This window comes from Lampetra fluviatilis, chromosome 18 (genome assembly GCF_964198595.1).
Source record: "Lampetra fluviatilis chromosome 18, kcLamFluv1.1, whole genome shotgun sequence".
NCBI lineage: Eukaryota > Metazoa > Chordata > Hyperoartia > Petromyzontiformes > Petromyzontidae > Lampetra > Lampetra fluviatilis.
Genome location: NC_136292.1, coordinates 6,349,940 through 6,638,297, shown reverse-complemented (window position 1 = coordinate 6,638,297; position 288,358 = coordinate 6,349,940). Strand labels below are relative to the sequence as shown.

At 49.9% G+C, this 288,358-nt stretch overlaps 7 protein-coding genes across 11 annotated transcripts; 3 read left to right on the top strand and 4 right to left on the bottom strand.

Moving 5' to 3' along the window:
* The first annotated feature begins 8,288 nt into the window (after positions 1-8,288).
* Positions 8,289-25,582, top strand: LOC144937274 (calpain-2 catalytic subunit-like). Its single transcript, XM_078864683.1, has 11 exons — positions 8,289-9,072; positions 11,912-11,981; positions 14,784-14,908; positions 17,445-17,579; positions 18,094-18,682; positions 19,185-19,555; positions 21,358-21,412; positions 21,676-22,022; positions 22,439-22,786; positions 23,958-24,199; positions 25,388-25,582. The coding sequence occupies exons 1-11, from the start codon at positions 8,842-8,844 to the stop codon at positions 25,548-25,550; spliced, it is 2,676 nt and encodes an 891-aa protein (XP_078720809.1). The 5' UTR covers positions 8,289-8,841; the 3' UTR covers positions 25,551-25,582.
* A 974-nt stretch (positions 25,583-26,556) lies between these two features.
* Positions 26,557-34,299, top strand: LOC144937139 (calpain small subunit 2-like). Of its 2 annotated transcripts, XM_078864435.1 has the most exons (8): positions 26,557-26,651; positions 27,027-27,084; positions 27,247-27,311; positions 28,768-28,836; positions 30,934-31,012; positions 31,318-31,434; positions 32,182-32,234; positions 33,385-34,299. In XM_078864435.1, the coding sequence occupies exons 1-8, from the start codon at positions 26,565-26,567 to the stop codon at positions 33,409-33,411; spliced, it is 555 nt and encodes a 184-aa protein (XP_078720561.1). In that variant the 5' UTR covers positions 26,557-26,564; the 3' UTR covers positions 33,412-34,299. The 2 variants fall into 2 exon arrangements, with proteins under 2 accessions (XP_078720561.1, XP_078720560.1); XM_078864434.1 differs by lacking the exons at positions 32,182-32,234; positions 33,385-34,299 and having other exon boundaries at positions 31,318-31,760.
* A 1,928-nt stretch (positions 34,300-36,227) lies between these two features.
* Positions 36,228-45,618, bottom strand: LOC144937137 (uncharacterized). Its single transcript, XM_078864432.1, has 6 exons — positions 45,239-45,618; positions 42,643-42,689; positions 41,588-41,681; positions 40,415-40,483; positions 39,121-40,307; positions 36,228-37,446 (listed from the first exon to the last, which is right to left on the bottom strand). Exons 1-6 carry the CDS (start codon positions 45,282-45,284, stop codon positions 37,363-37,365), a joined length of 1,527 nt encoding a protein of 508 aa, XP_078720558.1. The 5' UTR covers positions 45,285-45,618; the 3' UTR covers positions 36,228-37,362.
* Positions 45,619-69,908: 24,290 nt separating this feature from the next.
* LOC144937136 (uncharacterized) lies at positions 69,909-81,810 on the bottom strand. Of its 2 annotated transcripts, none has more exons than XM_078864430.1 (12): positions 81,368-81,810; positions 78,621-78,801; positions 77,884-78,039; positions 77,631-77,767; positions 77,260-77,414; positions 76,871-77,059; positions 76,163-76,252; positions 74,852-74,941; positions 73,428-73,550; positions 72,067-72,198; positions 71,542-71,658; positions 69,909-70,534 (listed from the first exon to the last, which is right to left on the bottom strand). In XM_078864430.1, exons 1-12 carry the CDS (start codon positions 81,381-81,383, stop codon positions 70,406-70,408), a joined length of 1,515 nt encoding a protein of 504 aa, XP_078720556.1. In that variant the 5' UTR covers positions 81,384-81,810; the 3' UTR covers positions 69,909-70,405. The 2 variants fall into 2 exon arrangements, with proteins under 2 accessions (XP_078720556.1, XP_078720557.1); XM_078864431.1 differs by lacking the exon at positions 81,368-81,810 and adding an exon at positions 81,267-81,284.
* A 3,755-nt stretch (positions 81,811-85,565) lies between these two features.
* On the top strand, positions 85,566-98,824 carry LGMN (legumain). Of its 2 annotated transcripts, none has more exons than XM_078864428.1 (15): positions 85,566-85,659; positions 85,810-85,868; positions 88,010-88,174; positions 90,391-90,488; positions 91,467-91,548; positions 91,979-92,064; positions 92,531-92,606; positions 93,217-93,279; positions 93,396-93,462; positions 94,061-94,179; positions 95,111-95,200; positions 96,390-96,593; positions 96,742-96,912; positions 97,349-97,416; positions 97,611-98,824. In XM_078864428.1, the coding sequence occupies exons 3-15, from the start codon at positions 88,040-88,042 to the stop codon at positions 97,648-97,650; spliced, it is 1,299 nt and encodes a 432-aa protein (XP_078720554.1). In that variant the 5' UTR covers positions 85,566-85,659; positions 85,810-85,868; positions 88,010-88,039; the 3' UTR covers positions 97,651-98,824. The 2 variants fall into 2 exon arrangements, with proteins under 2 accessions (XP_078720554.1, XP_078720555.1); XM_078864429.1 differs by having other exon boundaries at positions 85,609-85,688.
* Positions 98,825-103,835: 5,011 nt separating this feature from the next.
* On the bottom strand, positions 103,836-136,775 carry LOC144937134 (ras and Rab interactor 2-like). Of its 2 annotated transcripts, none has more exons than XM_078864426.1 (12): positions 136,271-136,775; positions 118,177-118,250; positions 115,820-116,024; positions 115,201-115,315; positions 114,059-114,131; positions 112,460-112,551; positions 110,061-111,253; positions 107,961-108,099; positions 107,118-107,486; positions 106,351-106,482; positions 104,994-105,160; positions 103,836-104,540 (listed from the first exon to the last, which is right to left on the bottom strand). In XM_078864426.1, the coding sequence occupies exons 2-12, from the start codon at positions 118,209-118,211 to the stop codon at positions 104,250-104,252; spliced, it is 2,811 nt and encodes a 936-aa protein (XP_078720552.1). In that variant the 5' UTR covers positions 118,212-118,250; positions 136,271-136,775; the 3' UTR covers positions 103,836-104,249. The 2 variants fall into 2 exon arrangements, with proteins under 2 accessions (XP_078720552.1, XP_078720553.1); XM_078864427.1 differs by lacking the exon at positions 114,059-114,131 and adding an exon at positions 113,943-114,000.
* A 9,067-nt stretch (positions 136,776-145,842) lies between these two features.
* LOC144937132 (sodium/potassium/calcium exchanger 3-like) lies at positions 145,843-280,282 on the bottom strand. The gene is made up of 17 exons (XM_078864425.1): positions 278,916-280,282; positions 274,086-274,259; positions 219,163-219,239; positions 216,187-216,261; positions 213,518-213,602; positions 209,109-209,212; positions 208,240-208,314; positions 194,906-194,931; positions 194,003-194,056; positions 193,631-193,725; positions 191,138-191,316; positions 187,034-187,400; positions 182,491-182,657; positions 181,618-181,732; positions 177,683-177,795; positions 172,630-172,695; positions 145,843-148,831 (listed from the first exon to the last, which is right to left on the bottom strand). The coding sequence occupies exons 1-17, from the start codon at positions 279,028-279,030 to the stop codon at positions 148,682-148,684; spliced, it is 2,037 nt and encodes a 678-aa protein (XP_078720551.1). The 5' UTR covers positions 279,031-280,282; the 3' UTR covers positions 145,843-148,681.
* Between the last annotated feature and the right edge of the window lie 8,076 nt (positions 280,283-288,358).

Genomic DNA, 288,358 nt, shown 5'->3' with positions numbered 1-288,358 from the left:
TCTGCATCAATTATTGAATAATCATCGCTTGTTCTAGACCGTCTAGATAGCTGCATCGTGATCGCTTCAACTGCAAAAATCCCAAAACCATGTATTTATTTATGTTAACACCTAATAATCCGGCTTCGAGGCTGATGGTTTTCTCTCACGGGCCAGGCAAAGTCGCACAATATGTTCCAAATCGCTTGAACCATGTAACTCACCGTTTGTCGAGCCTTATTCTACAGCCGAAAAGCAGAATAAGCCCATTGCCGGTTACTCCTGATAAGCACAAATACACACCTACACACAAAGATCCCCCGTATAGCCTTAACAGACTGTTGGTGCAAGTGCTGTGAGCGAGCACCTTTCAAGGCCGGCACGGCACACGAGGGGGTGGGTGGCCAGCACTCGGCTCGGACGCCTTTGTCTCCCCAGTGGCGACGTTTACACACCACACCAGGGACGGATTTTAGCTGGGTCCGCCTAGGGATAGTCCAGGAACGGTTCAACTAAGTCGTCACTGGTGATGGCCGTGAGTTATAACTCAGGTCGCCGGGTTCCTAGCTCAGCATACTAACCGCTGCACCACCGCTCCCCACCTGCACACAAACACCAACACCCCGACCGTTTGCCGAATGAAGCTCCCACGTGGGTGTATTTATCACACACAAACGCACACACGTGGCCCTGAGATGCACAGGTAGGGAACCCGGAAGACCGGCCAGGTGAGAGCTATCTCTCTCTGCACAGATTCCGGCGTCAGCACGCGGGGCCGGTCCGACTTAAACCGCGCGCGTCTTGGTTCAATTCCAGACTGGGGTGAGAGGTTATGGAGAATGTGGAAAGTTCCCCGGACTGCAGAGTTTCCACCCAACCGATTAGCGTCCGGGGTGTGGTGTCTCTGGGACGTGTACAGGTGAGGGTGACGTGAGAAGGTGAATAATTATAGAGCAGTCACTGCAGCGTGCAGCCACTGAGATGGGAGATGACGCGGTGCGGGGCTGTATTGAATTAAATGAAGAAACAGCCAGGGTCACTCAGTTCCGTGCATACAGCACCCAGAGAACCTGCACCTGCAACTGGAGACCCTGCACCTGGAGCCGTCTGAAGCGTGAGTTGCCGCCTCTGTCTGGGGCTGTCTGAGTTGGATCCGCGCTGAGTGACGCTTCCATGCCGGGATGCGGGGAGGTGTGCAGCTCAGCACGAGGCTTTGATGTTGATTCGGGAAGACTTGATGTAACCTCTTGTAGTCTTGAAGCCCCATTGATGCGCTCGGTGTGTCCAGGGGTAGCTCATTAAGACTCAGGGTTCCTGCATCTCGTTAGACTCGGTGCACAGCAAGTGCAGGCGATACTGAGTATGTGTTTACGTAGGGAGAACATCTCATCTACAGTAGAGTAAATATATTCAACTCATGAATGTAAATCACTCGGATATCTAGCTTTCATCATAACACGTTCATACTCACCACGACACGGACATAGACTGCGGGGTGAGGACCTCTCCACTGCGTTTCGCTCAATGCGGGTTGTTTCGCCATACTTCACCAAAGCTGATCAGTGCGGCTTTGTGAATACGGAGGGAGACACAGACGTAGAATACAATGGATGCACAATTGGTTTTGCTGCACCGCTCTGTGCTGCCCATCACAGCGTTCCACTGTGCACCAGGTTCGGGGATCCAACCGGTAACTCTCAACCCCAGGGGCTTGCGTCTCCCGTGCCGCCACGTGGCGCCCCTCGGCTTAGGGCAACGGAGATGTAGGAATCTCCTCCTGAGTGCGGCTGCATTGGAACCGGGGCGGCGTGAGTATCCTGGGAGCAAGGGACGCAGCAGGGCTTGGTTCTGTTACTAGCACGGGGGCAGAGGGGTACAGGGAGAAGGGTAGAGAGAGAGGGCGGTAGAGGGCTACAGGGAGATGGGTACAGGGATACAGGGAGAGGGATAGAGGGATACCGAGAGAGTTTATACTGGTAGGAACCTCCTGGTTACACCAGCCCACAGGGGATTATTGTGTCCGTCCGTCTGTCGTGCATCCAAAAATGGGAGGGGTGGGGCTGGGTGGAGAGGAGAGGGGAGGGTGGGGAGGGGCTGGGTGGGGAGGGTGGGGAGAGGCTGGGTGGGGAGGGGCTGGATGGGGAGGGTGGGGCTGGGTGGGGGGTGGGAGGGGTGGGGCTGGGTGGGGAGGGGCTGGTCACCCCGTGGTGCCCTTATAAAACTCAACGTTTAACCTACTCACGCCGGCTTGTGCCCGCCCTCACAGTCGGCCATATTTGCGGAATACACCACGTCGCTGTTGACCCTGGCCATTGACCGAGCAACCCAACGTTCCTACCAGCTCCCTCCGCAGGAATGTGTTTGAGAGATACAGGGAGAGGGAGTTTCAGGCAGAGGGGGCAGCAGAGAAGGGGGAGCGACCTCCCATTGAGAGGAGTTTGGGGTTTAGCTGTTGGAGCAGAGAGCACGGAAAGGAGAGGGGAGTGGAGGTGAGGTGAGGTGAGAGGGGAGAGGTAGGGGAATGTTCACTCACTGGGTTGCATTTTATACACCATTGTTGTTACTGGTAAATCGTGCTTTTAGTCATATTTACGTGTAAAAAAAGCAACCCCATTTACCAGTTGGTTTGGTGATGTGTCGCGGTATTTATCTTCGATAGATAAATCGTTTTTCGTTGTATTTTGTTGTAAAAAAAACGAATGTTTGTTGTGAAAGCAGAAATGTAATGCCAAATTCCAGCAGCTGGAGCGCCCCCTTAAGGGATATAAATTTGCTCTTTTTACCGTCGGCACGGTATCTTTTGAGATTGTGGGGGATTTTACCGCGAATTTGCAAAAATACGGCTTAGAGCTGCAATATACAGAATATCCGGTGTAAATGCATTTATTTTCAAGAAAGCGACACTTTCCACGGCTATTGCCATAGGACAGCGCCCCCTAGTTGAAAATAGCGCCCCCTAGTGGTTGCACAGCGCCCCCTAGTGGCCAAAACATCGCTTATGTTAAAAATAAATTCAATTTTCTTCACTACCCCCCCACCTCTGGTCCCCTTCCCTCTGCTCCAGGTCGCCTTCACAGCTGTTCCCGAGGTCTCTTCCACGCCGCTGCTCCAACGCCTCAGCTCTGCCTGCACTCCCACACACACAGTTGATACATCCACATATCAAGACACACACATGTTATTGTGTTCACCTTTGGCAATTACTTTGCACGTTCTGTTTATTCGCGACTCGCACCTTTGCCGGGGTTCGAACCTCGTACCTTTAAAGACGCTTTAAACTCACCGGGGCTGCCTCTCATCGCTTTGCACCACCGAGTCTTCACACAGGTAGAAGCGACTCCGCGTGGTGTAGTGATTGCACTCCGCCCACACGTGGACGTTTAAATGCCGGCCGTGACGTCATAGCGTAATGTATAAATCAGCAAAAATCAAATGTGGGATTTGAACCAAGATTTTCAGGTTCAGAGGCAACCGTCATATACCTCTACACCAAACAGGCTCACGCATATCGTGAAGGGTCCAGTTATTACATAATCGACATTTTCAACATTGTTTTCGTTGCATATGTTTTGTCAAATATATTAAAAAATGAAGCGTTTAATTCGCGTTTATGATTGATTTTTAAAAAAAAAAAACTTTAAATAAAGCTGGATTTGAAACCGTGACTCTATGACTTGCAGCACCACGTGTTCGCCACTCGACCATCGAACAGTGGTGACGTCACAATGTTCATAGCGTAATTTGTAAATTAGCAAAAAAATTATTAAAACCTGGATTTGAACCATAAATTACAACCCTCAGAGGCAGCCACGCGACCCGCTACACCACGCGGGCCGGATGATTGATTTTGATGCTCTGGTTATTAGATTATTGTCGTTTTTATTTTGTTGTATAAAAAAAAATCAATACACCTAAATCCCCCCCGAGAGCTTGTGATTTATATGCATTAATTGAACTCTGACTTAAAGCTGCGCACGCTCCCCGCTTGGACACCCCAAACAGTTTCGCATGCAGCCAGTACCGCTATTGCATCGTCACACACAGCGTTGTAATACGGTGGGTTTTTTGTGTGGAAGATTTTCTGGTTTATCCAGGATGTTTCTGTTGCGCGTCGTCGCTTTAAGATGTTTTGTTCATATTTTGTTTGTTGCGGTTGCACCCGGCTCAAGAGCCGCATGGCTCACAGGGCTATTCCTAATAAATGAAACTTGAAACTTGAAACACCGTCTCCAGACTCAGCGGTGACTGCCAGCGTCGTGAGGTTTCACCTCCGATTATTGTATCTTGGATCAAGCGACCTCGTCTCGCGCATGACAGCTCCTCGAAGTTAGCGCGCATATCATACTTTGTAACAGCTACACGATCTCAGCGCGTGTGTCTAAAATTAAAACACAAAAACTAGAGGGACCCGGAGAGAGAATCCACGCGAGAGAGAGAAAACACGCGGCCTCCAAATATACAACAGCCTCTGTCAGGGTCCGGGATCGAACCGACGCTCTCCTGCGTCACAGGCGAGGGAGATGTCATCTGTACGTCACCGCTGCTCCCTATCACAATTCATTGACGATTTATAGGAGCCGGGTTCCGTCAAAACGGCGTGAGACCCCACTGAGCAGTGGCGGATTAAATTATCCTCGTAGCAAAAGTAGCTACACGTGTAGCAGCTACCACACGTGTAGCAGCTACCACACGTGTAGCAGCTACCACACGTGTAGCAGCTACCACACGTGTAGCAGCTACTTCTACATGTATAGCAGCTACTACACGTGGAGCAGCTACCACACGTGTAGCAGCTACCACACGTGTAGCAGCTACCACACGTGGAGCAGCTACCACACGTGTAGCAGCTACTACACGTGGAGCAGCTACTACACGTGGAGCAGCTACTACACGTGGAGCAGCTACTTCTACACGTGTAATAGCTACTACATGTGTAGCAGCTACCACACGTGTAGTAGTTACCACACGTGTAGCAGCTACCACACGTGTAGCAGCTACTTCTACATGTATAGCAGCTACTACACGTGGAGCAGCTACCACACGTGTAGCAGCTACCACACGTGTAGCAGCTACCACACGTGGAGCAGCTACCACACGTGTAGCAGCTACTACACGTGGAGCAGCTACTACACGTGGAGCAGCTACTTCTACACGTGTAATAGCTACTACATGTGTAGCAGCTACCACACGTGTAGCAGCTACTACACGTGTAGCAGCTACCACACGTGTAGCAGCTACTACACGTGGAGCAGCTACCACACGTGTAGCAGCTACTACACGTGGAGCAGCTACTTCTACACGTGTAATAGCTACTACATGTGTAGCAGCTACTACACGTGTAGCAGCTACCACACGTATAGCAGCTACTACACGTGGAGCAGCTACTTCTACATGTGTAGTAGCTACTACATGTGTAGCAGCTACCACACGTGTAGTAGCTACTACACGTGGAGCAGCTACTACTACACGTGTAGTAGCTACTACACGTGTAGTAGCTACTACATGTGGAGCAGCTACTACATGTGTAGTAGCTACTACATGTGTAGTAGCTACTACACGTGGAGCAGCTACTACTACATCTGTAGCAGCTACCACACGTGTAGTAGCTACTACATGTGTAGTAGCTACAACACGTGTAGTAGCTACTACATATGTAGTAGCTACGGGCCCCGCAACTTTCAAGAGCCCCGCGCTAAATGCTTTCAAGCTATCAATTCCGGTTCAGTGATTCTGCACTTGCTCTATTACTATAGTACTATACCGCCTTCAACTTTTATGAACGACTCGGTGTTTAAGGTGAGCGATTTGTCGTATTATCTGGCTGTATATCAAATGAAAAAATACTACGCAAGTTAAAAATGTGCGTTTTAATATTTACGTCTTTTATTTTATTTAGGTCCCCTTCATAACATATTCTACAGGCCCCGCAACTAGCTTCATCCGGCACGGCCACTGAGTTACGGGTGATGTTGTCCGCACCGGCGTTGTGAGTCTGTCGCCAGTCTCTCTGCGTGCTGCTCATGTGGGGGTGGTGGTGGTGGCGAGGCAGCCGATGGAGTGGTGAGGGCAGGTCCAGGCCACGCGGCGTGCCACCACGGGCTGCCCAACGCCGCCACGCGGGTCGGGGCGTGAGTGGGGGGCGGTGTCCAGGACGAGCTTCATGGGCGGAGTTGCGGTGGTGGGGGTGCAATGCCTCAACTTTATTCATTTATTTCCAGTAGTTTACAATTTAAAAAACCCCCGCCCCAAATAGAAGTCAAACTCCGCCTCTGCCAGGCTTAGGGGCCGTCCATAAATGACGTCACGCGATTTTTGACGATTTTTGACCCTCCCCCCCCCCTTCGTCACACGGGGTCACAAAAAGTCAGACCCCCCCTCAAATATGACGTCACAAAGCTCTGCCCCCCCCCAAATAAAACATGCTTCAAATCGCTTTAAACTATTGTCATTGTAGTGCGTATTTAATGTGGCGCTCCACTCTGATGTTGTAGGAGAAAACAATTATTAAAAAGTATATTTAATTAAGTAGAACGCGTTGTCTATATTTATTTAAAATTGCGTATTTTGATGTGACGTCACATTTCTCAAACCCCCTCCCCCCTAGGTGCGTGACGTCATTTATGGACGGCCCCTTATCACTCGCCACTGATGTGCGCCCTGGCTAGGAATCCTACTCACGTGCGCCAGGAATCCAACTCGGCGATGAGATGACATCTTCACCACCGTGTGGATCGTGTCAGAACGCTCGTGTGGGTTAAATCGAGAGGACCGAGCAACGCTCCACAGCAAGATGACGACTCGTAGACATCTCTGGTAGTTTTTTTCATGATTATGATGATGATTATGATGATGATGATTATTAGTGTCCCAGTGGGGCGCTTAAGCTTTGGATTTGTTCCCAAACGAGACTTCGAAAGGCGCACGTCTTGTCGCCGCTCACGGGAATCCCACGCGCGAATGCCGAGCGGTCACGATGGTGGGCCACGCGGGGCATTCCTGGGCCCGGCTTGAGAGACGCCGGCCCCCTCGCTCGTTGGCGACTGTCGGGCGGAGCTGTGTCGATGGGACGGTAGCGCGCACTCACGGCCCCCACCCCCGCCCTCCTCGCCCCCTTCTATTATTCAGCCGACGGCTAAGTGGTCAATTATGTCGCGATCTGAGGTCATTCCAATTATGCCAAACAAATTACTGTGCGGGTAATGGTTTGCGATGAAGCGATGACATTTTTTTGAGGTTTCAACCCCTCGGCTGCGTTGGCGTTAAAAATTGGCCGTGGCTGCAAATCAGAGTGACCTCGCTCAATTGAGCGCCGATGCATTGTGGCTCATCTCCTGTCGGCAGCCCTGAGTCAGGAGTGGGCATTCCACATGCCTATGGCGGGGTCGAGTCTACCCATAGGACAACCACTGTTGACTTCTCCACAAAGTTGTATTTACTTTATCGACCCCCAACCAGGATTGAACTCGTCACCTTCACGATTGCCAGCCGCTCGCTCCACTACTGGGACTCACCGAGTCTGGACTCATCAAGTCTGAACTTGAGTGGACAAAGCATCTGGTCCTGTGGGCCACAATTTTAAATAATCACAACGATTCGTGGAGTCACATTGGGAAACCCTAATTCAGCGTTCTTCACTCTTTTTTTAATCGCCGAAAAGACATCGTCAGTGTGTGGGTTTGACAGCATCACGACAACGACGATGACGATGGGGGGGGGGGGGGTGTTGTCACTCTGTGTGTCTTGTCGGGGGGCCGCACGTCAGGGGGGCCCCACTAAAGGCCACCAGGGCCCGCCAGTCGGCCGCGGGACTTGCCATGAAGAACACTGCCCAAATTGAAGAACACGTGATTAACGATTGTCGTACTTCATTTCGTAACTGTGCTACGATCAGTCTGAATACAATCTGCCCGAGGCGACTCAACGATCCCAGGGAATATATTATTATTATTCAACATTGATTTTGTGTTCGTTCATTTTTTTATTTCTCACGTGACGCAGTTGTTTTGCCTCCGATTTCCGTTTGCTTCATTGCTGCACTTTGTCGTGTTTTGCTTTTGTTATTTTGGTGATCCGGGCCACTCTTGAAAAGGAGACTTCTCCTGGCCTCGCCACTTCTCTACCTCGGTAAACAAAAAAGAAACTTTCACCCGACTTAACAGAAATAGCATTTTGTTTATGCTATCCTGCATATCCATAGTGTTTAACGATGGTGGAGTTTTGTGGCCAAATGTACTCAACAATTTTCCATCCAAAAATATTTAAATTCAACACAGGCATGCAAATCAGAGAGAGAGAAAACAAACATATAATGACATCTGCGGTAATGTTTACAGTGTTTGTAATCACAGGACATCATCGTAAGCCTGCCTTCGGTTCCAGCACGTGTTTACCTTAGCGTGAGCCAGGGTACATTGTCACGGGGTCTGTCACGTGCTGAAAAGGTGGCGTCAATTATAGGCTCAATTACAGCACAGTCCTCTATATCAACAGATGCTCTCTCACTGAAATTCATTCAGGAGTGGACGCAGACCCAAGACATCGCCGCCCTGTACCCCACTGCAGCGAAGGATAAAAGAATTTAACTTAAAGTAAAAAAAAATAGCAAGCTTCTAGAAAGTATAATTCGTAGCATATTATATTAATACACAGTAATTTACACAAATTAAACAAGCTCTTCGGATTGCCGGCACAAGATTAACAAAGATAAGGGAAGACCATCAACAGATTGGAGAAAGAGCTCTTCAAACTCTTTTACATTTGGGGAGCAAGCTCCAGAAAGGTTTCGGCAGCTGCAAAAACCACCGGGTTTGTCGACTTTTTTGTTCTTTCAAATTTCTTCCACCAACCAACCGACCGGCAACGATGTCCTCCGACTGCTGTCACTCACGTGGCTGCCCGGGTGCCGCCCGCGCCCTCTCGCCGAAGATGAAATGCCACCGTGGGCAGGATTTCGCGGCGCTGAGAGACGCGGCGCTCGCTCATTGCGGTCCCTTTGAGGATCTCTGCTTCCCGGCAGGACCCACGTCCCTGGGGTACGATAAGCTGGGGCCCTGCAGCAGGTTCAGCGAAGGCATCGTCTGGATGAGGCCATGGGTAAATATGTTTTATTTGTATAATATATGGTGCAATGTTGTTGTTGTTGTTAAGATGGGGTTTGTCGTAATTTACAGATTAGAATATTTACTTAATGTTTTCGGCATAATAAACTTTTTTTATTTTACCAGGTAAGGCCCACCGGGATATCTAGTTATTTTTCAGAAGCGATCTGGCCATCACAAATAATAACTCAACGAAGTGGCTTAATATCGCATGGAAATGTCTGGCAGCCAAATACTCTTAAAAGCGTGACGTCGATTCTAAATGTGGAGGGGAAAACCGGAGGACCCGGAGAAAAATCCACACAACCACGGGGAGAGATACATGCAAACTCAAATATACAGCAAGCGTCGGGGTTGGGATCGGACCCACGACTTCCTGTACACCAGGCGAGGTAGTTAACATCTCGCCACTGGACTTGCAATCCAGAGGTCGCTGGTTCTGTTATCTCGGCAATAAAAATGGGTCCCCCCGCAGTTAGTCGATCGGCAGGTCACATGCGGAGAGGTAAAGTATGGGTAACTCCCACCTCTTCCAACATGTCTGGACAGCGTGGAAGAGTAGGCCAAATACCGTCTAGAGCGTCCTCCAGCTGTGGGTGTGAGCAAGCAGGCACCTCACTTGGATTCCTGGTCACGGCTAACACCGGTGTTGGGGGATATCTGAGCCGGTCCTCCTGGTTCACTGATTTCCTCCCAGAGCCAACACCCGCACCACCCTCCTCCCCATCAAATACTGTAACTGCTATCGGCCAACCATCCAAGGTGGTGAAAATACTCAATTGGAATTTCCACATCGCAGTAACATCGCCCCGCTACTGCAACACAATTACTCGGTAGGATCCTCCAAATTAAAAGCAAAGAGACTGAGCGAGGGCCTTCCTGGGTAAACGACAAAGCGGAGTAATAATAACGGCGGGTGTAAACATCCCGTGTGTGTTCATGTCGTGTTGATCTCATTCCCTTTTAAATACACCCAAACAACTGCATTTAGCATCTAATTGGCTCCTAACGACCACGGAGCGTTGTGTGATGGACGCTTCACCCCCCCCCCCCCACTTAGAGAAGTAAATTCTGCATCAGTCGCCACCCGATTCATCTGCGGCACGCAAAACGACGCGCAGAGCGTTGGCGACGAGCCGGCAACACAACTCCGTCGTGTTCTAGCGATGTCACGATAATCTAAACATGCCTTTAGATTATACCCTTTGGTTCTTTCGGTAAAGTCACGTAGTTAGTCATTTTATTTCTAACTACGCGACTTTACCGAAAGAACCAAAGAGTATGGATTCCTGCAGTCACGAAAGCTTCAAATCAAGATGCCTTTAGATTATTTTGAGAATTTTTCTGGTCTAAGTTACACGTGATAAGGACACTTCGTTGAGCTGTCATTTGAGGCTAGGTCGCTTCTGAAAAAGAAGCTACATGAGCTCTGTGGGCTTTTCCTGGTAAGATTAAAAAAAGTTTAGTTTTAGTCGTATTTGAATCGATTTGTTTAACTTTCCTATACATATTCTTTGGTTCTTTCGGTAAAGTCACGTAGAAAAAAAAGGAACTTTTTAAATTATTTTTTTCACCTACGTGACTTTACCGAAATAACCAATAAGTATGGATCCTTGCAGTCACGAAAACTTCAAATCTAGAATTTCCAATACCTTTCACTCTTATCGTGTTTTTGTATTGTTTGATGTTGTAACGTTCTGACCTCGTGCCCCTACTGGACATCTGTGAAAAAAGAGCTTTATAGCTCATCGGATTTATTCTGCAGTATAAATAACTATTCTGATTCTGAGTCTGGCGACCCAGGCCGCCATTGAAAACGAGCACTGCGTCCTGATCTCTTGAGTTCTCCCCTGGTGCGACAAACACGTCCACAACACGTGCACAACAACAAAATTGCCAGGTTACATTTAGACCAATGGTTCTTAACCTGGGGTGCACGCACCCCCTGGGGGTGCGAGATGCCCTTCCTGGGGGGTGCGAGACATCGCAATTATTTTTTTTAAGGTAAACCGAAAACACAAAACACATTCCTGCGGAGGGAGCTGGTAGGAACGTTGGGTTGCTCGGTCAATGGCCAGGGTCAACGGCGGCGTGGTATATTCCGCAAATATGCCCGACTGTGAGGGCGGGCACAAGCCGGCGTGAGTAGGTTAAACGTTGAGTTTTATAAGGGCACCACGGGGTGACCAGCCCCTCCCCACCCAGCCCCACCCTCCCACCCCCCACCCAGCCCCACCCTCCCCACCCAGCCCCACCCTCCCCTCCCCACCCAGCCCCACCCTCCCCTCCCCACCCAGCCCCTCCCTCCCCACCCCACGACGGAAGGACACAATAATCCCCTGTGGGCTGGTGGAACCAGTGGGTTCCTACCAGTATTAATTAAGCACGGCCACGTAAGTATAACTACTTTGTTCCATCAAACCACGTTCTATTTATGAACACGATACATTAGTTTAACGATTGAGAACCAAAGGGGGTACAAGGCTGCAGTGAATCTTTAAAAACACTGGCTTAGACACTCGTGCATTTGGCTTAGAATATTTTGAAATAAAAACCCAAATGCAGCAAGACCCTCCTGGGGAAAGGTCCTTGAACTCGGTGTGGGTTTTTGCTAGATACATCGGTAATTAGTGTTATGAATGATCACCTACCGATACCAGTCTGATGAACCGAAATTGCACTCAGGCGCGCTTGTTGAAATCACGTTGTGTTCGTCTCTGTGTTCAAAACAGGCGTACACACACATGCACCCGATAGCAGTCCCGTTTTAAACATCGCCAGATCATCAATTCTTGAGCGTTTTCTCCCCATTAATCGACGATGTCATTTCGCAGGAGATCACCAGCGACCCCCAGTTCATCGTGCGAGGAGCCAGCAGATTTGACCTGTGCCAAGGAAAGCTCGGTAGGGATGTAAGCATGGGTTTCTGTGCGAGTCTATGTATATATGTATGTATGCATGGTGAACTTCTTTCGCACCGTACGTAGCCAACCGTGCTCACCGGAGGTGCGTGGGAAAGACAACAAACTTAACACAAAAAGCAGTTCTAAAGAAATGTGTTTACGATCTAGACGATGATTTAAAAGCGCACAGCTACAGCGACTTCCTAATATAGGAAGAGCTTTCCAGACGGCCGCGGAAGCGCATCTGAAAGCGCTGCGTGATGCGGTGACCGCCTTTTTGTTCGGCGTCCAACCAAAAGCCGCCGCTGTCGCTGCCGCGAGTGTGAGCGGAGTCCGCGTGATTGATGATTTATCGCTCCTCGACGAGATCGGTCAGGTGATTGTCGTGGTTCATTTGTGGGTGCACCTGGGGCCGAGCTGGACCAGGTGGTGAGAAGGAACCCAAGAGGCCGTGATGAGTCTCATTTGCAAGCGTGATCCCCAGGGCAACAGTCTTGTCAGTAGGGGGGGTGATGATTTCCACGGAGTATTTGTAAAGGTGCAGTATTTGACGTTTTGAGTTTGGCTCCACGCGGTCCGCGGTGCTGCCCTCTCACGCCAACGCCTTTGGCTGCACCAACGCACCCCTCCAAAAAGGCGCAGCCCTTGAGCTGCTTCAACTCTCACGGGCCCACTGCCGGCAGAAGGGACTCCCACGAGAGGGAGCTCGAGAGGGCATTTTCATGCGGTCCTCTCTTCCACGTTGACCGGATAAGTTGGAGGTGGGAAACGCCCGCATTTTAGCCCCCCCCTGCTCCCACACGCGGTTTGCCGATCGACGATCTGCTGGACAGGGGCGGGCGGTTTTGAGGGATGGTTGAGAAACGTTGACCGTCTTTTCAACGCGCCGCGCCGCGACTTGGAGTCGAACCTCTGTGTTGGAAGTCGCGTTGCACTGACCACCAGAGGTGTGGACTCGAGTCATGTGACTTGGACTCGAGTCAGACTCGAGTCATGAATTTGATGACTTGCGACTCGACTTGGACTTGCATAACAATGACTTTGTCCCACCTATGAGATGTGGACTCGAGTCATGTGACTTGGACTCGAGTCAGACTCGAGTCATGAATTTGATGACTTGCGACTCGACTTGGACTTGCATAACAATGACTTTGTCCCACCTCTGCTGACCACCGCACAACTGTGGCAGCCACGACATCTCCCGCACCTCCGATGAGCTCGGTTGGCTCCGTACGGCGCGATGGAAAGAAGTGCAACTAACTTTCGATTTAAAGCTTTTGTGACTGCACGGATTCTTCTTCTTGGTTCTTTCGGTAAAGTCACGTAGAAGGGAAATAATAAAATAATAAAAATAAAACATAATAAAATACTATTCTCACGACGTTTCGGCTGCTTGCGTTGTGGCCGAAACGTCGTGAGAATTGTATTTTATTATGTTTTATTTTTATTATTTTATTATTTCCCTTCTACGTGACTTTACCGAAAGAACCAAGAAGAAGTGAAACTAACGTGAACGTTTCAAAGCACAGCAGCACAAACACAACGTCGTTGAATTCGAGGTCTGGCGTGACTATCACTGCGGACACGTGTAGTGTTATACATTCAATCAAATTATCACTCAGGTTTCTTTCTTCCTCGTGGAATATTCTACAGTGACCCTCGTGTGTTGTGACGTTGTTTCAAACATCGTCTCCACCGGGCTGACGATGGTGATGAGAACTCAGCCCTCCCTGCTGCGAAAAAAACACAAACACGTGGTGGATGGAACAGTGCCGGATTAAGTTAGTGCGGGGCCTGTTTAATATGTTATAAAGGGGCCCTGAATAAATAAAAAACACAAATATTAAAACACAATTTTTTTACTTGCACATTAAAGTAATTGTATTTTTTCATTTGCTATACAGCCAGATAATACGACAAATCGCTAGCCTTAAACACCCAGTCGTTCATAAAAGTTGAAGGCAGTATAGTACTATAGTTATAGAGCAAGTGCAGAATCACTGAACCGGGATTGATAGCTTGAAAGCATTTAGCGCGGGGCTCTTGAAAATTGCGGGGCCCGTAGCTACTACATATGTAGCTACTTTTGCGACTACGATAATCCGGCACTGCGGTAGACCTCCTGGTAAACGTCTTGAGACTCAGGAAGACTGCCGTCCTGGGTAAACACGCCTCATAGGAATGACGATGCAGAGTGTAAACATCCCGTATGTATTCATGTCGCGTTTATCTCACTCGTTTAAATATACCTAACAACTGCAATTAGCATCTAATTGGCTCCGATCGGTCATCGAGCGCGTGTGATGGACGCGACACCTCCGCTTACAGAAGTCAAATCTGCACCCATTTCCACCCAATTCATCTGCCCGCCAATCAATCACCCGGGGTGTTACGGTGGAGATATGTTAAATACCTCGCCTGGTATGCAGGAGGTCGTGAGTTCGATCCCGACCTTAACACCATTTATATTTGGAGTTTGCGTGTCTCTACCCATGGTTGCGTGGATTTTTCTCCGGGTCCTCCGGGTTTTCCCTCCCACGTTTAGAAACAACATTGCGTTTAGGGTATTTGGCTGCAATAAATTTCCAAGCGATGATAAGCCCCTCCGTTGAGCTTCCACTTGTGGCCAAGTCGCTTCTGCAAAAAAAGAGCTGTACAGCTCAGTGGGCCTTCCCTGGTAAAATAAAAAAAACAGTTTCGTTATTTTTTTTTTGCGATTTGCTCAATCTGGTAATGATGACATAATTGATGATGATCACGACGACGAGAACTGGATGCCCCGTTTCTCACCTCCTCGTGGCAGGAGACTGCTGGTTCCTGGCAGCCATCTCGTCGCTGACCCTCAACGAGAGGCTCCTGGGCCGCGTGGTGCCAATGCAGCAGGGATTCGGCACGTGCCACGCCTACGCCGGGATCTTCCACTTCCGAGTACTCGCCCACCTCACTTTAGAACTCATTCCTCTAAGAAACTGCTCTTTGCGTTTCGTTCATTGTCCTTCACCTTCCCCCCCCCCTTAACCTACGATTAGCACGGTTGGCTACGTACGGTGGTGCAAAAGAAGTTTAACATATCTTCTTGGTTCTTTCGGTAAAGTCACGTATAAGGAAAGTAATAAAATAATAAAAATAAAACATAATGTCAGACTCTGTCTACTTGACAGACCTGTTCTCCACCGGAAGACGGCTGCGTGCGTTGTGGCCGAAACGTCGTGAGAATTATTTTATTATGTTTTATTTTTATTATTTTATTATTTTCCTTCTACGTGACTTTACCGAAAGAACCAAGAAGATGAATCCCTGCAGTCACGAAAGCTTTAAATCGAAGTTTAACATACATACGGGTCAACTCTCTGCTCCTCAAAAAGTAACCCCCTCCCCACCAAAATAGCAGAGCAGGGATCAGAAAGACGGCTGAGCCACCACCGCTGAGATCCTGGGGGCCAGTTCCAGGCAGCTTTGCCTTTGATTAAAACGGGTTTTCAAGTATTTTTTAAAATCACTTGCTTGCTTGCTTGCGCGCTTACGACCGTGCAAATCTTTCGGTCGTTTTTTAACCCACTTCCCGTGATCCAATCGAGCTGACATTTTGCACACAGACTCGTTGTGCGTGACAATTTATTTTAGTGAAATTTTTTTCCAAAATGTTACACTTTTTAGGAAAAAATAAATTATATTTAATTACCAATTGCTTAATGGTGGCAGGCAATCATCTGACCCATAGGTGGCAGCCATCTCAAGCCTTCCTTTGTGATTGTGAATCGGGACACCGAATCTCCGTCACAAGTCGCGTGGCTCTGTTCTGGGTGGTAACCGCAGTTTCCGCACAATGACCGGAGCGGTTTTTAATTTTCCATTTGTGCATCATCATTATCATCATTAATTATATTATCAATCATAATTCATCATTATCAATCAATCATCAATAATCACTCATCATCAATGATCATCACTCATAATTATCACTCATCATCATCATCATAATCATCAATTATCCATCATCAAGTATTCGCATAATCTGCTGATGCTGCTATGGTTCGTACAATGGATCATGAGGTTCAGGGGTTGTGGTTCAATAAGCTTCACGGTCGGAAATCGCAGCCCAGGGGAATCTTTTGCGTGGTTGGGTCCTTCACGAGGAGGCTGTTGTTGTGGTTGTTGTGGTTGTTGTTGTTTTTTTGCAAGTTGATTGCCTCAGCCGATTTGTCAATGACTGCACGAAACGCAAACACAGATTCAACATTTGAGAGCACTCAAAGCACCGCGCACAGAGCTCATTGCGCATGCTGTTTGTAGATATTGATATATACATGAATACATTAACGTTTGCTTGAATAATTTGTGTTGTATAATACAAATTAAAAGAAGCATAAATATAACCATCAGGGTGGTTGTTCGGATGTCGGGTACTGGTGACATCATCTGACCGGCGATAAATTGCTAAAATTCCGAATTTGGAATTCCTCGCTTGTCTCTACGATTAGCATTGTCAACCACTTCGTAAAGTCACTGGTGGACATTCGCAATGGCGCATATATTATTTTGTGCACGACTGCAAACGCGTTCAACTATCGCGCGGCTATTGCTCGTTTGCCCGCGGAATCCTTCCCAGAGCGAGTTGCGACATTCGAAGCGTCGTCTCAACCCAGAGCTGTCCCGCTGAGCGGTGGCGGTAGCTACGCTGCAGCACGTGGCTGCCTGCAATCCTGCGCGCTGTATGGACAGCGAGGGTTGGTGGATCACGCACGGATGTTGTAACTGCTCCCTTCCCGTGGGCGTCAAGAAGGAGCCGTACCATGGCTGGCCAGGAGATGGCGGTACAGCAAAGTGTGGACTAATCTCCATCTGGCCCATCTGTATTGGATACAGTGCTGCCTCCTCATAGGCCTGGGCTGGTTTATGCTCCTTATTAAACGGCCGATAACACCTTAATATGATTATTTAGATTATTTGGCTGATATACAGTTCAACATGATAAGCCACTTCGTTGAGCTATCATTTGTGGTCAGGTTGCCTCTGAAAAAGATAATAGCTCAGTGGGCTTTGCCTGGTAAGATTAGACAATTGTTTAGTTTTAGTCGTATTTGAATCTATTTGTTTACCTTTCCTATACCTTTCACTTTCATCGTGTTTTTTGTATTGTTTGTTGTTGTAACGTCTGACTCCGGTGCCCCCACTGAACATCTATGACAAATAGCTTGATAGCTCATTGGATTCCTCCAGTATATATAAATATTCTGATATATAGAGGACCGCAGAGCTTGGTGGTGGGGACTTTGGCACCGGCTCACCGCGTGGCTGCTGCCTTCCCCTTCGTCTGCGGTTCCTCCTGCTGCTGCTGCTGGCGCCCCCGAGTGGTCCTCTCGCTGTCTCTCTCTACGAGAGAGCGAGGAGCGAGCGCTGCGCGGCGACGCGTTCCAAGTTCACAGCAACATTGTCGTCATTGTCGTCGTTGTCGCCGTTGCAGTTCTGGCGGTACGGCGAGTGGGTGGACGTGGTGGTGGACGACAGGCTGCCCACGCTCAAGGGGAAGCTGGCGTTTGTGAGGTCGTGCGAGAGCAACGAGTTCTGGGGAGCCCTGCTGGAAAAAGCTTATGCCAAGTAAGTCACGCCAGCCTGGCTCGAGAGCCGTTGGGGACAGGTAGCACCTCGTTTCTACTGCGCGCAGCTGAGCCGAGCCGAGCCGAGGCGGCCCCGGTCGTTTTTCCACCGCGCAGCGCGAGCCGTGCCACCGGTGTCGCGCGTGACGAAGGAGTTCGCGACGCTTGCGGATGACGCGGGGACGCTGCGTTTGAGCTGTGCAATGGATGCATCGTGAGCCCCGGCCCCAGGGCCCTGCGTGACCCCGAGATAGGGTCAGATGTTTTGTGAGACCACCGCAGCACGGCTTGATGCTGGAGCTTCACAGAATATGGCCGGCGAGAAAGCCACCCTGTGTGGTGAGGGCCCTGCACTGTGATAAAGTCCAACACAAATCCGGCACCAGATATCGGTTCGATTCAATTCCTGGCACTCGTAAACATTCCTTAATGTGACAATTCACACAAAAGAAAACTCCCGGACTGTCGGAAGCTAAACTGTCGGACCGGTGACGGTGGTGACCAATTGTGACGGAGGTGACGACGGTGACCGCGGCGGCGGCGGTGACCTTTGCCGCGTGCGATCCCCGGGGGGGCAGGGTGTGCGGCTCGTACGAGGCGCTGAGGTCGGGCCGCTTCACCGAGGCGCTGGTGGACTTCACGGGAGGCGTCAAGGAGCATTACCTCCTGGGCGAGGCGCCGCCGCCCCACCTGTGGCTCTTCCTGAAGCGGGCGGAGAACGCCGGCTCCCTCATGGGGGCGGCCACCCACCCTCGCCCACACCCCGGGAAGCGTGGGGACGCAAGCTTCCTGGGCCCTCACTACGCCTGGCGCCACGGGGACGATTGCTCCGGGCCGAGCCCTCGGTACGGCTGGGGCCGCGACTTCGGCGGCCTACGGCCCAGCGCCTCCTTCTCCTCCTCCTCGTCGTTGTCGTGCTCCGGCGTGGGCGAGCGTATGCCGCGCACGCGGCCGGAGCAGAAGACCCGCGACGGGCTGGTGCTGGGCCACGCGTACTCCATCACCGGCGTGGAGAGGGTGCGTGTCACCGGCCCCCGCTCGGCACGCCGCTTGCTTGCTCGCTCTAATGCTCGCACGCTCACCTTACTCACTCGTTTTTGCGCTCGCTAACTCAATTACTCACTCATTCGCCTGCTCACTCACTCACTTACTCGTTCACTCACTCGCTCACTCATTAACTCACCCACTCACTCACTCGCCCGCTCATTCAATCACTCACTTTTAATGTCTTGGGAAGACTGACAGATTTCTGAGGTCATTGGCGTCAAACCTAAAAAAATAGGCCAATCCGGGGAAAAACAGCTCAGATTTCAAATGTATTTTTGTAAACAGGCGTGAACTCAAGAGAACAGGTTAGAGTCGCATTTTAAAAAGTAGCCTGGGGTATAAGTCTGCCAGAAGGCGGCGATGATTTCTGCTGGGCATGAGATCCCGACTGAGTAATCCATTGCGGTGTCATTTTCGAATGTGGAAAATTTGGGCCCTGACGGTGGGCACATGATGGCACTACCCTTGCGCACGACGTCACGGGGGCTCTTTAACGTCCGCCGTGAAGCAGACGGCGTGCAGCGTTTCTCCGGGTTTTACACCGCCGCGGTGTTAACCAGGGCGGCCGTCGCATTCGAACCGCGAACCTCAACGTGCGGCGAACGCGCCCACGCCTGCCGGGCCGCGTCGCCGCCCGCCCAGGTGGCAGCAAGCGAGGGACGCCAACTCTGCCGCGTGCTTTAAGACGAGGCGTCGATGTACGTTTGTCGTCCACCAGGTGAAGGTGGACGGCGAGGTGGTGGAACTGGTGAGGTTGAGGAACCCGTGGGGCAAGGTGGAGTGGAACGGCACTTGGAGCGACAGGCATGGACCCACGGACAAAATATTTCGCTCGCGTTTTCCTCGGGCAGAAAATTTACCAGCTCCAAATAACCAATACCAATACCCCCGACATTCGCCACTAAGTGACGGTGATGTCACCGCAGTGCTTGTGCCAGGCTAGGTGCACTTTGAGGCCACGTGAAGTGTCGAAGGATCGCTGACAGGAGGTCACGGGACAGACCCAGATGCCGTGGGTTGGCCGACTGAGATGACTGGCAGCTGCACACACAATTTATAAACGCACATACAATATAACACACACAGACGCACAATAACAGGCACACACACACAGTCGCCACCGGTATTGGGTCAGCTGCATACGGTGCACTTTTTTTTGCCAGTATCAAAGATAAGAATAAGAAAGAAGTTTGACGTACGTTCATCTGCCATACGCCCCCGATGATGAACTATTTACCTGCAAGTCACTCCTTGACTGGGATCGCAGCAGCAGCAGCAGCAGCAGCAGCAGTAACATCGCCCCCCCCCACCCCCGTCTGTGAAAACCAGGCAGGACCCTCCTGATAATGAGTCTTGAGACTCGGCGAGGCTTATCTGCATTGACAAGCGTAGTCATAATATTATGCCACTGCTGCAGTGATTGAATATAACCTGCCAAATAACTAAGTTAAAAAAACAATGTGTAATTAAAAAAAAGCACTGATGTTGCTCTTTAATGTCTGAATTAGGTGTCAAGTGATGGGGTAGGAAGGGTTATTTGACCATACTTCACCACGCTGGTCAGTGTGTGGGCTGCTCAGTGTGTGGGTTCGTTACTGGAGTCCTATTCAAACATAATCTCTTACTATTAATTCTAATTGTATGATTATCATTTTGTCTGTTTGTAAATACCTTGTTTTTGTAGTTTTGATATTTTATATTTTTCTTCTGCTCCCGGCTTGTTAAAGCCAAGGTCTCATTTTGGTCTCTATAGGCTCTCGCCTAGTTACGAATGAAGGCCCTGAACGCAAGTCAGTTCGTTCAGGAGATCAATAATGGCTGTGATCATTCAGTCGGATCTTAAGAAGCCTCGGTTTATCAGAGGGGGCACGCTCACAGAATGATCGCCGGGCTGCCAAAAACGTGAAATCTCTAGGCATACCCTTAGGCTTCAGCGACGCACTCGTAAGATGATGGGTTTGCTCGTCGACGAGACCGCGAGAGACGGTGCCGGCTTGAGGAGGCCTTCATCCGGCAGTGGATAGATCGTGGCCGATGATACTCAGTGAGAGACGCATCTCATGTGTACGGCAACGTCTTGATACTCATGTCCGACACAGAAGGGAGACGCCTCTCATGTGTACGGCAACGTCTTCTCCTACACAGCTCACCGGTGTGGAAATGTGTTGACTGCGACGCCAAGAGGAAGCTGCAGGTGAAATTGGAAGACGGCGAATTTTGGTGAGACATTTCCCCCCCCCCCCATACAAAGAACCCCTGTGTAGCCTTAACAGACTGCAGGGACAAGTGCTGTGAACGAGCACCTTTGAAGGCCGGCATGGCACACGAGGGGGTGGGTGGCCAGCACTACGCTCGGACGCCTTTGTCTCCCCAGTGGTGATGTTTACGCATCACAGCAGGGACGGAGTTCAGCTGAGTCCGCCTAGGGATAGTCCAGGAACGGTTCAAATAAATCGTCACTGGTGATGGCCGTGAGCGAGAATATAATTCATGTCGCCGGGTTCCTAGCTCAGCGTGCTATCCGCTGCACCACCGCTCCCCACCTACACACAAAAGCCGACACACCAACACGCCTACTGTGTGCGTAATGTGCACACACACACACACACCCACGTGGGTGTATTTATGTTAGCGAGTGGCACCTATGAAGACCGGCACAGCACACGTGGGGGTGGGTTTCCACTTACTGGGGTCTCAGATCCTCCACCGGCTTCCGTGGTGTAACGGGCTCAGCACACGGTGGACTTGCCGCTGGCTCGATCTCCTGTCGCGGTGGTTGCAAAACAACGTGGGCAAGATTATTAAACCCCCCCCCCACCCCTCCCGGCTTCTGTGCACCCCGCAGTATGCATGGGTCACTCCACAATTAGTCGATCGGCGGCAGGTCGCGTGTGGTGGTTGGGCAAAGTGTGGTGGCGACTCTGACCTTTCAGCAGTCGTCCGGTGCAGCCGGCGTGGAAGTGTAGGCAACAAAAACAAAAACAACAACAACCCGTCTCGAGATTCTTCTCGTGGCGGGAGATTTCCCAGCAGCGGATGGCACTGAGTGAGCAATTGAAGGGCCGCGCCTTTACCCTTCCCAAAGGATGTCCATGGAGGACTTCAGGAGGCACTTCAAGAGGCTGGACGTGTGCCACCTGACGCCGGACGATGTGCAGAACGGCCCTCGCAAGACCTGGACCGTCACGATGTACCAGGGCAGCTGGCAGGCCGGCCACTCTGCCGGGGGCACCTGCAAAGGTGGGTCCACGGGGGCCCACCACTCACACAGGCCCTGTGCGTACCCGTGTGTTTCTGTACCCGTGTATGTGTCTGTACCTGTGTGTGTGTGTCTGTACCTGTGTGTGTCTGTACCCGTGTGTGTCTGTACCTGTGTGTGTGTCTGTACCTGTGTGTGGGGAGCGGTAGTGTAGCGGTTAGTGCTAGGCTGCGCTGCAAACCTGGCGACCCGGGTTCGATTCCCGCTCACGGAAAACACCCGTGATGATTTTTTGAACCGGTCTTGGGCCTCCCATTCGGTCGACTCAGCCTCAAATGAGTACCTGGGTGCGGTGTGTAAACATCGTCGCCAGGATGACAAAGGCGGTCGGGCATTGCGGACACACCTCGAGTATGAAAGACAGGAGGCTGCCTCCACTCTGAAGCGACAATGTATAACCCCCCCCTCCCCCCGTAAGCACACAGCTGGATGTCAGCTGTGTGACCATACTTCACCATGCTGGTCAGTGCGGGTTGGTGATGGGGGGGGGGATGGTGTAGCAGTGGGGGGGGGGGGAACCTTGGATACATTTCCCATCAAATGTGACCGGCCGGCTTTCTTTCCCCGTGTCTATCCCCCCCTCTCTTTCTCGCCCCCGTCTCCATCGCAGAGACGTTCTGGAAGAACCCGCAGTACCTGCTGGATCTTCACGAGGCGGACGCGGAGCAGGAGGAGGGTGATGGCTTGTGCGGTTGCGGTTGCGGTTGTGGCGACGGCGAGTCTGCGCTCTGCAGCCTCATCGTGTCGCTCATGCAGAAGCCGCGCGACGCTCAGCGCAACCGCGCGCCCTGGTTCTCCATCGGCTTCGCCATCTACAAGGTTGTTACACAACTGGAACCTCATTTGCCAGACAGACCTGCTCTCCACCTGAGGACGGCTGCTTGCGTTGTGGCCGAAACGTCGTGAGAATTATTTTATAATGTTTTATTTTTATTATTTTATTATTTCCATTCTACGTGACTTTACCGAAAGAACCAAGAAGATGAATCCCTGCAGTCACGAAAGCTTTAAATCGAAATACAAGGTTGTTGTTGGTTTTGTGTTCTTCAAATCGCGCGCTCGTTAGCCCATGGCCAAGCCTCGCTCCCCTCGAGTCTCGTGGGGCGTTCGTCTGCCCGTGGGGAGCGGCGATTCTCCTCCGGGTGCTGTAGTTTGCAGGCGACACGAGCGGCCGGTTACTTAAGAGTGCAAAAGGAAGGTGGATGTGGTGGTTTTACCCATTAGAAAACGCGTTTTAACCGCTTACCTGAAATTTGATACTTAAAAAACATCAAACACGAATGATGTTTTGGAAATGTATAATTTTTTTGTTTAATATATAATAAAAATCTGGCGGTTCACCAGCATTGGCTGAAGGGAGCCCGACTTTGCTGATGAGACACTGAATGTTGAAACCGAAGATGCACTGCCCAGGACTCCGTGTGGCCAATGGGTTGTCTAACAATTACTTTTGACTATTTATGGTGGAGGAACGAATGACGGGAGAGGGGCGGATTGTCTGCAAATTGACTCTGTTGATGTTGTTATTGATGATGATGATGTTGTTGTGCCGCAGGTTCCCGCCGCGGTACGTTGGTAACGCGGAGCTCGCACACACACACACACGCACATCAGCACACACACACACGCACACACACACACGCACGCACACACGCACACGCACGCACACACTCACACACACGCACACATACACGCACGCACACACACATGCACACACACACACTCGCACGCGCACACACACACATGCACATCAGCACACACTCACACGCGCGCACACACTCACACGCGCGCACACACACACATGGCAGCTTGGGTCGACGGGCAGAAGGGGCGACTCTGCCCACACGCCGCTCACCCCCCTCTCGCATAACGAGGCTCCGATACGGCGCACGGCTCCACGTCCGCAGGAAGGCGTTCGCCCAGGCTGCAGGGAATCCACGACCTTCATCTTCGCAAACACCCACCGCTGCACGCGAGCTCCAATTTATAGCCGCGAGAAAGTCGTCCTCGTTGTTGGATGAAGGCCTCCCCCCCAAACTGTGTCCGTCATACGTGCGGGCGGGGGGTCGTTTGACCATACTTCGCCACGCCGGTCGGTGCCGCCGTGTCCCAGGCGTGCGGGCGGCGGCTGTCCCGGGAGGAGCTGCGTGCCGCTGTGCCCGTGGCGCTGCTGGAGCGCTTCGAGGCGCTGCGCGAGGTCAGCCAGCGGCTGCTGCTGCCCGCGGGCCGCTACGTCGTCATCCCCTGCTCGCTGCAGCCGGGCGAGGCGGCCGACTTCCTGCTGCGCGTCTTCTGCTGCAGCTGCGACAGCAGCGAGTACGACGCCACGCGGTCGCTTCTCGTTCCTCTTCTTCCGCTGCCCCCCCCCCATCCCCCCATGCCCCCATCCCCCCATCCCCCCATGCCCCCATCTCCCCGTGCCCCCATCTCCCCGTGCCCCCATCTCCCCGTGCCCCCATCTCCCCGTGCCCCCATCTCCCCATGCCCCCATCTCCCCATGCCCCCATCTCCCCATGCCCCCCATCCCCCCATGCCCCCATCCCCCCATGCCCCCATCTCCCCATCCCCCCATGCTGCCCTTCCCATGCCCCCATCCCCCCATGCCCCCATCCCCCCATCCCCCCATGCTGCCCTTCCCATGCCCCCCATCCCCCATGCCCCCATCCCCCCATGCCCCCATCTCCCCATGCCCCCATCTCCCCATGCCCCCATCTCCCCATGCTGCCCTCCCCATGCCCCCATCCCCCCATGCCCCCATCTCCCCATGCCCCCATCTCCCCATGCCCCCATCTCCCCATGCCCCCATCTCCCCATGCTGCCCTCCCCATGCCCCCATCCCCCCATGCTGCCCTTCCCATGCCCCCCATCCCCCCATCCCCCCATGCCCCCATCTCCCCATGCCCCCATCTCCCCATGCTGCCCTCCCCATGCCCCCATCCCCCCATGCTGTCCTTCCCATGCCCCCCATCCCCCCATCCCCCCATGCCCCCATGCCCCCATCTCCCCATGCCCCCATCTCCCCATGCTGCCCTCCCCATGCCCCCATCCCCCCATCCCCCCATGCTGCCCTTCCCATCCCCCCATGCCCCCATCTCTCCATGCTGCCCTCCCCATGCCCCCATCCCCCCATGCCCCCATCCCCCCATGCTGCCCTACCCACGCCGCCCCCACTGCCCCCCCCCCCCCCAAGTGTATCCCGGTTGTGCTCTCGGCATCATGTCACGAGACGTAGCAAAGTCAATTTGGAACGCTCGCAGAGCCGAGCGAGACTAATACAGAATGAGCCACGGAAGCAGATATCACAGAGCTACCACCCGGCGCGTCTCGCGGTGTGGTTCTCGCTTTCGAAGTAAATGAATTACGATGGGCGGGAAAAAATGAACAACGCAACGTCGATATTTGTGCCGTTGTTTTATATTCCGCGTGTGACCATAGCGATTTCTTTTTTAGTATTTCTCCGGCGACCCCATGTCAATTGCAGCCAACGCGTGCGTTGCTTTTCAGGTTAACCGATGAGCTGCAAGAATGCGGAGCCCCGCACGAGGTGGGCCACGACCTTTGTAAAACGTGTTCTAATATCCTAATGCAATGTCCCATCCATTTGCACAGTAATACCATAGTGCTTTTGACGTACCTAATTTCATGCCGAGTTGCGGTTAATTATTAACCAAACACTGGCCAATGTGAGTGGGCGAGCATGCTTTAATGGTTTTACTTGTATGAACGTCTTGCATATATGCTTGTGCCGAAGAGAATTTTAAGATGAACATGGTATTTTGATGACGAACTCATATTCATCATCTTACAGTTCAACGGAATCTATTGTTGTACTGTACTGTGCTGTGACGTACATGCTGCCCTGCTTCACCAACTCACAGGGACCACCAGTGACAAAATACGCACAAAAAATATCCTCCATGGACCTGTATTAGGAGGCCCTCATCCAGCAGTGGATTAACGCAAGGGCTGTATACCGTGTACAAGGATAGCGGGCGCCACGGTGGCTATGAGATGTTAACTCCCTCGCGTGGTATGCAGGTGGTCGTCGGTTCTATCCCGACCCCGACGCCTGCTGTATATTTGGAGCTTTCGTGTCTCTCTCTCTGCCCGTGGTCGCGCGGATTTTCTCCCGTGTCCTCCGTTTATTTTCCCCTCCACGTTTAGAGTATGTGGCTGCTTTAGATTCCCACGTGATCAAAGGCACGTCGTTGAGCTATCACTTGTGGCCAGGTAGCAGCTTCTGTAAACAAGAGCTGCATAGCTCAGCGGGCCTTGCCTGATGAAATAAAAAGAGTCTCGTTTAGTTTTTTTTACGCGATCGCTCAACGTAACGTGACCTCCACCACTGCTGCTTTGGGTCCTGGACGACTATGTCCAGTAGTGCTATTGGCCAAACGACTCTGCAGTAGTATACGTACGTAGGAAAACGAATTTCTTTAGAACTGCTGCTTCTTGTGTTAAGTTTGTTGACCTTCCCCGCACGACTCCGATTAGAGCAGTTGGCTACGTACGGTGCGAAAGAAGTTCAACGTACACACGCACGTATAAGTTGGTGACAGTACACTTGTGAACACGTTTTTGACGGATGAAGCTCATCACGATTTTGTGATGGGCTCTTGTTGTTGTGGTTATTGTGGTGGTTGTTGTTGTGGTTGCTGTTGTGGTTGTTGTTGTGGTTGGAATGCAGCCGGTTCTGCAGCATGAGCAGTACGAGGGGCATCTCCTGCGGGCCATGTGGAGCGAGCTGTTCCAGCAGCACGCGAGCCCGGCAAGCCTCGCCACCAACACCACCACCAACACCACCACCAACCCACGGCACAACCCTCACCACCACCCCCACGGCACAACCCTCACCACCACCACTCCCACGGCACAACCCTCACCACCACCACCCCCACGGTACAACCCTCACCACCACCACCACCACCACCCCCACGGCACAACCCTCACCACCACCAACAAACGACACATCCCTCACCACCATCACCAACACACGACACAACCCTCACCACCACCACCACCACCCCCGTCGTCGCAGGAGCCACCTCTCGCTTGGTTCTGCCCGCCAAGTCGCGTGCCGACCGCCCGGATGCATTCACAGGGCTGCTCGCATTCCCGGCCCCGTGCGTTGTGCGTTGTCTAGGACCGCTCGATTGGACCCGCCGAACTACAGGCCGTATTGTACAAGGCCGCTTCGAAATGTAACGTTGCAATCCCATCATCCATCATCGCTCGCACGCTCACACGCACGCAACGGGTTCGTTTTTCATTCCTCATTTTAAAAAGCTTTGTGCGTCGCCTCGCTTCGGTCGCACGTTCGCAAAAGCTGTTAACCGATAATTAAATGGTCGCACCTCCTGCAGACCCCGCCACCGTATCGCAGAGCTTCAGCTCCGGAACCTGTCAAAAAATCATCATCCTCCTGAATGTATCCTTTTATAACCAAGACTGGAGGGAGGGCGAGGGGGCGGGGGCGGCGGATTAAATTATCGTGCAGTAAATGTTAAGCGATCGCAGTCCATGACAGCTGAACAGCGTGTTCTTGGCAAAAAGTTATTCAAGCTTTCGAGTCGAATTCTTCATCAACAGCAACAACATACGCTCTCTAAGGCTATATATATAGAAACTGTTTTTTTTTAAGGGGTTAGCTTCATAAGAAGAGACACTTCTGCAAAATGAATTAATCACCTGCCAAATACGATATTTGTTTCTATTATGAACTCTAAAGCCAGCCCGACCAGCAGCCTGCCAGCATCACACTCCATGATGTAGCCACTGGCACAGAGAATGGATGGGAGTGGACAGCTCTAGAATAAACGTGCGCATGTGGGACACTCGATTGACTTACACACTCACCTCACCCCACACACCCATTCACTCACCCACACACTCACTCACCTACCCAGTCTCGCCCTCACTAACCCATTCACTCGCCCACTCACTCTCACACCTACCCAGTCTCCCACTCACTCTCACACCTACCCAGTCTCCCACTCACTCGCCCACTCACTCTCACACCTACCCAGTATCCCACTCACCCACACACCTACCCAGTCTCCCACTCACTCACACACCTACCCAGTCTCCCACTCACTCACACACCTACCCAGTCTCCCACTCACTCACCCACTCACTCTCACACCTACCCAGTATCCCACTCAACCACACACCTACCCAGTCTCCCACTCACTCTCACACCTACCCAGTATCCCACTCACTCACACACCTACCCAGTCTCCCACTCACTCGCCCACTCACTCTCACACCTACCCAGTCTCCCACTCACTCTCACACCTACCCAGTCCGAGCCACAGCAAATCGCGCGTCATGGTCTATCCACTGCTGGCTATATCACCACATACCAATGAGCTTTCCTGCACCTCTGATTAGCGCGGTTGGCTATGTGCGGTGCGCGACAGAAGTTCAACGTGCATTCGTGCAGCACTGGATAAACATAATGACTGTGGTGGCAGGACGCGACGAGGAGGAGATCGTATTCCCTTGGGTGAATTTCCATCGCGATATAACGTGGATGAACAGTCGCCCCCACCAAACCTTAATCCTTGCTCCTACTTTGTGTGTGTGTGTTTTTTTAGCTTGCGACTGACATCTATCCACGGCAGACGAGGGTTTTTTTTTCCTTTTAAGATCTGAAATGAGCTTTTAAAATGATTTGTTATCAACTAAATATGCGGCGTGTTCACAGCCATTGAACGCGCGCGAGCGTGTGAGCGCGCGTGAGCGCGCGTGATAATTGCAAGTGATCGTTTCAGCTCTTTTCAATTAAAAATGCATTACCATGCTCCGCTTTTGTCATCGCCGCGATGCCAGATTAAAGTGGATTATTATGATGTTTTATTTTCACTGAGCTTTCGTACATCCAGAAAAGCGTCTCAAGCAAACTTGCGTCAAGGGAGTTTGAAATCCTCTCGCACAAGTTCACGGAAATCCACGTGAGTACTCAATGTCGTCGCAATGGTGCGGGGGAGTTTCTGAAACACCCCCCCCCCCAGAGCCCCCAGCCACCCCCCCCCCCACTCACCAACTGCCACCAACCCAGTGGCGCTGTAACGCATGTGAGGGGCAGGCAGGGGGTGCCCCCCCCCCCACTCACCAACTGCCACCAACCCAGTAGCGCTGTAATGAACGTGGGGGCCAGGCAGGGGGTGCCTTGCCCCCCCCCCCCCCCACTCACCAACTGCCACCAACCCAGTAGCTAGGCCTCGGCAAGGTAAGGTAAAAGTTAAAAGGTAAAAACAACGAGCCTACCTTTTACCCTACCTTTTAACTTTACCCCATACAAATTACCCAATTACAGGGATTCCAAGAACACAGGATGAGATGTTACTATCCTTTGTGCAAGCACTTCCAAGAGTTCATGAACAGCGAGCCTGGTGAAATTTAGGGAGCGCATCGTCAGTAGTGTACCTTTGGTTCCTAGGGTGTTTCGGCCTTTCACACTATACACCCTCCCCAAAGGCGGCCAGCGACAGGGTGATCAATCCTACGCTTGCGTCCCATTCCCAATTAGTCATAGGAGTTGCCTTGTTGTTGATAGCCAACATCCCATGGGACTATGCATGGCAGGGGCGTCCTCCTCCCTGAGTCAAGCATTAGGGAACTACACATGAACAAGGTTTATAACGGTAAATGCTTTAATCATATAGAATACTCTCGATGATTCCAATTTTACACGCTTTCTATTAACTCACTGTCTGTTGTTGTCGTTGTTGTTGTCGTTGTTGTCGTATCCTCAAATCTTGCAACTAAATTTTTACCCACTTCCTAATGTGGTATCGACTGCAAACTTCGTATACTTATATCACACTGATGACAATACTATATTCTATCATTAAACAAATATATATTTCTTAACATTCTTTTGTGACATGTTATGTTTCGGCTTGGGTCTAATTGTCCACGCTCAACTGACGTTGGCTGTAAATCACCACGGCTCCTTACGTTATGGCAAGCCTCGGGGCCACTTCCTTGAGTCGTGGAGTTCTGCCATTACTCGTACATTTAATAAAAGCGTGTTTTTTAAAAAGTTTGTTTAAATATTACTTATTCAATGGAGGCCACGGACTGCGCCACAGAGCTTCTAGCGGTAAACAAGGCACCGTATTTACCGGGTAATACTTCATGCTTCCTTTACCCTACCGGGTAATTCTTCCGAGCTACCTTTACCCTACCCTTTACCTTACCCCTTGGCAGGTCGACACCTTTACCCTTTATCTTTACCCTTTTACCCGGTAAAAAGGGTAAATTACCTTACCTTGCCGAGGCCTACCAGTGGCGCTGTAACGAACGTGGGGGGCAGGCAGGGGGTGCCCCCCCCCTCTCACCAACTGCCACCAACCCAGTAGCGCTGTAACGGACGTGGGGGGGCAGGCAGGGAGTGCCTTGCCCCCCCTCCCACCCGGTGGCCAAAGCTACGAGTTTGGGGCCCCCCCTTGACAACCACCATGAGAAATGTTTTCAACAACAGTGCCAAAAGAACAAAACACGTGACGTGACGGTGCGATGAGAAAACAGCGTCGAGGTGCGACCGTACGAGGCAAATATCTAATATTGGGGGGGGGCCCACCTGACCGATTGTCGCGCCCCCCTGAGCTGATAGTCGTCACGAGACTACTGCAGAACCCCCCCCCCACCACCACCAATCACCTCGGTCCACCCAATATTACAAAACGGGGGTGCAGCAGCAGCCGTTTGGCGATCGGCTTGTCTTGTGTGGTGCAAGGGGAAGGCCCAAACACCCCCGTCGAGGTCGCTTCAGTGGAAGCCCTTCGGCCAGCTGGTCACGTGACCCGGCAATTGCAGGGCTGCGGCTTTACTTTTACGCCAATGTCCGTACGCGCGTGTGTTGAACTTCTTTCGCACCGTACATAGCCAACAGTGCAACATGGGAGATGCGGGGCGAGGGGGGGGGAAGGACAACAACAACAATAACAAATAGCGCTGCGTTCCTGGTCGTCCCGTGTACTTGTACCCACCTCCGACACCGCGACATTGTCCAACGCTCGCTCCGTTTTTGCGCTCCGTTTCAGGACCTCTACCGTAGATTCCGCCTCCACAGCAACGCGGCGCCGTCTCTGCAGTCCGTGCACCGGGGCCTCTACAAAGCGGGTACGCGGAGTGAAACATCGCACACAGAGGACAAAGATCCCTCCCGTATAGGCTTCACAGACTGTAGGAGCAAGTGGTGTCAAAAGAATGGTGGCCAAAAAAATGGCGGCCAGCACGCACGCCCGGCTACTTGTCTCCCTCGTGGCGATGTTCACAAACCCCCCCCCCCCTCCGCTACTTTGTGTGCAATGCCGGCCTTCACAGGTGCCACTCGCTAACAGCACTCGCCCCGACGGTCTGTTCAAAGGCTATCACGGCGGTGGGGTGGGGGTGGGGGACATCTTTGTCTTTGCGCATTTTGCCAGGGCTCCCGGTGTCTGGGGACCTGGAGAGGCACACCCTGCTCAGGTACCTTGGCGGCAAGAGGAGGATCGACTTCGAGGATTTCCTCTGCTGCCTGCTGCACATCGACGCGCTGTCAGGTGCGGCGAGGTCGGCGTTACCGTTAAGAAATGATGCTCTGCAGCGATTTAAATCCGGGGTGTTACAACGGTTTGGCTCGGACATCTAAGGCTGCGTACGCCCGATTATGGGCTGAGTCAGCAAGCACCTTTCGTCGTCGCCGCGCCGTTCGTATCGCGGCCGACGTGGGGACCGCGCGCGCCTGTAACGGAGATCTGCGCCGCGGAGCAAACATCTCTGCCGCCCCGCAGGACGCGCGTTGGATAGTGGAGCCCAACAGCTCATTGTGGGCCCTTCCCCCGCCGAAATAAAAACAATACAAAAAAATTAAACCGTAAAAACAAAGTTTTTCACTATAAATCCTTTATATGCGTGGCATCGGTTTTATTTTATTATTCATTTCTGTTTTTCTTGAGTAAGAGTTTCATTTTTATCACATTGGTATTTTAAATTAAATATTAATTTTTTATTTTCCTAAAAGTGGAAAAAAAAATTGTCACGCACAACGAGTCTGTGTGCAAAATGTCAGCTCGATTGGATCACGGGAAGTGGGTTAAAAAACGACCGAAAGATTTGCACGGTCGTAAGCGCGCAAGCAAGCAAGCAAGTGAACTTAATATAAAGGATTTAAAAATATGTTTCCGCCCTTATCTCGTCTGGGCGTAAGGTTAAGTTAAAACGTGGATGTCGATACTGAGATGACCGAGGATCGCGATGCTGCTGCTGCTGCTGTGCGTGTGATGCCGCAATTTCGTCTCTTCTTTCAGGAACGGTGAAGGCCATCCTTCAACGGCCGGATATACAACCCGAACAGAAGGAGGTGCCTGGCATTCCCCCCCACCACTTCCCCCCCCCCCACTGAAACATGTAAACTACGTGGGACTTGATGAGATTTCGATTTAAAGCTTTCGTGACTGCAGGGATTCATCTTCTTGGTTCTTTCGGTAAAGTCACATAGAAGGGAAGTAATAAAATAATAAAAATAAGAATTATTGATGATAATTATTTTATTTTATTGTTTTATTTTTATTATTTTATTACTTCCCTTCTATGTGACTTTACCGAAAGAACCAAGAAGACTTGATGAGATGTTATAGCCAGAATGTTCGACTCGGTGCTTCGCTCAGCTGTGTCATGAAGCAGCTGTGTGTCGTCAGATAAACGAAGAGCGTCCTATGTGTGTGCCTTCATGCAAAAACAAAGATCCACCCTGTAGCCTTCACAGACTGTTGGGGCAAGTGCTCTTAGCGAGCACCTATGAAGGCTGGCACGGCACACAAGGGGGTGGGTGGCCAGCACCATGTCTGGCCATCTTTGGCTCCAGAATGGCGATGTTTACACACCGCGCCAGGTACTCATTTGAGGCCGAGTTGACCATGGGGAGGCCCAGGACCGGCTCAAATAATCGTCACTGGTGATGGCATTGAGCGGGAATGGAACCCGGGTGGCCGGGTTTGTAGCGCAGCGTGCTAACCGCTACACGACCGCCCAGCTGTACTCACACACATTAACCAAGTGCCCGCAGTTTATAAATTCTTTAGCGTAAACAATAATAATGAGGACAATAATAAAAGGGGATCAGCTCGTGCGTTGGTGCCAAGTGGCTTATCGCAAATCGCAGGATCGTGAGAGATGAGCGATGGCGGCGTTTTAGGGGAGGCCTTCATCCAGCAGTGGATCGATCACGGCGGACGATGACAAAAAACCCGGCATGTACTGCGGGTTGCGCGAGAAATGCTCGGTCATCGCTGTGCCGAAATGCCTTTGTCCTGACAGGACATGCCAACAAGGCCATGCCCGATTTAAGCTGCACCATGCGCAGTGTTCGCTTAAACCTCGTTGTTATAATCCTCACGTCCTTACCCCCTTGGTGACGTGGACTAATGGAAGTGCTTGCATCTATTGATTTATACAATGAGCTCATCTTGATCCCCCCCCCCTCTTCCCCCCCCACCCGCGTGTCTTCCCAGTGGATGAAGAGGATCATGTTCTTTTGAATCCCGCCGCTCGGAGAGGGCACAGCCATTCGCTGTGCGCAAAAGAAAAAAAGAAGTCGAATTTACGCTCATTCCTCTCGCTAGACCGCGAGCCGGCCCATTGGCTCACAGCAGTTTTTTTTTTTTTTTACAAATGCACGGACTACGACGAGCGATCCTGACATCCAAGGTTTCATTTCTCACGCAATATTTTCTGGGTCCCTCCAAATCCCCAACCCCCCATGGGCACAATCCCCCCCTACCCCTCCCCCAGGAGAGGAAAATAGCTCAGTCCCGGACAGCTCCGGCTAAATTTAAGCCCTGCCTTACACGAATAGGCAAGCAAAGAAATCGTGATTATCTTGATCAGTAAATATACTGCGTCGTAATGCCAGGGTTTCTCTCCGCAGCATGGAGAGTGATTTACATTTGAGGTTGTAGTTGCCGGGATCAGATGTAAATGTCGGAATGGGGACGGCGTAATTATTCCGTGAGCGATGCAGGTTTGTAGAACGCGCCTAGGAAACCGGACGGCTTAATTCCTGCATCCATCCAACACCTCAGCGGGGTTGTTTTACCGACCGTATGATCACAGGTCAAGGTGCACACACGTAAAGTATTGCGGTGCCTAATCACTGAACGTTTACGGACAAATTAGAACGCGTCCATGGCGGTACGAAACCTCGATCATTCGTCTGTTTGAAAAGAGACAACAAAACCGATCTACAGAATTATAGTTCCATTGCCCTCTTGACGCTAAGATTGGAGAGAACCAATTTAAAAATTGACAAGTTAGGGGACAACCGACCATCCGAGGAAGCTGGATTGAGAAACAGGTTCTCTACCGTTGAGCACATAAATCCGATGAACCAGATTCAATGAGAGGCAAAGTCGTAAAAAAAAATGCAATTGTAACGTACCTTGTAGAAAAGGTGTTTTCATCGGTAGCATTGTAATCGCAGACGTTTGGTTTAAGCCGGAAGAAGGCGGTGAGCTGTGCAGCCGTATCTTTGGTGTCCCAGAGCCCAGGCTGGGATCCGCAGTGGTGGAAAACTAGAGAGGAGGTTACGTAAACAAATCAATAAATCGCACGCAAGCTCAAACAAAGCAACGGAATAAATAGAGAGAGGAAAAAAACTGAACAAAAATATAAAAGAGGGTAGTTTGTCGGTGAAAAATATATATATGGTGCGGTCCATCATTGTTCTTACAAACCGAGTGATGTCGTAATAACAGAAGATAAATTGACGTAATTTAAACTCGATTTAAGAAGATAGCACAGCTGAGATTGCACAGCTGAGATATCCCTCCCACGGAGGCAGCGAGCAGCGACTCTGGAAGGCGTGTTCTGACCACTCGATTGGAGACATTCCAGGCGTAACCATAAAACGGATGTAGCCAGTTGTAGTCGACGTACCGTCAAGTGGGAATGAACCACGAGGGAACGATTGAATAACTAAATTACGGCTGCAATTTTAAAAAGGACACAACTGAAATACACAACGGAGTGTGTGCGTGTGCGTATATCTAGGATATCTATTGAAAAATAGAACACCAAAATAAATTAATGAATAGGTTTAACGAGCAGGGCAGGTCGGGAGTGCTTTTGGAAAATTGTACTGCAAAATGAAAACGCAACAATACGGCTGGAGTTTGCAGTGCACGCTATTGTAATACCCGTCATGACATGTTGTTTGGAAATAAAACACGCGAACACCGACAAAAAAATGGAACAAAAGGCGTTGCATGATAGGTGCACGTTGGGATTTATACCGAGGAGACAGAAGAGAGGGAACACGTTGGGGGAGGGGGGGGGGGTCACAGGGCCAACGCGAATCAGAGGCGGCGGGCGGAACGTGCCGGGAAGCGAGAGAGCGCTGATCGGGAGGGGGTGGCGGCCGCTGAATGAGACTGGTGACGAAACCGCAGCACGTTCCTTCCCCCCCGCACCTCCGATTAAGCACGGTTAGCGACGAACGGTGTGAAAGAAGTTCCACGTACGTGCATTCAGTCAGAGTGATGTCACATTTTTTTGTCGGATCAATACAAAAATGTTTTTCCCCGGATAAGGAATTTCGCATCGAGGCCGCATCTGCGGGAATTTCAGATTAATCCAAACATTGGGAAAGTATCCCACTCCCCCTCCCGTTCTGAGATGTCTACAAATTGCAGGGTGGTGTCCCATTCACCGCTCAATCTCAGAAAACGCAAGCGGCTCCGCGCCTATTTTATTTAGAGGAGGCGTAGCAGATGCCATTGTTTTTACATAGACATTGTTACTCACCGCAGAGAACCGGAGCGATAATTGGCCCCAATCTGTGCCACACGCCCTCCTGCATGGACTTGTGGGAGAGCCTTGGTACTGACAAAGGGTTAAATGGGCAACTGCATGGGAACGCCAGGTGCTGTAGCCGTAGGGGGGAGGGGGGGTTATTTTGGAGACAGGTAAACCCCATTGGGATATTAATTCTCGTGTTCGCAGGGGACCTGCGGTGACACCACGGACACCTGGTGACTGCCAGCTTTGTCCTGCGTTGCTTCCCCCTCCTCGCCCACGTGGGGTTTCTTCTTCTCCATCGGAGACCTCCGGCTTCTTACCACGTGGGGCGAATTTGGCGAAAACGCGCACCAAGTGCACGACCCTCGTGACAAAAAGGAATCTTGAGGACTCGTTGCGGCTGTCCTGGGTAAATAAACGGGTGGGAGTATTATCGCGGGTAGCATTCGTTTACAATCGTTGTTGCAATGTCGACCGTAGAACTGTAACCACAAAAGTCTGATCAAGTCTATTAGATGTATTAACTGCGAGACGGATTCAAATAAAAAACACATTATCATTTGTTCGTTGTCAAATAGGAATTTATTTCTTTATAGAGTAACGCACAGAAGGAGGACAAGCGAGTGATAATGCGTTTGTGTAATGTACGCATTGTTCTGCGACTGCACACCTCTAACACCACAGAGACGAGAACCCATGAACAAAAAAGACACAAAACGTACAGGAAACGGCGCGCACACAAACGCACATACGCCTGCCAAGACGGGTTTCAAGTCAGCAGGAGCCGTTGTGACCCCGCGTGCGTTTGGACGGAAAGTCGAAGCACGATTGTCACGTGCCGCTCTTTTCCACCGGCACATCCGAACCGAACCAGCGCCAGGTTGCCGTCACGGTTGCGGGTCGTCTTTTTTCCTCCCACTGCCTCTTTTCCGTCTCCCCGGGCCGGAACTAAACCGTGCTAATATCATTTGCCGTCGCAAGAAAGGCATCCGAATTCTGCTTCGTGGCCCAGGTTAGTTCGGGACCCCCGGGGGGAGGGGTGGCGGAATGAAGACTCGATCGTTACGTCCGACGTCGTTCGGTCGACGCACCCAGGGGGGCACGGCATTACCGCGTCGCCCGAGCGCGCGTCTCGAGTTGCAGGACGGACGGGCGACCCATTCACCGCCGAATCTCGGAACGCGTAATCGGTTTTGCGTTCATTTTATTAAGAGAGGCGTGCCGAAGAAGTTTTTAAAATGACATCGCGCTCACCGCAGAGACTGTGGCGACACGACCACACTGTACGATAACCGGCGCCAAAAACTGTGCCACACGCCCTCCCGCATTACCTTGTGGGAGCCTCGGTACCGATAAAGTTACTTTCAATTTTGGTTTTTCTTCCTGAAAAACGGATGACGTACATCATTGGAATGGCAAAGGGTTAAAACGATTGTCACTTCTCCCGTGTGCGATTAAAAGTGATTAAATCTAGAGCACACAGGGCATGTACAAAGTATAGCCTCTCTCTACGAGCGAGTCAACAAAATGCGCTTCCATCAAACTTTCAGTTCTTTTTTGTTGCTTCAATACTTCATATATATTAAAAAAAACTATTAAAAGTGTTTACAAATCTCCCAAATCACCCGGTTTTCAAATCTTCCAAAAAGATAATTTAAGAAAAAAGTTAACAGTGACCAAGCACTTAAGCACGTTTACCCTCTCTTGAGATCTTCAATTTTGTTAACGATGTTCTCCAGTTCCAACTCCATCGCTGCGATTTCTGAGAGTTCTTTGTCCTGCAAAAGAACAGCGCCAGACACAATTTGCTTCACACTGTGCACAGCGACACAAAGCTACCTTTTCAACTTTCATATCGTCAGCCGTGGTCAATCCAATGCTGGATGAAGTCGGCCCCTCCGCCCCCCAAGTCATCGCCATATCTCCTGGTCCCGCAACGTAATGATCCAAACCCCTGGAACGTTTCATTGCTCCATCTCCCCTGTGGACGTAAAACCCAGACGCGTTCCATTCCTTGGCTGCCACTCCCATCATTATTCTTGACCATCTGCCATCGCTTCCCGCACCTCCTCCTAATGGTGGCCAGACGCTTTTGTGCAAGAGGTGAGAGTACCTACACTTTACCCCTCCGATTAGCACAGTTGGCCAAGTACGGTGCGATAGAAGTTCAACATACATACATCGTCTCTCCAAGCGATGTTTCCTCTCTCCGAAGCCCACTCACCGTTCTTAAATTTGAATTATGTCATCAACCTGTGCCCTTTATCCACGTGTTCCTCTTTTGCCCTTTGAATTTTATTCCACGTATGAAGGTTTCCTTTATTTGTTTCACACTTCTTTTTTTTACGATATTGTCACGGAAGATCATTCGCACCGATTGAAAACCAATTAAAATCAAGTCTCACGTGGATTCATGTGTTGTCGTCTCTTATTAATGCTTTCCCGTTCCAATGACGTGCGTGCACGTCACCAGTTTTTCTTCCGATTCCATTCCGATGACGTACGTGGACATCATCTTAACGAAACCGGAAGAAAAACTAAAAGAAAATCACTTTATCGGGACCGAGGCTCCCACAAGGCCATGCAGGAGGGCGTGCGGCACAGCTTGGCGCCAGCTGTCGTGCAGTGCGGTCGTGTCGCTACGGTTCTTGGCGGTGAGTGCAAACGTCCTAAAGAACAACGGCGCTACGCCTCTGCAAATAAAATTAACACCGAGCCGCTTGCGCGTTGCAAGATTCAGCAGTGAGCGGGACACCACCCACCCTGCAACTTGTAGACGTCTCGGAACGGGAAAGGGTTAAGTTGAGTATAATTCACTTTCTCTGGTCATCTGCACTGCCGAGACATTTCCCACGATCGATTCTCGGCCCCAGACATTCCTCTTCTCTTCTGCCTCGCTGCTTCCATGTTACACTTCAACAACAATATCATCTCAATCCCACCTCCGGCCCTCTAGGAGTTTAAAAACAATCGTTCCCCGCTCCTTACAAAAAAAAATCCCTTTCGGCACGCGAGCCTACTTTGGAAGAGGTCGCATGTAGACACGGTACGCATCTGAATTGTATTTTTTATAAGTTACCACGCATTTTGTCTTTGACCTGGAATGCACCCAATCACTTATGATCTCAGAAGCTAAGCAAAATTGAGCCTGGATAATTTATAGGATGGGCAGACACCGTGCACCAACCGGCTGTCACAGGCCTCTGGAACGACTTGGGGGACGGCAGCGCAGACAAATCCATAGTTGTCCTCCACTTCTATGCTCCCACGTCTATGGCCCCCCTGCCTTCACCACCCCGTACTGGCCTGCGTCGTGCCATGCACTAAAATAACCCCCACGACCGCCATTGTAGGGGGAGGCCCTCATCCAGCAGCAAATTGGCAAAGAGGGCTGTCTAGACACACCTGCACAATGGACACCGTGCAATTGCAAAAAAAAAAGGGGACGTTACCTCTTCGCTGCTGCTCCAGGCCGCCGCACGACTGCCACGATCCGCGGCACCGTGAGGATTTCCCACCAGTCCCTCCGAGCTGATCTCCCTTCCCGCCTGGCGCGTGGCGGCGGCACCACCACCAGCAGCAGCAGCACCAGCAGCAGCAGCAGATTCTCGCTTTGCAACCGCGGCGTCGCCAAGCGCCAGCGTGACGCCGGGCGCGTCGTCGCTCCGTTCCCTCTCCGCAGGAAGCAACGCGGCGGTGGCGGCGCCAACGGCGGCATCGTCTGCGGCATCTCGACTGAGACCCCCCCCCGTGGAGCCCGGATGGCGCGCGGGTTTCTCCCCTATGCTCACCTTCCCACCAACGCTCTGCAGCGTCATCCGTATGAGCTCCTCCTCCACCTTCTCGCCCTCCGACTCGCCCTCTCGTCCACGGCGCTCACGCAAGCCGGCTCGCAGATCCGTTGCCCTCGAGCTTCTCCCTTCCTCCGCCTCTCCATGGCCTCCACCGGCATTCTGGTGGCGGTCGTCGTCGTCGTCGTCGCCTTCGCGGTGGTTAGGAGCCGCGCTCCGTTCTTGTTCAGAAAGCGTCAGCGGCGCGGGTTGTTCACTTTCGCGTTCGTCGCTGGGCTGCTGAGAAAATCTCGCCCCGTCGTGATGCCCCCCCCCGGTTTGATCATCTCGGCCGTCTTCGCCGTCTTCTCTTTCAATCGACCGCGTCGCCCCGTCCCCACGGGCACGTTCGCGGGTGTCGTCGTCGTTATCGCCGACGCCGTCGCCCGTCGTGACGACGCCACGAGGCTCAGCGGCGTTGTGCTCAAGGCCATCTCCACGCAGCTCGTATCCCGTCTCAACGTTCCTCTCCTCGATTCCAAGACCTTCACTTCCGCGTCGGCTCCCACCGCGGTTCCTGTAATTTACGTCTTTTTTATCGACGGCTGCCGATGTATCATCATCATCATCATGTGTAGCCTTATCGCCTGGTCTCCCCTGCTTGACGAGATGCGCGCGTTCTCCCGTGGTCGCTCTCCCCGTTCCTGCCGCCCCTTCACGCGCCCCCTCCCCGCCGTGCTGGGCCCACTCTCCCGCGCCTCCCAGCCGATCCTCTCCCCCTTTGTCACTTTCAACCGGGCGATTGGCTCCGACGTCCGGCACCACCGTTCTCTGGGCCTCTTGTTGGCGCCGATCTTCGATTAGTTCAGCTGCGGAGAGGGGCAATCACCGTCAACTCGTGCCGCAACTACTCTCAATTAAACTCCAACAAACACACGTGCACAAAACGTCTATTTTCTTTTAAAATTCTCCTCACCGTGCCTGGAGAGTTGCTGCAGCACTTGTATTAAATCTTTACGATGAAGAAAGCCATTAATTCTTTCATCTGAAAAGACAACAATAAAATTACACGTTTTCAGAACGCGATTTCCCGCGCTGTATTTTACTGTCCATGCGCTCAATACGCAGCGTCGAGAGCCGGCGCACGGGGAAAGGAAGCGATGTCGAGGCGGTGGCATCAATGGTCTCTTGATCCAGCCTCCCAGCCAGAGATGAAATCTCCTTTGGCAGTGATGGGCGACCCAGACGAGTTGGCGTGCCACACGAGCGACCCTCCTCCACCCTCGTCCAGGGCTCGGCAACCCGCGGCTCCGGAGCCGCATGCGTCTCTGCGAGGACCGCTGCTTCGTGATGTTATTCACCCTGCATTGCGCCTCTTCACCGAATTCGAAAAAAATTGCTTGTTATTTTGGTTGTCGACCGCTGCCCTAAATACACTGAAACCAGGCCCACCACGAGGTGGGGGAAAGGCCGCAGGGTGCCCACCAATCTCCTACGGTTCTCACGCGGCCAGAATTCCAAAAGGCATTTAATGAACACTACGTGCACTGCAGGCATCGCGCACTGTGGGGGTCAGGGTTGGTGGAACTCACCAATTCGTGGACCAATTCCCACCTGTATGGGAAGTGAGTGTTACCCCGCCCCCTCCCTCGCACGTGTGGGTTGTCTCCGGGTGCTTTGGCTCCCCCACCTCTCACCCCACCCCACCCCCACCCCTCACCCCACCTTCACCCCTCACCCCACCCCTCACCCCACCCCACCCCCCACCCCTCACCCCACCCCTCACCCCACCCCACCCCTCACCCCACCCCACCCCTCACCCCACCCCACCCCCACCCCCACCCCACCCCCACCCCTCACCCCACCCCTCACCCCACCCCACCCCTCACCCCACCCACACCCCCACCCACACCCCCACGTATAAACGCTCATCGATGGAGTTGGCCAAACATTTTAATATAGGGCCACAAAGCTCAGGCTCCGAATCATCCCCCCTCGCTTTCTCTTTGAAGAGGAGTGAGAGAAAAAGTGTGCGAGCTACACATTCTCGGTTGTTATTATTACCATCATGCAACGGCTATCGACCCATCTATCCATCCCCTTGTCCCCATGCCGTCGGAAGCCTTTTTGCTTCCGGTGTCCATTTTACCTTCTCGCAACACGCGGAGGCAGTTTTCCGTGGCGGGCGCAGGGCTGGCTTCCGAGATGGCGCGAGCGACCACCTCACCGACACACCTCGCCACCTGCCGAGCAGAGGAATTACTCCCGAGGTGGATGGCGGTGGCGGGCAGGTGGCGGGCAGATGGTGGCGGCGGTGGCGGCGGCGGGGGCAGCGGGGTTGGCGGATGATTGGGGTCAAGGTCACAGAGAGGTCACCCAGCAGCTGGCCGCGAAACTCGGGAGCCCGTTTTTAACGATCGAGCCGCGGGGAGGCAGGCGTCGCACGGAGGTGGTGGTAAATGTACAGGCCAAGAAGCTGTGTGTGTGTGTGTGTGCGCGCACAGGCGCCCGTATGTACGTATGACTTCTTTCGCACCGTACGTAGCCGACCGTGCTAAAAATCAGAGTCCAGGAATAGGTCCCAAATTATTATTCACCGGCTTCGCGTCAAAATTGTTGTGACATTGATGCTGCAGGTTTATTTATTTATTAAAGGGCCACACTTGCACAACTGTAGCGAACGTACGAACGTGACAAAACGCACCAAAAAATGGTCGCGGCAAAATGCTAGCTGCCCGACCCCACACCTCGATGCAAGCGCACAGCCCCATGCGACGTTCACGTTACGGTTTCATTCGCAGCATGGCGGTCGATGCGATGCAAAAGATTCGAGAGAAATGAGGCCAATTGAGGAGGGGATTGAAACACCGCTCGGCTCGCTGCTCTGCAACGTCTACTTCCTCGCCGTCGAGCTGCCTCTCCCCACCTCCATGAGCAGCAGCTGACATGTTCACCGACGCCGTCGTGACAGATGCAGTGCAGCGAGAGAGGCAAAATTGTCGTGAAGCACGGTCATTCAATTACACGAGTGCTCGCGTGCGCGAGATGCACCCTACACCCCCCTCCCCCCGCCGCCCCCCTTCCCCCGCCGCCCCCCCACTTCCCCCGCCGCCCCCCCCCCCCCCTCCAGGCAGTGCAGTTTTTGTGCGGAGAATTTCGCACGACGATTTGTTTTTTCATATATATAGTTTTTTTTTTACTTACGCCATCATCTGTTGTCAGCAAAGTCGCCGGCACGGGAAGGGACGACACTGAAGAAGAGACACAAACAAAACAAGAAACTATTCCTACATCACACGCATGGACGTAAGGAAGCGGTTCGTTACAGTACCTCATGTCAATGCATTTTGTCCTTCCCCCGGCAACTCAGATTTGCACGGTCGGCTATGTACGGCGCGAACAAAGTTCAACGTACGTGCATTTGCTTCGCACCTTCTTAAAAAGAAAGGTTAGCAGTTTTTTTTTCTCGAGCATCGTGTGCGACTGGAGCAAGGCAGAGTGTGAGTATGTGTGTACTTGTGGGGATGAATCTATAGGGAAGGCAACGTGTAAAAAATGTAATTCAAAATCAGGCTCCCATCACCAACATCGACAGCACAATTCCTTAAGAGCCATGTGGTTCCCAAATAGTCTCACGCACTGCAAACAGATACCGTGAACACCCCGGGAAATGTTAGTGCTTAAAAAACACGCGCACATTGAAAAACAGTTAATTTGTTATCACCTTTCATTGCAAGTTAGTCATCGATAATAAAAAAAAATATATTCTTCTTCTTTCAAACGGCCAAATAAAAAGCAGCCTTTTCGAGATTCAGCCGCAGGGCGAATTCGCCTTTCAATTGCTTTGTCTGAGAGTTTGTGATTAGCTGATAATCCGCTTTCAAGTCCATTTTTATAATTTATATTTAAAATCGCACACACCATATAGGATTTGTATTGACAATCAAATGTACTCGGTGCATATCTTAAACTCTATATGTGCTGTGTCCTTTCTCAGACGTTTCTGAGATCATGATATTCCATACAATGCGCACTGCTCATGATATTAAACTCAAGAACTTAGCATTCGACACTCCCAGTTGCATCCAAGTTTGCCCTACATTCTCTAACACATTCCTGCTGAGGGAGCTGGTAGGAACGTTGGGTTGCTCGGTCAATGGCCAGGGTCAACGGCGGCGTGGTGTATTCCGCAAATATGGCCGACTGTGAGGGCGGGCACAAGCCGGCGTGAGTAGGTTAAACGTTGAGTTTTATAAGGGCACCACAGGGTGACCCAGCCCCTCCCCACCCAGCCCCACCTCTCCCACCCCCCACCCAGCCCCCCCCCACCTAGCTCCTCCCCACCCCACCCTCCCCTCCCCACCCAGCCCCTCCCCACCCTCCCCACCCAGCCCCTCCCAACCCTCCCCGCTCCACCCAGCCCCACCCCTCCCATTTTTGGATGCACGACGGACGGACGGACACAGTAATCCCTTGTGGGCTGGTGTAACCAGGGAGGTTCCTACCAGTATAAATAATGAATGAACGCTTCCGCAAGCTAACTCAAGAACCACAGGAAGAATCGCCACGACGAATACGCATTCCTTGCAGATGTTTGCTGCTAAAGTCGTGAGCCAATAAATCACGTTCGTCAATCGTCACGTTGCTGTCCGTGATCATCACGTTTGGCGGGTGAAGTGGGTCAGCGGTGGCGCGTTCGACACTCGTTGCAGAGGCTCACGGTTCGAATACAGCGGCCGACCTAGTTAATACTGCTCGTGCAAGAACCGTAAATGATGGGTGGTGATACTGGTAAGCGTCTGCTTCGTCGTGAGATGTTAAAGATCCCGTGATGCCACTTGTAAAGGAAGGCCACTGTGTGCCGGCGTCATGGTTCAAAATTGCCAAATGTGAAAATGTACCCGCACATTTACTCGGTTGTAAATCTACTGCCAAACCCTTGGCAGGACCCTCCTGAACCAAAAAACGAGTTACGAGCGGAATAGAAACGATGTTCTCATTCACTCACTGCCCATTACACAGCCACTCTCCGGCACCACTCTCCAAGCAGCAATCCGCCGCGTGCGCTGTCCGTGGTGCTGAAGAAGCTAATGCACGCTCCAGCGTGTTATTTGTTACGCTCGGTTTTTTTACCCAGCAGGAAAGCATCGCCCGAGTCTCACGACTCCTTTCTCGGAGAGTCCTGCCAAATGTTTCGCAGCAGGGGGCGATGATCGATTGCTATTCAGATTCCAATTGAGTAAAAAATAAAAACCAGTGCAATCGTTCCAATTAGGAACATCTGGGACCATGTGTGCGTGATATTTGCGTCGAGGGTTAGCGACGTGGGTAACAAGGACAAGAGCTACCACGCGATACCACCACAAGACCACAGCGACTGGCGCAGGCATAGACGCTACGTGTCGCCATGTGCCAGGTCTGTTTCATGGCACATTGTATGCAACATTTAAACGGATTATTTGGCGATGCTGCTGCGTTTGGCAGTGGTGCACGAACAACAAACGCGACACGTTCGTCAATCACACTGCCTCAAAAACAGAAATTATACAATAGGCGACGTTTCAGGCAATGACCCTTCTCCATAGCTATTTGCAGGACATGCAGAAGTGCCATTGCCTGAAAACGTCATCTGTTAACGCCTTTCTATTTTAATTTTAAGGCCGCCGTGTGTCCAGCTTTTGTCACATTTTGAGCGTGCACCCCTCCCCCCTTCACCGTTCCCTCTTTTTAGCATCCGGCAAAGATTGAATAACCAAGAAGAAGAAGCATCATGAGGGTTGTGGATGTGTGCGCCACTCACCGGCAACCAGGCAGGCGCAGAGGCTCGCAAGCAGCAGGCGGTTCATCTCGGAGAGCTCGGAGGGCTTTCTGGGCCAGGAGACGGATGCAATAGGCGTATGTCTGGGTCGCCTAAACCGCACAACACGGCCACACAACCCTCTATAGGGGGAGCAAAACTTGAGATCCCTTTTGGTGCACGCGCGGTGCTGCGGGCAGGGATCGCGAGTGGGTGGGAGTGGGTGTAGAGCTTGTATAGAACGCGTATTAGATATAGGAGCGCTTTGCTAAAATAGATATACAATACACCGTGTGGTTATTGTTTGAGCAAGTATGCAAGACGAGTGGCGAGATGAAGTCGCGAACACACTGATGCGCACGTGCTCACAGCAGCAAAGCGGCGCTGTGGAGACTGCTGCTGGGAGCGGCTGCTTTTAAAGCCACGTCGGGAGGGGGGTAATGGAGAGGTGGGGGGAGGGGAGGGAAGGGGTGGTGGGATGGCGGTTGGAAGGAAGGGGGGGGGGCGACTCATTGCGTGGCCAGAATTCTAAAACGGAGGCAGTGCTATTCTGTCGGTAGGATGAAAGACAAAAAACAAAAATCGGGGCACGCTGCAAACAATAAAAAAAATAACAAGCAAAGCTGAATGGTGCGAGTTGATCTCGAGTCACAGGATTCTCACTTGTGGACGCATTCGCGACGTAAATTAAAATGTTCCTTTAAAATAGGTCAAGCGTTACAACAACAAAAAAACGAGAGTAGGGGGGAAAAGTTGATTTGCTCCAGACACAAACACGCAGCCGCCCGAGGGTGCCGATCGATCGCGCGTGCGCGATGCCGTCTCCAGCATTACGGGTTGCGCTGAAAAGATCACGCGTCGTGCAGGCAGGCGATACCACTTCGGGCAAAATAAGCGTGCCGTTGGGCAAATAAAAAAAAAATCCACATTCGCATCCCTGTCAAAAACAAACGTTAAAGACACGTCCTGCTCAAATTGGTTGGCACCTCCGATTCGCACGGTTGGCTACGCACGGTCGTAAAGAGGTTCATAATACATCTCTTACAGACAAATGAGCACAAAGGAGGTATTATTTGGTGCTCATGTGCACAGCCCTGCAGATTCCGTGGTGACAAATTCCACGTTTGCATGGGGTGGGGGGAGTGAATCTATCCACAAGAACCCTCAAAGTGCAACTAATTTTATCGACCCCGGAGGCGGATGGTGGGGACAAGTCAATCCTCCCCCCCCCCCCGCCCACCCCTCAACCAGGTATTACACTCGGATCCTTCTGCTTGTGAGCCGATCGCTCTGCCGCTTGAGCGACATCTTCTTGCTTGCGAGTCAACGTTCATATGATTTTGGTCCTGTGCTCTCCCAGGAACGAGGGGGCTACGCGGCGACTCCTCTCACGGCCAAGGGGCTGCTGCTGCTACTGCCCCCCCCTCTCTCTCTCTCTCAACGCATTGATAATGAACGGCAGCATCGCCACCGCAGAAACGAGTAGACGACAGAAATCGTGTTCCCGACGTTCGCGAGCTTCCGCCGCCGCCGCCGCTGGACAAAATAAACGCGGGGTCAAAATCGTCGCCGCGCAACAAACACCACCCCGGTTCACTCCGTAATGACGCGACGCAGGGACAGACAAGCGGGTGACGAAACGAGCGCATTTCAATCTCGCCGATGGGGTGAAACATCTATCCTATCCATCCTATACATCCCCTCCCCCCCCGCCACCTCGCTGCAAACACTCAACAGCCATGCACTATGTATGCACTCACATCCATCGATAGCGCCTACTGCGGAATAATGAATTGGAGCTTCCCATTAAATCCTGTAATTCAGGATAATTTAATTATTTGGCGATACTTTTATCGTAATTACTTTCACCGTGGCGCTCGTGCGCTTCATTAGGGTTAAGAGCCCGCAGGAATCGATTGATCTTATTAAAGGGAAAAGGCAATGGTTGGGGAACAAAGCACGCTTTCTCCGTGGCATTTCTGAAACTGCAATGTGCATTTTTTTTTTTTACAAATGGTATTACCCATCCAGTTCCTTTAAAAACAAAACAACCCCGACCCCAACCGCTATCATTATTATTTATGGAATTCAACAGCAAGACAGAAGCCAGCGGAGCCGCAGTGCACAACCAAGTACACAGTCGACACATGCACGACACAGATGTGTGTGGCCCGCGGTGCTGCTCGGCTGTGAGAGCTGGGAGAGCTGTGAGCTGTGTGAGCTGTGAGAGCTGTGAGAGCTGCTCGGCTGTGAGAGCTGGGAGAGCTGTGAGCTGTGTGAGCTGTGAGAGCTGCTCGGCTGTGAGAGCTGGGAGAGCTGTGAGCTGTGTGAGCTGTGAGAGCTGTGAGAGCTGCTCGGCTGTGAGAGCTGGGAGAGCTGTGAGCTGTGTGAGCTGTGAGAGCTGTGAGAGCTGCTCGGCTGTGAGAGCTGGGAGAGCTGTGAGCTGTGTGAGCTGGGAGAGCTGTGAGAGCTGCTCGGCTGTGAGAGCTGGGAGAGCTGTGAGCTGTGTGAGCTGTGAGAGCTGTGAGAGCTGCTCGGCTGTGAGAGCTGGGAGAGCTGTGAGCTGTGTGAGCTGGGAGAGCTGTGAGAGCTGCTCGGCTGTGAGAGCTGTGAGAGCTGTGTGAGCTGGGAGAGCTGCTCGGCTGTGAGAGCTGCTCGGCTGCTCGGCTGTGTGAGCTGTGAGAGCTGAGCTGCGTGAGCTGCGTGAGCTGGGAAATCGAAAAAGGGGTGAGAGAGGGCGTGAGACGCAGCGAAGCAAGGGTTGGTGTTGGGGGGCCGGGGGGAGGGTAGCGAAGATGTAAAGGAAAGTAGCAAGGAACACGCGGTGTCGGGGTGACATCAAAATATGGGGAGCGTAAGGAATCAAAGGCAGGGTGCAAATCAACAAAAGGGGGGGGGGTGGCATATCCTCCCGTACACCGCCGCTGGTCTCTGTGACAGAGCCCCCACCACTCCTCAATGTTCTAGAGTGGAGATATTTCAAGCGTCAAATTTAGCGAGCGCTCCAAGTGCGGGCACGAGCAGCCGTCGTCGCTCGCGTTCAAAAACAGACGTCCCCTCGACACGCACAATCCTTGCGTAATCTCTCATTTACTTGATACAGCTATCGTGCTGTGACGGTTCCACCTGAAGACGGAAGCTTGTGTTGCCTCCGAAACGTCGTGATTTTTATTTTATTTTATTTTTATTTTACTTTTATTAATTTTAATTTTTAACCTACGTGACTTTACCGAAAAAACCTAAGAATATGAATCCTTGCAGTCACAAAAGCTTCAAATCTAGAATTGAAAGCGTGTGTTCGTGTTTAATCGTGTTCAGTTTAAAATATTTGTTGTTTTTACAAATTTGAAGGAATAATTAAAACTAAATATTTGTTGTTATTATATTTATTATTATTATTACTAATACTGCAAAAAAAGCGCAGAAATGCCGAGCTATAAGCGATTGCTAATTGCAACGTGCAACCATCGTCGTCTGCGCGATTGAGCGGCCTTCATTTTTCGTCTCCACGCCACCGGCAAAGCAAAAAAGAAAGCAAAAAAATCGCTCCTGCGAATCAAATTACAAAGACACCCAACTCCGTAGGCATGGATCACGCTGCAGTGCTGCAGCTGGAGAATAATCCGCTGCTTCTGCTGCTGGACCTGCTGCTGCTGGAGCTGCTGCTGCAGCTGCTAGCGCTCATTCTGCTTCTGCTGGAGCTGCTGCTGCAGCTGCTCCAGCAGCTGCAGCAGCAGCTGCTAGAGCTCCTGCTGCTTCTGCTGCTGCTGCAGTAGCAGTTGCTAGCGCTCCTGTTGCTTCTGCTGGGGCTGCTGCTTCAGCTGGAGCTGTTGCTGCTGCTCCTGTTGCTGGAGCTGCTGCTCCTGCTGCTTCTACTGAAGCTGCTGCTGCTGCTGCAGAAGCTGCTGCTGCTGCTGCTCCTGCGGCAAATTGTGCCTCCACCAAATTGCCTCCCCCATTGATCTCTTCTTCTTCGAGGGCCGATGCGATGATATTCGTCGTGCGCTGAGACGCTCCACACAGGTGGGCCACGTGAAGGCCACCATCTCCCTCCCACCCTCCCACGGCGGATACAGCGGACGGGTACGGGAAAGGCGATTTTAAACAAGACACGTCGTGATTTCACGCACGGACGTAGCGGGTTCTCAGGGACGACATCACATTTACCCCCTCTATTAAGAACCGCAACAGGAGGATTTCTCCACAAATCTGGCTGTCGCCTGGTGAGGCTGGTTGTAATTACCGGCGAAACGTCGGACATTGTAAATGTCGTGGGCTCACTCTCCAACACACGGGTGTGCTGAACTCGTAACGAATTGGCGCGTGTTGTTTACGTGACAAACCTTACTAAATTGGCTTTGTCGGGTGGTGGCGGGTTTAAAGGCACATCTATATTTACGCGATCTAACCAAACCCCCCCCCCCTCTATTATTGAGTGCTAAGTGTTTACGAATCATGGACACGCGGCCCCCCACGTGTGCAGTGACAGTTGTTTCCCATCTTGCGAAATCACCGAACCAACAGAACAAATCTCCCAGCACCGTGTGGCCACAGAGTGAGACTTACGGAGCGCTCACAGCTCCCAGCGCTCTGCTGAGACGCGATTGGGAAATTGAGAAATCGTCACGTTCGGTGCGGTCAGTATGATGCATTCGCTTTGATCGAACGAACATTGAGCAGCAACTTGGGCTGTTCCAAGTATCAGCCAGCGCGAGTACATTTGCCTAAGCTCATGAAAAAACGAATTCTCAAAAAAAATGTTACTATTTAGTGGGCAAGGCCGGTATAAATTGCGAAAAAAAAATATTCCTACGTACAAGAGAGTAAAAGAGAGCGAATTTTACTCAACCCCGCGTGAAACTTCCACCTACGAGCGATTGTTGATTCTTCGCAGGCAGCAACGGAAGAAACGAGCGCCTCAGATAAAATATGTGCATGGCGAGAAAAATCCAAATCGCAAGAGGAGACAAACAACAACAACAAACAACAACAACGGCGTCGGCGGAGGGACTGCTTTCGCAAAACAACACGCAACCGGCATATCCCTCTAGGAGTGCAGCATTTTGTGGTGTGCTCTTAAAAAACATCGCCAGAATATGTAGTTATGGTGGAGGAATCCGAGGAGCGATGAAAGCTCTTTCCTCGATGGGGTTGCAGCTTGCCCTTACGATCGTGGGGGGGCTTTCACATCGTTTGCACGGTGCGATTATTGTTGGGCATGAGCCGAGCCCATGAGGAGGGGGCCCATAGAGAGTGGAAGTGGAGGACTCCACACCGTTCGGTGCCCAGGGGAGGCAGACTTTGCAGTCGTAGGGCATTGGGGGCTACACGGCACCGGTCACATTAGTCCCATCTCTTTACCACTGCCGCCTGTTAGTCGGTGATCACGTGTGCGTACATTTATTTTGGTGGTGACCTAATGCAGGGCCAACTACAAAGGACATTCTTCAGGAACTGCCGATGGTTTTTTCGCCTAAATGGACAAAGGGCTGAGTGATTTTAAAACGGCACCTTGACAAGATATTTTCCGGGCATCAGAAGCTGCACTCGCTCACCGTTAGGGGATGGAGGAATTCGATGGTGGGGGGGGGGGGGTCACAGTTCAATTCAAGTATTGATTTTTAATAAACACAGCGATGCATGACACAGTCTCCGTTACCTGCAAGGGTCACGTGAACGCATGACAAACATATTTAACGATCATCATATGCTTAGGTTTTTTCGGTAAAGTGACGTAGGTAAAAAATGTAAAATTAATAAAAGTAAAATATTTTACTTTAATTAATTTTAAAATATTTTACTTTTATTAATTAATTTTTTTTTACCTACGTGACTTTACCGAAAAAACCTAAGAATATGAATCCCTGCAGTCACGAAAGCTTCAAATCTAGAATTAACGATCATCAGCAATGATCTTTCCACTGCTGGATGATGGCATGCCTCAAGCCATCGCCATCTCCTCGGACGCAACAATCCATCGAGCGCCTCCACACGAGATGCTCTCCCTCTCTCCACATCCACAGCGGTCGCACCTTTCAGGAGTATTCCCCACTTTGCCCGCCACTCGCTCATTCGTCTCGACCACAGTCCATTATATATTTGTATACATCTCTGCTAGCCACGACGCGTCTGAACCCAATCCCAGTTACCTTTCACAAGTCAATACGATGTCTCCAACTCGCTCTCATGTTCGCCAATCCTACGTGCTATTTTGGTTCATGTTTCTCATTGTAATTCCAGGCACATAACTCGTCTCGTTTTTTGTGTTGTTGCTGCAGACTTCTCAGCTGTTATTCCATTTCCTTTGTCAGCGGTTCGCGTTTCAGATCTATACACCGCAGCGGGTAGTAACGCAGTGAATAACAGAACGTTCTCTTTAGAAAGGCACGCTGCGTTTGACGTATTCATTATTAAGTTCGGGTTTCGAAAGTGCCCCACAAATCTGCTCCTAGGCTCAACATTTTCTTCCCCAGGTCCCTCGTTCGATATTTTCCCTCCATCCTCCGCTGGGGGTTTTCACTTCGTCCTAGTATCGAAGTTGATCCACGCAACCTTTTCCTTCACCCTCACGGTTACCGACGAGCCCGTGGTTGTTACAGCGTTTCTTCACGGGAGTTGCTCGAACCGTTCCCGTTCGTTCGCTTCCGTTGCTTGCTATGAACAACAACAACAACAAAGAAAGAGCCGCGTTGTCATCGGCAACATCTCGAGATGGATAACACTTTACCGATTTACTATTCCCACTGGAGAGATGCTGCAATCCAATTTCTGGAAACACAACTTGGAATGTTGCAGCGAATTACTTTGGGAAAATGCGCGTTTTTTAATACGACCCTTCTTTAAAAAAGAAATGCTTGGGCGCTGGTGGCTATGAACGTGGCCCGAAATCCAGCAGTGTGCAGGCGAGGGGTTGGTGAACCACCACAGAAATGTCGTGAAACTCCCGGTATCGGCGCTTGATATTATAATTCGTCTCTTGCGGAAATCCGATTCGTTGTACGCGTTCCATCGCCCGCCCGCTGGCACGCGTACAACTTTCCTTCATTCTCGCTTGCCCATCGCTTGCTTGGTTGGATTGTACGTACGTCCAACTTATTTTAGCGCCGTACGTAGCCAACCGTGCGAAACCGGAGGTGCGATTGCCTCCAAGCTTAAGAAATGACATACACACACTGGTTGGCCTCCGAGATGAATATTCGATATTCATTCGATTAATCGATGCATCATCATCCACTCGGAGTAGCTGTGAAAAACTTAACACAATTGTCAATAAACACTGTGGCCCTAAAAGGGGGAATATGAAATAAAATATAAAATAAAATATAAAATAAAATATTGGCAACATTTTGGGACCATGACCCTTCATCCGAGACTCAGGCAGTTAACCACGAGCGGTCTCTTTGTGTGCTTGCATATACCGGGATGAGCGGTGAATTATGACATTTAAATTCAGGGAGCGTTTTAAGATGATGCTACATTTGTTTTTAATCGCGTAGCTGCTCTTGCAGATCCAGAGCAGAGTCCTAGGCGCACAGTCCAGGACCGTCAGTCCATCTGACACCGTGACGCCGAAGCGCGAGGTCCCCCCGCCCCCCAAAGCGCGGGGCCCGGGACAGTCGCTCCGATTCGCCGTGCACCTTCGGGACAGCCTCAGGCTGACACCGTCTGGAGCAGAGTGACTTTACCACAGCACTGCATTCTTATTTGTGTTATTCCCGTGTTATTGTGTGCAGTCCTTGCTGGCTATGCCGAGTAAAAAAACATCTTGCACAGCCAACTCCTTTCATGCCATAATTAAATGTTTTCTTTTTTTTTACAATGTGGGGTTTACGATTACACTGTATTCCATTTCCTGGACCATTTGAAAGTGCAGCAGGTTCTCGGAAATGTTTTTTTCCCACTTTTAATAAATTGTAAAGAAAACCCACATACGACGTTAACTAAGCGCAGTCTTCACCGTATTCGTCACGACAACCGAGCAGCACTTCCAGCTGAAGGAAAGCTGCCAGAAGCAATTTGCCCCCTCCACCCCCGCCCAGCCAACGGTCGTGGCCGCTTGTCGTCAGGGCGAAGGCGATTCGTGCCGCAGCGAGGCAATGCAAAGCGAGGCAAGCCAAACCTCCGGGGCGGCTGGGAAATTATTTGACCACTGGAGCCCTCGCGGCAAAAGCGTGCAGCGGACGGAGGCAAAAAATAGCAAAAATGCAGCCTCGTATTTCGCCCCGGCTTGAAAATGCAACCGCGTCGATTTACAGGACGCGACAACCGCCGTGGTAGCATCTGCCGCTGCACGCCCAGACAGACCCCATCGCGACGGGAGACGTTCAAATTAATTCGATTTAAAAAAATCCTCCAAAAAAACTACACAAAGTGAAAAGGTGAAAAACCATCGTCTCACCTCGCTGACGAAAAGGATGCCGATATATGTGTCAAAGAGAAACAAACAATGTAAACTTATAAAATAATCATTTGCAGCCACCCTACTACTCCCCCCTTTGAAAAGGTCAAGCCAATGCCTCTTCCTCGCCGTGTGGGTTTGGGCAAATTGTGGGGGTCCCGGAGCGGTGCGTTCAGAAACAATGACGCCACCGACCTGGGCCGTGGCTGGGAATCCAATTCGGGTGTCTCAGACTGCAGAGTTCATAGCGCGCAGTGTGCCAACCCCCACTGCGCCACTGCTCCGCCCCCCCCCTCCACGCCCGAATCTATTGGGGAAGAAAGAAAATATGAAAAGGGCGCCTGTGATGATTTACGTGAGGAGCCAGAAACCCAAGAGAAGACCGTCATTAGTTTGTCAGCGTTACTGCCTTTGAAGGTTGTGGGAGGGAGGAGATCAAGCGCCAGACAATATAGAGTGCATGCACATTTATACAAGAACAAAGAATCCCCCCCCCCCCCGTATAGCCTTAACAGACATTTGGGGCAAGTAATGTTAGCACCTATGAAGGCTGGCACGGCACACGTGGGCGTGGGTGGTCAGCACCATGCCCGGCCACCTTTGTCTCGCCAGTGGTGATGTTTACACAGTGCACCAGGCACTCATGAGGCAGAGTCAACATAGGGGAGGCCCGGGGGACCAGTTCAAATATTCCCCCACTGTTATTGGTCGTCAATAGGGAATCGAACTCGGGTCGCCGGGTTTGCAGCACAGTGCGCTAACCACTGTCCCACACACACAACGAGAACAACCGCCATTCGCCACTGAGTGGCGGTGATGTCACCACGGCGCTTGTGCCAGGCGAGGTGCACTTTGAGGCCACGTGAAGTGTCGAAGGCTCGCTGGTAGGACCCAGGTGTCATGGGTTGACCAACTGAGATGTCTGGAAAATGCACCACCCGTGCCCCCTACTGTGCCAACACACACACACACACTAAATAATAAAGTGGCCCATTTCTTCTGTAAAAAGCATAACATGTCCATGGAACATGTTGATGCAGAATCAAAGCAACCTTGTGAAACTCACAGAGTGGATTCATCCACCACCGCGTAATTGCTCATATGACCTCAAGTCGCCCGACGACTGCTCAGGAGCAATGGTTTTTGTTTGACAGCATGGGGCCTCGGGAAGCATGGGGCCATTGTGGCCATTCGCGGTGCAGCGCCTCACCGGGCCCAATAAGTGGCTGGATTAAGAGGCGAGCATTCATCAAAATGGTTTCACTTCAACCCCCCCCCCCCATCGTTATTTGCCGGGCGGTGGTGGCTACGCACGTGGCTGCCTTTAATCCCCCGCTGTGGAGGCAGCAGCGAGGGTTGTCGGATCACCGTCCTGGGTTCGCCAGGAGAAAGGGTTACATCAAAATGTGAACTTTATCTGTTCTGTCTGCTTTGGATAGTATTGCCCCATCACACCCATTAATTGGGCGATAATACCGTCATATATAGAGGACCGCAGAGCTTTGGGGGGGGGGGGGGGGTTAGGAATTGGTGCCATCTCACCGCCTAGCGGCTGCCTTCCCACCCCTCGGCGGTTCCTCGTGCGCCTGAAGCAGTTAGTGCCCAACCTTTCCGGACCCGTGAGCATTTCCGTGGGCCACAATGCAGTAGACAATGTGGTGGTTTGTAATTAACCCCCCCCCTCCCACTTCATTGGACTACGTCCCACGATCTCCACCTTGCACCAAAGGTCGTCGCACTACAGTGAGAAGACCATTGGCCTCGAGTAGGGCTCAGCAACCAAAATAACAAGAAGCGACACTTTTTTCGAATTCGGTAAAAAAAACCCAACTCAATATTTCAAGCGCCGCAATGCACCGCGTGGTGAGTACAAGACGGTGGTCCTCAACAAATAGCGCCACGGTGCGGTCCTTAAAAAAAATAAAGAGCCACAGGTTGCCGACCCCTGGCCTCGAAGATCCGACCTTGACAGCGGCCTCTGCTTGGCCTTGTGGGTCGAGGTCTTTGATGCAAGGCTGCTGGTGTAGCCACCGCCGGGACCTGTAGGCGGGGTGGGGGGTGGTAGCTCTGCTCCCTCTACAGCAGCGTCCTTCATATAAAAATCTAAACTCGATGCACGCAGAGCCGCCGGTTGTCCGGAGGCGGTTTGCGAGACAAAGACTCCGATAAGCTGCATACAAGAGAGGGACACGCGGCGTTCCTCGTGCTCGCCGCCGAAATCTAACGGGGCGGGAGAGAGTCGCCTTCAACGCGGAGTAGTCGGCTTTCGCGACCAATAGCATCCATAAGAGGTGATTTTGGGTTAGATCGCGTAAATATATAAATGTGTCGTTAAAACCCGCCACCACCCGACACGGACAATTACGGTAGTAAGGTTGGTCACGTAAACAGAACGTGCCAATTCGTCACTCGTACAACACACCGGTGTGTTGGAGAGCCAAGCCACAACATTTACAAACTGGCTTGGCTCTCCAACACACCGGTGTGCTGTACTAGTGACGAATTGGCACGTTCTGTTTACGTGACAACCCTTACTAGTCTGCTGTGTCGGGTGGTGGCGGGTTTAACGACACATTGATATATTTACGCGATCTAACCCAAAAAAACATCTCAATTATGGAGAGTCAACCTTGGCGACTGTGAAATCTGTGCACGCACCCAAGACGATGCCGCTGCTGCTGCCACGCTGCTGCCACGCTGCTGCCACTGCTGCTGCCGCTGCTGCCACTACTGCTGCTGCTGCCGCTGCTGCCATGCTGCTGCCACGGTGCCGTGTTTGGTTTGACGACACGAGCATCTCCAGCAATGCCATTGGACTTTTTTTAGTTTTTACTAAAATTTGAATCCATCCCCCTGCGTGGCATTTATTGAAAAAAAGGTATACACACACACACAATTCACCTCGAGTGCCAACTTTAATTAGCGAACATAACGGGACCAGACGGTCGCGGTAGCGATATCAACATGAAAAATAGATGAATGATAATTGTATTAGCTACTCTGCTTATATAAAAAAAGAAAACTAATTTACCATTGAATGCAATTGCGATGTGTTTATTTATTTATTGCATTAGAGTAAAAACGCAATTCTTGTTGCTAGCAATTGATATCTGCAATCACTGACCCAGACACGTGACGTGCAATGTGTTTTTTTCTGTTTTGGGAAAATGAATAATAAATGAGTGGGCCAAATGTTACAGAAGTAAGCACCCTGATGGGCTATGAACCCGGTAACCCCGGGGTCTATTCCGAGCCACGGCGCACATCAGCGACATGCAACATCCGAACCGGTTTTCCTGTCACCAACACACAACTGACCAGCGTGATGAAGTATGGTCAAACAATGCACTCCCTCCCAAGCACCTTGGAGGAACCCTTCATCCACAAGTGGGTCGATGAAAGGGCTATAAATAATAAATACAATTTACAGGAAAAATGCACATCGTGAGTCTGTGCGAGGAACCTTGCTTCAAGGGATATAACATCAAAACAAACAAGGTTCGTCTCATGTTGCGAGTGCCACCCTTTGTGTTTAGGCAGTGCTGCTCAATGTATCAGACAAGAATACAATGAGAGCGAAACTCGTCATTTGGCGATGCTGCTGCTGCTGCTGCGGTGTTGGCAGCGGTGCACAGACACAATTAAATAAAACAAAAAACTAATTCGTCAATAACACTGCGGCTTTAAAAAGGAAAAATACATAACAGGTGACGAATGGCTATTCTTCACAGCGCAAAGGGCGAAGGAGATGTTAGTATTATGAAGAAGGCCCATTGCCTGAAACGTCGCCTATTATATATTTTATCCCTTTAAAAGGCCACACACCGTGCCCATTGACGAACGTGTTGAATGAGAACATCGGGACGGGAGGTGCGGCTATGAAGATGCATAATAAATTCGAGAGCCAATTATCCGAGCACGAGGCACATGCAGGCGCTCCACGCGGCGACACGCGAACCAGGCCGGTGAATGCAACACCTCCAACACCGCCTTCACCCCCACCGTCACCTCCACCACACTGCCACCTCCACCACCACCACCACCGCCACCACTTCCACCACTGCCTCCACCTCCACCACCTCCACCGCCACCACCACCACCTCCACCGCCACCACCACCTCCACCACCACGCCACCACCACCACCGCTGCCCAGCACGGACAACGCGGAACCCAGCACCCAATTAACGCATTTCCAGCCACACACGCACAGGACGGCGTCCAGCAGCTCGGATCAAATATCAACACCGTGCCTTGCCGTAGCACAATTCCATCCCCTCGTGCTAACCCCCCCCCCCGCACAACTCCCCCATTGCGCCCCCCCCCCAAACCTACGACCCCCTCTACGCTCCTCCTCCACGACCCTACCCCCCGTCCACGGTCCCCTCCACGACCCCACCACCCCCCCCTACCCTGCTGATGCTCTTTTGGTATTATGTACCGTAAATGCATTTGGAAAAATCGAATTTGTCTTTGCCGAGGATGTTCCTAGGAGACGAGAGTTTCCGTACCGGTGCACACCGCCGCTCGGTCGCGACGCGGGGACCACGAGCACGGACGAATGCGCTGCGCCGGCAAATAAAACGGCGCCAAGGAGGAGCAGGAGCGGTGCGCAAAGAAGCGTGGGGAGCTTTCGTGCTGGGAATGACACAGTCCCCCTAAAGAGGAGCACGTGGACAGAAGAACGAGTTCGCAGATTGTAGACATCACAGCCACTTCCTGCGAAGAGCACAAGTGGGCTAGAGCACGACTCGGGCGGTGGTGGTGGTTAGTTTTGTATATATGCCATTTCCGAAAATTCATGTTGAGAGTGATGTTGCCTATTTTTAATGTAATAGTAAAAAATTTTTATTGCACGCCTTTTATTAACTCACTCTGTTGTTGTTGTATCCTCAAATCTTGTAACTCAATTTTAACCCACTTCCCAATGTGGTATCGACTGCAAACTTGGCATACTTGTGTCATACTGATGACAACACTATATTCTATCAATAAAAATAAAACTATATATTTTTCAACTTTGTTTTTTATGTTATGTTTCGGCTTGGGTCTAATTGTCCACGCTCAACTGACGTTGGCTGTAAATCACCACGGCCCCTTACGTTATGGCAAGCTTCGGAGCCACTTCCTGGAGTCGTGGAGTTTTGCCATTATGAGTACGGTACATTTCATGAAAGCGTGTTTTTTAAAAAGTAAAAATTTTTTTTATTTACATTGGGGTTTAGCGCGTTCGAACTTCTCCCTTGAGACAACAAAGGCCAAAGGGGCACTCACTGCTGCTTCTGCAGTGTTCTTCAGACAAAGGAGGCATCTGGAAGTTTATTATTCACAAGCCTCACTTTACACTTGCTCAATATTTTTGACCGTACCTTGTGTACAGGTTGTGGACCGAGAAGAATCTCAGCTCGCACGCCTCACACACCGTAGCGAAGGAATTGAGTGTGTGGTCGCGTTGCCATGAGACAGCCGATTGTTGTATTTTAATCACGTGATTGTGAGATCCGATCGTTGACGTTGAACTATTTGACACGCATTTTGATGAGAACGCGTTCTGTGCGAACATTGGCACTTTGAGGTTACTGCCTGTTGTTCTGCTTCAACCACGCGAGCGTGAGATTGGACCATTGATGCTTTTATGATCATCCAGTACGGATTGACGAGTACCTCTTTGTTGTGTGGACACTGTTGTCTGCATTCTGATGATCAGAGTTTGTTGTTCGGGTAAGTTGAGATTAAAGTTGCTTAGATTTGAAAAAAGTTTCCGAGTGCTTCTGTCCTAAATGAGTGCATCGCTGTCGTAATGACGAACTGTATCCTGCGGTGAGATCCGAATCCCCAGACCTGACATAATTACACACATTATTGTTAAAGCGAGAATCATAAATGTTGAAGCGAGAATCATTGATATGATCACAATTGGTGATACATACCCCGACACAACGAGATCACAAACACATAATCACTCATACATACCCCTAGACAAACACTCACACAAACATTAATCATTACTATTTAACACACATTCTTTATTAATTACACTTAACACACATTTTAGTTCATCACACTTAATTACATATATGAACATATTTTATAAATTTTCAACATTATTTTAGTATTTTATCATATTTCATTTTAACATTTTTTTTGTTAAATAACAATATATACAACAGTTAGCACTACAAGTAATTACGTGTGAAAACCCGGTTTGTTGCAGAGAAATATCCATCAATAATAATATTATGTTTGTCCCCATTATAACTGCTGGCAAGTGAAGGAGCTGCCGGTCGGTGGGACAATGGGTAGTGCACTGCACTTGGCATCCAGAGGTCACGGGTTCGTGAGTTGGAATCGACGGGTTCGTAACGCAGTGCACTAACCGCTCGGCCACCGCTCCCCACATGCAGAGAGACAAAGACGCAAAGGACACAGGACTTGACAAGCCTCATAGAAACATTGCCTGGGATCTTGTGATGCGGTCCAGGCTTAAAACACTTTGCCACATGCATTAGCTATCGAGTTCAAGCTTCTCAAATGTCAGGTCTCACATCATACAGCTAAAAAGCACATATGAATATACTTATTATTTTATAGACCAACTCGAAATGACAGACATTGTTTGGTGATGCTGCTGGTGTGTTGGCAGTGGCGCACAACCAACAACTTCAAACACATTTACCAATAACATTGTGATCTCAAAAAGAAATACATAGAAAATAGGTCACAGTTCGGGCAAGAGGCCCTCCTTCACTGCACATAACATTCTTGGGCAGTGGCCCAAATTCCACGGGAACATCTCACGGCACGGCACGGCACACACACGCACACAGCAGGACGGGCGGGGGGGGGCCTTCATTATAACGCGATGTATATTTATAGCGCAACGGCGTACACACGCGTGGGTCGTCGCAAAACGCAGCGTGCGCTTTTCCCTTTTGAAGAGCGGCGAACGCGAGAGAGAGAGGGGGAGAAGTTGCCTAAATCTGTAATCAATAATGCAGTCTCCCCCCCGGGGGGAGGGGGGGCTATCCGCTTTCAAGGGCGAGCAAGGTTGCGCTACTGCTGCTGCTGCAGGAGACGCAATCGTAGACCGCAAAAACCGCACGCAACATCAACTCGGGGCAGAAAAATAAAGGGGACGCGCTGCCCTTCACGGCAACGCCGCCGCTGTGCAGGCGCGAGCGGCGGGGACAGGTCACGCGGCACGGCGTGGGTCGGTGACCTCTCGGTGATTAATTGCCCCACTCAACAGTGGGCGGCGAGCACGAGAATGCCTCGGTAAAAGGTGCGGGCCCCCTGCAAAAAAGAAAATCGCTCGCTCAAACTCGGAGGAGTTCTCTCTCTTTCGAGAGAGAGAGCGAACTCCCTTGTCGAGAGTTAAACAAACTTAAACATTTTTTTATTTTACCAGGTAAGGCTCACTGAGTCTATATAGCTCTTTTTCAGAAGCGACCTGGCTATCACAAATTATAGTTGCAACGAAGTGGCTTGTCACGTGGACATTTTAACCTTATGGCGGGACCCCGGGGTCCCGAATAAACGGAAGTCAAAATCGTAATTATTTTTTTTGGCGACTCCGTCCCACAGCGTACATAAACGCCGCGACCCACCAGAAATCAATCCTCTCGTTCTTCACCAAGCACCCGTCGTTGCCAAAATTACCAAATATTTGAAACTTTGATTAACTCATCGTGTAGAGCTCATCGAGAGGAATAGATTGCCGTGTCGTTCGCCTTCAACAGACATAAATGACGTCGCAACGCAGTTTATGCGAGACCCGGGGGATTATGGGACCCCGGGGTCCCCCCATAGGGTTAATTTATAGCAGCCAAATACTCTAAACGCGTGTTTATAAATGGAGGGAAAACCCGGAGGACCCGGAGAACAATCCATGCGACCACGGACTGGTTGGCCCTGCGCTACTCATTGTGGCCAAATGCTTTTGTGGAAGAGGTGGGAGGACCCACACTTTACCCCACAACCCGCACCTTCGATTCGCCCGTTTCGCTACGTACGGTGCAAAAGAAGTTCCACATACTATACATTCGTACATACAGAGCAAGCGGCCGAGCAGCGGTGTACTCATTAATATTGCTGGGAGTACCGCAGTATGTGTACAGTATGAAAAAAACTATTATTAAGCTTTATTTTTACATCTATGATTGTGCAATGCTTTGATGTTGTCTGCCAGCCGAGTCGCCCTTGAAAAAAAAGCGCTTCTTAAAGCTCTATTGGATTTACACCGGGAAATACTTCCGATTCTGACCACAGCAGTGCCAGATTATCCTAGTTGCAAAAATAGCATATGCTACGGGCCCTGAGCTGAATGCTTTCAAGCTATCAACTCCGGTTATGTGATTCTGCACTTGCTCTATTACTATAGTACTATACTGCCTTCAACTTTTATGAACGACTGGGTGTTTAAGGTTAGCGATTTGTCCTATTATCTGGCTGTCTAGCAAATGAAAAAATACAATTACTTTACTATAAAAGTAAAAAATGTGTGTTTTAATATTTGTCTTTCTTATTATTCAGGACCCCTTTATAACTTATGCTACAGGCCCCGCACTAGCTTAATCCGGCACTGGACCACAGTATAAAACACGTTCACGGGGGGGAACAGGGCCGGATTAAGATTTTGTAGGCCCCTGGGCTACAGGTACTGTGAGGCCCCCAGTGATATTTTCAAAAGGAAAACAAAGTTAAAGAAAAATAAAATGTATATTTTACAAGGCTAACAACAAATAAAATTCAGCATTCACAAATGAAATACATTTTCACTTCATCTCTGGATGCCCTCCAGCTGGCGGAAGCCCCTGGGCTGCAGCTCCTAAAGCCCCGTGCCTTAATCCGGCCCTGGGGGGGGGCGGATTAAAGAAAACGTTGCACCATCCTTTGAACTGCGGCAGGTAGAGATCGAATCAAACCGTCGGACCGGGACCGTGTGGGTTTGCAAGTTCGGCGGTGCCAGCCAACGTCACCGCACGGGGGTGGGAGGGGGGTGCAGCAAGGAGGGGGGCATCGCACCTGGGAGAAACGAATTGCCACGTTTTGTTCACGTGACAAACCTTACTCATTGTCTGTGGGCGGGTGGTGGTGGTGGTGGCGGGTTTAACGGCGCATTTATATTGACGCGATCCAACCCCCCCCCCCCCAAAAACCTCTTGTGGATAATGTTGGTCGCGAAAGCCGCCTCCTACTACTGAGTGTTAAACTGGGAGACGCAGCAGATGGCTCTGGGGCGGTGCACGATGGCACTCACCGAATATCAATGCACGGGGTGGTGGTGGTGGGGGGGCACACGACAAGGCACTGGCACGCGAGGGACTGGCTGATCGCCAAAGCCACGCCAACACTGAGCCTCGGGATGGCTCGGTGGGGGGGGGGCTTTCCGAGTTACCGACTGGGAATGCTCAGGCAGCTTTGGCAGTCTCTCGCGCCCTGTCCAAGCATGCAAGCGATGCGACGGCGCGCGCTTCAGCATTGAGCCGTCAGCCACCATGATCAGATCCACTGCTGGATGAAGGCCGCCGCTTCGCAAAGCCGTCGCCATCTCTCACCGCGCCGCAAAGATGTAACGATCCGTCATTCAGCCGAGCTGCCAGCAGCACATTAGACGATTTCGTCGCTCCATCTCCGTGTTGGATGAGTTCTCTTAGTCGCTGCGTACCAAACGCGGCCATAAGCTCATTCTGTAAATAACGTGGTTAAACGCAAAAAAATACAATTCGATAATTTATAACGCATCTTAAGCCTGTGACATCCAATATTAAGACAACGGAGCAGTTCAAAATACTGCACTACATGTTGGTGAATTGAGCTTGGCTATGCCACAGTAGATGGTCAGCGGGGTTTGCCACGCACGGGCAAAATTGGTGGCACGATGGTGGCTTTGTAATGACTAACGCAACAACAACCGTGGGAATCCACGATCGCCGTATTTAAGCTCCCCGAGTTGCTTTCAGGAGCTGTAAAATAAAAAATAAAAACAAAAAAGGCCGGAGCAAGGGGACATACATTCTGTGCAACTACAATATGATTTTTCCAAGATGTATTTGGGCCAAAGAGACTATGCTGCGAATGTCAAAAGCCATTACCGGAATCTCCGCATGCATAATTCACTTTCATTTTACGCAGCCAGTGGTGGTGGGATGCTCTCAGAGGATTGTTTGAGTCGATAAATATTCATGGGAAGCGTGTGTGCATGTTTTCTGCTTAGGGGCACCATTCGACGAAGATGTTTATCCGATTCTAAGTGGACGTTTTAATTAAACATCCCTGCCCCGTTAATGCTAAACATACGATACAAGGCAAAGGTTTTTTTTTCCAAAGGCACGCCATTTTAATGTCCATGGCTTCAGGGGGAATACAGAGTGCTATTCGATGTTCAAGCCTGCCTGATCCTGCGCATACAGTCGTTTGTGTGTTGTTGACTTACAACAAAAGCTCATTCAACATTAAAAGCCAGATCCGTGCAAAATAATGATTGTCAGATGCAAACTTGTTGACTTTAAAAAAGCCATGGTGACGGATACAAAAAATGATCTCATTACGTCTTTAATATAATGTATACGCGTGTGACTTTTTGGCAAAACTTTGTGAAATATCAGATCAGTAATCCTTACATAGGCTGTGCCAACACGCAGCGGGAAAGCGCAAATCCAGGCTCTCAGAGAGAACAACATTAACGGGTGTGTGCGTATCGCTATTACTTCTGGGGATTTTAACAAAACATTGGCCATATAGTACGATCAAAATCACTCCGAATTGACGTGCAACGACATCGCCAGAAAAATGGGACATCGAGCAGAGGCGATCCTGGGTGAGTCCCAGGGGGCTCACCGGCTCACCATGGGGGTTTAGACGCAAACCTGAAAACTCCTTATCAGTGCCCTACCTTATTACAGACTAGACCTTATTGATCACACCGTGCCCTTATACGTCTCAACGTTCATCCTATAAAGTCCCATCACAAGGGAGAACACAAACAAATAGACACTCACCACCACTACACTCACCACTACATACCTGCCAACCCATTATCAGTGCCCTACATTATTACAGACTAGATCTTATTGGTCACTCCGTGCCCTTATACGTCTCAACGTTCATCCTATAAAGTCCCATCACAAGGGAGAAACACAAACAAATAGACACTCACCACCACTACACTCACCACGAGTACACTCACCACTACATACCTGCCAACCCCTTATCAGTGCCCTACCTTATTACAGACTAGTTCACACCTTATTGGTTACCCTGTGCCCTTATCAATCTCAAAGTTCATCCGAACAAAGTCCCATCACAAGAGAGAAATACAAACATGGGCAAAACACTTTTTTGCCCGTGTTGAAACGGCTGTACGCCGTATGGACCTGAAATCTCCTGTACAAGAATACGGAGTAAACCGTTTAGTTTGACAGGTGTGTAGACGTAAGGATTGCGAGCAGGCCCAGGAGATGGCGATGTTGTTGTGGGCATATTTCTGGACACCCACGAATTATTGAAAAAGCCAAATATCGGCAAAACACACCAAGGCGGACCTAGTTTTTGTTTACACATTTCTAGAGCAGCGGCTCTTAACCTGGGGTGCACGCACCCCCTGGGGCACGCGAGACGCCCTTTCTGATGATGCGAGACATGGCCAGATTTTATTTAGAAGGTAAATAATCGAAACACAAATTGAGCACAGGAACGTATAGGTGCAACTACTTTGTTTCATCAAAGCAACGTGTTCCTTAACATCGTACACGTTTTAACGATTGAGACCCAAAAGGGGGCGCAAGGCTGCAGTAAAAGTGAAGAAGCCCCTGGTTTAGACTCAGCGAGGCTTTCCCGCATGGTAAATACTCGCCAATATTACCCTCATCGAGGTCTGTTTACGAAATGTGCAGCGGACGCCTACGGGTTATCTGCCCGTGGTTCGTGATGATGATATCGATGGTATAGTATACATAAGAATGTCCATTCAAACACGGGGCTTTAAAACACTATACATTAGGCTTCACAGCCTTGACTCTAACCCTCCAAGCGTACGATTTATACGCGTGTATACATATATAACGTTTACGTAATTCGTCGTTTAGTTCTAGTAAATAGTAAAACACTTAGCATGAAGTGCAAGAAAAATTCACCATCAAAGTGTCGAACAAATATCGTAAACGCTCTAGCTCAGTTCCAATCAGTATATAAACAAGCAACTTTGACAAGTAACATCTGGCTCATAAAAAAAAAAAACTTGTTTAGCCTCTGATACAATATCCCACTTTGTACTTTTGTAGTGACGACTGACTCAGAGACGAAGAGTAGGAGGCACTCTGTTTATTAACAGCCTTCACAGTCCACACAAAGTAACCACAGCGCCCAGGCGACAGCCCCGAGCTCCTGCTCGGGGTCACCTTTTATCCTCCCGGCGTGGCCTCGCTCCGTCCCAGCCACGCCCCCTTTCTAGAACCTACTAGCGGGTTCCAGGGCTTCCCTCACGTGCCCCCTCTGTAACCTTTTCCCTACATCCCTCTCTCTGGTTTATCACGTGACCTGCTGTCAGTCAGGGCTGCTGCAACTGCAGATCCCCTTCTCTGCCAGCAAGCAGCGCTATGTTACGTAGCGATCAATTCTATGTCACTACACTTTCACCAACAAGTCTTGCTTACCGCCTCCTCGCGGTATCTTCTACACAGGAACTCCTCCGCTTATCCGTGGTGATGATGGGGGTAGGGGCGGTTAACGAGACCAAATATCGCAGATCCTATAATCCGCAGGGTGTATCCTTGATTTGATTTCTATTCGCGGGTGAGAAATAAATATCGTGGATAACCCCCCGCGGTTAATCGGTAGGAATAGGGTCGCGAGTAACGCGAGCTTTTGCCAACATTACAGCTACCGCGGATAATAGGAGTCGCGGATTCTAGGAGTCGTGGATAATGAGTCGCAGGTAACAGGGTCACGGATAATAGGAGTCACAGGTAATAGGGCCGTGGATAATAGGAGTCGCAGCTAATAGGGCCGCGGATATGAGGTTGTTCTCTGCTGTAAGGCAATTAACGGTATTCTCCGGATTTTTAAAGATGCACTTTCCTCCCCTGGAAAGTTGAAAGCAGTCGTTATGAGGCGTGCGTTTTATTATCCTGTAGGTGTGCGAGAATTTTAGAACCGTATTGACGGTTCTAAAACGAGTAGGTGCGTCCTACTTTCCAAAGCGTCTTGTTATAAGGTACATTCCCCAAATGGTAAATAAAACAGCCTACCTGTGAATTTACATTTGTGGGCAGCAAACATCCATTCATATTTTTCGATTTAAAGCTTTCGTGACTGCAGGGATTCATCTTCTTGGTTCTTTCGATAAAGTCACGTAGAAGGAAAATAATAAAATAATAAAAATAAAACATAATAAAATAATTCTCACGACGTTTCGGCCACAACTCAAGCAGCCGTCTTCAGGTGGTGAACAGGTCTGTCGAGAAGGCAGAGTCTGCCTTCTCGACAGACCTGTTCTCCCCCTGTATATCGTACTCTGCAACGATATTTGCCATCACGCCTACGCTCCAAACCTTCACCAAACCCACATGAACCAGCGTGGTGAAGCATGGTCAAATAACTCTCACGAACCGCACGTGCGCCTGGGGGCCCATCAGCTCAAGGGCTGCTTACATGTACACGCACAGTCATTTTCCGTAACAAAAATACCAGACAGCTCGAATCCTTCGACATTTAGAATGTCTTAATTATTTTTTTCTTTAAATCCGACAGTGAAATGAGGCTCCATCAGCTGTTATTACCGAGACAATGCAGTCGACTGTATTCGCTTTTATAACGAAAGCTTCAACTACAAATCCGAGGCTGCGGGCAGAGGCGCCCTTCAAAAAGAACATCTCAGCTCAATGGGCTTTGCTTGGGCAAATACAAAAAAACCCTTCCCATTATTTTAAGATTACGTTTGCCGAGGATCGGTGACACAATCTGCTCGCATTTCTATCCTTCTGCCCAACTACTGTTGGGATTTGGGAACGGAATCCCGACAGAAGCACTCGGACCGTGATGATGACTTACCCTGAACGGCACGTGTTGTTGTCGATTTGTTTTTGTCCGACGAGCGTGTTGGTTGTAGCGAAGAGCTGCGTTTGACATCTGCTGCACGGCTGTATGGCACGGGGGAGTTGATCAGCGACGTGTTTGTATACTCTCCATGTTCTTGTCGAGGTTGGTGAGTGAACGAGCGAGTGGTGGTAGTGGCGAGACGCGCATCCCCGGTGAATATCTTGAACATCTGCCACTGATTGATCAAAGCCGGGCCTTAAAGTTAAAGCCCTACCCGAAATACTCCGCCAATGTCCCTCGCTGGAGATCACCACCTCTATAAACATCCTGCCGGCAAAGAGGATTAACCTCCCAAGCAATGTCCTTATTAGCGTCTTAACCCGACGGAAATGGCAATGTGCTTGATCTTCATTGTTGTATCCGCCATGCAGGTCATTTGGTGCACGTACAGCCTCAATCACTTTGGGGAATATTTTTTATCTCGACGTTACAAACAAGTTGGGAGATTGATTTTGTTATTGGAATCAGTATAACAATGAAACCAATTATGCAAATTGTGGGCGACCGTTGTGTTCCAATGAAGTCGTGGAATAATGGAAACTAATTTAATTATAAATGTATTATGATTGCATCACATGATGGTAAACGTGGGTGGGTAATCACTACGACCCGAGTAGCTTAATGAGCAAGGGAAAATTTGCTTGACCAGCATAAATAGGGAAGATGCACGTCAGATCCGTATACACACGTGCATGCTCAATGGCTTGTGCAGTTAGCCACCTACAGCGGACACATGAGCCGAGAGATAAACGATCAGGAAATCCATGATCTTTCAAGAACAAAGATCCCCCGTATAGCCTTAACAGACTGTTGGGTAAAGTGCTGTCGGCTCGCCCCTTTGAAGGCCGGCACGGTAAACGAGGGGGGTAGGTGGCAAGCACCACGCCCGACCACCTTTGTCTCCCCAGGGGCTATGGTTTAAACACCGCACCAGGTACTCATTTGAGGCAGAGTCGACCAAGGGGAAACCCAGTACCGATTCAGATAATTAATCACTGGTGCTGGCCGTGAGCGGGTATCAGACTCGGGTCGCGCAGCATGCTAACCGCTCCCCTATATATACAAAACAAAGATCCTCCGTATATACACATGCACACATACTGTACATGCACACATACTGTACATGCACACATACTGTACATGCACACATGCTGTACATGCACGTTAACACTGCAATATGTTCGTTTTATTTTTAAACCGACTTGATTCAACTGAAACGTGGTTCGGGGGAAACACATGAGGAATACACGAAGCTCAACATGCAACCAACTGCATGTAACACATTAGCCACGTGTTACACTTTTAAGATCCCTGATCAAGCGTTTGTAGCATCTTGCACATTTTAAGGCTAAACGACTGAAAATGGCACGGACATCATCCCAGGCAGCTAGCCTTGCGTCATGGCCATTACATCCCAGGAGCTAAATGTCAACGTGGAGGTCTGCTGGCCATGACAGGGGTGAAAAGTTGAGTCGTTTCGCTATGAAAATTTACCGGCGAAACGTCGTACTCATTTGTAAATGTTGTGGATTTGCTCTACAACTCACCAGTGTGCCGTACTAGTAACGAATTGGCACGTTGTTCACGTGACAAACCTTACCTAATTCGCTGTCGGGTGGTGGCGGGTTTAACAACACAATTATATTTAAGCGATCCAACCCAAAAAGCCTATATTATGGATATTGGTTGCGAAAGTCTCCTACATGATAAACTCACAACTCCTGCTCCGTTCAAGGAGCGCAGAGTCTAGTGAAGTGGCTTTACTGTATGGTCCACAGATTGGGTTACATGACCACAATTTCAGTGGCTGGTGTCTTTCGTAAGCAACTAATTTATAGGTTTGCATAAACAGGAATAAGATGTAATAAAATAACTTTGACATTTAAAGCACTGTATCATAAGTCCTTTAAAAGGTGCACAGGTCGCCTTACTGTTATGATTATGTTAACAGTAATTCTGATTGTATTGAAAAAGCAAATATCAGAGGTGGGACAAAGTCATTGTTATGCAAGTCCAAGTCGAGTCGCAAGTCATCAAATTCATGACTCGAGTCTGACTCGAGTCCAAGTCACATGACTCGAGTCCACATCTCATAGGTGGGACAAAGTCATTGTTATGCAAGTCCAAGTCGAGTCGCAAGTCATCAAATTCATGACTCGAGTCTGACTCGAGTCCAAGTCACATGACTCGAGTCCACACCTCTGGCAAATATTGCTTTTTAAACAATGGAAATGTTAATACATCAATAGGTAAAATATACAATTATTTTTAAAGAAACTAAACATTTTCATGCCATATCACGGTGTGCCACATTTTATCCAATATACTAAATTAAACATTGCACCTGGACAGGTCGTCAACCAGAAATGAAATTACTTTCAATCTGTTTGTATTTTATAACACCGGGTATAAAGTAAAATTAGTACCAAAGGAATCAAAACCGTCCTGTTCAAATTAACGCTACGATATCCACTCTTGGGATGTACGGGTTCATTAAACGAATTAACTCTATACTCTGCAGTCACGAAAGCTTCAAATCAAGATTGAATTAACTCTACTTCGAAATGCAAAGCGGATGCAAAACAAGCCTAGTTTTTTTTTGCGAACGCTGCACACATCAATATTCAGCGGGAGGGAGTGCACGTGTGTGCTCCTGCAAAAAGGCACTTTTTTCTATTCAATAGCAGGCGGGGTCGGTGGCCTTCTCGGCATAGAACAGGCCCCATTTTTGGTCGCCCAGCTCACACCGGTAGAGTTTCTCCTGCCAGCCCTTGACGATGTAGTCGTAGTCATCTTGTGAGAATTCCTGCGGTGACACCCAAGGGAGAGAGCGCGTTTAGTTCGTTCTCTCGTCCATCTTTGCAAATAAAAGCCCTCAAAGGGAATAGCAGTCCCGTGAGCCTGAGCACAAGAGGAAAATATTACATATTAAGTTGGCAAATGTTAAGTGATTACAGTTTTTTTTAATATATGGCAAATAATATACATTGTGATAATATACTTAGAAAGATAAGGTTACTGTAGAATTGACTCTTATTGCCTATATAAAAATGTTGGTATTATTGCTCGAAGATTGCCATCTGAGGCGCTAACGACAACTAAAATATTTAGTCTTTCACCCATGGATCAATATGACAATTCACCCCACCCCAGGGATTCTATGAAATGTCACGATTCAACGTCACAATTTGATTCGAGAATTGGTTTTAAAAAAAAAAATTCATTCCACCATTTCATTTACAATATCCAGATTTTTTTTGTCTGGATGGGTACAGATGTTCTTGCTTCGACACAATAAAAGTTCCTCATGGAAATTCTTTGATGTATGACATGATGCGATAGCACTTTTAGAATTAAAAAAAAGTATACGTAATAAAAAATCGAATGATTAATTTTATATAGCGCCGTTCATGCGTATTGCATCTCACATTCGTTGAGGAACCACAGACACGAGCTGGAAAGCTGCCAGGCAGTGATCCGGCGACAACAATTGCTCTGCAGCTCTCTATATATATGAAGATGTTTTCAGTCAATTAGTTTGTATTATACATGTGCGAGGGGGCAACGCTCTATCCCATACAGAAGGGACAGATGAAACCAGTCCACACTTTGCTGTACTGCATTCTGCTGGTGAGCCAGGGTAGGGAGGTGCCGTACCCTGGCTTGCCAACCCTCGCTGCTGCCTCCACAGTGCTGAACTACAGGCAGCCACCTGCATAGCCACCACCACCACTGGGGAATAAGTCAACTGGGGGGGGGGGGGGGGGAAGTAAACATGTTTAAACTCTGTGCCTAGACACACGTGGCTTGTACCTTCACAAACTCGTCCTTGACGAGCTCTGTGCGAGCCACCTCCTGTTTGGCCACCTCTACGAAGTGGTTTGTTCTGTCCTCCGCCTTCACACGCACAAACCCTGCCGCCTCCAGGAACTAGAAGAGCACGACCCAAACACAGGAAGACAGCTCGCCTCATCAAACGTTTTATAAGTTTTGATATATTTTGGTATCTCTATGTCCTAGTCCCATGAACAAAAGACATTGAAATTATGTTGCAAATCATCACAATCTGAACAATCCAAGTGTGGTCTTCGGGGCCAGGCAGTGTGCTAATCACATCTCCGGAAGCTTTCACAACATAAAACTGCATCTTCAGTTAAATTACTGCAGACCCCTGCAGTAGTGTGTGGCAAGAGAAGAAATACTCAAGACGTGGCCTAACCTACAAGACCAGGCTTAGACGACGAGTGGCGGTGCGGAAATCTACGTGCCGTTTGAATGATGGTGCACAAAAACAAAGTACATCCGTGCAAACATGAAACGTGTTGGTGGATACCCCACCTTGCCATACTGAGAGACTTCGTACAAAATGTATCCACGGTCCTTCACGTAAGCCTCAAACAAACCAGACCAAGGCTTGGCACCGCAGCAGTAGTCGGTTATGAGCAACTTGCCTCCAGGCTTCAACCAGGCCTGCATGCGGATACCCATGCGACAAAAAAACACGGCGGATTTTAGCAGTATGGGAATCTTACCTAGCATTAAAGCATTGTTCGGATGAGCAACTGTATACGTCACCCAGGCACAGCTGTGGCAGCTCGTTGAGTGTAACATGAATATGGAATGGACACACCAGGTGGCTCAGCGGTAGTGCGAGCGGTCGACTATCAAATGCTGGTTGTGGCCATGAGTTCACTCGGCACATCATCCCTCCGGTATAATTCGAGGAGCACTTTGATGTTGTCTTATGGATGTCAAGAGTGGTTGTTCTGTGGACTCACTCCCACCACAGCAAATTGGAATTTCCACCACTGGCTTAGGGCTGTAAACAGAACAGCGGCGCTTCAATGCTCATTTGAGCGGAGAATCACTTTGTAAAGGACACGGCCTCACATTCTCCAGAATCACAGGGCACACGCAATTCAAACGACAAAGCAGTTAATTTATCGACGAGAAAGTTGGCACAGCAGTCACACCAGTGATGGTTCTACTGGTATAGGGCTTAATTTGATAGGAACATTCCTCGGAAAAATATTTCTTGGAGCTGTTCTTTACACACCCTCTGTTGATCTTTCAAGGTAGTGTATTTCCTCCGCTGAAGCCTTACCTAAAACCTTCGCGACTTGATTGTTTGATGTTACTACCGAGCAAGTGTTTGCAGTTCTACTGTAGTGCACAGCTCTCCCGAAGTGTTTTCGGTTGTACCGCGTGTCATCCGGCATGATGCCTGACATTTCGTTCCACGTAATGGTGGCTTCTTCAGAAACTAAATTCTGTTTGAAAGAACGATACGTGGTACGAGCTTGATATTGTACACAACTCTCATTTTTATCCTGCAGCTATTTTTTTTTACTATTTTTCTTTTCTACCAGGTAAGGCCCACTGAGCTATTTAGCTCTTTTTCAGAAGCGACCTGGCTATCACAAATGATCGCTCAACTAAGTAGCTTATCATCATGTGGAGATTTATAGCAGCCAAATACTCTAAAACGGATGTTGATTCTAAATGTGTAGGGAAAAACCGGAGACAGAGAGACATGCAAACTCAAAATATATAGGCGCAGGGTCGGGATCAAACCCATGACCTCCTGTATACCAGGCAAGGTAGTTAACATCTGGCCACCGTGGCGCCCACAGCGGCGAGCTATTCGGTCTGACAACACAACGGTGTGCTCTTTTACCGCGGCAGGCCACCTCGCTTACATAAAAACTCTTGAAGAGCCCCACTTTGTCGGCGATGTGGAGGATGGTGTCTCGGCTATAAACCACGTCGAACGAATTTTCTGGAAACACGCGCTTGGTGGCGTCGCTGATCTCAAACTGCACCTGCGCGAGAAGGCAAAGGTTTCAAACTTTTGAGGACAAATTAGTCACAAATATCAGTGCTTTGTGGGGGTGAGCCTGGCGAGTGCTTGGATACGTGAACACTGCACGCAGCTGGCTGCTGTGACAGGGATTGCAGGGCTATGTGTTGCTTGTGCACTGCGGCAAAATCCATTGTTGTATTCTACTTCTATGCTCACACGTTTATGTTCCCTGTGTCAATTACTCTCAAATCACCCCTGCGACCTGCACAGTGTGGGATGCATGAGGTATCTACAATATACCCTGTTTGCCTGGGGTGAGTTTCGGATTTTAATATTTCGGACATTGAAGGTCAACTTCAGATCAGTTACAATTTTTCGTATCATTTACATCCCAGACTGATGAACCGTCTTCTTGTTAACAGCAGCAATGTCACCCGATGCCATGCGACACCACTTTTTGGGGTGGAGGGAGGAGGGGTGGGGCAGCGTGGAAGTGGCATCATATTAGTGACATCACTTCCAGTTTTCAGATCAGTTCTAACCAAAGTGTTTCCAGATCACCTGAAATTTCGTATTCAGGCCTGATTAAAAATATATTGGATTAATGTGAACAATCGGGAGACCTGCCCAACTGCGCACAAATCGATTGATCGGAATCGACGATGACCATGGCCTCCGAACAGACGAGCGGCTTCGGGAGACGGAGGGGGTGGCGCTGCGTACGCCACGTTCAGTTCCAAGCTGGAGGGCGTTTCAGAGAATTTGTCGTACGACCGGGTGACGCCACAAAGGGCATGGATGGAGACCATATCTGTATGTATGTATGATGAACTTCTTTGAGCACTGTACTTAGCCAACCGTGCTAATCGAAGGTGCGGGGGAAGGACAACTAAAAACGTGGCTGGGATGGCAGAGCCGTTCATGTAGTACCGTGTACTATGTAAAACAACGTGTGATATTGGTGTTGGTGCTGTTGATACATTATTGCTGTTGATGTTGTTATGAACAACTATCTTATTGTCGTTAATGATTTTGTCATTATTGTTGATGTTATCGTTGTTGCTACGTCAAATCATTGTTGTTATAATACTGTTGTTCACGTGGTTGATATGTCACATTCTTATTGTTGTTGATTAAAAATCGGCCAGTGAGTCGTTGGAAAATTATAAGCAAGAAAACCACTGCTTGCAATTCCCTTAAGTTATATCCCCACGCAAACGTGCGGGCAGTGCTTGTAAATCAACGAGGCAAATATTCCCTGCGTGTTTCTGCAGGCCGAGCTGCCGTGTAAGTCGTAAGCTCGTTGTTCGTGACGCGTACCAATGGGGCGTCTTCTTCCACAGCTCTCTCCATGGCTATCGCCACCATGTTGGATGACAAATCAACGCCAAGCACTTCCACTCCGTATATCTAGAGACGGACACAACAAAGTTGAAATGTAAAGCTGTTAGGCAAGAGCTCAAAAAACCTAGTAAGAATATTTTTTTCAGATGAAAAAAAATCTCCAAATTGTACTATTGATATCGTGCCATCAAACGGGGAGAAATCGCCACTCGGAACTCTCAAAGTGAGCGATGCATCGTCGTCAGCGAATGGCTCTGGGGATGATCTCAGAGCTCTCATCATCACCGACATTTATTTCGTATCCCATGCCTCCCATGCGGGACATCTCGTGGGACCAAAATACAGGGGTATGTAGAAATGATTTCAGACGAAATACTATTTTTAAAATACAGTAAAGCCGGTTAAGACAGCGAATTAAGATGCGCCATAAACAATTTGAACAATTGGATGCAACTGGAAGTATCTAATGCAACGTTCTTGAGTAAATGTCATGGACAGAGCTAAGCAGAAAGCCATGATCGAGTACAGACAGTATACACGAGAAATAAACACGATTTAAAAACTAAATTGTACTATGGAAAACACTATCTTTTGTTAACTTGATTTGAATAATTCATACTTGAGAAGTCACTTAAAAAAAAGACTCGCAGACTGCTTATTGCATATAAAAGCCGTAATGTATATTTTTTAAAGTTGGATATATAAGGCTAGGTTTATTGAGTAACCAGTGTGTCACCGCTATACTTTAGAACCTGATTTAATAACGGGTGGCTGGTGGATTTGAACCAAGCATCTCAGTAGGTGCCACCTCAGAATGTGAGTTGGTATTATCCCCCACTGAGCCAGTCACCTGGGCCATCTCACTCAGAAATCACACAGGGCAATTCTGAAGTTCAGCTGGCAGAGGAATCCCATCATTTAAAAGCATTCATGATGATCTGTACCTTTTGGACAAAGTGATATTTTATTAAATTGGCAGCGATACTCGCACAGAACGGAACTCTCTTATCCACGTGATGGGTTCTTTGGCGAATTAATTTCGGGCAGATGGTGTGCTTCGGTAATTTCCTATAGGAATTACTGTGCAAGAATTAAACTAATTAACTTCAAGCAAACTGCTTCAGTGGGGAATAAATGCTCTAACACCACAGCACCATGCAATATTAAACAGAAACATTACGACAAACACAATTGTATACTTTTCAAATGTATTTTGTGCACGTTGTATAATATTAAGCATGCACAACAGATATTTACAATGACAATCGCAAAATAAATGTTATGCACCTTAGACATCAAGAAGTCACCCCCTCCAATGCCACAGCCAACATCCAGGACCTTCTGTCCTTGTCGCAGTCCCAGCATGGCCAAAAACTCCTGAGAAAAAGCAAACCGTGTCACACTCCAAAAAAACAACAACATTTCACTCTCAAAAAACTTAAGGAAGCTTGTTCTTTACCCATGTGTCTTTTATTCAGGAATTATCTCACTTCAAGATCTTTCACATATGCAATGCAATATATAAAATAATACACCCACGATTGCTGGACGATTCCTGTGGCAATCACTATGCCTCTGTGGGTGGTTCTCAAGTCAATGTTTCATTCACTTGAATGTGGTTCTAACAGGGAGTCTATCACAGAAGGAATCGTCCAAATGAATCGCATTCGTTTGAATGGTGACGCATAATCGTCATTGAAATGAGATTCAATCACCATTCAGAATCCTCGTTCATTTAACAGGTGATTCCTGGATCTCCATTCTAATGAATGTGGACTCTCAGAGAGATAAAGCCCCGTGCATTTCAATGACAATTCCACTTGGCTGTGTCCCAGGCTCGCCAAAGAGTTTGAGAAGATTCCATATTGACACGACTTCACAGTCAGGGCACTCCGTCCTAATGTCCTCATTGATAGTGTTTTAACCTTAGGGACGTGACCTCACTGGAGCACTATAACGGAATTCTTGAACGTAAGTTTACGGTCCTCAACGCACCTCGGTGGTCTGGCGGCCACCTGTGCTGACAAAGCCGTGGCCAAAGATTTTCTCGTAGCGAAGAATGGAACGGGACGAGTACTGCTGCGTGTCCAGAAACTGCTGGAAGGTGGCGAATCCGTAGTTGGCAGCCTGGTCCCGCTGGACCTTCTGCATTAGCCAACACATCTGGTTCTTGTTGTTCTTGAACTGTAAAAACACAAAACGGCAGCAGCATTTCGCGCGATGATTCCCTGAGAGGCCAAGGTGACCCGGGTTGCAATTGCAATGGGAAAGATGCATATTACTTGGGGATATGCAAATAGGTTCCATTTTGTTCGTTAACATGCACCCGACAGCCACAAATCAATTGCTCGTTTTAAGAATGACGTTTAAGTTCGAGCATTTACCTTGATGTACGTCTGGACCGACTTGGACATTACAATCTCAAAGCCTACACTCTTGTCCTCCTTGTTAGGCACAGGCAGGCTACCCAGCTGCAACAGGTGGTTGTACGCAGCCGGTTTACGATACTTGGTTGGGTTAAAGTTTCGATGACCATCGCCTGCAAAAGTTTTGCAACACAGTCTCAACATACGGCAGCTTCACAAGACACAAATTCTTATTTTTTAAAGTTAAAAGGTACAGCCCTAAAATGACTGGCTCATGCCACTGCTAGTCACAAATTTAACTGTTATGCACTGCCAAAGCACTTTACTTGGTAGCTTTTTGTTTGCAAGGGGATGTCGTGAAATGGAATATTGTGGAAAAAGGGACAAACCAGACTGGGTGAAGCAAGACTCGCGGAAGAAGAGATGGCAGCCAGGTCGCAGCCAAGTGAGCATCTTTCTGGTGAGTACCAGGAGCTCTTCATCCGTTAAGTACATAAACAACCAGTTCGAGAAGATGACGTCGAAGCTGTAAAAACGAAGTAGTAAACCGACCGACTCGATTGGCACGGCTGTGTACAAAATGGTCACAAACGTGGTTTCAACACATCGTAAAGTTATCTGAATGACATCGGAAGCCTCTACCTGTTGGCTGGAAAATCCAGCTGAGTCACGTCAGCCTGTAGGAAGGTCAGGTTTCCACGGTGACCGTTGTCTTCCTTGTTCTTGGCAATGAAGGTCTCCATGAAATCCACTGCAGTCACGTGGTTGGCAATCTTGGCTAGGTGTCCAGTAAAACGTCTGCCAAAGCAAAATACATGAACTTTATATAGAAGAAAAAAATGTTAAAAATATAATTTGTAAAACGTAGCAAGTCTTAAAGCTGCACTCTGATTTAATGTACAATAATGGCAAGGTTAAATATTCGCGATTAAATTATGTAGGCCTCCTCTATTTTGTGCATTGATGTGTTGTTAACAGATAAACAATTTCAGAGCTGAGAGTTTTCATTCCATTTTTTGTTCAAATAATTATCTTATCCACAAAGTTATCCACGGTTAATATAATACATTTTCTTTGTGACTCCTCTTTTGAAAAATATAAATTAGATTTGTCAGGTGATTCTTTAGTGGCAGAAAAAATGGCATGAGAATATTAAATACATGGATGTCTTCTAGAAAACTCCTTATCTGTTTTTACAAGAGTTTGACAGATTAATTTAGGGACACAGATAAGGAGTGCTGGATATTTGGGATAATAAGTTTGTGATAATCAGAGTTTCACTGTAGTTAACGTAAAAGCGGCTTGGCCCATATTACACACCATATTGCTAGCACGTGTGCCGTGAATATATATTTTACATTCTCAGAGTCAACACTGACCCAATGCCAGCTCCCAGCTCCAGGATGTCGGTTCCATCCAGGTTTGGCAACAGCGAGAGGATTTCCGGCTTCTCCTCCTCAGCCAGAGTAGAGGCCTTTGAATCCAGCATCATCTGCTCCAGTGTCGCCTCTTGCGAGTGCTCCTTCCAGAACTTTGTCATTTCCTCCCGGGAGGTGCATTCTTCGTTCGCCAAGCACACAAGAGTCAACAGCGGAGTCAACGCGCGCTCAGAATATTTTCACTGCCCATTCGCAGACAGCCAATTCATTTCAAGTTCATTGATTAGGTATAGCCCTGTGAGCCATTCGGCTCTTGAATCGGGTGCAACCGCAACAAACAAAAAACATGAACAAAAAACATCTTAAAGGAATATGTGACTTAGTGCAAACAGAAATCCAAGAAAAGACAGCAAAACATTGCAGAAAAAAATCACCGTACACCAACGCTGTGTGCAAAAATCCCAGTGGGATGCAATTCAAGGCACCGCAGTAGTTCGTTGTAGCAGGATTACCCATGGGGCATGTTATTTAGGCATGTTGCAAAACATTATTCTTAATATTTAAAATTTTCTAAACACTTCCTAGAAACTTGACTACAAGTGTAATCTCCAAATGATTTAAAAGTATTTTTCCACTTTAACTACACTTATATCAGTAGATTACGGGGGGAGTTTTTTTTACAGCAATTGGCAACTGTTCGGTTTACAGTACAGTGTTTATATAACATAGTAGCCATGAACTGTAAGTTATTAAATGGCTGTAACTGCTTGAGGGCAAAAGTAATTCAGTATAAAAACAACCCTCACCAAACCTGACTACAATGAACCAAACTTTCCACGTTTATGGATGTTATAACCTTCATTTTATGCGTGGCAGTTAGGGAAAAAAAACCCACAATTTTTTTGTAATAATATGGAATGTCGGCAAATTGATTCCACTCCAATGCTTTATCAAACACTGTCGTGTAAAAGCGTCCTGTACCAAATTTACATAATAAAGAATGTTTGGCAAGTAGACTCTGCATAATGCACTGTATAACCTGATTGACAGACTTGCCTAGTGACACACAATTAGCACACGACTTAAGAGTTTTCTACTTTTCAGTTTTCAAACTTCCCACAGTAACATTTATTTTGTTACATATAAGACTCTTTTTTTCCCAAGAGGGTTCTACTACACTGGTTTAAAAAAAATGAAATTATGTTTTCAGCCAATTTATGAGTGTTTATTATACAAGCGGGATGAAACCAGAGGACCCAGAGAAAACGCTCTATCCCCGTACTGATGGAAACACATGGCGATTAGTCCATTTGCTGTACTGCCGCCTTCCCCATGGTGAGCCAGGGTATGGAAACCTCAACGTCCACCGGGAAGGGACTTGTACAACATTTGTGTGGTCCACCAACCCTGGACTCCACAAGGAGGCGACCAGACGCAAGCGGAAAGTTTAAAAGCTGGCAGCAAAACATTGCATGAAATTATGACGACCCCAATATGGTTTAGGTAAGGGGAGATTCGTCAACCTGAGGCTATTCACACATGTATTGAAATATTAGTTTTTTTTTTTTTAAACCGGATTCGAACAAAAGTGCCTCTCATTATTTGGGTTGCCGATCCCTGGTTGTGTTCAACGGGGCTGCAAGTACTGTATTCCACAGCAAACTGGGAGGTTAAGCAGGTTCAACAGCGTCACAGTAACACACAGACAGCTGAAACACCTCATATATCCGTATTCACTGTGACATATTCTAGCCACCTGCTACAAACGTGGACACTTTTCTTCGTCAGCTATTCTTGACAATGTCCTGCTCACTGACACGTGAGCTCACACCAGCCAGAGCGAGGGAATTATTCCGAGTCCACACCAGAATATAAACTATGAAGACTCGCATGTTACACAAGGGGTCAAGGTGGGATATACTGTAGTTCAATTTGGGGATGCTTAAAACGAGACGTAATTGGTTGTAATTGCCTGCACGTGGCATGACACAACGCGCAACACGACGGAGGGATGGCATCATCTCGTGTGCAGGACACGTGGGGGGTCGGTGCATCTCGCAAGGCCACGAAGGAAGCCTTCATCCGAACAGTGGATAGGTGAAGATGATGACGAACGTACATTTTATATTACGGCCTAGATAACAGCACGGCTTGTTTGGATTAATAATTTACGTTGTCAAATTAAGCACGTTCCAATGTCCAATTACTGTACGAGTGGGTGCGTGATAATCGCCATTGATAAATAAAACCAACCTGGGCCTGCGGATGTTAGACGCGATCACAATTCGCATTAGCAACAAACACCTCTGTGGACAAAGAGTCAAAGACTACCGAGTTATAAATGACCGGTGCCATTCGATTCCGACGGCAAACGCTGCGTCGTGTAAGTGGCGAATCTGCACGCAGTCCATATGAGATTGACCCCCCCCCACCCAATTTAAATGTCAAAAATTATCCAGCGGGCAAAGATTTAAAAAAAGCCACACACATTAACATCGTGGTACGAAATTGCGAATGTCTGGTTAATACAATTACCACCCAACGTGTAAGGTTATAAAACCGAAACACCTCCGACGTGAATTCACAAGCCATGTTACATTAAAAAAATATATAACTTCAACCGAGCGATGAAAAATAACAACTCACTCCCACATCGTGGAAAGCATTTCCACGGGGTTCACTCGAACGAATCGGTATCACCTCTAGGTCAGCTCCGGCGCAAATCTAAATGGCATTACCACACCTACCTTGAGCGGTTGCCATGGGCTTGGTTGAGTACAGTACTCAAAAAGTGCCGAGCTAACGGGGCGCTCCGTATTTATTGCACGTAAAATACTTTGTACTATAATAACAACGACGACGACGAGAGGCAGCTCTTGTTATTGCAGCAGCAAGAAGAAGATTAATAGAAGTATAGAATTAATGTTTAAAGGGAGGAGAGCACCGCCAATACTGCGTGGATCGCAGCTCGAGTGCGTGAAAACGAGCGGCTGCTTCTGTTGTGAATTCTGCCCCTGGGCAGCATCCAGCCGCGAATTAAATCTCAATTGTCTCACCCCTCCTCCACCAACCAAACTATATCAACGTTGCACAATACACTGTGGAGCCAGTGTTTAACCAACCCACGCGACTGTCTCTGGTGGTGGTGGTGGGTGGCCAGGCACTTTCGTGTAACGATTGCGTGAGCCGGACGGATGTTGCCACGCACGATTTGAGACCCGCTGCGGTTGAGGCCCCCCTCTGTTGGCGGATGAAGCCACGCCAGGTGGACATGTTAGTATGGGATTGCTGTGTCGCAATATCCCAACTCTCTCTTTTTTTAAATATACACTCTTCTCTGGCCCTCTTACGAAGGGTCGTCGTCCGAAACGTCGCCTGTTATAGAATGTATTTTAAGGCCACGGTGTTGTTTGATGAACGCGTGGAGTTTTGTTTTTTGTTAATTGTGCGCCGTCTGCCAACGCAGCAGCAGCATCACCAGATAAATAGTGTTGCATTATGGGGTAAAACGTGTTTTTTTTTCAAATGTAAACTTTTACTTGTTAAGCATTTATTTTCTTTCTCATGACTGTTATTAACTTGCACTGCACTGTATCAAGGTGCATGAACTGCATTGTCCCGTATTGACATAAATCTACCAAATATGAAAATTCCACACTACACAAGTTTTGCGGACAGGAATTTATCTTTTTTTGAGAGGGGAAATAAAAAACGATCCTTGGTCAGTGAAATGAGCAGATGATCTGTGTTCGGTTGTGAGATAATTGCCAATATCACGACGACATAAAAAATATCTTTTATTTTTCTACGTTTTTCGTATATTAAACAGGTTTTGGGTAGCACTTATGATAAAACAAATATTCGTTATTTTAACCAGGTGACAATCTCTTGAAAATTAAAATCTAAGTGGTCAAATACAGGAATAAGAATTGCATAAAATGGTATGAATGTAAAAAAACCCGATTAAACATCGCTCACATAACTCTAAAAATTAATACAAAACACGCAGATGAACATATTAAACAAAAAAACGAAACAAAACGAAGGCTACCAAAAAAAGACCCCACGAAGAAGTCCTCTCTCCATATTAATTTAAAATTTTTTTAAAGGGACTGGCTCCCTACGTAAGATGGCCGCCGCCACGTGCGTGCGTGTTGTTGACATCACGGGGCCCTCATTCACGTGGAGCTGCCACGCCGCTGCCACGCAGGGAGAAGCTACTCCCATCACTTTTAATTCCCCACAACCCACGGGCAGATTATTTTCTAAGTCTCGCGAATGGCTCAGGCCCAGGGGCTCTCTGTGGGTCAACACGCCATGGCAATTAACCGATGGTGTGGCTTCAATTGAGAAGGCATTTCATACTAAGAAATTATCCTGACCCTGCGTGTGGCCAGAGGCAATCCCGGTGGTGTGATCAGCCCACGCGAATGCCCTTTGCACATCATCTTCATAGATGGACGATTCAAGACCTCCCAAAGTAGTGCGATTGTGGGCATGCAGAAACCCCCCCCCCACTAACTCTGGAGTCTGAACCATATCGTAAACAACTGTACATAGTCTGTGCTCTGTCGTGGCTAACAGACGTATCTAGACACTGCCAATTAGTTCCTAAACATTGCTGACGTACGCAAGATGAGAATGATTGTCGAATAGTTGAATTGAATGTAATATCTTTCTCGAGAGCATAAACGTATCTGTGTCGAGAGTATACGTATATACCGTACGTAGTATAACGATTTCGGCATGATTGCGCATATTCATGGCCTCACCTGATGATGGTTGCTTGTGTTGCGATCGAAACGTCGTGATCCATTAATTTTCTACCTACGTGACTTTACCGAAAGAACCAAAGAGTATGGATTCCTGCAGTCACGAAAGCTTCAAATCAAGATATTCATGGCCTATTTTGCTTTGCAACGCGAGTTTGTCTTTGGAAGCGTTTAATTAATTTCAGGTGGCATGGCCCAGCGGGGTATCCCGTGTGTCGTTTGCAGAGATTCGCGGTTCGACCCAGCAGCCCGCACTGATTAATACTGCAGGTGCATTAACCATATTCCACACAGTGAACGTTAAATATCCCTTGATGTCATTCGCAAGAGCATGCCATTGTGTGCCGGTAACAGTGGTCCAAATTTGAAAACAAAATACAGGACTGTCCCTGCAAATTACTCGGAATAATATAAAGAGCAATCATCGCCCCCAACTGCAAAAAAAACTTGGCAGGACCCTCCTAAAAAGTTTATATGCCATTTTACTCATGTTTTGCGCAAACGTAACTTTACACTTCGGCTTCGTTCATATTGGATCATCTTCATGAGTTACCCCCCCAGGCCATAACCCCTCCCGCTCCTGAGGGATGGAAGAAGAGGCAATGCATAGACGCTTGCAGATAAACAGCCTTTGCAAATCCACATTTGCTCGGCCATACTTCACCACCAGCTGATCAATGCGGGTTGGATCGGTTTGGAGATCACCCGGTGGGACTTATGATGCAGGGTGGGTGACGCAGTGGATTATATACTTATCTGCGGCTGCAGGTACTTCAGTTTGATTCCCGGTCACGCCTGACATCACTGGCAAGCAATATCGAAACCGAACCTGGCCTTCCACTAGCATTTGATTGACAAATGTCTCTAAATTGTTATTAGATGAGAGTACTGTATAATACATTCAACTGGTGAACGGGTACAACAAAAATCTGTATTGCAGGTCCAGGGTGGTGGGATAAAGTGTGGGTATATCCTCAACCTGTTACAAGACGTCTGCCCAGTGTGGAAGACGAAGCCAACGTACCCCCCTTGGATGGGTTCTCCAAAGCTCCCCTCTAGTGGCGGTCCTTCCATCAGTCGTGGCATGAGCGAGAAATTTCACGGTTGAACTTTAGCCTACATTGGTTGACCATCAACAAAAACACTTTTCTCAAAAGTCTTACAACTCATGTTTAGTGTCTCCTTGGGTAAAGAATTGAAATGCAGACCATAGATCCCGGCTGTATAGTAACAAAAAAACCCGACTAAAACACTCTAGGTATTTCGACTACAATACAATTTCCAAGAATTCAAAACAAAAAACCCTAGAGGTATAAGAGACCTCTAGTCTGGCAACGTTTATTGTCGGAATGGGTTTGGCCAGTGGGTGGTGCTAACCCGGTGGTCGGGCAAACCAAAATAACAAGAGACGACATTTTTAAAAATGTAATGCGGTAACAAAAACCCTTCAATATTTCAAAAGCCCCAATGCATGTAATGAATACGAGACGGTGTGGTCCTTAATAAACAACGCCACGACGCAGGTTTGGCGACCTCTGGCAGCAAACCCAATGTGGTCCCAAAGCGTAAATATTTTTCGGTGCATCACCAGACCACAAACGCTGAACAAGCTGCGTGATGCTGTTTCATTCCATCACGGTTGACTTAATTTAGATATCAGAATAATGACTGTAAAATTCATTATATTGAATTGTATTTTTTTTTTCTATAAAAGTTTACGTTTGCGCCTCAACTCGTGTTTTTTTCCTTTATGTGCTTATACTCATGTCAGAATCCACTGTGGCCAAACTGACAAAAAATAAGGACTGAAACTACTCGATCATGGCCCCACTACTGCGGAAACTTGACAGGGACCCGCTAAAACTTGATTTGACCCGCTAACACGGGCGCTTTCTTGGCCGAACGAACCGTGACAATAATTTGTAAAACGTGTCAATCATGGCGCAGTCACTGTGCTTCTTGAGTCAACACCGACCCAGTGACTCTACGATCACAAGACCGCTGACATCACCGAACGTCCTAACTCATAGAAACTTGCGTGGGTTTTTTGCAATTTTTAGAATCTCACAACAAAAGCCATAGGGCACCCAAAAGCCACAGGGGACACGCGAGTTGCAATTGGCCCGACCGGCAATCGCTGCTCGCGTCACGATTGGTCACATTGCCATGTGGGCGTCACCCACCGCAGCTTCTCAACCCAGACACCGACAAACACAATCCGTGTTGCCCTGCGCGCAGCCAAACCGAAAGGCGATTGAGTGTGACAGGTTTGATGTCACACACCGCGTGCCAGCCGGTTGGTTGATTAAGTCTCGGCGGTCCGAAACGTCTAGTGCCTTTTCTACGTCTCGGTTACAGTATTTGTGTAATTTAAACGGACGTTGTTTTTCACCTTTCGATTTGTGTTAATGGTTTAGGTTTCACCGAACCAGCAGCTGGACATCATCCTTCCGTAATCTTCCAGCGCGTTCAAAAGGTTAGTACTGTACACTCGTTACATCGCCATTCGTTTGCCGTTCGACATATATATATGTGTGTGTGTGCCAATGTTGCCAGCCACTGCTCGCAGCACGCCGAGCACGATGTTGGGACTGGTTTACAATTGGATTGCGTTTCGAGTAACATTTGCTGGTCGCAATCACAATCGAGCGAGCCCTTTGTTCGGCCACCACGCTGGGTTTGCGACTAAGGCCGCCGCCGTCTCTGTCTCTACCACGTGGAGATTTCTCGTCCCTGGGCTTCTTGTCAGCTCTCTGTGTGTGTGTGGCTGCATCATTCACAACAAAACACCGGTGACGATTTTATCTGAACCGGTCCTGGGCCTCCCCTAGGTCGACCCGGCCTCAAATGAGTGACTTGGTGCGGCGTGTAAATATTGCCAGGGAGACAAAGGCGGCCGGGTGCGGTTGCTGGCCACCCACCCCCTGGTGTGTCGGCCCGGACTTAATAGGTGCTCGCTAACAGCACTTGCCCCAACACTGTGCTAATTGTGTTTAGTTTGGTTGACCCCGCAGCGAAAGGTCAACATAAAGTCCATACAAGGCTATAAGAGGGGTCTTTTTTGCCTTTGTCTCTCACTCACAAACAGGGCCGGTCTCGTCCAAACTGGACAGACGTCTTGGAAGGGGTGAATTGTAAACACCTTTCGATTTAAAGCTTTCGTGACTGCAGGGATTCATCTTCTTGGTTCTTTCAGTAAAGTCACGTAGAATGGAAATAATAAAATAAGAAAAAATGCAAATAAAATAGAAATAAATAATGTTATATGCTTTTATTATGTTGTATTTTTTATTATTTTATTATTTCCATTCTACGTGACTTTACCGAAAGAACCAAGAAGTTGTAAACCCTTGTAAAGGAGCGAGTGTTGCTTTGTGGATTCAAGAGCTTAATCAGACTCGTACCAGTTAGGCAGCTACAGAGTATACAATTGCAACATTTAAGGCTCCATACATCGGACTGTAAAGGCTAACCTGATAAATTACATAGTTTACATATCTTTGTAATTTGAACATCGTACATCCACATAACAACACACCACAATCGTTATCCTACGTACATTATTTTTCCGTTATATATATCGGATTAAAACTTATATATTTATAAAAAAAATTATTACATATATTTTTAATTATTTTTTAAACATATTAATTAACGCGATCTAACCCAAAAACGTTTATTATGAATATATTAATTAAGTTTTAGATAACAGAATTATTTAATGCAAACCGAATGAACACTTTACGAGTCGTGTGCGATCGACGATGCCTTCTTTTGTTGTCGATTTGACCACGGGCTGTTTTCAACAGATGACCAAAGAGGTCACGCGCCCCTCCTCCACTGCCCACACGGTCCATGGCGCGGCTATTTATTTATTTAGGTCATGGCCTTTGTCTCTTCAGACAGGATCCTATTTGTTTGACCAGGGAGTTGTCCAAAACAGCCCTTGGAAATTTACCCCATGCCTTAATTCTTGTGTATTCTAGATTAGAAGTTTTCGTGACTGCAAGGATCCATACTCTTTGGTTCTTTCGGTAAAGTCACGTAGGTGAAAAATATAATAACATTTCAAATAAAAATGATAAGAATTTTATTATAATTTAGTTATTTTTATTTTAAATTGTATTATTATCTTGTGTATTCCTTTAGGCGTGCATTGACTTAGTCCTGGGGTCGGAAACTTAAATAACAAGAAGAGCCATATTTTTCCAATTCAGTAGGAAAGCGCATTCCAAGCGACGCGATACGTGTGAATACGAGATGGTGATCCTTAATAAGTAACGCCACAAAGCAGCCCTTAAATAGCCGCAGGTTGCCAACTCCTGGCTTAGCCAATATAAATTCAGCAGTAATATATTTAATCCACTTTTCAGTTTTTAAATGTTGGTTTGAGTGGTGCCAGTATGTACAATGCAATTAGGTCAAGCAATCGGTGACGAGATTATCTCAGTCTGTAGATTTCATCTCGTCACAGTCATGCTCTGATCTTTGGTGGGCAGTTCGTCATTGTTGGATGATTATCGTCCACTCGCAGTCACTCACTGTTGGCTAAAAATGAGAAAAACACTCGAATATGTTGGCCCGCTAATTACGGTAACAAAATTAACCACCGCGCAGTTCTGTGCAGGAGACATCCAGCCTGCGAGGATGCGTGCCGCCCTGCTCATGGTCCTGGTGGCAGGAGCTTGTGCCTCTGCGCTGCCCTTCAGTCCAGAAGCCGGGAGGAAGAACTGGGTTCTCATCGTGGCCGGCTCCAGTTCCTGGGACAATTACCGCCACCAGGTAAACAGCACTGCGTGGATATAACACGTGGCTACAGCGATGTACCGGTGCCTCGCCGACTGATATTGAGAGGGGCATCCCTGCATCCATGAACCTTTCAGTTTCATTTATTTGGTATAGCCCTGTGAGCCATTCGCCTCTTGAATTGGGTGCAACCGCAACAAACAAAAAACAAAAACATGAACAAGAAAACATCTTAGAGTGACTACGCGCAAACAGAAAAATGCAGTCAAAAAAACCAGCGTCTCCTGGATTCAATGCCTGACCACGGCTCGCATCAGTGGCAAGCGATACCTGAACCAGTCCTCCTGGCTCCCCAACACGAACTGACCGACGTGGTTGAATTATGGTCAAACAACTGCCATGACTGACACGGCATGGAGACTGGAGAGGGAGTCATCCATCAGCGGATTGACAAAGGGATTAAGGGGCCGTCGATAAATGACGTCAAACACCTAGGGGGGGAGGGGGGGTCAGACATTCGTGACGAGGGGGGGGGGTTGAGAAATGTGACGTCACATCAAAATGCGCAACTTAAAAAAATATAAACAATGGAATTGTTTTAACAACACAAATTTAGATTAATTTTTATTATTAACTATTTTATTATTTAAATATACTAAGGGGCTGTCCATAAATGACGTCACGCCATTTTGGACGATTTTTGTTTGTAGAAAGTTCCATTCCAGTTGAAGTAAGTGTTGGTGAGGCAGTGTCTCACCAGGGCCGGTACATCAGCATTCAGGCCTTGTTGGACCAAGTCTTCAATGATTGCAATGGTGTCAGGCACAGGAACTTTGGTAAACAAATAGACTACATCGAAACTAACGAGCAAATCACCTGGAGATAGTGAGATGACCTTAATTAACGATACCAAGTGAGCTGAGTTAAGTACAGCTGTGGTGGTCTTACCAGTGAATGGTTGTAAGGTCTCAGACAGAAATCGGGCCAGTTTGTAGGTGGGTGAGTCAACATTGAAGACGATAGGACGAAGGGGTGTACCCTCTTTATGGATTTTTGGTAAGCCATACAATCTGGGTGGTCTAGTAGTAGAGGGTTTTAAGGAAATCCGCTTGGTTGGTTCATTTAAAGATGTAGAATCGGTGAGGATATTGTTGGTTTTCGTAACGAGGCTGTTGGTGGAATCTCTTTAAATTTTTGGATAGCTACCATCATTAAGTAGGTCCTGAATTTTGTTATTGTATGTGGTTTTGTCCATGATTGTGGCATTGCCCTTGTCGGCTGAGAGGATGACGATGTCATCTCTCTTTTTTAATTTGGAAAGCTCAAAACGCTCATCCTTACTGATGTTAAGTTAATCAGTATAGCCTGCTGCAGAGTTGCGTCATGGGCAGCAGAGGGCATTGCAGTAAAATCCACTATTGCCCCTGTACTTCTATGCTCCCGCATCTAGAAGGAATGGAGGTGGTGGTGGCATCAACATCAGTGGATGTGATGACCTCTTTAACTTGAATTTTAGTGGTTCTCCAGACACAAGTGGGTACATATTTTGATTAGGGAGAGGGTGTTTCTGCCCTAGGCCTCCACAATTTTTTTCTCTGGCGAGGTTTTCATCGAACATTTATTTGGGGGCAGAGCTAATGATGTAATCCATTCGAACCTGTCTAAGTTGGACTAATTGGGGGAGAAAGAGCATTTACGGTTATGGGGGGACGTCCGGCACACTGCAATTCCTGACACACGATGAGCATAAAGCTTCACCACATGGTAGCCTGATACATGCAGGTTGACTGCAGAACGCCGTTTCCTACCACACGCAGCATAATTCTCTGTACTTTTTCTTCTTGGTTCTTTCGGTAAAGTCACGTAGAAGGGAAATAATAAAATAATAAAAATAAAACATAATAAAATAATTCTCACGACGTTTCGGCCACAACGCAAGCAGCCGTGAGGACGGCTGCTTGCGTTGTGGCCGACGGCTGCTTGCGTTGTGGCCGAAACGTCGTGAGAATTTTATTTTATTATGTTTTATTATTTTATTATTTCCCTTCTACGTGACTTTACCGAAAGAAGCAGATGAATCCCTGCAGTCACGAAAGCTTTAAATCGAAATTTAAATCTCTGTACTTTACTTTGATTGTTTTTGGTTGTCTTATCCCTCGTCTGATCCCGAATTCTCGCCCCCTTCAAGTCTGGCTTCGAGACGTTTTACTGCAGCGTGTGCAAGCTCAGCAGTTCTGCGATCCTTCCTCTAGGCCGACGTCTGCCACGCCTACCAGGTCGTGCACAAGCATGGCCTTCCGGACTCTCAGATTGTCGTCATGATGTTTGACGATCTCGCCAACAACTCCGCGTGAGTATCCAGGGTCCACGGTCCCACACTTTGCTCCTCCAGGCACGGAGGTGAAAAAGCAGCCACAGGAGGGAATGCGCCGAAGGGGACATTCACCGGCGAGTTGGAGTAATGAGGATGAGCTCTTGTGCATGTGATTGGGTGGGTGGCCGTAACAACTTGGGGAAGTATACATCCAGCAGTAGATTGAACATGGCAGATGATGATGAGACTGTAGCGTGGGCATATAAAATTTCGTCCGTGATTAAATTCAGTATCATTATTTATAATCGCGATTTGTTAAACTGGTTGATCTTAAATCGTTAACAAATATAGCGTTTTTTTAACCACGGTAAGCTTGAAAGCATACAGTTACAGAGCTCGTAAGGGTTACATTATTTTAATTCCGTTTCCAAAAACGATGTCACCCCCTAAGGCTGATTGAGGCAAGAATGGACACCAAGTCGGGTGTGATGACTGTATTTTCCTGTGAAATATGGGGCGGCTTCATTTTTTTATTTTACAAAAGCAATATTCATAATTATTTACGAGATTTATTTTTACGGAAACTGCTTTGCATCTGTTCCTCTCAAACACGCGTGATTGTCATGACTAACTTGATTCTCCAAGTGAAACTGCACACGTTGGCTTGCGGATAATAATCAACACAAGGGTTTATACGACTAACTAAACGCGGTTTGTCAGCAAATAATTATTCAATGTCACCAGCAGCCCACTGGAAGGGTATCTTCTGTTTAACTCATGCCAACATCCACTTGCCACGTCATCGCAAAAATATTACTGTTAAAGTGATCAAACGAACGACGTGTGGTTTTCGAACACCGTCCATTCACTCTAGCTTCCATTTAAAAACAAAAAATCTGAACACAATAGTGGAAAGTCGGTGTCTTCATTTAGACTTCCCTTGAACAAGACTGTCCTGTATTTCGGGTCCTAAAAAAAACGCTGACGATCGCGAAACGTTCGAATTTGTCGCAGGAATCCAACTCCAGGGAAGATTATAAACCGACCCAATGGACCTGATGTTTACAAGGGTGTGCCCAAGGACTACGTCGGAAAGGTGGGTCTGTTGATCGTTCCGCTGGTTGCGGCGCTCACAAATAATTCTGTGCCCCCAAACTCGTCGCGGTAGGTATAAGACAAAGGCTGGCGTTTCTATACAAATAGTGTCATTTTGATATTTTTTAAACAATCTTAAACTCCTAAAATATACGCTTTGTTGTTCGGAGTAAAATAATGGTCTGTATGATGATAGCGTAGTAGCTGGAAATAGGCCCATCTTCTAAAAGCACAGTTGTGGTATAAGCAACACATCTTTACATTACACTGTTGGGTAGGGAATGGCACAGGGTAACTTCTGACACAAGCACACTACTTTAGATATGAGCACACTTTGGCCTTCCTCCCGTGTGGTGTGCTTATATCCAGCCTCTGCCGTGTCTGTGAACGTCACGGGCGAACAAACTGCTGTGAATCTTTCCTGCGCGCAGGACGTCACGCCTGAAAACTTCCTGGCTGTGCTGCGGGGAGAACGTGACGCTGTCAACGGAATTGGCAGTGGTAAAGTTCTCCAGAGGTAAGCCCAAAAAATAATATTCGCCGTCGATTCACCCATTGCGACGCTGCCATCGGGCCTAATGAACAACCTGTGACCCGGCCTTGCTGTCGTGGGTAGCACACTTAAGACTTGCAATCCCAAAGCTTCATTCCTTCAGCCCACAAGTTTAAACGATGGCGGCATGAATGGGTGCACCCCCCCCCCTCCCCAGTCAGTCGATAAGCAGGTCATGTGCGGTGGGGTAAAGTGTGGGTATTCGGAACTCTTTCAAAGACGTCTGGCTAACGTGGAAGAGTAGGCCAAGTAATCTAATCTTAGAGGGAGCTCTTTAGAGTTCCCTGCAATTTGCTTGCTCACTTTTACCAAAATCTTTTTACATTCTACCGGCTGAAAAGTATTTATAAGGAATGCTCGCGTTGAATGTGTATGTTGACGGGTGGATGTTACCGCTGACTTGGCCTCTGTGCTTTGTGTGTCTCTGCAGTGGACCGGACGATCACATCTTCGTTTTTTTTACTGATCACGGGGCTCCTGGCATCCTGGGCTTCCCGGATCAAGAAGTAAGCAAAGTGGATAGAAATATAACCTTGGAAGAACTTGAATGTTGAACTGGAGATTGATTAATCTTGATTTTAAGCTTGCGTGACTGCAGGAATTCATACTCTTTGGTTCTTTCTGTAAAGTCACGTAGATTGAAAAACAAATAATAGATCACGACGTTTCGATTGCAACAACAAGCAACCGTCTTCAGGTGAGAAAGAGAAAGAAGCCGCTGTGACGGGGCATTATATAGATCCGAGGGAGGGGAGGGGCTGCCGTAACGGGCGAGAGGGTGAAATTCAAAAGAGGGAACAAGGTGAGAGGGAAAAAAGATAAAACTTAGCAAAATTTAGAAATGTAATGCAACTCAGAGAAGTCGGCCAACACTACAGTTAACACTTTACCTGGTTGATCAACGTCCTTCCAAATCTTGCTTGATGTAATGATCGAAACGTCGTGATCTATTACTTATTTTTCTATCTACGCGACTTTACCGAAAGAACCAAAGAGTATGGAGATTGATTTTTTACGTGGAAACAGGGCGCCGAGGATGTGCCCTTTAAAATGCTGCACTCCTAAAATGTATTAACAGTCACATGTGACTTGTTTCCTCGGTGAAATTGTGTTTAGTTGCACGTGGAGGATTTGAACAAAACAATCCAAGATATGCATGACAACAAGCAGTTTGCCAAGGTAAGAGTTCCACGTGCACGACAATCATTTTGTAAGTATATTAGATGCCTTTTGAAATTGCGTTGTGACTATACAAGCGAACGTTTCGTGTAAATCTTGTGTCTCTGCTCGTGTAGATGGTGTTTTACATCGAGGCCTGCGAGTCTGGCTCGATGATGATTAACCTGGCGAGCGACGTTAACGGCAAGTACATTTTATCCTACACCGTGGCCTACAAGTAATGCCCTCGGATCTTGATATCGTTGATATCGTCAAATAGTTTTATTTTCCCGAAGCCGATGACCGCAATGAATCGTGTTTTGTTCTTAAGAGGTTTGTGTTGGTGTGTTCCTGAAAGATAAAGCGGTTACACATTTTCAATTTATGTTTGTGTGCAAAGTGGGGCTCTTCCATTTTGCATTAATGGTGTAACGCCTGCCTGTCTGCCGTCTGCTGTGGATTTTCACCCACGTTAACATAACTGCGTATCATTTAAATAGTTTAATCTTGTCTCTGCTTCTGGCCATATTAACTCCTCGGTCAGAGGTGGCACGATCCTGAGGATACTTGGCACCTGGACCTAATTAGAACTGCGTGCAAATGTGAAGCATGGTGGCACTGTGATATAAAACGTGCAGCTTGCAATTTTTCACTCTTGATGTTTCTCACCCTCACAAAAAGCATCTTGCATTGCACGAGCACGCATACCGCACGTCAAGCATTTTCTAAAAGCGGTGGATTTTTTGGTGTCCGTCTCTCTCTCTCTCTACAACTTGACATGCTTGGCACTTTCACCTCACAGTATACGCCACGACAGCGGCCGGCACAAACGAGCCATCCTACGCCTGCTATTACGATGACGATAGGGAGACCTACCTCGGAGACGTGTACAGCGTCAAGTGGATGGAGGACAGCGACTCGGTTAGTTCATGAGCTGAGGGGATCGGTCGTATGTGCGTGCGTAAGTTGAACTTCTGATATATAACACAGAAAAATAATGTACGTAGGATGAGTGTTGTATGTTTTTTATGTGGATGTACTATGTACAAATTACAAACATGTAAACGGTGTAGTTTATCAGGATATCGTTTACAGTCAGATTTATTTTACCTTAAATGTTGTATAGCTGCTTTCTTAGTACGAGTTGTATGAAGCTCTTGAATCTACAAAGCAACAATCGCTCTTTTACAAGGGTTTACAATTCACCCCTTCCATTGTGGACAAGACGGTCCTTTTTGTGAGTGAGACCAAGACAAAGATCCCCCGTAAAGCCCTGTATGTATGTTGAACTTCTTTCGCACCGTACGTAGCCAACCATGCTAATCGGAGGTGCGGGGGAAGAACAAACGAAACACAAAAAGCATTTCTAAAAATACGAGTGTTCATTCTGTATCGATACCACCTGGGGTGGGCAGAAAGCTTCGCGTCAACCATGTGGTTTATAGTCAAGCTTCCTATTTCATTTTTATATTCTGTACATGTTTTGTATCATGTGCGGTTTTTTTCAGCACGGTTTTCTCTATAAAACGTAGCAAGGTACCAATTGATTAAACATTTTCTCATCAACGGCTACCTTGGTGACGTTGCTATCACACAAATTTGTGATCTGGAGACGAAATGCTCCCTAGTATTCATCGCTAGCATTTGCCACCATGGCGGGTACCAATACGCCGTTGTTGGGCCAATGGCCACCTCACATCGCACGTGAACTACCATTTGTCGTTCCTGCTGTTATCCAAATTGTGTCTTTGAAGACACTTGTGTGCGTTTGTGTGACAAGACATTTCAATGCAGGTCAGTTCGATGGAATGAGCTAATGGGATATTTTTTTTTTAACCATAATCATTTCCAGGAAGACTTGTACAAAGAGACGATACACAAGCAGTTCAAGATCGTCAAGGAGGAAACGAACACGAGCCACGTGCAACAGTACGGCGACAAGGTGACCACGCGTCGTCACGGACAACGCTCGCGCATCAAAACCCGTTGGCCAGGACAGTCTTGTCACAGCTCAGACTGTCTGCGGTCTTGTCTCATTTTCATCGAGACTTATCGTCTCCTTGGGTTCGTTTTTCACGCGTGCGCCGTCAGTTCCCATAATACAGCAGTTGCAGTGATGTTTTGTGGGAGGAATCGCATGTCAAGACGGTAGCAATTGTGAATTAGATGGTGTGTGGTTTCCTCACTACAGCAGTGGCTTAATATTGTAAGCTTGAGACTAATCAATTACTCAATGGCTAAAACGTAAGTCACTTATGAAACTGCGATTGACTCGTATGTTCACGGCAAAACAGAGAATGTGTGCATGCCACATGTTTTAACACAATTCGTGCTTGATGGAGAGCTCTGCTTATGCAATCTTAAAATTGTTGGCAAGACGAGGCTGCAACTCTTGGCACCTCACCCATCATCCTGCAACATGGGAGTCACTCCCCCTTATATTTCACTCATGCCTCTCATCTCACTTGCCTCCTGCGTGACGACTTAAGGCCATCTGTCAAAAAAGAGTCCACCTTGCCCAAATAACTGCACGTTAACATTAGGCAGCCCTTAATCCACTGTTGGATTAAGGCCTCCCCCCATGCTGCGTCGGTGACTGGGGGTTGTTCGAGCCATATGTAACCATGCTGGTCAGTGCGGATTGGTGAAGGGGCGCACGCCCATGACCGGTGGCGAGATATTAACTACCTCGCCTGGTAGGCAGGATGTCGTGGGTTCGATCCCGACCCTTACGCTTGTATATTTGGAGTTTGCATGTCTCTCCCCGTGGTTGCATGGATTTTTCTCCCGAGTCCTCCGGTTTTTACCTCCACATTTTATAAGCAACGTGCGTTTTAGAGTATTTGGCTGCGATCACTTTTCAAGCGGTAAGCCACTTCGTTGAGCGATCAGGGCGCTTCTGAAAAAGAGCTACATAGCTCAGTGGGCCTTACCTGGTATAATAAAAAAAAGTTTTATATCACTGGCCACTGACGTTAGCCGTGGCCAAGAATGACACTCAACCCCATCGGAGGGTTCATAGCGCAGTGCGCTCAGCACCGCTCAACGGTTTAAAAGCGCGCACGGCGGTGAGTCGAGCGTCACCCGAGTTGGAGGCTGCAGTGCCCATCTCATCCGTTGCGCTCGTGCAGACAATCTCGCACATGAAGCTGGTGGAGTTCCAGGGCGACCTGGAGGCGGTGCCCCCGCCGCCGCTTGTGTTGCCGCCTGCATCCGTGAAGGACGCTGTCCCAAGCCCCGACGTGCCGCTCGCCATCCTGGAGCACCGGCTGAACGCGGCGCGCGACCCCGAAGTGGCATCGCGCATCTTCGCCGACATCCAGACGCTGCTGCAGGTGAGGTCGTGGCCGCCGTCTTTGCCCCCACCCCCACGCCTCCCATATTCGTAGTCAACTGGGCTAATTGGAGGTGCGGCAGCCGCGCGCACGGCCGGGGCCTGCGTTTAACCCGATCGCGCGAACTCTCGACTCGTCGTCCGTGCAGACGCGGAAGCGCATGGAGGAGGTGGTGAGGGGCATAGTGGGGCTGTGCGCCGCCACTCCCGAGCAGGCCCAGCATCTGCTGGAGTTGCGCCAGGACCTGAACGAGCACGGCTGCTACCGCACGGCCGTGACCCACTTCAAGAGTCGCTGCTTCAACTGGAGCGACCAGAAGGTATCCGTCGCTAGGGGGCGAGCGGCTCACGGTCATACGTTACACACGAGAAGGGATAGAAGACACGCTTCCCCCACCTTCCCCACCCACCCGCTCCCACCCCAGTTGTTCACAGCGGAATTAGAAGACGTTTGCCAAAAAACTGGATTGGAGTAATAAATGCATAAACGTGAACGGGTAAAATATTAACAGTCTCCGATTTGCCAATATCCGTCTTCGTTTACGAACAAATGAAAACGAATTACAGGACGTGATAGTTAATAAAGGTCTGCGAAGTGGGGCTCGAGACAAAACACGAGCGAAACAAAAGTCACGGAACGAAACGTGCGTTCACTCCTATGCGTATAGGTAGCGGAGGGAAGCGAGGCTTGGTTGACATCGAGGGCGGCGCGTTATCGCTCTTAACGATTCGTTCTGCTTGTGTGCGTGCCCGCAGTACCAGTACGCTCTGCGCCACCTGTACGTCCTGCTCAACATGTGCGAAGAAAAGATTCCCATCGGAAGGTGATTGTTAACTTTTGTGAATATCTAAATGAAGCCGGCGGTGTCTGCGATTGGACGCGCTGCGCTAAAAGCAAATATTGGTACGGTAACTGTACTGCTGGAAGTTCGTCGGTTAGGTTTTTTAAATTGAATTTTGTATCACGTGCTCATTGAGGTTCACCTACAACGGCCGTTCTGTGCTCTTTATTTCACAGAATCGAGGAAGCCATGGACAAGATGTGCCTTGCACTGTGAAGGGAAAAGCTAGAAGGAAGGAAGCTTGAGTTCGAATTTCAGTGAAATTTAAGATCAATAATGATTCAAGAATAATTATTCTGGTTAATCGTTGGGATGGGTTTTAGATTTGTAGTTTTTTTGGATATCAGGTTTGTGGATTCTTTGGTCCAATTTGGGATTTTATTTCCCACTTTCAGATTTACGAATTTAAAAGGTCTTCAACCTGCCCGACTTGTTTTCACACTCAATTGAATCTGTTGAATCACTTTTAAATACGAATCCTGCAAAATGTTAACATTAAGTTCCATCGGTAAAATGGTGAAATTTAACGTAAACATTTCAATGTCACGTGATGGCGCTTTTGGCGGAAAAAAGCGATAAAGTGCGGTGACTTCCTGCGATGTCACATTTCCATATCCAGTCCCTGCTTGGCTTTTAGATTTTTTAAAGATTGTTTAAAAATAACTGAAATCACACCCCTACCTTATAGTATTTACAGTTTTAGTATAAGATATACCACTACTAGCAGTAGTTTATTTTTAACTTGCACATATGTGGCGTGAAATTGTTTAACGCTGACGGTTGTGCAATACATGAAACCCTTTAAAGCGATGTTACTGTTGCTTCTAGATTTTCTGTTGCTTCATAATGTCACAATGAGACAAGAATGTGGATGGATCCTTTCAAAAAAGATAACACTGAGGTTCACCAGCCAAAAAGGTCAAACAGATTAATAACTTTCAGCATTCATTCAAAAACATGCTGCTAAATTGCCAGGACAGCTCTTGCTCATACAGTAACACACCCTGCTGATGAGATCCAATCCAGGGTTTGCCTTGCTCGCACAAACGGTGCTGGGAAACACTGCCCACCAAAGCTTTTTGGTTGACAAGACTACCTAACTGTTATTTTATTTTTGACGAAGAAACCAACACCCCTTGTGTGTTCATTCTGTCATTACTCACAATCCACAACGACAGCGTGTACTTGTGTGCGCGGTTTACGCCCGTATGTGCATAGGTATTCTGAAGAAATTGCTGCACGCTGACTATTACTTGACAATGTTAAAACATGTTTTAACTTTCCTTTGAGCCATGTCCTATTCTGTTTGATTAATCTCTTGCCATTTGGTTTACGATTACTCATTTTAAGTTTTGTGGTGTTACAAATCAAAATAAACGTTTGAACTCAACCCCAACATTGCTACGTGGAGTTTTTTCAACGCAAAGAGATAAAAACGCATCCGCGAGTTATTCTGAATTGAGACAAAAAAAAACAAAAGAGACGCTCAAAGAGACTTGCAAGAGGAATTAAAAAAAACGATTTACTTGCATACAAATATTACATAGTGTTAAAAACAGTGCTTTACACACGATGTTAACGATGAATAGCGCAGTTATTAGCTTTAAGAAACAGATGTGTGAAAGTTAAACAGTCCTTCAAGCCTATGATGAAGCCCATACCGTACCAGTGGGCATCATTTAACAGGGAGCCTGATCACAAGTTTTATTTTTTGCATTCTAATTAATACATAGAGTACATTATGATGTGATGTCAACTACTCCACTATTGCATATTTGCTCTACATCACACACACACAAGTATCGAAGCGCATACATGCAAGACCACTGTAAAAAGCCACCACCTTTTTCACTTCCCGTCATTCCAACAACTGGCGCGTTGAACAAAGAGGAAGACGATCCCTGACGGCGACTGCGATATTGCAATCAGTCAGGCCGGGGGGCTCCTTGGACACTTTCCCGATGCTGCAAGGCCACTTAATTCAAGACTTTTCTCAGATCCACCGCACTTAACTACTAAGCCCCTCTCTCTCGCTTCATAAAATTGACGACGCACAGAGCAGTTGGCTGCACGGGAAATATTAAATTGCCAATGACTATGCCAGTTTTATTTACTATAATAATAAAAAATACACTTTTTGGAACGATGTCTTTTCCTAGAAACCAGTGGTGCAATATATATTTTTTTTTATCAACGGCTGGGTAAAAAACATGTTGTTGTCCAAGAGCATTGACAGTGTTGGTATGCCCAGACCACATCTAGAAACCCACCCCAAGACACATCATCACGTTTCCGGCACTTAAGATGCGACAGACGTGGCCACAATACAGTAAAACCTTGGATTGCGAGCATAATTCGTTCCAGAAACGTGTTTGTAATCCAAAGCATTCTTACATCAGTTGTGATCACGTGACGCTCGGAAGACAAAGCGTATACGTACTACTCGTATTGCAAGACCTCGCTCGTTTATCAAATTAATATTTATTTAAAACTTTTGCTCGTCTTGCAAAACACTCGCAGACCAAACAACTCGCGATCCAAGGTTTTACTGTATATTATTGTTGTTCTCGTAAATGCTGTGCTAAAAGTACAGAATGCTTTCCCGCCTTAAAATTACAAGATAACTCCACGTTTACGGAGGAAAGTTTACTTCATCATATCTCTCCTTACCCAATTGTCCTCTAAGAAAAACATCAGTGACACCTCAGATGTGATGCCGCCAATCTTACGTAACAATAACGACACTCTCTTTTGGATGTCTTATCGGTTTATATTAAATTCTATTAAATTTAAGCCAATTGTTTTTTCTTTAACGTCCGCCGCTGTGGTGATCTAATGCCCTCGTCCGTAACGCCAAGTTTTTTTCCGACGGCAGTTGTTTATGAGCAGGCCTCACTAGTGATGAATATTTTGGACAGTTTTTTTTTCACTTTTTCAGTGGCTGCCTGAACTCTGAACATTCTCATAATACATTAGAACGAGGCTTTTTTTTATTACCCAAGTTTGGTCCCATGCTCTGACAACATTACCAGGCTGTGCAGCACGTGTCACGGCTCGGAGCAGCTGTTCACTGCCCCAAAAAGATTATTTTTAATCGAGAAGTAGCGCGTCGGGTTAGTGCACTGCGCGAATTCCAACCTGATGGAAGTTGTGATATCGCAAGATAAAAAAAAATTCCATTTATCCATAATATATACATTTATTACATGATATCAATGCATCGTATATGCCAATGTTGCCATATTGAGTATGCTGTCATACACTGATATAAGAGATCAATACAGTATACATAATATTAAAATGTCAAGTAAAAACACGATCTTAAGTAGACAGTAATAAGACACATTTGCCACGTGGACAAATAGCGTCTTATCACGTGAATAGAAATTGTTTAGGAAGATCATTGAGAACATAATGATGGCCAACCAACCACAGGAGTAATCTGCGTTTCGGAAATGTTTCTCTACCATCGACCACATACACACGATCAGATACTGAAAGTTCTAACGAATATCGAATACCTTGATGCCGAGCCATCGGAGACTTTAAAAAAAAGCATGAATTCCGTGGGAAATTTATAAGTCACCCAAGCGTTCACAAAGCAGGGCCTAAATAACAAAACATTTAGATATAATTTTTTTTAAATAAAAAATGGCACAGCAACGCTGATATTCTGTGAGTAAGGTACTAAAATGCAAATGCAGAATGCAAGTCGGCTGAGGGAAATTGCTTCAGGTTGGCATTAGGATGTCTTCCAAAAATTGTAATAAAGCCACAAACACATGGTTGAAAACATAATAAATCATCTCTGATGTGTTCAAGACACTCGTCACAACAACCAAATGCAATTTAACCGAATGCAAATTAACCGCAGGTTTTTAAATTCGAGAACAACTTGGTAATGATGGCTGCATTGTTGGGTGCAAGATACATGAGCAAAATAAAAGTTAACTTACTAGTTGTACGAAGAGGTTTCCGTGCAGCAGTGGATAGATCATGGCCGATTAAGAGGACTTAAAACATTGTGATGATGGTTCCGAGTTGAATCTCATTTCTGCTCAGCAAATATGAGTTTCAGATACAACCAAGGGCTGAGTTGGGACATTTGCTTATGCGGTAAGTGTTATATTGGACAGACGGGACGTAACATTAGCGTAAGACTAAAAGAACACCAAAGGAACATTAAATTCTCCCAAACACAGCTGTCAGCAGTGGCAGAGCATGGTTGCCAACAAGGACATTCAATTGATTTTGATGACGTTGAAGTGATATGCAGGACTAATTATCACTGGCTAAGATTAGTTAGAGAATCAATTGAAATTGAGAATTCAAATAATTTTAATCGCTGTGATAGCTATAGACTCAGCGCAGCCTGGAAGCGTATTATTAAGTAATACACAACACATTGCAATTCCTTACAGGTGAGTCACATGCTAAGTGGCTGATTACTGATCTATTACATAATTGCATACACTCCCACCTCCGCCTCTGAGCTCGAATCCTGATGGGTTCAACAATGATGACGTCACCCTGCTGCTCTATTTAAGACCGGAAGCAGGTGGATGGCTTTACTATTCTGGCAAATCGCCCGAAGATGCTGGATGGAATTTCCAGCGAAGCGTTGTACTCAAATTATAAATGTTGTGGATCCACTCTTCAACACACCGGTGGGCTAACGTAGTGAACTATTTGTCTTTTGTCAACGTGACACATTTTTTACTGATTGGTCGTGTCGGGTGGTGGAGGGTTGCGACACATTTATCCATAACGCGATCCAACCCAAAAACTTTTATTATGAAAAGTTAGGGCATTGAATAAAGTTGTCAGATATGATCGATATTTTACTTTGCAAATAACTCGGCTACAGGATAAGAGATGGGTTAACATATGTCCAGGAGAAAATGACACAATATGCCACTCCATGAGATTTGATGGCACTTGAGAATTTAGTACAGTATTGAACTTATTTTGGCCACAAAAACAGATAGAGTACAGTATTGTAATTGCTCTATATTTAGGTAGCTTATATTTAATAATTAGTGCTTTGCTCAGCAAGGTTCTTAACTTTAAAAATCAAATTAACTTAAGAAATGTTCTAAGTTCGTATTCAAGTAATTGTTTTTTAAAATCTTGCTCACCTGTGCTCCAAAGCCAGCTCAGGCCCACAGAAGAAGCCATAAATAGGTAAAATGTACATCTGCTGATACTAAGCAAAATAAAATTGCCACGAAATATGGAATGCTACCACTTAAGTACAAAGGGCTCTAGCTCTCGGCCAGCCAATGGAGAATAATCCATTCCTTGCTCCCCACACAGTTTACACATTTGTATTGTTGTCACCAGATACGCACCAAAGATGTCGTAATGACCTGTATCGGAGTGTGAACCAAGATTGGTAAAACTGCAAACAAGAACCGTGGGGAGCACGAGGAATAGCATTTTGAAAAACGTAATGGCAGGATGCAGACGAATATTTGCGGAGGTGAGGGGAGGATGCTGGCGGAGCCAATCGTGGACTTTCTTATTGCAGACTTACGAGTAAATATTACCGCGTTCACGATTGGCAATTTGAGTGTCGCGCTACACAACTATCCCACAATAATTGACACGTCGGCAACGACGGTGGGTAAAAACGAGGCAGTGATGACAGCTGGGACCGTCAGGGGGTGTGTCCAAGCTACGGCCACCAGCGAACAGCAACGGTGCACGAACGCCCGGCGATCAACTCGGTGCGCCGCTCGCCGTTGCCAACGGGCATCCTCACGCGCCTCCTTCGCCCGTGACGCTCGTGAGACGTCGCCGCTCGCGAATACACAATCTTTATTTAGACTGGAGGAATCCGATGAGCTGTGAAGCTCTTTTTTCACAGATGGCCCAATAAGATGAAAGCGAGGTCACTCTGGCCAACGCACGCGACGTCGCGATCGCCAAAGCTGTCCACGTGACCGGGCACCATGGCCCTGCGGGCAGATGAGCGATTCCCAACGCTGCCCGCACACCCCTGGCTCGGATCGTGACATCACGGTCTTTCTCTGGACTGCATCGTATTCTAAGTGCATGGGAACTCCACAATGAGGTCACAATTCAAGTGCGTTCGTAGTGCCTCCGTTGCTGAATTCTGTGCGTGTTAAAACACACGTGGCTAACAGTGGCTCATTTCTTTCCGTCAAGTTACAGGGCACCGCAAAAAGGGAGTAGAGTTTAAGAGTCACGAATAATGAACTGCGTTTCCAACGACCACTTAAGAAACAAGACGCGAAGCCGTGCTGGGTCACGACACGGATGGCGTAGGACCACTTGGGTTTTGTCTCAATGTTCCATAAGCCACGCGCGGTCAGTGAACTTAGCCCCTTCTTCCCCTTCGTCCCCCACACAACCCCCTCCACCCTTCCCAACCACGGTCCGAAGTAAACAACTGCAGTTTCAAAAATTAACACATCTGTGGGTTCAGCTGTGGTATTAAAAACAACTTCAAGTTATTTAATCCAAAACACAACCCTGCAAGTTGACCTAAGCGAGAGACGCCGACGATCGCCGGTCTGTCTTCTACGTTGACCCCGTGAGATCGCGACTGTTTTTCCGAGGGCAAATGGACCCTTACGTGGCCCACTGACAGGGAGCCACGCGGCCCAGTTGGTGGCCGCTGGCTCAGCCCGGCAAGGCTGCCACGGGAATCCAGGTCAAGCCCAATTAGGCCCGGTCCGTGAACCAGGCTGGGTCACTTCCCAGTCGTCAAAGGAGTAGTCGCCAGATCCCTCTTTAATCCATACCTCCCCGCCTCCTCCGTGGTGCAAACCTCCCCGACGTGGGCCTCCTCAGGGCCCAGGCGAGGGCAGGGGGCTGGTGCCCAGGCGGCGGTAGATGAAGAAGAAGGGCTGCAGGCGCTCCTTGCTGTGGAGCTCGGCCTTGATCTTGAGCGGGTGCGTGTCCCCCGCGAGCTGTTGCCACGTGCCGTCCACCAGCAGGAAGAGGCCGAAGTTGGCCGGGTCCGGCACGCGGAACTTGTCGGCGCACAGGCGGGACACCTCGTCCGTCGTGGCGTAAGGATGCGTGGACAGGGTCTTGCCCGTGCAGCCGCTGTCCTGGAAAGCCACGCGGATGAAATTCTGTGGGGGGGGGGGTGGGGGGGGGCGGGGTGGGGGGGTAAACAAGTATGATTGATAATAGTTTTGAAATTCCCACAGCTGCTGCGCTGCGAGATACCGAGCAGATGGTAGCACAGCAAGTAGACGCTCGAATGAACCCGGTTTGAAAAATGGAACTTGATCATGTTCAGTTCGTTCATGACCTAATCACCCAGAATGCTTTCCATCTCATTCGATCTCAGAAGCTAAGCAGTGTTGAGCCTCGATAGTGATTGGATGGGGAACCCCCATGCATAACCATGCATAACCAGGCTGTGTGATAATGCTGCCTGTCGTCACCAAACTCGCACTGACCAGCGTGGCGACGTATGGTCAAGCAGCCCCACGACCTGCATGGAAATCGAGGCCGTCATCCAGCAGCGGATGGACTAAAGGGAATGTACGTGCGTTTACGCGGAGTCGTGAGCGTTGAACCTGAATGTCATCAAAGGAGGGCAGGTCCTTGTTGTTGACCGTGCGCCGGCGATGCCACTGCCGCAAGGAGTCGCGTGCGTCCGTCTTGAGCCGCCATCCGGCCTCCTCCTGGTGGTAGTTCTTGAGCAGGAAGAGGGCGCCGTACACCGTTGTCAAATAGTAGCCTCCTGCATACCGCGAAACGCACACACGCAGGGACACACGCACGCAGGGATGCACAGATATGCAGCAGTCGTCACCACAGGTTCCGGCACATCCCGAGAGAGAGCGTTCAAGTTCATGGAGCTCTGCTACAGATTCCCGCGGAGGTAATTGCGTGCTCACGCGCGCTGCTGCTGGAAGGGCCTCTAGCAGGAGCTTGTGGGGAGCCAGAGGGTATTGTGGCTGACTCTTCCACGCTGGGACAGACGTCGTGGAAGAGGTGGTGGTCTCAAAGGTCACCCACGACCTTTGAGTTGACACACTCGAGCCTGCACACTTGCCCTTAACAAATTCTGAGCGTATAATAATACCACTGGCCTCATGTCGGCGCCAAACTCACACATTCCAATGGCTCTCGTAAGCCACTAGAGGCCATGATGCACCGGATAAACTTTCGCGTAAAAGCTGCACTGCCTCGCATTTTTTTCCCGATTGTCAAAATCATCGGTTGCCAAAATCTGGACAAATACTATCGCTACCCCCCCCCCACCCCTTGTGGGCACCCGGGGTGGCAGTTTCAAAGATATTCGTAGACCAAACCTTCTACTACATGAAATACACTCTTCAACAAACGCTTGTTTTCATTAGCTGAACAAACGTCTGTCATTCTATGCCATTGCCATACCAATTGTTTACAGTTGCTCATTGTAAAAGCATTGGTGGTGAGGATTGTGGGTGAGGATTGCTGGTAACGAATCCCAGGAATGTTCCCTCGTGTATAAATCTGCCCTACAGTTGTGTGCTTGGCATGATAAATAAGAATGCTAACAACTGACTGTTGGGTCTTCCCGAGTATGGCTGAGTGGTAGGGCACAAGCCGGTTGTATCTTCTTCATATCTAAACCTGCTTTTTGTGGTTAGTTTGTTGTGCTTCCCTGGCACTTCCGATTAGCACGGTTAACTTGGGAGGGTGCGAAAGAAGCTCAACATATATACATACCATTACAGGTAAGGAACTATCTCATCAAGAAGATGACAGTCCACATACATTCCAGTTCCCGAGAGCTGAGGACTCCTGAGCAGCTACCATTAGGACTGGTCTCACGATCAGCTGTCGAAACATTGCCACGGTTGGAGAGGCATCTTCTCGGCGAGATCTTTCCTTCACCGTAACGGTTGAGACAGTCCCAATCCCGACCGCCAGAATAAAAGGCACCTTCTCCACTGAGCAGCGACGGGTCGAGCAGCTCCATCATGTACTCCACCTCCATGTCGAGGAACGGCATGTCGCAGCGCGCCAGCACGTACATCAGCACCGGCATGAAGTCGTCCGCCCCAAACATCGTGCCTGTGCATCGGCACCGAATCGACCAATCAGTTAACACAAGCGCAAGCGTTACCTGCATGTTCCATGCGAGGCTTCTCATATTGATTTTTAACCTGCCCCCACGCCCCCCGCCTAGACCATCAACGCAATGCCCATTATTGCGCTTGTTATCGCATTATTCAAAGTGGCGACATCCAGGTCATCAGTTGGCTCGGTTCTCGTCCAGCAGCAAAACGAACCATGGCTGACAATTAGAAATGGCACGGAACTGTGTCCCAGGCAACAGCTGAATTGAACTGGGGTGCAGCAATTTCGCAAAATCATAAAACGCTCATTCCGATTGACAACCCCACACCAACGAGCGAGCACGGAACCCACCGACGATTGCTGTCGATTCCACGCGGGCACCGGTGCGGCGGGTCCCGCGGAGTCTTAACTATTTTTATTTTAGCAGGTAAGGCCACGCTTTTTCAGAAGCTACTTGGCCACAAACGATAGCTCATCACGTGGAAATTGGAAGTGGCCAAATACTCGGGAGAAAAATCCACGAGACCACGGGGAGAACAAATATACAGCAGGTGTCGGTCAGCATCGAACCCACAACCCCCTGCATACCGGGCGAGGTAGTTAACATCTTGCCACCATGGAGCCCTTACCAAGGCCGCTTCCCATGGCGTCGTAGATGAACTTGCACGCCTTGAGCAGCAGCAGCACCTTCTTGGAGGGCGAGTAGGTGGCATGCATGTGCGCCAGGGTGACACGGATCCGCTCAAGGCAGGCGGCGTCCGGCACGTTGGGGAGCCGTACTGCCGCCCCTGCACCGGCCCCCCCAGCCGCCCCCCCGGCCGCTCCCCCGGCGCCGCCGGCCCCGAAGTCAGCCAGACTGCTCTCGCGGGCGAGCTGCAGGTTTTCGCGCAGGCGTCGCGCGCTGCCGTCCATCGAGCGGAAGTCGCGCATCCACGCGTCCACCTGGCCCTTGAGCGGCTTGAGCAGGCACTTGTGCAGGGCTTTCTCGATGACCGCGTCTGTGTGGAAGGGACGGGGGTCGAGGTGCCAAGGCCGGAGTCGGTGAGACCGGCCGGCAGAAGGGGCACGTACGGGAGCGCGCTCGGGCACGCGACGATGCCGACTCGTGGCGTGATGTGCAGTTTTATGATGTCGTCACACACGGCAAATTGCGCACGTTAAGAATTGATGTATTCATGACTGGTGAATGTTGTGTGTGGGGCGGAGAGGGTGGCATAGTAGCTAGCGCGCCGAGCTATGGATTTGGCGACCCGAGTTGGATACCCGGCCATGTACCTATGACAGTCTGGCACACACAGTGGTCACCCATACGAGCACTATCCAGGCTTAAGCCTGCTTAGCTTCTGAGATCTGAATGATCGGGGCTCATTCTGGGCCACTGGAGGTGATATTATAGAATCCAGTTGAATTTTTTTTACGACCCTGAATATGAGCGTGATGATCCATCCGGAGGGCTCTGCATCTCGCTTTACCAATGTCGCTGTCGGGAATGAGCGACTCGATGGGTGGATCAAGCTCGTGGGTGTGCAGCAGGTAGGCCTTGAGCTGGTTGAGGAGCTGCCGGACGGCCTGCAACAGGTCCGAGCTGCTCTGGTAGTTGTTGCCGTTCTCCTGCGAGCGCCGGGCAGAGTTGGAACGACACGACAATTGGCAATCGCCAGCGCTTTATCTACGGAAATAAAAGTAAGTCAGGAGCGAACAGAAGAGATAGGAAAGAATGGGGCTCGCCGACGCTGCTGTTAAAGCAATGTAAAACAATGGGCAGGACACGTCGTGAGAAACAGCTGACGAGAGATGAGGCAAACGTAACCATGGGGTGGCAATCGAGAGAAGGCAGGAGAAGCAGGGGAAGTTAGCGGAATGCAGTGAGATGAAATCACAGAACTCGGAGGCCACTACCAGACAGCAGCAGCGAAGGAAAGGAAGGGATGGAAAATAATGGGGGGAGGCCCTTTGCCCAGCTATGGGAAGGAAGAGACTGCAACAACAATAACTACAGCGACAACAGTGCTGCAAATGCAACAAGCCATGGTCTTGCTCCACCCTATCTTGCTTCTCTCAAATATTACCACTCTATTCCATCCCGTCCTCTGCGCTCCCAGCCTCGACTGTCCTTCTCTGCCCTCGCCCTGCGCCCAGTCACACTCTCGTTACTTTTCCCTTCTTGCTCCCCTTCACTGGAACCAACTACCACTGCAGCACAGAGACATCATGTTCACTGGAACCTGGGGCTTAAATTCCACCTCTTCTACTTCGCCCATCATCCTGCTACTGCTACTACTCCCTGTCCCCCAGTTACGACCAGGCATACCGCAACCCCTATCACTACCCCCCTATCACTACTCTCCTATCACTACCCTCCTATCACTACCCTCCTATCACTACCCCCCTATCACTACCCCTATCACTAGCACTATCACTACCCCCCTATCACTACCCCTATCACTAGCACTAGCACTGCACCTATCACTACTCCTATCACTACCCCTATCACTACCCCTACCACTATCACTACCCCTAATGCTACTCCATGCCACTACCCCCCAGCTATGACCAGGCCTACCCCAACCCCTCCTTAACCTCTGCCACCTGTCCTCCTGTCACCATCACTACACCACCACTTTTAATGACAACCCCACTCTTTATTTTAACCACTATCATCTTATGTACAATTTTATTTTTGTTGTAAAGTACCTTGGATTAAGGCGCTATATAAATGTACATGAGATAAGAGATAACAACAACGCCAAACTGCTTGGCATCCTAGGCGTTGTGGTTCTGCCGTTGTAAAAAAATCTATCCGGTTAATAATTACATTCACGATGATGGATAATATGTTACGAACGTGGAGAGTGCGGCGGTCGGAAATTGAGCAACGGCATCGGCAATAAAAACAACGAAATGTCTGGTAAAGGTGCAGCCCTGCAACTGTCCGCTCATGCAACTGCTGGAGGAAGGGCCTCCACCAGAGGGAGCTCTAGGGAGCCCCTCTCTCTATAGAGGGTATTTGGCCTACTCTTTCACGCTGGCCAGACTTCTTGGAAGCAGTGGGAGTACCCACACTTTACCCCACCAGAATTGGCCTGCCGGATCAACTGGTAAATAGAGGTTTGGGACGTTTAAGAAACCGGCAATGTTCGTTTCAGCTGCCGCGAAGGGTGATCAAATCGAACCAGCGACCCCTGGATTTCCAAGTCCGATGTTTAAAATTGTTTTACCAGGTAAGGCACCACTGAGCTAGATTGCTCTTTTTCAGAAGTGACCTGGCCACAAATGATAGCCCAACAAAGTGGCCTATCATGTGGAATTGTATAGCAGCTAAATACTCTAAACACATGTTTCTAAATGTGGAGGGAAGACCCGGAGGACCCGGAGAAAAATCAACGCGACCACGGCGAGAACATGCAGACTCCAAATATAAAAGGCGTCAGGATCGAGATCGAACCCACGACCTCCTGCATACCAGACGAGGGAGTTAACATCTCCTAGCCACCGTGGCCCCCCAACGTGCTCACCATTACCCTCGGCAGCGTGTGGATTACAAGACCCTCCTGACGAGATGTGGCGGGTACCTGTATGAAGGTGATGTAGTCCTGCAGGAGAGAGCCAAAGTACGAGCGCTTCTCCTGCGCCAACTCCACAATCTTCCGCACGACGCGCCGCTCCGGCGTGAGCAGCAGGTGCAGCACCTCGCTGAACTTGCGAAAACTCGAGCGGACTTTCCCTCGCAGCGCCAGCGCGGTGGAGCGGCGTAGCGCCGGCGGCGTCTGGTAGCTGCTCTCGGTCTCGTCCACCTCCAGAACTTCGCCGAATATGCCTTCCTCCTCCTCCTCCTCCTCGTCGTCCTCCTCCTCCTCCATGCTGCTCATGGAGGCCGAGTCGAGCTCGGGGATGGCGGGCACCTTCCCGGCGATGAAGTCAAACAGGCTCTGGTCGTCGCTGAGCAGCTCGTTGCTCAGAGTGTCCGAGCCCTGGTCGTCCGCCAGAGAATCGTTGCCGTTCGTCAAGAAGCAGCTCCCGCTGAAGGCGTGTGCGGAGGAAAGTGGGACCCGGTAACCCGTTGGCGTGTCCGCACTCTCCGACTCCTGCCGCTCCCGGGGCTTCTCTTCTGACGGGGCCCTCTCCAACTGCGCATGATCGACGTGGTCCGCCACCCAGCCCACCTTGGCCACCCTGCCCTGCGTAGACAGTGGTTTCTTTTCAACGGGCGAGCTCGACAGTTTCTTCAGTCTGGGCGGAGGCACTGGCCTCACCATCGGCGCCTTCGGGACATCGTAGCTGCCGCCGCCGCCACAGCCGCCTCCGGCAGCGTGGCCGTTCACGTCGGGCGGCTCACGGCGCGGGGGGACGACGCCGGAGTCGGACGAGCCGGCTCGGTGGGTGGCGGCGTCGGCGGCGGCATCGTCGCCTTCTCCCGAGAGCGAGTGCCGGAGGTCGTTGCCGTTGCGGGAGCCCGCACCGTCGTTGGAGCTGCCCCGGCGGCGGGGAACGGGTGGGGGCGGGCGCGGCGGCGGGGACAGTTGGCTCGTGCCGGTCTCCGTGGAGACCCGGACGCCTCCGGCGGAGCGGCTCCAGGCGCGGCGCAGCGAGGCCCCTTCCGTGTGCTCCTCCAGGAAGAGGGGGTTGATGAAGCAAAGGGCGCGGCCCTTGGGCGTGGCGAGCTGGCAGGGCGCCCGCGTGCGCACCGACGGGCTCCCGCCCGTGCCACCGGCGTCGCCTGTGCCACGCTCGGCTTTCCTCTGGTTGCGCGAGGAGTTCCAAAACTCTGGAAGAGAAAATAAAAAGTGTGTTGTTGGAAGGAACCAGAAAGAGAGGAAGACCTCAGAGAGAATGGCTTTCTGGTGCCAGAAAGATGTCGCACTACTTGAGCATATTGGCAGACAGAGGAAAGTGGAAACAAATTACGAAATGTGCAGTGGACACCCACGGGCTATTTGCCCATGGATCGTGATGATGATGGAAGAGAAAGAAGCGCCACAAATCCACCGCGCTGTTACTTTCACGGATTTATTTTGGCGAGACACCGTCCACCCCTTAGTATAAATGGGCAACACCGCAGTTAGTCGATGGGGACTTCCACTGCTTCCAAGTTGTCTGGCCAGCCTGGAAGTGTAGGCCAAATACCCACCCTTCTAAAAAATGTATGACCTGTCTCCCTCCTGGACACCTGTGAAAAAGAACTTCATAGCCCATCGGATTCCTCCAGTCTAAATTCTGTCTGTCTGGATGGTGGGCAAGGGTAGGCCCAAAATGCATTCTAGGCCCGGCTCTCTCATCGGCAGCAGTGGCACGGGCAATAACTTGCAGCCCTGCGCCTTTACGGTCAGCAATAATGTGTCAGTTTAATTGCGCGAGTACAGGATGTTTAACTAGAGGCGCGTGAAAGTTCACCGAGATAAGAATCTCTTTGACAAAGAAGGTGTGGTATGTGGTGTATGGTACAGAATGCGATGGTGAAAAGGGAACGATGATAAAGAGACATCAAGATAAAAAAAACGTGTACTTCAGGGAACACTTATTGTACACGCAATTCCCACCACAAAAGAATCCTTCAGTTCTATATTTCCCACAGATATAGGTGAAGTGGTGCGCCAACAAAAAGAACGTTAAAAGAAATAATTTATAAAAACTATGAATAAGCTGTGAAATACACAAGTAACGAAACGTGTAAACCCTTTTCTAACAACGTCGACCAATTTGTAAACGATCTACATATTGTCACTACGCGAGTACAAACAAAGGATGAAAACTTGGAATACTTTGACAAACGTGAGTTTAGAATTGGTGCGGAAAGTGTTACACACGCTCTATAATAAATTCCTGTAGCAATCTCCAAGCAATAACCTCGGTTTATATCCTTTGAACGTCATAGCGATTTACTGGGTGGTAGTAATGAACAAATAAATCAACAACCCTAATGGCCCCTAATGGGCTGTGACAGAGCGAACGATAGCATTGCCGGCGCACGCACCTATTCCCAGGTGAGAAATGGCCTCAAGCTCCTTGGCGGACGTGGCGGCGTCAATGGCGTGCGGCAGCTTGAGTGTGAAGGGCAGCACGTCCCTGGGGAAGGGGGGGGGTGAGCGGAATGGCAGGCACTCGGACTCACAAAACTCACGACATCAGCAGGCCGCGCGAAACACACAAGCCAGGCTCTCGAGTAAAATCTCTTTGAAAAAGGCTGACCACCCCCTTCCCCCCCATCCCCTCCACATTACCCCACACCACCCTTCGCTGAGCGTCCCGGCGCTACGCACGAGTTGCATTAACGCTGCAATGACAACGCGCTGCCGCTCCTGGCTAGGGTTGCCACCTGTCGTCTCGGTTGTACCAGGAACGTTCTTTTTGTTGACGCAGCTGTTCTCGGAAATCTGTGTACGTCTCCCGGATGTTAAAGTCCTGCGTTTTTTTTCTGGCAGTTGCGTAAACAATACACCGCTCGAGATGATCTCCTCTCCCGTGTCCGCCCACCAAAGTCAAACGACTTTCCGGTGGCGAGCACATCTTAGCGATGGCAGGTTGCCCCGCAGGTGACATCTCGCACAGTGCAGGAGCCTTCCTCGAGCGATGGGCAGAGCAAGAGGTGTCGCGCCGTCTGCCTCTCGCCACAGCCGCAGCGATCGCAGTAAGCCCTCTGCTTTTGTGGAGTAACGGACTGCCACGTGGCCAGTTTGGAACTTGGCTTGCCGACTTGGGCACGAATTCGGATCGGGATGATGTATTTAAATGGAGTCTCCCTCCCCCCTCCCCCAACCTGTCTCCTGGTATTGCGAGACATTCTTCGGCTTCGCACGATGCGTCCCTGTTTGTTGTACTGTACCTACTCACAGGTGGCAACCCTGCACTAGGCCTGCTGGGTAACCGCACAGCGTGGTGGTCACCTAAATACACTGGATTACAGGACAGCTTAGAGCATCCGATCATCACAATTAATTTATATGCGAGGTAGATAAAGCGTTTTATGCCTAAGAGGTACAGTCAAAACATCATAAAATCAGTTACGAGCGAACTTTAGCCTAACATCAATACAATGAAAATACAATTACTGTAGCCAACATAAATAAGGCACATATCTTCGAAAAAAGCTTAACATGAATACTTATAGTAATTTGTAAATACAATGCTGAATGAAGGCCATCCCTGAATGTCTGTCATGACAGTTGTTTGACCATACTTCACCGTGCTCATCAGTGCACGATGGTGAAGGGGGCGGGAGCCAGAACCGGTTCAGACAGCACTCGCTACTGATATCAGCCATGGCCAGGTATCAAACCTAAGTTTTCCAGGTTCATAGCGCAGTGCGGTAACCATTGTACCACCACTGATTTGGTAGGTAGACCATTTTTTAACAATGTGAACATAAACCAACTCAATTATGCAAAGTTCAGTATACAAATTTAAACTTATTCTGAGCAAAAAACAAAACCTCATTCAACCAGTCCATGGCCACAAACCTCAACGTGTTTTCAGTGTTAGTCAGCTGTTGATGTTTCCACGCATTCTTTGCATGCACTAAACGAGGCGTAAAACAGCGTCGTGTTATTGGTGGACTGCGAGTTTTCGAACCCACCTGCTTACACAGTAGAAGGCAACGAGGCGGAAAAGGTCGGCAAAACTAATACTGGATCCCTCCAGAGAGAAAGCTTTTATAACAACAGGGGGAGAAAAGGAGGGGGTGGGGGGGAGGAGAAGAAGAAATGAGGAAAAAAAACTTCAAAATACGACAACACTTTTGTTTGTTTTTACTCGTCCGCCGCAAATTTCGTGAAAAAAAATAAAACATTTCATCAAAACATTTAAAGAGCTTTTGCTATCGCGGGTCGATGGCGCAGCGCCAGAGGCTACGAGCGAGCGGCACGAACAATATCGTCGCCAAGCAAACAGTAGTGGGCGGCAGTAACGAGCGAGGTCGCCAGAAAGAGCACGCACGCATTTCCCCAGAACGCTACGTAACAAAAATCACATTTGCTTTGCATCAACCACGGGGAATGGCATCGGTGTCAGTGCCGGATTATCTTAGTAGAAAAAGTAGCATATGCTATTGGCCCGCACTTTCAAGGGCCCCGCGCTAAATGCTTTCAAGCTATCAATTCCGGTTCAGTGATTCTGCACTTGCTCTATTACTAGTTAGCGATTTGCCGTATTATCTGGCTGTATAAAAAATGAAAAAATACAATTACTTTACTATGCAAGTAAAAAATTGTGTGTTTTAATGTGTTTTTTGTCTTATTTAGGGACCCTTTATAACACATGCTACAGGCCCCGCACTGGCTTAATCTGGCACTGATCACTGTTGTTGAGGTGCAGGGGATGGCGAGTGAGGCTCTCTGACGATTCATGTTGCCATATTCGATAATTACATGGCAAACTTACTCAATCGAGACTATACATAGCAATCGTCACCCCATCCTGGCGGACCGATGCCCCAGGTCACTCTTGCAAATGGGACACACCCTGGTTTCTTTCAGTTCACAACTGGTGAGACAAAATTAAATCGAACCAACAACTCTTGTTACCTGGGTCGGACCCGAGATGGACCCGACTGGATGCTGGCGTGCCGGCAGATTTCACTCTGCGAAGAACCATCTGGCCGGAAACCAAAGCCACTAAATCTCCAATATAAAACTTAGCAGCGCCGCGTTAACATGGGGGAAACGGTGACTGACAGGACCCCTGTGGAAGTGTATCGTCTCACTGTTTCCAGCCACTCACTTGACTGCGTTTCGATGATGGCAAAGTCTTTGACGAAGCAGGATCCTTCCTCGCTCGAGAGACGCACGGAAAGAATTTTCTTCTGAATGGTGGATGATCTTCTCACTAAAAATGCCTGGGTTCAATACAAAATATCAGTCAGAGGGCATGTCTGACCATACTTCACCATGCTGCTCAGTGTGGGAGTTGGTGAAGCGGGGGTGGACTCAGGACCAGCACTGATGTTAGCGCCAGGGCCGGGATTCGAACTCAGGAATGCCGTGTGTTTACGAGCAGTGCGCCAACCGCTTTACCAACGCCCCACCTCAGGACAAAATAGGGTGCAAGATCTCTCGCACAGCATTGCAACCTTCATTGTTTAGAGAATGTCCCGCAGAATTGGAAATCTCAGAAGTTCTGAAATCGCTGCAAGCGACCCCTGGTACACGCAGCAGGGGGATCACTTTTTCGCCTGACCTCCGAGCCAGCGTGCCATCTTTTAAAATTTACGACCGTACAGCGCAATCTGGCCCATTCATACAACGGCAAACTTAGCTCAGCGGGAGGTCGCTCATTCTCCTGCCCCCCCCCCCCCCATTTGGTGGAACTCTCTTCCCCCAGCAATCTGCGTGCGTCTCACCCCGCAGGGCTCCCTCTGCAAGATGTGCATGGCCTTGGCGGGGTTCACGGTGAGCTGCAGCCACACAGGGTGCGAGAGGATGAGGCGGTCGAGGACGCTGATGTTGCGTCGCGACGGCTGCCGCGGCAGGCACCAGGAGCGCGCCGGCGGGGGCCGCTCCTCCAGCTCATCGTAGTCGGGCTCGCAGCCGGACTCGTCCATCATCCTGCGTGCGATGGACAGATTGCTCAATGTCAATTTGAAGATCGCATTCACCGTCGTCAAGATACCCAGTGGCACCGCTCATGCCTGCTTCCTCCGTCTCAGATCACTGCCACCTCCACACACGCCGTTTCATTTCCTCTCAGCTCGCTCCAGAGGTTGCAAATGGGTTTTGATTCCTTACCCGTACCCGGCCGCACCAGGGTCGAAAACGGGTATCCGTACCCTACCCGATATCCGGCTACTCGTACCCGGCCAGGTATCGGGTAGGGTACGGGTACCCGATTGCGATCTCTGGGATTAAGCCATGTTGCAGGCGCGGGTGGGTTGATTCTAGGAACTTGAATTGTGAGAAGAGACAAGACGTTGGGAAATGAGTGACAAACGGTGACTCACCAGTGACTCACGGCCTACCCATACCCGTACCTGGCCGCACCAGGGTCGCAAACGGGTACCCGTACCCGTACCCGGCCGGGTACGGGTAGCCGGGTATCGGGTAGGGTACGGGTATCGGGTATTGGGTACCCGGTTGCGACCTCTGGCTCGCTCTACTCCACACACTTCTCCTACCTCTGCCCTCTCATCTCACTCTACTCACCTCCACACAAAGTGCAACCTCTCCCCTCTACTCTCACTCTACTCTTCTCCACGCACTCTCCTACCCATCTCCTCTCATTGTACTCCCCCACACAATCTCCCACCTCTATCCTCTGATCTCATTCTGCTCTCATCCACGTACTCTCAGAACTCTCCACAAAATGAGGTTTCTGCATCTTCGCTCCTTCTGCCCCTATTGTGGAATTCCTTTCACCCAGCCATCCGTGCTGTGGACTCCCTGCCTCTGTCCAAGTCCAGACTCCAGACGTTCCTTTTTTCCTCTGCCTATGATGGACTGCCTCTCTCAATAACAAATGTAAAAAAGCCTACTCTCTTGGTCCAGAAGGTTGAGACGAAGTCACACGTAAACACTATATAAATCAAAACCATACTGAAGAAATTCTAAGTCATCCGATTACAAATCCAAACGAGTGGTCACCTGCTGTCAGCTTTATGCCGTTGGGGCTAAACCAACATTGAGCACCTGTCAGGGCTGATACAACACGCAAGGGGATGGACGGTTGGGCAAACACCCCACCTGGCCAATTAAGTCCGGCTCCGTCTCGCGTTGGTGTTGATTCATTTTAGATTAGTTGACCTAGGGGAGGCCCCTAGATTGGCAGGTGAAGGGAAATAACCACAGCTGTCACCGAAGCGCACGGTATGAATAGGAATCGCACGCGGGGAGATTGGGACTGCTGCTGCACAGGTGTGTGGCAATTTCAACGAGGATTGCTCTTGCGCTTTGACACGCAAGAACGGGCACGCCCGTCCGCACGCAAACTTTTACCACGATGGAAAAACGCCGCCGTCCTCCCGGTGCAAGTCAACACAGCTCACCCACGCAAGCAGTACTGTGCGCAACAAGGTACCATAGTTTAGATGGAGTGCTCTTGCCAACAACATCTGCTATGCCAGCAGCATTTGTTTAATAAGCCTGACTCTGCTGATTAGTATTATTATTGTTGAGCTTATTTTACCCAGGAAAGCCTCATTGAATCTAATTATTCTTTCTCGGGAAAATTCTGCCAGATTTTTGCAGTAGGGGACAACAAATTTTATGATTTTTTTTTACTTTGCAAAAATTGGACCATAACGGTCGGGCACACATCGGCCTACTCTTAAGAATGACATTACGGGATCTTTAACCGTCAGTGTAGTATATTCACGGTTCTTACACCTGCAGGTATTAACCAGGAGCAGACGCTGGATTCGAACCGGGGGCCTCTGCAACAAGCGGCGAACGCGCTTCCACTGGGTCACGTCACTGATGAGACTAAGAAGGTCGAAACTGGTCCACAAATGCAGCTCGATAATGTTAAAGTGGAAAAACGATAAAGGACTGAATTTTTGTTTTCTATTTATATGTGAGAATAGACCAGAGTTATGATGATTTTCACTATGACATTAAAGCAGTGGTCCGAATCCATGTGGAGAAGGTGTCATGGTCAGACTCAAATAGAATTACGAAGGCAAGGGCACACACGCTGCTAGAACAACCTGCAGGGAACACGCAAGACGGAAAACACATTTGTAAAACACATTAAAAATCACTTCACCTCTGAAGTTTACTGGGGCCAGAAGTGACTGCCATTGTGGAGGTGTTCTTTGTCTTCTGACATCAACGTAAATCCTGAAAATTAAACAAAAAACGTTTAAATATCATTAACATCCAAACAGGAATGCAGGTGATGAGGCGGTAATGCATTTAAATCGATGACCAACTATCTGTAACGAACCCCAGTTTCGTGATGGGCGGATCGAGTGTGCTGGAGAAGCGCGTGTGGATGCCAACACTTCTTCCAAGACGTCGTCTGGCAGACATGGAAGAGTAGGCCAAAATAATCTCTCTATAGAAAGAGGTGTTCTCTAGAGCTCCCTCTAGTGGAGGCCTATCCTACAGCAGAGGTAGGAGCAGGAAAGCTCAGGGCTGCACCTTTACCCTTTGCTCATTTGATATGAAGAAATGATAAAAATATGTAACGTTTCATTTGTACCATGTTATTCATTTAACAACAAATACAATTACATTAAATGAATATAAATCTCTGGTGAGACCTCTCACTTTGGGTCCGTTGTTAAAAACCATTGGCACCACACGGTCAATCTGTAATGGCCGGGTGGGGGGAGGCGGGGGGGGTGCGAGCGGGGTGGTGGGGGGTTAAGCTGACAGTGAAAATGTCAAGCCAAGGCTTGCGTGTGTGCAAAATTCCAACACACGCTGACCTCACTGGAAAACAGGAAAGGGATAGTCCCAGCGAATAAGGTCACATGTTTTGGGGCTCAAGGCGCCTGTGTGGTTCAAGTTATCTCATTGAGCCTCAAGCCAAGGGGAAGTTAACGCGGGGGTGAGAGGGAACTGACATTCGAAGAAAAACGGTCTTTGGATGCAATTCAAACAAAGATTGCGCAAGCCTTCAAAACAAACCACTGTGCGCCTAGGAAATGGCAAAACAACACAGATAGCTCAGGCCACAGATGTATATTTAGTGAGTTCAACTGAGTCGTAGACATACTCTTTGGAGGCAACACATTTATTAACACCAACACACGGAGTAACCCGCCCCTCAACAGAATAACAACCTATGGTGGTGACCACCAGGCTAACTACACTAATTACAACGTAACTAGTTACAATGGACTGGACCACAGCTTGGGTCCAGGTCCACATGTTGGAGACTCTGTAGGACGTAGAACGTAGACGAAGGCTTCTTCAGGATGAACAACAACGCCGGTCCCTCTGGAATCCTCTAGCAGGATCTGGACCCTGACCACGTGACCACCCCAAGCCCCCACTGGGGGGCCCTCTGTAGACTTAACCAGTCACGCGTCCTCTTGGGTCAACCAGAGTGCACAGCCTCTAGTAACACCTTTCCTTTGGCCAGCACTCTCCCACCCGGTCCTCTCATGCTGGCATTGTACGCCAAGCGTGATGCCATCCAGCGCTGTCAATAAGCGCTGACAGAGCCCCTCTAGGGCCGGTACTGCACCCACATCCTCGTGGTGTCCACGATGTCAATGCACTGCACGCCGTGCCTCTGTAGGCCCAGCATTACACAGTGACATCCCGCGATGTCACTACATATACATTAGTTATTTTCCTGAGTTTTGCCATGTTTATATGTGCTGCAAAATGTTAAACAAACCTTCACACAACCCAAACTTTGGTATTAATCATTCCGTGGGAAGTAGGCTGTACATGAAGTTATTTTCCGAAAACATCTCACAAGAGCCGTGAGCATGAATTATTCACGAGTTCGTGACAAAACGACAGCCTTACTGAGTATTTGTACCGATTCCTTGCTAACATTTGACAGTTGTCTCATAAAAAGACAGAAAAACACTCTTGTTTTGAGTACGAAATCGTCAGTCCAACACAGTACAACACTGGAACAACTGCCAAAGGCCTTTCCAATAGCTTTAAAATGTGATATTTTTTCCCCCCACAAAAAAAAACGCGTGGCAAATTTAACCAAGGCCAGGGCTAACCGCTACCATTCTACTGCAGTATTAGACACGTTAACAATGCATCGATTATTCCGTTAAGATCGATTGTTACGCTCACGATGGCTGCATCATATCGCGTCTGTAAGAATCGCGAATTTTCAAGTCGGTATGTGTTGTGACAAATTGTTTGGCGATGCTCCTGCTTGCGTTGGCGGTAGTACACAATCACAGACAACAAATGGAAATTCAACCACTGTTTGTCAACGACATTGTGGCCTTAAACAAGACCAGTACATAATAGGTGACGTTGCGGGAAATGCCCCTTCTTCGCAGCCTCTCTATTGCATAATATTTTTCTTTTTCATCACGACACAACATGAGCTCCGAGACAATACCGCTATTGCCATTGGAGGAGGAACGGAAACTCCTTGAATAGCAACTCCAATTCGGCGTGGCGGGAATCATACGTGGGGGGTAGGGGGGGGGTGGATTGGACACGCTGCCCCAGCCAAGTAGGGATCACGCGCAGGCCTGGACTGGCCATAGGGCAGCAGTCCATAGGGAAAAGGCCCCAGTCGGCCGGTCCATTCTGAGGGCCGGTGGGCCGGTCTGTATGGGGAAAATTGCGAATTTGATCGGAGCAAAACATAGGGCTTTTTTTTATTACGATATTTTATAAGCTCTAATGTGTACGCTTCATTGCGTATTTACGCTCTCAGTTGGCATTAAGTCCCCGTATATTTGGCAGCCTCAAAGATTCTTCCTCACCGGCCAATGAGATCGCACGGCAATTTAGGCCCGGTGTGTTTACAAATACCTGGGACGATTTTTTGTCCCAGTCCATCACTGACCACGCATAGGAGCATGAGGATTTATATGGGGGAGGGGAGGGGAGGAAAAAGGGGGAAGAGGAAAAAGGCAACTAACATACTGAGGGAAGACCAAGGGCCGGGGAGAGAAGGGGGAGAATGAGCAAAGAGGGGAGGAAAGATAAACCCTACAAATAAAATAATATACATGCGGAATATGGGCTCATGCGCTAACCTTCCACCGCTCATGGGTCCGCTCCCCGCTCGTTCATGGCTGCGGGGCGCTGCCCCTCTTTACACCCATCCCCATCTTCCGACCTCCCCGTCCCCTGTTCCCCTCGTTTTAGGTTTCGTAGGAAGGGAGACCGAACCTGGTCTCGAACTTCCATTCCCTCCCTTCAAGCGTGTGGCTTCAGTGGCTTAATAGTAGCTTGGGCTAAAAGGGGTGCTTGCGCCACTGCTTCCACAAGGGGGGAGGGGGGTCAGGACCTATCCAGTTAGCCATATGGTCTTCTTTTGGCCGTAATATTAAAGGTTTGAAGTAGAGCGTGTTGACGTTTTGGCAGTGCGTCGTGTTTCATGGCCCACAGAGTCGTTTCAACTGAAGGGGTGAGATTGGTACGACAAGACGCTTGTTCAAAAATAAAGTCTGTGATCTCCCGGGAGAGTTTTGCAACGTCTGGGTATAGCTAAAAGGTGCATGGAGGTAGGACTGAAACGAACCCCGGGGGACATCTGGGATAATCTGGGGACACCTCCATGAATTTCGCTCTTCTATCATTGGTCATAAGCAGTGGCAGGATGTTAACTACCTCGCCTGGTATACAGGAGGTCGTGGGTTCGATCCTAACCCTGACGCTTGCTGTATATTTGACGTTTGCATGTTCTCATGGTCACATGGATTTTTTTCCGGGTCCTCCAGTTTTTTCCTCCACATTTAGAATCAACGTGCATTTACAGTATTTGGCTGCTATACATTTGCACATGATAAGGCACTTCGTTGGACTATCATTTGTGGCCAGGTTGCTTCTGAAAAAAAGCTATATAGCCCAGTGGGCATTACCTGGTGAACTAAAAACAGTTGAATTGTTTTAACATGTTAACATAGGTGCCACGTATAAATTTGAATTGAATAGGCCTCAGTGGAAACTACCTTGGGCCAGATTGACGGTCTCGCCAGATCTGTGTACACTCCTGCAAGGGGGCCTCAAAGGACAGACACCTGTTCCAGTGGTTCCTAGTAACCGGTCTGGTGCGGGCTATACTTTGTGGTTTCAAAGCAGTGTTATTGAGGAATGTGTCGAGTTTATTTTTTTATTGCCCTGTACGTATTGCAAGAAATTGTTTTGTGTGACCTCTGCAGCCGATGGCATCGTGGGGGCTGCAATTCGCCACGGCGTTTAAACAAATAAAAAATATACACCCCGTAAAGATTTTCGCAATTGAATTACGACTCCCGAAATCGCGACAATTTATCAAACTCTCAGTCGGGGTGAACTGTTATACGCTTTAATAACGATGTCAACTCCCAAAAAAATGTCAAGACATTTTTTTATGTCAAGACATTTTTTTTTGTTGATTTATGCTTAACCATGTGAGCTGACTTGCGGTAAAACGAGGACTTAACAACTTGAAGAAAATCCTACAGTTCAGGAATATTATCAGAGTCAAAATGCGAATATGTATTTCTAGTGGAGGAATCCGATGAGCTGTTAAGCTCTTTTTCACAGGTGTCCAGTACAAACACACGGTAGTAGTGCAACGTACAAGAAAGGTAAAAAAGCACCCAAACACAAATACAACAAAACCATCCCACATCCTACAAGACAAAGCCCACTGAGGTATTCACTTATTTTTCAGAAGCGACCTGGCCACAAATGAGAGCTCAACAAAGTGGCCCATCATTTGAACATTCATAGCACCAAAACAACCAAAATAATCTCAACAAACCTGTGATGCAATAATAATGTGTTTGACAATAGCAGCTGCATGTCCAAAAACATTGGGCTTCGAGAGCCTCCACTTCCATGTTAACATTCCTGACAGACCGCAGAAGGACCGCTTGCATGGACAAAGATTGGCACCAGATGTTAGCCAGAGGAAATGGCGCACTCCCCGTCTCCACCTTTCTTTCTTGTTGGAGAGATGCATGTCTGGTGTACGTTAATTAATGCGAAACGAGTCAGCGGTCCAACGGCCGTGTTAAAAAAAACATGGTTTTGACAAACTGAGCGAGAGAGCCGGGCCAAGCGAGCTCGTTTGTTTCGCATGAACGTGCCCCTTTGTGAAGTCACGCGTGGGAAGACGGCTGTAACCAATCGCGCGGAAATGAGTTGCAAAGCGGAGGATCGCTCGCGATTGTGTTTAAAAACGTTTAGACAGGGTGACACAATATTACAAACACTAACGTGCAATTATATACAATTTTCTCAGAAAAAACCCCGAGAGTTACCGACGAAAATGTTCACATTGCCTACACAAGAACTGGTTGAAAATCATCTTGCAAACCTTTTGGTGACAACCAACGTTTACAATCGTGAGCTAGACCAAGACACATTGCAGGCGTGATCACAAAACGGCTCCATCAACTGACTTAAAACTATATTTATTTTACCAGGTAGGGCCAACTTAGCTCCACTGTATAGCTCTTTTTCAGAAGCGACCTGGCCACAAACGACAGTAAACCATACTCTTTGTTTTTTTCGGTAAAGTCATGTAGGTAAAACAATCAATAAAATAAAATAAATGAAAACAACTAATTGTGATTTAATTTAGTTGTTTTCATTTATTTTATTTTATTGACTGTTTTACCTACGTAACTTTACTGAAAAAAAACAAAGTATGAATCCTTGCAGTCACGAAAGCTTCAAATCTAGAATAGATAGTAAACCACTGTCTTCTGCGCTCCTTCAACGGAGGAGGAACAGCAAGATTTCACAAACTCTCCTTTCCTGATGCCCTTAGTCATGGCCAACGGCAGAGAACTCGACTTTGGCATCGAGCTCCTGAACCACATCGCTGCCATCATGCCCAAGACGATTGTAGACTGGGAATGGTTTGATAGCCAACCGTGCAATGCTGCTTGCACCAGTTCAACTATTAAGCATTTTATTTTAACAGGAAAGGCCCACCGAGCTATGGAGCTCTTTTTCAGACGCGACCTGGCCACAAGTGGATTATCACGTGGAAATTGATAGCAGCCAAATACTTTAAATGTACGTTGATTCTAAATGTGGAGAGAACAACCGGAGGACCCGCAGAAAAATCCACGCGAGCAAGGGGAGAGAGACATCCAAACTTCAAATATACAGGCATCAGGGTCGGTATCGAACCCCCACTCTTAGAAGACGTCTGTATACAAATAAATCGTCTTCAGATTTATAGAATGGGGGCCATTCTGGGCTGTGCCTTTACCTTCTTCGATGCCCTAAAAAAACACAAGGTTTTTAATTTAGGTCATGTCTGAGCGAGTCTGTACAGTACGGCCAAAAAGAGGTTCACTGTGATCACTTAATTTTTTATGTGGTACAAACAATTAAAGCTGAAAGCCGTGGTTATAAAATAGGACAGTAATGCTGTGTAAAACTTAAAGTGTCGATTCTTGAATACAATTGTGATTCCAAACCAGAACAACTAAATTTGAAAAAAGGGAGTGGTGGTGGTGGGGTTGGTAGTCACATACCTTACTACTGCACAATAATTGAATCAAACGCCAATGACCAAATCCCCAAGAATGCGCACACAATCTGATTAAATTCTCAGAAGCCAAGGGCACGATCGGTGCCCGGATACTGCTGGGAGGGGACGCGACCACCACGCGTGGCGCAGGTGTTGTCGGCTGCTGATGCTGCTACGTGGCGAAGCTGTCAGCAGAAGGCAGTGCAGAAAAATCCATTTGTTGTACCGCACCACGATCCAAAATGTGCACTCGGCCTTCACCAGCCGACACCGTTCACCCGACGTATAAACGTGCCAATGTTGGGCTAACGTTGGCACAACGTTCCGTGTTGACTGGGCAGTGGTGGTGCATCGAGATTAAAAAAACAAAAACCCTCGAAGACCCGCACGGCGTAGAGAGGAGGCCCTAATCCCCATCCAGCGCTCGATTGACATCCGGTGGTTGATTGGCATCCAGCGGTGGATTGACATGTACACTGAGGGTCATATACGTACGTTGCTGACACCAAGCGGTCATGGCAACGGGTGGATTACCAGAGGTGGGACAAAGTCATTGTTATGCAAGTCCAAGTCGAGTCGCAAGTCATCAAATTCATGACTCGAGTCTGACTCGAGTCCAAGTCACATGACTCGAGTCCACATCTCATAGGTGGGACAAAGTCATTGTTATGCAAGTCCAAGTCGAGTCGCAAGTCATCAAATTCATGACTCGAGTCTGACTCGAGTCCAAGTCACATGACTCGAGTCCACATCTCATAGGTGGGACAAAGTCATTGTTATGCAAGTCCAAGTCGAGTCGCAAGTCATCAAATTCATGACTCGAGTCTGACTCGAGTCCAAGTCACATGACTCGAGTCCACATCTCATAGGTGGGACAAAGTCATTGTTATGCAAGTCCAAGTCGAGTCGCAAGTCATCAAATTCATGACTCGAGTCTGACTCGAGTCCAAGTCACATGACTCGAGTCCACATCTCATAGGTGGGACAAAGTCATTGTTATGCAAGTCCAAGTCGAGTCGCAAGTCATCAAATTCATGACTCGAGTCTGACTCGAGTCCAAGTCACATGACTCGAGTCCACATCTCATAGGTGGGACAAAGTCATTGTTATGCAAGTCCAAGTCGAGTCGCAAGTCATCAAATTCATGACTCGAGTCTGACTCGAGTCCAAGTCACATGACTCGAGTCCACATCTCATAGGTGGGACAAAGTCATTGTTATGCAAGTCCAAGTCGAGTCGCAAGTCATCAAATTCATGACTCGAGTCTGACTCGAGTCCAAGTCACATGACTCGAGTCCACATCTCATAGGTGGGACAAAGTCATTGTTATGCAAGTCCAAGTCGAGTCGCAAGTCATCAAATTCATGACTCGAGTCTGACTCGAGTCCAAGTCACATGACTCGAGTCCACATCTCATAGGTGGGACAAAGTCATTGTTATGCAAGTCCAAGTCGAGTCGCAAGTCATCAAATTCATGACTCGAGTCTGACTCGAGTCCAAGTCACATGACTCGAGTCCACATCTCATAGGTGGGACAAAGTCATTGTTATGCAAGTCCAAGTCGAGTCGCAAGTCATCAAATTCATGACTCGAGTCTGACTCGAGTCCAAGTCACATGACTCGAGTCCACATCTCATAGGTGGGACAAAGTCATTGTTATGCAAGTCCAAGTCGAGTCGCAAGTCATCAAATTCATGACTCGAGTCTGACTCGAGTCCAAGTCACATGACTCGAGTCCACATCTCATAGGTGGGACAAAGTCATTGTTATGCAAGTCCAAGTCGAGTCGCAAGTCATCAAATTCATGACTCGAGTCTGACTCGAGTCCAAGTCACATGACTCGAGTCCACATCTCATAGGTGGGACAAAGTCATTGTTATGCAAGTCCAAGTCGAGTCGCAAGTCATCAAATTCATGACTCGAGTCTGACTCGAGTCCAAGTCACATGACTCGAGTCCACATCTCATAGGTGGGACAAAGTCATTGTTATGCAAGTCCAAGTCGAGTCGCAAGTCATCAAATTCATGACTCGAGTCTGACTCGAGTCCAAGTCACATGACTCGAGTCCACACCTCTGTGGATTACTAATGATGGGGGGCGGCAAGGCGGGCAGCCACGGGCAGTGATGGAATGCTGCTTTCAGCTGGATTACCAACCGCAAAACATTCCTGAGGTTTCAAGCCAGGCTATAGCCTTCCCTCCTTTACAAGACCACTCGGTTTGGTGCATTCTTCTTACACATTCAAGTTTATTTTATTTTTTAAAAGGCATAAGCCCACGTACAGTGCCACAGACTGGAAATCTAGAGGTTTTGATTGACCCCATAGCTGTCAACCCATTCGGTTTATCCGTATTCTTGTACAGGGACATTGAGTTTTCAGGTCTATACGGCGTACAGACGTTTCAATACGGACACAAATTTTGTCTATTTGTTTGTGTTTCTCCCTTGTGATGGGACTTTGCAGGATGCACGTTGAGATGTATAAGGGCACGGGGTGACCAATAAGATCTGAATTAGTCTGTATGAAGGTAGGCAGCACTGATAAGGGGTTGGCAGGTATGAGACCCATTAGGCCAAGCAAGTACAGTACGAATTGTATACAGTATATAATCTTACTCTAGTAATGTAGTAAAGTATTTCAAGATATTAAATGATTATCACCTTGTCAATCCACTGCTGGATGAAGGTCTATTCATGCTGCGTCGGTCACAGGTATTGTTTTGAGCATACTCCACCATGCCGGTCAGTGCGTGTTGATGAAGTGAGGAGACGATGTTGGAGAGAGGGTCTGGTTTTGATGTCACTCATCACTGATGTTAGCCGTGGCCGGGAATCAAACTCAACTCATTATGGAGGGGGGGGGTTCATAGGATGGAGCACTATCCAGTGTGCCCACCGCTCTACTCGGGGTAATGGGCAAGCCATGGCGAACCAAGCGGTCTGCCCCCTTCGAAGATTTCCTCTCCGCGATGAACCCCCCCCCCCCGCCGTTGAGTGTCTGCTCTGCCCTCGCAGAAAGCGGCGCTCACGGAGACATTTTCAAATCTGCTGCCAGTTGGGCACGCACGGACGAACATCGGGGCAGGGCCATGCGCAATTTTAAAGCTCACTGCAGGCTTCACTCAACGATTATTTTAACCCCAGGGTGGCAGCCCTCGATATACTCCACACACGCTGTGTTCCAGTGGCTGGGTCTCGACTCGGTCCAGTGGTGCTGGGTGGACAGAAATGGAGTGTGGAGGGTGAGGTGGTGGGGTGTGATTATTTAAGAAACTTGTTTGACCTGCCACACCGGGAGATCGAATCGAACCGGCCACCTGCAGATTGCAAGTTCGGCGTGCTAACCGTGATAGCAACTGTGACAGGCATCCATTATACTGGTAGGAACCACCTGGTTCCACCAGCCCACAGGGGAGTATTGTGTCCGTCCGTCGTGGTGCCCTTATACAACTCAACGTTTAACCTACTCACACCGGCTTGTGCCCGCCCTCAGTCAGGCATATTTGCGGAATACACCACGCCGCCGTTGACCCTGGCCATTGACCGAGCAACCCAACGTTCCTACCAGCCCCCTCCGCAGGAATGTGTTTTAGTACAGTATGTGTGTATAAATGCATACCTTTTTTCAAAATATATATTTCTGAAATTGAGAATTGTACATGGACGTAAACACACATCGGCAGTTGCGAACGTGATCAATTGTGACGTTACACTGGTGTTTATCTACCACATTGTTCCGACCCGTTGTTAAAAATAAATGACCTCAGTTCTTCGGAGCCAAAAAGAGCCTGCTGGCTCTACTCTCTCTCTCTTTCCCATTTGCTGGCCCGTTATTGCGGCAACAGAAATATTCACCGAAAATCAAGAGGATGAGCCCGGTAAGAACATCACGTTCCCAACGTTGCATCAGTAAAAATTGCAATGTTTTGCGGTTATAACAAAGCGTTAATATTGACCCTGCGCATATTTCAGGGTGCATATGACCCTTTAAATCAACATCACCAGCATCTTACTGGACATCTGTGAAAAAGCTTTATAGCTCATCGGATTTCTCCAGTATAAATAAATATTCTGATTCTGATCGTGCAAATTAACTGCATCTCCATTGTACATCTGGAATCTTCCATAAAACATGAAAATATGTATGGCATCGTCTCTGCTATGGCAATACAATATGGAAAGAAATATGTATCATTAGCAGTGCTTTCTCAATCCACTGCTGGATGAAAGCCCCCCTCCCTCGTGTTTTGTAAGTCACGGGCGTTGTTGACCAATAAGTTGGTGCTGGGCGGTCAGTCAAGGCCCGTTTCCAATATCACTCGCCACCCATGTTTGTTAGCCCTGGTGTGGAATTGAACTCAGGTTTGCCGGGTGCGGAGCAGTGCGGTGCGCCAACCACTGTGCCACCGCTCCACCTGAGCAATAATATAGTACTGTACTGCAGTCAAGAATTTCAACCAGAAAAGGGAACGTCACAATGTAAATGGAACGCAAAGCAGGAACGCGCAATGTGCTATATTCGTCATACCTGGCTGTGTCAAGTCGACAGATGCAGCTTTGAAAACAACAAAAAATTGCCGACAATACAGTACGTGAGAAATTATGCATGCCTGGGGGTGAGGGAGTTCGCTTGCGAATTACAATTGTGACCTCCGCTTATAAATAAATACAGCTCTTACAGCCACAGTGCTGGAATCCTGCAAATGGGAAAAAGGTTAAGGTGCAGGACTGCAATTTCCTGCTCACGCCCCTGCTGATGGAAAGGCGTCCACTCGAGGAAGCTCCAGGAGTCCCTCTGGAGGGTATTTTTGACCTCGTCTTCCACGCTGGCCAGAAAATATTGCAAGTGGTTGCGAGTACCCACACTTTGCCCGACCACCGCATGTGACACGCTGATCGGCTAACTCCTGGGTGGCCAGAGCCAGAGGAGGGGATATCACAACGTTGTCCGCAATTTAAACTGCCACGCCAGGAGATCGATTGATTTGAACCGAGCCAAATTCTGCGTTGAAATTCCAGTGCGCTCACCATTACATCACGGCAGCATCCCTCTTGACAACGGGTACCCAGGTACAAAAGCATTTAAATTAAATGGCGTGAAACATCACACGGGCTCTGACATCAAATGTGTGTGAATTACAAGGCAGAGGAGCAACATGCTCGAGTAGCAATGAACCCGATTCCATCGTAGACGGACGTCGAAATGACAAGCCCAGCGGGCGAGTGACGAATCTCTTTTTTTTTAGGGCGAAAGACAAACATGAAGTCGTTATACGACTACACGCAAATCGATTTAGCGCCGAGTAATGTCATACAAACTTTACCCAATGTCTGCCAAGAGAGTGAATTTGCACAGAGGAGCTGTTGTATTATCGGAGATTCGAGCAACTGGGAGCTTTAAATCTGTAAACAGAGCGAGCTGCGGTGGGGGGGGGGGGGTTATTGTGTTTACACATTAATTTGTTCCATGCAAATAATAATTCCTGCAGTCACGAAAGTTCTAAAATTAAGTTCTAAAATTAAGATTGTTCCATGCACCCATCCGTAAAAAAAACCCACCGACGTGTTCACTCGACAATTATGATAACGGAGCATCCGTGGCATTGCTAACGTGAGAAATAATATGCTAACCAAGTTCTTCTTGACCTGGAATACACGCACTCCCTGGGGTGCGAGACATGGCAGGATTTTTTTTTAGAAGGTAAATAATCGAAAACACAAATTAGACATGGGCACGTAAGTACAACTACTTTGTTTAATCAAACCGATGTATGTATTAACATTATAGATGTCTTAACGACTGAGAACCAATGGGGTGCAGGCTGCAGTAACCAGTCCTGTGAACATAACAAGGGCGACCCGCTACTGCCACGTGATTCCACTCCACTTAAAACCCACAAAAGAAACGATCTCGTCACATCCTGGTTTAAGCAAAACTGACGCTGCCAAAAAATCATCTGCTAATGAGTGTCCAAGGAAATGAGTTCCTGTGCTGGGTTGGTGAGAGGGAGGGGAGGGTAGGCGAACGTGTTGCGTGTCTACGTCTGAAGCTTCAGTCTGTGGCAAAAGCTCGCACGCCACACACACACTGAATCATTTAAAACGTTCCACGAAAAGAGGACACATCAAATCGGATGTACGTTTTGGTCCATTTTCTCAGAATTTAACACTTTTTTCACGTTGGGAAAAAAAGTGGGTAACCCATATTCTTGGAATCAAATGGCTTGCCCAATGTAAATAAACACCCGACCCCTCTACACACGGCGTCAACACATCCATGCAGTTATTTTGAGCATTAAATCCATTGGTAAATATTAAGAACACGTTCAAACATAGAACTTTCGTATGTATGTATTTTAAACTTATTTCACACTGTATGTCGCCAACAGTGCATATCGCAGGTGCGGTTAACAGATGAACCATCATCACAAGTCATTGTTTATCCACTGCTGGATGAAGCCTGCACAGCATCGTCGCTATCCCACGTGGTCCAACAATGCCACAAACCATCCAACTCCTGCAACGAGATCCGATAGTATGACTCCACCTCTGTGATGGTGATCGTCTGGGGCACTTTGGCTACCATTCCATCACCAATCTCAAAACATCAACCACCATCCATCTCTTCGAGTGACGTCACCTAATGTATGCTGCTCTAGCTGACTTTTCCTGCTGTGACGTCTCCCGGTTTGCGTTTGTTCCCCGAAAGACAAGATGCCTCTTCCTGTTCCTACGTGCCATCCTGCGCACTCATCTCTCTACAATTTGTTGCGCGCTTCCATGATTTTGCTCGAATACACGTGTTTATTTTCACGGCCGTGTTGTGTCCGGGTTGTTCATGTCCGACGTTTCGCTCCACGTGCTCGGGAACATTTTTTTGATAAAGCAGCGCTTTTGCTAATAGCGGGACCGTTTTTTTGCTCGTTGCCCAACGCAATTGCGGCCGCAGAACTTTGCCGTGCAAATCGTTGCCAGAGCACAATAACCTCCCTTGCCGTGAAGAATTTCACCATGCAACAATGAATCCGGCTGCAAAGCTTGAGAACTAGTCCATAGGGCAGTCTCTAATGTGAATCTTTTTTCCTTTTATTTTGCTCGCTCACGTATCAGCTTCTGAAAACTTGGTTGGCATGAAGGGCACCGCTGTAAAAAAACAACAATGCCTTGGTTGTGTAACTAACCGAATCGCCGAGCTCCAAGACAATGAGTTAAAGACTATGGCGAGACACTGACACGCAAACCCACATGGAGCCATCTATCATCTTGCACTGAAAACCCCTCGAACAAAATGTGGCCCTAGAAATAAAAAAACCACACAGCCAATAGGGACCGGAGCCCAGGGTTTAGTTACAAGACAAAAGGGCTACAACCAACCAGACCCTCAGCCGGCGAGCGTTGTTTTTTGGCCTGAGGGGTTGTTGGTGGGGTGGAGGAAACTAAATGCAGATGGATGTCGGAACGCTCACAAGAGTTATAATAAACAAATGGCATAAAACACACACACGTGCCGAAGAGGAACGCGATTAAAAGTATGGATTTAAATACAAGTACTGCAATAGGTAGAGGTGCAGGCCGTGTAAGTATTAGCTCGTGCCACTGCTGGCGGAAGGGCCTCTACTTGAGAGCCTCTCTAGAGGGTAATTTGTCCTCCTTTTCGAAGCTGGCCAGCCGTCTTGGAAGAGGTGAGAATAACCACAGTTTACACCAGAGACAAAGATCCCCCATCTAGCCTGTGACAGACGGTTGGGGCAAGTGCTGTTAGCGAGCGCCTATGAAGGCCGGCACGGTACACGAGGTAGTGGATGGCCAGCACCACGCCTGTCTTCCTAGTGACGAGGTTTACATACCGCGCCAGGTACTCATTTGAGGCCGAGTCCACCTAGGGGAGGCCCAGCACCGGTTTAGATAATCGTCGCCGGTGTTGGCCGTGAGCGGGAATCGAACTCGGGTCGCCGGGTTTGTAGCGCAGTGTGTTAACCCTTGCACTACTACTCCCCACACAGTTTACACCACCACCACCACACGCGACTATGGTTGTACCCATTCGCACTGCTGAGTGGACAGAGGCGAGGAAGTTTTAAGAAACCTCAACTTCAGCGCCGTAAAACTGAATCGATCCGACAAAGTCTGGACTGCAAGTCTGTTGTGGTGACCATCCGCATAACTAAGTACTGTGCAGTAATATTCACCATCTATATTACGGTGCCTAGGTGTCACAGGGATATCACTTGAATACAATCAAATGCACCTCTGATGCTGGCATTGGGCCATCACCGCATCATATTTGGTGATACGAAGGGCTCTGGTGGCTGAAGCTGATCCAACAAAAGAGTGCTGGGAATATATCTGGTCAAATTAGCGGACTGGTACTGGGCCAGTGAGCTTGGCAAGCAATCAGGAACTCTACTTTCGGCCTCGATGATGTCGTGAGCCAAGCACTCGCAACCAAAACAAAAGTGATGGCATGGGGTTGCAGAGAGAGAGCGAGAGCAGAAAAAAACACCCACTGAAAAACAAGCGACGTCTCTCCCGAGTTGTGCTCGAGTTGTGCTCGATACTGCAGGAATTATTCTTTGGTTCTTTCGGTAAAGTCACGTATAAAGATAAAATAATAAATGAAATAATAGCATACTACGACGTTTCGATTGCAACACAAGAAATCTTCATCAGATATAAAAGAAATAGCAACAAAAATCTAACCAGAAAACTATATATGATGTCTGTCTGCTTGTATGTCTGTCTATAGTTTTCTGGTTAGATTTTTGTTGCTATTTCTTTTATACCTGATGAAGATTGCTTGTGTTGCAATCGAAACGTCGTAGTATGCTATTATTTAATTTATTATTTTATCTTTATACGTGACTTTACCGAAAGAACCAAAGAACACTTCAAGAGGCCTGCGTTAGAACCGACAGCAGCGCGGAGAGCTCGTGATTCTGGTATGGCCGGGCCAAGAGCGGTGAAGTGCTGTGGATGTGCGAGAAGTCAATGCCCCCGGGGTGCGGACGAGTGGCCTGGTTGACGCTGTAACTTGACCGACCGACAGACCGCCTTCTGCGGGGATGGGACACGATCTCGGGCCGCTATGCGTCATTGCCAAAATACCGCGATGGTGTGCAAGACATTGCAGAGACACCTCGGTGGTGTGTCACACCACAAACAACTCAGCTGCTGCGTCCATTATCTCACCCAAAAAAATCACGAGGGATGTTTAAACCATCACCAAATCACACCTGCGGCGTGCAAAACTTCACCAACAAAATGCAGCGTAGCTTTGGATGGTAAAAAATACATATACTGAAAGCCTATTTAAACCATTGCCTATTTACAGTGTTTTAACAAACCATGTGCCGCTGTCAATGGCAAAACTTCATGTCACAAATTTTCAATGACTAGATTTTATTTGCAGCTTTGGCAGGGGAACCCACGATGGTTAAACGGACTCACGTGTTGCGAAACACGACATGCACATGACTGAAACGCAAACCAAGGAAGTTGACTGCCGGCATGTGTGTATGTATGTTGAACTTCTTTCGTACAGCACGTAGCCAACAGCGCTAATAGGAGGTGCGGGGGGGGGACAACGAACTAAACACGCCAAAAAGGACATTTCCACAGACTATACAAGCTGGCAGTCAAAATTTCACTAATTCTAAGACTGTAACATACCAGCTGTAATGTTCTATTGGTTTAGAGCACGTGGCTTATTCATGGGATAAAATCAGTGGGTTTGACACAGACTCGACAAATGAATGCACCATCCAACCTCCCAGCATGGTTATACAGTATGTAGAAAAAGGTCACTAAAGGTCTGTTAGTCCGAGTACATTGTGACACCGTGGTATGTTACGCGAGTTCCTCCCTTATCAAGACAAATATATCATTCTTATCTCAACTACAGTCGTAGTTGGTTGATGTCCCAGTAATACTGGTAGGAACCTCCTGGTTACACTAGCCCACAGGGGATTATTGTGTCCGTCCGTCCGTCGTGCAGGAAGGGGAGGGTGGGGCTGGGTGGGGAGGGTGGGGCTGGGTGGGGGGTGGGAGGGGTGGGGCTGGGTGGGGGGTGGGAGGGGTGGGGCTGGGTGGGGGGTGGGGTAGGGCTGGGTGGGGGGTTGGAGGGGTGGGGCTGGGTGGGGGGTGGGAGGGGTGGGGCTGGGTGGGGGGTGGGGGGTGGGAGGGGTGGGGCTGGGTGGGGGGTGGGAGGGGTGGGGCTGGGTGGGGAAGGGGCTGGTCACCCCGTGGTGCCCTTATACAACTCAACGTTTAACCTACTCACGCCGGCTTGTGCCCGCCCTCACAGTCGGGCATATTTGCGGAATACACCACGCCTTGGCCGTTGACCCTGGCCATTGACCGAGCAACCCAACGTTCCTCTACCAGCTCCCTCCGCAGGAATGTATTTATGCAACGTTGGGTTGACGTTGGAACCCAATGTTGTACAAAGAGCTTCATCGCTCTTCGGATTCCTCCAGGAAAAGAAATCCGATTCTGATTCCAGCGGATGAATCGACGTCGAACCAACGTTGTACATTTACTTGGATAGTGCAACCGCCGAGTTGAATATGAAAACAAAAGTACATATAAAAAGCCACTTTTAGCGATTACAATTGTAGATATTAGCACGACGCCCCTTAACGTTTCTGCAAAGTCTGTCCCCGGGAAACCGTGGAACCACTCCCCGAAAGGAAACTTTGGAAGTTGCCCCCCTTTTGTTTAGAATCATAAGACGCGCTCTTACTCTTGTGCAGTAAACACTTTATTGTGGCTATAAGCGATCGTGGGCTACGTGGTGCGTCGTATTATCAGGTTTGCTTGAGGGTAGAGAGAGAGAGAGACCAGATTTTGTTGAAGAGTTAACAACATTATTGACACCGGGCACACGCTTGGTACAGGATGCGTCTTATAATCCGGACAATGCGAGTGCGAGGCGTGTGTGATTCTATGACAAAAAAAAAACCAAACACATTGTTCCGTTAAAATCGGCAATAGAATACAGAAGACTAAATAACACCACAGCTCGCGTGGTGTAATAATTATTAATCGTTATTATTGTGGATGTTTCACACCGTAAAACTCCACACGGGTGTCTCTGCTCTAGACGTGGTCAACAGCGTTGAGGATAAATGACGACGATTGGCGCCTCTTGTCCAACGGTTTACCCACAACTTTACCTAACCAAAATAAGGCATCACCCAACAACAACAACAGCGAACGAAGCGACGAATTCAACGGCGCGGCTCCAAAGTTGACACCGCTGGTATGAAGTTGTTGATGATGGCGAGGATGGTGATGATGGTGGTGGTGGCGGCGGTGAACCAAACACAAAAACGCAAAGACAATGTGGAGTTTAAAACTCCGCCGCACACACAAACCACACACACACCACACACACTACACACACCACACTACACACACCACACACACGACACACACAATAGCAACACACTACACACACACTACACACACAATAATAACACACTACACACACACTACACACACACCACACACACACCACACACACACACAATAACAACACACTACACACACACTACACACACACACTACACACCCCACACACACTACACACACACTAACAACACACACTACACACACACACCACACACACAATAACAACACACTACACATACACCACACACACTACACACACCGCACGGGTGTGCAAAGTGAACGAGTGTGCATTGAAGAAGAACTCACCAACAAAGCGTGAGGCCGGTGTGTGTAGAAGTTTAAGAATCTCCGCCGGGAACTACATCGCCGTCCCTCTTCCTCCTCCTCCGCCTCCTCATGTCCAGCACCACCGACTCATCCTCTCCCGCCTTGCTCGCCACTTTGTTTCGTCTCCGTGTGTTTGTGTGTCTCCGTGTGTGTCCGTGTGTGTGTCCGTGTGTGTGTCTCCGTGTGTGCGTCTCCGTGTGTGTCTGTGTCTCCGTGTGTGTGTCTCCGTGTGTGTGTCTCAGTGTGTGTGTCTCAGTGTGTGTGTCTCAGTGTGTGTGTCTCAGTGTGTGTGTCTCAGTGTGTGTGTCTCCGTGTGTGTGTCTCAGTGTGTGTGTCTCAGTGTGTGTGTCTCAGTGTGTGTGTCTCAGTGTGTGTGTCTCCGTGTGTGTGTCTCAGTGTGTGTCCGTCTGTGTTTTTTGTCGGTGACGTCAGCGGCTGCTCGCTTGTTGCTTTCGGAATAAAGAGCAGCAGCAGGAGGAGGAGAAAAAGCAGACAAAAAGAGAGAGAGAGGGAGTTATGGGTCTTAAAGCGGAGAAATAATGAAATAAAAGCGGCATTTTAAAAAAACCACACACACAGAGAAACGTGAAGAACATTGCTCCCCCTCCCATTCGCTCAGACCGAAGTCCCCCTTCCTCCGTCCTGACGTCAGGCAGACGTCGCCCGCCCGTCCGGGCAGCCCGGGCAGCCCCCACAACGTTCACACGGGGACGCCCTCTGCTGCCAACACGGGAATCAATCGCCTCCTCGTCAACTTCTTGTGGATGTCCAACTTCTTGTGGATGTCCAACTTCTTTCGCACCGTGCGTAAAACCGGTGCGCGGTGGGGTGGTGGTGGGATGAAAGACGACAAACTGAACGCACGGAACGAAGTTCTAAAGAAATGAGCTTTCAGTTCTAAAGAAATAAAGAGAAACGAGTATTTTTTACGGCTGCTTTTGTTATTGTTGTGGGGTCTTAAGGGCTGGTCTGTCCACTTCTTCACCACGTGGCTGACATTGGCAGAGAGCGGGCCAGCTGTCCTTCTACAGCGAGGTGGTTCATCAAGTTCAAGTTCATTGATTAGGTATAGCCCTGTGAGCCATTCGGCTCTTGAATCGGGTGCAAACGCAACAAACAAAAAACAAAAACATGGACAAGAAAACATCTTAAAGTGACTAAGTGCAAACATAAAATCCAAGAGAAGACAGCAAAATATTGCAGAAAAAGCACCGTACACCAACACTGTGTGCAAAAATCCCAGTGGGATGCAAGTCAAACAACAACAACCACAAGACAACTTAGATTAAGGCCATCAGTCTTCATGAGACGGATGATTGCGCCCGGATTAGCGGGTTTGCTGTATTATGATGGATTTATTTTGAACGATTTGCTTACCTTTCCGATATCTAGATTTGAAGTTTTCGTGACTGTAAGGATTCATACTCTTAGGTTTTTTCGGTAAAGTCACGTAGGTAAAAAATTAAATTAAAAATTAATAAAATTAATAAAAGTAATAATAGAAAGTAATAATTTTATTTGTATTATTACTTTTATTAAATTTTTATTTAATTTTTTACCTACGAGTACCTTTCCGATACTTTATACTCCTAGCATGTTTTTGTATTGTGTGTTTGTTGTAATTTACTGACCCGCCTTTACTGGACATCTGTGAAAAAGAGCTTTATAGCTAATCGAATTTATCCACGATAACTAAGCAATCAGATTTTGCATCGCTGCTGTGATCATGTCTCCTTATTATACATCTGTGAGTCAATGGGTCTCTGTGTGAGTGTATTTATTGTTCTGTATGTTAATCTATATATTTTTGCCTGAATCTATGGGTCTCTATGTGAATGTATTCTTTACGTGAATCGCTATTGTTCTGTATTCGAATCTATAGATCTCTGTGTGAGTGGCGAGATGTTAACTACCTTGCCTGGTATACAGGAGGTCGTGGGTTCGATCTCGACCCTGTACATTTGGAGTTGTCCTGTTCTCCCCGTGGTCGCGTGGATGTTTCTCTGGGTCCTACAGTTTTCCACCTACACATTTAGAATTGATGAGCGTTTAGAATATTTGGCTGCTGTAAATGTCCACACGATAAGCCACTTTGTTGAGCTATCATATGTGGTCAGGTCGCTTCTGATAAAAGAGCTATATAGCTGAGTGGGCCTTACCTGGTGAACTAAAAAAGAGTTATAGTTGCCTGTGGGTACGTAATAGAGGTGTTTTTGGTTTGATCACTTCACCCAAAAAACGCGATCTAACCCAAACAAACCTTAATTATGGAAAATATTTGTCGCGAAAGCCTACTGCGCGTTAAATTGCCTTTGGGTATGTGAGTGCATTGTTCTGCATTCGAATCTATAAATCTTTGTTATTATTTGTACGGTTGTTATATGGTTTGTAGAGCGACATCTGTAGTTTTACATTGGGCCGGTTAATGAGGCAGATTATTGCATCAGGCGTGGCGGAATGGTGTATCGCTTGCTTGTGAGGATGTCTCGTCGGTCGTGTGTGTGAATCAGGCTCCGCGTCGTCATACCTTGCGCGGTCAATTACGGGTGATGAGAGTTTCGTAATGAGAAACCACTCAACACATTCGTCACAACAGTGTGCGGCCTTAAAAGGAAATATAGATGAGGTGACGTTTCAAGCAAACACCCTACTTCATAGCACACAAGTAGCTCAGAGAGACAGGGCGGATAATAAGACTGAATTTGACACCATGAAGCCAGGTAATAAATACATTCTATCAGTTTCCCGATGGGGAACGGTTTTAAGTTGGCGTGCCAATAGTTATTTTAGAGTTACTTCACATGGCATAGACACAGAGGGAAATACAGACAGGAACATGCACACACAAAGAGAGAAGCCCCAGTGACAACATCGATGCACATATAGACAAAGACGCAGCAATACAGCCAGAGAGAGGGAGACACACAAATACAAGACACAGGCAGACAGACAGACACACACACACATACACAGAGACACAAGAACAGTTAGAGAACAACAAACACACGCACAAAGACACAAGCCAGATGTATGGACACAGAGAGACGAAGAGAGAGAGAGAGAGTAAATACCACAGAGACAACGCACATTCACAACAGCAGCCACTCGCTACAAAGTGGTGGTGACGTCACCACGGCGCTTGTGCCAGGCTAGGTGCACTTTGAGGCCACGTGAAGTGTAGAAGGCTCGCTGACAGGAGGTCACGGTTCAGACCCAGGTGCCATTGGTTGACTGCTGTGCCAGGCTAGGTACGGGAGGTCACGGGACAGAACCAGGTGCCATGGGTTGACTGCTGTGCCAAGCTAGGTGCAGGAGGCAGAGGTCGCAACCGGGTACCCGATACCCGTACCCTACCCGATACCCGGCTACCCGTACCCGGCCGGGTATGGGTACGGGTACCCATTTGCGACCCTGGTGCGGCCGGGTACGGGTACGGGTAGGCCGTGAGTCACTGGTGAGTAACCGTTTGTCACTCATTTCCCAACGTCTTGTCTCTTCTCACAATTCAGGTTCCTAGAATCAACCCACCCGCGCCTGCAACATGGCTTCATCCCAGAGGTCGCAATCAAGTACCCGATACTCGTACCTTACCCGTATTCGGCCGGGTACGGGTAGGGTACGGGTACCCGTTTGCGACCCTGGTGCGGCCGGGTACGGGTAAGGAATCAAAACCCGTTTGCGACCTCTGGCAGGAGGTCACGGGACAGACCCAGGTGCCATCGATTGATTGACTGAGATGACTGGCTGAGATGACACAGAGACAAAAGCACAAACAGACAGACGCAGACAGCTTGAGGGTCTCTATACATATGATGTATGTTGCATGAGTAAACATGACACTTGGCTGGAGCACACTGTCAGTGTGATTGTGGTCCCAAATCTGAGGTTGATCTCCTATAACGTTTGCTGTAGCTGTGTGGTGCACATACAGAGGTAAAATTATTTAAACCATTTTTATTTTATTTTACCAGGTAAGGCCCAATGAGCTACACAGCTCTTTTTAAGAAACCAACCTAGCCACAAACGATAGCTCAACGAAGTGGCTTATCATATGGAAATGTAAAGCAGCCAAATAGTCTAAAAGCATGTTTCTCAACGTTGAGGAAAACAAACTGGACGACCGGGAGAAAAATCCACGTGTCCACAACTCCAAATAATAAAGGCATCAGGGTCGGGATCAGGATTGAACCCACGACCTCCTGTATACCGGGCAATGTAGTTACATCTCATGCCACCGTGTTGTGGGAATACACTGGCTGGAGAGGGGCGCACGTGCTTTGTGAATCACAGCATTTGTAATCGGGCATATGCGGTTTGCCAGGTGGCTCAATAGTAAAGCGAGCGGTCCGCAGTCAGGGGTTGCGAGTTCAAATCCACGTTGGGAGGTTGACTTCACCCATCATTTCGATTGAAAGCTTTCGTGACTGCAGGGATTCATCTGCTTGGTTCTTTCGGTAAAGTCAGAGTCTTATCGACATACCTGTTCTTCACCTGAGGACGGCTGCTTGCGTTGTGGCTGTAACGTCGTGAGAGTTATTTTATTATGTTTTATTTTTATTATTTTATTATTTCCATTCCACCCATCATCCCTGTGAGATCGGTCAAATGAGTACCACTTCATGGGGAAGTCAAACGTAGTTATCCTACGGTTAGACCTGCCCCGTCATAGGAACAGGGAGTTGTTAATCACTGGCTCAGGGCTGTAAACAGGAAATCAGCAACGCCACAGTGCTAATTTGAGCATGGAAATCACTGCTTTTTGACGAAATGCGGTTTTGATGGCTGCTATATGCTATTAGTCTATGAGTCTATGACTAATTTAATTATTTCACAAGTGCCAAAATGTGACTGTCAGATTAAAGTGTGCAGCATCACAGAAGAGACGCTGCCAATTTCTTTTTTGGAACATTTAACGCCCCCAAATTTCTGCTTGGGGAAGTAAAAATGGGGAACTCTGCCAAATGTTGAACAGAGATCTTGGAAAAAATTGCTCATTTTTGTTCACAAAAAAAGAAACAAGACCATTTTTTCCCCCACCGCTAACCTTTTGGTGAAATATTCGAGCATGTGGGGGAAAAAACTACTCACGCATTCTATAGCAGCTAAACAACAAATTCCTCTTCTTGGTTCTTTCGGTAAAGTCACGTAGAAGGGACATAATAAAATAATAAAAATAAAACATAAATAAAATAATTCTCACGACGTTTCGGCCACAACGCAAGCAGCCGTCCTCAGATGAAGAACAGGTCTGTCGGAAAGACAGTGTCTGAATGAACACCACCACGCTTGGCAGCGTATATTTAAGCTGGGTTGGAGGGGGAAGAGCGCCTTGACAAAGGAATTTGCATATCAAATTCCTGTCACTGCACTTTCTAGAGGTAGCGACCATGGCGTGGCTTTATTTTACTGCTATGAAAGGTAAAGGTGCAGCCCTGCAATTGCGGATTGAAGTGTTGGCAGCGGGGCGTCCACTAGCGGGAGCTCAAGAGTGTCTCTCGAGAGGGTATTTTTGGCCTACACTTCCACGCTGGCCCACGTGGGAGTACCACACACTTTACCCCACTATACGCCACCGACGTGCCGATCAATAAACTGCTGTGTGGACCAGAGATGGGGGTGGGGGGATTTTATGAACATGCCCCATTGTTTTAAGTGCCGCGCCGGAAGATCGAACCGGCGGTGAGCTCTGTTCTGGATTGCAACAGGAACATATTCCAGCAAATGCCCAATTAGTTTTGCTTTCACGGTAGCTGAGCATTTCCCCGCGCACACTACAAATAAAAAGCGTGCATAATTGGCGGTGGAAATTTTTGTTTTAATTACGCTATTAATTTTCTACAGCTGAAAGGTGTGAATGTTGTTCAGGGAAAATATCACGGTCATTGTCTAAAGGCTTATTGGAGTTTGAATCAAAACGAAGCGTTTCATTTTTCCATTAAAAAGCCCCCCTTCTCCCCGCACACTCCTTAGATATGGATTTACACACGGGGTTAGATGTAACACATCTCTAAATTAATATGGTAATGGGATTTATCGTGCTTACACGTTTCATTATGAACGGCGTATATTTGCAAGATATTTTTTTGGCGATGTTTAATTCACATGACCTTACAATCCCGGCCACAAACCAAGCCCCTCATACCACAAAAGACAAAGATTCCCGGTTTAGCCTGAACAGACTGTTGGAGCAAGTGCTGTTAGCGAGCACCTATGAAGGTCGGCACGGAACACGAGGGGGTGGGTGGCCAGCACCACGCCCGGCCGCCTTTGTCTCCCCAGTGGCGATGTTTACACACCGCAACAGGTACTCATTGGAGGCTGGGTCGACCTAGGGGAGGCCCAGGACCGGTTCAGATAATCGTCGCTGGTGTCGAGCGTGAGCAGGAATCGAAACCCGGGTCGCCGGGTTTGTAACGCAGCGCGCTAACCGCTGCGCCACCGTTCCCCACCACCACCGCTCACTCACCATCACCACCGCTGCCACCGCCCTCAGTTTCCCCGACAGCCGCAAGTCTGCCAATCACAATCCCCAGCCATGGTCAATGCACTTGCTGGATGAAAGCCACAGTCTTGCGCTGATCGACACGAATCGCAACACCGCGGTCAAGCCCAGGAGGTTTGCCGGGGCAAAACGTTGACACAGAGGAACACGCTTTAAAACGTATCTTCATCCTTGCAAAAGGGCGCTCAGGAATGACATCTGCAAAAAACGAGTTGGATTCCTTCTCAAATATCCACCGTATCTGGAAGAGTGTGTCCAATCCAATGACACCATGGCGATCTGTTTACAGACACCCCACTGATTTCTTAATGACCATTGGCTCTTAATTTCATTTTCAACAAGCCGATTGAATATTGCGAAAGTGACGGCTCCACGTCTCACGCGTTAAAGGAGTTAATGAGCGAATTGAGATTGGTGGGAGGCGTGTAGAGCCCATGAAATAACATGTTGGGTTCTCTATATAAGTGTTCTTCACTATCTTCTTGGTTTTATCGGTAAAGTCACGTAGAAGGGAAATAATAAAATATTAGAAAGAAAACATAATTAAAATACAATTCTCACGACGTTTCGGCCACAACGCAAGCAGCCGTCCTCAGGTCGTCCTCAGGTGAAGAACCTGAGGACGGCTGCTTGCGTTGTGGCCGAAACGTCGTGAGAATTGTATTTTATTATGTTTTTTTATTTTATTATTTCCCTTCTACGTGACTTTACCGAAAGAACCAAGAAGATGAATCCCTGCACTCACGAAAGCTTTAAATCGAAATTGTTCTTCACTAATTTTCAGAGGGGGCCGCCACGCATTTGAAACCATTGGGGTTTGACAGCAGCACGATGATGATGATGATGACGGGGGGGGGGGGGCGCACGTCAGGGGCCACACTAAATGCCACCAGGGGCCGCTAGTGCCCCCCGCGGGGCTTGCAATGAAGAACGCTGCCCGATATAAGCTCCACCATATTTTAGTGGGGTATCTCTAAACGGATCGATCACCCTGTGCGGCTGTGGTCACCGCTCTATTTGTTTGTGTCGCTGTACCTCATTCTGCCCACGAGGTGGCGAGATGATTGCAAGCCGTGGATGGAATCGGCTTCAGCTCGCGTGTAAACATTGAACGAGATAACGTCATCTCTACCATGGATAAATGTAACTCGCGTTTAAAGTGAAGACGCAAACGTGTCATTTTGTCTGTGGCCACAATATGGTGCTTTAAAAACCGTAACAAGTATAACCCGTAAAAACAAAGTTTTTCACTATAAATCCTTTAGATGCGTGGCGGCTAGAGTCCTCTCGTCCTCTGGCTTGAGATGGCTGCCACCTATGGGTCAGATGATTGCATGGCAGCATTAAGCAATTGGTAATTAAATACAATATTTTTGTCCTAAAAAGTGTAAAATTTTGGAAAAACGAACATGCATTGCCACGCACAACGAGTCTGTGTGCAAAATGTCAGCTCGATTGGATCACGGGAAGTGGGTTAAAAAACGACCGAAAGATTTGCACGGTCCTAAGCAAGCAAGCAAGTGAACTTAATATAAAGGATTTAAAAATGTTGTACGTGTGCCGATTTGTTTGAGCGTAACTTATGCGGTGACCGGGGTAAAGGTGCAGCCCTGCAATTGTCTGCTCACGCCAATGCTGATTGACGGCCCTCCACGAGAGGGCGTTCTAGCCCTAGAGCCCACACCCCCAAAAGGGAATTTGGCCTATTCTTGCTCGTTAACTTACTCCCACGAGGATACAATCGTAAACTCAGCTCGTCCGTCTTCAAGTGAATCATTCAAACTAAACACATTTCTCAATCACACTCCCTTATAAAAGGTTATTAAGTGACCTCTTGGACAACAACCAGTCGCAGCACATCGAGAGGCCAGAGAATGTATGTGCTGTGAAGGGTCATTGCCCGAAACGTCACCTATAACATACTTTTATTTATTTTAAGGCCAGTGTTACCGACTTGGCTGTACTTATGCACCACTGCCAACACAGCAACATCACCAAATACCGACTATAATCACCCAGGAATGTCTGTCCTTAAAGCTCGTGACGTCACTCCACATCGACCAGCCCCCCTAATTAACATTCATGAGCAAGTGACATCCTCCAAATGGACCCCCCCCCCCCCCCATTATTATGACCTACTATAATGAGCCAAGAATGTCTGTGTGCAACGCTCGTGACGTCACTCCCCGTCGACCAGCCCTCCTCTTTAATACTAATCATGAACATGTTACGTCCTCCACATTAACCCTCCCTCATTAATGATGCGCAGGTGACGTCACTCCACATGGAGCACCCTCCCCCCTCATTAATAATAATCATGAGCAGGTGACGTCCTTCAAATGGACACCCCCACCATTCATAATAATTAGCGGCTGACGTCACTCCAACTGGGAGGGGGGGCGAGGCGCCTCCTCCCCCCTCCTCAACGTCAACTCACAACCCTCACGACAAAGGCAGAACCCTCACGTCACGTGATCTGCGTAACGCTATTGACACATCAAAGTAAAAAGGACGTCACGATGAACAAGGGATTATAACCTTCAAATGAAATAGGTCTGTCTCACCACGCCCTTACACATTGCACACGCATTAATGCAATGAATATCACGTGGCGGTCTGCTTTTCGCTTGCAAGTTTCAGATTTACTGCAATACACCCGTCCTTGGACGGGCAAATGGCTAGTCATTTATAAATGTAATGACCTCAGCTAAGGTGAGCGGGACCACGTTTTCAAAGTCACTCAAAAGATGGAGAGAAAAATAACCTCCGGCAAAATGTGAAGAAAAAAAACATTCCAACAGTGACATCATCCAGAGCTTCAGACCTCAATGTCAAACTCGTTCACACCTCAAAAAAAAAATACTAATTCCCATCCACCGACTCGCACTCCCCATACCGCGAAATTGAACGACACAAATTTGACACCTGCATGAACAACGGATAGAAAAACACTGCATGCACAACCACCCAATTATAACCGGTGATTCTTCTTGTTTAAAACTGTAGGGGTAGCGATGCACAATTCACTGACCCGGATGTGATGTGTTTTTGATGTCTTTTATTGTTTTAAAGGCTGCATGTTTCATTGCCGACACGTGTACATAAATCGCCACTCCATTTCATTCCGAGCGAAACTTCTCGATACAAAAAAAACGCAAACTACAAAATTTTCTTGTATCAGCCTTGGCAAAAACATCTCGCTATTTCAAGCTTTTTTGTTGATTTTAAAACCACTTGGCCATACCCGCCCCGTGATAGTTTTGCCTTCGTTCAAATCCAATTCTCAATTAGGTCAACGTTGACCGTGTTACGAGGGGTCAAAATTCGAAGAGAAAATTGTAATGTTGGGTAAAAAGGGACTTTTTTTTTTTAGCAAACGACTGAATAAATGCCCCCAATGAGCTTGATTAATGCTGCTCAAATAATTTGAATGTTGCATTCAAAGGTTCACAAAGGACGGAGAACATTCATTCCCATGCAGCACGGTTAAATGAACACAGAATTCAAAAGCGTCTCTGACAAGGTTGCACGCAGTATAAAAAGCCACACATTTATTGCACGAATTATTTTAGATTTTTGTTTTAAATCATATATATATATATTTTAAATTGTACATACATATATTGTTTTTACAAACCCTGCACATGCCGTAAAGTGTAAATACAATTCCCATACAGTTTTTTGTACTATTCAAAAAGTAGTAATTCTACGACACAGCACGACAAATATTGGAGTTGAGACAGCCTCACCGCTCGACAATTCATGCACGCTAATAAAGTGATCTCATCAAAGATTTCCTCCTGTTTTTCAGTGTGGACGAAAATACTACTTTCCCAAATACATTCATTTCATTTGAAGAGAGAGAGAGAAACAGAGAAAGCATTTTTTTTAGAAATGCGTCGTTTAAAAAATCCAAGAAATGATCCATTATTAGCAGGAATCTGCACACTCGTCTAAGGTTACGATATTTGTATGTGTTGTTCATTTGGTGAATATAGTAGTGATGAGGATGGTGACCGAGATTGCGATGGAGTAATAGCTACCATTGCACAGACGTCGAGTGATGATGTATGTCCTATCCGGTGTGCGTTTTTTTGACTTATAGATACAGTATAACGTCTACAAAACTTAAAGCAAACGCACTCTTAACTTGGTTGCATGTGTGTTGTGGGTTATTTACAACCGCTGGTTTCACTGCTTATAATACCGCTCATTAAATACAACAATCATATTCGCCATTATTTTGTTTTTCTTAATTGTAAAAAATAAACCTCACAGAGCATTACAAATAAAAACATCTAAATTGTTGTTAATGGCCTAAGTGTCCTTGCGTTACCGTTGCTTAATTTTGGTGCAATTATGGTACTAAAAAAAAATAAAATTACAGCGAATTATCTCGTGGCTCTTGACACGAGGCCGAGGGACATCGGATCGTGAGCCGAGCCCCAAAACTTCGCTTCGTGTGCTTGGTGACAATGGGGAACCCCCCCCCCACCCATCCTCCCCGCATGCCACAAGGCCAAATTGTATACACAACTGCCGGGCAGAATACAAAATGTGAACCCTTGCCTCCCTCGCCACTGGGGGGAAACGTCTGTTCAGCAGCTTGTTCAGAATGCTGCCGAAAAACACGGCCAACTTTGCCGCACAACGCAACCGAATGCACCCTGAGCTCGGAGGCCGGGCAAGTTGTACGTGCAGATGCGGCCTCGCGGGGGCTTCGGGATGGATGGCAGATGCCCAATTTAAATATTTCCCTCGAGCCTTGCACTTTCATTTGTAATTCCCCTCGAATCCCCCCGCTAGGGGTGCAAGCGGTTGGTACGGCGGGGGAGTGCCGCTGCGTCTCTGAACCCGACAAGCCGAGATTCACGAGCCGGCAACGGCTAACATTAGTGGCGAGTCGATGTCTCAGGTCCCCCCAGCCCCCCCGCATCGGCAACCCGCACTGACCAGCGTGGTGAAGCGTGGCAAACCTCCACCCCCTCCCCCCTGCCTCCGCCCGCCCACCCAACAACTGCCTATGGTCCTGGGGAAGCCTTCAACCATCGGCGGATTGAGAATGGCTGGAAAACAATCCTCTTTTTCTTGCAGGATTACTACACTGCAAAATAAATTCGATTTCCAGTTAAGGGACATACTGTACCTGCTACGAAAAACAATTGCCGTAAATAGTTACCATTACCGTTCGAGTGATGTGTAGCAAATATGAAATGAAAAAAAAACCTAAGCGCTATCATTGTTATACGATTGCTTTCTTGCAATAAATTAAGGTAAACATTATATGCAGTAATTATGTAAACCTGAAATTTATATCAGTAGTTTACAGCAAAATGGAATTAAGTGTAATTGATTTACAGTCATTTATCCGTGCAGAAATCACACATGTCAAGTAAAATAATATAAATTAACAGAAACACCCAGTGCAAACATTGCTTTGATTCAACGATACCAGAATAAGCCACTCGTCTCAAGCCCTGGCAAGTTTTGCCACCTGCAGAACATCGATTCTATTCATCTCTCTCACAAGCAAAACTACACCCAGCATCGTATCGACAGACAAAACGAACAGAACGTTTCGGAGAGAGAGAGAGAGAGAAAGAAAGAAATGACGACAACGTACATCAGACTTTCCAGCAGCAGCGAAATGTCATTCAATGTCACCACAACCCTGTGCACACATCTTTTCAGAACGAAGCACTTGCAATTTTTAGTTTTTTTCCCCACCACCTTTCATCAATGGCCTCTATAATCTCCCTGCCATCCTAGCAAGGAGACCATGGCTGGTGCAGTACGACTATTGACGGTCATCCCAAAGGAAGGTATTGGGAGGGGAGTGATGGGGGTGGAGGGGGGTACACGGGGAGGGGCGAGGGGGTGGTATGAGCTCATTTCTCGCGGCACGTGGGCAGGTTGACGAACGTGAAGACGTTGAACTCGATGAGGATGGAGAAGCTGATGAACACCACGTAGAGCAGCAAACAGCCGAGGCCCAATTTCTTGTCCAGTCTCCACTTGTTGAGGCCGACGGCGAGCACCTGCACACATGATGAGGAGAGGTGCGGGGGGGGGACAGATCAGTCTCTCATGTCTATCCACTGCTGGATGATGGCCTCCACATACTGGCGTGCAAATCGTTTTTTTTTTTCTTTCTTTTCACGTGAAACTGTTTTCGAGTACAGGCCCAAAACGTCGAACGGCCCAGCAAGCAAGCAGCACCAAAGATGTAAAAGATTTTGCGAGATCCCAGGCCAGATATCGCACTGGTCGGTACAACCTGAGGTTGCATAGCTAGAGTGGTTCTCATTTGTTTCATGAAGCAATTGACGGTGCATTGTGCGATAACCGTTTTAGATGGTTCATCAAGTAATTCAGTCAAAGCAGCCATATGGCATGGCTAAAGTTCTGCTTGCCACAGGTGGTGTACCACTCTCCGCTCTGGTCCGTGGACTATGTTATCATCGTTATAGTTTTGACCATTAGATTAGAAGGCACTTTGATAAGCATATTCTTGGTTCTTTCGGTAAAGTCACGTAGAAGGGAAACAATAAAATAATAAAAATATAAAACAATAAATTCTCACGACGTTTCGACTGCAACACAAGGTGTGACACACCTGATGATGATTGACAATATGAATCCCTGCAGTCACAAAATCTTTAAATCAAAATTGATAATCATGTTTTAAAAACAAATTAATAATGATGTGTCAAAGTTATTTCTTATTCGAATGAGCATCGAGGCAGTGATCATGTCCTGTCCACAACCCTGACTCATTGGTGGAAATTTCACAATCTTCTTGGTGGGGGTGTGGGGAGGTTGTAATTGTTATCGACCACAGAGAGATGATGAAGATGATGGGCTGAGTAAACCCCCCCACATCCGGGATGCGAACTCGCAAACCTCCCCATGTTTGAGCTGCTCGCCCTGCCGCCGCCGCCGCTGTAAACAAGAATTCCCTCCCGATGGTAGATTTGCAGGCGATTAAAAAAAAAGTTTTGGTTCCAGAAACAATGAAAAAAACACGCGATGTAGATTAATGTGTGTATGGGGGGGGGGGGGTTACCATTTATCTGGATAAACCCGACTTAAAATAACCCGTGTGACACGCTCGCTTCTGCGCTCTTTGCTTTGGCACGTCCGATCCCAACGTTAGCATCAGCAGCCAGTCGCACAGATGGCGCGTTATGTAACGGCGGCCCATGCGGGGGCTCCGCCGTGAGAGTCGGACGCAGCCGTCGTCGTCAGGAGTTTTGAGGTCGTGTCCGCATTTCGGCCGTGCGACAAACGCCGACCTTGCCTCGAGTCGGAGCAGTTCGGACAAAGACAAAGATCCCCTGTGTAACCTTAGCAGACTGTTGGGGGCAAGTGCTGTTAGCGAGCACCTGTGAAGGCCGGCACGGCACACGAGGGGGTTGGGTGGTCAGCACCACTGCCCGGCCGCCTTTGTCTCCACAGTGGCGATGTTTACACAGCGCACCAGGTACTTATTTGAGGCTGAGTCGACCTAGGGGAGGCCCAGGACCGGTTAAGATAATCGTCACTGGGTGTTGGCTGTGAGCGGGAATCGAACTCGGGTCGCCGGGTTCGTAGCGCAGCGTGGCGCTAACCGCTACACCACCGCTCCCCAGTTCGTCCGCCCACACACGCACACACGCACGCACACGTCCATTCGGGGATAACGCCGACAAAAGCTTCACGTCCGCGTTATCTAAACTTTTACAACCGCCGTTAATGCATCGTAGCAATTAAGCGGCACTCTAATCAATGCGAGTTTGTCGATGTGACGTTTAATATTCCAACCGCGCGTAATGACTTTCTATTCTTGACAAAAAAAATTTCGACAGGGTCGTATTGCCATCGATTTGCAGATCTCCCTCGAAAAATACACTCCCATTATCACCACGGGCTCTCTGACGGAAATGCCACGCCATTGCCGGATAATGGGCTCCAACCAACACAGAATCAGAAGACAATCAGAATATTTTTCAAAAGAAAGGTTTTTGGGTTAGATTGCGTAAGTATAAATGTGTTGAAACCATCCACCACCCGACACAGCCAATCAGTAAGGGATATGTCACGTTAACAAAACGCCAATTAGTTACTACTGTCAGTCCACCGGTGTGTTGGAGAGTAAATCTACAACATTTACAATTTTAGGACGACGTTTCGCTGGTAATTACATCCAGCATCATCGGGTGATTTGACAGAATAGACAAATCCCTTACTAATTGGTTGTGTCGGGTGGTGGACGGTTTGGACACATGTATACTTACGCGATCTAACCCAATAACCTTTATTATGAATAATATTGGTCGCGAAACCCGACGTGTTAATCAGAATATTTATTTATACTGGAGGAATCCGATGAGCTATAAAGCTCTTTTCACAGATGTCCAGGATGGGCGGGAAAGAACGTTACAACAACAAACAGTACGAAAACATGATAGTCGTGCAAAGTTCAAGAAAGGTAAACAAATCACCACACCCAGGGGGTCACGTGGGATATTTACCATACTTCACCATACTGGTCACTGCGGATTGGGGAAGTGTTTGGGGGGGGAGGGGTGTATCCGAATTATCTATCTAGGTTTAGAATAATCAGATTGTATTTATCGTCACTGATAAACGTACAAATATATAAACAAAAATGCTTTTACCAAGTAAGGCCCACTAAGTTATAGAGCTATTTTTCAGAAGTGACCTGGCAACAAATGGTAGCTCATTGAAGTGGCTTATCAAGTGGAAAATGTAGAGCAGCCACATACTCTAAACACATGATTCTAAATGTGGAGGGAAAACCGGAGGACCTGGATAAAAAAACACGCAATGACAGGAGAGCGAGAACACACAAACAGCAGGCGTCAGGGTCGGCATCAAACCCACACGACCTCCTGTATACCAGGCGAGGTAGTTAACATCTCGCCACCATTGTACCCGTGGCAAATCCCCCCCCCCCCCCGTGCAGACGCCACAAAGTGGTGACGTGGCCCAGCGGGTATGGCGCAGAGGCGCGCGGTTCGAATCCAGCGGCCACCCCAATTAATACTGCGACATATGTGTGTATTAGCTGTAATAATCCTCTATGTGCTGTCTGCATCGCAGCAGCGGACGTTAGAGATCCCGTGGCGTCAGTCGCAAGAGTACGCCGTTGTGTGCCGACGTCGCGGTCCAAATCTTGGCAAATTTGAAAAATTACACTGCAAATTTGCCCGATTGGGATTACACATCTCAAATCATCCCCCCCCACCACCTCCACCGTGAAAACTTGGCAGAACGCTCCTGGAAAAATGTGATAAGACTCGGTGTGGCTTTTATGGTCAAACAAAGAGAATATATTACAAATAAATAAGCATAAAAGGTTTTTTTTGGCCAACAGCAGGGTATTGAATGAGACGACAAGATTGTTTTCGTGATGCTGCCTTGTCCAAAATTTCATTTGGTTTTGAAAAATCGGCAGGAATTGATGTACTGTACTTATGTAATTTGTTCTTATATCGCACCTCTGATTGGCATGGTTGGCTACGTACGGTGCGAAAGAAGTGCAACGTTCATCCTACAAAGTTCCATGACAAGGGAGAAACACAAACAAATAGAATGTTTTTTCACCCTATTGAAACGGCTGTACACTGTATGGACCTGAAAACTAAATTTCCCTGTACAAGAATACGGGCAAACCGTATGGGTGTTGACAGGTATGCACACCACGCATAGTCACTACTCATTGTCTCCGAACTTTTATAATTTTGTATTATTATTGTTGTCTATTTAGGCGAAATAATTCTCGACGGGAGGAGACGGGTCTGAGTGATGAATATGAATGTGCAGTGGTTGTACTCGTTTTGAAGATAGCCACAACAAGATGCCTTGAGATAGTTTATTGTAATGTTAGTACTGCAGTCGAATTGTTGGATGATTGCTGTGCTGTACGATACATATTTCGATGATTCAGACTTTAGTAAAGTATTCTAAATGAGCAATGGCTTGCTTGTACGTAATATTAAATCTGAACTTGTACATTGTATGGCCTAGTTGTAAACTTGTATACATTGTACACTGTGGGATGGATGTGTAAGTCTACACGATTGCAGTATGCCAAAGGGTGTAAGTAGGCAACGCTGTATTTCTCTTTGTTTCTTTCAGTTTCACAATGGTCCCGACAAATATTGGATGTAGTTCTAATTGAACTTTAAAAGAGTTGTTTCAATAACTACAAAGAAGCGCAGGTAATTTTGTGTTCCACATACATTGTTGGGGACAGTGTTTAACTATCTGTAAAGTCACGCACGAGCAGGACAATATAATACTTTATTTACATTTATTAACTTGCTTAACTTTATGAGACTTTGCACTCCTATCCGTGTTTTTTTATTGTTTCTTGTTGTAACTTTGTGACTCCGTGTTCCAAACTGGACATCTTTGGGTAAACAAAAAAGAGCTTCATAGCTCATCGGATTCTTCCAGGCTAAATACAATTTCTGATTCTGGAGTGATTGCAGGGCAACGACAACGTGGGAACACCAATGCAGGGACACATACAGACGGAAAAACGAGAAGGGAGTTGGAAACGTTCGCCTTCGAAACTCATGAGCGAGAAGTGTGCATTTCAGGGAAACCTCCAAACTCGCCCGTGACTACTCCAGAGACGGTGTCGGCGGCAAATATGAAAGGTTTATCGCGACGTTTCAACAACGCGTAATAATAATGACTCCAACATGTTTTTTAAAACATTGGACTTTTTTTTTGCGCTGCTCCACCGCGCGGGGTTTTTATAGCGGCGTAAGCATCACTTGCTGCCAGGATTTCCGACTGCTCCGCAACATTTTCATTAAAAAAATGTTTATTTTTATTTTTACAAGGTAAGGCCCCCCACTGAGCCATATGGCTCCTTTTCAGAAGTGACCTGGGCACAAATCCTAGCTCAATAAAATGGCTCATGTGGAAATTAATAGCAACCAAATACTCTAAATGCACGTGTTTATAAATGTGGAGGGAAAGCCTGGAGGTCCCGGAGAAGAAAATCCACGCGACCGCGGAGAAACAGACGCGCAAACTCCAAATCTACAGCAGGCGTCAAGGGGGTCGAGATCGAACCCACGACCTCCTGTTTAACGGGCGAGGGAGTTGACATCTCGCTACCACGGCGCCTCGACACCGTGCTCAGACGTCGTGCTTTCGATTTCCCACTGTTTGTTTTAAATCACGCGATTACATTTTTTTCACACCCCCCCCCACCCACTCGCCTTACACATTTCATCTCCCTCCTCGGCACTTCCCACCCACTCATTGACGACCGTTGATGGGGGCACGCGCGCGCGGCGTTCCGAAAAGGCGCCGCGAGGTGCCACCGCGGTGATGAGTGCAGAGGGCCGTGATAACATCCCACAAGTCGACGCTCCTCGCCATCCATCTGACACGGCGGCGGTGTGCGCAAGACGAGCTGCCTGCAGAAGCTCGGCGTTGATTGAACACCTCCCCCCCCCCCGCTCAGTGTACACATCGGCCCTGCTTCCCTCCCATCTCGCTCTACTCCCCACCACGCATCAGAGGTCGCAAACGGGTTTTGATTCCTTACCCGTACCTGGCCGCACCAGGGTTGCAAACGGGTACCCGTACCCGGCCGTACCCGTACTCTACCGGTACCCGGTCGGGTACGGGTATCGGGTACCTGATTGCGACCTCTGGGATAAAGCCATATTGCAGGCACGGGTGGGTTGATTCTAGGAACCTGAATTGTGAGAAGAGACAAGACGTTGGGAAATGAGTGACAAACGGTTACTCACCAGTGACTCACGGTTTACCCGTACCCGGCCGCACCAGGGTCGCAAACGGGTACCCGTACCCGTATCCGGCCGGGTATGGGTAGCCGGGTATCGGGTAGGGTACGGGTATCGGCTACCCGGTTGCGACCTCTGCCACGCATTCTCCTACCTCTCCCCTCTCATCGAACTCTACTTCACACCACACTCTCCTACCTGTCTCGACGCAACCTACTCCCCTCCATGCACTCTCCCACCTCTTCCGTAAGGTCGCTCGACTCTCCTCTACGCACTCTCCAACCTTGTCTTTGATCGAGCTCTGCACAGATGGATTCGAGAATCCATTGCTGCACAGACCATATTCCAGGCCATGTTGGGGCTGTGAAGCGGTTCCAGCGGTAGTGCATTCACTGTGACTGTCGCAAAGAGTTGGCTACGTACGGTGCGAAGGAAGTTCAACGTACATACATAACACGTACCGTCTGCATCACAAACATTATTGTTCATTTGGGGTCATTCGCAACAGTAGGTCGTCGGGTGCCGACGTCACGGTCCAAATTTGCCAATTAATTTTTTTACCAACGACTCGCCAAAATTTACTCAATTGCGATTATTATACACGGCTAGCATTTCACCCCTTACGGGGAAAAAAAACCTGGTAGCACCCTCTCGAAAGAGTGTGTCATGAGACTCGTTGAGAGGCTTTTCCCTGGGTTGAACGAGCGTAATAATAAGAATGTCAATAACCGAGGGTGATTTGGGGACTTGCTGCATAATACGACGGGAATATCTTTAAAAAAAATCACAATCACCACCTCTCACTCTCGTGCATTCGGGGTCAAGCCGACATCACACCACGCGGCTCTCCACTTGCGCGTTTTTCCCGTGACGTTAACCGCGCGGCGAGGAATAAGGAAGCGTGTGTGTGTGTCGGGAGTGCATTAGCGTGGCTCTACGGTTACACACTCAAGACGGATTGCACATCGAAGAGTGGCGGGCGGTGAGTGGTGGGTGGGAAGGATGGAGGAGCAGGGGGTAATTATGGTGGTGGGGGGGAGGGAGGGAGGGCACCCCACCTCCCTCTTGAGATCCGTATACACTTGGGACTATGTAAAGGAGTCGCCCCTTCCGAGGCGATGTCACGAATTGCAAAGATCGCAGGGTCCGCGATTGAGATTTAATTATTATTGTCTCGTTTCTTGCCCCCTCGTTTGTATTGTTCAATTTTGTTCAAATCTCCTTTCTACAGTCGTGTTTGATCCATTATCTTTCATGTAAATTCGTGTATAATTTGCAAACCGTTTGCATAAGTAGATGTAAAAAACCCACTGCGTCTTACTCACGTGATTCGATGTATGTATCGTGAACCTTTAGAATCATTATTCAAGGAATTAATGCATTGTTACACTCCTAGTTACCCGAAAACATCACGATCAGCATCAGCCATGATCCATCCTTGGCTGGTGGATGAAGGTTCCATCACCACATCTCCCACGGTCTCAGGATGCAACAATCCGTCTAGCTCCTGCACACGGAGAGAATTCCACACTCCCCATCGCCACCACGGTGGACGTCCCGTCGGACCGTTCACCCTCCTTTCACTGCCACTCCATCGTTAGTCTCGACCACCGCCCATCGTTCCTTACAGTGGCGTGTCATGCCCCAAGCCCAGAGTCGAAACGACGTCCGCTGACCAGGCCCCTACAGAACATCTGTGAAAAAAAGAGCTTAATAGCTCATCGGATTTCTCCGGTATAAATAAAGATTCTGCATTTGCTCTCTCTCTTGCGCACGCTGCTATTCCTCTGTGTGTATTTTCCAAGCACGAGCCTCTCCATGGTCCTAAGTTAATTATTTGAACGTCAATAATATTTGCATTTATATTACGATCAAATGCCAAAGCGCCTTGCATCACAGCTCATCTCAAACACCCCCCCCCCTCCCCCGGTGGCAGCTGTCCCTGTGCGGCAGGAGGCGAAACCTGGCGATGATTGCTTGTTAATTGCCCTGCGCAATCCTAATTGCGGCATTTTTTAGGGGTTTTGGGAGGGTGGGGGGGGAAATTTGGCAAAGTTGGACCATGACGACGTCACACAATGGCCGACTCTTGAGGGTGACGTCACGGGATCTTTAGCGTCCACTGTGGAGCGGGCGGCGTGGAGTTCAGAGTTGATATGCACACCGCAGTATTTACATCGCCTGGCTTAAGGGTCCGCTGGGCAGGGGTGCGATTTGTCAGAAGTGGACCTGCTGTTCCGCAAGATCCCCATTTCATTTCCCACCCACTTTGTGCGTTTAGGCAGAACCGGCCCTAGACCTTTGGGGGCCCTAAGCAAAATTTGGTTGGAGGCCCCTTTGATGTATGATTTTTTTCACCCACTAGCTAGCAGTGACTCTAGGGGGCCCTCTGCTGGCCACGGGGCCCTTTGCAATTGCAAGGGTCGCTTAGTGGCTGGGCCGGCTCTGCGTTTAGGTGACATTTTTTTTAAACTTCCATACGTTTTAAACCAGGTACTAAAAAAGAACTCATTAATGTGTTTGGCTATCACAATTTAAAGGAAAAAAAAAACACCCAAATAACGTGGCATACGAACTTGGTAGAGCAGAATGGGTTTAACAAAACACCCCAAAACAGCACGACAAAACCCCATCATGCTTTGCACACGTGTCATGTGACCACCAACCACACTCGGCCTTACCTAAGCCACCAGCTTGGTAACAGCTGAACGTGTGGGGCAGTTTTGTTGTTAAGGACTCAACAAAAAAATAGGACAGAGTTCAAATCGTTTTTATATCCCTCCTCCATTGAAGGAGCGCAGACTACAGCGGTTTAACCAACTGGTCCATAGTTTGGGTTAAGTGGCCACAATCGCACCGATGCTTTGGATTTTGAATTTGAGAGCAGAATGCCAACACTCGCGATGGGATCTGAACGCTGTTTGCAACTCCCAGCGCGAGTGCACGCGTGCTGAAATTGCATCGCGTAGTGCGAGAGCGCTGCCAAACGTGCCACTTGTGCTCGCGGATTCCAAGAAATTCAATATCCATTCTGTGCCGCAGTTTCGTCACAGAACTTGCGGCATTAGAGTGCAAATAGGCCAAACAGGGTTGCCCAACGGGACACAATGTCTGGCTTGATCCACTGCACACTAACAACATCGCAGTCTATTGGGGGCTAAACGAGGACAGAGTAGGATGGCAGGATTATTTTATCCTGTTTGCCTCTTTTATTTAGTTATACACACACGGCACGCTTTCGCCAGTCGTACGACTTGGGACAACCTCATCACAGCCGCTTCGAAGCCACCGCGATCAACATGAAACGGCGGAGAAAGTAAAATCCTCAGTATTGGTTTAGTGCTGTTACTGCGGTCACCAGTGTCACACCACGGACCACGCGGTTACGCCAAGGCCTTATGAGATAATTCGCCAGCGGCGTTTCAGATATTCACCCGGGCTGGTCCCAAAGCCACGCTGCTACTGCCACTGCTGCCGCAGTCGTGCTGCCGTGTAGCTCTCTTCGCCGTGGTCTCGGGTCGTACCGCGTGTTTTCGGCACGGTGTCTGACGTTTCGCGCCCACGCGGTGGGTAGGAGCTTCAGTAGGAACACAATGGAGGGGCTCACTTCCTTTCCTGCTCGCCCCCAAAGCGAGCAGCTCTATTCAGCTTCCCAAAGAATCTCCGCGCACGCGGAGCCAAACGTCGGACAGTGTGCCAAACAGCACGCGGCACGGCCCCAGCACACGTGTGATAGCTACTCCTGAAGCTGTCCACTGGTTTACAGAGCTCGACGTGAACGTGGACACATCGCCCACCAACCCACCCCCGTCCCATCTGTGAAAATGAGCTGTATAGCTCATCGGATTCCTCCAGTATTAGTAAAGGTTCCGATTCCGAAAGAATGCGCGTTCCATTAAAGGGCACATCTCACGTATCTCTGTCAATCAAAGACAAAGATCCCCCGTATAGCCTTAACAAACTGTTTGGGGGCAAGTGCTGTGAGAGAGCACCTATGAAGGCCGGCACGGCACACGAAGGGTTGGGTGGCCAACACCATGCTCGGCCGTCTCCGTCTTCCCCAGTGGCGATGTTTATACACCGCACCAGTTACTCATTTGAGGCCGAGTCGGCCTAGAGGAGGCTCAGGACCGGTTCAGATAATCGTCGCTGTTGACCGTCAGCGGGAATCGAAATCGAGCCACTGGCTTCGTAGCGCAGCGCAGTAACCGCGACACCACCGCTGTGCATGGTCAATCACAACTCCCCCCCCCACCACCACCATCACGCCAGCGAGCATACGGAGACGCGCACGCTCTGTTCATCCGATTGGCAAGGGCGGAGGTTGATCGGTGGTGGAAAGACGAACGGAGGTTGTGGTGACCGCCGCTCGTGGCACGTCACTCGATAAATCTGCTCGATGACCCGCCCCCCCTCCATCCCAGCCCCCCCTCCATCCCAGCCTCTACCCGCCCCCCACTCGCGTACACCTGGCCCAGGCCACACACGTCTCGCACAGCTGTGCGTAAGAGCGGTGCACGTCCCTGCACACTTCCTCTCCTTCGCATGGCTGATGTCGACGGACAGAGCAGATGGTCGCGTCAGGAGGAGCAGAGTAGTGCAATCGCTGTGATCATGACTCCTTGGTATAGATCTCTGTGTTAGTCCATGGGTCTCTACGTGAGCCCATGGTGTGTGGATAGTAATCTATAAATCTTTGTTAGTCCATGGGTCTCTACGTGAGTCCATGGTGCCAGGATGTGAATCTATAGATCTCTCTGTTAGTCCATAGGTCTCTACGTGAGTCCATGGTGTCTGGATGTGAATCTACAGATCTCTGTGTGAGTCCATGGGTCTCTACGTGAGCCCATGGTGTGTGGATGTGAATCTACAGATCTCCGCATGATATTGATGCGCCTTCCGCGCCACGTCGACCCTGCAAAGCAACGGGTTTGTGTACGGTGGACGCGCATCCAAGAAGTGCTGGCCAGGCTCCACACCATCCTGCTTGGCTTGACGAGAGATCTGACGAGATCGGGCGCGTTCCGAGCGAATTGTTCATTGGGGATGCGCGCCCGCGGGTGCATGTGTGTGTGTACATGTGAGGAGCGGTGGTGTAGCGGTTAGCACGCTGTGCTACGAACCTGGCGACCCGAGTTCGATTCCCGCTCACGGCCAACACCCAGTGACGATTATCTGAACCGGTCCTGGGCCCTCCCCTAGCTCGACTCGGCCTCAAATGAGTACCCGGTGCGGTGTGTAAACATCGCCACTGGGGAGACAAAGGCGGTCGGGCGTGGTGCTGGCCACCCACCCTCTCGTGTACCGTTCCGGCCTTCATAGGGGAATCTTTGTCTTTGTACATGCACCCCCCCCCCCCCCCCCCATAATGAGGAGCAGTGGCCCTTGTCGTGCAAAACCCCACCCCCCATCCCATTTAGAGGCACTTTCATCATCCGTGGAATATTCGTCTCTGTAATTGCGCCAATATTCATCCGTGGCAAATGGAGCAATTGCACAGACGCGGGGAACACAGCCCGATTCCTACGGAACGGCGGGGCGGAGGAGCCCGAGAATCGGACAGCTCTTCCGACACGTGACGCGTTTGCGCGCTACCACGTCCGACGTTTCGCTCCGCGGGGCGCTGGGAGCTTCTGCAGGAACTCGGGCACGCGCGGGGACAAGCCCGGACTGACGCACATCAGAGAGTTATCAGGTTGCGCCCCCCCCCACCCCACGCGAGTAGATTTCCCCCGAAGGTGCCTCATGTATTACCGCGTCCTAGAATAGCCACTGCTTGAAAGCGCAAATGGAGGGTGCACTTACTCTTGAAACAAAGACCAAAGTCCCTGGCACAAAATCCCGAAACGCTCCCATCCCCCCCCCTCGACCTCATTTTAAGACATCAATCTATAAATAGACCATAGGACACAGAACAATGACTGGCCGCTGGTGTGTTTGGAGATGTACGTAAAAAAAAAACCTACACTTATCCTGGGCCCAGATCAAAAGCAATGCGGGGTGAAAAACCAAATCTCGCTGCTGATTAAAAGTGTGGTGGTCGTTTAATGAGGCTCGGGATCTCAGCAGCAAAGCTTCAAATGCAACCTCTTCTCTGCCCCCCCCCCCCCCCCGATATTGCCGCGAAGTGCTGCAGCTGGGGCAAGCATTTCGATATTATCGTTACCATCAGACAAACAGCCATGGTCAATCCACCGTTAGATGAAGCCCCCCCCCCCTCCACCCAAAGTTGAGTATTTGGCTGCTAAAAATGTCCACGTGATGAGATCAGCCACTTCGTTCGTTGAGCGAGCATTTGTGATAGCCAGGTCGCTTATTACCTGGTACAATAAAAAAAACCCACAAATATCTCGCGATGACACGTGGCTGGCCGCCTGCACGCAAACCGTTACACCATCGCTCCGTCTCCTCGGTTGTGCGAGGCCACTCCGACCTCGGATGGACGGGGCCGTCTCGGACGCGTTCCCCCTCCCTGCGGCTGCCACTCCCGTCGCGACTCACGATCCATCCGTCATCGTCCCTGCGAGCCGCGGCGTGTCCTGCGCCCAAGCACGATGGACTCGTCTGTCTTGCTGACAGCCAGAACGATGCCATTAGCCTGCGAGTGTTCTCCAATCCAGCCATTCATTCCACCCCCTTTTCTCCGTCTCTCATTCCGAATGCGAGCAAACGCATCTTTTCCCATTTTTCTTTATCGCAGCACTTATCGTTTCGTTTGTTTCCCGCTTTCTTTGGTAATGATCGTGTTGTTTTCCGATCCATGTCGCAGCTGGCAGTACGGTAATCATTTATTGACATTTCTATGCGAGGCCTTTTGGTCAAACGTTCAATTAAAACAAAAACGCAAGTCACGTGCTCGTAATGTCATCATGCCCAACATTTGTTCGAGTTTTGTATTGAACTCGGCACAGCCGGGTTTAACCCAACAGCGTTGGCGGTGAGGGGGGCACCGACAGTGGTCGTGCAACGGACAGACTTACCCCTGCCATATGAATGAGGAATGTCCACCCCTGCCTCAGGGCTGCAAAGAGGAGATGAGTACCATCCATCTCAATGTGTATTTGAGCAGGAAATTACTGACTTTTTATTTAGTTTAACGTTTGCTTTTGAGCCGATATCGAATTGCTTCACTGCTATCGTTTGTTCTGCTTTTGTCATTTGTGGCGACCCAGGTCACTCCTGAATATGACTCCTCCTGGTCCCTAGAGCACTCACCTCGTTCATCTTCCTCCTCGAATCCCTCCACCGGAATAAACTTCCCATATATGTGAAGCAGCACTGCCCATAGACTCAGCACTGCCCATAGACTCAGCACTGCCCATAGACTCAGCACTGCCCATAGACTCAGCACTGCCCATAGACTCAGCACTGCCCATAGACTCAGCACTGCCCATAGACTCAGCACTGCCCATAGACTCAGCACTGCCCATAGACTCACCACTGCCCATAGACTCAGCACTGCCCCAGACTCAGTACTGCCCCATAGACTCAGCACTGCCCATAGACTCACCACTGCACCATAGACTCACCACTGCCCATAGACTCATCACTGCCCATAGACTCATCATTGCCCATAGACTCAGCACTGCCCATAGACTCAGCACTGCCCCAGACTCAGCACTACTCATAGACTCAGCACTGCCCATAGACTCACCACTGCCCATAGACTCAGCACTGCCCATAGACTCAGCACTGCCCATAGACTCAACACTGCCCATAGACTCAGTACTGCCCCATAGACTCAGCACTGCCCATAGACTCACCACTGCACCATAGACTCACCACTGCCCATAGACTCATCACTGCCCATAGACTCAACACTGTCCATAGACTCATCATTGCCCATAGACTCAGCACTGCCCATAGACTCAGCACTGCACAAAATACTCAATACTGCCCCCAGACTCAGCACTGACCATAGACTCAGCACTACCCCTGTACGTTGAGCAGTCGAACTCCTTAACCTCCTTCCATTCCTCTCTTAAAGCAACGCCTCTTTTTTGTTGCCCATTCTCTTCCTCTTCCCTCCCTTCGCCCCTCCACTCCTTCCCGTCCCTCCCCTAAAGCCCTTTCACGATCCCCAAGTGACTCCTCTATCGCTGCCAATCATTCCTCAATACCTTGTAGCACTGCCCAAGTCAACTGGGAACGGCTTTATTTTGGTGATTTCGAAAAGTGTATTGGTTTAGCCATGTTTGTTGGTTGTTTGACTTGCATCCCACTGGGATTTTTGCACACAGCGTTGGTGTACGGTGTTTTTTCTGCAATATTTTGCTGTCTTTTCTTGGATTTTCTGTTTGCACTCAGTCACATAATCACTTTAAGATGCTTTTTGTCCATGTTTTTGTTTTTTGTTTGTTGCGTTTGCACCCGATTCAAGAGCCGAATGGCTCACAGGGCTATACCTAATAAATTAACTTGAACTACACCATTGCATTCTGTGTCACCGCTTTGTAAGTTGTGTCAGAGCGCCTTGAGGGAAGGGGCTCTTTAAATATGAATTAGATTAATACAAAATTACTTTAAATGCCCTTAGGTGTTGGTATTGGACCCCCTTTAAACAAGGTCACAAGCACAGAGTTGACTGGACTCACCATGGGGTTGCTGCCACTGTGTTGCAAGTGGCCGAGCGTTCCTGGCCCAACCCGCGAGATCACGGCTCGGCAAGCCTGCGGTTCCGGAGCTGCATGCGGTGGCTCTTTAAGGAACTGCTTCGTGACACGTTACTCATTAAAGACCGCCCCGTCTCATATTCACGTGCAATGCGGCTCTTGAAATATTGAGTATTTTTTTTTACCGATTTCGGAAAATTGGTTGGCCGACCCATGTGCTGGATTAACAAGGCACGCGCGTGTGTGCGCGTGCGTGCATGTGCGTGTGTGCGCACATGGCGTCGTGAGATCGCATCTCCTACAACGACGCTAATAAATTCACGATCTTCTCAAAAACCATCTCCCCTTTCCCCCATCGCCGGCTTTTCCGCCGAGCGTCCACATCGCCAAACGCAGCACTTACAGGTGATTTGAACGCTCCCGCCACCTTCCACGGGAAAAAAAAACGTCAAGGGAGCAATGTGCCGGTGCGATGAAAACGAATTTCAGATTACGCGCACATACTGACAATGAACATCGGGGTTAATCGCCACCTCGGCACGCGAGCTCACTTCGTTTTTGTTAAAGCTATGGGCAACGTTGCAGAGAATGCTCGGAATACGTGTGGCTTTATTCTATATTTAATCAATGCGTGTTTCAATTAGACAGGCGAGAGCCCATTGGGATTAATTTGTTTTAAGATGACGCATATTTTGTACACATGTAATTGTGTGTCCGTCTGTGCGAGGGTGTGTGTGTGATTGCGTATATGCGATTGTGTGTGAGGTTGTGTGTGAGGTTGTGTGTGAGGTTGTGTGTGTGTGATTCTCTGTCTGCGCGAGTCTGTGTGTGATTGTGTATATGTGGGGAGCGGTGGTGCAGTGATCAGCGCGCTGCGCTATAAACCCGGTGACACGAGTTACATTCCCGCTCACGGCCAACATTACTGACCATTATCTGAATAGGTCCTGAGCCTTCTCCCCTAGGTCGACTCGGCCTCAAATAAGTATCTGGTGCAATGTGTAAAACATCGCTACTGGGGAGACAGATGTGGCCGGGCGTGGTGCTGGCCACCCACCCCCTCGCATGCTGTGCCGGCCTTCATCGGTGCTCGCTAAGGGCACTTGCCCCAAAAGTCTGTGAAAGTTATACAGGGGATCTTTGTCTTGTGCCCGTGTGTGTATGTATGCCCTAATGTGTATTGTGCCAGAGTAGGGAGCGGAGGCACAGCAGTTAGCGCACTGAGCTATGAACCGGGCCACCTGAGTTCGACTCTCGTCCACTGCTAATACCAGCGGTGAGCCTCTGCCTTCACCAACCCGCACTGACCAGCACGGTGAAGTATAGTCATGACCCACACGGTGTGAGGCCTTCATCCAGCAGTAGACTGGCAAGGGTTACGTAAATGATCAACATACCAATTCTGCGTAAACTGCTGAGGATCATTCGGTCCCTAAGAGGAGGGTCAGTGTCACGCCTCTCCTGGTCGTTGGTGTCTGCCTTGCGTTTTGGTATTCGGTCTTGGAGCTCTGCACTTTTCAATCTAGATTGAACACTCATTTCTTCAGTACTGCTTTTTGTGTTTAAAATAGTTTTACTTCCCCCCCCTCCCGTAAATCCGATGAGCGCGGCTGGGCTACGTAGGGCACGGCAGAAGTTCAACGTGCACCAACAACTGTGAGAATTCGGTCTTGGAGCTCTGCACTTTTCAATCTAGATTGAACACGCATTTCTTCAGTACTGCTTTTTGTGTTTAAAATAGTTTTCCTTCCCCCCCCCCCCCGTAAATCCGATGAGCGCGGCTGGGCTACGTAGGGCACGGCAGAAGTTCAACGTGCACCAACAACTGTGAGAATTTCTATGGAGAAGCATGAACTTGGCGGGTTTGCGAACCGAGCGAACGTGCGTTATTAGTTCAGCGATCCCGCAAAGGGCACGGCGTGCAGAAGGAGGCCAAGGTGCCAACGCACCCCCCCCCCCCACCTCCTGTAACCGAACGAACCTCCTCCCCCTCCGCCGTTCGCCACCACGATGGCGTCGGGAACGCGGTTGCGTGAGTTTGGCGTGGCCTGCTACAAAAGGACGGACGGAGACCCCGCCGACAGTCGGAATGTGCACCACCCAACCTCAAGGATAAGCCGTGGCATAGAAACAAAACAAACAAAACATTACAGGGGCATATGAGTGTGCAGTGGAGATTTGTGATTTGTGGTCCTCTTTGGGGGCATTACAGTCTGCAGCATAATTCAATATATTAAGAAGCTTAGCATCGAGAGTCTGTGCATGCATCAGCCTCGATTTGCATAAATCCGTATTCACCACATCTCAGTTTCATCAATGTTTTTTTAGTTTAAGTATTAAATCAGTGCACAGGCTGCAACACACACACACACACATTAGGTTACACAACACCAGGGGGCCGCGCAGGGTTACGCAACACAAGATGTAATCCCGCGCGCGTGTGTGTGTGTGTACGAACTGTGTCGAGGTGACACAGCAGTCAGAGCACCGCACTCGGAATTCGGTGACCCCGAGTTCCACGTCCAGCCACGGCTAACGTCGGAATCAGAATATGTATTTGTACTTGAGGAAGCCGATGAGCTGTAAAGCTCTTTTTGTTACAGATGTCCAGAACGTTACAACAACCATCATATGGCAAACTTTGGGCGCCACGGTGGCGAGGAGATGTTAACTACCTCGCCTGGTATACAGGAGGTCGTGGGTTCGACCCCGACCTTGACGCCTGTTGAATATCTGGCGTTTGCGTGTCTCTCTCCCCGTGGCCGTGTGGATTTTTCTCAAGGTCCTCCGGTTTTTCCCTCTACATTTAGAATCAACATCACGCGATTAGAGTATTTGGCTGCTGTACATTTCCACTCGACGATAAGCCACTTCTCGTTGGGCTCTCATTTGTGGCCAAGGTTCCTTCTGAAAAATATCTCTATAGCTCAGTGGGCTTTACCGTGTAAAATGAAAATCGTCGTTGTTATAGTTTAATACAAAACACGATGGGAGTCCAAAGTATAGGCAAGGTAAGCAAAACACAAAAAAAAGCAATTTTTTATTTTAGCAGCTCAAGCCCACTGAGCTGTCAGCTTCTCTTCCAGAAGCGACCACAAATGATAGCTCAACGAAGTGGCTTATCACGTGGACATTGATAGCAGCCAAATGAATGTCTATGGCGACCGATTGAGATCCGAACCGGTCCTCCACACACCCTCAACCCCCCCCCCCTCTTTCACCAACTTGTGACCATAGTGGTGAAGTATGGTAAAACAATCCCCAACGATTGACATGGTGTGTGGTGTAGGGCCTCTATCCGATCATCCAGCAGTGGATTGACAGATCGGTTGTAAGTGAAGGTGTTTAGTTGTTGCGTAGTGGGAGGGCTGTGGACCATGCCGAACTACGCTCAGACGCGGCACGGGGAGATCTCTTTCTCTCTCTCTGTTGCTCCGTCTGTCTCTCTCTGTCCCTCTCTCTGGCCCTCTGTCTCTGTGTGTCTCTCTCTGTGTCTGTCTCTTTCTGTCTCTGTGTGACGTCGTACAAGCTGTTATATAAATGGAGGTATTGGCGGTACACTGGTGCAGCATAAAACACCGGGTCCTCATAAAAGTCCAAATGTCGAAATTTGAACCGACATTTCTCCTCCGACAACTGATGTTGACGCACCACCCCGGGGTTGCGAATCGCGGGAAAATAGATGAATTAATTAATTACTGTGAAAAAATTTGCTTTTGAAAATATATACACCATGCATCACGGATGTACCGCAAATACATTAAAATGTAAAATCAAAGAATCGCCAAACTGCGACTGTGGCGAAGCCAATGGCAGAGCCAGGATTTTCAGGTAGCGGGGGCAACCCCTCCAGCAATGACAAATGATAGAGGAGTTGTTAGTAAATAAGGACTTGTTTTTTTTATTCGACGCGTGTGCGGCGATGGCGCAGCCATCGATCGAGGGTCGAATTCGAATCGTGTGTGATCGGCATCGTGCTCGCTGAAGGTGTTTGCCTTCAGGGAAGTCATGTGCTGGATACGCAACTGCACACAATTCTGTGAGTCACTTATAACTGCTTTGCCGTTACTTTTTGCCAATTATGGACTCAAACTATTGTCCTATCATCTCATAAAGTCCCTGGCACGTAATAATATGCTGCAATCCCTACAGCGTCGACTGCTGCCTTTGGATTGGTTGAAGGACCTTAACGTTCAACTATGACGTCATCGACACAAACCGTTGCTTCCCCCAACCCCACCCCCCACCCCCAACCCCAACCCCACCCCCCACCCATGCCAGACGAAAGGAGGAGGAGGAGGAGAAGAAGAGTTAACGCAGCAAAGGTCATGTTGGAAGTGAAGGGGTGGGGGGGGCGTCGAGTGACGACTGCGTCGACAGAGCCGAAGTTGGGCGAGAATCGACCGAGACGGCTCGGACGTGTGGCCAGAAAGGCGGGTGGACGATGGTGACAAGAAAGTTCAGAGGGAAAGGAGAAAGAAGATGGGAGATTGAAGAGGAGGCGGCAGAAAGTTGCTGTCAACAACAACGACGACGAGGGAGCACTGTGGGGTTACCGAGCGGGCGGTGCCGATGGATCGAATGCGACGACTCCTCTCGCTCCACGCGTGGCGGCGTTCACGCCGTGACGCGTCCTCGCTACGACGCCGTTCTTCTATTCGGGAGCAACTTTTCGCACAACGCGGAACTAATTTTTCTTCAGAGCTGCGTCTTGTGTGTGTTTAGTTTGTTGTCCTTTGCCCGCACCTACGACGAGTAGGGTTGGGCTACGTGCGGTGCGAAAGAAGTTCGACTTGCACGCATAACTGTACGGCACGCAGTCTAGACCGAGATAAAACAGCGGGCAAAGCTTATTCTTTTTTTTATGTCGCTTTATATTAAAATTAGAGCATGCCGAGTAATCAGATGGCGCTTCGGTTAGCCGACATACAAGGCAATGGGCGCAGTTCTTGATAGCATTGCGTGCACTGTACGCCGAGAGATGAATACATTCCGGGTGGATTATTTTGAGAGCGGAAAATAAAATCCGCGCCAATTTTTGATGAAACGGGGGCCCACGACGGCTTGCGAAGGACGTCCTCCATTGTACCATTTCCCACGTTTCAAACGACCGATCCTCGAATTCCAAATCGGCCTCTTTCACCATCTCATCTCTGCGTTACGGCCATCAAAGCCTATCGTCAGTTCTGAAGAAGACAGCAGCTGACAATGTGCGTGCTGCTGTACATAACGTGGCGTCCTTGCTGCACTAAGACTTCGTCTCGCCCCACACCGCTATCCGTTCTGATTTGACACCTGTGACAAAGAGACAAAGATCCCCCGTGTCTCAACCTAACAGACTGTTGGGGCAAGTGCTGTTAGCGAACACCTATGAAGGCCGACACGGCACACGAGGTGGTGGGTGGCCACCACCACGCCTGGCTGTCGTTATCTCCAAAGTGGCGATGTTTACACACCACTAGTATGGGGTTTTCTTGTTTTTGGCTTCGATATAAATGCGTCGTTAAACCCGCCACCACCCGGACACAGCCAATTAGTAAGGGTTGTCACGTAAACAGAATATGACAATTCGTCACTAATACAGCACTAGTGTGTAGTAGTGTAGTGTATAGTGTAGTGTACTAGTACAGCACACCGGTGTGTTGCAGAACAAATCACCAAATTTACAATCTGAGTTCGGCGTTTCGCCAGTTATTACAACCAGCTTCATCAGGCGACAGGCGGTGGCGGGTTTAACGACACATTTATATTTACGCGATCTAACCTAAAAAAAAACACCTAGATTATGGATATTGGTCGAGAAAGCCGACGTGTTTACACAGCACATCAGGTACTCATTTGAGGCTGAGTCGACCGAGGGGAGGCCAAGGTCCGATTCAGATAATTATGATCACCGGTGTTGTCCGCGAGCGGGAATCGAACTCGGTTCACCGGGCTAATAGCGCAACGCGTTAACCGTGACACCACCGCATCCCACAGACACACAAATTGGTCTTGCACATGTCACTTCGCAAACATTTCCTAAAGTTTTCCACGTCGCAAGAAATTACGCCACCGATAAAAAACGCCGCTTTCTTTTTAGCATCCAAAAAAGCTGCGTCGCACGAAGACGCAGCACATCCTTACAAAATGTAAATTGTGGAAAAATATATACGAAAATTGTGCTGGAAAATGCAATATTTGAAACGTTTTCATATAAAACTCATCCGTATTATATGGCGCGCACACGGTTTCATTTTAAATGGGGCGCAAACTTTTTACAAATCAATGTACTGTTTTCCCCAGCATGATACGAAATATTGAAGCACATTTATTTATTTATTAAATAGGCTAAAGCAAAGCATGCACGGCAAAATAAGTTAGAAACTTAGCATCGTGAAAATCCATATTAATCGTGACTAGAAAAATTATGGGAATGCCCCATAACCACATCAGAATATCAACAACAGGCCAGTGCTTACCACCTCTCAATAGCTGGAAAATTAAAAACACGAGCCACAGTAGTAGTGCGACTGTGGGCATGCAGCCCACACTACGGATCATATAGTAAACCACTGTCGTCTGCGCTCCTTCATTGCAGGAGGAACAGCAACATTTCACGAACTCGACATTGGCATCTCGCTCCTGAACCACATCACTGCCATCATCTCCAAGAAGATTATAGACTGGGAATGGTTCGATAGCCAACCATGCAAACTGAAACTTTTTATTTTATTTTACCAGGAAAGGCCCACTGAGCTATGTAGCTCTTATTTTTTTGGAAGCGACCTGGCCACAAATGATAGCTCAACTACGTGGATTATCACGTGGGAATTTATAGGAGCCAAATACTCTAAAGGCATGTTTCTAAATGTGGAGGGAAAACCTGGAGGACCCGGAGAAATATACACGCAGCCATGGGGAGAACACGCAAACTCCAAATATACAGGTATTAACACTTGGGATCTAACCCACGACCTCCTGTGCACAAGCCCAGGGAGTTAACCAGTTAATCAGTGCCTGCTGCGTCTCAACACAGCTCTTTACGCACACACAAACAAATCTTCAGCGACACAGAGCGACTAGCCAGCCAGACCTCCGGCCAGGTACCCCCATCGTGCCCCCTTGTGAAATGTATTTGCCAACATTGCACAAAGTTAGATAAGGAAATGTGGGTTCTTTATTCTGCACGGATCTATATGTGGGTAAGCAATCACACTTGAGCAACGAATCAATGTTCTACAGCTGCAGAATACGGCCCTGTTGAAATACTCCCACTTATACAACGGAAACTTGGCAACCCATTCAAGAAAACAATTGTAAGCGTTTGATCATGCAAAGGAGGTACAATTTATACCATTAATATAATACGGCCAATTCTCGATCCACCAACGGATGAAGACTGAGCACACTTTGCCAGGCTTGTCAGTGCAGGTTGGTGGAGGAGGGGGAAGGAGGAAGGTTTCTGATATCACTTGCCCTTAAGATGAGCCGTGTCCAGGTATCGAACGCGGGTTGCCGGAATCGTAGTGCAGTGCACCGCCGCTCCACTCTCCATTTCGCCCTCCCCTGCCCACTCGGGCTGAACGATGAATCGATTTCAAATCGAAACTGCTATTTGAAATAATGCAATCAGCCAATCGCAAAGGCTGCGATTTTATGCGATTTGAAAGTCCTATTACTTTCTTATTGGAATAGGTTTATTATTTAGTATAATGACTTAATTGATTTAACATCACAACTTTTTTATGTTTGATTGTTCTATTTCAATTAATTTTTTTTAATAAATACATGTTGGAAGCAATTCATATCTATTAAGTTCTCATCCTTTCATTAGAATAGCAGTTCATATTTAGATGGTATCATGTGGTAATACTCCATCACATGTTTTAAATCTATTACACAGTGAATATTAAACTGAAGCTTGACTTTAAAAAATTTTAATCGCAAATCAAATTGCAATCGCAATATCTGTCAGAAAAATCGCAATTAGATATTTTCCCCAAATCGTTCAGCCCTCCTGCCCACCCCTTATTTCCATAAACCACATTTTTTAAATTACGGGAACCCAAATTAATCTATAACCAATAACATTTAAAGTCTAAATAAAATACTTTCAATTATTCTCAGGGTGGCCGCAACTCGTTTCGACATAACGTGATTAATAGCAGCAACACAAATTTCAAGGCAAGACTCTCAGTGTGTGGCCACATGCACACTGCTGACTGCTCCTGCCAAGCTGCACTCAAATCCTAGCCTCGCAGAGTTTAATGGGAACAATTTACAAGGAATGCTACATCACTCGAGAATTCTTAATTTCAACACTCACCCGCTGCCCCGTGTAGATTGCGGGCCTATTCACCGCAGCTTTCTCTAAACCTCGTATGCAACGTGCACGTTACAGCCCTCTCATCAAATCCACTGCTGGATGAGGGCCTCCCCCCGGGGCCATGGGGGGGGGGGGGGGGGGGTTATCCGACTGGCCTTCTCTGGTCAGTGGCAGGTCGGTCAAAATGGTGAGCGCAGACGTCAGAGCGTGGCACAGTACAAAAAAAACACAACGTGATGCACTGCCCTCCACGCAATTCTACCGAGCGTCCTGGCGACTCTCCAGGCACGAGCCTGCTTAGCCGCCGAGATCCGACGAGATGGTGGTGTAGGGGGGGGTGGGGTGCGCATTCCGGGTGACTTTGGTCGTAGGCTTCCGACAAGCACGCAACGCGCAATGAAGCGAGAGTGATGAAGGGTGAATACAATTTTCGTATTAAATATTCATTTGCCCCAGTTGTTTTTTTGCGTTGGGCACGCCAACAACGTGCGCGCAATTCCACGCACGATCTTAAAAGCATAGCTTGTCAACCGATATGGTTTACCCGTATTCTTGTACAGGGAAACTGAGTTTTTCAGGTCCTTACGGCGTATGGCCGTTTCAATATGGGAAGTTGTAGGATGAACGTTGAGATTTATAAGACCAATAAGGTCTGAATTGGTCTGTAATAAGGTAGGCACTGGTAAGGGGTTGTCAGGTAGTGTAGTCGGGTCTTGTATAGTGCAGTGAATAGTGTAGTGTGAAGTCGTATAGTGTAAAGTAGTGTATAGTGTAGTGCATAGTGTAATCTGTAGAAGTGTCGTGTATAGTAGTGTATAGTAATGTAGAGTGCAATGTGTAGTAGTGTAGTGGACAGTGTAGTGTATAGTAGTGCGGCGTATAGTGTCGTGTGTAGGAGTGTAATGTGTAGTGTAGTGTACAGTGTCGTGTATAGTGTAGTGTATAGGGTGAACGTTGAGATCTATAAGGGCACGGGGTGACCAATAAGGTCTGAATTGGTCTGTAATGAGGTAGGGCACTGGTAAGGGGTTGATGGTGGGTGGCCGTAATTTGCAAGACGACGCGATGGCAAGCGGGTTTTCGCTTGCCGTCGGAAGTCGTGATTTTATTTTTTGAGACTCGATTCGGGTGCCACTCACCGTCATGAACACTGAGGCCAGCAGCAGGATGACGGAGTAGACGAGACCCCGGCTGTTGATGGCCACCTGAGAAGGAAACAAAAGGGGAGGTGAAAAAAAACCCCAACATCACTGCCACCATGAAAGAGATTTAACGGTGAATAACGAACAGTCGACATCAAACGCAACGATTATCCAAATTGTACGTGGAAGATCAGACCGAGATGAAAGATAACGCTATGGCCGACCGTTACATGTAAAATATATATAAATATAACGGTATGGCATTCCATAAAACATTAAAACAATTTTTTTTTACCAAATAAGTAGTTTTGTGTGCAGTGAATGTTGCCTTTTTCAGCATGGATTATTTCACGAGCAGACTGGGGCTGCATTTTTACAAATAGATACAGTGGCAAAGCGGCATATTTCACATTTGAAATGGAAACATTGTGAAGACATACATGGCTTTCACAAACACAATATTTCTTCATATCTTGAATATTATCTGGCTCAATAAAAACACTTTTGCCGACGGCATGGGATGTGCTGCATTCATAGTGGGGCCTTACGTTTGGTCTGTGAGCGAAGATATTTAGCTTTTATTCATATATACACACACAATTTAAAATGTGGAAAAAAACTATATTGGTAATTCATTTCACAATTTGTTTTCGTCGTCAAATTCAACAGGGACTGTAAAAATGGAGATACTGAGGGTGAAATCACGTGTGTTTTTTATTTACCACATCTGTCACTGCTAACACTGCCGGGTAGCAGTAACAGATCAAATAGACCAATATTGCAACGGCCCTCGTTGAGCAGAGGTTTTCACGGCCGTGCCGTGCACCCTCCTCTCCAAATAATTTTCACCTTCTACCGCGTGTCGTTGGGAACAATGTTCGATCCATCGAGATTACCAAACACTTGAACCCGGCTAGCGCGACCTTCTGACCATAGCCCGTGGTGAACCCATTCGTGCTGCTTGGGCGGACAGAGGCGGTGGGAGAGGGGGGGGGGGCGGTGATTTAAGGAAACTTGCACCGTTGTTTCAAACTCCGCGGCGGGAGGTGGCATCGAGCGGGCGACCTGCGTATTTACGGGGTGGCGCTGACCGTTCTACCGCGACGGCGGCAATTCCGCTAATTCCACCGTGCGACGATCGGAACTCAACCTCCGCACTCCGCAGCACGCGGTGTTCGCGACGGGGCGTGCGCGTCGGTCTTCCGCAGTTAGTGCACGCGCGTCAACTGGCTGCCCGTTGGCACCCGTGCGGTGTTTGTCGGCGGTTTGGGGCTGGCCAACACGGCCCGGTGGGGGAGCGCATTCGCCGCTTGTTTGCGGAGGTTGTTGGTTCGGATTTGCCGGGCCGCCCAGGTTGTGCTCACCGTTTAAAAACATATATGTAGGCTACGTGACGTCTGCTTTGCAGTGGGAGTTAATCATCCCGTGACGTCGTTCGCAAGGGCAGACCGCTGCGTGCCGATGTTACGGTTCAAATTTGCCCAATCTGGGAGAAAAAAAATACCCTGGAATTTACTCATTTGGAAGATACGTAGCAATCGTCACCAACTACTACAGGGACCCTCCTGAAAAAATAGTTACGAGCCTGGGGAGATGCCTTACTGGGTTAACAAGTATAACATAATGCATAAAAAAATATATATAATGGTATGGCGGAATGGCGCACAGGCCAAGCAGCTCACGGTGAACAAGCTCGCGACGATGACTCACGCACCGGCTCAGCCTCGCCACACCGCCCACAACCACCTCCCTCACCCATCATCTCCGCTTCTCTCCACAGACATTTCATTTAATGCAACCCTTGCCTGTACCCCCACCCCCCCGGTTTCAGCCCCGCCGCCATTATTTATGCAGGAATTGTGGCATCCTCGCTCCGTAATTGGACGCGGGGAGGAGGGCCACAGATACTCAGCAGTGCATTTCCATTTACCCTGCCAAGCCACCGGCTTACAGCGACTTGTGCTTGGAGTCGCCACAGAGCTAATCTCACGCCTCTCTGAAGACACGTGGGCGTCAAAAACGTGAGGGCAGTGCACAGGTTAGCACACGCACAGGTGCGCGCGCACAGGGGCGCGCGCACAGGCACGCGCGCACAGGCACGCACGCACAGGTACGCGTGCACAGGTACGCGTGCACAGGTGCGCGTGCACAGGTACGCGTGCACAGGTACGCGTGCACAGGTACGCGTGCATAGGTACGCATCCACAGGTGCACATGCACAGGTACACGTGCACAGGTACGCATGCACAGGTACGCACGCACAGGTACGCACGCACAGGTACGCATGCACAGGTACGCACGCACAGGTACGCACGCACAGGGACACATGCAAAGGGACGCGCGCGCGCATCCTGCCAGGTGGCTCAGCGCAAGAGAAAGCGGCTCGCAATCGGGGGGGTTGCAAGTTCAAATTCTGGCTGGTTGGACGTTGATTTCTCATCCTTGGGTAAGAAGTCAACGGTGAATATCTTAGAGGCAGACTCGCCCCTGCCAAAGGAATGTGGAATTCCCACCACCGGATGCAGGCACCGCCTTAATAACGGTCCCTAGAGCAGGAAATAATTTTGAAGCTATTTGTTGGAGAGCAGTAGCTGGATATAAGCACACAAAGGCCATCACCAAGTAAGCAAATGAAATAAACAAATTATTTGGTGATGCTTCTGCGTTGGCAGTGGTGCACAGACATTATTAACAAAAAAACACACCGCATCCATCAAATAGTTCACATGCTATGAAAAAGGGCCATTGCCCTTAAAGTCGCCTATTATATACTTTTCCTTTTAAGGCCACACAGTGTTATTGACGAACGTGTTGATTTGATATTTATTTGAGAACTGTGCTTACAGCCAACTTCGAGGGCACCGGAGGATTCTAAATCTGTGGGCGCGTGCATTTTCTAACCGTCGACGTTTGCAAACTCTTCCTTTGCTCGTGAAGTGTCCCGGCAAGGATGGTGGCTAGTGGGATTGGACGGGGTGGACGGCGGGGTGCCACTGCTCACCGACGGCAGGGGTGGAATGCGCGGAATCGTCTTTGTCAGAAATCGCGTGAAGCTTAAGTAGCCTCCTTGGATTCCAGGTGCTCAGTGCGGGATTTTTATACAAACATTATTGACGTTCTGGGGCCAAGGGGCTCCTTAAAGGGGCCGGGTGGAACTTTACATCGTGCGGCGCCTATCGACCCCACATTGCCGATCGTGGATAAAGCTTTCATCTTCCCCTGGCGCGCACAACCCGTGCACACAACACGCGAGCACAACCCGTGCACAACCCGTGCGCAACACGTGCACACAACACGTGCACACAACACGTGCACACAACACGTGCACACAACACGTGCACAACACGTGCACACAACACGTGCACACAACACGTGCACACAACACGCGCACACAATACGCGCACACAACCCGTGGGCGCAACTTGCACGCACAACACGCGCGCACAACGCACGCGCACAAACACACAAAACACACGCACATGATACGTGCACACAACGCGCACGCACGACACACGAACACACAAAACACACGCGCGCGCGACACGCGGGCGCGTGCGATCAGCGGTTCAGCACAATTCCTCCGGAATCTCAGAATTCAACGGACATGGGGCTTGGGGCTCAAAGCGTCGTAGCATCGAACGTTTGGACGTCTCGGGATTCGGTGGCCACGGGGCCCCTGCTTCAGTGGGAAACGTGGCCGGGCGACCGTCAGTTACTGGAGTTGGGGCCTGGGCCATCAAACGTCCACGTGGCCCACCCAGGCTCACACCCTCCTCAGACTGAATACCTGGGTGTTGGACAGCTGTTTTAGCTGAGAATGGACTAAATTACGAACGATTTCTTTTTCTTATTTTATTTTACCAAGTAAGGCCGACTCTGAGCTATGGCAGCTCTTTTTAAGAAGCGACCTGGCCACAAGTGAAAGCTCAACGAAGTGGCTTATCACGTGGAAATGTATAGCGGCCAAATGCTCTAAACGCTTGTTTATAAATGTGGAGGGAAAAGCCGGAGGAACCAGGAGAAATAATATATAACGTCTGTGGGTTACATCACACGTGACCCAGATGAAACGCCGAGCTGTCTGCTCTGCTGATAATTATAGTTTTCGGTACATGTTGGGACTTGCGTTAATGATATAAATTAATTAGTATCGTGGATTCATTTTTTTACCAATTTCTCACTTCAAACAGAGGCTTATGCTGCTTTCAATGAGCTCCCACCTCTTCACAAACACAGCGAGTCGGTGCTGCGAGTTCAAATCCTGATTTGGGGAGTTCACCCAGCCCATCATCTCCTCCTTCCAGGGTCAATAAAATTAGCATCACCTTGGTGTGCGAGGTCAACAGTTGTTGTTCTATAGATAAGACTCGCCACCTGCCATAGTAATGTGGAATTTCCACCGCAGGCTCTGCGGTGGAAATGTCCACTCGAGCAGGCAACCGCAGCGGCGGCGGAGAGCGATCGTCAAGAGCGGCGACGCGAGGCGCTAAACGGAGGCACCCCTCGCTTAGCGTTTTAATTCCGTTGGCGCGCCAGGGGACTTATTTTAGACTCGTGCGAGCCGGGCGCGATAAATGATGATTGAGGTCTCCTTCAGCCCCCACCGGGGTTGCCGTAGCGCCGCCCCCCCCCCCCCCGCGGGGGTTGCTATAGCGCCCCCCTACCGGGGTTGCCATAGCGCCCCCCTACCGGGGTTGCCATAGCGCCCCCCTACCGGGGTTGCCATAGCGCCCCCCTACCGGGGTTGCCATAGCGCCCCCCCCGCGGGGGTTGCCATATCGCCACCCTACCCGGGTTGCCATAGCGCCACCCTACCGGGGTTGCCATAGCGCCCCCCTACCGGGGTTGCCATAGCGCCCCCCCCGCGGGGGTTGCCATAGCGCCCCCCTACCGGGGTTGCCATATCGCCACCCTACCCGGGTTGCCATAGCGCCACCCTACCGGGGTTGCCGTAGTGCCCCCCCGTGAGGCTGGCCTTAGCGCCCCCCCCCCCCCCCAGGGTTGCCGTGACGCCCCCCATGAGGGTTGCCGTAGCGATGTTCATTCTCACCTGGGAGCCGTGATTCACCGCCAGCGTCTGCAGGGCCCAGGGGAAGCCGAGGCCCACGAGGATATCGAAGACGTTGCTCCCGATGGAGTTCGACACGGCCATGTCGCCCAGCCCTGTTGGTGGTGGTGTAGGGCAGCAGGGATAGAGGGGGGGGGGGGGGAGGGGTTAGAGACGGGGGGGGGGAAGGAAGGGGAGCGGAGGAGGCTGGTGCTGGGACACACATTCGTGCACACACACATGCCAAACCGCCACCACCACAGCGACAAAGATCCCCCGTATAGCCTTAACAGACTGTTGGGGCAAGTGCTGTTAAATTTCGATTTAAAGCTTTCGTGACTGCAGGGATTCATCTTCTTGGTTCTTTCGGTAAAGTCACGTAGAAGGGAAGTAATAAAATAATAAAAATAAAACATAATAAAACAATTCTCACTAGTGCTGTTAGCGAGCACCTATTAAGGCTGGAACGTCACACGAGGGGGTGGGTGGCCAGCACCACGCACGACCGCCTTCGTCTCCCGAGTGACGATGTTTACTCACCGCACCAGGTACTCATTTGAGGCTGAGTTGACCTAGGAGATGCCCAGGACTGGTTAAAATAATTCTCACCGGTGTTGGCCATGAGCGGGAATCGAACTCGGGTCGCCGAGTTCACAGCGCAGCATGCTAACCGCTACACCACCGCTCCCCACAGCGACACACACGCACACACGCCGCGTGGTATTAAAACGCCATTCCGAATGCCGGCAGATAATCCATACTAAGTGGGGCACATGTGGCGCTTCTCATCATAGGTGGCACCTCTGGCAGCAACTACACATTACCAGCCCCTGCCACCACCACCACCGCCCCCCCCCTCCTCCCTCGTGCCCCCCTCCCTCAGCACCCGCCCCGGAGCGATCCGGGGGAGGAGAGCGGCGTTCACACAAAATGCTGCTACGAGCAGTTTTGAGATCAGAATTCATTTTGGTGCAGCGCGGCTTGGATTTATGCGGCGTGTAAAATGCGGCCGCATCTCCAGAGGTTGCACGGAAGCAGTTGGGGGCGGGGGGGGGGGTATTGTATAGAGAGAAAGACAGAGAGAGACAGAGAGAGAGGCAGAAGAAAACGGCTGGTGTTAAGCTCACACACGGACATCTGCAGGGGAGTCGACAGCACGGATGGCAGAGGGAAACGAGTTCCAGACGACGGGGAGTATGGAGGAGAATGAGCGACTTCTCACCGAGTGAAGGGGGATGCAGGAGAGTGCATGGAGTGGTGTGAGATGGGAGGGGAGAGGTAGGAGAGTGTGTGGAGGGGAGTGGTGTGAGATGGGAGGGGAGAGGTAGGAGAGTGGGTGGAGGGGAGTGGAGTGAGATGGGAGGGGAGAGGTAGGAGAGTGGGTGGAGGGGAGTGGTGTGAGATGGGAGGGGAGAGGTAGGAGAGTGGGTGGAGGGGAGTGGAGTGAGATAAGAGGGGTGAGGTAGGAGAGTGGGTGGAGGTGAGTGGAGTGAGATGAGAGGGGTGAGGTTGGAGAGTGGGGGGAGGGGAGTGCAGTGAGATGAGAGGGGTGAGGTAGGAGAGTGGGGGGAGGGGAGTGCAGTGAGATGAGAGGGGTGAGGTAGGAGAGTGGGGGGAGGGGAGTGCAGTGAGATGAGAGGGGTGAGGTAGGAGAGTGAGTGGAGGCGAGTGGAGTGAGATGATAGGGGTGAGGTAGGAGAGTGCGTGGACGGGAGTGGAGTGAGATGAGAGGGGTGAGGTAGGAGAGTGGGGGGAGGGGAGTGCAGTGAGATGAGAGGGGTGAGGTAGGAGAGTGAGTGGAGGCGAGTGGAGTGAGATGATAGGGGTGAGGTAGGAGAGTGCGTGGACGGGAGTGGAGTGAGATGAGAGGGGAGAGATAGGAGAGTGTGTGGAGGGGAGTGGAGTGAGATGGGAGGGGAGAGGTAGGAGAGTGGGTGGAGGGGAGTGGTGTGAGATGGGAGGGGAGAGGTAGGAGAGTGGGTGGAGGGGAGTGGAGTGAGATAAGAGGGATGAGGTTGGAGAGTGGGTGGAGGGGAGTGGAGTGAGATGAGAGGGGTGAGGTTGGAGAGTGGGTGGAGGGGAGTGCAGTGAGATAAGAGGGGTGAGGTAGGAGAGTGGGGGAGGGGAGTGCAGTGAGATGAGAGGGGTGAGGTAGGAGAGTGAGTGGAGGCGAGTGGAGTGAGATGATAGGGGTGAGGTAGGAGAGTGGGGGGAGGGGAGTGCAGTGAGATGAGAGGGGTGAGGTAGGAGAGTGAGTGGAGGCGAGAGGAGTGAGATGATAGGGGTGAGGTAGGAGAGTGGGTAAAGGAGAGTGGAGTGAGATGAGAGGGGTGAGGTAGGAGAGTGCATGGAGGGGAGTGGAGTGAGATGAGAGGGGTGAGGTAGGAGAGTGGGTGGAGGGGAGTGGAGTGAGATGGGAGGGGAGAGGTAGGAGAGTGGGTGGAGGGGAGTGGAGTGAGATGAGAGGGGTGAGGTAGGAGAGTGCATGGAGGGGAGTGGAGTGAGATGAGAGGGGTGAGGTAGGAGAGTGGGTGGAGGGGAGTGGAGTGAGATGGGAGGGGAGAGGTAGGAGAGTGGGTGGAGGGGAGTGGAGTGAGATGAGAGGGGTGAGGTAGGAGAGTGGGTGGAGGAGAGTGGAGTGAGATGAGAGGGGTGAGGTAGGAGAGTGCATGGAGGAGAGTGGAGTGAGATGAGAGTGGTGAGGTAGGAGAGTGGGTGGAGGGGAGTGGAGTGAGATGAGAGGGGAGAGAAGGCAGGCGGGAGTTCAGAGGGTCTAGAGGACTGCGAGTGCGATCTTGACATTGTTTTGAGTTTCCTACGGTGCTGATGATTGTGCAGTGTGACGCAGCAGTTGCTGCCACTCGCCTCTGCTGCAGCTCCCTGCTGGGGGAGGGGGGGCCTGGTGGGGGGGGGCTGGAGGGAGAGGCACCAGGTGGGGGAGTGGGGGCTTGCACGCTGCTTGTGAAATTCTGTTCGCTGTACGTTCCGTGACCGTCCTCCCAACGGTTTTCATTTGCACGATGGCTCAGGACAAGATATCTCCGCAATCCCTCTGCCGGGATTAGGGATTTATTATCGTGCTGGAACCCCACCTCGTAGCCCGCCAGCCCTCATCACCCTCTGCTTACTGTCGCAGAAAATGTAATGTCTACGCCTCACGTGTCCGTGCTTTTGTAATGCCGTCCTTTTTATATATATATAACATGTCTGCTCACAAGTTCTAGTTTAAAGAGCCGTATCGTTTCAAATAGCCGGTGCCGCTTGCGACTCGCGCTGCGATAAGTAAGGGTTTAGATGACTCGCGCCATCGCCATCACCGTCGGCATCGGCATCATCGCCAGCGTTTCCATGATAATCGTCAGAAATATCACCACACGGCATTCAAAATGTAAACGTGTGCTTTTCTCGCGATGATCACCGATACGATGGTGGTGACAGTGACGACGGACAGTTGATCACGTTCCACCGAGGAGGTGGAGCGACGAAATCGGCTCGCTCGTGTCCACGGGGTGCCGGAGGCGGATTGTCACGACGCTGGATTAAGCAGAGGTGACGGTGGCTTGGGGCAGGCAGTGGATTGACCGTGCCTGGTAAAGCTCACTGAGCCTATATTGCTGTTTTTCTGAAGCAACCTGGCCACAAATAATATATAAAAAAGTGGCTTATCACGTGGACATTTACAGTAGCAGCCAAAGACTCTAAACGCACGTAGATTCTAAATGTGTGGGGAAAAACTGGAGCACCCGGAGAAAAATCCACGTGACCACTGGGAGAGAGAGAGAGACATGCAAACTCCAAATATACAGCAGGCGCCAAGGGGTTGGAATCGCACCCACAACCTCCTGTATACCAGGCGAGGTAGTTAACATCTCGCCACTGCGGCACCCCATTGACGACGCCGCGAGTTCACACTCCTGCCGAGCAACGACGACGCTCACCCTGCCTGGCCACGATGAGGCTGGCCATGCAGTCCGGCACGCTCGTCCCGGCCGCCAGGAAGGTGATGCCCATGATGACGTCGGGAATGCCCAGCGTGTACCCGATAATGGTGACCTTCATCCACGAATGGAGAGATGGAGGAGGGCAAGGAGACAGACAGAGAACAGAAACCACCGCCGATATCAACAAATAAATAACCATGAAAGTCACGGGCCTCATTAGAGAGAGGCGAGACGCACTTCGTTTCCACCGCGCGGCAACGCGACGCCTTCTGCTCGTGAATTGAACGGGGACCGCGTCGCGTTCCCTCACGTCCCCCGGCTGAGCCTCGCCGCAGCAAGCAGCCCCCGCCGGAGATTCCCAACTTCGTGCACTGGAGGTCAGCAGCGCGAGATGCACTTGCCCCCCCCCCCACCTCTCCCCTACCACCACTCCCCACCTCCCCCCACCACGGGACAGGCGCGGTGTGATAACACCACCAAAGACAAAGATCCCCCCGTACGGCCCTAGCGGAGAGCTGTCAGCGAGCTACATAAGCTTCACGCGATCATCGGGACACTTGTATATACAAATAAAAAAAATCACGCACCGAGCAAGCGGAATACAAGGAGGCGACTCAAGCTTCACGCGATTTTTTGGCAAAGACGACTCCACCCCCGGGATCATCTCTCGTTCAAACCCCGCCGTGGGTGAGCAGTGGGCACGCCGCGGTCAACCCCCTCCCGCCGTCCCTTTAGCCGCGATGGTTGTCGGGGCGAGCACTATCGGCGAGCACCTGCGAAGAAGGGGCGGCCCCCCACAAGGGGATGCCGCGCTTCCCCGACACTCCGTTGGCGGCCTGCATGCGCCGCTGGAGCTTGCACGCGACTCACCATCCAGACCATGACGTAGGAGAAAATCGCGATCCAGAGCGTGGACAGGATGAAGGTGGCCATGAACCAGCTCTCCCAGCGCGGCTGGGCCACGTTGGGCACCGTCAGGTAGAGCAGCAGCGCCAGCGGCCACGACACCAGCCACTTGAAGCGGGCGAGGTAGCCGTCTGCACGCGATTGCGCGGGGGGAACGGCACCCCGTCAAGCGGCACAGCGATGGCGTTTCGAACAGCGCGCGGAACAGCACACGGAACAGCGCACAAGACAGCGCATGGAACAGCGCGCGGAACAGCGCACAAAACAGCACACGCAACAGCGCACGGAACACACGGAAGAGCGTGTGGAACAACGTGTCAAACAGTGTATTGAACAGCGCATAGAACAACAGCTCATGGAACAACAGCGCATCGAAGATTGCGTCGGACAGCATGTCGAACGACGCATGGAACAGCACATCGAACAGTGCGTCGAACAGCACATTCAAAACAACAACACGCACTCAACAAAGCCACTCGCTCCCGAGCTGGGCGATTGCGTGGCTTATGCAGACAAGGATGCTGCCGTGGTGCGGTGGTTCGCACAGTGGACATGCAATCGACAATTCGCCGGTTGGATCTCCCGGCGTGGCAGTGGAGACAATGGGGCAGTCTAAATGGTTGCACCACCAAGCCGTTCAGCAGGTCGCGTGCGGTGGGGTCAAGTGTGGAAGAGTAGGCCAAATACCCTCCCTGCAGAAGCTCCCTCGAGCATGTGCAAACAGTCAGTGTGAGCGAGCTGCACCTTTACCTGGTGGGGTCAAGTGTGGAAGAGTAGGCCAAATACTCTCTCTGGAGGGGCTTTCTAGAGCCCCCTCTAGCGGAGATCCTTCCGGCAATCCGTAGCTCCACGCCTTCACCAACCCGCACTCGGCAGCCTGGCTAAGTGCGGCTAAATTGTGTGCTCTTCTTGCGTACGACGGCAGATACGTTCAGGAGCTCAACGCCAACGTTGAGGTTTTTCTGGCCACGACGAGAGGGCTTCAAGGGAGTTAAGACGTCCTGAAACGAGTTCCAGCCAGCGGCACCGTACGGCATGGGAAGGCCGTCCAATCCAGCAGCGGGTTGACCGCGGGGTGGCGGAGAGCGAGCGCCATACAACCGGAGCGTGACAATGCGGTCACCGCAGACACTCGTCCCGCGTCAGAGATGACATCGCCGTTTGTGTCGACGGCCGTTTGGGAAACAGAAGAGGTTTTTTTTTTTTTTAGCCGGTAATGGTTTCGTTTAAATGAGGCCATCGCCACGTCATTTGTCGGTGCCGGGGGCAATTGACCGTCATGCCCCCCGAGTTGCGTAGTTTTCCCAGGAAGGCGGGGGGGGGGGGGGGGCGGGTGTAGTGGGGTGGTGGTGGTGGGTGGGGGGGGAGCATCTGGGGAGAAACGAAGCCAGCGGAGTGGAACGCGCGTGTCGAGTCTACAAGGAGCGTTGCGCGGGCGGCCGCGATACGAGCACCGAACGGAGCATCAACGACGGCCCCCTCTTCCGCGAGCCGCCGTGATTAATGGGCCCCCATGCCCCCCCCCCCACCCAGCCCCCCCCCCCCCCCGCACGTTCACGCTCGCGTAAGAGAGACGACGTGCGAGAGGACAGCCCGGCGTTCCGCTTGCTCGTCACAGCTTGCGCCAAGGCAACCGGTCCCCATTCCTCGTTGTTGCTGATGTCCTTGGGAGGATTATCACAAGTCTACGCGGTCGTGCAGAAAAGTAAATACAAATATTTCTCTAAAGTTCACCAGCGAATGCCGGTTGGAGGTGAAGGCGCAGACCCTGCAACTGCACGTTCACGTCACTGTAGAAGCATCGATATCTGGCTCTACGTAACGATGGTTCTAAAGCTCTCGCTTTGAAACGAGTTAGCGAACCTCAACGGGCTTACAACTGGACTTTGGATTGGAATGGATTTCATGATTGTATCATTTTACGCAATAATAATTTAATTCGCATTGACGTCGAGTGGACATGGAATTTAAACCAAAGAGCGCTTTGCATTACTAGATGTTGGGGGAAATTGCATGCCTGCTGCCTCTAGTTAAGCTGCAAATTAATGACATTTAGGACAATTTTCGTTCGGTGGCTGCCAACTCGGACACCACAGTGGCTGAGATCTGTAAACGCAGTGTTGTGGCAGCCCCCTATATATACACACACAATCGACGTAATGTTTCAAGATACGATATCGGTTTTCAGAGGGCCATGGTGTGTTTGTAATCGCACCTCGTGTGTGCGTGTGTGTGCGCGTCTTTGTGCTTTCCTGTACCTCCACCATACAAGCAGAGATTAAATCAGAGCAGAGGTTCGCTCAGAGCAGCGGCTCGCTCAGAGCAGCGGCTCGCTCAGAGCAGCGGCTCGCTCAGAGCAGCGGCTCGCTCAGAGCAGAGGTTGACTCAGAGCAGAGGTTGACTCAGAGCAGCGGCTGACTCAGAGCAGCGGCTCGCTCAGAGCAGAGGTTGACTCCAACGCTCAACTGACACTCGCCCCTCATGGCAACTGTAACAATCTACAACGGCCACAGCTGCACATGCTGTCGGCCACACGATAATTAACGTATTAATTAGTAGCCATAATTATTATTATTATTATCGTCCGCTCATCTTGCCGAGACGAGACGACAGACGTTTTCATCGGCAGCGCGAATTGGAGGCCCCCCCTGCCCCCCATTAACCCCCCCTAACCTCCCTGCCCCCCCCCCTGTCCCCCCTGCCCCCCCCCCCACTAAGAGCACCGCTGAGTCCAGGCCACGGGACCCGCTAGACGACAGAGTGGGTGGTGGTGGTGGTCACGTTGGCCCCAGGTGTAGGAGGGGAGGTTGGCCACACAGAGACCCTGGCCACTACGGAACCACTGTTGATGACCTGTGATAGTCTACACATGACCTTCTAGAATAGTCTATGAATGATCTTCAACAATAGTATACACATGCCCTTCTACAAGTCTATATATGACCTTCCACAATGGATTACGTATGACCTCCTATAATCGTCTATATGTGACCTTCTACAATAGTATACACATGCCCTTCTACAAGTCTATACATGACCTTCTACAATAGCCTAGGCTTGCTTGAAGTTGCCTAATGGATAATACTACGTTGGACACGTTTATTCAAAACTCTTCACGATTGCGTTGGCTTTTCGACACCGTGGTACCACCGTATCCTGGTGACCCTTCATTCAACCTCACCAGCACGGCTGCTGCTTGCTGGATGCTGGAGAAGAAACGGGCGATGAACATCATCGGGGGAAGGTGTTACGTCCCTGTCCAGTTGGAATAATCCCCTCCCCCCCCTCCCTCCCCCAAATTTTTTTTCCAAATAAAAAAATAAATCAGACGGACCTGGGAACGCATGCAGCAAAAGGGCCTCTGATGACGATCACGGAACGTTGCGTTCACATTGAACGTCCCCCGTCCCTTAATTGGCGTGCTTCTTCTCAAAAGCAATCTTTCTCTCCGCTGCAGGTGAAGCAAAGCGCCACGCCGCAGGTCCCAATTTATCCACCGCCTCTTTCCCTCCCTCCCGCCCCCCGCCCCCCGCCCCCCTAGGCCTTCAAAAAGACCTCGAGGATGAAGTGAATTTTTGTGAACCACTTCCGGCGGCTTAGATCCGGCCGACGGTGGCTCAGCGGCAGAGCGAGCGGCTCGCGATCGGAAGGCCGTGGAGTTCAATCCCGCTTGGTGTTGTTGGCTATAAAGCGATTACCAATTTGTGGAGGGGAAAGTCAACAGTGGTCGTCCTTCGGATAAACTCGCCACCCCCCTTTCCGCCCCCTCCCGTCAGAGGAAAACGGAATTTCCACCGCTGGCTCAGGAGTTGTCGGCAGCAGATGAGCGCGCACTGCCTTATAAAGCTCATCTGAGCGAGGGATGCTGTTTTGACCTGACATATCGTTGATGGAGCCACCGGCGCTGCTCACGGAGAGCAGAAAATCTCTTCGGCATTGTTTTTTATGCAGCTTCATTGAATTAACCTGCTCCCGTGCTACACACGGACGGTGAACGCAGGTTTATTGGTTGGAGCGCAATTCTTGAAATATATTAGGAAATATAAAACGCATGAATAATTAATGAGAAACAGCCAATTCTTACATTTTCCTGTCAATTAAAGCACTGCATGGCTCCCGACATCCACGCTTAATTGGCTCGTTCCTTATCCGGCTACGAGTACAAATGTGGTTTCGCCTTAATGGGTGGAAGACATTTATTGTGAAAGATGAGCCTCACCCTCCTGCTTCTAAGCCACGAGTTCCATTACTGCTCACATTCTGTCTCTCCACATCATTCTACTCCCTGCCTTTTTTCGAGTCACATCCACCGTCCGTACATCGAGATGCACAGACTCACATAAAGATCCACAGATTCACATAGAGATCCACAGACTTAAACCACACGTCCAAAATCGCGGTTGCAAACATCACCTCCGCTCTGTCACACCGCATCACGATGCACCGCATCACACCGCGTCGCTCCGCGTCACCGCACCGCGTCACACCGCACGATCGCATTGCTCACCGGGCACAACGCACGGCGAGGACACTCCCTCGTCGTCCTCCTCCTCCTCCTCGCAGCCTGCGCCCTCTTTCCCCGCGCCCTCTTTCCCCGCGCCCTCCTTCCCCGGGCCGTCTTTCGTCCGCCCGTCGTTGCCCACGGCCGCCACCGTCACCTCCGCCGCTGCCGCCACCACCGCTCCCCCCGGCGAGACGGCGCCATTCTCCGCGTCGCCGCCACCGCCGCTGTTCGCCGGCGCGGCGGTGGCGCCCGCCACGGCGTCGCCGCCGCCGCCGCTCGCGTTGGCGCCCGAGCGGTACTTGCGCTGGATCTTGTGGGCGACCTCGCACTCGCTGCAGGCGACTCCGCGCCCGCGCAACAGCCGCTGCCTCTGCTCGGTCGGGGGGGGGGGGGGGGGGGGGACACGCGCGCGCGGCACTCAGGGTGTACCGCCGGCGCGTCGTGTCGTCGCACGGACGCACACGCGAGCAGAGGCGTCGCCGTCAACTGGGGACTTCTGGACATGGGGACAGCACCGTAGGAGTATCACACACCGACGATGAGTGCATGGGTGTATGTTGAACTTCTTTCGCACCGTACGTAGCCAGCTGTGCTAATTGGATGTGCGTGGAAAGCACAAAATAAACTAACGTGATGGTTAATGGTAGATTTGTTTGTTACAACCCAGGTGAATCACTCAGCAGCTGTTCATTTTCATCAGCAGCAACAACCATTTTCCATCCACTGCTGGAGGCCTTCATCCAGCAGCGAAGAGACCATGGCTGCAACATTGCGGCACAGCCCTGCGATGCCACAATCCACGCGATGCGGTTGCCAGCGATCACCGCCAAGCACAACACGCGCCGCTTGCTAATAGGGGCAGGCACGGGTCACCAGCCCTGACGTACGGACCAGAAACGTTGACACTGGCCAAGAATAAGGAACGGACTATTACTTCTATAAATATAAAATATTTTACCAGGTGAGGCCCAGTGAGCCATGTAGCTCTTTTTCAGAAGTGACCTGGCTATAAATGATAGCTCAACGAAGTGGGCTTATCATTGATAGCAACCAAACAGTCAAACAACTGTTTCTAAATAGAGAGGGAAAACCAGAGGAACCGGAAAAAATCCACACGACCACTTGAAGAGAGACGCGCAAACTCGAAAATACACAGCAGGCGTCAGGATAGGGATCGAACCCACGACCTCATGCACACCAGGCGAGGTAGTTAACATCTCCTAGCCACCATGGCGCCCTAAAGCTGAGGAGTGGACAAAAAATAATTGTGAGAAGCATGTTTGGTGTGACACTGGGACAGAGAGAGGGGGGCACATGGAGCAGGGAACACGTGCTGGAGAGATCTCTTCATTTGACTGTTCACGAAAGCAAGGTCGAGGCATGGGCCATGGCGGACGGGCGAGACCGCTGATGAAATGCCAGCTGTGACAGGAACGCACCCTACAGGATGTACACCCTAGACACGGAATGGATTGTGGCATTGCATGCTGGGGGGGGGGGGGGGGTGGGGGAGAGGAAGGGCCTTCATTCATCCAGCAGTGGACAGAGCGTGGCTCATGATGGTGATGATGATGGTGGTGAGCAGCTGCCATCGGGCACGAGCATGGCTGTGTAATCGCTGTGAACTTTGACCATGAGGTCACGCTCATGACAAACAAAGTTCTTGCCACAAATGAACCACAACACCTTGCTGATCTCGTCAAGGAGCATAAGCCATCACGCGAACTCCGGTCATGCTCAACGAAAGCAGCAGCTTTTGGCTAGCCCTCGAACAAAGACGTTGGTCATCGCACGCTTCCAGATGCGCTTCTGCGGTCATCTGGAACGCTCTCTCCTTCCGATGTTAGGAAGCCACTGTAGCTGTGCACTTTAAAATCATCTAAATTGACAAACTAATTTCTTCACAACTGCTTTTTTGTTTGTTTAGTGTTATCCTTCTCCCGCACCTCCGATTAGCACGGTTGGCTACGTACTGTGCGAAAGAAGTTCAACACACACACGTACGTACGTACACAGCAACGTGACTTGTGACGGGGCTGCGGTTGCAGCTCTTATTCGTGACAAAAAAGACAAAGATCCCCCGAGTAGCCTTAGCAGACTTTTCGGGGGCAAGTGCTGTTTTGCGATGAGCACCTATGCAGGCCGGCACGGCGCACGACGGAGTGGGTGGCCAGCACCACGCCCGGCCGGCCCGTGACCAGTTCAGATAATCGTCACGAGTGTTGGTGGCTGTGGGCAGGAATCAAACTCGGGTCGCCGGGTTCGTAGCGCGGCACGCTAACCGCTACGCGACCGCTCCCCGCACACGCACACGCACGCACACACTAAAAAACACCACTAAAATAGAGGGATTACATCTGTACATGATGGCAAAAGCGGGTTTGTAAAAAGACCAGAACGCTAATTGACGTCTGAATAGAAGACGAATGCCAGCAACAGCTGTGGAGGCGACAATGCCCCCTTTGTGAGCCGGATGGAGGAGTGGGGAAGTGGACGGCAGCCCCGTCGATGGGGGAGGGGGGGGAGGATTGGGGGGATACGAACCCCCCCCCCCCCCCACAGTCTAAATTATTATAATGCGTAGTAGCAGGCTTTCGCAACCAATATCAGCCATAAAAGGTTTTTTTGGATTAGATCGCGTAAATATATAAATGTGTCGTTAAACCCACCACCACCCGACACAGCCAACTAGTAAGGGTTGTCATTTAAACAGAAGGTGGGCAATTAGTCACTAGTACAGCACTAACGGGTGTGTTGGAGAGCCCAGCCACAACATTTACAAACCGAGTACAGCGTTTCGCCAGTAATAACAACTCGCTTCATCAGGCGACAGCCAGATTCGTGGAGAAATCCTCCTGTTTCGTTCCTTATATAGAGGCGTAGATGTGGTGACCACACTTGTGCACTCTCCAACACACCGGTGTGCTGTAATAGTGACGAATTGGCACGTTCTGTTTACATGAGAACCCTTACTAGTTGGCTGTGTCAGGTGGTGGCGGGTTTAACGACACATTTATATATTTACCGGTACGCAATCTAACCCAAAAAAAAAAATCTCTATTATGGATAAATTGTTATAGTCCGGTCAACGCAAGTTGGGCAAACGTTTACCGCCACGTTCGGGTTTTATTCAAACTTTGCCCCGTTCGGTAGACACCCATTACCATATCCAGCCTCATACACACACAGGGCCTGTGTGTGTGTGGGTATATGCATCTCTCTATATATACACACCCCCTGTGTGTGGATATTCATCTATACACACATACACACGAGGAGAATGCACGACGTACAAAAGCAGATAGCATCGTTGCTTGTTCTGTTCAGCGTTTAACGTTGGTTTAGAGTTCGTCTCTGACTAGCCCCCATCCTGAGTTTGTCTGCACTACAGGGTTGGTGGATAGAGTGAGCTAGCGGGAGGGAGGAGTGGGCTCGTGGATGGAGGAGTGGGTAGTGGATGGACTAGCATGATGGAGGAGTGGGTAGTGGATGGAGGAGTGGGTAGTGGATGGAGGAGTGGACTAGCATGATGGAGGAGTGGGTAGTGGATGGAGGAGTGGGCTAGTGGATGGAGGAGTGGGTAGTGGATGGAGGAGTGGGTAGTGGATGGACTAGCATGATGGAGGAGTGGGCAGTGGATGGAGGAGTGGGCTAGTGGATGGAGGAGTGGGTAGTGGATGGAGGAGTGGGTAGTGAATGGACTAGCAGGATGGAGGAGTGGGCTAGTGGATGGAGGAGTGGGCTAGTGGATGGAGGAGTGGGTAGTGAATGGACTAGCAGGATGGAGGAGTGGGCTAGTGGATGGAGGAGTGGGTAGTGGATGCAGGAGTGGGTAGTGGATGGGAGATTGGGCTCGTGGATGAACTTGCATGATGGAGGAGTGGTCTAGTGGATGGAGGAGTGGGCTAGTGGATGGAGGAGTGGTCTAGTGGATGGAGGAGTGGGCTAGTGGATGGAGGAGTGGGTTAGTGGATGGAGGAGTGGGTAGTAGATGGACTAGCATGATGGAGGAGTGGGTAGTGGAAGAGGAGTGGGCTCATGGATGGACTAGCAGGATGCAGGAGTGGGCTAGTAGTATGGGGCTAGCGGGAATCAGGGAGCCGTCACCTCATTGATGAGCATGCGGCTGGCCATGCGGAGGCGCGTGCGTGGCCGGAAGTGGTTGGTGATCATGATGCGGAGCCCGGCCTCCGAGAAGTCCAGCTTGTGTGGACACACGGAGAGCAGCTCGTCCACCATGAGCACCGAGGTGCTGCGGCACATGTCCGCCACGTGGTTCGGGTTCACTGGGCCACGGCGACACCACGACACACAAACCGCACACCACACACACCGCACAGACACAACAAAAACAACAGAATTACATTTACATCGATATTTACATGTGCGGCACTCTTAAATGCTCCGGCAACTCAATGTTCCTTTATTTCATCCCAATTATTCTCGATGTAATGTTGGCCTGAGGGACCCCCTGATGGCAACTGTGCCTGTGTAGTAAGTTCGAGGAGACGAGGTCGGAGTTGAGGCACACTCTGTTTATTAACTCAGTGACAGGCACAATAGTTGAAGGGGTAACGGCCCCTTCACCCGTACTATGGGAAACCCACCCTAGTACTATGCCCTCTGTCCTGTTCCCCAGTCCTCCTTTACTGGGCTACGGGAGACTGACTGATCTGGCCCTGGCAAGCACAGATCTCGGCACCAGCTAAGCCGGCCTTGCCTGACAAGGTCAGAGGTCCGGGAGCTCTTGGGCCGCGCCGCTGGCTTACCCAGCTCGGCCCTGACAAGGGCAGCGAGACAGGGGAGTCCCAGGGCCTAATCTCCGAGTCTTCGATCTTCACTGGTCAGCTTCGTGTCGAACTGCCTCGAGCTCTCTGGCTCCCCGCCTTTTATAGGGATCCCCTCAGAGGGCTGGGGGCGTGGGGGATCACGCATGCGGACGTCGGTGCGACCACCCCGTGTGTGTGAGTGCACACACCCCTGTGTTTCTCGTCCGCCGTTTCTCCCGTAATAACCCCTACACCTGCAACAACCCTTCAAGGTGAAGGCCTCAACAGAGCGCTCGACTCTTTCAACCGCAATGTGTTGAACAAAACAAAGAAATACATTAAAACAACGAATTCATACTTTTAGGTTTTTTCGGTAAAGTCACGTAGGTAAAAATAAGTAATAAAATAAAAATTCTATAAATAATAATAGAAATAAAATTATAAATCACGACGTTTCGGAGGCAACACAAGTCTCCGTCATCAGGTGGAACCGTCACAGCTAGATTTACTGTATCAAGTGAGGCAAAAATTCCAAGATACAAGTTCTTAAATACAAGTTAAGGGAGGAGGAGAGGGGGAGGGGCTTATCTGAATGTGGTAGCCAATGAATGGAACGTATTGGGAGGGGGCGGGGCTAAAAGGGAGCAACAGGTGCACATGCTAGAAGAGAACGACAATGCACATGTTGCATTCCTACCCGTAAGCCATAACCACGTGTGGTGCAAGAGTCGCTAGTGAGCGAGCACCTAGGCTGGTACGGCCACACAAGAGGGGTGGAGCGGCCAGCCTGACACCCAGACGCCTCCTGTATTCCTCGTGCTCGTTTGAGGCGGAGTTGACCTCGGAGAGGCCCAGGACTGGTTCGGATATCCACTATCAATTGTAGCTGTGCGTGGGAATCGAACTCAGGTCGCCAGGTTTGGAACACGCTGCACTAGACACTGCGCCACCACAGCCCAAAGACACGCACACTCCCAAAGACACACTCGCACGCACGCACGTGTGCGTGTGTGCGTGCGTGCGTGCACACACACATACGGCACTCTTACGGGCTTCCCGAAACAGCCACCTGAGGTTGATAAATTAATCTTGGCATGGAAGCAATAAAAATGTATTCCTTTGGCTGCCGTGCACCAACAGTAATCTTGCTGTGCCGTTGTCCTCCAATTAGAAATGCACGGGGACGTGACTTTGTTGACGGCACGGCCGTGCGACGCAACTCGCGGAACAAGGCCAGCGGTGCCCGTCGGGAGTTTTACTGCGGGTAACTTTCAAGCGACACTGCAACAAAGTTTGGGCGACCCTCGTGTGAACCCCGTCGACGCCGTGGCCGTGAATTCGTTTGAACGGGGGCGCAAAGCGAGCACCACCCCCCTCAGGGAGTTGTTTCCAGTTGATTTTGATTCACGATGTGAGAGCTCGAGGGACCAGGGTGAGAGTCTCATTTAGGGTCACCAAGGTGGCTAGGAGATGTTAACTACCTCGCCTGGTAGGCAGGAGGTCGTGGGTTCGATCCCCACCCTGACACCGGTTGTATATTTGGAGTTTGCATGTCCCTCTCTCCCCCGTGGTCACGTGGATTTTTCTCCGGGTTTTCCCTTCTACATTTTAAATCAACACGCGTTTAAAGGATTTAGCCGGTATACATTTAAATGCGATAAGCCACTTCGTTGAACTACCATTTGCGGCCAGGTCACTTCTGAAAAAGAGCTACATAGCTCAGTGGGCCTTACCCGATAAATGTTTTAAAATAGTTTTAGAGTTTAAGTAGTTTATATCGTATCATCGTATCCATGACAACCGCCGCCGTGGGAACCCTCGTGGAGTTTACCGTCCTCCATCTCGTTGCTGTTGGCCACCCCGTTGGCCGTGTTCCTGCCGCCCTTTTGGAGTCGTGAAAAGAAGGCGTGGAGACGCATGTTGAACCTGGTGGGCGGCGTAGCACACAACCGGGGGGGGGGGGGGGGTCACGTGTGGGGGGTCAGATCCGGCCGTAAACGAAAACCCTCGTGCGCCCACCACTTGTCGAGCCGTGTCGGCGACAATCCCAGCGGCGCTTGGTTGCACTTCTCGCACACGCGCAGAGTTGCATGCGTGAAATATCACTCGCAAAAGGTGCTTTATATTTCAACGTGCACAACGCCCCGGACGGTGTGTGTTGCGTGACGGAGGGGGATATACGCAAGGGCGTACGCGCACTCACTTCATCAAAACGATGTAAATCACGTACATGGTCACGAGAATCACGGCCTCCCACCTGGGAAGAAACGAAGTAATAATTAATTTTTGTATTAAAAAATATATGATCGTACCACTCTTTCCTTAAATATATATTATTTAAAAAGATCACATTCATGTTTAACGCTTATCGATTACACCTTCAATTTATGCTGTTTATTGCCGGCTGCCGGACTTTTCTGGGCCTCTGGCTCAACAACCCTGATTTTCATTACAATTGCAATAACAAATCAATATTATTATTTCAAAATAAAATTACCATCCATACCCATATCACGCTGCAATACGCAACCACCGTGAGTGGTTTCCAATCCTGGCGGACATTCGTGACGTCATCGCGAGACACGAAAAGCGTGCCGCTCATCAGCGTTATCGCGACGTTGCCACGCAGCTCGCGTTTGGCCGAATCGTCGCGGTTCTGCTTCGTAGTTTCAGAGTTATATGAATGCCGTTTGCAACGCAGGAAAGCCTCGGAATGTGTGCGAGTGTGCGTTTTCTCGTCTTTGTGATCGCCACCCACCCCCTCCCTCGTGTGCCACAGTGCCGGCCTTCGTAGGTGCTACTCGCTAACAGCTTTTGCCTGGACAGTCTGTGAAGGCTATACGGGGGTGGGGGAGGGATGATGATTTTTGTCTTTGTTTGCCCGTGACCAATTTCATCATCGTTATGGGAGCGCCAGAAAAAAACGAGCGTGCAAAGTCACCACGGAAATGGCAGGAAAGTTGCATTGAACGCATCGCTGATCGGGGGTGCATTGCGTGCGCGCCGGCTTCACGCGCCGCAAACCTCGGCACGGACCCTCCGCGGGATTGTAAAAGAGGGAAGGCAATTTGTGGGAACGGGGATTGGGGTTTCATTTGTTACGTACCAGACGACCTTCTCGTCGTAAATGAACTGCAACGAAAAAACAAACAGCGCGATGTAGTGGATAAGATGCGCGGGGGAATCGCGGTCGTGTTTCACATCGACGCAAGAAATAACGACAAAACACCGCTTGCAAACGTCTTTCGCGATAAAACGTTCACGTTGCGAAGGGAAAGTTTAAACAATCTCAACACATACAATATGGGACATTTTTTGCCAGTATTAAAGTAATGAAAAAAAAGAATAGGCTTTAACCTTCCTGTAAATATTTTGCCACAAGCTTGTGTGGTAAATGTACATATCGGCGGTACACCGGTGCAGAATAATACACCGGTCCTCAAGAAAGAGTTTGAAATAAAAATTTTAATCAGCAAATCTGTTTATCAGCCTTTAACTGACCCTGTCACCAAGATTGACGCGATTCGAAGCTGTATTCAGTCTTACGAGACTTACGGCAAGTAGAGTGTTGGGATCGTTAGGGTTAGGTTAGGGTTATTGTAATGGTAACAATAAATGAGGTCAAGAATATAAATCTCTTGTGAACAACAAAAGGCTATTTAAGGACAAGGTTTTCCGAAGTAGGCAGAATTTGTTTATGAAAGGTCAATGCTCGTATTTCTCGAACCCTAACCTGGTCCTAACCGCCCGACCACGTCTGGGGGCAGGAGAAGTCAAATCCGTGTAGGGCACGAGTCGGAACACGGAGCAGCCAATCGTCATCGGCACGGGTGCCGCTGTACGGCAACAGACTGGGAAGCTTCTTCACGTTCAGGCCCTCCGTAAATATTCGTCCTCCGACTGCTTAGACGTCACAAGAACCGATTTTGACGCGCCAACAACCCCACAAGATTTTCTGACCGGGGATCGCGAATCGCAGGGGAAATAAATACAATCAATAAGTTTTGTAAAAAATGTGCTTTCCTTATACCGCGCACTGCCGGTGTACCGCCAATACGTTCAAATGCAGATTCGATGCCTTGCAATGAGTATCGATTCGGTGTTTGAACATCTTAACACCTGTTTTATGTGCCAGCACATGCGAACGCAATACAGTATTTCCTCCGATTAAAATGTAAAAAAATTTACACACACACACATGGCGCCTATACAATTTTAATGGACGTACCGTGACCGCGTTTTGTTTGGGATGGAACGACGTTACAAAAGATACATATATATAATATACAAACCCCACTGGTGGCCAGGTTGCAAGGACCTCCCCCCCCCAAACCCCCGGGAGAGGACAGACGAGAACAACGAAGCGCTCTCTCAGACTCCAGCAGCACAAAACATCGCAAAATTCGCCGTCGAAGCGAAACATTGAGACCATAATTTTTTTTGCCGGCGAGAGGGGGGGGGGGGACCCCCTCCGCGTGGATGTCCCGATGATGCTCGGTGGAAAAGCAGCAGCAGCAGCAGCGAAACGTCACGGTACTCAAATTGTAAAATGATTTTACTCTCCAACACACCGGTGGGCTGAAGTCGAAACTAATTGGTACATTTTGCTGACGTGACAAACCTTTCTGCCTTGGCTGTGTCGGCTGCTGGCGGGTTGACGACACCTCTATATTTACGTGATCTAACCACGAAAAAATGTTACGATTTCTGATCGCATTTACTGACAGCGAAGACCCCCTCCACGCACACGCCCACCCCCCCCTCCTCCTTCCCCCTCCACCCCCCAAAGAAAATCCTCCCATCGCCGAGGCAATCGCAAAAGTAACATTTTTGTTTCAAAATTCTGACGAAGAGCCCGGCGGCGGTACAGAGCGCAAGGAAACACAACAACGGAAGGGGGGCACAGAAATCCCCGTGGGCCGAAGCCCGACACACGCAGTGCTCACACGGGGTTGGTGGGACCAGGGAGAGACACGGGCTCGCCAAGACCCCACAGGGACTGCGAGCGGGAGCACGGACTTGCTTATAAGGGGAAGGGATGGCGAGGGGAAAAGGAGCAGAAGGGGAAGAAGGGTGGGCAGGTGGGTGAGAAGAGGGTGTGACCAAAGTACATTCTTAATAATGCCGAGAGCAGGTACAGCACTCCCTGCCTGCTTGGGCAATGTGGCCCGTGCACTGAATACACGAGAGGCGCAATGAAGGGGAACGGGGGTGAGGGAGGGAGGGGTGGGGGGCGCGTGAGTTTTGGGGGGGGGGGGGGGACAGTCCTCTCGAGCGAGCGAACGTTAACGATAATTAGGGCGTAATGAACGCGGGGAGTTCACTGCGCTGCGCTGCGCAGCACCGCGTGCAATGCGTTGGTTCCATTAGCGCCGGCTCGTCAGCGGGTGTGAGCACAGATTATACACACAAAGACAACGGATCCCCCGTGTAGCCTTTAACAGATTGTTGGAGCAAGTGCTGTTAGCGAGCACCTATGAAGGCCAGAACGGCACACGAAGGGGCGTGGGTAGCCAGCACCACGAGTGGCGGTGTTTTTACACATCGCACCAGGTACTCAATTAAGGTCGAGTCGACCTAGGGGAGGCCCAGGTCCGGTTCAAGTAATCGTCACTGATGTTGGCCGTGAGCGGGAATCGAACCCTGGCTGCTGGATTCGTAGCGCAGCGTAGCGCTAACCGCTCCCCACAAGACACAAAGATCCCCCCCGCCAGTCCCCATAGGCTTAACAAAGACACACACACACGCACACACAGACGCACACACGGGGGGGGGTGAGGGGGGTTCGCGGTGGCGGTGATGATTGGCAGTCTCTCGAGGCGGCTGCCCACTTTTCAAGATTGTGTGTTTTTTGTTTGATTCGTTTTGGGATCGTTAACGGAGCGTGCAGGAGAGAAGCGGGCGCGCTCCCCCCACCCTGCACGACAGCTTCTCACTTTGTGCATCGCATGCGTGTTGAACTTCCTTTGCACCGTACGTAGTCGGCCGTGCTAATCGGCGGTGCGGAGGAAGGACGACAAACTAAAATAAATGGGGTTTCAATCGAGATGATTTAAAAAGACACAGCTTGAATGGCATCCTCATATCGGAGGGAAGAGCGTTCCAGACGGCCGCAGAAGCGCCTCTGCTCTCATCTGTGCCATTGTATTCAAGGCTGGAGGAACTAAATGAGGGTGCCGTGGTGGCGAGATGTTATCTACCTCGCCTGGTATACAGGAGGTCGTGGGCTCGATTCTGACCCTGCCACCTGTATATTTTGAATTTGCGTCTTCTCCCAGTGATTGCGTCGATTTTGCTTCGGGGTCCTCCGGTTTTTTCCCCTCCACATTTATAAAAACGCATTTACAAGCGATTAGCCACTTCTCGCTCGGCGATTATTTGTGGCCTCGGTCGCGTCTGAAAAGAGCTTCACACCGCACTGGGGCCATACCTGGTAAAATAAAATTAAGAGCTATAAGGGGTCTCAATTTCACTGGTGTCGGCCTTTAAGTTCTCCAGCCTTGGGGCCATATCCTCCTGCCCTCCAGTTACCCGCGGACTGGTACAACAACACTTCCCCTTTCACGGGTCTCGGAGCTGGGTACGAACCGCAGTGGCGCGGGCATCGTCGTGCGGGGCGCGCCTCCTTCCCCCCCCCCGCCCCCTCCCCCTCCCTACCCCCGGGGGACGTGTGGTTAATATCCCCACACGCGGTGTGTGTGTGCCAGCCACGCGGTGCGCCAAGCCAGCCGTCAAGTCTCCTCGTAACCTTGGAAGCCGCGTGTGGCAGGACCACCGTGGCGGAAACTGGGGAACGTGCACAGATGAGGTCACGCGGCAAAGCGCCCCCCCCCCCACCACCTTCAGAGCCTGAACAGACAAGTTTCGGCTAAGTGGGGCAACTATTGAAGCTGGCATTGGAGCACAAGAGACGCTATTGGGTTGGCCAGCACCATGCCTGCGCTGATTTAAGGCTGAGTCGATCCTGGGGAGTCCCAGGAATGATGTTAACTGTGGTGATAAGTGGAGTGCGTTAACCACTGCACCACCTCTCAACCGACTGCTCCTAATAACATACGTGCGCAGTATAAACACAAATATCCCCTATAGTCTTAACAGTAGGAGCAAGTGCTGTTAGCGAGCACCCTATAAAGGCCGGCACAGCACACGGAAGGGTGGGTGGCCAGCACCACGCCCGGCCGCCTTTGTCTCCCAAGTAGCGATGTTTACACACCATACCAGGTACTCATTTGAGGCCGAGTCGACCAAGGGGAGGCCCCGGACCGATTCAGATAATCGTCACTGGTGATGTTGGCCATGAGCGGGAATCCAAGTCGGGTCGACGATTTCGTAGCGCAGCGAGTTACCAGCTGCACTACCGCTCCCCAAGACGAATACAAGTGTAGAGGAGAGAAATATGTGGCGCGCACAGTAATGCGGGTACAACGGAGGGCAAACAGGTGCGCGCGTTGCAACATGAGGTTTGCACAGAGTGTAAGCAGGTGACTTGTTGCAACGTGTCAGTTTGAGTAATATTATTTGGGTCTTTCGGTAAAGTCACGTAGATAGCTTCAAAGAAAATGACAAAAAATAACAAAAAACTACGACGTTTTTATTATTTTTTCGTTATTTTCTTTGAACCTATCTACGTGACTTTACCGAAAGACCCAAAGAATAAGAATTCCTGCAGTCACGAAAGCTTTAAGTGAAGGTGTGAGTAATTTTTGAAGACACTACACAAGGATCTCCCGTATTTCCTGCACACACTGTAGGAGCAAGGGCTGTTAGCTCCCCAAAGACAAAGATCCCCCGTATAGCCTGCACAGACTGTAGGAGCAAGTGCTGTTAGCGAGCACCTATAAAGGCCGACACAGCAGACGAGGGGGTGGGTGGCCAGCACCACGCCCGGTCTCCCCAGTGACGATGTTTACACACCGCACCAGGTACCCATTTTCGGCTGAGTCGACCTAGGGGAGGCCCATGACCAATTCAGATAATCGTCACCTGTGTTGGCAGGAATTGAACTCGGGTCGCCAGGTTCGTAGCGCAGCGCGCTAACCGCTACACCACCGCTCCCCACCACGGGCACATACACTCACAGATACATGCTTGACACATGCGCCCACACACGCACACCCACACAAAGGCCAGCGACCCATAACACCATCGCTAACCCAACCCACACGTCGCAGGGCTCGCCTCACACCACTCGCTTCAAAGCAACCCCTCCCCCCTCTCGCCTCCTTCTCCTCATCCTCTTCCTCCTCATCCCGCCGCGACGGCCAGGGATGGGAGGGCACGGAGTCGGCAGATGAGCTGACAAGTGGAAGGCGAACCGTCCTCCCACGGCCACCGATGTGTCAAGAGTAACGATCCAGCAAAGAAAGCCGTTTAATTTGGGCGAGCGAGAGAGAGAGAAAAAATGTACGACTCGTTCTGTACAGACAGAGAGGCAACAGTAAAAAAGAAAATTTTGCTGCGATTCCTCTCGCTCCGTCAAGAAAAATGTTCCTTTCTCAACGCGTGCTCAAGCACATCCGTGTGTGTACGCTGCTTAATAAAGATGAATTGCGTCCCATCCCCCCGCCTCCTCTTCCTCCGTCTTGACTTCAAAAATAACCCCCCTCCCTGCCCCCCCCCTAAAGAGCGACGAAGCGGGGTGAGTGAAACTGTGAGCGATTCGCAAACGTGTCGCCAAAGACGCGTCCGGGTGATTCTCTGAGAGCGTCATCGTCGCTGCTGCTGCTGCAATTGCCCAATTTGACGCGAATAAGATTATACCGTATTTTGTAATTGCTTTTGATTAGGTTCTTCATAAAATCCCTATTATGAACGAATGCCATTTTTTTCCTTTCACATTTTCCTTGAGTGTGTTCTCTAATTTTTAGATATTTTTTTTATACGTGTCTTGATTTTGTAGGTAGGACTACCTTAGTTTAATTTATACTGTAAAGTATTGTGATGACCTCTTTAGCGGGGGCGAGTTCTGACTCCAAAAAGACATTGAATCAATGAATTAATAGTTTTGTATGTGTATATTAGAAAAACAAACAAACCTCACCGCCATCGCAGAAACGGGCTATGTTCAGCAGAATGTATTGTAACTTCTCAAGAAAATTGCGGCAGAGAGGGACAAAGAGAGAGAGAGAGAAGGAATCCCATTAAGTGAAAGGATTCCACAATTGCAACCGAATAAATAAATCATCTCGGAGTTTCCGCGCGACAACACGTGGCGCTTAGTGGGCCTTGCAGTGTCCCGTGCGAGTAAAACACATCGCACCCCCCAGGCGCATCAACATCTCCCCCCCCCACTCTGCTTAGGAGCGCTCCGATCGCCCGGTGGCATTGAGAACGGCCCCTATTGTCACATGAAAGCGGCGATGGCGCTGGAAAGGCCACGGGGCAGTGTTAAGGACTTGGTGGCTTCCGTGGCGTTGTTACTACCCGCTCACGACTCTGAGTTGTTCATACTCTTTGGTTCTTACCGAAAGAACCAAAAAGTATGAATTCCTGCAGTCACGAAAGCTTCAAATCAAGATTGAACCGCCTCTACGGGGAGGATTTCCACACAACTCAGACGTGACTTCAGCCGAGAAGATGGATGCAAAATTTGTAAATCTTTGGAAGGACGTTGATCAACCAGGTAAAGTGTTAAGCTGTTGTGTTGGCCGACTCTCTGAGTTGCATTATATTTCTAAGTTTGCTAAGTTTTATCTTTTTTCTTTTTCTCTCGATCACCTTGTTCGATCTGTGAATTTCACCCCCACCCTCTCGCCCATTACGGATTAGCCGAGGTTTGCCGAGCTCTGCGATCTTACATTGACTTGCAAATTCCATCCATTGCCCCGCCCACTTACCCTTGGGTTGTACCCATCTCAAACCTGTATAACCTTTGTCTGCAGTAGCTCTCCCGCTACATTCTTTCCTGTCTCAGCAGTGCGCCTGCTGTATTGTTTCACCTGAAGACGATTGCTTGTGTTGTGATCGATTGATGCTCCTGTTGTTGTGGAGTGACTCATGCAGCCAGCTATGGCTGCAGGGTTTTGGTAGTACATGTTGTTTATGCCATTTATTGTGAAAATTCCGTCACAGTTCCTATGATTGCTTTTTCATTGCTTTCATGGCTTTATTTTGGTGATTTCGAAAAGTGTATTGGTTTAGCCATGTTTGTTTGTTGTAGTACAGAGTTAGACTGATGGCCTTAATCTAAGTTGTCTTGTGGTTGTTGTTGTTTGACTTGCATCCCACTGGGATGTTTGCACACAGCGTTGGTGTACGGTGCTTTTTCTGCAATATTTTGCTGTCTTTTCTTGGATTTTCTGTTTGCACTTAGTCACATATTCACTTTAAGATGTTTTTTGTTTGTTGCGGTTGCACCCGATTCAAGAGCCGAATGGCTCACAGGGCTATACCTAATAAATGAACTTGAACTTGATCTATTAGTTATTTTTCGATTTAAAGCTTTCGTGACTGCAGGGATTCATATTCTTGCATCTTTCGGTAAAGTCACGTAGAAGGGAAATAATAAAATAATAAAAATAAAACATACTAAAATTCTCACGACGTTTCGGCCACAACACAGTTATTTTTCTATCTACGTGACTTTACCGAAAGAACCAAAGAGTATTGTTACGTCAAGTTCAGTGGTGATAGCGCCAGAGTAGGGGGGTGGGGGGCGCTGGGCTAACCATCACAAGCGGTGTTTACGATTACAGCCGGGGCGATTATTCGTTCAATCGAGTCGGTCAATCAGCAAAAAAAATATATATAATCGATATTTTTTTTTCCCTGGTCGATTGCTTGGGCCACACACACATCGCTTGCTGCCACCTGAAGGCCGGAAACCCCCCTTCTTGCAAGACGTGCCCAGAGTGGCGCGACTGCTGCTGCTGATGATGATGATGCCGATGAGGTCACCGAACACTGCCATCACCCCACTTCCAGTGGCACGCACATGGGAATAGAGATGTAAGATTTCGATTTAAAGCTTTCGTGACTGCAGGGATTCATCTTCTTGGTTCTTTCGGTAAAGTCACGTAGAATGGAAATAATAAAATAATAAAAATAAAACATTAAATAATTCTCACGACGTTTCGGCCACAACGCAAGCAGCCGTCCTCAGGTGAAGAATACGTCTGTCGATTCAGACTCTGTCTTCTCGATTCAGATTCTGTCTTCTCGACAGACCTATTCTTCACCTGAGGACGGCTGCTTGCGTTGTGGCCGAAACGTCGTGAGAATTATTTTATAATGTTTTATTATTTATTATTTTATTATTTCCATTCTACGTGACTTTACCGAAAGAACCAAGAAGAGGTGTGAGACTTTATATTACAAAGATTAGATTAGTCGAATAATGGAACTGATCATCGGTCGAGTGACCGATGGCTTAAAAAAATCGGAGAGCACACCTCCACAGAAAATAGCAGTGGAGCGGTTTCATGAGATATATGATCGTGCCTTATTCTTTTAAAATCAATAGCAGCTCGCGTTAAATATAACGATGCTCTCTGTACGGTAGAAGTACATATAACATACAAAAACAAATAAAACAATTCCGTGCGGAACAAAACTCAATGTGGATATTAAACCAAAAAAATTACCAGGCAGCGTGAATAATGAGACATCACTTTCTCATTTTGTTCGGCTGATAATTACAGTTCTTCTCAAATACAACAACACAGTGGGACACAATTACATTACACGGACTTTTATACACCAGCAAAAAAGAGCAAGTCTCTGTGTGCATGTACAGTATAATTATACGTAACAATAATAATAATAATTTACAACCCCTTTGTTAATCCACCACTGGATGAAGGCTTTCCTAATGCTGTGTCAATTATGGGGGTTGTTTGACCATACTTCACATTGTGGAGCCATTCAGGTTGTTGAAGGGGGGGGGGGGAGGTAGGGGGCGTGGGGTAGGGGGGAGTAGGGGAGGGAGTACCTGGTGCGGTGTGTAAATATCAGCACTGGGGAGACAAACGCGGCCGGGCGTGGTGCTGGTCACTCACTCCCTCGTGTGACATGCCGGCCTTCATAGGCCTTTGCTTACAGCACTTGCCCCAACGGTCTGTTTAAGGCTACACGGGGGATTTTTTTCTTTGTTGGGGGATGTGGGTGGTGGGAGAGGGGTCCAGGATCGGTCCAGGGTCCAGGACCGGTTTAGATATCATTCTCCAATGACTTTAATCTTGGCCAAGAATTTAAATAATGTCGCCGGCTTCATAGCGCAGTGGCTACCACTACAACAGATGACATTCAGTATACAACTGCAATTTAAACGCAATTCATGAAACTGTAAAAAAAATTGTTTACCTACCTTCCCATCCCCACTTTTGTAGTCGTATTTATTCTGTAAATGCATTTTAATAACGATAATGCTGCATACATCGACTTAACTGCCTAGGGCTGTCATCGCCCTTCAAAACAAACGGCTCTCTCTCAAGCCAATCACGCTTGTGAAATTAGTGTCTCCAGTTTGTGGCAAGATCATCATTCGGTAGGAATTTAATGCCATTTCCTTTTGTGAGGGGTTTCCCACCCCCAACCCCCCCGCCCACCCCTTCCCCCCTCAATGTTTCCAAAAGCTGGCCGACAAATCCACGACGAGAGGATTAACAAAAAGACACGGCAAGCCAAATGTCATCAATACCGATTCAGAGAGAGAGAGAAAGGTTACAATGCGATTCGCGGTAGCAAACAAAAAAAAAACCATTCGCATCTCCGGCCAAAACATCAGAGCTTGTTTGTACGTTTTCTCACTTGCAATATTTATGAAAGCTTGTTAATTCAAACCTGCAGAGCAATATAATTCCAATAAGCTTCGGTGCATATATATATAATGTATACAACTGATGACATTGCACGTGTCGCATGCTGATAATGAACACACGCATTTTTTTTGGATGTGCTGCGATGAAAAAATCCTTATTGAACCCTAGATTGATATGGGTATATATATATGTTGCGGTAGGCAGAGGTGTTAATTATTAATTCTATCACAGCTGCGAAAGAGAACACTGTGGACTCTGTTCCCCGCTTGACGAGATTTTCGCAATCTGGGTCGCAATTACTGTTACGGCGTTTGTACAATCCCAACGGGCAGAGCGCACCCACGTACAAAAAAAGTGCTCCCAACGCGTTTAGGTCCAACAACCACCATCTGGGATTTTTAAAAATATAAATGTATACGATTCGCTTTTTTAATTGCTGAAAATAACCACACAAATTATTTTGGGATGTACATTCCATTCCAGTGGAATGTGTTAATGTCTACAAGTGGAATTTTTTTTATTCCACTGGCAGATTTGCTCACGGTAATATGCATGTGGTTACACATTTGATAGAGGCCCTCAGTTAAATACATCGGGAGAAATTGCGGAGAAAAATAAGCACGTGATTTCAAAGCCTCCACACGTCCATCCCACCCGTCTTAACACAAGCTTTAAATGTTTCAACTCTCTCCCAATATTCATAATAATTATCATGTCAACTTTGAATGCGCTGCACGGCAATCGCTCACTCGTGAAGAGAGAGGGAAATGAATCCGAGGTGCAAGGAGGTAACCAGCCAGTGCCAGATTCTTTCCTCCAAGCTCTGCAGTCCTCCATATATTAAGGTGTTATCGGCCAATTAACGAGTGTTTATACATGAGGGAAGACACCGGGCACGTGGAGAAAACCCACAGGGTGTGAGGTGGTAATCATGCAGATGGAACAGGTGGAGTCCACATTTTGCTGTACTACCGTCTCCTGGAAAGCCAGGGTATGGCACCTTCTTGACACCCATGGGAAGGTTTTTTATTCACAACATCTGTGTGTGATCCACCAATCCTCACCTCCTCCACTGCTGGATGATGGGTGTGCCATGGGTCTCACAATATTCAATCGCCCGATGAGAATAAACGGGCGATTGAATATCAGAGGGCCATCTGTAAGTGGGTCGCCATGTATAGATGAATTACACACACACAACCCCGCGAGATGTATTCCCAATTTTCGGACTTTTCTAAAAAGTGTGAAAATTGGGCCAAGGCACGAGATTTTAGACGGATCCGAAAATATGATGTTATAGCAAGATGTCGCAGGAAATGTCACTCTATAAGAAGTCACTCTTGTGCCTTTCCCGCCAAAACCTGTATCACGCAGCATCTGGTGACGTCACTCGGGTTAACGCGACGTTGTATTAATTATTCACGTAATGTCAATCTCCCAAAAACATGGAAATCCAAATTGTTTTAAAATCATAAACCTACCTCTCTCTCACACACACACAGATTCACGTTGAAGAAGGGCCAATGCCTGAATCGTCAGCTCCTAAGAAATCTCCATGTTATGAGGCAGTGTTAATGATAAATGCAGAGCGTTTTAGTGAAGTATGTATGTTGAACTTCTTTCACACTGTACATAGCAAAACTGCGATAATCTGAGGTGTGTGCCTATGCATGCACGAAGAATCTGGTTCCTTAATTATAAATATATTTAGTATTTAATCCAAACCACTAACACGTGTCTTTCCATAATGTAGTTTTTTTGGGGGTTCGATCGCGTAAATATAAATGTGCCGTTAAACCCGCCACCACCCGACACATTCAATAAGCAAGGTTTGTCACGTAAACAGAACATAACCAATTCGCTATGAGTACAGCACACCGGTGTGTTGGAGAGCAAATCCACAACATCTACAATTGTGAAAGCCTACGTGTTAAACTGACGTGCCTTTCCAGAGCCACAATCTGTAGCAGGCAGACACATCTGTGAAGGTGAACCAGGACTCGGAGCAGATTGTTGCCTTCAATGTAATAATTATCCTGTGTGCCAAGATTTTGCAATCCGAGTCAATTAATATTTCTATTGCTACACAATATAGACATAACAGGTCATAACATCTGTTGCGTTGGGTCAAAATGACTAATATCTACATTTTTACTGCTTAAAAGTGATAAACCTTTCAGCCATTAAACTGGCAGACACGCTCCGTATGCGTATACGTGCGTGTATACGATTATACGACAACAGCAGCCGCTGTTCACCACTAAGTGGTGGATATGTCACCACGGCGCCTGTGCCAGGCTAGGTGTACTCTGAGGCCGTCACGTGAAGTGCGGAAGGCTCGTTGCTGGCAGGAGGTCACGGGACAGACCCGGGTGTTAAGGGCCGACCGAGATGACTGGCAGATGCACGACCTGCCTGCTTCCCAATGGGCCAACATCAAAATACACGCACACACGCATTCTCGCTGCAGTTTGGAGATTGCCTTAAAACATCAGCCGATGGTATGTTTTGACGTCGTACGGCGGTGTTAATGCCGAATGTGTAGAGCTGTATTGAAATGCGTGTCTGAGCGTCGACCGCCGATGTCGCCCATTATTTATTTACAAACCACGCACTCGTCTTTGCACAGCCAAATTACGCAGGATACAAAAAACCCAAACATAAAAAATGTGTTTTTTTTAAGTATCAACAATCTTGAAGGAAAATTAAGGCTCTGTGCACTGGACCAGTGGAAAACATTACAATAATATTATATGCAAAACATCACACGAAAAAAGTCACGAGGAAAAAAATATATAAAAATAGTAACAATAATTACAATGTAAATTAACGACCCAGGAACACCTCACAGAGTTCCCCAAGACCCGTGTTCAGGAGGGTCCTGGATTGGGAATGTTTGGCCGATCCCAACGATAACCATGTGTGACCTTAAAATTGAAATGCAAATATAAAATAGGCGAGACGCTTCAGGCAATGGGGCCCTCCCCCTAACACAAATGGGCCAGAGGTAAGCGTTGACAAGAGCTGGGAGGCTGCACCTAACAAACGTTGAGTGTTTTGGCTTCACGTGGGGAGGAGACTTGAGAAACTCCGGAGAAATCCCACACACAGGAGGGCCACCTCGCAGCCCTGACCCGCCACCCCTGCTCCTACAACTCCCGGCAAAGCCCAGGTCCCCACCCGTACGAAGCCCGAAGCAGGCTCAAAAATCCACTGCTCAGCATTCCACACCCGACGAGCTCTGGAGCACTCGTGGCGACTTGCGTCAAGGAGGCGTTGGACGTGCCGTGCGATACCGCGGCGTTCAGAACGGGACGCTTTCCGCACGTCGCCGGACGCGGTTATAGCACGAGCTCTTATCGCCGGCGATGGGGCGAGTTGCGGGCCAGAATATTTACGGCCGCGATTTGCGCCACGTGCAAGAGGGGATGCGCCAACCTCCCCAGGTGGCAGCAGCGTGACTAACGGCCCCGCGGGCGGGCGGGCAGAAACAGAACGCCACCACACGCTCGGGGGGCAGGGGAAACACCGAAAAAACAAACCGCGATATAATAATTATTGTTAAATAAAATCTTAAGTCGCTCAAGGTGAAAGAAACGCTCGCTGAGGCGAGGCGATTCAAGCGAGGGGGGGGGGGGTGGCGGTCGTGTTGGCGAGCGAGCGCCGTGCCCGTCGCTCTCACCAGGATGAGGGCGATCACGGAGAAGGTGTAGTAGACGGAATCCCTGCAGATGGGCCACCACGTGAGGCACACCACCTGCAAGGAAGCGGGCGCGACAAATTAACAGGCCACCCCCCCCCCTCAACCACCCCCACTCCGTTTACGCCTCCTCTTTGACTTTGTGGCCTAAAACTTTACGACGGCCACACGGTCGCCTCTTTCGAGGCGGTAGTCTGGACAAGGCTGGGAGGATTGTGTGCGCGTCGCGGTGGACACGCGCACGGGCTTTAGTTGGCGAGTTGGTTCGTTAAGTCTTGGAGCCAGCTGGCCAGGATTGGGCAAGGCTCGGCCCACTTGTCACGCAGGGGTTCGTAGCACCGAGCACAAACCCGTCTTGCTCATCACGTGCACAGGTCATCAGCTGGGTTGCCAACTCTGTGCCAAAGCCATCGGTTTGGAAATCACTCGCCACCGGGGGGGGCACGCGCTTCACCGTTCCGCGGAGAGATCGCGGCTGACGGCGAATGACGATGACAGTGACGTTGATGAAGATGATGATGACGGTGATGGTGATGATGATGACGGTGATGGTAACGATGATGATGGTGACGATGACAAAGGTGAAGACGATGAGAGCGACGGTGATGATGATGATGGTGATGATGACGGTGATGATGACGGTGATGATGACGGTGATGGTGAAGATGATGATGGTGATGACGATGACTGTGAAGGTGACAACGATGATGTTGACGACGATACCGGTGAAGATGATGAGAGCGACGGTGATGACGACGGTGACCGTGATGACGATGACGATGGCGAGGACAGCAGGGCGGAGACGAGACTACGGGCGGCGTGCAGGGGGGGGGGGGGGGCAGGGTGCCCACCTGGCCTGCAAAGATCCCGCAGACGCCGACGATGCAGAGGATGTTGAAGACGGCCGAGCCCACGATGGTGCCAACGCCCACGTCACCCTTGGTGATGAACACACCTGGGGGTGGGGGGGCGGTGGGGGCAGTCGTTTGACGAGCGGTCAGGTTAATGGCGGATTGATGGTCCAGCACTCACCGATTCACTCCGTTCCCTCACCGGCGGTCAGTCACCTCCGTATCGCTCTTTGATGGCTTCGAGCACGGTTATTTGTTCCAGTGCGCCTCCAATCAGCAAGGTTGGCTACGTACGGTGCGAAAGAAGTTCAACGTACGTACACACAGCTTCACTCGTCGATTTCCTGCACCCACGTGGAGGATTCTTGTTTACCAGACACATTCCACAACCACTAGGCTGCAGGTTAAAGTGTATTGGATTTGTTACACGGCTTATTGCCCCTTTATCCAGCTGCCTGGCTGTTTTACAAGGGAGATTCGTGGTGCGTGAGCACAGCAGCAGCAGCAACAAAACAAAAGTGACAAAAACAGAACTATTGTAGAGAACAACTCGGAGGGGACCTTACGGAACATCGCACAACCAACAAACGAGACATTTAACGGCCGCAAACAGAACACACGAGAATAAGCAAAACAACTGTGGAAATATATTCCGAGAGCAAGTAGAAAAAGTTAGGTGCAGGTGCAAGTAAGTCCTATATTTTACTACTACTACTACGGTACTATTTATTACTATTTCTATTTTACCAGGTAATGCACATTGAGCTGTATAGCGCTTTGTGAGAAGCGACCTGGCCACAAATGAAAGCTCAACGAAGTGGCTTGTCACGTGGAAATGTATAGCAGCAAAATACTCTAAATGCGTGATGTTGATTCGAAATGTGCAGGGAAAATCCGGAGGACCCGGAGAAAAATCCACCAGACCACGAGGAGATAGAGACACGCAAACTCCAAATATACAGCAGGCATAAGGGTCTGGATCGGACCCGCGACCTCCTGTATACCAGGCGAGGTAGTTAACATCTTGCCAACGCGTCTAACAGTGGCAGGTAACAACCACAACTCGCTTGCTCACCCACTCCATTATTCACCCAATCACCCACTCAACCATCATCACCAGATGATTTTAAGTATGAGGTAAATAGCTTTGTCTCAAAGGAAGTCTTCCCATCCCTTTTGGTGGTGTACGTTTTTTGGCTTTCATCAACTAAACCCAACAGAGAAAAATCTATAATTATGACCTGAGAAATTGTACCCGTTCGCTCAGTTATTCTTTTAAACTGGTGCCCAATTTCATATGGGAGGGTTTTTTTGTTTTGTTTTATTTGAAGTTTCCACAACATATTATTTGTGCCTCCGAAAAGTTCCACGAACTGGTTTATTTTCCCTGGCTTCTAAATTCCCGAGGGTTTAAATTAAACTCTGTGGAATCCAGAAACCGTCATGAACAAACGACGGACACTGCCACAACTGCCCCCCCCCCCACCACCGTCAGCCGTAACTCGCAATGCTGACGGCAAAAACATTGTTGTTGGTGGTGGTGGCGGCGGCGATAAGTACAGCGCGCACCTCATTATTTCGCGGGTTGACAGTTGCAGGTCACGTTCAGTTTGGGAGGTGGCTGATGCAGAAAATACGTGGAGGCGAAGTTAAGTGGGTCAGGCCTGGATAGGGCAGTTAATACAAGTATACAGACATTATGAGTGCTCTGCAGGGCCTGAATTGACACAATCTGTGACCTCAATCGTGGCACGTTGCAGATATTTTGAGGCTGCACTTTTCTTTCACCGCAACCAACCGAGATCAAAAAGAATCAATACGTCATTGTGACCAAAGCCGTTGGTGTCAAGACCTCTCACGGGAGACACGCAGACTTCCAAGATCGTGCCCCGATAGTCCCATCCCCACCATCTGTGCTGAGACTCGCACAGAGACCCACAGAATCACACAGAGATCCATAGACTCACAGAGACCCACAGAATCACACAGAGATCCATAGCCTCACATAGAGAACTAGAGACTCACACAGAGACCCAGAGCCTCACAAGAGACCCAGAGCCTCACACAGAAACCCACAGCCTCACACAGAAACCCACAGACTCACACAGAGACCCAGAGACTCACATAGAGAACCACAGACTCACATAGAGAACCACAGACTTATGAAGAGACCTATAGATCTACTCTAACAGTATCGCACCAACCCGAGATATTAATGTTTTTATATTTACAATGACTTTGTGCTGTTCACCTTTTGGAGTTATCTGGCCTAACACTGATGAAAGAAGGCCATAAAAGAGGCGGTCTCTGTTGTAGGTCAAAAGATAATGCATATATGACACTGTGTAAAATGTATTTATTTATTTTTGTTCCTGTGTAGTAAGTGTTATTTCCCAATTGCTTATGCCTCAAAAATACAGAAAATGGCTATTATTCCCCACAAACTTTGCTTTTGTGACCAGGACAGTGATATTTTTAAATTTACACATTTTCCAGAACATTCCAGATAGATTCAGTGCCGAGTAAACTTGGAGTAACTTCTAGAACATTCTAGAACTTTCCAGTAATATAAATAGTAGTACAAGTCTAGTTCCAGCTGCCTAAGTGGATACATATCTGCATTCTTCTGAGATGGCATCAAGATGCATAAGTAATTACGAAATAACACTTACTACCCAGGAACAAAAATTGTGTTGCATAGTGTTATCAGAGCATGTTTGTTTGCATGTTTTACCACAAGCATGATGTGTGAGGTTAATGCAGACCTGATGATGCCTTGTGATGGTTGTTTGAACATCTTAACACCTCTTGTATTATCGCTAGCAAGAGTACAGCATATTATATTTTTTCATCACGGTAAGGTAGGCTTAATTATTTGTGTGCATAGGTTGGCCAGAAGTCAGTACGTTGAGGTGCTGAGATCCAGGTTTCTAAACTATACACTATTTATTTATTTTATCAGATAAGGCCCACTGAGCTATGTAGCTCTTTTTCAGAAGTGACCTGGCCACAAATGATAGCTCAACGAAGTGGCTTATCGTGTGGAAATTTATAGCAGCCAAATATCTAAACACGTGTTTCTAAATGTGGAGGGAAAAACCGGAGGACCCGAAGAAAAATCCACACAACCATGGAGAGAGAAAACACGCAAACTCCAAATATACAGCAGGCGTCAGGGTCGGGATCAAACCCACGACCTCCTGCATACCGGGCGAGGGGGTTAACATCTCAACTTCAGCCACTTGTTACGAAACTGGGCCCTTGGGAATGGCGAGTTGATGGTCTCAGTCCAACAATCGCACAACACACACACACAATTGAAAAAACACCCATCGCTTTCAAGTTAGTTTTGCACTTAACGTATCTACATTCCAACTCCGAGAATAAAACACGTCTGTTTTGACTGCTGAGCGGGGGAAAAAACCTCCCCAAAGAAAACAATCTCATAGCAGAGTGTACAGCAGGATATAGAAAGGCCACGGAGAAATAACTTTTAGAAGTCCTGTGAAAAAACTCTAGCGCGGGGTTCCTCCGGCACTTGGGCATGCTGAGATTCACCCACCTGCATGATACCGTGCGTGGAATCGTGGTAACCAGAGGCGGCCGGCAATATATTTAAAATATTCTTGACATGCATCCGAGGCGATTAAACATCGTTCATAGGCCTGTTTAATGCTGTTCATTCTTTTGCTTTGCTTATAACAAAAATATTGGAATTAAATTAGGGTAGAATGGTTGGGGCAATGCGGCTTATCACCATGGCGTTGTTAAGAAGTCAAGGTGCAGCCCTAAAATGTCCTGCTCAGTCCACTGCTGCCGGAAGGGCCTCATCCACTATAAAGGAGCTCTCGACGGCCTTCCCCCCCAAGGTGGCATTTTGGCCTCCTCTTCCAGGCTGGCCAGGCGTCTTGTAAGAGGTAAGAGAACCCACACTTAACCCCACCCACAACTTAACCCCACCACGAAAACACGTGCCCATTGATTCAACTGCAACTCCGGGAGATCGAACCATCGTGCCCGTCAATCGCAAGTGCGGCGTGCTAACTATTGCAATAGCAGCAGTGTCACACGGTGCTGGATTGTTGTTTCTTTTAAGCACTTTTGTCCAAAGTCCTGAGCCTGGCTCACAACCTATGAATTGCAACCAATGATTATGCCCTACGAATTACGACCCACGAATTACGACCTACAAATCACGACCCTACGAATTAAGACCCATGAATTACGACCCACAATTTTTACGACCCACGAATCACGACCCGCGGAATCACGACCCGCGGAATCACGACCTACAAATCACGACCCTACGAATTAAGACCCATGAATTACGACCCACAATTTTTACGACCCACGAATCACGACCCGCGGAATCACGACCGTGGGCAATAGCCGCGATCGCGAGCAGATACCGATTATGGACGTGAAGAGCTCCGGCGCCGAGCTCCCGGCCGCCATGAAGGTGGCGCCAGCCACGTCCTCGTCCAAGTGCAGGCGCTGGCGGGCGGGAGGGGGTGGTGGTGGTGGGGGGGGTACAAGGTTATGGTGCCGCGTGGGGCGATGCATTATTAACGACTCCTTCAAGGTCGTCGCGGCACAACGCGGGAGGGCGGACGGCCGGGCTGCCACCTTTTCCTGCGCACGTCACCACCGGCGAGCGAGCGCCACGCGCGAGTGCACGGAGGTGGAGGAGATGGGGGGGGTGCGAATGCCACGCGCCGTGGGTGACACGCGGGTCGCGTGCGTGGATTAACGATCTACGCAGGAGGGTCAGGGGATGGGCCAGCAGATTAATTTAACTGTGCTAGCGTCAGAAGTCCGCGTCGTGGTTTGCCGTTGATCTTTAAAAACGAAAGGTAAAAAAAATGTACATTTTCGCGTTGTTGGTATTTTTGACCGGTGAAAATGCAGAACCGGGAGACGTTCAGGGTGAGGATGACCGGCAACAGAAGGACGGCTCAAAAACCTACGGGCCGAGTTGTTAAGCTCGGCAGCACAGAGCAGCAGGGGGCAGAGAGAGACAGAAGGAGGAAGATTGTAGAGAGAGTTGGCTGGCAAAGAGGAAACGGCGCAAAATAATCGAGCTGGTTTGTCAAGTGTTTTGGTTCGTGCTAAATGTTTCGAATTTTCTCTCCGTGTGTGCAGTTTTACTAATTAAAGCAATTTAATATGAATGGCGGGAACGTTTGTAGAGTTTCGGTAAAATTGAGAGTGAACATTGAAATGCATTTGGATGCAAATCGCACAGAACGGCATTTGCTAAAAAAAATAGAATTTTAATGGGACTAAAGGACTTAGCTGCTGAAAATTCCAAAATCGTTAAAGACGGTTATGAGCAGCACACTTCCGTGCTGTTTCCTGGATGCATTTGTATTTTTTGCTTTTGCTAATCCGTGGTTGTTTTTACGTAACATCAAAGCGCTTCCCAAGCAAAACAAAGCGACGGAATTTTTCTTCAATCGCAGCCGTTCAGCTGCCAAGACCAGGAGTTTCAGCGGCTGATAAATGATGCATAGGGGGGGGGGGACCAATGCCAGAAGCTTTACGCCGGTTCGCGATACGAGCTGCAACCAAATTAGCTCCGACAAAACCCAATTACCTTCGCGGTAAAAACACACTTCTGTAAAAGTGATTTGCTGCAAGTAAGAGTGGTGCTCATGTCTTGTTTACAGACTCTGAAACAGTGGTGGAAATTCCACGTTCCTATGACAAGGTTGCAGGAGGGGGGGGGGGGTGTTCACATCTCTTGATTGGAAAACCGCTCGACTTCCCCATGATAATGGTACCCATCTTTGTCGACCCCAAAGGAATGGTGGACCGAATCAACCCCCCCCACGACCAGGATTTGAACTCGGAACCTTTCACGCAAGAGCAGATGATGCAGGATGTAATCTCCAGCGAAATGTCGAGTAGAACATTGTCAACATTTGGCTCACTTTTCAACAATTCCTCCTTGGCTTTTTTGCTGAAGAACCATTTAAGCAAATGGCACATTTGCCCATGGTGTGGACAACCTGATTTGATTTGCTCTGTCGGGTGATGGAGGGTTGGAGTTAAAATTTGGCATTGTACCTGGGCGATGACATTGACCCAAAATAAACAAATGACTAATCGCAGCCTTCTGATTTGTGAGCCATTGGCTCCACTGCCGAGCCGCCGGGGTGGTCCTTACGTTTGATACTGCGACGCCCGACAATCACATTCGATATTTACACTGCCTTGGCTGCGTGTGTGCGCGTGCGTGTGTGTACGCGTGCGTGTGTGTACGCGTGCGTGTGTGTGTGTGTACGCGTGCGTGTGTGTGTACGCGTGCGTGTGTGTACGCGTGCGTGTGTGCGCTTGTGTGTATGTGTGCGCGTGTGTGCGTGTGTGCGTGTGTGCGTGTGCGCGTGTGTGCGTGTGCGCGTGTGTGCGTGTGCGCGTGGTAGTGTAACAGTTAATGCGCTGCGCTTTGAACCCGGCAACCCGAGTTCGATTCTCGCTCACGGCCAACACCAGTGACGATAATTTGAACCGTTCCTGGGCGTGCCCTAGGTCGACTCAGCCTCAAATGAGTACCTGGTGTGGTGCATAGTAAATATCGCCATGAGGGAGACAAAGGCGGCCGAACGTGATTCTGACCACCCACCCCCTTCGTGTACCGTGCCGGCCTTCATAGGTGCTCGCTAACAGCACTTGCCCCAACAGTCTGCTCAGGGTTACACGGGGGATCTGTGTCCTTGCCTTCATTTAAAACTCATGGGCTCCACTTAACAAACAGAGGCGTGCGGCAAGAGAGGCAGGACAGCACGGCCTGTGATTGTGCCACATCCCCGCGGCTCCGTTTGTCCAACTTCTCGTTAATAGCGCTAATGAGCATTATCTCCCATTTTGCGGTTCCCATTTGGCACATTTCCGGAGCGCGTAGCGAACACACCGCCTCTGTTAATTACAACCCGTGGGAAATAAAAACCCAACAAGAAGGCAGTGGGGCCACGGGGGTGGGGGGTAGGGGTGGGGGTGCACTCAGTAGAAATGTTCCCCTCCGCTGCAATGCGAAGAGAACAACGAACGATCGTTGGGTTGAACGCGTTGTCCTTACCTCGCAGATTTTTTCCAGTGACGGGACAAAGAAGTCGTCGCAAACGATAGCCAAAGCGTAGAACATGTACATGGTCTGCAACAAACACCAGAACAGGTAAAGGCAGGGAGGGGGACATGCTGCGAAATATTGAATGGCGACACTCTCATACAATCAACTAAGGTAAATGCTTTAAAATAGGGTTTTACCCTTTCTGGCAATACAACAGCTGTGTTAAGATGTTAAAACACCAAAACCGAAACCTTTCGCAAGGAATCATGAATTGCATTAACCACATATACCCGTGGTGAACATGCAAACAAAACACGTGCTCTGATACTATATGTATTGTCTTTGAAACTGATTGGTCCACACCAGAGACAACTTCTTTAGAGCCTCGTCTCAAACAGTGTTAGACCAGAGGACGCCAAAAGGTGAACAGGACAAAGACAATGCACTATCAGGACATTGAGAGCTCGGGGTGAGAAGCTACATCATGGGACCTACCCTTTCTGGCAATTTCTTTAAAGGGTAAAACCTATTCTTACATTTTTATACTGGCAAGGGAGGTCCCATAACGTAAATGTTCTGCACAGTAAAGCCTCTCTTATTAGCCAGATTCGAGTAAGCCAGAATTTTGCGTAGGCCAGAATATTGCGTAGCCATAAAAGGCTACCGGAAAAAAGGTAAATAAAGGCACAAAATGTCTCCAAGAACACTCAGACTAGAAAACTGTTTTGCATGCCAATTAAGCTGCGAGTGGCAAAACAGCTCTATGCTAATGGCGAGAAGGAAATTCGAGATATGCTTGTCAACTCCAGGAAGTGTTAGATGCCATCCCCCCACCAACGAATGAAAATAAATACAAGAGTTGTAGCGATTTAAAGCTTTCGTGACTGCAGGGATTCATTTTCTTGGTTCTTTCAGTACAGTCACGTAGAATGGAAATAATAAAATAATAAAAATAAAACAATAATAAAATAATTCTCACGACGTTTCGGCCACAACGCAAGCAGCCGTCCTCAGGTGGAGAACAGGTCTGTCGGAAAGACAGCGTCTGGGGCCTGTCATTCAGACGCTGTCTTTCCGACAGACCTGTTCTCCACCTGAGGACGGCTGCTTGCGTTGTGGCCGAAACGTCGTGAGAATTATTTTATTATGTTTTATGTTTATTATTTTATTATTTCCATTCTACGTGACTTTACCGAAAGAACCAAGAAGAAGAGCTGTAGCGTGTGCGCGCACTAGAAAATCTAACGCCACACGCTTATCCGTTGTATGGGATTTGGTGAACCTGTGCCCTCGGATTCCTCGGTCATCTGCACGCTAGGGCGATGCTCGTTACTTTTGAAAAACATTCGGTGATGCTGCTCCGTTAGCAGTGGTGCGCAAGCGTAATTAACGAAAAACAAACTTGACACATTTGCATTTTTATTTATTAATTTCTAATCACAAAATATATTCATCCAGGCTGTCAGAAAATCTGCTCAAGCATCAGCATCCATTCAATTAGTATAAATATTTATTAAATAATTGAGGCTGCCCCTGTAACTCGTGGTGTTGGTGCTGCTCGTGTTACTGTTGTTGATTGCCATGGTGGTGTTGGAGCTACTGTTGGTGGTGGTGGTGGTCATGGTGGTGGTTGAGCTATTATTGTTGCTGCTGTTGCTAGTGTTGATGGTGCAGTTGTTATCGGCGGTGGTGGTGGCAGCGGTTGTGCTGGTGGAGCTACTGTTGGTGGTAGTGGTGGAGTCATGGTAGTTTCTGTTGTTGTTCACGGTGGTGGAGGTGGTGACAGACAGACGTTCATGTTGCTGTTGTTGTTGTTGGTGGGGCTACTGTTGTTGCTGTTGCCATTGTTATTGGTGGTGGTGGTAGTAGAATATGGGCATCTTCATCTTTCGTGGTAGCAGTGGTGGCGGAGCCGTTGCTGGGGTGGTGCTAGCCACCCACCCCTCGTGTGCCTTGCGCCGGCCTTCATAGGTTCCACTCGCTAACAGCACTTGCCCCAACAGTCTATTAAGGCTATACACGGGGGGTATCTTTGTCTTTGGAGCTACTGTTGCTGCTGCTGTTGGTGGTGACATTGCTATCCATGGCGGTGTTGTTGGTGGATCAATTGTTGTTGTTGGTGATGCGGAGCTGTTGGTGGTGGTGGGGGTGGTGGTGGAGGTGGTGGTGGGGGTGGTGGTGGGGGTGGTGGTGGGGGTGGTGGTGGGAGTGGTGGTGGGGGTGGTGTGGGTGGTGGGGGTGGTGGTGGGGGTGGTGGGGGTGGTGGGGGTGGTGGGAGTGGTGGTGGGGGTGGTGTGGGTGGTGGGAGTGGTGGTGGGGGTGGTGGGGGTGGTGGGAGTGGTGGTGGGGGTGGTGTGGGTGGTGGGGGTGGTGGTGGTGGTGGTGGTGGGGGTGGTGGGAGTGGTGGTGGGGGTGGTGTGGGTGGTGGGAGTGGTGGTGGGGGTGGTGGGGGTGGTGGGGGTGGTGGGAGTGGTGGTGGGGGTGGTGTGGGTGGTGGGGGTGGTGGTGGGGGTGGTGGTGGGGGTGGTGTGGGTGGTGGGAGTGGTGGTGGGGGTGGTGTGGGTGGTGGGGGTGGTGGTGGGGGTGGTGGGGGTGGTGGGAGTGGTGGTGGGGTTGGTGTGGGTGGTGGGAGTGGTGGTGGGGGTGGTGGGAGTGGTGGTGGGGGTGGTGTGGGTGGTGGGGGTGGTGGTGGGGGTGGTGGTGGGGGTGGTGGTGGGAGTGGTGGTGGGGGTGGTGTGGGTGGTGGGGGTGGTGGTGGGAGTGGTGGTGGGGGTGGTGGTGGGGGTGGTGGTGGGAGTGGTGGGAGTGGTGGTGGGGGTGGTGGTGGGAGTGGTGGTGGTGGGAGTGGTGGGGGTGGTGGTGGGGGTGGTGGTGGGGGTGGTGGTGGGAGTGGTGGGAGTGGTGGGGGTGGTGGTGGTGGTGGTGGGGGTGGTGGTGGGAGTGGTGGGAGTGGTGGTGGGGGTGGTGGGGGTGGTGGTTACTCACACACAGCACGTGCAGCAACACGGCGCCATGCCGGCGCTGCACGTTGTTGAAGATGTCTTCTGGGAACTCGTGGATTCCTGCGCAAAGGAGAGAGAGAGATAAAAACATTTATATTTTAAAAAAACGTTGGGGTAAAATTGCAATAAATCTGCGTCGTTTTTCGGCTGGGGCGGAGCTCGTCGAGAGAGACAAACCAATTAAGGGACTTTTGTTGCCAGAGCATTACGAGCACAAATAAAATAACGTATTCTTTGGTTCTTTCGGCATTAATAAATTTTATTATTTATAATTTTTAGTCACTTTTTTATTATAATGTTTTTTTCTATCTACGTGATTTTACCGAAAGAATCAAAGAGCATGAATTCCACCACCACCAAATCACCGGCTGGCCGTCGTCAATAACATTTGGTTTATGACTCACAGAAAACAGAGCAGGCCACGGTGAAGGTCAATTAGGTCCCTCGTCGGGGCATCATTATCATCACGATCCAGATAGCCCGTAGCGGGGTGTCCACTGCAACATTTTGTCATTCCTTTCCACGTTCGTCCGTATTTTGCCAATTCTCTCAAGGAGTGGCCACATCTCTCTGGCACCAATTCTCTTTCTGTGATGTCGTCATCAAGCCATTCTCTCCATTGGAACCTCATTTGCCAGTAGAAAAACATGATAATTGTTTTTTTACCCTTTTATCTGGCAACAAAACTGACACCTTTTTTTACGAGGAGTCATGTTTGCATAGACCACAATACCTGCAGTCATAATGCAAACAAAAAACACAACTCTGATAATGTATGCACTGTCCTTGAAGTTGATTGGTCCACACCCGAGACAGCTTTCCTTAGAGCCTAGTCTCACGTGGTGTTGGACCAGATGACGCCAAAAGGCGCACAACTCAAAGACAATGCACCATCAGAGTATGAGATCTCGGGGTAAGCATTTACACCATTGGAACCTCATTTTGCCAGTAAAAAATATGATAATTGTTTTTGTACCCTTCTATCTGGCAACAAAACTGACACCTTTTTACGAGGAGTCATGTTTGCATAGACCACAATACCTGCAGTCATAATGCAGATGACGGCATCATCTGGTCCAACACCATGTGAGACTAGGCTCTAAGGAAAGCTGTCTCGGGTGTGGACCAATCAACTTCAAGGACAGTGCATACATTATCAGAGTTATGTTTTTATTTGCATTATGGCTGCAGGTATTGTCGTCTATGCAAACATGACTCCTCGTAAAAAAGGTGTCAGTTTTGTTGCCAGATAAAAGGGTAAAAAACCAATTATCAAGCCATTCTCTGTTCGGTCTTACTCTCTTTCCGGTTCCTTACACTTTTCCCAAACAGCACTATTTTAAATTTCCTGTGGTTGTCCATCCTGCACGTGTGCCCAAATAGTGCCCCAGTTTCCTTCTCATCACTGCCTGCATTGTCATCATCATCAGCTCGTCTTCTCTGCCTTTGTATCACTTCTACGTTGGTCACTCTTTGGGTCCAGTTTGTTAGATGCAGCTGTGTCCCCTTCCGTGGCGATGCATTTCGACGAAGGCAAGACGATGAATCATGTAATGGGCGTTGGAGAGCAGTAGGAGCGTCGTCACGGAGGATTCATCGATTCGTACCGATGTTTTCTGCTCGACACACTGCAACATGCGCACTCACCCCGCTCGGTGAGAATTGATTGAAAGCAGTGCCCCGGTTTACGTCGGTGGGGGGGGGGGGATGCGTTCCTGAAAGGTGCGACGACGAATATCGAAACGACGTAAATCGAAGCGATTCTTACAGGGTAGTAAGTAGGTGGTGGTGGTGGAGGCGAGGGCCTGAGAGGCGACGGAGGACGACCGCTTGTGTTGCGATCAAAACGTCGTAGTTTTTAGTTCTTTTGTTATTTTCTTTGAACCGATCTACGTGACTTTACCAAAAGACCCAATGAATATGAATTCCTGCAGTCACGAAAGCTTTAAGTCAAGATTTGTGACAATTAATTGAAATTTAAGAAAAGAGGAGGCGGGTTGTGGGGTGAGGGGGGGGGGTCATTACGTTTTTTGTATTCATTTGTACATAATTCAGCGCCGGATATTTGCAGGTCTTGCCTAAGGTTTGCAACGCGCTGTAATCCCACGCCCGTGGGCTGGATATGGGTCTCGGTGAGCGACCCCAAACCAAGAAACCCCAAACCGAGCAGTCCCAAACTGAGCAACCTGAAATAGCAGAGCGGCGGCAGCGCGGAACGCTTGTGGCATGGACGTCGCTCGTCGTGTTGCCGAGGGTTTAGCGTTATGTTCGGATCTCGAGAAATCGATTCCGTCGATTCTGTCGAGCGGCCAGATCCAGTGGATTCCGAGTGCAGTCGATGCATTCAGGGTGCGTTGATGAAAGAGTAAAGAGATGGAGGAAAGGGGGGGGGGGTCAGAGTGGATTCCAACTCATGAATTGTTACATTACTCCCAAAGACAGATAAACGGACTGTAATGGTCGATTACAGCAGGTGGCCCAAACTGTGCACCAACAGCTGCAACAACAACAACAAGAAGCCCCCAATACATTGCTCAAGGAGACTGTTCGTGAGAAAAACCTAAAAAAATAATCGGTGACGCTGCAGGCAATGACCCTTCTCTATCACGGATAAATCATGGCAGACCCATCTCTCCGCTATGAATAAGGGCCGTTGCCCGAAACGTTGCCTCTTATTATTTCCCTTAGCGGCCACAACGCTACGAACGAAATGTGTGTTGAGTTTTCGTTGTATTGTGCTCGCGGACTCCTTCTGCCTGCTCGTTTAACAACCTGGGAACAGACGTCCCAATCTTGATATCATGCAGGGGGCACCGTGCCCACATTGATCTGGGGTACAGGTGGCTCAACATCCATCCCCCACAGATCCTTCGCTGCCTCTGGTCGGCATTTAGACGAGCGGCTTTAAGAGCCCTCCCAACGAAACAGAAAAGAAAAAAATTAAGAGCCGCGAGGTGCAGGGAAATTGACCTCAAAGGTCAAATTCAATGTCATGTCTGCCCCCTTTCCACAAGACAACGGTGCATACGGCACGGATCTGAGATCGTTACGGGTCCTGACTTTTGTCGAACCCTTCTGCAAGACCTTGTCTCTGAATGTAAAGTAAAATAACATTTTAGTTCATTAGCCGGTTATGCGCTTTCCTGAGCCATAGCAGGGGTTAGTCATATCGCCGGGAGGGTAAGGGAGGCGAGACGTAGCGGGTTTGGGCTTGTGGCAAAAAGAGACCAAGAAGGTGCAATTAGAAGGGCCATGGAGATTAGAGAGCCATAGACTCACACAGAGACCCTTAGGCTCACAAGAGGCCCACAGACTTGTTGCTGCTGTGCTCACGCACACCACGGATGCCCCTCGTTAAATATCCAGGCAGCTGGCTAAACGGGACCATCGTCCGTGCGACAAATCAAAATACACTCAAAACACAGAGACCCGTAGACTCGCACGGAGAGCCATAGATGAGTAGGGCTGTGGGGTTGCAACCGGTGCAGGTCACAAGTAGAGAGGGAGACCAAGGGCGGGAGGGGAGGATGCGGTGGAACGAGAGACGAGGAACAATGTGGATGGGATGAGAGAAGAGGTACAGAATAGAAAACTAAACTCTTAAGCTATTCCATTGGAACCTCATTTGCCAGTAAAAATATGATAATTGGTTTTTTACCCTTCTATCTGGCAACAAAACTGACACCTTTTTTACAAGGAGTCATGTTTACATAGACCACAATACCTGCAGTCATAATGCAAACAAAAAACATAACTCTGATAATGTGCATTGTCCTTGAAGTTGATTGACTGCGCCTTTTGGCGTTATCTGGTCCAACCCATGTGAGACTAGGCTCTAAGGAAAGCTGTCTCGGGTGTGGACCAATCAACTTCAAGGACAGTGCATACATTATCAGAGTTATGTTTTTTGTTTGCATTATGACTGCAGGTATTGTGGTCTATGTAAACATGACTCCTAGTAAAAAAGGTGTCAGTTTTGTTGCCAGATAGAAGGGTAAAAAACAATTATCTTAAGCTATTGTTCATTTTACCAGGTAAGGCCCACTGAGCTATAGAGCTCTTTTTTTAGAAGGGACCTGGCCATAAATGATAGCTCAACGAAGTGGCTCATCACGTGATAATTTATACCTGCCAAATACTATAAAGGCATGTGAATTCTAAACACATTTTCTAAATGTGGAGGGAAAAACCGGTGGAACCAGAGAAAAATTCAAGTGGCTACCGGGAGAGAAATACACGCAAACTCCAAATATACAGCAGGCGTCAGGGTTGGGATCGAACGCAGGACCTCCTGCATGCCAGGCGAGGTAGTTAATATCTCCTAGCCACCGTGATGATGATGAGACACACAAACTCCAAATATACAGCAGGCATCAGGGTCGAGATCGAACCCTCGACCTCCTGCATGCCAGGCGAGGTAGTTCACATTTCCTAGCCACCGATGCTCATGGAGAATCGAATCCGAGCAGCCGACCCCGATGCAATAAGCAAGACTTCTGGCTGAGAAGAAAAGAAGCCAATGTTTCCCCCCCCCCCCCCCCCAGTCTCAACAGCAGAGTGCGGTCTGCTAAACAATTTGCTGCATCGCTGATTGTCGGATGTTATTGGCAAGCGAACTCCACGCACACCACAGGACCCGTGGTGTTGCTTGGCACGACGGACATCGCGTTTGTCGCCAAAAAATGAAACCGACGTGAACACGCCGCTTTCTTAACGTCAAGTGCCAATGTGAGCAAGGAACTGTCACATGCAACTTATGTAAAATATAAAACGCATTTCTTTTTTACAATTTAACGTATTACTTAAGGGTTTCACGCAAGACAAACAACATGAATAAGCTCTAGACATTTAGCTCGTTAACAAATGCGACGTCATCTTGACAAGACAACCGTAAAACTCCCAACACGTCAAAATCAGTCGAACATATTCAATCGGCAAACAGTTGTGGTTATGACTGACAGGTAAACTGTTGGCTTGCGTTTTCTGCTTCATCGTTGATTAAATGAAGTGGAAAAATAAACAAAGTGAAAAAATTAATACATTGTGAAAGGCAATTACGAAAATTGAAGAAAATTGAAAAAAATGGTAATGGCTGCGGCTCAAGAAATGGTGTTGTCGTTACACGTATGTTGAACCTCTATCGCACCGTACATAGTCAACGGTGCTAATCGGAGGTGCGGGGGAAGGACAACAAAAACTAAACACAAAAATCAGTTCTCAAGAAATGAGTTTTCAACATAGATTTACAAGTGCACGGCTCCACTGTCTTTCTAATATCGGAAGCAAGAGCGTTCCAGACGGCCGCGAAAGCGCATCTGTAAGCGCTGCGCGTGGACGCGGGTGAACCATCTTCGTCCGGTGGCCAGCTGACGGAATTCGCCGTTCATATCTCGATTCATCCTTTGAGCGCCATCTCCTCCAAGTCGGGGGGGGGGGGGGAGGGGGCGTACGAGCTCGCTCAGAACTCTTAGGCCCCCCCGGGGCCTCGCTGTTCCTGCTGCTCGTCAAGACCACCGGGGGGGGGGGGGGGGACGAGCGACTGACCTCCCCTCCAGGCGACTTTGGGGTGTTTTTTTCCTTCCACTGTAATTCAAGTTCACGAGGGGCCGGCGATAATTGGGGTCAGCGGCTAAGGGAGAAGTGTTGCCCGGGCACTCGAGCAGTGGATGTGACTTTTCGCAGAAACGCAATTGATGTATCGTCACTGCAACTCGTAGATCATAGGGGATTTAGGACCAGTGCAACTAATTGGGGCAGGAGGAGGTGGGGAATCTGGGCATTTGACACATTCCATTCGAGCAGCAGCAACAGCAGCGGAACAAAAAAATAAAATACAATCAGATTCAAAGAGTTTTTTCGTCTTCATTGACGAAGGACAAAAAGCACGCGTCCGCCGTTTTTTTGTTGTTTGTTAAACGTGCGCGTTTGCTAATTGAAACGCGAACGGGCGGCGAAAACAGAACTAACAAATTCGCCGTCAAACTACTCGTAATTATGAAGCACGCTTGGAAATTAGGCTAAGTGGTCACCGTGGGACGCGGCGCGTCCCTTGGGGGGACAGAATTGGTGGAGGGTGGGGGGACAGGGGGAGAGGTAAGTTTGGGTGGGGGGGGAACCCAGTAGAAGCCACCGTTCCCCACTTGCTCAGCCAGCGTCTCTCTCTCTCGCAGGACTCCGCGTGATTGATCGCCGCTCTCCGCCAGGGTTCCGGCTCGCGCCGTGCGGGCGACGTGATGGATGAGTGCCGCCTGCACCGCCGCTCCGCTCGCACCCCACACCGCCCCCCCCGTGTCCCACGGCTCGTTACCGCGATGCGGGAACGTTCGCAGTGCCGGACCGCAACCGCCGCCAATCGGAAATTCCGTTTGAACCACACGCGAGTGTTTGTTTTTTGAACGCGCGTGCATGTGTACGTGCGCGTGTACGCGTGTGCGTGAAAGCGCGCGTGTGTGTGTGTGCGTGAACGCGCGTATTTTCGTGATCGTGCGGCGCATCTGCTGGTGAAATGGGTGCCCACGTAAGGGCACCTGGAACGTGTTTGGTCAAACCATCAGTGGCGGCGCCAGCCACAAGCAAAGTCTGAAGGCCCCAACAAGCTCAAGGTGGGCCTGGAGTAAACAACGGCGCAAAATACCGCCACAAACTCACGTCTTTAAAAATGCATATATATAAAGACCATCATTCTGATAAAACTATTAACATAATTTTCTTAAGAGACTGTTGGGGCAAGTGATGTTGGCGAGTAGCACTTATGAAGTCCGGCACGGCACACGACGGGTGGGCCAGCACCACGCCCGGCAGCCTTTGTCTTCCCAGTGGCGATGTTTACACATCGCACCAGGTACTCATTTCAGGCCAAGTCGACCTAGGGGAGGCCCAGAACCGGTGCAGATAATCCTCACCTGGTGGTGGCCGTGAGCGGGAGTTGGACTCGGGTCGCCGCGTTCGAAGAGACGCACGCTCACCGCTTTACGACCGTGAAAGCAACCACACATTATCACAAACAAAGACAAATATCCCCCATATAGCCTTAACAGACTGTTGGGACAAGTGCTGTTAGCGAGCACCTATAAAGGCCAGCACGATACACGAGGGGTGGGTGGCCAGCACCACGCCCAGGAGCCTTTGTCTTCCCAGTGGCGATGTTTACTACACACCGCACCAGGTACTCATTTCAGGCCAAGTCAACCTAGAAGAGCCCCAGGACCGGTTCAGATAATTATCACCGGTGTTGGCCGTGAGCGGAAATCGAACTCGGGTCGCCGGGTTAGTAGCGCCGCGCACTAACCACTACACTACCGCTCCCCACATTATCACACACGCACACACGCCTCAGCGTCGTCAGATAATCACGCAGATATAAGGTGCGTGTCAACCCAACGTGCAGCGAGGCCCTCGCGGCGAGGGAAGTGACCGTGCGTGCAGAAAAAAAAATCCCTCTCGAGGACTGCAGACGAGTTAATGTCACTTACGGGGCCATTTCCAAGAGGTAGGCCCCTTACCCCTTCCACCGTGGACCACCAATTTGCGCATTCCCTACACTGGAAAATGTCCCGCAATGTCTTGGGTTCTGCGGCCACCTCTCGTAAAATAGCTGCTCAGCGCAATGCGGGGGCGGAGGGCGGCGGGGGGGGCCTTACCCAGCTTGAAACAAAGTCTGAGAGTGAACTGAAGCCGCGGGGGGGGGGGGGGAGCCCTGGTGAAATGAAGTCACGGGCCGCGCAATCGAAAGCCGTGTGCCCAACGCAGCCCGCCGCGGCTGGAGGTATCCACCACGCGTCACGTGGAGAGCGATTCGCGGGGGGGGGGGGGGTCTGGCTTACACCGTAACCTGCCGTTTCGATGAAGCAATTTAACTTTCGTTCACAATCTTGCTCCCGTCAGCCAATTATTTGACAATTTCATGGTTCAATTACACATCAGGCTATCAGGCTTGGGCCGCTGTGAACACCTGGGAGGTACGAATGACAGCGATGAAAATGTATTTCTTCCCATGTTGCCTGGGGATCAATCTATTACACTGTAGGACTGTGAGAGACGACGGGAGCTTGGATTGGCCATGGCCGATGACGACGATGATGATGGTAATGATGATGTTGATTGCCTTGGGATGGTTACAGTTCGCGCTCGCCACGAGAGATAAAAATAATACCGTAATTAAAAAACTGCTTGTGTAAAGAGTTATTTACGTAATGCTAACGATAAAGAGAATGCATCCATCATGCGACTTAAATTGCCAAATATGCCTAAATTTCACGTTTCAGAGCACAGGATCTTTCTTCATTCAAATCAACCTACATCCCTGATTAAAGCAACATGTAATTTAGTTTTGTCCAATTGTGCTATTGGTGTCGTGTCGCTAGACAACGCAAACCCCGAACGGGCACAGCAGCACACCGCCCTGCGATCGAGTACGGTCCGTGGAAGGAGATATGCCAGAAGTACTTCTGAGATCCAGTTAAGCGACTTATTTTATCCATCCACTAAAGCGGGCAGCACTCTCTTGTACACCCTACATACAGAGAAGACATTGTCATAAGGCAGCCACACATTTTTAAAAATGATTTTCACAGCTGGAATTTTTCCAAATTGAGCGTCGAACCCCACTGAACCAGAGTGTGTGTGTGTAGTTGTTGGTTATCAGTGGGGAGCGATAGTGCGGCGGGATAGTGTGCTTTGCTACAAACCAGGTGACCCGAATTCGATTCCCGATCAGGGCCAACATAAGTGACGATTATCTGAACCGGTCCTGGGCCTCCTCTAGGTCGACACAATCTCAAATGAGTACCTGGTGTGATGTTTGAACATCGCTGCTGGGGAGACAAAGGCGACCGGGCTTGGTACTGGCCACCCAACCCCTTGTGTGCCATGTCGATCTTCAGAGGTGCTCACTAACAGCTTTGACGCCTACAGTCTTAATGCGGGGGGGGGGGGTTCTTAGTCGTTCTCTTTGCAGTTATTGGTGACCGGCCTGAGCACATCATCTCACTTCACTTGAAAACCCGGCTGAAATCAAGATCCAAACCCAGGATTGCAGCGGTACCAGCTCAGCGCTCCGACCTCTGAGCCACCCTGCTGGGTGGAGTAAAGTGTCGTACGGTATTTCAGAAAAACAATCTTTATTCATCCTCGAGAAATTCGATGAGCTATGAAACTTTTTCACAGACGTCCACTCAAAGGGTCCAATTTGGGTTCAGCGTCCTGGTGTTTGAGCTGTGACTCTTGTCACCATATGAGTGTTAAATCCGCCAACCCTGCCTCCCAGTCACCGGATTGCAGGTGTGAGCCACCACTCCTGGCGACCGACAGGCACGCGCAGATCGGCGTCGCCTTTCGGGCCGTTCAAATTATGTCAACGCCCTGTCGTCTTTGGAATTGAGAAGCCTCGCACTTTGAGTTTATCTCAAATATAAACGAAAAGCAAATTATGCGGACGCGGAGGCCTCATCTCACCAGTGTCAGCGGCTTTTCTGTGTCTCTCACGACGTGGAGATCCCAGCATCAGAGTCGCGCTTAGAATACAGAGACATATCTCAAGAGGTGGTTGCCCAATTAGGCCACTGGGCAATGCCATCAACCCCGCGCCATGCCTCATCCCCAGCCCTAATGCATTCGTTGCATGCTCCATTAAATTAAATTGACCCACCTCCGCCTGGTTTCCCTAAGAGCTCTGTACCAGCAGCGCCGACCTCTCCGCCTCCGCCGTGACACCAACACCTGCCTCCTCCTCCTAGAGCCTCGCCGGCCCAGAGCCGTCTTCGCCCACCGGGGCACAGCGCCGAGTGGCGGAGGCCAAAGTTGTTTGGGCTGTTCGGTCTTCATGGGAACCATTCCAGCACCGTAGCGTCGGTGGGGGGCAGGGCTGGAGGGGGGCGGGGGGGCTGGGTGCCACCCCTCTCAAACCCTTATAATTTTCTATATTTTTTCATAATTAGGTTGAAAATTGTTGGGACGAAATGTGACACCGGTGGCGGTTTTGCATGGGGGTTCTTCTTAGACACGGGGGGGGGGGGGGGGGCTGGAGCGAAATTCCCGATAACAACATGAGGTGAAAGAATGACTTGTTATATCATGATGTGATAATAGGGCACTCGTCGGTGACCAGGCTGAGACCATTAACCGTCTACGCTCGAGAGCCCAGTTCCATCGCTGGCGGTGGAGATCGAGATTGATACCCAAAATCGCAGCGGTGCTGACCTCTGACCTCTGAGCTACAAGGTTGCCTCTTACTGTAAGACAGCAGCATACAAATGTACGAGAATAAAAAAAAAACTATCATTGCCCTGCCCACATTCATTTTGGACACAAGTTGGCACCTCTGAGATACAAACTAACAAAAATCTGAAGATATCACGGGAAATGGAATATCTCACAATACCAGAAGAGGGGAGAGAACTACATGCAATGCACAAAAAAATAGGATTTAATATTTAATGTCGCAGCAAGATTTATATATTTCCCAGGACAGCCATCGCGAAACGACGAAAATCCTGTCGAAATTTGGACAGGTGGCGATGGCACTGTTATATATATATTTATTTAAATTATGCTTTGCAACAGAGACAAAAGAGAGGATGCCGAGCAAATGAAACATTCCACTGTGCTCCCATTGGCCCCTGATTAGGAAAGACAGAGTGAAGCGAGCGACGGAGAACAACAGGTGACACTGGAGAGAGAAGACGAAAAGGGCGGGGGGCGCCTGCTCCCGATCATCCATGGCCTGGACAAGGCCAACGGCTCCGCGTGCCTCCCCCTCGCACGCGGAGCCCCGAGAGCCAGGGGCTCGTGATCGCCGGTCAGCTGAGTGAGATTTTCGAGCCGCGTTGTTCTCCATTGCCCGTCAGTCCATGCGTGCGTCCGTCCGTCGTTCCATGCGTCCGACCGTTCTCGCGTGACCTGCAGCCGTTGTCGGCGGGGCCCGCGGGCGCGCTCGCTACGATTGTGGCGCTCGCTGTGGGAGTCTACGCCCCCTCCCCCCCCCATCTGACGGCTACGAGGCCGCGTTGTCTGAGCGCGCAGCGTTTGACACCGGCAGAGGTCCGGGGGAGGCTGCCGGCTGAATGGCTGATTAGAAACGTGGGTGGTGGCGATGGGACGAGGCGGGCTGGGAGGGACCGGGTTAGGCGGTAATGGCGTGCTGCGACGTTTTTTTTGGGTTTTATTTTTGAGAGGGAAAGAGTTTGACAATTATTTTGCCGCATCGCCGGGGGGTGGGTGGGGGGGGCGGGTGGTGGCGGGTGGTGGCAGGTGGGGGCGGGGGAGGCTCGGGTACACTGCACTGGATGTAATAGCTTTAGTGCCCGCAGTCACTTCTCAGCGGCTCACACAACCGTCAACAAGCGAGTCAAGTGCGCGCCTGCAAACAAACTGCTGTTGTCACCCGAGGCTAATTACACGCGCAAAGACAAAGATGCACCCCCCCCCGTATAGCCTAAACAGACTGTTGGGGCACGTGCTGTTAGCGAGCACCTATGAAGGCCGGCACTGTGGCACACGACGGGATGACGTGGCCAGCACCACGCCCGACCGCCTTTGTCTCCCAAGTTGCGATGTTTACCCACCGCACCAGGTACTCAGTTGGGGCTGAGTCGACCTAGGGGAGGAGGCCCAGGACCGGTTCAGATTATCGTCACTGGTGATATTGGCCGTGAGCGGGAATCGAACCCGGGTCACCAGGTTCGTAGCGCAGCGTAGCGCTAACCGCTACACTACCGCTCCCCACACACAAACACGGACACACACGTGCACACGCGTGCACACGCGCGCAAGCGCTGCACAAAGGGAACTAATGGGGCGCGTTTTCAAGCGCATCGACTTCCATTCGCGGAGAGAGACGGCAAAAGTTGTACCGCTTTTAACCAAGTCAATTAACAAGCGCGTCTCGAGTGGATTAGAATGGGCCTCTCCTTGGCATGTCCCGGTAATTACGACAATTAGACGAGACTGCCTGAAGCAGGTGCCGTTTTGAATTCACTGCTCTCGCCCCCTTAAAATGAGACCGTTTTTTTCGTGTTAAATCTTCCACACACACACACAAAAAGTCCCATCGCAGGCGGTGATTGAAAAGGCACTGAAAAATCATCCGCGCCACTCGCAGCAATTATCAACGACAAAGTCTAACGGCTGTAGTTTAAAAAAAAATAATAAAGTCATACAATTTCCCATCTCATCATCCGTTATTCTCTCTCTCTTCCCTCTGCCTATTCCCGACGCGAGATCACAACCAGCTCCTCCTTGTGTGGATTCACTCGTTTCCGCCAGACACGGAGATCCGTTGCGTCGCGAGTTCTGTCTGCGTACGTTCGCATTGTTTGCAGGACACAGTACGCGTGTAATGCCCCTAGAATTGAAATGTCAGATGGGCTACGTCCACTTCAATCGGCTGTGCATCGGTCAAGAAACGATGTCGAGTTTCCTCGCGGCTCCTCGGCCTTCGCTAAAATGAGCAGAACGGTGAATTTGACGGCGTCGCATTTAGAAAAGAGTTCAGCGTTGTGCGTGAACAACAACAACAAGTGCAGTTTGTTTTATATATTAATGAAAACGTGCGCAAGTACGCACATACGACACACACAACGATGAAAACAATTCAGAGAAATGTCACGGCTGTTAATTTCGAATGTTTTTCTCCCAAACGCCGGTCCCAATTTAACCTAAATTCCAACCCCCCCCCCCCCCCCCCCTTTGTGATAGGGCTAACCTGAGAACATCTTGTAGCTTGCAACACAACTGGGCCAGCACAGCGGTTTCACTTCTCTAATTATCTCCCGTGGGACTCGGCACCATAAACAACAACAGAACAACAGAACAACAACTAAAGCAACTCTTTTCCACAACCGTGCGCACAAAACTCTGACAATCCGTTTTTATAACCATCGAGAAATCGTGCAGTTAATGCGATGCACACAAATAACGATACGCGTGGGCAGCCCGTCCTGCAGACGGGGTGACACGTGACACTCAACGGGACACTCCGCTTGGCTACCCTCGGCATACGCCCGCCACTCACCTGACAGCGGAGTTTATTACTGGTAGGAAGCCCTCCTGGTTACACCAGCCCACAGGGGATTATTGTGTCCGTCCGTCCGTCGTGCATCCAAAAATGGGAGGAGTGGGGCTAGATGGAGAGGGGAGGGTGGGGAGGGGCTGGGTGGGGAGGGTGGGGAGGTGTCTGGGTGGGGAGGGGCTGGTCACCCCGTGGTGCTCTTATAAAACTCAACGTTTACCTACTCACGCCTGCTTGTGCCCGCCCTCACAGTCAGGCATATTTGCGGAATACACCACGCGGCCGTTGACCCTGGCCATTGACCGAGCAACCCAACGTTCCTACCAGCTCCCTCCGCAGGAATGTGTTAACTACTCGTGAAATATTTCTCAGGGCCAAATGAACCCCCCCCCCCACCCCAAAACGACACGGGGACCTCGACTAGAATCAGAAAATGGATTTAGACTGGAGGAATCCAATGAGCTGTAACGCTTTTTTCACAAATGTCCAGTAGGGTCGGGTCAGAACGTTACAGCAACAAATAATACAAACACGATAGGAGTGCCAATTATAGGTAAGGTAGCATTGGAACCTCCTTTGCCAGAAGCAAAATATGATAATTGCTTTTTTAATCATTTTATCTGGCAACAAAACTGACACCTTTTTTTTACAAGGAGTCATGTTTGCATTGACCACAATACCTGCAGTCGGAATGCAAACAAAATAACACAACTCTGATAATGTATGCACTGTCCTTGTAATTGATTGGTCCACACCCGAGACAGCTTTTTATTATAGGTAAGGTAAACAAATCACTTTAAACAATACATACACAAATAAAACTAAACGATTTATTTTTTGTATCTTACAAGGTAAAGCCCACCGAGCCATTAGCTTCTTTTTCATAAGCGAATTGGCCACAGGTGATAGCCCAACGAAGTGGCTTGCCACGTGGAGATCCACATGACACCAACTGCGATGGACCCAGGGGTTAACATCTCAATGTTGTCCCACGCCGCTGGTGCGACAACAGGACTCGCGGATTGTTTACCCAGCCAATGCCTCACCGAGTTTCGTGACTCTTCATCAGGGAGGCTCCTGCCAATATTTCACAGCACAGTAGTGGGAAAACTATAATCCCAGTGGAGTAATAATTTACAACGTCACATTTTCAAAGAGACAGATGCCCAGTGAGCGACTGGGACTAAGAATCGGCCCAGACATTCGTAAACACAGCGGTGCCAAATTGCCGTGCGAGCTCATTGGCCCATTTGGGGCCGGTGAGGAAAAATCTTTGGGGCTGCCGAACATATGGGGACTTTAATGGTAACTGAAGCGTACACAGTAGGAGGTAATACAATATTTGAATTAAATAATAAAACATATATTTTACTCCGATCACATATTTGCAATTTCCCCACACAAACCGGCCCACGTGCTCGGCCCAACCGGGCATTCGCCCTCTGGACTGCAACCCTATGGTTCAGTCCGGGGGCCTGGAGATTGCCAGTTGCGCGTAAAACCACTCGTAAAATATTCACTCGTGCTTGCTGGGCAGGACCCCTGCGCAGCGAGCGAGCGAGTGTGTGTGAGTGTGTTGTGAGTGTGTCTGGTGAGTGTCTGTTGAGTGTGTGAGTGTGTATGTATGTGAGTGTGCATGTGTGTATGTGAGTGTGTATGTGAGTGTGCGAGTGTGTGCGCGCGCGCACGTGGGCTGCAGTCATCGCTGATGTACGAGGCCCACGATGTTTGCTGTAAACCAAAGTGCTGCTGGGATAACTTAATTAGCGCTGCTTGAGGCTCCTCGATTTAACTAACCTACGGGGCAACGAGGAAATGTTTTTCTCCGCTGTAGCATCAGGGAAATGCGATGTGGAGTTGGGTTTACCCGTGCCATCTTCGACGGTGTGTGTTGTTTTTTTGTTGATGATGTTGACAGTTTGTGTGACATTGTGTAATGTCACACCCACAGAAGCAATCCAGGGCGCAGGTTAGATTCCTTATCTGGGTGCGGCAATTAAAACAATGCGCAGATTTCATAAATTTCCCCATCCCTTTCCCCAAACCCCACGCCTCTCCCCACCCAGCTCTATCAATGTGTACACCACGGTTAGTTGATTACAAAGATCCCCCCCGTAGAGCCTGAACAGACTTTTGGGGCAAGTGTTGTTAGCGAGTACAATCTATTGAGGCCGGCACGGCACACGAGGGGGTGGTTGTTCAGCACCAAGCTCAACCGCCTTTGTCTCCCCAGTGGCGATGTTTACACACCGCACCAGGTACCCATTTTAGGCTGAGTCGACTTAGAGGAGGCCCAGGACCGGTTCAGATAATCGTCGCTGGTGTTGGCCGTGAGCGGGAATCGAACTCGGGTTGCCAGGTTCGTAGCGCAGCGCGCTAACCGCTGCACCACCGCTCCCCTGTAGTTGATCACAAACTCAGATTTTTCAATAACACAGACGCCTGAGAGATGAGTGGATTAGAATCGGAGACTATAATTTAATGTGTTCTGACTACTCGTTTTATGTTTAAATAGGCATATGACGTTACCTTATATAAGCTGTTGATTAACAAACAAGCTGTTCAAAAAATCATAAAGCGTCACGACTAAATAAAGGAATTTATATAAAAAGTCAAAGAAAAAAATATATCCGGCACATTGCATTGTGGGGGAGTTCGATTTTTGCAAGGACAAGGCACACAATCCACTCAGCAATGTAGTTTTGGGCCCAATCACAATTTCAAGAAAAACCTAATTAACTGCGGATAAATCTGAGAAATAAAAAGCGAGGTAAAGAGCACACCAGGTAATCAATCGGATAATCAAATTGGCAAAGTTGGTTAATTAGATAACCAAATTGGCACAGTTGGCTATCCGATTGATTTACCTGTTGTGCTTTTTACTTTGCCCGTTTTATTTCTCAGATTTATCCGCAGTTAATTCGCTTTTATTGAAAAGGGTGACACAGGACATCATGCCGTGACGATGTCCTCGGAGCTCATCGAGATGTCATGAAGACATCACCGCAGAAACCAGCAAGAGCCTCCTCTTTTACTGGTAGGAACCGCCTGGTTCCACCAGCCCACAGGGGATTATTGTGTCTGTCCGTCCGTCGTGCATCCAAAAATGGGAGGGGTGGAGCTGAGTGGAAAGGGGAGGGTGGGGAGGGACTGGGTGGGGAGAGGAGGGTGGGGAAAGGCTGGGTGGGGCTGGGTGGGGAGGGGCTGGTCACCCCGTGGTGCCCTTATAAAACTCAACGTTTAACCTACTCACGCCGGCTTGTGCCCGCCCTCACAGTCGGCCATATTTGCAGAATATACCACACCGCCATTGACCCTGGCCCTTGATCGAGCAACCCAACGTTCCCACCAGCTCCCTCCGCAGGAATGTGTTTGGGACGGAAAGGCAAAACAGAAAATAAAGTTTACAATCTCACTTCGTCCAGTGGTGCCAAAACTCCCCGAGACAGATCGCAAATAGCAGCAAATCGATCCGTAAATAATAACCGCGTTACTATCCACGGCGAATGACAGACAGACTGGCTCGAGATTTTTTTCTCTCTTCTCTTGGCAGATGCTTGTAAAATGTACGACTTATTTAATGGGGGGGGGGGGGGGGGGCGCGGGAGGCTTACAACCTCGGAGAGAGATTGAGTGGATGGCCGGGCTGGGCAGCTGGGGCCCCTCCTTGTCTGTCCCACCCTTAAATATTCTTCTTCTTCCGAACGGCTTATGATGTGGATGCAGTGCAACAACTAACAATTTCACATTCAGGTGGTCATGAGTGTATCGCTGCGACGTCTCCTTCGTATTTGTGGATCGGGGGCATTGCATCGTTATACGCTGTACGGTTTTGGTCTCTCTGATGGATGACCACAATCGCAAACTGCTGGAGAGTTTTTACTTTTCCATTTGTGCATCATCAAAATATCTACATCCGCAGCCATGGTTTGTGCAGTGGATGCGGTTTAGGGTGGACAATGAACTTCGTGGAAGACCAAACCCCAGGGATCTTCTGCGTTGGGCCTTTCCACCATAAACGCTTGCATTGCAGGACGATGAGAGACGGCGGTGAGTTGGGAAGGCCTTCATTCGGCAATGGATTGAGCATGCCCGCTGCCGCTGATGATGATGAAATTACAAGGCATTTCACCAGCCAAGAGAAAGAGTAAAAAATGTTGTGATTGAAGCCATCATGCGAAACGGGCTCATCTCTCGATGCTGCTATACAGCACAACTGGAGCAGAAACCCGCAGAGTGCCGATTCTCTTTCTCGGGAGAAAGCGGCAGAGTCCTCGCTTTTTGCTTTATTTTTAGAGGACGCATACATTATGCTGCGGGGGACTTAGTCCATTGATTTTCCGTACGCGGGGAGGCACAAAGGATTATAGATGCACGCCGCACTTGATAGAAGCGTACGCTGCGGGGAGGCAGGGGCATCGTCAGTGGGGAATTTTTGCTCGTGATCTCTCTCGCTCTCTCAAACATGACGGGGGGGGGGGGCTCTCTCATGTGATCTGAACGCGCTCGCTCTCCACATCCAAACTCGCTCCTTTCTCCCCAGGGCAGTGACCCCGGCCCCAGTGGTATGGCGCGTTTGCCTTCGCCACTTGTTCGCAGAGGATCGCGGTTTCGAATCCAGCGCCGCCCTGGTTAATACTGCGCAGGTGTAATAACCGTAAAACTAAACTATTTTATCTTTTTATTTTACCAGGCAAGGTTCACCGAGCTCTATAGCTCTTTTTTCCAGAAGCGACCTGGCCACAAATGTATGCCTCAATGAAGTGGCTTATCGCGTGGAAATGTATAGCAGCCAAATGCTCTGGACGCGTGTTTCGTAACGATACGACTTTCATCAGCCGTCTGCTACGTAGCGGTCATTAAAGATCCCCCTGATGTCATTCACAAAGCGTAGGCAAACGGGTGCCGATGTCGTTGTTCAAAATGTAGAATAATCAGCAAATTACTCAATTGGGATCACACAGAGCAAGCATTGTCCACCTACCAGCAGCAGACTAATGCCCCAGGTCACTCTCGCAAGAGTTTAAGGACACGAAGATTATTATCCTTTCAGCTTGCTCGCCAGTAAGCTGACGAACAATTCTCACAGCAAAATGCAGCTCTTAGATTAATGTAATTCGATTTATATAATTGCTACATTTGATCTTGGTATTGGCAATTGTATGTATCCGATTGCTGAATGTGGTTGTGAACAGTTTGGTTTCAGTGTCAAAATAGTTAATTTGTATTTGTTTCACGATGATGGCTAGTGGAGGGTCTTACGACACAAATCATTACGCGGCCCGACAAAACACACGCACAGCTACCGTGAACCGTTCTATCCCAGATGACTCTAACATGACTGTTTCCACAACACTTCCGTTGCGGGCTGCTGCTAATGATGCGGCATCTGTTTTAACCGTTCCGATTGTTCTCTTCCACTTGTTGTATACTTTTACCGGTAATTTCTCGGCAACGCACAGCGTGATGAAACTAACCGCGCAGACAATTACCTGACGACGAACACGAGAAAGCTCCCGAAATAGACGCCGTGTAACGCACACCTCCCCCTATGTAACGCGCTCACGCGCGCGCACGCGGCGCTAAAAATTGCCAGGCTAAAAATTTAATCTGGCTCCGATACCTTGAGAATGGAAACTAAAAAAAAAACACACACACACGTGTAATCAATAACCGTGAAATTTTAATCGCGCAATAACGACGGCGCTCGGGCACGCGCGGACGAATCTCCGTCACCTTCGGACACAAAAATTGGGTGCAAGGGATCACACACGGGGGGGTGGGGTGTGGGCGAGAAGGGAAGTGGCGCTCCATGAGAGCTCGCGATGCCGTCCCCCCGTGCCAAACGCGCCGTTAAACGAGCGGCGGGTGGGCCCCTCGCGACGCACGCACGCACGCATCCTAAAAAAATTAAACTATTACAACTATTTTTATTTTACAAGGCGAGACCCACCACCAAGCTTGTTAGCGTCTATCACGAATGATAGCTCGACGAAGTGGCGTATCACGTGGATATTTATAGCAGCCAAATTGCTCCTAAACGCGTGATTTTGATTCTAAATGTGGAGGGGAAAAATCGGAGGCCCCAGAGATAATTTTACGTCACCACGGAGAGAAGACGCAAACTCCAAATATACAGATGTCAGGGTCGGCATCGAACCCACGACCTCCTGCATACCAGGTGAGGTAGTTAACATCTTCTCGCCACTGTGGTGCCCTGAAATTGCTCACTTGTGGCACTGCTGCTCCCCACCCTCCCTGCCGTTCCCCTCTCGAGGGTATTTGTCCTGCTCTTCCAAACTCTCCACGAGTCTTGGAAGGGGTGGAAGTCCCCACGCTTTACCCCACCGCTTCACAACCCCGCCGAATGATTGTGAACTCATTTGTGCTGCTGGGTGAAAAGATACGTGAGGGCGGGGGGGCGGTTGAGGATTTAAGAAGCTTGCACCGTTGTTTCAACTGCCGCGCTGGCAGATCGATGGCACCAGCGACCCAATGGATGGGCAAGTCCGGTGCGACGCAGCTGCCGACCGTGACACCGCCACTGTGGCAGGCAGCGTCCCTCCACCCACGAGCCGCCCCCACGAAGGCAAAGCACCCCCCCCCCCCCCGTCCGCCGTGCCACCGAACAAACTTCGACGCGAGAGCTTTCACGGTCGGCGCTTCTTTGGCGATCACTTCCGCGCGAGGTCAGAGGCTGCCAATGAGCACGGCTGGACGCGGTGTACCTTCGGCGGAATTCGCCGTTTGATTTCTGGAGGGAGTAAAAAAAAATTATCGGCTTGCCGGATTTCATGGCCGTACAGAAGCTGGCTTGGAGAGGGCCACAATTGGTCACTCACTTAAATTTCCACACGATAAGCCACTTCTCGTTGGACTATCATTTGTGGCCAGGTCGCTTCTGAAAAAGACCTACATAGTTCAGTGGGCCTAACCCGGGTAAAATAAAAATTGTTAATAGTTAGTAACAGTAATTATTACAACGCGCCTACTTCGCTGTGAAGTTCAAAAGTCATCCCCGGTTCTCTCCATGACACCGCCCTCGCCCGCGCACAAAATCCGTCGGCACGCGCCCGCCCGATCTCGTCACATCTCGCAAGCTAAGCGGGGCTCGAACTTGGATAGCACTTTACACGGGTGACCGCCGACCATGCACAGGACAGGTTCTCATAGGCTCGAGGGGAAGCTGCATGGCTGGCAGAAGAGGGCAGTGCATAAAAATCCAGTTGTACTGTATTTCTATGCTCCCACGTCTAGATGACATTACTCCCCCCCACCCGCCCCACCTTCACCAACTCGTAACGTGGTAAAGCGTGGTCAAATAACGCCCGCCAATGTCGGGAGGTGCTCATCCATCAGTGGATTGACCACATGGCTGTATGGCTACCATCTAACTGGACATCTGTGAAAAAGAGCTTTACAACTCATCGGATTCCTCCAGTCTAAATAGGAATTCAGATTCTGATCTAATCTGTGCCGTCTCGTGTTTGTTCTGCATTGATTTATTTATATTAATCTGGAAGTGCATTAGCATATACATTGCATTTAGGTACAGGGGCAGCCCTGCAAGTTGCTTACACAACCCACTGATGGCGTAAGGACTCCCACTAGAAGGAGGCCCTGGAGTGAGCCCCTCCCTGGAGGGAATATTTTGGCCTACTCTTTCCACGCCGGTCTCGGAAGAGGCGAGAGAAAGCCACACACGTTGCACACCACCACCACCATCACACGGGACTATTTCCGATCGACTCGTAGCGAGTGGGCGCAACCGTTTGTACCGCTGTGTGGACGGAGGCGGGGAGGTATGTTAAGAAACTCGCAATTTTGCTTCACATGCCACGCTGGGAAATCGAAGCGAAGACTCGTGCGCTGACCATTATACCGCGGTAGAATCCCTTCCATGTAATGTCGAGAAATTACAGCCATCGTCGGAATCGGTCCAGAGCTTGCTTGCATTAATTAAACCGATGCTGCCGATGGCAAAGATCGCCCTCAGAAAGTTGTGTGGCTGACGGGATGGGAGGAAAAAAAACTTAAAAACTTGTTCACGTGGAGAAATAGCCGTGGAAAAAGGGGGGGCGGCGCGTCGTCCCATTACGCTCCATCAATTTAATCGCGAGAAGGGCGATTTCGCCGCGCGTGTTGCGAGCACAAAAACAAAGCGGCAGATTTTACCACCAAAGTTGTGCATGGACACAGCCACAGTGGGGCACGGCGAACAAGCAACAGTTGTTCCCTAAGCGGCAATGGTTTCTCGATGCCTCGACCGTTCCCTAGCAAGTCGCGTTCTACGCCACGACCAAATGTCGCGGCTACTTGCTGCCCAAGACAAGACAGGACGACAACAATAATAATACTAATACGCGTAAATAAATAACTCTGCAACGCACTGCATTAGGCTCTCTGCGAGGCAATATATCACGCAGAAAAGCATGCCAGTTCCAATCCTGCCTAAGCCCTGTGAAGACGCCTCTTGCGGGAATTCAACGAGGGAAGGAGGGGGGGAAGAGGATAAATAAGGCAACGCGCGGGTTGACAAAAAAAACGAAATTGCGCACAACATTTCCCGGGTTAGCGGGCGGCTTGTGACGACGGCAAACACCGCCGTGGCCTGGGGAAGAAGCACGCTCCTGGTCAACAACACGGAGCGCCGAGCGACGGGAATCCAACAACGACCACGCTCACGCCGTAGAGGGGTGGCGTGGGGATCACGGAAGGGCTATCGGGGAGGGACGGGGAGGAGTTGAGGGGGGTAAGAGAAAGGGAGTGGGCAATGCATACGTATACACACGTGTAACACGCGTGTGTATGTGTACACACACACACACATATACACGTGCCCGCACCTCCCATTAGCACGGTTGGCAACGTACGGTGCGAAATAAGTTCCACATACACACAAAAGACAAAAAGACCTCCCCTCCCACTCCATGTCGCCTTTAAGAGACTGTTGGGGCTAGCGCTGTTAGCGAACACCGATGAAGGCGAGAAGGGCACACGAGGGGGTGAGTGACCAGCACCACGTCTGGCTGCCTTTGTCTCCGTCCGCGTACTTTCGAGTACGTCGCAGTACGTTCTCGTGTACGTCCGCCGACATCCGTGTACGTCTGAAGCACAGTAACAACTGCGTCCCCGTGTTCAAAGCCGTTGGAGCTTCATGGCCTTGTGACGTGCCCACCCCGCGTGCCACGGTCAGGATTCGACACTTGTTCACATTTTGACCTTTTTACAAATTCGGCTGGGCCACAGTTCCCAGCGAGTCAGATATGTGGGTGGGTGGGTGGGGGGGGCGATCACGGGAAACCGAATGAAAGAAATATGTTAGAAACCGGTTCAATCGGTTTGAACCGGTTTTACCCCGTTTCAACACCGGTTGGCCGCGCACGTAGGGTAATGTCTCGAGCAGTAAACGTGGAATACGTTCACGAATTACAAATGAAACACGAACGCAGCTGCCGCGTTGAAATGGTAAGTCTCACAATTTCGCTTTTTTATTTTCCTTTTAAATAGTCCGCCCCCCCACCCTCCTCTTACATTAATAATGAATAAACAATCAGTTGTCATTGGTTTGGTAAATATCAACAAAGGGGGAGTGGGGTTCGCCCCCCATCGCGCCCCCCCTCTCACACCTCCCTTCGATCCACCCACTCGCCACAATGCTCGTTTTGTGGCAGGAAATCACTCATTTGTCTTGTTTGACATCTCCCTCGGAGTCGATAAATGAGGCAGCCACGAGGACGCGTCGCTCTGACAACCCGCACGTCAAACACACCGCATGCGCACACACGCATGCACACACACACACATGCACACACACACACGCGCATGCACACACACACACGCGCATGCACACACGCACACGCGCATGCAAATGCACACACGCGCATGCAAATGCACACTGCGCGCACACATGCACGTGCATGCACGCGCACGCGCACACAAAGATTCCCCCGTATAACCTTAACGGAATCTTGGGGCAAGTGCTGTAAGCGCGAGCCGGCACGGCACACGAGGGGGTTGGGTGGCCAGCACCACGCCCGACCACCTTTGTCTCCCTAGCGGCGATGTCCACCACACCACACCAGGCACTCGAACTCGGGTCGCCGGGTTCACGGCGCTCTGCGCAAACCACTGCACTACCGCTCCCCACGCACACAGAGACGCGCGCAAACACACAGACCAGCAGCGAACCAATCGCACAGCCGCGGAACCCCTCGGCCGCTGCGGTGTTTTGCGGTTAAAAATAAATAAATCACCCCCCCCCTCCACCAATAATTTATTTAAAAAGCGCGTGTATTTTTCATGGAAAAAAAAAGAGACAGAGAGCGACGCTCGATAAATCATCCGCACGTGACCGGAGCGGAGGCCGTCGAGTGAAAGCCGCTTGCAAACTCCGCGGGCGCGGCATAAAAAAAATCGTGCGGGAGCATAGGAGTACAGCACAACGGTAGGATTTTATTGCGCCGTTCCTCCTCTGCTGCTCACAACGTACCCCGGCAGCCGATGTAACACACGCGCTACGCCCACACTTCGTTGTGGCCGATCTGACGTGTCACCAACCTTGTTGAGATTTTGACAATAGTGCTGAGATTGGGACGCGTTTCTCGGCGATTTGGTCAAACGCGCCCCCCCTCCCCCGCGTGATCGTCTTTGCGCAGGTCACGCGCTCGCGGTTCGAACGCGGAGCATTCAGGCGAGGCGGAGTGCAAAAAACCGTACGTGCACGCACACAGACTTGACTATGAACGATACAAACGCGATGGTGAAAAGAGACGCACAATTATTTCAGGATTCTGTTATTTGATTCAAGAATTGTGCCGATTTCTCAAATCACTGGAAGGATGGGTTAATCATTAAAGGCTCTGTTCTTACCAATCCATAATCTCACCAGAGCATATTCCTATCAATTCCTGTTTTATTTAACAACTTTACCAAATCAATAATTTTCTTTGACTTACTCACACAGCACGGATATAACGGCCACACCTGAGAAAGTTTGCCGAGCAAAAGGTGGTCTCTGTCAATGTTGGTGGCCACAAAGTGGATAATCGCACTTGGCAGAGATCAGACAGACAGACAGACGCCCAGGTGATTGCCCCCGGCTTCTGAAATGTGCAGCCGGCACGTCGTGTCTGGGGGGCCAGACCCCCGGGACAGAGCGTCCACGCAGGGTCGTGGTGGTGGAGCTGTTTGCCGGGTTCCTAGAGGCCGCGTGGCAGGACGTGGGTTGGCATTCATCCAAGCCGTTGGCAGCGCTGAGCACAAGCAAAAACCGAGCAAATGCGCAAGTTCCCAAACGGCTAAAAGTGGGGCAACGGAATTCATGAACACATTTTCGTGCGTGTGCGCATGCGTGTGTGTGCGCCCAGTTTCAGATTCAAGTAAAATCCTCATAAACATGACACGTCGATTAACATTAAAGCAAACCGTGCTCTCTCATCTCTATCTTGTCTGCGTTTCTCTTATCTACCTGGATCTAATTCTCTCATCTATATTTATTCTGTCATCTCACGAGGAATATTTATTGAAAGAGATGCTCCCAAAATCATTTCTGGCTATTGTCTTTTTTTTTACATTTCCATTATCTCACGACATCTCTATCTCTCGTCTCTATATCTCTCGTCATCTCAATAGGAGTCCCGTGAATTGAAACGGGGGGGGGGATGGGGGGTATGGCAGGCAGTGCCGTCCCCCCGCCAAACCATTTCGTCACGAAGAGCACGTGGATCGGTCGTGCAGCCACGACTCAATAGGGGGACTCTGATCAATCGTGAATCACAGCCGCTTATCGAAACCCGTTTTTATTATCGTCGCGACGCAGAGGTTTGCTTGACGCCGCATCGATTACCCCCGCATAGCCAGATTTCTCAGCTCTCCGCCCCACCCCCCCGCCACCGATACCACCGCCACCGCCACCACAGCCACCACAGCCACCACCGCCACACATGTAAATTGTCCAGAGCCTCCCCACCACGTGCAGGTAGCGGCGCAAATTAGCTCGCGCTGGTCCCCAAAAACAACGCGAGGCCCATGCGGAAATGAGGGCCCAGATGATCTGCTTCCCCCCCCCCTCCTCCTCCCCCCTAATGAGATCTGGACACCCGGCGTCTGGGGAGAGCCACGGCAATTACGTGGCATTAACCGGCGAGGAAAAATCTCCGGGGCTGTTGCGAGCTTGAGCTCTGCGACGTCTCAACCGTGAGAATTCTTTGAGGGTCAAAAGGTGCTCTCAGACGTAATACGCAAAAAGGGGTCAAAAGGTGCGTCCGTAGGCCAATCAGGAGCGGCGGTCGCAGGCCAATCAGTTCCAAGGAAAAAGTCGTACATTTTCAAACTGTATCTGTTTGCGTGTTTTACCGCAAGCATGATTTGTGGTTAATGCAGACTTGATGATGCCTTGCGGTAGGTGCCTATTTGGCGTTTGAACATCTCAACACCACCTCCTGTGTTCTTGCCGGAACGATTAAAATAAAAAAAATGTGTTCTCTGTTCGTCATCTTGACATCCGGCAACAAAAGGAGTCCCAGAGACGGTGGAGCGTCGGGGTTGGCTGAACGGTGGCAGAGGGAGTCGTGGATTGAACCATTTTTATTACTAAACCATTTGTTATTTTTTCTAGATTTGAAGTTTTCGTGAATGCAAGAGCCCATACTCTTTGGTTTTTTCGGTAAAGTCACGTAGGTGAAAACAAAATAAAATAAAAATAAATTAAATTACGACGTTTCGGAAGCAACACAAGCATCCGTCATCAGGTGACAGCTCCAGCCCAATTGAGCTGTATAACTCAACGAAGTGGCCTTATCGTGCGGCCATGTATAGCAGCCAAATGCATGTCTCTAAATGTGGATGGGAGAACTTGCAAACTCGAAAAATACAGGCGTCGGGGTCGGGATCGAAGCCACGATCTCCTGTGTACCAGGCGAGGTAGTTAACATCTCGCCACCTCGGCGCCCTTAACGAATTCACGGCCCAGAGCTGCATCTGTCGCTACACTTCAAATGGCCCACTTCTCTTCTCAGATTCGTTTCATCTGTGCCTTTTAAATTGTTGTTGTTTTTTTTGGCCTGTGATCTTGACAATGTAGGAGGTGGGTGGAGGGGGGGGAGAGTTCCGCATCCATCAATTATACGCATTTTTCCATACGCCACCCCATTTGTCCAAATCGGAGGCGTCATCGCCGTCGATCCGTCTGTCCACCAAAGGTTCCCGCCGTCCGAGTCCTCGTGCAGGCTCATCGCCCGGGGATGCGTGCGACACCCCATCGCACCTCGAAAGCTAAGCCGGTGTGAGCCTGCATCGTGCCTGGACGGGCGACCGCCAAAGTACAGCAAACAGGCGCGGTTGGCGTTGTGGGCAGTGAAGCTAAATCTATTCTTACGCAACGGGCACCCCGCCACCCCAACCCGTCTCATTTTCACCAACCCGCAATCAGCAAGAGTGGTGAAGTATGGTCAAATAACTCTTACCATCCGCAGGGTGCGGGGGGAGGCCTACATTAGGGTGCCACGGTGGTGAGATGTTAACTACCTCGCCTGGTATACAGGAGGTCGTGGGTTCGATCCAGACCCTGACGCCTGCTGTATATTTGGAGTTTGCGTGTCTTTCTCTCTCTCTCCGTGGCCGCGTGGATTTTTTTTCCGGGTCCTCCGGTTTATCCCTCCACATTTATAATCGACGTGTGTTTAGAGCATTTGGCTGTTATACATTTCCACGTGATAAGCCACTTCATTGGGCTATCATTTGTGGCCAGGTCGCTTCTGAAAAAGAACAATGCAGCTCAGTGCGCCTTACCCGGTAAAATAAACTAAACTAAACCTTTTTAAAAAGTTTGTTCAGTTTTCTTATACCGAGGTCTGGAAACTGGTTACTTGACTGCTGCTTCGAACTTTATCGCAGGTAGGTTTGGTCCTGCAGTGGGAGAGGCGGTGTGACCTTACCGCTCACCCAGCAGTGGAATCGACAAACGGGCTGTGGCGTGCGTTCGTCGATGCGAACCGCGCTCTAAACGTCCGCGTGAAGATGTTTCATAGGTCCGCCCATCGCTCCTCATCATCACTCTTCGCGCTCGCCGCACAGCGTGTGACTGTGGCGGTGCGCAAGTTTTGGCGAACCGCACCACGGAAGCCGGCGCCCCGCGTCCCATCGCCGGCCACGGCAAACATCGCCGGCCACGGCAAACATCTGCGGCCATGGCAAACATTGGCGGCCACGGAAAACATCGCCGGCCACGGCAAACATCGGCGGCCACGGCAAACATCGCCGGCCACGGCAAACATTGGCAGCTAGCGACGCCCGGACCTGACCTGCCTGGGCCTTCCCCCTTTTAGCAACCCGCACTGACAAGCGTGGTGATGTATGGTCAAACCACCCCCCCCTCCGCCTGCCTCCATCCCATAACCGAAACGGGGTGGGGGTCTCTATGTGAGTCTATGGGTCTTTATGCGAGTCTATGGGTCTCTACGCGAGTCTATGGGTCTCTACGCGAGTCTATGGGTCTCTAGGCGAGTCTATGGGTCTCTACGCGAGTCTATGGGTCTCTACGCGAGTCTATGGGTCTCTACGCGAGTCTATGGGTCTCTACGCTCGTGTATGGGTCTCTACGCGAGTCTATGGGTCTCTACGCGAGTCTATGGGTCTCTACGCGAGTCTATGGGTCTCTACGCGAGTCTATGGATCTCTACGCGAGTTTATGGGTCTCTACGCGAGTCTATGGTTCTCTACGCGAGTCTATGGGTCTCTACGCGAGTCTATGGGTCTCTACGCGAGTCTATGGGTCTCTACGCGAGTCTATGGATCTCTACGCGAGTTTATGGGTCTCTACGCGAGTCTATGGTTCTCTACGCGAGTCTATGGGTCTCTACGCGAGTCTATGGGTCTCTACGCGAGTCTATGGGTCTCTACGCGAGTCTATGGGTCTCTACGCGAGTCTATGGGTCTCTACGCGAGTCTATGGTTCTCTACGCGAGTCTATGGGTCTCTACGCGAGTCTATGGGTCTCTACGCGAGTCTATGGGTCTCTACGCGAGTCTATGGGTCTCTACGCGAGTCTATGGGTCTCTACGCGAGTCTATGGGTCTCTACGCGAGTCTATGGGTCTCTACGCGAGTCTATGGGTCTCTACGCGAGGTTATGGGTCTCTACGCGAGTCTATGGGTCTCTACGCGAGTCTATGGGTCTCTACGCGAGGTTATGGGTCTCTACGCGAGTCTATGGGTCTCTACGCGAGGTTATGGGTCTCTGTGTGAACGACGGAGATTAGCTCTCCGTGCCTGGAAGCCAGGAGCCGGATTCACAACCCAGACGACTTGGATCTATAGCCGCTGCTCAATTCACGTCACAACAAAATCACAAGACGATGAGACTGGGTAAGGGGGGTTTTGTGCGGTTGGCAGCGCTGTCATCAGAGACTCGGGGTGGCGATGCAGCTCAAACGGGAGCACCTGGAGGGGATGATGCACTGCCTCCTCATCAGTCGAGTGGAATGAAAGAACTTGTGGACTGCTTCTTGGCAGGAAGCGTGCCATCACGGAAGAGGAATGGGTGGGGGGTGGGGGTATAGGTGGGGGGGATTGGGGATGGGGTGATGCAATTGAACGTTTGACAGGTGGCCTGGCGGCTCTGTGCTGGCACCGCTGAGATCCTCCGGATGAAATATCTGGGCAGCCGCCCGTGATTAAATCATCATTTTCGAGTGTAGCCGGTCCCATCCCAGTCACTGATAACTGCATAAAAGGCATCACCATAAAGTCGATATTTTCACATACTTTGTCAAAATTCGAAGCTCCTGGAATTACTTTTTTTTCGTGTTTCCGCTGCTATGCGGCGAACACTTCTACGCGACGGCATGCGTGAGAAAGCGCAGCGTGGGCGAGCGGGTCAATTGAAAGGATCTTGGAAGCACTTCAGTGTCACCCGCTTCCACGGGCCGGTGGCTAACAACACCGGGCCGAAGCGCCGCTCGGGGAGCGCTGCGAACGATCGTCTCACGGCGCGAACGGCCGATGGTCGCACAGTCGGAGGGCGTAAAAATTGCAGGAAGAGAGACGTGCACACACACACAAACGAGATCAGACCCTCGCGCCGCGTTTCACAGAATGACAACAATTGGGCGACCATCTCAACAATTGGGCGACCATCACAACATTTGGGCGACCATCACAAAAGGACAACAATTGGGCGACCGTTTTGAAAAAGGCGGCCAGCCCCCAGACCCGGCACGCGGCTCCGCTTGCCCACCACCACGACTCCCATCAGCGTTGATCCTATTGGTTTTCATTTCAACTCAGAATTCTTTGGCAGATAGCCCTCCGAGGTTGTACGGGCCTACGACGCCTCGTGCGAAAAACTTTGGCAGGACCCTCCCGCAAGAGAGTCATGGGACAGGGTGAGGCTCTCCTGTGGAGAAGAAGAATCATAATAAAAAAATGACGGGACTCTTGTTCGCGGGAGACCCCCACGGGTTACAACGGCAGACGCAACAGAATGAGCGCGACGATGAACTCTCCAACGAGGGTGCAGGTTGTGCTCCGTGTCGCATCGGAGGGGGGTGGCTACAAACCGCGGAAATTTCTGCCGCAGCAGCAGTCGATGGTTAACAAATTAAATGCCAACGATGTAAACACTGAAATCTATACCGGCTATCAGTGAAACTCTTTACGGCTTAAACATGTTTTTTTTACTAAAATCCATAAATACAAGCAAAAACAAAACGACCAATCGGACCGTCCAAGCAATGGATCCAGTCTGCCGTACCTATCTTATTTATAGAAGCCACGGTCGGTAAATATACAAAGGGGCACTCATATTGGTCGCGAATTAAAGCGGCACCCTCCCATTCTCGTGTTGACGTGCGTCTGCTGTGCTAGACTTAAGCAGACGCATGATGAAGTTTTTATAGTTAGCTCGTGCAGTTATACAGTCCCTCCAGAAAAACGCGGATTTTTTTGGTGATTGTTGCGGGCAAAAATCGTTGATTATGCGGCACGTTTTCTTAAAAAATGCGATGGAATATGCGGGATATTTATGCAATTTTATGCGATTAAATTGCGGGAACTTGCAAAAATTGCGGGAACTTGCAAAAATTGCGGGAACTTGCAAAAACTGCGGTTTGATGAAAAAGAGAAAAAAAAGTGATTCCCCCAACACCCTATTCACTAGGCTACTACTTTAATGTAAAGAGTCATTTCTTATTACTTCCTATGATAAGCAAGCATACTACATCACAGAAAGTGCTGGGAATATTTAAGTTCTCATCTTGTTTTATTTCAGACCTTAACAAACAGATGGCTCAAACTTACAAAACATTGAGTCGAATAAGTTCTGTAGCTTTACAAAATGAATATGCTACAACTTCTGTAAAAATGAATAAATAAAATATTAAAAAATAAAATGTGTGCTTCCTGTTTTACAGAGGTAGCTATGCAAAATAATTTGCCCCCACTGTCATGTAACACACTGGGGAACTGCTTTGCGCGGTCTTTTGCGCTTATGTTTGTTGGCAAATGAGAAAGATTTGTGGGCTTCATCATGGTTTCATTGGCATCGCGGGGTTTGCAGCTTTTCAATGATGTCGCGTAATGAGTGACGTCACTTCATAACGTTCCCATGGCAACAGGGGAAATGGCAGCGCTTGTGTGAAGTAAACGCAACATTTTTCAACTTTCTGCTAAGATATATGTGACTTTTTGCAACGAAAATGCGGGGATTATGAAATCATGCAAGCCCGCATATTTTGCGCGCGGAAATCTGCAATTTATGCGGCGAAAGTGCGGCGTATTTGAAAAAACGCGCCCCCCGCATAAATATGCGGACTTTGGCTGATTTTGCGTGAAATCTTGCGATCGCATAATCGCGTTTTTCTGGAGGGACTGGCGTCTGCTGTGCTAGACTTAAACAGACGCATGATGAAGTTTTTTATAGTTAGCTCGTGCAATTATAAGTACAGTATGTGTCTCGTTAACTCGCCACCACCCGACACAGCCAATTAGTAAGGTTTGTCACGCAACCGAAACGTGTCAATTAGTGACTACTTCAGCAGACCGGTGTGTTAGAGAGCAAACCCACAACATTCACTTCTTTGAGTATCGCTATTACAACCAGCTTCATCAGGCGATTTGCCAGACGGGCTGCTTACAGCTGTTCACAAATTAGTTAGTTAATTAATTAATTCTGCGTTGTGCGTAATCATTGCCGGGCCCATGCAACGGGAAGCCCTCAGCGGCCACGTGTGATGAATGTTGAATGTCGATGCCATCAAAACCAACGTTTGATGTCGACTCCACTCGGCGTGTTACACAGTAACCTCGCAAGAGTGAGCATGTCGAGTTCAAAACGAACATTGTCATCATCATCAATCATCCATGATCTATCCACTGATGGATGAACATCTTCCTCAGGCCGTTGCCCGCTCCCTCGTCACGGTGCTGCGATGCGTAAAAAGGAAGGCGATATTAGTTCCAGACCTGCGATGCGTCGCAAAGGAAGGGATGGGTGTTCTAATCTCATATTAATGTTTATCCGTATTAAAGATTCATACTAATGTGCTGCGTACCGCTCTTGGCGATGAATGTTCAAAGAGTTGCGCGCACCCACAACTGCCTCCCATCGGCAACTTTCCTTTCTGCAGATCACGGGAAATAAATTATAAAAGTTTTTTCGGGGGGGGGGGGTGGAGAATTGAAGAGAGCTAAAGAATCCCCTCGAAGGACTCACTCTTCTTCCCCTGCTAACGAAGCATTGGGCATTAAGTATTAATTGCTCAGAGAGAGAGAGAAAAAAAAACACATGTTTGGGTGTATTATTGTCAAGCGTCGCATATCCCATGGCGATTTGAGGAGGTAAAAAAAAATCGTACGACAGACATTCTTTAAAAGCCCCGTTACGCAAACTGCACTGGCGGTACGCGCTCTTACACCTGCAGCAAGACAGCAGGAGAACCCTCACAAGGATTTTTTTTATCACTAAAAGCATTACAACTAAAATATATCTCTTCAACTTTGGTAAATAGAGATGAAATTAAGATAGATTTTCTTTTTTTACAAAACACCTTCCGATGCAGTGTTACAGCCCCGATGCAGCTTTCCTTGCCGTTATCATTACGGTTGTCATACTCGGGGCAGATAGCCGCACCGAGTCTCAAGACTCCTTTTCAGGAGGGGGGTGGGGGGGGCAATGTTGCTCTTGCTGCTGCTGCTATGTTAACTCAGTTGGTAGAGCATCAGATGTTTAATCCGTCGGTCCAGGGTCCATGTCTCTGACTAGGCGCAATGTACGCACCTCCTATTAGCGCAGTTGGCTACGTACGGTGCGAAAGAAGTTCAACATACACACGTACATACGAGTGTAATCCCATGTCAGCATTGGGACGTTTTGGCCGATCCCAGTTGGATTATGCGTAACTGTTTTTTTTGTCCCCGTGGGAAGATTCCTGTAAACCCGGAGTAAAACCCAGCAACAGAACGGGGTGAGAACCATAAAAACTCCACACAGGAAAGGTGGCCGTGGTGAGGAATCAAACCCGGGCGCCTCGTGCCGTGAGGCCTCGACTTGCACGAGCGTTATGCCGTGAGCCACCCAATGCTGAAGGCAGCAACACGAGCCTTTGGTGCTTTCAGCTGGGGCTATTATTCAAGGCAAGCGAATTGAATGACTCTCCTTTGCATTGCACTTGGAGATGTTCCTACAAAAATTACCAGCTGCGCGACGCCTTTTTTTTAAACCAGGGGGATGTGAAAATGCACAGAAGCACTCAAAAGTGAAGAAACGAGGGAGTTGTACGACTTGGCAGTCACCGCGAACAACAAATATGTAAAACAAAGCTCGCGGTGGAAACACAAAATGCGTCTCTTCCGGGCAACGGACTCTGGTTATACTAATAGGGGGTTTCCCCTTTTTTCTGGCAACAAAACTGATACCTTTTGCAAGGAATCATGCTTACATTAACCACAATACTTGCAGTCAAATGTAAGCATGATTCCTTGCAAAAGGTATCAGTTTTGTTGCCAGAAAAAAAAGGAAAACCCCTATTAGTATATGTTGGTACTGGCAAAGGAGGTCCCATGATGTAGCTGCTCAACCAGAGCCCTCATTACTCTGGTAGTGCGTTGTCTTGGAACTGTGCGCCTTTTGGCGTCATCTGGTCGAACACCATATGAGACGAGGTTCCAAAGAAAGCTGTCTCTGGTGTGGACCAATCCGTTTCAAAGACAATGCATAAAATATCAGAGTATTGTTTTTTGTTTGCATTTGACTGCAAGTATTGTGGTTAATGTAAGCATGATTCCTTGCAAAAGGTATCAGTTTTGTTGCCATAAAAAAGGGGGAAACCCCTATTAGTATATTTTGGTACTGGCAAAGGAGGTCCCATGATGGACTCTGGTTAATCTTTGAATATTACTCGCATTCTATAAGCAGACGCCACGCACAACGACAAAGATCCATCCCCCTGTATAGCCTGTAACAGACTGTTGGGGCAAGTGCCGTTAGCGAGCACCTATGAAGGCCGGCACGACACACGAGAGGGTGGCGTGGCAAGAACCACGCCCGGCCGCCTTTGTCTCCCCTGTGACGATGTTTACACAATGCACCTGGTACTCATTTGAGGTTGAGTCGACCTAGAGGAGGCCCAGAACCAGTTACAATAATCGTCACTGGTGTTGGCCATGAGCGGGAATCGAACGCGGTCCGCCGGGTTCGTAGCGCAGCGTAGCGCTAACCACTACACCACCGCTCCCCACCCATCAGTCCCCCCCAGCCCACTCTGTCCCAGCATCGCATCCACGACACAGAATGACACACGTCTTTCAATTTTAGTTTGAATCATCATCATCACCACCGAGGTCACCAGAGACTCCCGTCTGCCTGAAATGGAACAAAATTGGCGTCTCTGTGATGGAGCCGCTCTCGATTTCTGTTCTCTTCCCCGAGCTCTTGCGGTGGCTCTCATTTTAGCCGGCCAGGCAGTTCGTCGCTCGAGGCTGGGCGCGGGGGCTCGCAAAATCTGGAGGTCGCCTCTCCGGCGCGAATAAAAAATGAGATTCTACTTCGTGGGGAAGTCAACGGTGGTTGTCCGGTGGATGGACCCGGTCACCCCCCCCCCCCCCCACTTGCCATATGAATGAGGAATTTCCACCGCTGACTCACAGCTGTCAAATGGGAAATGAACGCCGCCGCGATGCTCATTTGAGAACGGATGCCCCTTGACTCGTACCGATTGGGCTCGTGACCACCTAAACGGTGCCGCCACCGTTGATTTTATTTCGTGATACTCTTGGGGGGAGAGGGGGCCGATTGTGCAGCACGCGGCACCACGGTGAGCACGCAGCAAATGAAGCCTTCATCAACTCCCAATCCAACACTCGCGATGCCGTAAATGACGAGAAAGCACCGTTACGACAGGAGAGCACATCGTTGCTGCTGACAACAAATAGATTGAACAAACGCGCGAAGGTTGTCTGGCGCTCACAAACAGCAGGAGGAGCAACACAATTCCTCCCAACAACAAGACGGCAACACACGTTCAGCTCGCCTGAGTTGGTGCTGTGGATGAGGATGAGAAGCTCGGTATATACACACACGCACACACAATGATGTGGTGATCACGTGACATGCACACAATGCATCGTGGGAGTTCTGCCTTCCTGCTTTTGTCCGAGGCCACCATTACAATGAACGTGACCCAGCGTTGGCTGCGTTGTGGAATACAACTTCTGATTTGGTGCTCCAGACGACCGTGGTCTTTTTTCACCACTAAATAAAGACACCACCCCACTCCCTCGCCGAAGGAAAATACAAAGGGAGCCACTCGCCCCACTCTCCCGACAACGTCCCAATCATCGTCATCGTCATCAACGATCCGGCCATGGTTGGACGAAGCCTCCCAAAGCTCCGAAGCCGTTGCGGCGCTCCCTCGCGGTTCCGCGATGCGACGAGCTTCTGCTCACCAGCTGATCCCATCCGCTCCACCTCCGTGGTGGACAATCCTCTGGGCCACAATGGGACCTTTTTCTTTGGCGGTATCAAAGTATGAAAAACAAGAATCGGTTTAACCGTTTCTGGCAATAAAACAGGTGGTGTTAAGATGTTCAAACACCAAATAGAAACCTTTTGCAAGGAATCGAATTAGCATTAACCACACGTACTTGTGGTGAACATGCAAACAACCATGTTCTGATAATATATGGCATTGTCTTTGAAACTGATTGGCCTACATCAGAGACGGCAGCATACTTTAGGGCCTAGTCTCACCAGTCTCAGACCAGAGAACGCCAAAAGGCGAACAGTACAAAGACAATGCCACTATCAGAGGATGTATAGCTCGGGGTGAGCAGCTACAAAATGGGACCTTTTTTCAGGGCCTGCTTACATCTGGAGTGACATCGCAGGATGTCAATGTGCAGTGTCGGCCCGAGAGAGGCACAGCGTGCGGTGTAACGACACCACGGATACCACAATGGTGTGGGTGCAGTACCGGCCCTAGAGGGGCCCGGTGAGCGCTGATTGATAGCACTAGATGGCACCACGCTTTGCGTGCAGTGCCAATCCTATAGGACAGGGTGTGTGAGTGCCGGCCGAAGGATGAGGTTACTCGAGGCCATGGCATTCTGGTTGACGCGGGAGGACACGTGACCAGTTCAGTCTACACAGGGGCCCCAAGTGGGGGCTAGGGGTGGTCATGTGGTTGGGACCCAGATCCTGCTCGAGGATTCTGGAAGGTAGTCGTGGCCAAGGGCGGAGCCAGCCACGCTGCAGAGGATATAAGCCGGGTCCCGAGAGGGACCAGGGTTGTTGTTCATACTGAAGAAGTCTTCGTCTACGTTCTCCATTCAACGAGTCTCCAACACGTGGACCTGGACCCGAGCTGTTGGTCCCGGTCTGTAGTAGCAGTTACGTTGTAACTAGTGTAGTTAGCCTGGTGGTCATCACTGTCGGATGTTATTCTGTTAAGGGGAAAGTTACCCCGTGTGTTGGAGTTAAATAAATGTGTTACCTCCAAATCTACGTCTGCGACTCAGTTGAACCCATTACACATCTTTAGGCTGCCACTCGTCAGTGTGGCAGCCTATGTATACACGTGAATATATATACACACACACACATATAGAACGGATTTGTGGTTAGTTTGTTCTCCTTTCCCGCACCTCCGATTAGCACGGTCGTCTGCGTATGGTGCGGAAGAAGTTTGTATGCTGAGCTTATTTTGCACCGGCACAAGCCTGCTCTTCCTGAGGCCAATGCGACATCTCTGACGTGCGTTTACCCTGCGATCCACGCGTACCCCTTCCTGTTTGCAAGCACCTATGAAGGCCAGCACAGCGCACAAGGCAGTGGGTGGCTCAGCACTACGCCTGGCCACCTTTGTCTCCCCAAGTGCTGATTTTTTCACAGAGCACCGGGTACTCTCCCCCCCACCCCCCTCTCTCCGTGCTTCTATGCAACTTCGCAACTTTCGTTCCAAAAGTGTTTTATTATTGCCCAGGGTTCTGATCCGCGTCATAAATAGCAGGCAATAACGCACTGATCATAAACATCTTGAGGCACATTGGAACGTTTTTGCTTCTTCGTAACTGTCAAATATGTTCCCCGCAACTGATGAAAATTATTTTAAAAATACTTTCTAAAAAATAAAACCCTCGCCATGTTCCTTGCCGATCACACTCGACGCCTTGGAGTAGACATTTCTGGCGAATGTTGCCAATGCAATAAAAATAACACTCGTGAAAAGGGGGGCTGTGACGTACGTATGAATGTGCGTACGTTGAACACCTTAGAATACTACGCGTCACAGTGGACATTAAAGATCTCCTGATGCCATTCGCAAGAGTAGGCCATTGTGTGCCAGCCTCATGGTACAAATTTAGCAAATTCGAAAATGACTCAATTGGGATTACACACACAGCAGCAACCATCACCCCACTTCGAGTCGACCGATGCCCCAGGTCAATTCTTGCAAATGAGACTCATCCCGGTCTCTTGAGTTCTCATCTAGAGCCACACGAAAATAGTTTATACCAACAGCTCTGAAGCAGGGAGGCGGAGTTGCGCAGTTGGAGAGGCAACGAGAGGAACACCTTCGATTGTTCGGTGATTGTCCACAACCCCAAGAGGGGCACGGCTGTACCAAACGCAGCTTGCCGTCCAGCGCAGCAAATACTAGAACAGGCCAGACGCCTGCTGCCGAGCGGCGAGATGTTAACTATCTCGCCTGGTATACAGGAGGTCGTGGGTTTGATCTGGATCCTGATGCCTGCTGCATATTTTTTGAGTTTGCACTTCTCTCTCCCTGTGGCCACGTGGATTTTTCTCCAGTGTCCTCTGCCTTTTCCCCTCCACATTTAGAATAAACGTGCCTTTAAAGTATTTGGCCGCTATACATTTCGACACGACGATAAGCCATTTCGTTGAGCTACCATTTATGTGGCCAGGTGGCTTCTGCAAAAATTGCGCTATCGTGGGCCTTACCTGGTAGAATTTAACAGAAATGTTTAGTTCGGTTCGTAGTTTTAGAGTGGGAACCCAGGCACCGCCCAAGTGACACGTTGCGTGCACGCACGCGCTCAGATTCAGCAAAGGACGCGTGCGAGGGGATGTGAGAGGGATGACATCTCTCGGTGTGACTGCTGGACACAGCACTAGAGAACATTCGCTGCTCTTCCACGTAAACACAACGCCAACCTTCCGTACAAGTCCAACAGCCAGAGGGCAGATTTCTGTAAAAGGGTTTTATTATTATTTATTTGTGACAGGCAGCATCCATCTCTGGGTTTGTCGAGTCTGTGATCAGCGTGGCTCCCGGTCGCAAGGTTCTGGCCGTCTGGGGCTCCTGCCACCTTCACTCAGCCACTCGCTGGCTCAAGCGCCACTGGGCTAGGTCTGAAAATACTCATGCGGAGCGCTGGGGGAGGTGTCCCAACTGCAGGTCAATTGCTGCCAACCGATAGCAATCACAACAATACTAATAATAATACACACGGGAGCTGCTGACAAGGGGAGCGCTGTTGAGATTTTGCGATGTTATCGCCACCGCCATCATCACCATTACAAGCATCACTGGCGATCATAAGAATCATAATCACCACCAGCACCCCGTGCCACCACTGGCACCATCAACCAACGGCCACCTCCACTCATGCCACCGTCACCGATGTTCGAATCTCACCGTCGACGCACACAGAGGTCCCCCTTCTGCGGCCCTGGGAGTGAAATAAACGTCACAATCGTTCCCTCCAGTGGGCAACCGTGTGAAAATCAGAGACACTCGAAGACCACGTTGAGCAGTGATTGGAGGATTGGACCGAGATTGTCTCCTGCTCACAATCCACACACCAGGGGCCGGAATCTGGAATCTCTCGGGAACGTGTGGCTCTGTCTGCCCCAATGTGGCAACAGGAACAGAAGCTGCAGCAGCAGCGGTAGCGCTGCGGTGTTATTCTATCATGGCAAGGTCACGTCTAGGGGATAATAATGGCACCGGGATATATATACGCACACGAGAAGGGTAAATACTCCATTTGGAGGCCTATTACTGGAGCGGAATCAGGACAAGTGTACATTGTCCTGCCAGCATGGATTTGGGACGGTGGAGGGAAGGTGAGCAGGCAGGGGTAGTGGGAAATGGTGGAGAGGGGTGTCTGAGACACTTTGATGAGGCAGAACATAAAAACGGGATCGAGCCATCCCTCAATCTCGCGTACGCACCAACACTCGCTCGCACACTCGCTCTCAGTGCGCGCCCTAACCGGCATCAACCGCCACATTCACTTGATGTCCTCCTGCCTTGCCACTGAAAGGACAATTGAACATCAAATCAGCTGGATGCTGACCCTTGTCGGTCATTCAGACCCCCGTTTGGCTCGACGCCGACCCCCCCCACATCCCCCGTACTTGAGAACAACGGAGCCCAGCCCACGGCCACCTGCACGAGGCGCCCCTCAACCCCAAACACCGAGTGGCACGTACGCACGCATGCGTTACAGTACGTTGAACTTTTCACGTAGTCAACCGTGCTAATCGGAGGTGCGGGGGAAGGACAACAAACGAAACAACAAGGTCGATGCGAAATCGGGTCGCGGTGTTAATAATAATTAAGTGACGACGTATTTGCAGAACGACCTAAACGGGGGAGACGTAAATCGTGGTTTTACCGCAGTAAACATTTTAACGGTCGAGTCAAACGAGATGGGGGCGAGGAAGACGGTGGAGGGATGCGGGTTGAGTTCGCGAACTATTACTAACTATTTTTATTTTACCAAGTAAGGTTCACCGAGCTAAGCGGCTCTTTTTTTTACTCCCATAAGTGACCTGGCCACAAATGATAGTTCAACGAAGTGGTTTATCATCGTGTGGAAATTTATAGCAGCCAAATACCCTGAACGCATGTTGATTCCAAATATGGAGGGGAAAAACTGGAGGACCGGGAAAAAAAAATCCATGCACCCACGAGCAGAACACGCAAACCCCAAATATACAGGCGTCACAGGGTCGGGATCGAACCCACGACCTCCTGTATACGAGGCGAGGTAGTAAACATCTCGCGCCCATCGTACCCAGAGCTTACCATCGATGGCACTCATGCAGGTCGTCGTGAGCTCGTCATCATTTATTAAAACTGGAGCTGTGCGCCGAGGCCAAAAGAAGCAAGGTTCTCCGTGTGTGCACAACCAAGCGTGCAAAGACAAAGATCCCCTGGATAGCCTTCAGACTGTTGGGGGACAAGTGCCGTGGGCGAGCACCTCCCAAGGAAGGCCACGTGGGGCGACGGCGGTGGGGGGGGGAGGCGACACCACACGCTTCCGGGTACCCATTTTTAAGGTTGAGTCGACCTAGGGGAGGCCCAGGACCGGTTCGAATGTTCGCTGCCACTGTTATTGAGTTGTGAAAGGAAATTGAATTGGGGTCGCCGGGTAGGTAGCGCGGTGCGCCAACCACTGTGCCACCGCTCCCCACGCGTGCACGCACAAACACACAAGGCAATCACAGCGGCATGTCCATCAAGTGGCGCTTACTTCACCGAGGCATCCGTGCCAGGCTTGGTGCAATCACACACACTCATACAAAGACAAAGATCCCCCGTATAGCCTTATACAGACTGTAGGGGCAATTGTTGTTAGCGAGCACCTATGAAGGCCGGAACGGTACACGAGGGGGTGGGTGGCCAGCACCACGTCCGACCGCCTTCGTCTCCCCAGTGGCGATGTTGACACACTGCACCAGGTACTCATTTGAGGCCGAGTCGACCTAGGGGAGGCCCAGGACCGGTTCAGATAATCGTCACTAGTGTTGACCGTGAGCGGGAATCGAACCCAGGTCGCCGGGTTCATAGCGCAGCGTAGCGCTAACCGCTACACTACCGCTCCCCACACACACACGCGCACCCGCACGGGGAGCGATTCAATATGGAAGACGAACCCAGGAGGAAAACGCAATCAACGTGCTAATTAACCCCTGGTGTTGCATTCGGATGTTCGGCCAATTCCATGAACGAGTATTTGGCTTTCATGTGCGAGGGAACGGGAGCACCCAGACAACGACGCCCGCATACACGCAGCAACACACTCAAGGAGCCCCACGCAGATGCGTATTCAAGGACACAATAGCCGTGGCTTCGACAAGAGGCGCGGGATGAAAATGCGCTTTCCTTCACTGTCAGCGTGATGCGGCAGTGGCATACAAACTGGCGTTCCCTATTTAGTTCGTCTCTGATAATCCCAGACAATTGCTTACAACACCCAGCCAAGCCTTTGTGGTCAGCCAAAGCAATTACTAACCAGGGCCCCCCAGCCTGGTTAGCTTCCGAGAAGATCAATGCTGCCCGTCAGTCGACCACGTTTGCAGCACTTTGTTGGTGGCCCTCTTGTCACCATCAAAATAAAGAACTTCGTCAGGAACTGTAAATGGCGTTCTTTTTGCGCAATGCACAAAGGCCGAATGTTACTGGTAGGAGCCACCTGGATTCCACCAGCCCACAGGGGATTATTGTGTCCGTCCGTCCGTCGTGCATCCAAAAATGGGAGGGGTGGGGCTGAGTGGAGAGGGGAGGGTGGGGAGGAGCTGGGCAGGGTGGGGAGGGGCTGGGTGGGGAGGAAAGGGTGGGGAGGGGTTGGTCACCCCGTGGTGCCCTTATAAAACTCAACGTTTAACCTACTCACGCCGGCTTGTGCCCGCCCTCACAGTCGGCCATATTTGCGGAATACACCACGCCGCCGTTGACCCTGGCCATTGACCGAGCAACCCAACGTTCCTACCAGCTCCCTCCGCAGGAATGTGTTTTCCAGACGCCTGTGTTGCTCGAAACCCACGGTTTTACCGGCGTGTGATGATATCCTTCCGTCGCAATGGGGTAGGTCTCGGCATTTAACAGATTTTGATCTGAGAAGATGACGGCACGCCGACACCTAAAATCTGCAGCACCTCCGATTAGCCCGGTAGGCTACTTATGGTGCGAAAGAATTTCAACATGAATACAAACGTACACACATGCACAGAGCGTTGCGCTTTGCGGAGTAAACCGTGCCCTGTGGAGGCCCGGCTCCTGCCTTGCGCATTGTGTTTCACGCACAACAAAGCGCACCCGCCGGGACAGTGGCTACTAGGGACCCGGTGAACTGGGTTCGATTCCTGGACACGACTAACGTCAGTGGCGAGTGGTATCTCAAAAGCGATCGCCCCCCTCTCCCCCACCACCCCCCAACTTTCCCCCCATCCCACTTGGATCAGCGTGATGAAGTATGGTTATTAAAAAAAAGAAACCCCATGACCAACAGGGCACCTCCGAAAGAAGTTCAACACACATCACAGACACACACGCGAAGGCCTTCATCCAGTGGTGGATCGAGGATGGCTGGAATGTGTTTTGATTTCAAGGGCTACGGCAAACAACAGGCTCCTTGGGGGGCAAAGACGGCGGTCACGGCGATCCGTTTGAGAGCCGACAGCACGGGAGTCATTCACCCGCTGCCTGCCGTGTGCCCAGGAACCAACGGCCAGCTAAAAACAACGTGGACACATGTATAATCCAAGAAACACATTTAATAAACATGGGCTCTTATCAATAAATTCAACGCGCACGGTTGCATTGCAGGGAGCGAGCGTGGCGCGTGCCAAACACTCCGCTCGAGACATCCACGCTCTCTCTCTCCCGCTCACTCACCGCCCCCGTCCCGTCAAGCGCCGTCTCAAAATGCCCATTTATTATTGTTATTATTTTATTTTTTTCCCAGAAAGTGTTTATCGTCTGTGGGTGATGATCGCTCCCAGTGTGCACTCAGCAGCCTTCGTAAAGGTTGTCGCATGGCCCCGTGGCTACGCGGGCTGACGTCCACTCACACATAACATCGACGTACATACGTAGTTATTTAATTTATTTCTCTTGTGTATCTGGTGCTCTGTGTAAAAGTCACGTGTAAAAGTATTTGCGAAATAAAAGCCTTCCTAAAAAAAACGAATCCCCCCCCCCCCCCCCGTTGACGAGAGCGCTCGACGCACCCTCCCACCCCTCCCCTCCCCTCCCTCCCTCCCTCCCTCCCGAGCGATGCGCGCACTCAGCCCCGGCGACGTCGGTCGACGAATCCCTTCGAGATGAAGGTGGAAGCGGCGAGGATGCGACGGACGCGGCGTGGGACCACCGCCCCCCTCCACTCCCTCTACCCCCCCCACCTCCCCGTAATGCATAATTAGGTCACCAAGGTCCCGCGTGTCGAACACAGCCCGCCTGCCCACCCGCACCGACGTTACACATTTTTCCGTCCCATGTCCTGCTCGCTCGAGCATCGAGGCATCTGTCCTCATGTTTCGCAGTCCAGAGTCAGTGGTCGAAATTCCCCATTCCGGTTGGTGGGTTCGGCGTGGGGGGCGGTGGGGAGTGGGGGACGAAGCGGCGAGAGTCGATCCGCAAGACTTGCCTCAAAAACTGGAAGTGGACGCCGATTGTACCTTTCACTGAAACGATGAGCGAGCGGGATGGACATCCATCCGGCGCGAACGAGGACCGCCACCAACCGATAGAGCGCGACTGACCGCGACGAGGGCAAACTGGGCGAAGGGCGCAGACGACGGAAGACGACTTGGCGAGTTCACCCATGCAGGACAGACCCATCGAGGGCGATTGGCCACGTGTCAAAAAAAGAATGTTCACCGAGTTCGCCGTTCGGGTTCGAAGGGCCTGATAACAACAGTGGGGGGAGAAATTGCGCACCCCCCCCCCCCCTCCTTACCACCGCCTTGCACCAACAACATTCGATCAGCGAGGGGGTCGACGTTTGTGACTAAGGGGGGGGGGGGGCAGGGGGGCGGGGTGATGGAAAGAAAATCCACTGGTGAAGACTCGACGAACATTTCACGAGCGGAGGCAAAATGAGAAACTTGAAAACTTGACCTTGTAGACCTGCTCGGAAGAGACTCCGTTCCGGACACGGAGGCGGGAGGCAGCAGTCGAGTCACACTGCCGGGTGCCTGCCCCGGCCACGCGGACACCGTGGGATTTCAATTAGCAAAGTGGTGCATCGCTGCCTTCCCCGGGGGCTTCTTGTGCTCTGCGTTTCGCGAGCCATCCAATTTCCCCACGAGAATGTTGTTGTTGTTGTTGTTATTTTAACCCATCGACGATGAGCGACGCAAGCTTCACGTAATTTCCGCACCGTCGAGTGGGAGAGACGCACGCGGTACGTCCGGCGACGAGTACCAAAGCTAGACGTTCGAAGAACAGAACAAAACTGTGGCCTTAAAAAAATATATATATATTATAGGCGACGTTTCGGGCAAAGGTCGTTCTGCATGTGTTACGTGGTAATGTACAGTTTAGTCAAACAGCGCTCCATGACCGACACAGCCTATGCAGGCCTTCATCCAGCGAGCAGGTCCTTAAGTTTCTCAATGCATATTTTTCCGGCGCGTGGGTTGACTGGAGTAAGCGTGTGACTAATAGCCAAAGCCGTATCGCGAGCTATGGTCCATGCGGTGCGGCGGGTGTGGGAAATATAAAAATACGCTCCATACAGCGGCCGCTGCTGCTGCGGTGTATCGGTTCGCGCACTGGACTTGCAATCCAGCGGCGCTACAGTTGAAACAATGGAGCAAAGTTGTTTAAATCCCACCGACCTCTGCCCACATAACGGCGTAAACGTGTCCCGCCACCGTTAGTCGTATCGACAGGGCGCATGTGGTGGGGTAAAGTGTGGGAGCTCCATCTTCCAAGACCAGCGTCGAAGAGTCGGCCAAAATACCTTGCGGAGGAGCTCCCTCTCTCCAGCGCTTCCTTCGAGTTTGTTTGCTGTTGGAACTCGCCGACCCGCCCCTAACTGGGCATCTGTGATCAAAAAGAGCTTCATAGCTCATCGGATTCCTCCAGCCCGAATAAAGATTCCGATTCTGATGGTTTTCGTGGAGGCCCTCTTCCTCCACAGTAGCGGGCTGTTGCAGGGCTGCGCCTTCGCCTTGACCCCGCGAGAACAAGTGGAGCCGATTGCAATTCAAGTAAAGCGACTCGTGCGGAGCAAAGGGCCTCCGGGCGGATTGCGGCACGCGAGGGGGGCCGCTTGACGAGCGGCTATCGCCCCGAGAGCCGCCGGGGGCGACGGTCTCGCGACGGTCTTGCCCCGGTGGCAGCGTCGCCGGAACACGACGCTGCACTGCGCTGCGGTGGCGGCTGAAGAGGCGGTGTAGGGACCCCGGTCTTAGGGACCCCGGTCTTATGGACCCCGGTGTAGGGACCCCGGTGTAGGGACCCCGGTGTAGGGACCCCGGTGTAGGGACCCCGGTGTAGGGACCCCAGTGTAGGGACCCCGGTGACACCGGCATCAAAGCTGGGGGGAGGGGGTTTCTTTTTTTTTTACGATTTGCATATCGAAGCGGCCCATTTCTGCGGCACCGCATTTGGACCAAGTCCCCTGTGCACTCACCCGGCAGTGGCTTCTGTGACAGGCCCGGCCCATTTCCCAATTTGATTTGAGAGTTTTTTTTTATTTCAACGTGTTTTTTTTCTTTTTCCTTTCTCACCATTTTCCCCGCGGTAGCAATTGCTAACCGCCAATTATTTTTATGCCCAGTTTCTTCTGCTGCTGCTGCTGCCGCTTCTGCTGCATCTCGTCCAGCGCTTTGAGATCCGAGATGAGGGGGGTGCCGCCATAGGCTGGGCCACACCACTGGCAGATGTGTGCATCACAATGATAGTTGCCACTGGGGGGGCCCTAGGCTTGACCACACAGCAGCAATCATCGCCCCCCCGCCTACTTGCAGAATGACGTCCCGCTTACAGGCGAGGAGCCGAGACACCTGGTGCCACATAGGGACAGCTGCCACCGGGGGTGCCCGAGGCTAGACAACTACTGGCAGCCTGATATAATTATTATTATTATTTCGTATAATTTCAGCATTGCCGAAGCAGAATAGTGCTGGATACAACTGCGTTTGCAAGATGTGATTTGTAATTTCACCGGTGTAACAACTTCTTTTTTAATGTGCGATTGTATTGAGGGACTGTGTGTCGTTGTCTTGGTGTGGTCCCGTGACTGTTGTCTTGCTGTTGGTTTGCTGCCTTGTCCAAGCTTGGGAATTGGTGTACTTATGCAATTTGAACTAAAATACCTTTTATATTTTACAATTTTATTTTTAGAGATTTGCTTTCCTTTTCTTTGCTTTTTGCACCGTCTGCCGCTGTAACTTTCTGACCCCATCTGTGAAAAAGAGCTTCATAGCTCATCAGATCCCCCCCCCCCCGCCCACCCAGGATAAATAAAGATTCTGCTAAAATTAAAGATTCTGAACGTGGTAGTCAAACGAGACGTGGTCCCCTCTGCTGCTGTGGGCTACTGTGAGCGGTATCGATGGGTGACCACACGAGACTCCCCCCCCCCCCCTCTCACAGTGCAGCAGCTGTGCCGGCAAACACCGCAACGTGATTTATTGAGGAGTTGGGGTGGCCCAACAGTCGGGCGCCAAAAATGACGACACCTGCAGCACCTGACCTCGCGCTCATATTTGCCAAACTTTCCATCGCTGCTAGTTCGGCCGTAAAAACTAAACTCCGTTCTGTTAAACTTCCAAACTAACGGTAACAACCGTTCATCATCATCATCATCGGCGGCCGTGCTCCATTACCAGCTGGATCAAGGCCTCCCTTCGCCGTGGCCATCTCTCCTCGCGGTCCTGCAAAATCACGATCCATCTTCGCTCCCGCGCACGAGCCGATTTCATTGCTCCATCTCCGCGGACGCCGTGCTCTCAGAGCTATCGTTCACTTTGACTGCCATTCCATTAACAGTCTTGGCCGTCAGCCATCTGTCCTTCCAGTGACTCGTCCAGCCCGAACTCACTAACTGCACTTCCACAACATACAACGCCATTCCCAAGCATGTCACGGGGCGGCACGGTGGAGAGATGTCATCTCCCCCCGCCTTGTATACAGGAGGTCGTGGGTTCGATTCTGACCCAGACGTCTGCTGTATATTTTGCGTTTGCATGTTCTCCCCGTGGTCGTGTGGATTTTTCTACTGGTCCTCCGGTTTTTTCCTCCACATTTAAAATCAACGATGCATTTACAGTATTTGTCCACTACAAATGTCCACGTGATAAGCTACTTCCGATTAGCACGGTTGGCCACGTACGGTGCGAAAGAAGTCCAACATACAGTACATACGTACACTTCGTTGAGCTATCATTTGTGGCCAGGTCTCTTCTGAAAAAGAGCTACACAGCTCAGTGGGCCTTACCTGGTTAAAATAAAAAAAATGGGATAGGTTAACTTTTATGCATCTCTCCATGCTTCGTCGTGCACTTAAAAACTACAAATCACGATCCCTCCATCAGTGTCCAGGTCTGTACAAGGTCACAAGAGGCAACAACGCTGCAATAGAAAAAGCGGTCTCCGTTCGGTGCGCATTGGTACGCCAACTTACGCCGAGTATTTCGCAGCCGACACACCACGATCCGTTACGCGTCTTGGGTCAGGTCACGTGGTAGTTTCTCGCCAAAATTCGTGTTGTCGTTATCCCTCCACCCGCCGATACGATCGTCACACGTCTACGGAGGTGCGATCGATACCCAGCCAACGTACGGTGCGGTACCGTCCCAATTCTGACTCCTCCTTTAGAGATGCTTCCGTGTGTCTTAGTCTGTCGTCGTTCCCCCGCACCTCCGATTAGCACGGCTGGCTACGTGCTGTGTGAAAGAAGTTCAACACCCATAGACACTGAAAGCCACCAGCGGCTCACCGGCGGATCGAGACTTTTCGCGACCGGATGCAACGCCGCCGACGACGTCTGGAGTGCGCTGCACCAAGTGAAGATTTGGTGATGCCGCTGTGCTGCATTGGCAGTGGCGGACAAACAACAACAATAAACACGCGTTCGTCATCAACAACAAGTGTGTGTGGCCTTGATAGGAAAAATATAAAAATAGGCGACGTTTAGGGAAACCATCGTTCTTCATAGCACAGAAACGCTCATTTTAGGCTGTTGTGAAGTAGGACTATTGCCTGAAACGTCGCCCCATTGGATTTATTTCTTCCTTTTAAGGCCACATGCAGTGTTAATGACGAACGTATGGAGTCGTTGTCGTTGTAGCATCGCGATGCTGCTTTTGATTACCAAACCCCCATCCCTCACCCCACCGTGCAGAGACGATGGCCGATACCAGCTCGGCAGCAGCATCACCACGCATTTGGTTGAAAATTAAAAATAATAAAAACCATCTGCGGTGTCACTGCGTGGATTCCCCCCCCACCGACGCCCCCCCCTCTCCCTCTTGTTGACCTTGAAAATAAAAACTCTTTGATCCCTGTACCGCAATATCGGGTACAGTAGGTGGAAATCTCAACAAATAAACCTTCCACCTGCTCGCGGACATGCCCCCCCCCCCCCACGTGCCCCCCAAACTCCCCCGCCACGTGCTCCCCAACCACCCCCACGTGCCCCTCCAACCCCCCCTCCACGTCACGTGCCCCTCCAACCCCCCCTCCACGTCACGTGCCCCTCCAAGTCACGTGCCCCTCCAACCCCCCCTCCACGTCACGTGCCCCTCCAACCCCCCCTCCACGTCACGTGCCCCTCCAACCCCCACTCCACGTCACGTGCCCCTCCAACCCCCCCTCCACGTCACGTGCCCCCCCAACCCCCCCTCCACGTGCCCCCCACTGCCCTCACAACTGCGTGGACCAGACCAGCCCTTTTCCGGCAGAGGAACGGGCTCGCTGAGCTTTTTTGTTTTAAGGAAATATATATTTATTGGTGAACACTCAAAAAAACCTTCCCCCCTGCCCCCCCACCACACACACAAAAAATACAATTCGGTGAAAACTAATAAAATTGGGTGCCACGCAAATCTTCGCTCAACTCGGTCGACATAATACTTCGGGTTGATGTGTTCCACGTTGTTGTCTTAGTCCATGATCTGTCCACTGCTGGATGGATACCGAGAGTTTGTGCCGGGCAGGAAGTGCTGCCCATCAGACGGTCAGCAGCCAGGGCTCAATTTCTCGCCCAACAATATTCCGAATCGCTGGTCCACTGGAATCGAGCCGGGGTGATTAGTCAATTAAGCCAATTATGCCACGAAAATTTGTAATTAAATACTTTCCTTGTGGTCAATGACTCTGGCCCATTTACAAAGTGTGACCGACCGACACGCTGCCTACCCGAATGCAGAAAAAACGCCTTCAAGCCATGCCCAACCCGACGAATCACCAAGCCACGACAATCACCTCCCGTCCAGCGGCACACGTGGGGAACGGAGGCGAGACCAGCTGCAAATCCGCGGTTACCAGAGTATGAATCGAGACGATTGGACTGATAATCGACGGAGCTATCGACAACAATTACTTTAACGAACGGAGAACTGAGAACTACGCTGGTGTAGGCTAAATCCGGCACGGGAAAAACTAAACTAAACTTTAAAACTTTAAAAAAATGTATTTTACCAAGTAAGGCCCACTGAGCTATGAAGCTCTTTTTCAGAAGTGACCTGGCCACGAATGATAGCTCAACAAAGTGGCTTGTCACGTGGAAATTTATAGCAGCCAAATACTCTGAACGCACGTTTATGAATGTGGGGGAAAATTACCCGAGGACCCGGAGAAAAATTCACGCGATCACGGGGAGAACGTGAAAACTCCAAATATACAGGCGTCAGGGTCGGGATCAAACCCACGACCTCCTGTATACAAGGAGAGGTAGTTAGCAGCATCTCGCCACCGCGATCGTCGATGCCTGACAGATCCGGCTGAAATAAAGCTCCGCTGCTGTCAAGCTCAGAAACCTCGAGCCGATACCCACAAACAGATATACGCAGAGTGCATCGTCTCCACACACCGAAGCTCACAACACCGCGGAAAAATACCTCGCCCCCAAACCTCCCACTCTCACTGTCCAGCGCCAATTCAGTTGGCATTTTAAATAACATACATATCTTTGTAGTCATCGTCTCAGTCTATCGTTGTCGATGTCGATGACGACACCAACAACACCACGCGGAATTTCGGCCGCAAACATCGGAACCCAGGGTTGACACCGACCGACAGACGGACGCGTCAATGCCTACCGACACGGAGGCCGAAGATTTTTCACCCCCCCCCCTCCAAACCCTCGCTCACGAGCGACGGGAGCGATCCCACGGGACGGCGCGGCCGCGCCACCAAGGCCCCCCCCGTCCCCTCGAACGCCCGCGGCGGATCACGAGGACGCAATTCCACGTCGGCGACGGCGGCGGCTGTGACGGTGGCGGCGCCGTAGCACCCCTGGGCTTCAGCGCCGAACAAAAACCCTGGCTGGCACCGGGCGCTGCGTTGTTTGCGCGCTTTTAATAATTGAAGCGTTTGTCAGTCGCTCGGTCGTTTCAATGCTTAGTGGGGGTGGGGGGGGATGTTTTTTGTTTCTCTTATTTCTTTCCGGTAAACGGGCAGCCTTTGCGCCGATTGTATTCCTTTAGCCGATGCCGCGCACACGCATCGAAACAAGGTGTCGGCGCTCGGGCAGCAAGCGAGCGGTTTGCAATGTGAAAGCTGGCGAATTCAAAATCCTTGCCGTTGAGGAGAATTCGGCCCATCGTCCCGTCGTCAAGGCGAGCAGAACGAGTGTGCCGCTTTGGTGGGACATTCAAACGGTTGTTTGAATGTCCGACACTGTGACTGGTCTCCGCCACAGGAATGTGGAGTTTTCCAGCACTGGCTCAGGATCCGTGAGTGTCAAAAGGAGGCAATGCTCACGGACAAATGGTCTGGAGACGCGATGGCACTTTCCCCTTTCTTCCGAGGAGGTATCCTATCAATATTTTACAATATTTACCTGCGTTTTAAATACAAATTACTGTTGGCAACAGCGTGTTGGCCAAGGGGCCCTCGTAAGCTCATTAGACATTACATTGTCTAAACACTTTGTCCCCATTTAAAGACTCATTATGCATCATTGTGGAGTATTGTGGGTAATACATAAATATATAAACAGACAGAAATCAGTCGAGTCATGAATAAATAAGTATTTTGTCAGTCCGTCACCCTGTGGGCCTTCCGGAACAAATATTTAATGGCGGCCTTTGTTTAGGCAGGTGAAGCCTCCACCCGGCTTCGACTTCGTGCGTCTCATCAGCAGAGCCATGCCTGCGAAACCAGCGCTGTTAATGTAGCGCAACGGTTAGTGTGCTGCGCTACGGCCACCACCAGCGATGATTCTCTGAACTGGTCGTGGGCCTCCCCCCTCCCCCCCGAGGTGGACTAAACAAATTAGTACCTGGTGCGATGTGGGGGACAGAGGTGGCCCGGGCATGGTTTTTGGCCACCCACCCCCCTCGTGTGCTGGCCATCGTAGCTGCTCGCAAACAGCACTGGCCCCCAAAACATCTGTAATGGCTATACGGGGGATCTTTGTCTTTGTCAACGTGTCCAAATGTGACGGACAGGATCCGTTCACCATCTCGTGCAGCGCAGCACAAAGTAAAACCATACAGAAGTTCACATTTTACCTCCCAGCTTCAGCGAAAACTACATTGTTTTGTGATGATGCTGCTGCTGCTCCGTTGGCAGTTGTGCACAAGCACACAAACAACAACAACAACACCCCGCACATCCGTCAATAACGCCGCGTGGCCTTCAAAATAAAATTATTTAACGGGCAACGATTCGGGCAACGGGCCCTATTTTCATAGCCCACGGCGATGAAGATCTGGCTGCCTGTCGCGTGGCTCCGTGGACCTGACGTTCAGCCGGAGGACATTTTATACATTATATATAAAGAAACCCCATGCGGTGTATCAGTTGTTCTAGGCGTGCATGTGTAACGGCACAAGCTCCGTAAATAACTGAATTAATTGATGAACAAGCAAGTAGGTCTGAGTGGCCCACCAAACATGTGACAACAGGCAACCTATTTTGAGAAGATGGAGAACAAAAAAAACCTCAAGGGACCCCAGGGATCCGCTGCTGACAGCCGTCTGGCCGAGGAACCGCGCTCACTCTCGACGGCCACGCGGCCGTGGGATCTCTCCCCCCCCCTGTGCCGTCGTCGCCCGCCCCCTCGATAATGAGCCCACGTGAGGAGGGGGGGAGGGACGAGGTGGGTCACGCGCCACGACCCTCGACCCCCCCCCCCCCCCAAAAGCAAAGGCAGTGTCCACCCGACTCGCACGCTCATCGCGCAGACTCAGGGATTCAATTCCTACAACTCCACCCGACCTCTGGGTATTGACGACCGTTAACAAAAAAAAAAGGCAATTTCTTCATTTGCTCGTTGTAATTTGTTTGTCTTTTCTGCGTGCGCAGGAAATGCGCACCCTGTAATCGGACTGTGGGAATGCAGTTGAAAGGCATCAGGCGGGCAGGCATGCCTCATTGCAGGCAGACGAAAATGCTGTGATCGTTCGGCCAAGATCAACAAGTTTTTTTAACCAAAAACGGTGGGGAAAAAAACCACAAATCAACAGTTGTACGGAACAGGCAGTGACTCCCGATTAAATAAATCAGTCCGTCATCCCGGTACGTACGGAATCCCGCGGGTATACATCGGCACGCTTCAGGATGTATTTAACCTGTACGGAATGGTTTTGTGTTGCTGCACGAGCCCATCGCCCTTCCCGGGGTTGCTGCGACTATTCGCGTAGCGACCCCAGAATCGTGACAATTCATAAAATCATGGAGGGGGGGGGGGTGTGGAAGTTGTGAATCATTCCACCCAGAGTACAGAATGTCCGCATCACAAGACTTGGGGAGTTGGTGGGCGGTGGTCACAAGAACTCCGTTTGCTTCGTCCCATTTTTTTTTCCCCTCCCCCGGCGAGTCTTAAGAGGCGCCGTCGACGTCTCATCCGCTGCGCTATTTTCTGCTCTGCCTGCACCGACTGCCACGTTACGACGAATCAAAGTAACGCATTTTGACAGCTACTGTACACGGACATTTTTTCCCGGGGGGGGGTGGGGTGTGGGGGGGTAGGTGGGTGGGTGGGGGGTTCAGATGTGCTCGCGGTCGTAGGCGCCACGGCAAGAGTGCAAATATAAATTTGGATTAATTCAAGTATTGAAAGAGCGCGATTTGATATTCAAATAGCCTCCCTTCAGTTACGTCCCCTCCCCCCCCCCATATTTATCCATCGCGTCGGTGCCGAAATAATTAAACCGCCACCGAGCCTAGCGCCGTGCCGTGTTGGCCGGGCTACAGGGGACCCAACGCCACGATGTTCGCTTTGGTGGAAGGTCATTAATGGACGATGTTCGCTTTGGTGGAAGGTCATTAAGTGACGATGTTCGCTTTGGTGGAAGGTCATTAATGGACGATGTTCGCTTTAGTGGAAGGTCATTAATTGACGATGTTCGTTTTGGTGGAAGGTCATTAATTGACGATGTTCGCTTTGGTGGAGGTCATTAATTGATGATGTTCGCTCTTTGTCCTCACCCGGTTTTCCCCGTGTTCTCCAGCCCCCCCCCCCCGCCGTTTTTCTCTCATGTATTTTGTTTTTATCATCATTGCTACGACGCCACTTGTTTACCCAGGAGAGTCTCAAGACTCGCTTCCAGGAGGGTCCTGCCAGGTTTTACCAGGAGTGGGCAACGATCACTCGTGTGTTAACCCAATCCATTTTTACGTTGTGTTTTTCACCAGGTAAGGCACACCGAACTCCATAGCTCTTTTCAGAATCGGACCTGGCCACAAACGATAGCTCAACGAAGAATCTCATCCACATAGGTAGATTTACATCGGCCAACTACTCCAAACACACGCTGATTCTAAACGTGGAGAGACAAACCGGAGGACCCGGAGAAAAATCCACACGACCAAATAAACTGCAGGTACTGTCAGTGTCGAGATTGAACCCACGACCTCCTGTATGTCAGGCGAGGTAGTTGACATCTCGCCACCGTGATGGTACAGCATGATGCTCATCGCCGTTGTGAGGCCGCGCCAATCAGAGGCCTCCATCCAACGCCGCCGATCACAGGCTGACCAGCGCGGCGATGTATGGTTCAAACAGTCCACCCCTCCGCGACTCACACGGAGAGGAAAGGCGCCATTGGCCAGCAGCGGATTGACAGGCGGGCTGTGCGAATCGTCAATTTCATCTGTTAAACACACGTGCGCTCCGAGCTCTCAAAGCCTCCGCTTCTCCCACCGGGCGATAGGGGTGGCCGGACAGCGGGGGTTGGGGGGCGGGAATCGGGGGGGTTCCTGGGGTGGGGGTTCCCCCCATCTCCCGCAAATCGTAGATCCACCCATGTACTGCGATGCGGTGCGTCATTATTATTCAAATCGTCCCCCCCACCCCCCCCTCCGCATTACGCATTCCGTGCCGGATTCGACATTTCCATCCGAACGATGTGGACAGCACGAAAAGTCAACACGGACGGATGGTCCAGTGTCCCCCACGGCAGTGACGGGGGCGAGCGCAATGGATGAGTGTTCAAACAATAAAGAATGATAATGATGATGTGAATAACGGTAAGAGTAATGGGAATGAAATCGAACAACGGTTGGGCCCAACGTCATGTGGACGTCTCCTCTGGGCGATTCGCATTTTTTGTTGTTGTCCGATGTCAGCTTTCAAATCTGACGGGAGTCTGAGAAACATTTATTGAAACTCGTGATGACGGGAGCGGCCCCGTGTGTGCCTGCGAGGCTCAAGTTGCATTAGCCCTCGGAAGGAAGAAAATAAATCGCTCGGCTAACCCCCCCCCCTCCTCCCCCACCGCCCACACGGGCAACCAAACCACCCCACACAAGTTGCGCCACAAACGGTGGCCTGGCTCCTGCCACGAGAACGGAGGATTTCCACCCCCGGCGAGCTGAACAAAAACCGACACCGCATCGATGACGGTCATTCTTGGTCTACTTTGGGTGACGACTTTCCCCACCTCGTGTCGTGTCGGTCACAAGGGCTATGTGACCATACTTCTCCCACCGAGCTGATCAGTGTGGGTTTGATGGAGGACATGGTGGGGGGGGGGGGGCTTGATTTCAGCCGCGATCTGCGCAGGTCGGCGACCCGGCAAATTCTTTGGCACCCAGCACACCACTCCAGCAACACCTCTCGCTATGGGCTGTGGCTGACAGTGACGCAGAGGTCGCAATCGGGTACCTGATACCCGTACCCTACCCGATACCCGGCTACCCGTACCCATTTGCGACCCTGGTGCGGCCGGGAACGGGTAAGGGTAAGCCGTGAGTCACTGGTGAGTAACCGTTTGTCACTCATTTCCCAACGTCTTGTCTCTTCTCACAATTCAAGATCCTAGAATCAACCCACCCGCGCCTGCAACATGGCTTCATCCCAGAGGTAGCAATCGGGTACCCGTACCCTACCCGATACCCGGCCGGGTACGGGTAGCCGGGTATAGGGTACCCGTTTGCGACCCTGGTGCGGCCGGGTACGGGTAAGGAATCAAAACCCGTTTGCGACCTCTGCAGTGACGTGCTACCTCTGCCGCCGCCGCCTCACCGGGTTCTGTGCAGTTCTTCTCTTCCTCCTCCTCCGACGTGGCGTTCCATTCGGGCGAGGACAGCAACCTCCTGCCGCCATGGGCCCCCCTAGACGAGGCGGCGTGCATCCCGCCCCCCGCGCCTCCACGGGGGGGTCCCGAGGGTGCCCCGTCACGCCGGTGTGACAGGTCCTCTGCAGGGGAGGGGGGGAGGAGGGGCAGAAACACTCTCGTCACTCCCCGCGAATTTCGACGCACATCCGCACCACCACCCACCCCAAGTCGTCATCATCATCATCATCACTCTCGCAAGCACAGCCTCCCGTAATCCGGTTAATGTGTGCGGCGCATGTGGCACGGTCGTTCTGAAGGAGATTAAGTAATGCGACTGGAAGCTGGAAAGCCGATGGGCCCCGTTTCTAATACAATTTAACATTTCTCAGTGTAATTGAAGGAGCTCGGGGGCAGCCTCGGGACGACACGATCCATCCAGCACCTGCGCAGGAGCCGGCTTCGTTGCTCCGTCTCCGTGGTGGACGTGCGCTCCGTCTCCTCTCTCTCTTTTGGCTGCCATCGAATGTTTGGAAAAAGTCAGTGGGCTTGGGGGTGAGACTTGTCGCTTTGCCTAGGCGTGGAGCAGCCAGTGGTCGAGACTAACAACGAAGCAAAGCCAAAGGAGGGAATTCGTGTCTACGTAATTATATTTAGATACACGAGAGTTTTTTGGGTGAGATCGCGTAAATTTAAATGTGTCGTTAAACCCGCCACCACCCGACACAGCCAATTAGTGAGGTTTGTCACGTAAACAAAACGTGACAATTATTTACTATTTCAGTGTACCGGCGTGTTGGAGAGTAAAACCACAACATTTACACTGAATATTTTTACGCAATCTAATAAAAAAACTTTATTATCGATAATATTGGTCGCGAAAGCCTATGTGTTCAACATTAATGATAATTACTACACTATTATTATCATCATCGCCCCCGGCACGGCAGACAGATGCCCGCCGGTGGGCCAGGTTCTGCGTGCCACCTTGTTCCTGCTGCTCAGAGACAGCTGCCACTGGGGGTGCCCTGTCACGTGTGTTGTGGCAAGATGCGGTGCATGTCGCTTGACCACGTGTAAACCTCTATTGAGAGGCCACCGGCGAGAAGCCGGGCAGCCTCTATCGAACACAAGTCATTATTATTGTACGCCTTTTGGCGTCCTCTAGTCTAACACCGTTTTGAGACTCGGCTCAAAAGAAAGCTGTCTCTGGTGTGGACCAATCAGTTTCAAAGACAATGCATATATTACACTGGTGAACAAAAATATTTTTTTTCTGGCCTGGACTTTTGCAGCTGTTTTAGACTAATTTCAGGGTGCTGATTCCAAATCGGATCTCAGATTTGCTCTATCACATCTCATTTTTATGCTATCGGCATACCCCATTTTCATTGATTTTACCCGAAATAAAATTTGTCACTTACGATTGCAAGTTGTTGCGAGTCAGTGACTGCTTTAGTGTTAAAATATGGTGCTGTATTTTTAGGATAGTGTGTTTATAATATAATTTTATGTAGATATCCACATTTATTTAATATTTTTCGTCTGCAGTTTTTATTGAAAATGCAATATTTGATATCTCAAAAACCTGATGTGATAGACAAAAACTGATGCCAGATTTGGAATCAGCACCCCAAAATTACCTTAACACCGTTGGAATACCTTATGCCAGAAAAAGTGTGTTGACCAGTGTTATCAGAGTACGTTTTTTTGTTTGCATTCTGACCACAAGCATTGTGGTTAATGCAGACATGATTCCTTGTAAAAGGTTTCAGTTTGGTGTTTTAACATCTTAACACCTGTTTTGTTGGCAGAAAAAATGGGAAAACCTATTCTCACTATTGTACTGTATTATTCAGTTTGTTGTTCTACCCCCGCACCTCTGATTAGCAAGGTTGGCTACGTACGGTGCGAAAGAAGTTCAACATACATACATTATCATTGCGAGCAATTGGACGGGACTTCCCTTGAGAGCACGCCGATGGCAAATGATGGAAAGCATCGGTCATGCAAATCAACCCCCAGTTACGAGGCTGCAGCCAAGCTAGGACGGATTGATGTTGGACAAGCAGAAAACGCGACGAGGTCTTCACCTCCGCACACCAGCGTCTAGACAGGAACGACACGCAGACCAGAACTTGGGAAGGCATTGAGACGCCCGGTCATGGGGGCGGAGGAGAGAGAGAAGCAATGTCCCGACCAAGGGACCGGTTACAGGAGAGATTGAAGCGGCAACGACGAAGAGAGAGCCCCGTTTTAGACCTTTGGGGTCAGCAGAAGAGAAGGAGCGAGCACCAGGTAGAACAGGTGCCATTGAAGGAGGCTGCTCGCGCTGAATTGTGAAGGAGGTTGACGCTGGTGGCGGACAGCAGCACGCACAGGGACACTCATCACGTGCGCAAAGTGAACGCCACGCGTACACGCACACCACTGTTGTGTGTCTCTCTCCACTGCTGGATGAGGCCCTCGCCACGCTGCAAGGCTCGTGGGGGTTATTCATGACCATAGCTCGCCACGCGAGTCAGTGCGGGCTGTTGGGCGAATGCGGGCAGCAGATTATATAGAAGCACAGTACAATGTGTTCCTGCAATGCCTTCTTTTGCCCATCACGCAGTCCAAGTATTAATCAGGTTTAAAAAAAAAAACCTGCTTAGTTTAGGATGTCTGACGGTGTCGGGCACGTTCCCGGTGATTTAGTCACGCAACCAACACGACGAGACGTTACACGCTGCTTTACAAGCACTCTTCAAAATTAAATGGCATTAAATTATTCACCGACATTGTCACGTGGGTTTATTTTTTATAGACTATACTTCACCGCGCTGGTCAGTGCGAGTTGGTGAAGGGGAGATAGGGAAGGACCGGTTTCTGATTTCAGTTGGCACTGCTGATGGGCGTGGACAGGAATAGAACTTTGGATTCTTGTGGTTGGCTTCCTCCAGTCAAAATAATGATGATTCCTATTCTGGTTCATCGCGCCAGGGGCGTGCTAACCACTGCGCCACCGCTCCTCCACCACTACGCAAATGACCGATGTAAAAGAAACGACTTCGACATCTCAACAGCTGAAGCGTCACCACCTCCCCAACCCCACACCCCCCAACATTCTAAATTCCTACTGTCCGTACTTCACCACGCTGGTGTAGTCAATGTGATAATAATGCTGGGACGATATCTAACAGCGGCACGGTGGCTTAGATGTTACATACCTCGCCTTGTATACAGGAGGTCGTGGGTTCGATCCCGACCCCTAACGCCTGCTGTATATTTGGAGTTTGCGTGTCTCTATCTCCCCGTGGTCGCGTGGATTTTTTTTCCTTTCTCCGGGTCCTGCAGTGTTTTCTCCCCATCCACACTTACAATCAACGTCACGCGTTCAGAGCATTTGGTTGCAAGGCATTTCCACCTGATAAGCCACTTTTGTTGAGCTATCATTCGTGATAATCGGATTCCCTTCTGAAAAATAGATCTAGAAGCCCAGTGGTACAATATGCGTAGTTTAAACAGCAGTAGCGAGGGGGGCTGCAGGGCAGAGTGCGCGCGACGAACGGGGGCAAAATTACACCGTTACTCAGTCTGCTCAGCGTTTGACATTTGTTTAAAGTTTGTTTTAACATTGACTGGGGACGCCCCCCCCCCAACCAAACCCAACCCCCCTGGCGAGCTCGTATATGGCCCAGCTTGTCCATTTAAACAAGGTCACGCTGCTACGACACAGAGATGCACACAAAGCATGCGTGAAGCAAAATGTGTGCACTGTTGTTGTGTGTGTGGGCACAGGTCCACAGGGCCCATATAAAACGACAGGCGGCCTGCGGCAGCCAGCACTATTATTATGAGTATGTGGCGAGTCTATGGGTCCCCACGTGGCTACGTGGGTCTCTGTGCGAGTAGCATACGGGTCACTGTGTGGGTGTGTATGGAAAGTGAGGAGCGAGTGGTTAGCGTGCTGCACTACGAACCCGGCGACCCGAGTTCGATTCCCGCTTACGGCCAATACCAGTGACGATTATTTGAATCGGTCCTGGGCCTCCCCTAGGTCGACTCAGCCTCCAGCGAGTGCTTGGTGCGGTGTGTAAACATCGCCGCCACTGGGAAGACAAAGGCGGCCGGGCGTGGTGCTGGCCACCCGACCCCAACGGTGTGCCGTGCCCTGCCTTCATAGGCGCTACTCGCTAACATCACTTGCATCCAACAGTCTGTTGCAGGCTATGCGGCGGGGGGAGCGGGGGGAGGATCTTTGTGCAGGTTGCAGAGTTTGTGTCTCAGTGCAACCTGTGCGCGAGAGACGTTCCGCTGCCAGCACCCACAACAGCGGCGGCGGCGCAGGCATCACCCCCCGCCCGCCAGCCCTCCCCTTGCCAAAAATTGCGAGCCCCCACCTCGCCGCAACCCCCCACCCGCTTGCTCGCGTCGCCAACAATTCGACCACACATTCGGGCTGACGTCTGCCGCTTCGGGAGAGGGGGGGGGGTGGTTGAGGGGAGGGGTAGCCGCCCTGCCAGCGCGTGCACGAGCGCTCCGTCAGGGGCACCACGTGCTGTGTGTGCGGAGGGAGAGGAGAGGGGAGCGGAGCGGAGGCCGTCGGACTGCAAGAAGGGCTGCGTGCAGAACGAGAGAGAGTGAGAGCGAGAGGTGGGAGTTTTACATAAAGCTAAGTAAAATTTTTTTTTTTTACGAAATGATGAACGAAGCAAAGTGCCGAATACACCGAGCATCTTCTTGTTTCCACTGATCGTAAAAAAAGGAGAGAGAGAGAAAGAAGAGGGGAGCGAGAGAATGTGAGTCCGTCGTGCTACCTGCGAGAGAGGCCAAGTTGCTGAACACCGCGGTCCCCAGCAGAGCGGCTCCCACGAAACAAATCTGCGCGGCCAGCTTCTCGCGCCGTCCGCGGCGCGCCAGGGCACTTCGCATTCTCTATCCACTGCTGCACGCTGCTGCACGCTGCTGTTCGCGGCTACGAGAGAGCGAGAGAGAGGCAGGGGTGTCGGCGGCGATGCTGTTTTCGCTGTCGTCGATTTTGGAGCTGTTGCTTGGCGATTAAACTTTCACAGCGTCGGGATCTTCTCGTTGTTGTTTTTGTTGTTGTGTTGTTGTTGTTTTCTTTTCGCGTGCGGAGTCATACATGGAGGGTCGGATTGCTGCTGTGATCATCTGGCCTCGGGTAACTCCACGTGCGCGCCGCGTTCCATCCTCGCTGCCAACTCGGTAGCTTCGGCGCAGAGATGATGCCACTGGTGGTGATCCTGCTACTGATGATACTGCAGCTGTTGCTACTGCTACTTGATGCTACTGCAGCAGCTGCTGTTGATGATGATGCTGTTACTACTGATGATGATGCTGCTGCTACTACTGATGATGATGATGATGCTGCTGCAGCTGTTGCTACTACTACTTGATGCTACTGCAGCAGCTGCTGTTGATGATGATGCTGGCGCCGCTGCTACTGATACCGCTGCTGCTGCTACAGCTGAGCGAGGCGAGTGGGTCTGTGGGTGGGTGGATGTATGGATGCGTGAACGAACGGCGGGGCGGCTGAACAGCTGTGGAGCTGGGAAACCGCGTGGATGAACCGCCGAGCGGATTTTCGGCTGGGCTGGGAGCCTTGTAAGGAGCGTGCGCGCTGACTGGCTGACTGGCTGGCTGGCTGACTGGCTGGCTGGCTGACTGGCTGACTGGCTGGCTGACTGGCTGGCTGGCTGGCTGACTGGCTGACTGGCTGGCTGGCTGACTGGCTGACTGGCTGCTGTATGACCGGCTCGCAATACCTAAGTGGTTAACTGGCTGTCAGTCTTCGTGCTTGCCTGACCGCCTGACCGCCTGCCCACCTAATTGCTTGGTTATCTGGATGCCTCGCTATCTGGGCCAGCCGAGTGACTTTGCCGTCTGACTGAGAGGTACCTAATTGGTTAGCTCACTGGCTATCCGACTCGGTAACTGGCCGGCCGGCTGGCTGCCTGACCATGCGACTGGCCAGTTCACTGGCTGGCAGCACTAGACAGACGCGGGGTGGCTGGAATCTCTCGCCCTCTGTGCCGGAATCCTCGTGTCGCTCGTTCGCTCGCTCTCTCGCGCGCGCAGCTTTCGAACGCAGCGGGCGACGGAGTGGAAGGCGCTCCCCTGCGCGGAGCGCGAGCCACGTGATGGGGGTGGAGGATATTCAGCGGGGGGGGGGGGGGGCACGCTTTGTCTCACGAACGCTCGGGGTAATGGAGGGGAGGGTTGCGGATCATAATGGCCTGCTCCTCCCCCTCCTCTCCCTCCCCCTCACACCCTCTCTCTCTCTGTCACCCCTCCCCTCCATCGCACTCCCCCTCACCCCCTCCATCCCGATCTCCCTCCCTGCTCCCCTTCCTCCCTGTCTCGCTCCGTCTCTCCACTCGCTGCCTCCATCACTCACTGCCTCCCGACCACCCGCTCACACTACACCTGCTCCTATCGGAGTCAATCTGGGAATCGGCCGTAAGAGCTCTTAGGGGCCGTCCATAAATGACGTCACGCACCTAGGGAGGGGGGGGGTCAGACATTTGTGACGATGTGTGACGAGGGCGGGGGGTGTTGAGAAAATATAGACAACACGTTCTACTTAATTAAATATACTTTTTTTTAAATAAATGTTTGCTCCTACAACATCAGAGTGCAGCGCCACATTAAATACGCACTACAATGACAATAGTTTAAAGCGATTTGAAGCATTTTTTTTTGGGGGGGGGGGGGCAGAGCTTTGTGACGTCATATTTGAGGAGGGGGTCTGACTTTTTGTGACGTCGTGTGACGAAAGGGGTGGGGGGGGGTCAAAAATCGTCCGAAATCGCGTGACGTCATTTATGGACAGCCCCTTAACGCGTCCCCACCGCTCGTTCGCTCGCTCGCGAAGAGAGAGAGAGGACGGCTCAGAGGCAGCAGGAGCAGCAGCAGAAGGAGCAGCAGGAGCAGCAGCAAGAGCCTGGTGGTGAGCCGGAACCAAATCCCACCCCCCACAAGCTCGGCGGTCCTCTATATATGGGGCCGTCCATAAATGACGTCACGCGATTTTGGACGATTTTTGACCCCCCCCCCCCATCGTCACACGGCGTCACAAAAAGTCAGACCACCCTCAAATATGACGTCACAAAGCTCTGCCCCCCCCCCCCCCCAAATAAATAAACATGCTTTAAATCGCTTTAAACTATTGTCATTGTAGTGCGTATTTAATGTGGCGCTGCACTCTGATGTTGTAGGAGAAAACATTTATTAAAACGTCTATTTAATTAAGTAGAACGTGTTGTCTATATTTATTTAAAGTTGCGCATTTTGATGTGAAGTCACATTTCTCAAACTCCCCTCCCCACCTCGTCACACATCGTCACAAATGTCTGACCCCCCCCCCAGGTGCGTGACGTCATTTATGGACGGCCCCTATGAAGGTGCCTATCGACCAATTAAGAAACCGAAACAGCCGCGTAAAACGCGGAGCGCTGCTCGGCAAGCTTCGAGTGGGGAATCCCGGCGTATGAAGATACTACACACTCAGAGTGCAAGGCGCGCCTTCCCACATTAATCGTCTACTGGTGCACCCAACGTTTTAATACTCGTACGTAGAGGCTAGAGAGAGAGAGACAAAAAACGAGGCGAGAAGATTTGATGTGGCTTGACAACATAATTACGGCTGCAATTCAGCACTGGTCTCAGCACAGGTGAATGCAATCACTGAAGTGGAGCGCTGCGTGACAGATGATGCACTTGCATATTCGAGTGATATCCTCGAATTCAGCACTGGGGCCGTACTCACCTCATGTGTACAGCCCTGAGCCGGTTGTGGGAAAGTCCACATCCCCAAACCTACAAAATAGTAGATATTTTATCGACCCCCGAAGAGATGATGGGCTGAGTCGGCCACCCAAACAGGGTTTGAAACTCGCAACTTTCCGATTCCGAGCCGCTCGCTTTGCCGCTGAGCCACGTGGCCGGGTTTGTTGTCAATCGTTGTTTTCTCTCTTTCCGCTCCAACACGAATGAACTTTTCAACGAACCCAAGGACACGATTTGTGTTTTTTTACTGATTACATTAAAAGCCAATCTCGGCGTTTCTTTTTTTTTTAGCGCGACGCCAGAATCTCATCTCATCTCTCTCTCATTTAAGCATTAATTGCGCTTGATTAAATTAACGCAGCCGATGAAGGAGGGGGGTGGGGGGGTGGAATTCGCGTGGAGCCTCAGCGTCGCTTCCTCGCTGTGCCTTTTAATGAAAAAGGAGTGAAATTCGCTGAGACGAGGCACGGTAGCGCCAGACCGACGTTGCCTTCACGCGGCCAAGATCAACCCCTGAGCTTGCCCGATAACGCAGTGGTCTCGGAAAGCGAATCGGATATTCGAGCCTGGCTATCGTCACTCTGGAGTTGCGACCAAAATCGGACCTTGACCCACTCGCTGTGTATTGCGTTGTGATGAATTATGGCATGTTTTTTTTTCTTTTCTTTTTGGCTCAGATCGCTGCGTCAGTAAAACGCTGCGTCGTAAACCCCTCTTCCACCCGACACGGCCAATTAATAAGAGTTGTCACGTGATGAACAAACGTGCTCAATGTGTTAGCGTTGCACCACCGGTGTGACGGTGGAGAGCAATGCTAGTTAAACAACCGGCATCATCACGCAGCTGCCAGAATTGTAAATGCGTTGAGTGGCGTTTTATTTATGTATTTATTACGCAACTTACACAACGTCCCGTAGTGTTTTAGCGTGGAGACAGCAGCTGCCAGATGACTATCCTGGTAAAATCAGGACATGGTGGCAACCTTTGTCCACACACATCATCTGGTGTTACTGCTGCTACGGAGGCAGTGGTGCACAAACACAATTAACACAAACTCAACACATTGGTTAGTTGGGTGGATTATTGGTTGGTTTGGTGGATTGGTGGTGGGGTTTTGGTCGATTTGGTGGGTTTGTCGGTGGATGGATGGGTTGGTGGGTGGATGGGTGGGTTATTGGTTGGTAGGTGGGTTATTGGTTGGTAGGTGGGTTATTGGTTGGTTGGTGGGCTATTGGTTGGTTGGCTATTGGTTGGTTGGTGGGTTATTGGTCGATTGGGTGGATTTGTGCGTGGGTGGATTTGTGGGTGGGAAGCAAAATCACGTTGCTGCGAGCCAAAATAATCTCGGCAGATTCGGGGATTGTGAACATGCCTTTAAGCTGCACAGCAATAGAAGTCGGGGCTTAGAGTTTGTGTGAGAGGCAAGGCGATGTGGGGTGCGGGGAGAGGTTGGATGGGGTTCAATATTGGCTTACTGCTGGGGGTTTAATGGGGTAGAGGATCAAGCTACAAAGAGGCCCGCTTTGGTCGGGGCAGTCCCAGTGGTTTCAGAAACGCTGCCCCGGTTTGACCACCAGAAGCTTTATCCTAAAATCGAGATTGTGTCCTGGTTTTAAAATGTTCCCGCCTCATTCTTGACTTACTAATGATACGAAACAAACCACCCAAATTATGCCAGATCTCGGAAGATCAGCGGGTGTGAGCCTGGACAGCGCCTGGATGGGCGACCACCATGCCTAACCGGCGCTATAGATTGTCGACTACGGCATATCGCACCAGCCGGGTGAAGTATGGTCAAATAACCCACCGCCCACACGACGTGTGGCGGTGGCACTCGCGTCAGTCCACCGGTGGTCTGGCGAAACGGGGCTTCGCATCCACGTACCACATAAGCGTGAGTAGGTTAGCGACGAATTCTAATTCTAAAGACGTTATAGAAGGGCCGGGCAGGTGAATGTTGGCCACCTCCAGGCATACAGGCAGGCACAGATTCAGAGCAGACAGGTTATAACATTGTAACGGCACGTGCATTGCGTTTTTTTTAAACTCAAAAGTCGATGATATCGCAATAGTGACCAAATCTCAACACCCCAACCCACTCACGTGCTATTCAATCTCCCAAAATGACCTCCCAAAGACAAAGATCCGCCTTATAGCCTTAACAGGCTGTTGGGGCAAGTGCTAGCAGCTCGCTAGCACCGATGAAGGCCGTCACAGCACACGAGGGGGTGGGGGTAGCCAGCACCATGCTTGGCCGCCTTTGCCCTCCACCAGTGTTGACGTTTACACAGCACCAGGTACTGATTCGAGGCCGAGTAGACCTAGGGGCGGCCCAGGACCGGTTCAAATATTCGCCACTGTTATTGGTCGTGAGCGGGAATTGAGCTCGGGTCGTCGTGTTTGTAGCGCGGCGCGCTGAACACAGCTTCCCATGGTGCGGTCATCACCACCACCACCGCCACCTGCCTCTCGTCAAATAGAATGCGGTCACGGCTGCTTGATCACAATTCTAATTGTTTTAATTAAATTGCCTCCCCCCCGCCCTCCGCCCGCCCCCCATAGCCCGTGCAGGATGCTTCGTTAGACTAATCAGCACGTGCGCGCGTGTGGGGAGCGGTGGCGCAGTGGTTAGCGCCGCACTGCTCGACGAACCCGGCAAAGACTCCAGTTTGAGGACCGCTCACGGCCAACATCTGTGATTAATGTAAACCGGTCCCGGGCCTCTCCTAGGTGGCCTCGGCCTCAAATGTTGCCTGGTGTGTAAACATCGTCACTGGGGAGACAAAGGCGGTCGGGCGTGGTGCTAACCACCCATCTTCTCGTGTGACGTTCGCCTTGATCGGTGCTTGCGAGCAGCACTTGCCCCAGCAGCCTGTTACAAGCTATTCGGGGGATGTTTGTCTCTTGTGTCTTGGTGTATCCCACGATACACAGCTCCCATTCAAATTAAGAAGAAAATAACTCAACGCTTACGTCAATAACACGGTGCCATTTAAAGGAATCATATATAATAGGTGACGTTTCGGGCAACGGCCCTTCGTCATGTATGTGATGTGAAAAGGGGCCATTGCCCTTAAAGTCACCCGTTACAGTATATATTGTCTCCTTGAAGGCCACGGTGCTATTGACGAATGTGTTGAGTTTTGTGTCGTTATTTTTTCGTGTCACTTTGCACACCGCTGCCAACGCAGTATCGCACAAAACCAAAGAGCCTTTTGCGTGCCGCGTGTGGATGGCGCACAGTCCATTTTACATCTCCATAAACAAACGTACGGGGGGAGCCTCTTTGCGCTCGAAGCTCAATTATTGAGAATGCCTCTGCACAGACAGCTTTGCCTCCTGTAAAACCACTCTGCCATCCATGTGCCGGTGTCAATTATTTACCCAGAAGAGGCCCCTGGGTGCAGGGCCGTCCGGAGTGGGATGTGCGCCCCCCCCCCCAGCCAATGCCTTCAGAATAAAGTATTATATCTGACACCGTGACGTCGAAGCGGGGCGCCCCCCAAAGCGCGGGGCCCGGGGCGATCTCCCCCATTCGCCGCACCCCTCGTGAACGGCTGTCTCGACAACGAGGTCCTGCACGGTGGCGTAGCGTGGTTGGCATGGGCTCTGGTCCAAGGAATTAAATGGGCCCCCCCTGTCCAATTACCTCCCTTCACCGTGACCTGGCGCCGAGCGTGCCTGCCCCCCCCCCTGGAACCCTGTCCCCCTCCGACGTGCAGCTGCATCGTCCGCATGGGATTGAGATCACTCGGCAATGACGACGTGAGCCATGGATCGGCCCGGCAATCGAACTCAGGTGGCCAGATCATTCGCGCAATGCGCCAACACCACTGCGACGCCACCTCCACTAACCACCACTGGTGATATGACCCAGATTCATTTTCACACGCGGCTCACCCACAATCGGGATACCCCCCCCCCCTCGTCGATTGCTGCGGCTGCGAGTCGCGCGTCGTCAGTGGGCTTTGCTTGGTAGGATGGGGGTGGGTTTGGTTAATTTTTTTTGTTTTTTGGGTTATTTATTTACCGTTCTTATACTTTGCACTCCTATCGTATTGTTTGTTGTTGTAACGTCCTTTACTAGCCCCTTACTGGACATCTGTGAAAAAAAGAGCTTTGCAGCTCGTAGGATTCCTCCAGTATATATGTAAACAAAAATATGATTCGCAAACCCAGGACATATTGCGCCCTGGTCGGAGGCAAGCCGAGGGAGCCGTGCCAGCTCCTCCGAGCCGAGCGAGCGCCATACGGAGGAGGGGAGGGAAAGAGGGGCTTGGCTTCGTCGCCCTCCCCGCGACGCGACACGTGAAGGTCACGGTCGCCGGAGAGGACGAAGGGCCCGGGGACAGACATCGCGGGAAGGGCGACGCGGCGTCGGGAAGGGCGACGATTCGCCTCGCAGCCCGGGATGCGTCGTTTCAGTGGGGGGGGGGGGGGGAGTCGACGGACAAAAACGTGGTCCAAAAATAACTGCGAAATTGAACGGCTTCTGGCGCAGAATGGATAAGGTCACGGGGCACAGCGGCTGTCGTGTAATGCGATCCTATAGCGCGACGTGAACCGATACACCACGTCTCCTGCGTCGCGTCCGCACCAGCGCGGCCACGCGAAATGACAAGAGACCTGAATGGGGGAATTTAACGTCGCGGCGAGAGATGTCCCCGTGTTTGTTGTTGTTGTTGTTGCTGCTGCTGCAATGGGTTAAACCGTCGGCTGTGAGAGTGGGTTTTGTGCGGAGGTGGGTAGGGGAGGGTTGCATGTCAGGACATGATGCGGGGATGCGTCCGTCCGTTGTCAGAGACAAATACGGCAGCGTGTGAATGTGGGAAAGAGGGCAAGGGGGGCACGCCTCGGCACATTCAGAATGTTTCCGTGGCTGCTAACGCGAGACAAGATAGAGACGTTGCACATCGCATGCTGTATTCGAAGCGACCGAGAGCCAAGGGTTGGTTTGACAATTCCATTGATTTGCTGAACACAAGCTGCACTACAAAAGAGGCGAGTGGCCTTTGAATTAGAGGCACGCGATGCTAGGAATTCACGGCACGATGGGCTAAACAACTTGCAAGTTCAAAATGCGTGCCAAGAAAGTAGTGTACATGTACCTAATTAGAGAAGGGCGATTGCAATGGGTGGCACAGGTGTACAGGGTGTGGGGCAGGTTACCCAGACGGGTGGGGCATTGCAATGGCACCCAGAGGATTGCAGTGGCACCTAAAAAGCCAGATGGAAGAACACTGGAACAGGTCAGGTTTCGATTATGCAACCACTGGAGGGTCGAGCACAGGGGTGGCCAACCTATAACAAACCAAGAAACAACAAGTACCCCATGAGTTCTGCAAAGTGCCAAGTGTATATATATATACACAAGCGTGTGTGTGTGTAAATAGTGAGTTTTGGGCACAGCACGGGAGACATTCATTTGTCTTTGCTACTACGACTGTAATAGTACGTTCTACGGTATGTCCCTTCGATAGAGTCGCATGCCGCTCGGGGAGAAGCCAGTTGGCCACCTCGCTGGTCGAGCAAAAGGAAGCGATGAGCTGGGGTGGCATCCACAGAACTGGCCGTTGTCATCAACAGTACTGGCTATAATCTGTTTCCATTCAGAACAAAGGCTGCGAAGGATTCACAATCGCATAATTTAAGCTACACACACACAACGTTAAAATGCATGTCGTAGATGGAATTAAACACATTATGTAGAGAGCAGCCGTACAACAAGGCTTTTGACGAGATTTAAAGAGACACAATTTTGATATACTTTTTGACAATGCATTATTTATGCGGACATTTATCATTAGATACAAAGGGTACTGGGACTGATAGTAAGTCTTGAAATACCAGTGCATATTGATATGGGAGACTGCTCTCAAAAGACAATGACGAATGCTCTGCATGTGAAAATATTTAAAAAAAATTTGTCACATCACATGCTGAGCAACGTGGCACGAGTTCAATCCTGATGGGGATTGACTCAGCCCATCATCCGTACATGGTCGACAAAATTAGTACCAGATTTTGGGCACGTCAACAGTGGTTATCCTACTTGACAAGCCTCGCACCCACCATAAGAAGGTGGGGTTTCCACCACTGGCTCAGGGCTCTATATTGCATCAGTGCTCGCATATTTTGTATTGAGGTCACAGACTTAACAGGTAGGGGGGCTGCAGTCACAACACTGCCTAAAACAAGTTGCAAAGAAGCTCCAGAAGCCAAGCATCTGCTCGGGCGGTGCGAACGGCAAATCCAATTTAACCTTTAAGCGATCAACGCGGCCCAACAAAGGTGAGATTCGTGCACCGTAGAAAAAGTTCACCCCATAACCTGGATGTGCGCCAATCGTGCAGAACACGGCTGAAAGCAGCCGCCGAACTGGAAACGCCCACACACCTTTTTTTTTTACTTAGATTGCAAAAATGATCGAGTTGATACTTGTGAAAGGCGA

Coding starts and splice junctions, on each gene's coding strand:
- LOC144937274 (XM_078864683.1), top strand. CDS start 8,842: ATGTCCTCCGACTGCTGTCACTCACGTGGCTGCCCGGGTGCCGCCCGC. Junction 19,556..21,357: donor GTGATGTCACCGCAGTGCTT/GTGCCAGGCTAG, acceptor TAACGGGCTCAG/CACACGGTGGACTTGCCGCT. Junction 21,413..21,675: donor CGCGGTGGTTGCAAAACAAC/GTGGGCAAGATT, acceptor GCACTGAGTGAG/CAATTGAAGGGCCGCGCCTT.
- LOC144937139 (XM_078864434.1), top strand. CDS start 26,565: ATGCAGCCGGTTCTGCAGCATGAGCAGTACGAGGGGCATCTCCTGCGG. Junction 26,652..27,026: donor TCCAGCAGCACGCGAGCCCG/GCAAGCCTCGCC, acceptor TGCGTTGTCTAG/GACCGCTCGATTGGACCCGC. Junction 31,013..31,317: donor CCGGGGCCTCTACAAAGCGG/GTACGCGGAGTG, acceptor GCATTTTGCCAG/GGCTCCCGGTGTCTGGGGAC.
- LOC144937137 (XM_078864432.1), bottom strand. CDS start 45,284: ATGAACCGCCTGCTGCTTGCGAGCCTCTGCGCCTGCCTGGTTGCCG. Junction 41,682..42,642: donor TGCTGACAACAGATGATGGC/GTAAGTAAAAAA, acceptor TCTGCTCGGCAG/GTGGCGAGGTGTGTCGGTGA. Junction 37,447..39,120: donor CCTGGAGCAGCAGCGAAGAG/GTAACGTCCCCT, acceptor GTTCTTTTGCAG/GACAAAGAACTCTCAGAAAT.
- LOC144937136 (XM_078864430.1), bottom strand. Junction 77,060..77,259: donor CGGTCCAGACGTACATCAAG/GTAAATGCTCGA, acceptor GTGTTTTTACAG/TTCAAGAACAACAAGAACCA. Junction 71,659..72,066: donor AAGTCTCTCAGTATGGCAAG/GTGGGGTATCCA, acceptor GTGCTCTTCTAG/TTCCTGGAGGCGGCAGGGTT.
- LGMN (XM_078864428.1), top strand. CDS start 88,040: ATGCGTGCCGCCCTGCTCATGGTCCTGGTGGCAGGAGCTTGTGCCTCT. Junction 93,280..93,395: donor ACAACAAGCAGTTTGCCAAG/GTAAGAGTTCCA, acceptor CTGCTCGTGTAG/ATGGTGTTTTACATCGAGGC. Junction 96,913..97,348: donor TCAACTGGAGCGACCAGAAG/GTATCCGTCGCT, acceptor GCGTGCCCGCAG/TACCAGTACGCTCTGCGCCA.
- LOC144937134 (XM_078864426.1), bottom strand. CDS start 118,211: ATGGCAGTCACTTCTGGCCCCAGTAAACTTCAGAG. Junction 114,132..115,200: donor CATCATCGAAACGCAGTCAA/GTGAGTGGCTGG, acceptor TTGTTATAAAAG/CTTTCTCTCTGGAGGGATCC. Junction 104,541..104,993: donor CCTCCTTTGATGACATTCAG/GTTCAACGCTCA, acceptor CCCCCCCCACAG/AATTTCATCCGCGTGGCTTT.
- LOC144937132 (XM_078864425.1), bottom strand. CDS start 279,030: ATGCGAAGTGCCCTGGCGCGCCGCGGACGGCGCGAGAAGCTGGCCGCG. Junction 216,262..219,162: donor TGTTGCTGCACGTGCTGTGT/GTGAGTAACCAC, acceptor TGTTTGTTGCAG/ACCATGTACATGTTCTACGC. Junction 148,832..172,629: donor TGGCCTCAGTGTTCATGACG/GTGAGTGGCACC, acceptor TCATGTGTGCAG/GTGCTCGCCGTCGGCCTCAA.